At 42.1% G+C, this 288,358-nt stretch overlaps 10 protein-coding genes and 6 non-coding genes across 36 annotated transcripts in view; 6 read left to right on the top strand and 10 right to left on the bottom strand.

Moving 5' to 3' along the window:
* The first annotated feature begins 64,736 nt into the window (after positions 1 to 64,736).
* LOC139551778 (sodium- and chloride-dependent GABA transporter 2-like) lies at positions 64,737 to 79,548 on the top strand. Of its 3 annotated transcripts, none has more exons than XM_071363153.1 (14): positions 64,737 to 64,982; positions 71,547 to 71,681; positions 71,907 to 72,047; positions 72,179 to 72,266; positions 73,471 to 73,603; positions 73,775 to 73,909; positions 74,048 to 74,151; positions 74,301 to 74,425; positions 74,863 to 74,975; positions 75,205 to 75,342; positions 77,733 to 77,835; positions 78,429 to 78,529; positions 78,783 to 78,953; positions 79,373 to 79,548. In XM_071363153.1, the coding sequence occupies exons 1-14, from the start codon at positions 64,847 to 64,849 to the stop codon at positions 79,463 to 79,465; spliced, it is 1,716 nt and encodes a 571-aa protein (XP_071219254.1). In that variant the 5' UTR covers positions 64,737 to 64,846; the 3' UTR covers positions 79,466 to 79,548. The 3 variants fall into 3 exon arrangements, with proteins under 3 accessions (XP_071219254.1, XP_071219314.1, XP_071219366.1); XM_071363213.1 differs by having other exon boundaries at positions 64,756 to 64,982; positions 77,754 to 77,835; XM_071363265.1 differs by having other exon boundaries at positions 64,756 to 64,982; positions 78,850 to 78,953.
* Positions 79,549 to 79,863: 315 nt separating this feature from the next.
* Positions 79,864 to 85,566, bottom strand: hspa8 (heat shock protein 8). The gene is made up of 9 exons (XM_071363032.1): positions 85,438 to 85,566; positions 83,332 to 83,541; positions 82,877 to 83,082; positions 82,602 to 82,754; positions 81,830 to 82,385; positions 81,398 to 81,600; positions 81,026 to 81,224; positions 80,562 to 80,794; positions 79,864 to 80,358 (listed from the first exon to the last, which is right to left on the bottom strand). Exons 2-9 carry the CDS (start codon positions 83,534 to 83,536, stop codon positions 80,158 to 80,160), a joined length of 1,956 nt encoding a protein of 651 aa, XP_071219133.1. The 5' UTR covers positions 83,537 to 83,541; positions 85,438 to 85,566; the 3' UTR covers positions 79,864 to 80,157.
* On the bottom strand, positions 80,427 to 80,520 carry LOC139540168 (small nucleolar RNA SNORD14). The gene has a single exon (XR_011668108.1). It is a non-coding gene; the product is annotated as a small nucleolar RNA SNORD14 (small nucleolar RNA).
* LOC139540162 (small nucleolar RNA SNORD14) lies at positions 80,859 to 80,952 on the bottom strand. The gene has a single exon (XR_011668106.1). It is a non-coding gene; the product is annotated as a small nucleolar RNA SNORD14 (small nucleolar RNA).
* LOC139540159 (small nucleolar RNA SNORD14) lies at positions 81,665 to 81,758 on the bottom strand. Its single transcript, XR_011668104.1, has one exon. It is a non-coding gene; the product is annotated as a small nucleolar RNA SNORD14 (small nucleolar RNA).
* On the bottom strand, positions 82,462 to 82,555 carry LOC139540172 (small nucleolar RNA SNORD14). The gene has a single exon (XR_011668109.1). It is a non-coding gene; the product is annotated as a small nucleolar RNA SNORD14 (small nucleolar RNA).
* On the bottom strand, positions 83,150 to 83,243 carry LOC139540148 (small nucleolar RNA SNORD14). The gene has a single exon (XR_011668100.1). It is a non-coding gene; the product is annotated as a small nucleolar RNA SNORD14 (small nucleolar RNA).
* Positions 85,567 to 89,986: 4,420 nt separating the features above from the next.
* Positions 89,987 to 117,504, bottom strand: LOC139551992 (cytotoxic and regulatory T-cell molecule-like). Of its 8 annotated transcripts, none has more exons than XM_071363685.1 (10): positions 117,430 to 117,504; positions 98,949 to 99,086; positions 98,446 to 98,601; positions 98,146 to 98,265; positions 94,896 to 95,057; positions 94,125 to 94,319; positions 91,329 to 91,403; positions 91,040 to 91,192; positions 90,640 to 90,741; positions 89,987 to 90,461 (listed from the first exon to the last, which is right to left on the bottom strand). In XM_071363685.1, the coding sequence occupies exons 2-10, from the start codon at positions 99,055 to 99,057 to the stop codon at positions 90,298 to 90,300; spliced, it is 1,236 nt and encodes a 411-aa protein (XP_071219786.1). In that variant the 5' UTR covers positions 99,058 to 99,086; positions 117,430 to 117,504; the 3' UTR covers positions 89,987 to 90,297. The 8 variants fall into 8 exon arrangements, with proteins under 8 accessions (XP_071219786.1, XP_071219873.1, XP_071219700.1 ...); XM_071363772.1 differs by lacking the exon at positions 117,430 to 117,504 and adding an exon at positions 103,040 to 103,202 and having other exon boundaries at positions 90,640 to 90,726; XM_071363599.1 differs by lacking the exon at positions 117,430 to 117,504 and adding an exon at positions 103,040 to 103,165.
* An 8,645-nt stretch (positions 117,505 to 126,149) lies between these two features.
* Positions 126,150 to 136,265, top strand: LOC139551626 (heat shock cognate 70 kDa protein-like). The gene is made up of 9 exons (XM_071362931.1): positions 126,150 to 126,262; positions 128,467 to 128,676; positions 128,920 to 129,125; positions 133,375 to 133,527; positions 134,004 to 134,559; positions 134,789 to 134,991; positions 135,204 to 135,402; positions 135,510 to 135,742; positions 135,846 to 136,265. Exons 2-9 carry the CDS (start codon positions 128,472 to 128,474, stop codon positions 136,050 to 136,052), a joined length of 1,962 nt encoding a protein of 653 aa, XP_071219032.1. The 5' UTR covers positions 126,150 to 126,262; positions 128,467 to 128,471; the 3' UTR covers positions 136,053 to 136,265.
* LOC139540154 (small nucleolar RNA SNORD14) lies at positions 134,631 to 134,724 on the top strand. Its single transcript, XR_011668103.1, has one exon. It is a non-coding gene; the product is annotated as a small nucleolar RNA SNORD14 (small nucleolar RNA).
* A 2,443-nt stretch (positions 136,266 to 138,708) lies between the features above and the next one.
* zpr1 (ZPR1 zinc finger) lies at positions 138,709 to 159,904 on the top strand. The gene is made up of 14 exons (XM_071326925.1): positions 138,709 to 139,048; positions 139,174 to 139,335; positions 145,360 to 145,450; positions 148,077 to 148,147; positions 149,437 to 149,523; positions 149,711 to 149,833; positions 150,073 to 150,132; positions 150,218 to 150,284; positions 156,284 to 156,354; positions 156,485 to 156,574; positions 157,282 to 157,392; positions 157,853 to 157,942; positions 158,850 to 158,915; positions 159,362 to 159,904. The coding sequence occupies exons 1-14, from the start codon at positions 138,929 to 138,931 to the stop codon at positions 159,476 to 159,478; spliced, it is 1,326 nt and encodes a 441-aa protein (XP_071183026.1). The 5' UTR covers positions 138,709 to 138,928; the 3' UTR covers positions 159,479 to 159,904.
* An 82-nt stretch (positions 159,905 to 159,986) lies between these two features.
* On the bottom strand, positions 159,987 to 160,888 carry h2ax1 (H2A.X variant histone family member 1). Its single transcript, XM_071326938.1, has one exon. It carries the CDS (start codon positions 160,798 to 160,800, stop codon positions 160,414 to 160,416), a length of 387 nt encoding a protein of 128 aa, XP_071183039.1. The 5' UTR covers positions 160,801 to 160,888; the 3' UTR covers positions 159,987 to 160,413.
* A 5,065-nt stretch (positions 160,889 to 165,953) lies between these two features.
* vps11 (VPS11 core subunit of CORVET and HOPS complexes) lies at positions 165,954 to 225,597 on the top strand. Of its 4 annotated transcripts, XM_071326872.1 has the most exons (19): positions 165,954 to 166,119; positions 169,962 to 170,073; positions 170,267 to 170,293; positions 199,935 to 200,034; positions 200,448 to 200,592; positions 200,708 to 200,843; positions 200,951 to 201,114; positions 201,364 to 201,611; positions 201,919 to 202,120; positions 202,296 to 202,447; positions 203,761 to 203,947; positions 212,389 to 212,532; positions 212,708 to 212,911; positions 213,189 to 213,350; positions 213,589 to 213,722; positions 214,588 to 214,790; positions 216,631 to 216,802; positions 221,265 to 221,487; positions 223,708 to 225,597. In XM_071326872.1, exons 1-19 carry the CDS (start codon positions 165,973 to 165,975, stop codon positions 223,873 to 223,875), a joined length of 3,030 nt encoding a protein of 1,009 aa, XP_071182973.1. In that variant the 5' UTR covers positions 165,954 to 165,972; the 3' UTR covers positions 223,876 to 225,597. The 4 variants fall into 4 exon arrangements, with proteins under 4 accessions (XP_071182973.1, XP_071182992.1, XP_071182983.1 ...); XM_071326891.1 differs by lacking the exons at positions 165,954 to 166,119; positions 169,962 to 170,073; positions 170,267 to 170,293 and adding an exon at positions 199,279 to 199,441 and having other exon boundaries at positions 199,868 to 200,030; positions 200,444 to 200,592; XM_071326882.1 differs by lacking the exons at positions 165,954 to 166,119; positions 169,962 to 170,073; positions 170,267 to 170,293 and adding an exon at positions 199,280 to 199,441 and having other exon boundaries at positions 199,868 to 200,034.
* On the bottom strand, positions 172,672 to 199,206 carry LOC139530436 (hypoxia up-regulated protein 1-like). Of its 2 annotated transcripts, none has more exons than XM_071326860.1 (25): positions 199,040 to 199,206; positions 194,332 to 194,404; positions 193,825 to 193,918; positions 193,418 to 193,496; positions 193,114 to 193,268; positions 192,274 to 192,350; positions 191,986 to 192,167; positions 191,741 to 191,856; positions 190,471 to 190,657; positions 189,943 to 190,077; positions 185,891 to 185,973; positions 182,648 to 182,780; positions 182,282 to 182,466; positions 180,600 to 180,738; positions 180,159 to 180,210; positions 179,439 to 179,515; positions 179,173 to 179,325; positions 178,520 to 178,704; positions 178,181 to 178,268; positions 177,815 to 178,071; positions 177,086 to 177,170; positions 176,605 to 176,878; positions 176,180 to 176,284; positions 174,556 to 174,663; positions 172,672 to 174,275 (listed from the first exon to the last, which is right to left on the bottom strand). In XM_071326860.1, the coding sequence occupies exons 2-25, from the start codon at positions 194,396 to 194,398 to the stop codon at positions 174,226 to 174,228; spliced, it is 3,066 nt and encodes a 1,021-aa protein (XP_071182961.1). In that variant the 5' UTR covers positions 194,399 to 194,404; positions 199,040 to 199,206; the 3' UTR covers positions 172,672 to 174,225. The 2 variants fall into 2 exon arrangements, with proteins under 2 accessions (XP_071182961.1, XP_071182951.1); XM_071326850.1 differs by lacking the exon at positions 199,040 to 199,206 and adding an exon at positions 198,484 to 198,976.
* Positions 225,598 to 225,665: 68 nt separating the features above from the next.
* ift46 (intraflagellar transport 46 homolog (Chlamydomonas)) lies at positions 225,666 to 240,171 on the top strand. The gene is made up of 12 exons (XM_071326912.1): positions 225,666 to 225,812; positions 226,187 to 226,283; positions 226,527 to 226,600; positions 228,697 to 228,833; positions 234,998 to 235,072; positions 235,247 to 235,340; positions 235,575 to 235,703; positions 235,854 to 235,972; positions 236,336 to 236,402; positions 239,228 to 239,288; positions 239,460 to 239,545; positions 239,809 to 240,171. Exons 1-12 carry the CDS (start codon positions 225,789 to 225,791, stop codon positions 239,899 to 239,901), a joined length of 1,056 nt encoding a protein of 351 aa, XP_071183013.1. The 5' UTR covers positions 225,666 to 225,788; the 3' UTR covers positions 239,902 to 240,171.
* Positions 240,172 to 265,115: 24,944 nt separating this feature from the next.
* Positions 265,116 to 288,358, bottom strand: part of LOC139530405 (HMG box transcription factor BBX-like) — a 23,256-nt gene continuing 13 nt past the window's right edge. Inside the window, exons 1-17 of one of the 8 annotated variants that reach the window (XM_071326801.1) lie at positions 288,229 to 288,358; positions 286,124 to 286,205; positions 278,627 to 278,798; positions 274,596 to 274,847; positions 273,977 to 274,178; positions 273,775 to 273,842; positions 272,705 to 272,785; positions 272,250 to 272,330; positions 270,267 to 270,341; positions 270,069 to 270,149; positions 269,084 to 269,897; positions 268,789 to 268,921; positions 267,136 to 267,290; positions 266,861 to 266,950; positions 266,266 to 266,472; positions 265,931 to 266,123; positions 265,116 to 265,602 (exon numbers count right to left, since the gene is read on the bottom strand). The exon at positions 288,229 to 288,358 is cut by the window's right edge and continues 11 nt beyond it. In XM_071326801.1, the coding sequence (XP_071182902.1) occupies positions 265,527 to 265,602; positions 265,931 to 266,123; positions 266,266 to 266,472; positions 266,861 to 266,950; positions 267,136 to 267,290; positions 268,789 to 268,921; positions 269,084 to 269,897; positions 270,069 to 270,149; positions 270,267 to 270,341; positions 272,250 to 272,330; positions 272,705 to 272,785; positions 273,775 to 273,842; positions 273,977 to 274,178; positions 274,596 to 274,847; positions 278,627 to 278,785 (2,667 nt within the window). In that variant the 5' untranslated portion in view covers positions 278,786 to 278,798; positions 286,124 to 286,205; positions 288,229 to 288,358 and the 3' untranslated portion in view covers positions 265,116 to 265,526. Of the gene's footprint in view, positions 265,603 to 265,930; positions 266,124 to 266,265; positions 266,473 to 266,860; positions 266,951 to 267,135; positions 267,291 to 268,788; positions 268,922 to 269,083; positions 269,898 to 270,068; positions 270,150 to 270,266; positions 270,342 to 272,249; positions 272,331 to 272,704; positions 272,786 to 273,774; positions 273,843 to 273,976; positions 274,179 to 274,595; positions 274,848 to 278,626; positions 278,799 to 286,123; positions 286,206 to 287,608; positions 287,902 to 288,228 lie in introns of those variants that run through there. The other 7 variants (XM_071326821.1, XM_071326807.1, XM_071326830.1 and 4 more) reach the window with 7 other exon arrangements.

The following is a 288,358-nucleotide window of genomic DNA, read 5'->3' as shown; positions in this document are numbered from 1 at the left end:
AGCTAAAGTAACGTCATAGTCAGCATAGATAATCGAACTAACGCATTAGTAAATCTGCTACAATCATGCAGTAACGTTAGTGTACAGTCAGTAAGCAGTTACACCGGTGGGCCCAGCTGGCAATAAATTAGTAATACCAAAAGCTTACCTTGACTTGGAAGAGTTCCTGTGTTGTGTTGGATAGTCATAGCCAGCTAGCTAACATAGCATCCCTCTGTTTGAGCAGGGTGATTCTGTAGGCTAAACTAGCCAACTGCATTTGCTAGATAAGTAAGTGAAACTGAAAAAAAATGACAATCTCTTGCTCCCTCTATTTCTCTCTTACTTCTCTTTCATTTTGGAAGAAATGTATTTGTTCAAAACTGTTCAACTATTGTCTTTCTCTTTTTGAGTCAACTACTCACCACATGTCATGCACTGCAGTGCTAGCTAGCTGTTGCTTATGCTTTCAGTACTAGATTAATTCTCTGATCCTTTGATTGGGTGGACAACATGTCAGTTCATGCTGCAAGAGCTCTGATAGGCTGGAGGACGTCCTCCGGAAGTTGTCATAATTACTGTGTAGGTTTATGGAAAGGGATGAGAACTATGAGCCTCCTAGGTTTTGTATTGAAGTCAATGTACCCAGAGGATGGAAGCTAGCTGTCCTCCGGCTACACCATGGTGCTACCCTACAGAGTGCTGTTGAGGCTACTGTAGACCTTCATTGCAAAATAGTTATTTGGTGATGTGATTATATTTAGTATAGTTTGACCTAAAAAGTATTTTTTAAATGTTTTACTATTAAAAAAAATATGAGTAGTGTGGTAGTAGATTAGTGGCTTGAGGGCACACACTTAATGTGTTATGAAGTGTTATGAAATGTAATGTCATGTAATATTTTTTATTGGATGTAACTACCTTGCCAGCAGCTAATGGGATCCTTAATAAATACAAATATGTAATTTCACAGGATTTGTTTTTGGACGGAAGCTGTAGAGATTGATAAGAAATGGCACTTCTGTAGCCAAATATCGTATTCATATTGTATTTTGTTTCTAAGCATTGAAATGACCTGCTATTATGGTGCATCGATCAGTTATACAGTTTAAAGCCGTTATTTTAGAATTTTTGCCCAAAGTCAACCTTTAAATTAACTGTCCAGTGTTTCCAGATTTCTATTAAATATGACTTATAATTAATTACAATATGAGTGAAATATTTTTCCTTCCAAAAGTTTTTAATTAAGTATGTTAAAAAGCAGCTACCTGTGTTGGAATGGGCGTACCCCAACAACAGAATGGTGTGGGTGTATACCGGTCATTAAAAATATTCATGCGAGTAGACCGCTGATTGGCCAGCTCATCCTCCTTAGTGTTTTTTAAGTGTTTTTTATCCAATTTATGCTTTGGCCACAAATGCGAGTATAGGATGAGTCAGCAACATTATTTGGGAATGAGTTAACAGAATATGTACTTTTTAAAAGTGAGATTTTCACTGGATAGTTACTTTAAAAGTGCAACATTTTCTCTCAGCCTCATGGCAAAATGTGTAGAGTAGCAAGAAATTTGCTTTAAAACTGAAATGTTTTCTTTCATCCTTATAGCAAAATGTGAAGAATAGCACGAGATGAGCTATAAAACTGCACATTTTTCTCCACGTCTATTGTTTGTCCACCCAAATATCTATACCACACTTTCGCCATTGCCCTATACAGAGACACAGCACCTTACCACAATAATTTCGACTAGCCCAAATGTTAATTTCAACAATAAAAAATGCCATAGTGTATGAGTGGTATGGGACATGGCTTTCACTAATCCAGTGAGAGTGTGAACTATCCTAACCATTTGAAATGATCATTATCCAATAGCAAATAGCCTAAGTCCGTAATGGCATGTAATAGGTTACAGTGAACAGTGGGGTTTTATAACTAACAATTTCTCTCTCATTTTCAACAGTAAAATGTCTTCATTCTGTAGGTCTATGAGTAGAATATGACTTGTTTTTCACTATACCGGGGAGATTGTGTGACTTATTGAAATTGTCATTTTATTAAAGAAATTTAAATAATTTTCTATTCTTGTGTAAGTGGTGTTTATTTTGTATATAATCATGTCTTGTGCAAAAACAAAAACTCCCTTTGAGGACAACACCATTTTCTGCTGCTACATCTAAGGGAACTGGAAGCTTGTAAAATGAAAGACATGGGAGACTTTCTCCTTCCATTCGCCGTGTGTATATCTTCGCACCTTCTTGAGGGGAAAAATGTACATTTCACATGTAAATGTCTGTTGGTTAATCCCCCTCAGCTCATTTAAATTGGAGTACAGAACAAAACATTACACATCCTGTTGATTTACACTACACACACATCAGGTAGTGAGTGGGTTTAGTAGAGATTAGGTGAAAGGACGTGAATTTATCACTATGTTTGTGCAGCTCCTAGTGACAGATTTTATAACTGCAACCTATTCAAGGAGAGAGAGGCAAAAATAATGGAGCAAGGGAGTGAGTGAACAGCAGGAGAGCCCACATGTGGTCTTGTTTCTCTTCAACCTAGAATAACTGCATACAAAACCACGAATTCAGAAACCTTGTAATGAAAAAACACAGCTTATCTCACCAAATAAATCTAACTGATTTGAGCTATCTGATTTCACCTCCTTCTGGCTGAGTTGATCCCCAGTGTCACTCTGTTGCATTCAATGATGTCACCGATCTCGACAAACCATTTGTGTATGGATCTCACTTTGTGCACGGGGGCATTGTCATGCTGAAACAGGAAGGGCCTTTTGCAAACTGTTGCCACAAAGTTGGAAGCACAGAATCGTCTAGAATGTCATTGTATGCTGTAGCGTTAAGATATCCCTTCACTGGAATTAAGGGGCCTAGCCCGAACCATGAAAAACAGCCACAGACCATTATTCCTCCTCCACCAAACTTTACAGTTGGCACTATGCATTGGGGCAGGCATCCGCCAAACCCAGATTCTTCCGTTGGACTGCCAGATGGTGAAGCGTGATTCATCACTCCAGAGAACGCGTTTCCACTGCCCCAGAGTCCAATGGCGGCAAGCTTTACACTACTCGACGCTTGGCATTGCGCATGGTGATCTTAGACTTGTGTGTGGCTGCTCGGCTATGGAAACCCATTTCATGAAGCTCCCAACGAACAGTTATTCTGCTGACGTTGCTTCCAGTGGCAGTTTGGAACTCGGTAGTGAGTGTTGCAACTAGGGCTGTTGCGATGACCATATTACCACTACACCGGAGGTCACGAGTCATGAAGGCAGTCAAATTCCATGTGACCGTTTAGTCATGGTAATTAGGCTTCTCCAAGCTCTGATGCTGCTGATGGTCATTAGTAGCCTACCAAACTTGCTAACTGTCTGGTACTCAACACTCTATTGTTCCTCTAATCACTCTGACATCAATGCAAATGTAATCGAAAATCTAATCAAACACTTCATGAGAGCCCATGAGCTCTCATGAGCTCTCATTTCTATAGGCTATGCAATTGCGTGAGAAAACAGAGTGATGACCTCAACTAAAAATAGGAGGATCCCATCAGATTTCTATAGACTAGGTTTACTATATTTATTTCTCAACTTTCCTAATATTAAGCACAATGCTTCTCTTTACAACAGGAGTATAGCCTACCTGGCTGGCATGATAATGAACCACAGGAAAAGCGTCCTCCATTTGCTATTTAAGTGCATAAATGACATGTATTTTTTCCCGCTGCCCCTGTTTCGAGACAGGTGCATGATAATGGTCCATTCTAAATCAAAACGAATTTCACACATATTATTTAGTATATGTAAAGACAAGATTAAATCAAGAATAGTCTGTTGGGTGACAAAATTAGCCTATCACTTGTGAATTCTATATTATAATTTGTGAATGATGCCCAGCACAAGGAATTGCCTTTTTTGCGACTTTTTCTAATCATAGTCACACACCTCATGTAGCCTAGCCCATAGGCCTATATGTTTTGACAAGGTTTGTATCACAACTAAAGTGGCCAAATAACTTCTTAAATTTAAGCACATTAATCCACTTAACAAGGGGTTTAGAGCCTAACTGGTATACATAAGCAGTGGTGAGTTTCAAGTGCAGTCACTTTTGATTATGGTGTTTTCCCTCTAATGGAACATTCACGCTTATAGCCTACTGCCATGTGTGCATTGCTGTGCTTATAATGTGAAGAAATAGCCTAATAGTTTATCAACATTTTAATCTAAATGTTCTGATCTGTTGCGTCAGCCACATTGCATAAAACATTTTTTTTTTTTTTTTTTTTATTAATTTGGGATCTATTGCACACCACAACTGTCCCAGACTGTGTTTGGAATATTTATTTCTTGCACAGAATAGAATAGGTTGACTTTTGTACTATGGGGGATAGTAGATTGACATAGGCTAGTGCTTTTGCTGTTTGTTAGGCCTACTCATCTTGTTGGCTGATGAAAAGTAAATGTGGACAGTAACTTCAATATGCACCTCGGAATTGGATAAGGACACGCGCAGTTGCGTACCTGATGTGTCTGTCTTCACTTGTAGCCTGCGAGAAAGACCTGATCACCTGATGGAGAGCCATGTGAGTGAGAGGCGCTTTGGGTTGCGCGGAACTCAGAGAGAAGGGCACAACCCAGCACTCTGAGCCACAAAATACCTGGATTTTTTTATTTGCATTACGGCCACAAAGGGGATGCCACCGGGAAATTCGAGGCATTATCAAGTGCTTGTGAAATTGTAAATGAGAGACTATTGAAGTGTGTACAGCCTGCGCAAAAAAATAAAGCAGACTCATGCCCTTCAAGTGACTTTTTTCAAATCATCATTAGTCTCATCATGCAGCCTTCCAATTTATTTAAAATCAAAACATATAGCCCAACGTTTGTAGAACAATTAAAGTTACATTCATATCTATAAATTAAGCATATAGGAGTAGCTATTTCTTTGTTAACCGCTCAACACAGATAGCCGCATGTGCGCACTCCCTCAAATCATTTGGAGAAAATATTTATATTATATTCAGCTTTGTTCAATTGTATTCTTCATACTATAAAATAATGCCATGGAATTCTAAGCAAATCTTGTCTGGTAAATTAACTAGTGTAGACCACAGCCATTTGGCATAGACACGTCAGGACCTAAAATAAGAACAACTCAGAGTATGCTATTCTTTTCTTCTGAAATAGACTACATTTTCTTCAAATCATGCTTCTTTAGAACTGTCTAAAATAAATAATGGATTTATTGTGAAGGTGTAAGCTATAGCACATGGATTTATTGGACTTTTTAAAATGTAGATATTCCAAAGGTATTGTAACTTGTAGGCTATGTGTGGAAACCAGGAGATGCCAAATGTGTTTATGTTAATTAACGTCAATTACCATGAGACTGACAGTTATTTGCTTGACAACACCGGCTGACAAAATTGAGTGACTGCCACAGCCCTAGTTGCAACCAGGGACAGGCTATTTTTACGTCCTACGCGCTTCAGCACCCACTGGTCCCATTCTGTGAGCTTGCGTGGCCTACCACTTTGCGGCTGAGCCGTTGTTGCTCCAAGACGTTTCTACTTCACAATAACAGCACTTACAGTTGACTGTGGAAGCAGGGCAGAAATTTGACTAACTGACTTGTTGGAAAGGTGGCATCCTGTGACAGTGCCAAGGTGAAAGTCACTGAGCTCTTCAGTAACGCCATTCTACTGCCAATGTTTGTCTATGGAGATTGCATGGCGGTGTGCTCGATTTTATACACCAGTCAGCAACGGGTGTGGCTGAAATAGCCGATTCCACTAATTTGAAGCAGTGTCCACATACTTTGTATAAATAGTGTAACTAGTGGAATTTGAATTTTCTTTAGTTACCAACCTCAATCAGAACACTATAATGTCAAAGCTCAATGTGACTGATTAAAACATAATCAAAGGTACAATAGGCTGGCCTTTGTTAAAATAAAATAGAAATGGAAGATCCTATTATTATCATTGAATTCAAAAGTATTAGGACCAAGTAGGCCACCATCCCCGAAATAAAGATTTGGGGAAAACTAGAACACAACAAGCTTTGAAAGGTCAGAAGTACAAGAGGTGTTACTGTACACCGCAATGATACTGATGGTGTCCTTAAACAATGCGAGTGAGTCCTACTTTGAACAGACAAGCCGCTGTTTCAAATTGAATTTGACATCAGCACATTATCTGCCAGTATTTCTACCTAATCTCCGTATTTTCACCTCCTTATCCACTAATGAGGGAGTGTCTGAAGACTACTACTGGCGAATGGTTCACAAATGGACATTTTCAGCTGATAAAATGGACTGGAATTGCTACCTAATGTGCCCCTTCTAACGGTGATGAAAAGATCTCATTAAAATAATTAGCAGAGTGCCTCTTTGTTGTGCTGCTTTGCAGATGAGGGGAATCATACTCCTCATCTCATGATGCCCCTGCGTGGGGCTTCCTAGGTGTAGGGCACTTCACTCAATGAGGCCAAAAGGGTAAGGGATGGCTCAGTAATGACTCAACTGCAACAAGCTGGAGAATGTTTTATGGATGCAACACAGCTGGGCGACACCTTCTTTACCGTGCACAAAACAACACCCATTGGCTATTATATGGCAGCCGAGATACAGACCAGCCACACAACCACTACCACCATGCACAATAGGTACTCGGTTGCTTTCATTAAACAGTTTAGACTAAAAACTGAACTGTGTGGGAAGTAAAAAGAGATTATGTGTTTCTTCATCAGAATTCTAAAGAAATTGCAAGGTAAACATAGAAACATATTGCACTTAATGAATAGAGGTGCTTGAATGGGGACATTAGGGAGGCTTTTGATTGAATGACAAGTAGGCAATACATGGGTGTAAAATGTCCACTGTTGTCAAAGGGGAAGCCCGGCTTTGAGGACAGAGCCGGTCAATTGTGAGGATATGAGACTATCAGACAATCTGAAATGGACCCTTTTGTGAGGATCTGCCATGGTCATTTTCACTGAAACAATGTGGGCATACATGGTGAAGTGGATCACTTGGCAGGCATCAATCTACCCCGAAACAACAATGAGAGGATAGCCTGTCTCTGTTTAGGGTGAAATTATTATTGTGATGCCAGTGAGGAAACAATTTGAGTAGATGGGAAGAGTGAGAAACAGACGTGGGGTCCTCTCTTCAGATTCCTGCATCAGGGAGGTCTCTGGCGTGTTGACAATTAAGCGCCAGCCAGTTAATGGACAGGAGAGTGACCGCTTATTGTGATAACCTCCAACAAAATCAAATCAAATTTGCCTTACGACGGCAGTTACTCGGAAAGCACCAAAATTTGCCTAGTCGTCTGCTGACAGCACAATTAATTTTCCAATGTGTGAATAAGGCTCAATTACCCGCCTTGTACCATTGTTGAGTGAAGAATGAACCCAGATTTTTTTTTGTCCTTGTTAGTGAGGAAAATGAGTTTTCCTTGTCTAAATTTACATAAGCACTGTATTATCTTCTTCATTTTGATTACTTTGTGTAATTGAAAAACAGTCAGTTTCCAATGCAATAATGAGATTAGGCCTAATTAAAATGTTGTAATGTTTTTTTATGTTTTTAAAAAATTGAAGGGTATTCCTTGGCTCATTTGAAAACAATCACAGTTGGTTGTAACATAATTATCAATAAATTATGTCCTGTACTTCCCCTGTAGCCTTTTTGTATTTTGGACACTTCTGATTATGATTTAGTGCAGTGTTTCCCAACCCTGGTCCTCGAGTACCCCCTACAGAACACATTTTTGTTGTAGCCCTGGACAAACGCACCTCATTGAGGGCTTGATGATTAGTTGACAAGTTGAATCAGGTGTGCTTGTCCAGGGTTACAATAAAAATGTGTACTGTTGGGGATACACAAGGACCTGGTTTGGGAAACACTGATTTAGTGTACAACATAACATGTTCCAGGCAAAATTGTAATAAATACTTTGCATATCTAGCTAAGCTAAACCCAAATCTGATCAGCTTCTTCATACATTACAAAGGGCAAAAAGATACACTCATACACTAATGTTATAGGCTACACTACCCTTTGAGATGCACAACCACAGTGGAGAAGAAATACATTTTGAGGTGCCACTTAGCATGATCTACTACTGCCACCTAGTGACCAAACTAAATATGTCCTGAAGTTTAGTTTGGGAAAAGATAAGATAACAATGTTTAGGCCTAATGCCAGTGATATCATGCATCTAGATAGGTCACATTAACTGTTGGCCTATTTCCAGTGGCTGAGAATCTGTCAGAATACATAATAGAATTTGTATGAACTTGGCGGATTGACTAAATCTCTTAGTCAGACCATTTCTGAGTGGTCTTTGCCTCATTGTATCTGCATCACGAGACTAATAAAATATGTTACAATTAAATTGTGTATGTGCTGCTTTGCAAATACATTTTGAACATTAGACTAATAGTCGAATGTAGCTCAGTAGACCATGACGCTTGCAACGTGTGTTTGTTTGATTCCCACGTGGGACCAGTACGGAAAAATGTATGTATCCGGTCCAGTGTATCCGGTCCAATGTATCCGGTCCAGCTCCATGGCAGGAGCTTTCCTCTGCACTGATGTCCAGTCCAGATCTGGTGTCCAGTCTCACTCCATGGCAGGAGTCTTCCTTGACTGTCACGTCCTGACCATAGAGAGCCCTTATTTTCTATGGTAGAGTAGGTCAGGGCGTGACTGGCGGGTTTTCTAGTTATTATTTTCTATGTGGGGTTCTAGTTTAGTTTCCTATGTTGGTGTTTGGTATGATTCCCAATTAGAGGCAGCTGGCTATCGTTGTATCTAATTGGGGATCATATTTAAGTAGCATTTTTCCCACCTGTGTTTTATGGGATATTGTTTTGAGTTAGTGCACGTAGCACCTCTGTAGGCACGGTTCGTTGTTTGTTTCGTTCTTTCTATGTTGTTTTGTGCGTTTTCAAATAAATATTATGTGGAAACCATATCGCGCTGCAGTTTGGTCCGATAATTATTCCAGCGAACGTGACAAAATGTTTCCCCTTAAACCACTCAAATGTTGCTTTAGCAGTATGCTTAGGGTCATTGTCCTGCTGGAAGGTGAACATCTGTCCCAGTCTCAAATCTCTGGAAGACTGAAACAGGTTTCCATCAAGAATTTCTCCATATTTAGCGACATCCATCATTCCTTCAGTTCTGACCAGTTTCCCAGTTCCTGCCGATGAAAAACATCCCCACAGCATGATGCTGCCACCACCATGCTTCACTGTGGGGATCGTGTTCTCGGGGTGATGAGAGGTGTTGGGTTTGCTCCAGACATAGTGTTTTCCTTGATGGCCAAAAAGCAAAATTTTTGTCTCATCTGAATTCTGAATGAATTTGAGAGTGATTACATTTATCCAGCTCCAGGCCGCTTTGTTATTGTTTCATCTGCTGATTGCCGCTTTAAAAATGGACATATCTGCAATGATCAGAATTAGACCTATAACCTTTAGCGCGTCTCTGTGTTCTGTGCATCATCTGCATTTGTGCCAGTGCGAGAGTAGACCATTGCCCGAAGAGAGAGACATTTCAGCAACAGGTAACCTATAAAATAATGATAGACTATATTGCCAATTCAAAACATAACTAGCCATTCTACAAGCTATCTCGCTAGTTCACTATTTAGTTACAAGCATTAATGTAATTGTCACCTTTGCACCGGCACTGTTGATAAATACATCTGACACTGTTTTTGGAAAGCTGGGATTCCCCTCTATTAAACAGTAGTCTAGCTATGTAATTCCGACAACGTAAACAAATATTGAATAGCCTAATTGACGAATAACGTCCATGCTGTGCATAGATCTCCACTGAAACATGAATATTTTGACCTTGTAAGGTTATAGATAAACATGTCTTAGCTACCATGCTTTGGAGTAGCCTACCTTATCTATTTTATCCCTGATTCATTGAATGAGGGAATAACTGTATAAAGACATTCAAGTATTTGGTTGTAATTTTGCAATATTTTATATCAAGGGTGGCCAACCATACTCCTGGAGAGCTACTGGGTGTGCAGTCTTGTGTTTGAGCCCTGCTCTAACACACTACATTCCCACTTGGCACACACTTGAATTAACATTGTTTCCACGTCATTTCAATGAAATGATGTTGAACAGACGTGGAATAGAAGTTAAACGGACGTATGTGCCCAGTAGAATTGTAGCCTAAACATCAGCTACTCAACAGGACCTTGATAATGCAGACTCGGGTGTGTTTCAGTGCTGGATCAAAAGCATGCACACCCAGTAGCTCTCCAGATAGAGGGTTGTTTTATACAGTAGCCTAACAGTGCAGTTATTCTACTTTGTGGGGGTTAAGTGCCTTGATCAAGGGCACAATGGCAGAAGATAGTAGGCTTACATGGGATAAGAGACCAGCAGCATTCTAGTGTCAATACCACATTTATGCTGACTGTTTAATGTAGGCTCCATACATCAAATCAAATGTTATTGGTCACATACACATATTTAGCAGATGTTATTGCGGTTGTAGCGAAATGTTTGTGTTCCTAGCTCCAACAGTGAAGTAATATCTAACAATTCAAAACAATACACACAAATCTAAAGTAAGAAATATATAAATATAAGGATGAGCAATGTTGGAGTGTCATTGACTAAAATACAGTAGAAGTACATGCATATGGAATGAGTAAACCAGTATGTAAATATTATTAAAGTTATCAGTGATTCCATGTCTATGTATATAGGGCAGCAGCCTCATAAGGTGCAGGGTTGAGTAACTGGGTGGTAGCCAGCTAGTGAGGGCTATTTAACAGTCTGATGGCCTTGAGATAGAAACTGTTTTTCAGTCTCTCGGTCCCAGCTCTCGGTGACATCAGATGCTGCAGGTGTCCTGGAGGGCAGGCAGTGTGCCCCCGGTGATGCGTTGGGTAGACGGCACCACCCTCTGGAGAGCTCTGCGGTTGCAGGCAGTGCAGTTGCTGTACTAGGCGGTGATACATCCGACAGGATGCTCTCAATTGTGCATCTGTAAAAGTTTGTGAAGGGCTTAGGGGCCAAGCTGAATTTCTTCAGCCTCCTGAGGTTGAAGAGACACTGTTGCGCCTCACCACACTGTCTGTGTGGACCATTTCAGATCATCGGTGATGTGTACGCCGAGAAACTTGAAGCTTTTCACGTTTTCCACTGCGGTCCCGTCGATGTGGATAGGGGCTCTCTCTGCTGTTTCCTGAAGTCCACGATCAGCTCCTTTATTTTGTTGACGTTGAGGGAGAGGTTATTTTCCTGGCACCACTCCACCAGGGCCCTCACCTCCTCCCCGTAGGCTGTCTCATCATCGTTGGTAATCAGGCCTACAACTGTTGTGTCGTCTGCAAACTTGATGATTGAGTTGGTCAGTCATGGGTCATCATTGAGTTGGTCAGTCATTGGTCAGTCACCCAGTCATGGGTGAACAGCGAGTACAGGAAGGGGCGGAGCATGCACCCTTGTGGGGCACCTGTGTTGAGGATCAGCGAAGTGGAGGTGTTGTTTCCTACCTTCACCTCCTGGGGGCAGTCCGACAGGAAGTCCAGTACCCAGTTGCACAGGGTGGGGTTCAGACCCAGGGCCCGAGCTTAATGATGAACTTGGAGAGTACTATGGTGTTGAAGGCTGAGCTATAGTCAATGAACAGCATTCTTACGTAGATATTCCTCTTGACAAGATAGGATAGGGTAGTGTGCAATGCGATGGCGATTGCATCGCCTGTGGATCTATTGAGTCGGTAAGCAAATTGAAGTGGGTTTAGGCTGTCAGGTAAGGTAGAGGTGATATGATCCATAACTAGCCTCTCAAAGACCTTCATGATGACAGAAGTGAGTGCTACGGGGCGATAGTCATTTAGTTCAGTTGTGGCGAAATCCTGTATGGCCTTCACCATGAGCTGCCACTTTAAGAGCGCATCAGCAGTAAGGAAGGAGGAGATAAAGACAGCTCTTTCAGCTCTCTGGAAGGAGCTCTTGGTTGGCGCGACAGTTTGATTGTGTGTGCTATGCTGTAGAAGTCCTTGTTTATTTTCAGCGTGTTTAGTTTATAAAGTGTTTAACTCAATCATCGCGTGACCGCTCTAGGTCGTGGTTATTATCGTTTGGGACCGCGCCGGTTATGGATCGCATGGATTAGTAGCAACATTGTTGCGAAGCTTTGACATACAAGCCAACAAACCATCAGACAGTCAGACAGTACAACTGTCAGTGGAGAGAGACAAGCCTGAAGTCAACAGCTAAGATATCTCTCTCTCTCTCTCTCTCTCTCTCTCTCTCTCTCTCTCTCTCTCTCTCTCTCTCTCTCTCTCTCTCTCTCTCTCTCTCTCTCTCTCTCTCTCTCTCTCTCTCTCTCTCTCTCTCTCTCTCTCTCTCTCTCTCTCTCTCTCTCTCTCTCTCTCTCTCTCTCTCTCTCTCTCTCTCTCTCTCTCTCTCTCTCTCTCTCTCTCTCTCTCTCTCTCTCTCTCTCTCTCTCTCTCTCTCTCTCTCTCTCTCTCTCTCTCTCTATCATTCCAGTGCTTTACACTGCAGCAGACTTTCTATTTTTAAAACCAAATGCACTTCCTGTTGATGTTCATTAGCGCTGGACTATTATTGCCCTGCCAGAACTATTTGGGTTGACATTTTACTTAAAAGGGAGGTTGCTTGCAAGTTATGTATTGTTAGTTGAACTGTATTGAGGTGGTGTGTACCAATGACATGTTGCCGAGAAGATTGTGGACATTTCAAGGCCTTTGTTTTGTCTATGAACGCCCTTCACATTCAGAGCCTCTGCACTCCTCCACTGGAAGGTAATACAGATTATTGCAAATCCTCTGTTGATGACTGGGTTCTTTCTTGTAAATTGTTTCTATGAAGTTGCTGTTCAATTGCTCTGCCATTATTATTGTACAAGGTATTATTGGTGGGGTTACCCCTATGCTGTGACGTGGGTTTTATATGGTGTGTATTCTCTTTTCTCTCCACTGGCTATCTGGTAAACAGGCTATACTCTAAGCAGTCTCTTCTGCTGATATGTGTGGGTCTGGTAGTGGTACTCTCTCTATTCTACTCTTTTCCTTTCGGCAGGGTTAATACCTGCCTGGCACCCAAACAAAATCTTTATCTTTACCCCTCTCTAATAAATACCGTTACAGAATTGGCACCTGAACAGGGACTTGAAGAGAAACACCCATGACACCATCCACACAAAGTTGAATCATGTATTTTGTTGGAACCCTATACTGTGTCAATGTGGACACACCTAATGGTAATCATGTTCGGGATTCTTTCATTGTGGAAGGACTCGATGGACTAATGGAGTTGGATAGCACTAACCCTATCCCCAGGCTTCCGGCTCACCTATAACATCTCCACCCTTACCCTCCCCTCAACCTCTTCCTGTTACCCTGTCCAGGGAGACTGGGAGAGGTGTCTCTGTGATCACTGGACAAATTGAACATCAATGGACACACACCAATCATAGTTTGACAATGCAGGAGAATGCCATTCGCAAACTCAGTGAAAGTGTGGAGGCTTATCAGACAGATGTGCAGTGGAGGTTGGCTTACCTTCCCTGTCAAATGGAGGAAAACCAACAACAAGTTGTTCAGAGACAGAAATATTTACAAGATTCTCTGAAGCAGGATATTCAAGGAAAACTGCACAGGTTCAAAACACAAATGGAAACTAATCATCATCAAGTCATAATGTATCTTGAGGAGGAACAAAAACAGAGAGCAGAGGAGTCAGCCTCTGTGATGAAGGTAGTGTGTTCTTTAAAAAAAAAAAATTATCCCCTTTTCTCCCCAATTTTCGTAGTATCCAATCGCTAGTAATTACTATCTTGTCTCATCGCTACAACTCCCGTACAGGCTCGGGAGAGACGAAGGTCGAAAGCCACGCGTCCTCCGAAGCACAACCCAACCAAGCCACACTGCTTCTTAACACAGCGCGCCTCCAACCCGGAAGCCAGCCACACCAATGTGTCGGAGGAAACACCGTGCACCTGGCCCCCTTGGTTAGCGTGCACTGTGCCCAGCCCGCCACAGGAGTCGCTGGAGCGCAATGAGACAAGGATATCCCTACCGGGCAAACCCTCCCTAACCCGGACGACGCTAGGCCAATTGTGCGTCGCCCCACGGACCTCCCGGTCGTGGCCAGCTGCGACAGAGCCTGGGCGCGAACCCAGAGACTCTGGTGGCGCAGCTAGCACTGCGATGCAGTGCTCTAGACCACTGCGCCACCCGGGAGGTGTGTTCTTATTTGAAAGAAGTTATGGAGGACATGAAGAACTCTCTCACAGGGGAACTACGGTTTTTGATTGAACAGACTCAAAAGGACACCGTTAATGAGATGGAAAAAGCACACAAGGCCACAGACCTTCAACAGGAGGAGCTGCACCAGGAGGTAATGGAGTGCTTTTCCCTTCTGGGCAAATCTTCTGCACCTCCCTCAGGATTTACCTCTGCCACAGACTCTGCCATTAATTGAATATGAACAGGTAGCACTACAAAAACCCCTCTGAAGATACTGTTAAACAACAGAACTCACTTTTCCCCATGACCCCTTGCCACTGTCATGCCTCCTCTAGAGCGCTCCCTCCCTATCAAACTACTTTTCCCCACTTTTGGCAGCCCAGAAGATGATGTTGATTCACTGTTTTTCTTATCTACGTGTAATGATTTTCTTTCTATCAGGCCCCTTACTGACTTGGAGGTTCTTGCCACCCTCCGCAGTGTTCTCCATGGTACAGCAAGAGACTGTGGGAGTTTGTCAACCTGGGAGGAGTTTCAAAAAATATTCCTCTCAGCCTTCCTCTCAGAGGACTATGGGGATGAACTGGCGGAACGTGTTTGTAACAGAGTCCAGGGTGAAGCAGACACAAAACGGGACTTTGCCTTCTCCTATTGAGTTCTATGTAGGAGATGGAAGGCTGACATTTCTGAGCAGGAGATGGTCAAACTCATTCTTAAGAACATGGTTCCCGCCTTGCTAGTCAACTTCGAGAACGTGTACAGAATGTGGATGATTTGGTGCGTCTGGGGACTCAGTTTGAGAAGGACTGGAAGCACCACCTCCAATCTAAAAACCCTGTTCCCTCATCCCAGTATACCCATAACTCTCCTGGGGCTAAACCGTCTCCGCTATTTGTGCCCAAGATCCAAGACAAAAGTCCAGTGATGTGCTGGAGGTGTAAAGTCCAACATCCTCCAGGTTCTTTCCCCCTCTATGGCCAGCATCAGGAGTCAGGAAAAGGTCAGAAAGGACAGAAGACCAACAGTCTAGACAGGCGTGGTGGCTTGCATACAATTGGGTCAGCCTTAATGCCCACCATGAAGCCTTTAGACAGCACAACTAGCGGTCTTATTCGTATTCCGCTACAACTATTGGTTCCTCTGACTGTTAGGAACTGGTGAGGGAAGGCCATAATCGACACAGGAGCAACTTACACCCTGATGCAAGAGACCCTGTGGCGAAACATGGCATTACCTCATGAGGAGCTACGAACATGGGAGGAGGGACCATTGTACTTGGCCAATGGAGAACCTACCACCCCCCTGGGCTGGATTGGTATAACAATAAAACTGCATGATGAGACTATTAAACTTCCTGTGGCTATTCTTGCAGATTTGAGCCTTGCATTTGCTGTAGTCCTTGGCCTGGACTTCCTGTTCTTCAGTGGATTGACCATCTCGATGTCCGAACCATCCTATCGGCTGCACTCTGACTATTCCCAGCCTCATCCATTTCAACCTGGAAATGCACTGATTTCAGGCTGGAGCCTGCTACATTATACAGAGTCCGGACTAGGTCAAGTCGGAGACAAAGACAGAGAAAATACAAAGAGACAAAGACAAAAACACATTCCACCAGTGAAGTCAGAGAATCCAACTATCACCCTGATTACCGCCGTACCCCCCCCCCCCCTTCTATCCAAGAAAAAAAGCAAACCTGATGCTGATTTCTACATCAAACAAGCAGTGGAACAGGCATGTCTGTCGGATGATGAGAGGTGGCAGCTATCCCAGATGTTGGAGATGAACAGTGAGGTCTGTACTCTTACACCCGGCCCTACAACCGTCTTCAAACACAAAATCTATACCCGGCATGAAGTCTCCATTAAGCAGCGTCCCTACAGGCTGCCCCCCGCCAAACTGGAAATTCTCAATGAACAGCTCAAAAGCATGTAGGAGAATGGAGTTGTGGAACCTTCTTTTTCCGGATGGGCTTCTCCAGTTGTCCTGATTCCAAATAAAGATGGTGGATATCGATTCTGTGTGGACTACAGGAAGCCGAATGCCATAATAGAAAGTGATGCCTACTCTCTACCAAACATAAATTACATACTGGAATCTCTGACAGGAGCATCCATCTTCAGTAATCTGGATCTGAACAGCGGCTATTGGCAGGTGGCAATGGATCCCGCCAGTCAGGACAAGACTGCCTTTGTCACACCTGTTGGTTTGTACTCCTTCAAAGTCATGCCTTGTGGTTTGAAGAATGCTCCAGCAACCTTCCAAAGGTTGATGGAGACTGTCCTGGGAGATCTGAGGGGTAGAAATTGTCTTGTGTGTCTGGATGATATCATAATCTACTCCTCCTCTGTCGCGGATCATCTGCAAGACATACAGTCTGTCTTTGACAGACTAAAGGCTGCAGGTTTGACGAACTTGAAGAAGTGTAATTTCTGTTTGCCAGAACTCAAGTTCCTTGGTCATGTGGTTAATGCTGAAGGTATCCATGCAGATCCAGCCAAAGTTGCAGCCGTGCAGGATTTCCCAATTCCTACATCCCTCAAGGCTGTTCAGCACTTTCTGGGTATGGCTGGATGGTACCACAGGTTTGTGCCTGACTTTTCAAAGGTCCCCGAACCCCTCAACCACCTTAAGAAGAAGGGTGTGAAATTCAAATGGACCCCTGCATGCCAAAGTGCATTTGAAGCACTCAAAAACAGTCTCATTACTCCTTCAGTGCTTGGACATCCAAACCCTAATGCTAATTTCATTGTGTACACAGATGGAGGTCAAACAGGACTTGGAGCAGTCTTGGCTCAACAAACAGGACTTGGAACAGAAGAAGTTCTTGCTTATGCAAGTCGCACCCTTAATTCAGCCAAGAGGAATTATTCAACGACAAAGGGAGTGCCTCGCTGTGGTCTGGGCTTTGGAGAAATGGAGCTACTACTTGGAGGCGAAAGTCTTCACCATTGTCACAGACCACGCTGCTCTGCAGTGGGTTCTGGCATCAGGCAAGACCAACAGCCGTCTTATTCGCTGGTGTATCAGACTGCAGAAGTTTGACTTCATCATTGAGTATCGCAAAGGAAAACGGAACGTTGTACCAGATGCCCTTTCTCGGATTACAGAGACTGCCAATGTTGGTCCTCCCTTGTGCAGCACTTACACTACCGCTAAGTGTCTTGATAATTCCTTACCTCTGGATGATGAGCCTGTGGAGAGCACAGCAGAAGGATGCTGCCATCTTGGCGATCCACAAGAGTCTGTCTGAAGAAGACTCGAGGAGTCGCTTCAATGATAAGTTCAGCATAATTCAGGATAAAGTGTATCGAAAAACTCCAAGGGGAGATGGAATACACAGCACCCATTACCGTGTTTTCATCCCCTCTACTTTGAGTGACCAGATAATCCAAGCTTATCATACCAACCCCATGAGTGGCCATCTTGGAGTTAAGACTTACCGAAGATTACAAGAGGTGGTTTAAAGGCCAGGCATGTGGGTTGATACCCGGAAGTTTGTACAGCAGTGTGAAGTCTGCCAGAAATACAAACCAGACATTGGCAGACCTGCCGGGAAAATGCAGCAGACCGTGGTGAACCATCCAAATGAAAACTTGGGAATTCTCCTCCCAGCCGGGGACCCGGAATGAATTTTTATTGGTGGTAGTGGACTACTACACACACTAGGTGGAGTTGTTTCCCCTCCACTAAGCCACTGCATCAGCCATTGCTCAAATTCTGCGAAGGGAGGTATTTACCAGATTCGGGATTCCAGACCAAATCCTCTCTGACCGAGGTCTGCAGTTCATATCAGGAATCTACAAAGAGCTCTGTACCTACTGGGGTGTAGTTGCCAAGCTGACCACAGCTTACCATCCTCAGACCAACCTGACCGAGAGGGTAAACCGAACCCTAAAGGGGATGATTGCTTCATTTGTGGGGGATCAGCACACAAGGTGGGATCAGCATCTTCCTGAATTTCGCTTTGCACTGAACTCTGCGGTGCAGGAGACTTCTGGGGTCACTCCCGCCAAACTCCACCTGGGAAGACCACTAAAAGGTCCGATGGACAGAGTCTTGCAAAGTTCCAATGTTTCACCTGACTGCCCAGCGTTTGATGCCGTCCAACACCACCACACCTTGCTAGCCAGAGTGGAGGCCAGCAAAATCAAAGCCAAACAACGACAGCTCAAACTATGACAAACATAGACGAGACGTGTGTTTCCCACCCAAGTCTTGTGTCTGGGTACACATCATCTGTCAAAGGCGTCTAAGAAGTTCACTGCCAAGCTAGCTTTGAGATGGAAAGGTCCATACCGTGTAGTGCAGCAGTTGGGGCCTGTGAACTACTTGGTCTGTTTGGAGGACACTGGGGAAGATGTCAGGACGGTGCATGTGGTTGACCTAAAGCCCTGCTAACCTACGGCAGAAGAGCTGGATCGCAGGCAAAGCAACACCTACAGGACCTCTTCTTGGAGGACTCTGATGAGGACTTCCCTGATTTTGTGTAGCAGGAACATGAACCTGCCAAAGCCTGCATCCTCTGTTTCTACAGGCTTTGTTTTTTCATGGGGGGAGGAGTGTGACGAAATCCTGTACGGAGCCTTCACCGTGAACTGCCACTTTAAGAGTGCATCAGCAGTAAGGAAGGAGTAGATAAAGACAGCTCTTTCAGCTCTCTGGGAAGGAGCTCTTGGTTGACGCAACAGTTTGATTGTGTGTGCTATGCTGTAGAAGTCCTTGTTTATTTTCAGTGTGTTTAGTTTATAAAGTGTTTAACTCAATCATCGTGTGACCGCTCTAGGTCGTGGTTGTTATCGTTTGGGACCGCGCCGGTTATGGATCGCATGGATTAGTAGCAACATTGTTGCGAAGCTTTGACATACAAGCCAACAAACCATCAGATGGTCAGACATTACAACTGCAAGCTTGAAGTAAACAGCTAAGATCTCTTTCTCTCTCTCTTTCTCTTCCCTCTATCATTCCAGTGCTTTACACTGCAGCAGACTTTCTATTTTTCAAATGCACTTCCTGTTGATGTTCATTAGCGCTGGACTATTATTGCCCTGCCAGAACTATTTGGGTTGACATTTTACTTAAAAGGGAGATTGCTTGCAAGTTGTGTATTGTTAGTTGAACTGTATTGAGGTGGTGTGTACTAATGACATGTTGCCGAGAAGATTGTGGACATTTCAAGGCCTTTGTTTTGTCTATGAACACCCCTCACATTCAGAGCCTCTGCACTCCTCCACTGGAAGGTAATACAGATTGCAAATCCTCTGTTGATGACTGGGTTCTTTCTTGTAAATTGTTTCTATGAAGTTGCTGTTCAATTGCTCTGCCATTATTATTGTACGAGGTATTATTGGTGGGGTTACCCCTATGCTGTGACGTGGGTTTTATATGGTGTGTATTCTCTTTTCTCTCCACTGGCTATCTGGTAAACAGGCTATACTCTAGGCAGTCTCTTCTGCTGATGTGTGTGGGTCTGGTAGTGGTACTCTCTCTCTCTATTCTACTCTTTTCCTTTCGGGATGGTTAATACCTGACTGGTGCCCAAACAAAATCTTTATCTTTACCCCTCTCTAATAAATACCGCTACACAGTTACCTTTTGCTTTGTTGGATACAGGAACAATGGTGGAGAACTTGAAGCAAGTGGGGACAGCAGACTGGGATAGGGAGAGATTTAATATGTCCGTAAACACTCCAGCCAGCTGGTCTGCGCATGCTCTGAGGATTATGAGGACGTGGCTATGAATGCCGTCTGGGCCAGCAGCCTTGCGAGGGTTAACACGTTTAAATGTCTTACTTCTGTCGGCCACGGAGAATGAGAGCCCACAGTCCTTGGGAGCGGGCCGCGTCGGTGGTACTGTGTTATCCTCAAAGCGGGCGAAGAAGGTGTTTAGCTTGTCCGTGAGCAAGACGTCAGTATCCACGACGTGGCTGATTTTCTCTTTGTAATCCGTGATTGTCTTGTTTTTTGGGGGGTCAGTCACAGTGGTGAGGTATTCTACCACTGTGTACTTACTAGGGCAGAAAGAGAGAGGGATCATGAGCAGATGGGCTCCTGCATTTTTCAGCATGTTTTGACAAAAAGATAGAGTTAGATAAACTTGGATTTTTCTGCAAGGACATATACAGGATTCTACCCTCCACAAGATAACCTTCACTCCAAATCAAAACTCCAAACCTACAACCTGATTTTGGACAAAATTACCTGGAAGGATTACTACTACCAAAGATACTAATTTCCAAGGTCTATACAGCAAATGCTCTGGCAAACCAATGACCAGAAACATAAGTACAAGAAACCTGAAAACACCGTCCAACCTGGAACTGAGTGAGTAATGTTTAGTCTGAAGCTACTTTTAAAGCCAAGAAAAAAATACATTAAAATTATATATTTTACTTTATAAGGACTTAATGCTAAGTTAAGGCTATCAAGCTTGCTAGGACAGAACAGATTAGATCAATTAGCACTGAGGTGTGACGTGAGAGGTGTCAACGCCCTTGAGCCCATTAATGGCAGGAGTTTCACAGCCTCCCCCACCCAAAGCAGAGGCCTTTGAAGCCCCCTCCAGCTGTGCAGATGTCATTAGACGACAGTAACCCCTGGATTCATCTCTATGTTGAACTGATATGCAGCCAGGACACTTAAATTGTAAATTACCTCAATAAGAAATAATATTGTTGCTTTGATCACATCAGAAGATATCCTCATCGCAATCTCTAAAATACAACAGCCACAGAACAATTTTGTTTGGACATCGTAAAGGACCATTGGCTGAAACTGAAGAGATATAGCTAGATAATGATCACGTGGGAAAAAACAGTGGACAGAGACTTGCTAGCTATGTTAGCTAGCTAGCTGAGATTTTCTACAAGGAATCTGCCTCCTGAAAAAAGCTTCTCCCAAGTGGGTGTGACACCTACTCCCCTTGCCTGCTGCACTGCTGCTTGAATTCCACCTAGTGATCTGTTCGCCGTCTGCCCTGGCCTGTCTCCCCCTGTCTGGTACTGGTACCCCTGCTACACTCCCCCCTCTCTCCCAAGCTTTTTCCAGAGGCACTGTCAAGGGTGAATGACTCTGAACTTACAATGGCTAGCCTTAAGTCATTGTATATTTTTCTTGTGCTTTATGCTATTTGCCTCATGACTCCTGCATGCTTTGTTGACTATGAACTTGCTTGTTAACCCAACCGTGGGACAGACTGTTTGTTCCCACACTTGGGACTCTCTATTGGTTACACAGACTCTTGGCTTCCCATCCTATTCTGACCACCTCTCGCCGGCTTTGTATTCATGTTACCAGATGAAATTGCTGTACAATATGATCTTGTTGCCATCTAATGCACATTCAAATGTCATAAATGAACACTGCAGAGCTATCCTTGTCCTCTGCCGTGCACTGATTGTATTACTGCTGATGATATCTGGAAATGTGCATGTACACCCTGGCCCATCAAACGTTGCTAGCCCCAATTCTGACTTGTGCTCTATCTGCTTCACTGATGTCTGCTCTCGTAAAAGCCTGGGTTTTCTGCACGTTAACACTAGAAGCTTATTACCTAAAATGTATCAATTGAAAATCTGGGTTCACAGCTCCAATCCAGATGTGTTGGTCATTACGTAGACATGATTTAAGAAAGGTTAACATCAGTGTTCTGAACACTCTATCTGATCATAACCTTTTTTCGGGAAATTTAGATCTTCCAAAAGTGGTGGAGTGACAATCTTTAACAAGGAGGATGACACACACACACACACACACACACACACACACACACACACACACACACACACACACACACACACACACACACACACACACACACACACACAGAGAAGCAGCTGGCCTGTGTCGTGTCTTTGGCTATGCCGGATTAAGTGATATGACATGCTATTCTATAAAATAATTTCTCTGTAATTAATATTACCTGATTTAAGCTAGAAAGTAGGGGCACCACGAAAGAATGTTTATAGAGCTGTTATCTTCCGAATAAACTCTTAAAGACCTGGTAATCTTTTACGTCAGTAGCAGTCAATATTTAAGCCTCCCCTTATTTAGTCTCATCTGAAAGTTGTAAATTATTGGTTATCTTCACGAACCCTGGCTAACAAGTTGAATCAGCAATACAAAATTTGGTTTAATTATTTAGTTACTAAATACCTAACTAATCACACAGAATTACATATACACAGAATGAATCATACATTGATGGACCTGGTGAGCGGAGCCGATATAGCGGGTGGTTACACAAAGAAAAGGGGGGGTTTGAGTGAAAGAGCGGGAAGACTGAGGAACAAAGGGAGAAGCTATGCTATCATTAATACAGTATCTTATGCATTCTAAATAACCGGCCATTTGAAAAAGGAGAATTCAATAAATATTTACTCTGAGCTGCGCTTCGGTAGATGGGAGGCCGGGTGGTCCAGCATGGATCTCTGGTCCTCTGAAGACTGTCTATTGGTGAATTGGAGCGTGGTAGAATGGATACTCTGTCCGTCCTCTCCTAGCCCATGTTTAGCGACTGCTGCTAACTCAACGGCTAGGAGGTATCACTTCTGGAGTGAATAAGAGTTCAAAGTTCATACCAAGTTGCCATACTTTAAGCTCATGCTATATTCTGGCTGGTATAGTCGAAATTCATCCTTTCGGGGTGCTGACCGTCATCTTCACGTTGAAATTCGATGCTGATTTCGTTAGGTTATCTGAGCCCTTTTAACGTAGGACCGTCGCCCTACGTCCTCGGAACCGAAAGTTACATTTTCGTCAAGGGCTTATATAGGAGGGGAGAGAAGGGTGTGTTTCATAGTTTATAACCAATGTCTGTTCACATGGGCAGGGCCACTGAGTTGAGCATAGTTCACTCATGAAAAACCAATTCTCTCATTTAGAAGCTAAAATTACATTTAATCTTTTCACAAATAGTTTCATATTTAAACATTGCAACTGCACAACAATTCCATGTGAATCTGATAACTAGAATGTGTAGACTTTCCAAGATAGAGTTTATGTCGTCCTATCATCAGTAATAATGTCTCAGACGCCAACTGATCTGGCATCATATTCATTTAGTACCAACGCATATATTTTCAACTGGTTGGATTACCGAAATATGGTTCCGTTTCCCATCTTTTGATGTCAACAGACTCTCCATGTTAACAAAGGGATTTTCAATAGTCACATCAGTAGAGTAGAGAGAGGAAAAATGGGAAAGGTATTTATGGGGGTCATAAACCTCACCCACATCAGGCCCACGTCATGACACCTGGTTCCACCCTAATCCTCCAAGGTTAATGCTGGTGGAGGTGGCTGCTGTACAGACTAATGAATAATGATGAGTGAGAAAGTTAGACGCACAAATATCATACCCTCAAGTCTTGATTTGTGCGTCTAACTTTCTCACTCATCATTATTCACGATTCATTCATAATTAATCCATAATCATGGTCGCATCCACATTAATGTAGTTTTAAGAAACATATTCTATTTTTATTTACAATAAAAGTGACTCCAAAATGACAATACATTATTTACCATGAATTTATATTGGTCACAGAATAATCTGAAACACAACCAAAACAAACAGTAAATGCTTCCAACAAGTTTGTAGAGTCACAAGATTGATGTAATTATTGCGTCATCACAAATAATTCCTGAAAAGTACTGTCGTGACGTGACTACCATTAATGTGATGACGGCTATTTTATCAAATCAATGAACTATGTTTAATTATTAGGTGATTAAATTCATCATGTAACAAGTAACTCATTAGTAACTTGGAAAAAGTTTGTTTAATGAGTTACCTTCCCAAATTAACTCAAGAATATATCAGAATATATCGTTATCATACCAGTCATCCATTAATCATTATTACCTCATATCAGTCTCATTCTGAACATCGCACAATTCTAAATGATGATTCAGCGATACACAAATTGGCTTAATTTATTTACTAACTAACTAAATAATCACACAAAAATACATAAACACACACACACAATATACTTTGAATTGATTACTAACATAATGCAATGAAAAGTCCCTAGTGGACTAACCCGATATGACGGCTTGTTACCCCTCCCCTTCCATTGTAAAAGATAAAGAGAACGGATGACACAAAAATAGTGGGCTGGTACATACATGTGGAAGCTATGCTCATGAAAAATGCTGCCAACAATTTAATTACGTTTTTCTGCCGACGTTTACTGGCTATATTCAACCGGTGTTGAGCGTTCGTAAATTCATCAGTTATTCTGTGCTCTGGCACACTCAGACGAGAGTGGTCTGAAATCGGAGTAGATGGCCAGACTGAATTTACGAACGCACCCGAAATGGTTACTTGCATAGTGGAGTCTTTTGTTAAGACATGTAGCTAGCTAGCTAAACAATTAACCATAATCCCAACTCATGACGTTACTACCCTGCATGAAACTGCAAGGAGTGTGAAGGTGAACGGAAAGGCACTGAACGAACCGCCCTTGCTGTCTCTGCCTGGCCGGTTCCCCTCTCTCCATTGGGATTCTCTGCCTCTAACCCTATTACAGGGGCTGAGTCACTGGCTTACTGGTGCTCTTCCATGCCGTCCCTAGGAGGGGTGTGTCACTTGAGTGGGTTGAGTCACTGACGTGATCTTCCTGTCCGGGTTGGCGCCCCCCCTTGGCGGAGATCTTTGTGGGCTATACTCGGCCTTGTCTCAGGATGGTCAGTTAGTGATTGAAGATATCCCTCTAGTGGTGTGGGGGCTGTGCTTTGGCAAAGTGGGTGGGGTTATATCCTGCCTGTTTGGCCCTGTCCGGGGTTATCGTCGGACGGGGCCACAGTGTCTCCCGACCCCTCCTGTCTCAGCCTCCAGTATTTATGCTGCAGTAGTTTGTGTCGGGGAGCTAGGCTCAGTCTGTTCTATCTGGAGTATTTCTCCTGTCTTTTCCGGTGTCCTGTGTGAATTTATGTATGCTCTCTCTAATTCTCTTTCTCTCTTTCTCTTCTTTCTTTCTTTCTTTCTTTCTTTCTTTCTTTCTTTCTTTCTTTCTTTCTTTCTTTCTTTCTTTCTTTCTCTCTCTCGGAGGACCTGAGCCCTAGGACCATGCCTTAGGACTACCTGGCCTGATGACTCCTTGCTGTCCCCAGTTCACCTGGCCGTGCTGCTGCTCCAGTTTCAACTGTTCTGCCTGCGGCTATGGAACCCTGACCTGTTCACCGGATGTGTTACCTGTCCCAGACCTGCTGTTTTCAACTCTCTAGAGACAGCAGGAGCGGTAGAGATACTCTGAATGATCGACTATGAAAAGCCAACTGACACTTACTCCTGAGGTGCTGACCTATTGCACCATCGACAACCACTGTGATTATTATTATTTGACCCTTCTGGTCATCTATGAACATATGAACATCTTGGCCATGTTCTGTTATAATTTCCACCCGGCACGGCCAGAAGAGGACTGGCCACCCCTCATAGCCTGGTTCCTCTTTAGGTTTCTTCTTAGGTTCTGGCCTTTCTAGGGAGTTTTTCCTAGCCACCGTGCTTCTACACCTGCATTGCTTGCTGTTTGGGGTTTCAGGCTGGGTTTCTGTACAGCACTTTGTGACATCAGCTGATGTAAGAAGGGCTTTATAAATACATTTGATTGAAGTAGCTGATACAAATAATAAGTTCATACACGTAACGTTAGCTAGCGAGCCAGCTAACATTAGCTAGCTAACAGTACACTTTAACTTGAAATAAAAAGACTTGATGTCAAAATTATAAACGTTAATGTATCTAAAAATGTAGCTAGCTAGACTATCTTACCAGTGGTCTGAAATCGGAGTTAGCTAGCTAGCTAAACAATTAACCATAATCCCAACTCATGATGTTACTACCCTGCATTAATCTGCAGGTAGCTAACCAACCAGGTTCAATGTTAGCTAGCTAACATTAGGCTATAACTAGCAATGCAAATGGCTCTGCGATATGAATAATAAGATCATACATGTAACGCTAGACTATCTTACCTGTATACATCATTCATGGATGGACGCGTCACCCTGTCACGAATGCCATGGTTGCGCTTAGTTTGAAGATGTAATCCGGAGACAAGTGTTTTCTCCATCTCTTTAGCTATCATAATCGAATTCCACTGATTTCAAAACTCAGTCCTCCAGAATGTGGAGAGCAAAACTTTGCAGTTTTACAAAGCAATAAAAAATAATTAAAAGCCACGTTAGACAGGATTACCTACACATACTGACGAGCTCAAATAGACAGAAGCATGCTATATGGCAGACCAATCCAAACTCATTTCCCGGCATGTAAAGCCCACTCATTATCTCAGCCAATCATGGCTAGCTGGAAGGTTGCTGACTTTTTCTGTAGCAAACCAACAATTTAATTCGTATTTACAGATGGCATACAAGTTTGTTATTATGGCACATGAAAATTCACATGTTCGAAAAGGCATTTAGCTTCTATCTCAAGGCCATCAGACTGTTAATCAGCCATCACTAACACAGAGAGGCTGCTGCCTACATACAGACTTGGAATCATTGGCCACTTTAATAAATGGATCACTAGTCACTTTGATAATGCCACTTGAATAATGTTTACATATCTTGGATTACTCATCTCATATGTACAGTGGGGAGAACAAGTATTTGATACACTGCCGATTTTGCAGGTTTTCCTACTTACAAAGCATGTAGAGGTCTGTAATTTTTATCATAGGTACACTTCAACTGTGAGAGACGGAATCTAAAACAAAAATCCAGAAAATCACATTGTATGATTTTTAAGTAATTCATTTGCATTTTATTGCATGACATAAGTATTTGATCACCTACCAACCAGTAAGAATTCCGGCTCTCACAGACCTGTTAGTTTTTCTTTAAGAAGCCCTCCTGTTCTCCACTCATTACCTGTATTAACTGCACCTGTTTGAACTCGTTACCTGTATAAAAGACACCTGTCCACACACTCAATCAAACAGACTCCAACCTCTCCACAATGGCCAATACCAGAGAGCTGTGTAAGGACATCAGGGATAAAATTGTAGACCTGCACAAGGCTGGGATGGGCTACAGGACAATAGGCAAGCAGCTTGGTGAGAAGGCAACAACTGTTGGCGCAATTATTAGAAAATAGAAGAAGTTCAAGATGATGGTCAATCACCCTCGGTCTGGGGCTCCATGCAAGATCTCACCTCGTGGGGCATCAATGATCATGAGGAAGGTGAGGGATCAGCCCAGAACTACACGGCAGGACCTGGTCAATGACCTGAAGAGAGCTGGGACCACAGTCTCAAAGAAAACCATTAGTAACACACTACGCCGTCATGGATTAAAATCCTGCAGCGCACACAAGGTCCCCCTGCTTAAGCCAGTGCATGTCCAGGCCTGTCTGAAGTTTGCCAATGACCATCTGGATGATCCAGAGGAGGAATGGGAGAAGGTCATGTGGTCTGATGATTCAAAAATATAGCTTTTTGGTCTAAACTCCACTCGCCGTGTTTGGAGGAAGAAGAAGGATGAGTACAACCCCAAGAACACCATCCCAACCGTGAAGCATGGAGGTGGAAACATCATTCTTTGGGGATGCTTTTCTGCAAAGGGGACAGGACGACTGCACCGTATTGAGGGGAGGATGGATGGGGCCATGTATTGCGAGATCTTAGCCAACAACCTCCTTCCCTCAGTAAGAGCATTGATGATGGGTCGTGGCTGGGTCTTCCAGCATGACAACGACCCGAAACACACAGCCAGGGCAACTAAGGAGTGGCTCCGTAAGAAGTATCTCAAGGTCCTGGAGTGGCCTAGCCAGTCTCCAGACCTGAACCCAATAGAAAATCTTTGGAGGGAGCTGAAAGTCCGTATTGCCCAGCGACAGCCCCGAAACCTGAAGGATCTGGAGAAGGTCTGTATGGAGGAGTGGGCCAAAATCCCTGCTGCAGTGTGTGCAAACCTGGTCAAGAACTACAGGAAACGTATGATCTCTGTAATTGCAAACAAAGGTTTCTGTACCAAATATTAAGTTCTGCTTTTCTGATGTATCAAATACTTATGTCATGCAATAAAATGCTAATTAATTACTTAAAAATCATACAATGTGATTTTCGGGATTTTTGTTTTAGATTCCGTCTCTCACAGTTGAAGTGTACCTATGATAAAAATTACAGACCTCTACATGCTTTGTAAGTAGGAAAATCTGCAAAATCGGCAGTGTATCAAATACTTGTTCTCCCCACTGTATATACTGCAAAACTGAAAGCACGTACCATCACATTTAATCATGGCAAGGCGATTGGAAACATGACTGAATACAAACAGTGTAGTTATTCCCTCCGTAAGGCAATCAAACAAGCAAAGCGTCATTATAGAGACAAATGGAGTCGCAATTCTACGGCTCAAACACGAGACGTATGTGGCAGGGTTTACAGACAAACACGGATTACAAAAATAAGAACTGCCCCGTCGCGGACATCGACGTCTTGCTCCCAGACAAATTAAACAACTTCTTTGCGTGCTTTGAGGACAATACAGTGCCACTGACACGGCCCGCTACCAAAGACTGTGGGCTTTCCTTCTCCGTGGCCGACGTGAGTTAAACATTTAAACGTGTTAACCCTCGCAAGGCTGCCGGCCCAGACGGCATCCGTAGACGCGTCCTCAGAGCATGCATAGACCAGCTGGCTGGTGTGTTTATGGACATATTCAATCAATCCTTATCCCAGTCTGCTGTCCCTACATGCTTCATGATGGCTACCATTGTTCCTGTTCCCAAGAAAGCTAAGGTAACTGAACTAAATGACTATCGCCCCGTAGCACTCACTTCTGTCATCATGAAGTGCTTTGAGAAACTATTCAAGGATCATATCACCTCCACCCTAGACCCACTCCAATTTGCTTACTGCCCCAATAGGTCCAGACGATGCAATCACCATCACACTGCACACTGCTCTATCCCATCTGGACAAGAGGAATACCTATGTAAGAATTATGTTCCTTTACTACAGCTCAGCATTCAACACCATAGTACCTTCCAAACTCATCATTAAGCTTGAGACCCTGGGTTTCGACCCCGCCCTGTGCAACTGGGTCCTGGACTTCCTGATGGGCCGCCCCCAAGTGGTGAAGGTAGGAAACAATATCTCTTCTGATCCTCAACACTGGGGCCCCACAAGGGTGCATTCTCAGCCCTCTCCTGTACTCCCTGTTCACCCACGACTTCATGGGCATGCACGGCTCCAACTCAATCATCAAGTTTGCAGACGACACTACAGTGGTAGGCTTGATTACCAACAACTACGAGACAGCCTACATGGAGGAGGTGAGGGCCCTCGGAGTGTGGTGTCTGGAAAATATCCTCTCATTCAATGTCAACAAAACAAAGGAGATGATCGTGGACTTTAGGAAACAGCTGAGGGAGCACCCCCCCCTATCCACATCGACGGGACCGCAGTGGAGAAGGTGGAAAGTTTTACGTTTATCGGTGTAAGTACAGTTGAAGTCGGATGTTTACATACACTTAGGTTGGAGTCATTAAAACTTGTTTTTCAACCACTCCACAAATTTCTTGTAAACAAACTATAGTTTTGGCAAGTCGGTTGGAACATCTACTTTGTGCATGACACAAGTAATTTTTCCAACAATTGTTTACAGACAGATTATTTCACTTATAATTCACTGTATCACAATTCCAGCGGGTCAGAAGTTTACATACACTAAGTTGACTGTGCCTTTAACCAGTTTGAAAAATTCCAGAAAATGATTCCATGGCTTTAGAAGCTTCTGATTGGCTAATTGACATAATTTGAGTCAATTGGAGGTGTACCTGTGGATATATTTCAAGGCCTACCTTCAAACTCAGTGCCTCTTTGCAGTCTGGTTCATCCTTGGGAGCAATTTCCAAATGCCTGAAGTTACCACGTTCATCTGTACAAACAATAGTACGCACGTATAAACGCCATGGGACCACGCAGCCATCATACCACTCAGGAAGGAGACGCGTTCTGTCTCCTAGAGATGAACGTACTTTGGTGCGAAAAGTGCAAATCAATCCCAGAAAAACAGCAAAGGACCTTGTGAAGATGCTGGAGGAAACAGGTAAAAAGTATTTATGTCTACAGTAAAACGAGTCCTATATTGACATAACCTGAAAGGCCGCTCAGCAAGGAAGAAGCCACTGCTCCAAAACCGCCATAAAAAAGCCAGACTACGGTTTGCAACTGCACATGGGGACAAAGATCGTACTTTTTGGAGAAATGTCCTCTGGTCTGATGAAAAAAAAAATTGAACTGTTTGGCCATAATGACCATCGTTATGTTTGGAGGAAAAAGGGGGAGGCTTGCAATCCAAAGAACACCATCCCAACCGTGAAGCACGGGGGTGGCAGCATCATGTTGTGGGGGTGCTTTACTGCAGGAGGGACTGGTGCACTTTACAAAATAGATGGCATCATGAGTAGGGAAATTATGTGGATATATTGAAGCAACAGCTCAAGACATCAGTCAGGAAGTTAAAGCTTGGTTGCAAATGGGTCTTCCAAATGGACAATGACCCCAAGCATACTTCTGAAGTTGTGGCAAAATGGCTTAAGGACAACAAAGTCAAGGTATTGGAGTGGCCATGACAAAGCCCTGACCTCAATCCAATAGAAAATGTGTTGGCAGAACTGAAAAAGCGTGTGCGAGCAAGGAGGCCGACAAACCTGAGTCAGTTACACCAGCTCTGTCAGGAGGAATGGGACAAAATTCAACCAACTTATTGTGGGAAGCTTCTGGAAGGCTACCCGAAAAGTTTGACCCAAGTTAAACAATTTAAAGGCAATGCTACCAAATACTAATTGAGTGTATGTAAACTTCTGACCCACTGAGAATGTGATGAAAGAAATAAAAGCTGAAATTAATCATTCTCTCTACTATTATTCTGACATTTCACATTCTTAAAATAAAGTGTTGATCCTAACTGACCTAAGACAGGGATTTTTTACTTGGATTAAATGTCAGGAATTGTGAATAACTGAGTTTAAATGTATTTGGCTAAGGTGTATGTAAACTTCCGACTTCAACTGTATGTGGCGACCCCCATATGTGACGAGCCGGTTCGTGACACATATCACCGACAAACTGAAATGGTCCACACACACAGACTGTCTGGTGAAGAAGGCACCACAGCGCCTCTTCAACCTCAGGAGGCTGAAAGAATGTGGCTGGAAACAGCTTTTTTGTTATGTTTTTTTTTTTTATGGAATATCTACATAGGGGTACAGAGGCCCATTATCAGCAACCATCACTCCTGTGTTACAATTGCACGTTGTGTTAACTAATCCAAGTTCATCATTTTAAAAGGTTAATTGATCATTAGAAAACCCTTTTGCAATTATGTTAGCACAGCTGAAAACTGTTGTGCTGATTTAAAGCAGCAATAAAACTGGCCTTCTTTAGACTAGTTGAATATCTGGAGCATTTGTGGGTTCGATTACAGGCTCAAAATGGCCAGAAACAAAGACTTTCTTCTGAAACTCGCCAAGTCTATTGTTTTGTGAAATTAAGGCTATTCCATGCGAGAAATTGGCAAGAAACTGAAGATCTCGTACAATGCTGTGTACTACTCCCTTCACAGAACAGCGCAAACTGGCTCTAACCAGAATAGAAAGAGGAGTGGGAGGCCAGGGTGCACAACTGAGCAAGAGGACAAGTACATTGAGTGTCTATTTTGAGAAACAGACACCTCACAAGTCCTCAACTGGCAGCTTCATTAAATAGTACCCGCAAAACACCAGTCTCAACGTCAACAGTGAAGAGGCGACTTGCAAAGAAAAAGACATATCTCAGACTGGCCAATAAAAGAAAAGATTAAGATGGGCAAAATAATACACACACTGGACAGAGGAACTCTGCCTAGAAGGCCAGCATCCCGTAGTCGCCTCTTCACTGTTAACGTTGAGAGTGGTGTTTTGCGGGTACTATTTAATGAAGCTGCCAGTTGAGGACTTGCGCAGTTCTGTGAAATTTCTAAGTGACCCCGAACTTTTGAATGGCAGTGTATACATGATTTCATAATAGTTTGATACCAGCAAATTATGCTCATTAATGCACACAGAGGGCATGATCCAGTAAAAAAAAAGACATTCTGCTCGTGCAGGAAAGGGCTCGAACTGATAAAGTTGAATACCATGTGCCAGCCTGAAAACATACTTTTTTAAAGGGGTGGGCTCTAGAGAGTCGAGTCGATCCTATCAGCAAATAAAGTCTTTGTATGTAAATATATTCAAATATGGTAGACTGAGCATTTCAATGGCAAAAGGAGGCTCAGGGAAATCCAGTGGCGGATTTAGGTGTAGGTGACATAGGCAGCTGCCCAGGGCGGCATCTTGCCAGGGGCTGCACGGGGCTCCCGCACAATTTTTTGGGGAATGGTGACATTTGCGCGATTGGTTTTCTATCACTGATTTGCACGTCACGTCAATCATTTCATGTCACCGTGTGGGACTGTGGGTCAATTAATCTTGTCAGAGTGGGCGGCCTGATTCTAGTTTGTGAGCTAGACAGGCTACTGCCTGGAAAGGTCTCTCACTCAGAAGTAAGAGATGGGGCGGAGGCAGGTTGACCTCAGGTCTCCCCACTGAAAGTCTGAGGTAGGGGGAGTGGGGGAATCTATCAAATAGCGCACCTAAAACTTTATACAGTACTAATGCAATTAGTAAAATCAGTCACACTACGAAATGCTACCAAATAAACCACAATTCATTCATAATACTGTGAATATATAGTTTCACAGACATTGTTTTCTGGTTTGTGCAAAATCTTTAAGAATAATATAAAACCAGTCTGCACACCACCAAGGTGAGTTGGTTTAGTCTTGACTCTTGGTTGACAGTGTTGGGGGATGGGTAATGTATTGATGCTCGAGTACCAAATCAACACAAATTTGTTTCTATTTGGCTTTGTTCTTTTTGATATTTTTGAGTCTTATTTTTGTGTATGTTTTTATATTTCTATAGTTTAAATGTTATGGGGGGGGGGGGGGGGTTCGCCCAGCGAGCCATACAAGCTAGAACCGCCACTGGGGAAATCACTGATAAGAAATATATATTTTGGAGTTATTTTCATGAAATAAACACACACAGTGATTAGCCATATAGTGATGATTTAAAAAATGTATTAAAAAGACTGAATCAAAATATGATTACTTTCTTTACTTTACCTGCGTTTGGCAATCCTCTGTCATCCTGATGAATAACTCACCCCTGGCCAGAAAGCAGAGATGGAAACTATCATGACATAGTAACCAGGCTAACAGAGTAATATGAACATGTGTAAGCGGACTTACATGGACTTCAGTATAATAAAGGTTCTGAAAAGTATATTTTTTTGTTCAATGAATGCATTACATTTATAGCGGAATTACAACAGCGTTGAACCCTTTCAGTCATCTTGGGGACAGTGAGGAGACGAGATAAGTCAGAGAAATCTACACTAGTGTTATGGTCTTGATGTGCAGTTTCAAAGGGCATGCCGACCCCGAGTGTCAACCCAAATTAGTAACACTGTCACACTTCAATATTTTGGTTTGAAACTTGAATTGCAAATCACTCACTTATTGGGCAAAGTTCCTTCCACAGTACGAACACATTGCAAATTCACAGGTTGTTCATAAAACTTAGGGACACATAATATATGCTAAAAAAAAAGGTGTTTTAATAGCTTATTGATCTATACAATATATAACTTCCCCTTTTAACAATACCGTTTACTTCTGCTCCATATCTTCCCAGAGTTGCTTCATCTTCTACTTTCTACTGGACTACAAGCCCCTCAGGTTTAAATGGTGGTACCTGTAGCCAGACTGGGCCTTGGCACTGGGCTGGGCCATGGCCCTCTCCTCCAACCTCCTGGTGCCACTGTGGTGGATTGGCAGGATCTATGTTGGCACAGGCCGCCTCAGGCAGGTTAGTAACCAGTCAAATACACACCAAGTCAAATTTATAGAGATGAATATGGTGAGAATTTTACTCTAACAGTGTTCCTTCTGCCAGTGACATTGAAATGTTTTTTGTATATGATGGTGCCAGCGTGAAACAAAGTTGAACATTAAAAAGGGTCCACTTAATTTATCTTAAAATGGCAGTACAGTCAAAAAACAGATGTTCCTGTGTTTTACATAGTATTTCCACTCTATGAGGTTGAAATAGTACTATGAAATTGTGAAAATTATGATAATGCCCATTTAGAGTAAGAGATGTTTTTTTTTAAACACTTGGAATTTAATCTTGTTTTGGGCATGTCAAGTTTTGGCCCGCCACATAACTTCACTCACGATCTGATTATAATAGACCAATGACAGTTCATCTTTTATTTGCATATGTATCCTCTTAGAACAAGATAGAGGCCTCTCAAATAACACGTCCTGCCCTAGCCTACTAACATTACCATAGATATGTAATTAATGACAGATCTTTGGATTACTCATATTTTCATCATGGACAACATGAAAAGTAAAGCTACAGTTTTTAACAATGTGTTGCCCTGAATTCAGCTAGTGCCATCAATGCAACTCAGTCAAGAATGTCAGAAGAAATGCCAAGTTCATGCCAGTGAGAATAATGTGTTTCACTTTCAGTGTTCTGCAATAAATCATTCATCCATGCACAGTTAAGAGACTGTTACAGTTAAATTGGCTAGCTAGCTACGTGTGCATACATTTTGTGTTCAACTGTATCAAGTCATTTGATTTGACTGCTATATTGTTAGCTAGATAGCCAGCTGCTTATTGGTAGCTAGCTAGCTATGTAACTACTAGCTCTTGAGAACCCAAGGGGGCTTACAGCCGGCCCCCCTTTTGGATTCTCGACTGAAGGTATGGACCACAGCTGGCTCCATGTGAACTAAAATCACGACGATCTGTTTTAACATATAGAAAATCCTTGCTTGAGAATACCATTTTGTAAACCTTTGGAACTTAACTTTCATACCAGCGTAAAATGATCTTCCAAATCCAAAAGATACACGTACTGTATGTAGTTTAGCACAGTTGCTTCTGGCTGTAAAACAGCCTCCTGCCAAAGTATGACACATCCTCTCACCTTACTCTTACATATCCATTGGACCTTTCCATTAAACATTTTAGGTCGTAAACAGTTGTTACTCAAAACACAGCCAGGTGCAACTTTGCTAAACTGTGTACAGTAAGTGTATCTTTTGTATTTTAGACAGAGCATTTGGGCAGCTTCAGGGCATTTCCCTCAAAAGGCTAAAGGGGATGTCCAATGGCCCAATGTAATACAATGGAATTGGTGTCAAGAATAAGGGCTAGGTAACGACTAACTAGCTGACCGGCAGCTGCATGTACTAGCAAGCTGGGTTAATGTTGATTGCTCATGCGTTAGCTCGCTAAGATGATCATCTTTGTCATTATTGTCAGTTTGTCATGTTCACAGCTGAAAATATTCACTGTGATTCAAATGCTAATCGATTAGCTTGCTAATCGAGGTCCATGTTGAGTCAGTGATACAAACGGTCTATCTGTGTATTCACAGTTAACTGATGAAATTGCTGTATAATATGATTTTTTTGGCATCTGATGCACAGTCAAATGTCATGAAAAATCAACACTGCAAAAGTCTCCCTGAAGTCTTTAGAAACATATTCCATTCTTATTTACAATAAAAGTGACAAAAAAATTACGCAATACATTATTTAGCATTCATTTATATTGGTCACAAAATTATCTGAAACACAACCACAACAAACAGTAAATGCATCCAAGTTTGTAGAGTCACAAGATTGATGGAATTATTGCGTCATCACAAATAATTCCATTGAATTTTTGAAAAGTACCATCAGTCACTAAAACAACTATAACTCGTTCACAATAAAAGGTATTTCTATTCTGATCCTTACAAAATAAGGAACACTCAATATGCTCTAAGTCAGTCATCTTCAGGACAGTGGGGTGACAAGGTAAATCAGAGAAATCTACACTAGTTGTTTGGTCTTGAATAAGCGAATGATACATCATGATCATGATGTGCAGTTTCAATGGGCATGCCGACCCCGAGTCTCAAGCCAAATTAGTAACACTGTCACACTTCAAAATGTTGGTTTGAAACTTAAATTGCAACTCACTAACTTATTGGGCAAAGTTCCTTCCACAGTACAAACACAGTGCAAATTTACAGGTTGTTCATAAAACTTAGGGACACATAATATATGTTAAAAAATAAGGTGCTTTAATAGTTTATTGATCTATACAATATATAACTTCCCCTTTATCAATACTGTTTACTTATGCTCCAAATCTTCCCAGAGTTGCTTCATCTTCTACTTGGTGGACAACAAGCCCCTCAGGTTTAATCGGTGGTACGTGTAGCCACACTGGGCCTTTACACTGGTCTGGGCCATTGCCCTCTCCTCCATCGCCACGTAGCACTCACTTCTGTCATCATGAAGTGCTTTGAGAGACTAGTCAAGGATCATATCACCTCCACCCTAGACCCACTCCAATTTGCTTACCGCCCCAATAGGTCCACAGACGACGCAATTGCAATCACACTGCACACTGCCCTAACCCATCTGGACAAGAGGAATACCTATGTAAGAATGCTGTTCATCGATTACAGCTCATCATTTAACACCATAGTATCCTTCAAACTCGTCATTAAGCTCGAGACCCTGGGTGTCACGATCGTGTGGAGAGACGGACCAAGGCGCAGCGGGATATGAATACATCTTCTTTTATTTATGAAGATGAATAAACACGAAACGAAACACTTACACAAACTATACAAAAACAACAAACGATCGTGAAGCTAAATAACGTAGTGCACACACACAGGCTACAAACGTTCAACATAGACAATTACCCACAAACATCTAAAGCCTATGGCTCCCTTAAATATGGCTCCCAATCAGAGACAACTATAACCGGCTGTCTCTGATTGAGAACCAAATCAGGCAGCCATAGACTTTTCTAAACACCTACACTCAACCATAGACTTATCTAGACACATCCACTCAACACAAACCCATACACTCTAACAAATCCCCCTAGACACTACAAACCACCCAAGACAATACAAAAACACAAACCTAACCCCATGTCACACCCTGACCTAACTAAAATAATAAAGAAAACAAAGAATACTAAGGCCAGGGCGTGACACTGGGTCTCGACCCCACTCTGTCAAACTGGGTCCTGGACTTTCTGACGGGCCGCTCCCAGGTGGTGAGGGTGGGAAACAACATTTCCACCCCGCTGATCCTCAACACTGGGGCCCCTAAAGGGTGCGTTCTCAGCCCTCTCCTGTACTCCCTGTTCACCCATGGCTGCGTGGCCATGCACGCCTCCAACTCAATCAAGTATGCAGACGACACTACAGTGGTAGGCTTGATTACCAACAACGACGAGACGGCCTACAAGGAGGAGGGCCCTCGGAGTGTGGTGTCAGGAAAATAACCTCACACTCAACATCAACAAAACAAAAGAGATGATCGTGGACTTCAGGAAACAGCAGAGGGAGCACCCCCCGATCCACATCGACGGGACAGTAGTGGAGAAGGTGGAAAGTTTTAAGTTCCTCGGCGTACACATCATGGACAAACTGAAATGGTCCACCCACACAGACAGCGTGGTGAAGAAGGCACAGCAGCGCCTCTTCAACCTCAGGAGGCTGAAGAAATTAGTCTTGTCACCAAAAACACTCAAAAACTTTTACAGAAGCACAATCGAGAGCATCCTGTCGGGCTGTATCACCACCTGGTACGGCAACTGCTCCGCCCATAACCGTAAGAGTCTCCAGAGGGTAGTGAGGTCTGCACAACGCATCACCGGGGGGAAACTACCTGCCCTCAAGGACACCTACACCACCCGATGTCACAGGAAGGCCAAAAAGATCATCAAGGATAACAACCACCCGAGCCACTGCCTGTTCACCCCGCTATCATCCAGAAGGCGAGGTCAGTACAGGTGCATCAAAGCTGGGACCAAGAGACTGAAAAACAGCTTCTATCTCAAGGCCATTGAGTGGCTGCTGCCAACATACTGACTCAAATCTCTAGCCACTTTAATAATAAAAAATTGGATGTAATAAATGTATCACTAGTCACTTTAAACAATGCCACTTTATATAATGTTTACATACCCTACATTACTCATCTCATATGTATATATTGTACTCTATACCATCTACTGCATCTTGCCTATGCCATTCGGCCATCGGTCATCCATATATTTATATGTACATATTCTTATTCATTCCTTTACACTTGTGTGTGTATAAGGTAGTTGTTGTGAAATTGTTAGATCACTTGTTAGATATTACTGCACAGTCGGAACTAGAAGCACAAGCATTTCGCTACACTCACATTAACATCTGCTAACGATGTGTATGTGACCAATAAGATTTGATTTGATCCTCCTGGTGCCACTGTGGCGGATTAGCTAAATCTGTTTTGGCACAGGCCGCCTCAGGCAGGTTAGTAACCAGTCAAATACACACCAAGTCACATTTAAAGAGAATAAGGTGAGAATTTTAGTCTAACAGTGTTCCTTCTGCCAGTGACATTTGAAGGTTTTTTGTATATGACGGTGCAAGCGTGAAACAAAATTGAACATTAAAAAGGGTCCACTTAATTTATTTTAAAATGGCAGTACATAAGAATAAGAGCTAGGTAATCAAATCAATTTTATTAGTCACATGCGCCGAATACAACAGTAAAATGCTTACGAGCCCCTAACCAACAATGCAGTTTCTAAACAATATGGATAAGAATAAGAGACAAAAGTAACAAGTAATTAAAGAGCAGAAGTAAAATAACAATATGACCAGGGTGGCTGGAGTGGCTTGAGTCTTTGACAATATTTAGGGCCTTCCTCTGACACCGCCTGATATAGAGGTCCTGGATGGCAAGAAGCTTGGCCCCAGTGATGTACTGGACCGTTCGCACTACCCTCTGTAGTGCCTTGCGGTCCGAGGCCAAGCAGTTGTCATACCAGGCAGCGATGCAACCAGTCAGGATGCTCTCGATGGTGCAGCTGTAGAACCTTTTGAGGATCTGAGGACCCATGCCAAATCTTTTCAGTCTCCTGAGGGGAAATAGGTTTTATCGTGCCCTCTTCACGACTGTCTTGGTGTGTTTGGACCATTCTAGTTTTTTGCTGATGTGGACACCAAGGAACTTGAAGCTCTCAACCTGCTCCACTGCAGCCCTGTCGATGAGAATGGGGGCGTGCTCGGTCCTCTTTTTCCTGTAGTCCACAATCATCTCCTTTGTCTTGATCACTTTGAGGGAGAGGTTGTTGTCCTGGCACCATACGGCCAAGTCTCTGACTGTCGTTGTCGGTGATCAGGCCTACCACTATTGTGTCATCGGCAAATTTAATGAGTCGTGCCTGGCCGTCATGAGTGAACAGGGAGTACAGGAGGGGACTGAGAACGCACCCCTGAGGGGCCCCTGTGTTGAGGATCAGCGTTGCGGATGTGTTGTTACCTACCCTTACAACCTGGGGGGCGGCCAATCAGGAAGATAACGACTAACTAGCTGACCGGCAGCTCCATGTACTAACTAGCTGGATTAATGTTGATAGCTCATGTGTTAGCTAGCTAAGATGATCACCTTTATTGTCAGTTTGTCATGTTCACTGCCGAAAATATTCACTGTGATTCAAATGCTAATCGGTTAGCATGTTAATCGAAGCCCATGATGAGTCAGTGGTACAAACTGGCTATTAACTAAATTGACTAGCTAGCTTGGATTAACATTACACAATTCCTTTTAGGTCATTGTTTGCATGTTCACCGAGGTAGCTTGCTGGTAATTAGCTGGTGATTTTTAGCACAGCTGAACCAGTCAACAGGCAATGAATGAATACATGTTTTAACTCTTACCTATTTTTCAGCATAAGAAGAACCTGAAGCATAAGGGTAAACAAGCAGCACTTCAGTATGTTGTCTTTGTATTGCCTAAATTATAATAGATCATATATGAAAGCTCAGGCTTTGTGGTCAGATTGGTAGCTAAATCATCCTGGTCTAGCTGGTTTGTGACTTTGCTACTTACAGGAATACATTATCATATTATTTAAGTATATATGTTACATGCTTTCTCAAATGTAAGAGTGAAAGCCTTAGGATTATAAAATGTGGCTTTGCGAACAGATTGATAACTTGTAGCTACATAATTCCTTTCCATTCATGATCCCCTTTATTATGTGCTTAAGGGTCATCGCTGAGGAAGGTCTGCAGGATGAGAAGGGCCATGAGGTCATGGACTTCTTAGAGGAATATGCTTTTGGTGAAGATGAGAGACACACACACACACACACACACACAAGACAGACAGGTGAACATCGACTGGCAGAGAAGCAGCTGATCTGGTTCCCCCCTAACCTTCCTAGGTTGATGCTGGTGGAGGTGGCTGCTGTACATACCAGGCTAGTGGTGTAGGTCTTAGAAATGCTCTAGCCTGGTCCCAAATCTGTTCATGCTGTCTTGCTAACTCCTACTGTATGATAGTTGCTCTTTGTTGACTGTTGCTGGGTGTTATCGTCTACCATCAGCACCGGCCTGTACCGTCCTTGCCCTAAGCTCTCTCCTGGCCACTTACACTAAGTCTGAATTTGTCCTGCTAGGTAACCTAAACTGGGACATGCTTAAACCACTTAACCAAGTCTTAAAACAATGGGACTCCCTAAATCTCTCTGATTATTACCAATTCCACAAGATATTACTCCAAACCTCCAGAAAAGGCTACGCTTGCTGAAAAACTCTAATGTGCAAGCCTTCATGACCTGGCCTCTTTAAATTAATATAGAATCAGCTTGATCCCCTCTGTCGAAGATGCTTGGACGTTCTTTTTTTGTCTTTTCAGTGGTATTGTTAACAAGCACGCCCCATAAAGAAAATTATCATTAAAAACAGGTTCAGCCCCTGGTTGGATCGTGATCTGGCAGAGTTATTCCACCTTAAGAACACCATTTTGTGAAAGCTTGGCACACAAACACTCAGGCTGATTGGCTGTCATCCTAAATGATGTCACCATTGCCCTTGATTCTAAGCAATGTTGTGCTGCTATTTTTATCGACTTGGCCAAAGCTTTTGATACGGTAGACCATTCCATTGTCAGTCGGCTAAGGAGTATTTGTATCTCTGAGGGTTTTTTGGCATGGTTTGCTAACTACCTCTCTCAAAGAGTGCAGTGTGTAAAGTCAGAGCATCTGTTGTCTCAGCCACTGCCTGTCACCAAGGGAGTATCCCAAGGCTCGATCCTAGGCCCCACGCTCTTCTCAATTTACATCAACAACATAGCTCAGGCAGTAGGAAGCTCTCTTAGTCATTTATATGCAGATGATGCATATTTATACTCAGCTGGCCCCTCCCTGGCTTTTGTGTTAAACACTCTACAACAAAGCTTTCTTAGTGTCCACCAAGCTTTCTCTGCCCTTAACCTTGTTTTGAACACCTCCAAAACAAAGGTAATGTGATTCGGTATGAAGAATGCCTGCCATCGATGAGCGCAAGGTCATTCTCAAAGAGAAGGGAATATGCTTAAAGTGCTGTACTTCATCCTCTCACCTGGAAAAGGACCACCATAGCATTGAAAAGTTAAAAGTGTGAACGTAAACGGCACAGCACAGCAATAAATCCAGGCCCTGCCCCTCGGACCAAACAGCCCCCCGGCTCTATGTCAGAGAACGGCGGGGAGGGGGAAAGAAACCCTACCAGTCCACCCACAATCAGCTCCCAATGTACTAAGGTATGTGGTAAGGGTCTTACAGCCTGTTCATGCTCAGAGATTTGCCTATTGTGAGTATATCCCAAGGTGCACCGTAAAAGCGCTGTCAAGCTGTACGCTATACTAGACGTCAGAGCAACCACTCATTGGCAAGATCAGACTTCTTCAATCTGTTCAGTATTCAAGGCAACCCATCTCCCTACTCTCTGAGGACCTGAGCTGGAATCATGGAAATGGCAGGAAGAAATGAGGACAGCTTCCAGATCGAGGCAGTGAATAGAGGGGTAAGCCCTTCCTTCACTCATCGAGTGCAATGAGATCCTCAATAACAGATGAGAAATACCAACCCCAGAGGTAACACTTCACTACGCCTACCTCAAGTCTGTGGCCACCAACATTCCAGAGCTCAATCAAAATGCCCAGATCCTTCTGTTGCTTGGGAGAGACATCGTCAGAGTGCATAAAGTGAGACAACAAACCAAGGAACCACACGATGTCCCTTTGCTCAGAGACTCGACTTAGGCTAGGTCCTAGTAGGAAAAGTATGCCTGGGAAACGCACACAAGCCAATCGTGAACAGCTTCAAAACGAATGTGTTGGAGAACGGACGGCCCTCCTTCCTCTCTCCGTGTCAGAGCTACATTCATCTGAAAGAAAAGGTGATCTACGGCGGGGAGCAACAGGACAAGAGAAACAGCTGTGTAGCTCCTCTCCCCTTCAGAGTACCCAGGCCAACTCTCCCGAACAACCGCACGCAGGCACTCACCCGTCTCAACTCTCTACGCCGTAGCCTGGACAAGAAGCCTGAGATGAAAGAGCAGTTTGTTACCTTCATGGAGAAGATATTCGTAAACAACCATGCAGAGCCAGCACCCCCACTGAAGGACGGGGAAGAGTGTTGGTACCTCCCGGCCTTCTGGGTCTACCATCCACAAAAGCCGGGTGGTTCCACAGATCAGGGTGGTTTTCGACTCCAGTGCGCAGCAGTATGGTCTCTCCCTCAACAACATGCTGCTCACAGGTCCAGACCTAAACAACAGTCTTCTGGGAGTTCTCATCCGCTTCAGGAAAGAACCTGTAGCAATAACAGCAGATATCCAACAAATGTTTCGTTGTGAGAGGAGATCACAGAATCTACCTGAGATTCTTATGGTACAGAGACAATGACATCACAAAAGGCATCATCGAATTTAGGATGATGGTCCACGTCTTCGGCAAGAGCCCATCTCCTGCCGTCGCCATCTACGGGTTCAGGTAGAGCCACTCAAGAAGGTGAGCAAGACCACAGAGCAGACCCTCGACAGTTCATGAAGAGACATTTATATGTGGATGATGGGCTCAAGTCTCTGCCCACAGACACAGAGGCCATCAACCTGCTATGAAGAACACAAGCATCATTCGCAGAGTCAAACCTACGACTGCACAAGATTGCATCAAACATTGCGATTGTAATGAAGGCATTTCCCCCAGAAGACCATACCAAGGGCATAAAATATTTAGGCCTCTAGGGGAGAAACCACACCCATGCAACGCAGTCTTGGTTTATGCTGGGAAATAGCAACAGACACCTTCACCTTCAGAGTATCAGTCAGCAGCAAACCATTCACACGATGTGGAGTCCTGTCAACGGCAAACAGCCTCTTCGACTCTCTCAGCCTGGTAACTCCAGTAACCATACAGTACAGAGGTATACTGCGGGAACTGAAGAAAATCTGAAAGAATGGGAAGCATGGAAGGCCTCACTACAGGATCTGAAGCAGCTGCATATCCCACACACCTACAGTGGTTGCTCAACTAAAAGTTTTGTGAATATGCTGCGGGACTTAGAGGTAATTTTTGGTTTAGTAAGGTACCCTGCGTCACTACTTCATTGCTCCAGACCAGAGCAAGGGGGAGTTCAAATAAAATAAAATCAAAGTTTTGTCACGTGCGCCGAATACAACCTTACAGTGAAATGCTTACTTACAGGCTCTAACCAATGGTGCGAAAAAAATAAGGGAAAAAAAGGTATGTGTGTGTGTGTGTGTGTGTAGGTAAGTAAAGAAATAAAACAACAGTAAAAAGACATTTGAAAAAAGAGTAGCAAGGCTATATACAGACACCTGTTAGTCAGGCTTATTGAGGTAGTATGTACATGTAGGTATCGTTAAAGTGACTATGCATATATGATGAACAGAGAGTAGCAGAAGCGTAAAAAGAGGGGTTGGCGGGTGGTGGGACACAATGCAGATAGCCCGGTTAGCCAATGTGCGGGAGCACTGGTTGGTGGGCCAATTTAGGTAGTATGTACATGAATGTATAGTTAAATTGACTATGCATATAAAATAAACAGAGAGTATGAATGAGTTAGAGCACTGATTATGCTTTTGGGTCTCAAGGCGCTACTGTGTCTCTAAAAATACACTTCTTTTTTTGTTACTACTCATCAGTATTACTTACTAAAACTGTTGTTACACTAAGGTTTTTATTCTAAGAGAGACTTAGACTACAATTACGGTGTGGAAATGTTAGGATTATTTTGCTCTGACTGTAGTACTGTAGCCTGCTCCTGACCAGTCACATTGTACAGCACCTGAGTGGTGTAGTGGTCTAAGACACTGCATCGCAGTGCAAACTGCAGTGCTACAGATGCTGGTTCCTGCCTGTGCCGGCCACGACCGGGAGACCCATGAGGTGATGGTAAGCTTTTGATTTCTTTCCCTCAAAATACAGAAATAAATCATTCTAAATAACAAACTGGCTTCATTTAGAAATGAGTAACAATGTCTCATCCCATGTTCAAGAATGGCCTTTGTCTCGCTCACTTTACGTTATTTGAAAACGAAATCATCTCCAAAATAGAGTTCTTTTTTTAAAACAAAGCTATTATTATAATTATTATTATTAATTCATTTAGAATTATATAAAAGCCCCTTAGATATTCTCACAGATATATTATTAACCCTGTTTTTCACAAGAGTAGCAGGTTGTGAATTCTGTAAACAACGTTTCTAGCAGGACAATATATGTGGGTCATATTGGTCATGGCTCCCGAGTGGCACACAATGGGATTGCCTTGCAGTTCTCCAGCTTTATCCACTGAGATAGCGGTAAGCGCACAAGGTTCAAGGCACGAGGGCAGGAAGCACAGGACAGGCCGCAGAGCAGCGCACAGAAGACTAACCTAGACCATGAGGAAGGGAGAAAGGGGGTGGACCCCCACCCCGCCCCACTGGGTAGCACAGAGCAACACTTTAAGGGGCATTGCATTAATAATGGCGCTGACTAGGGAAACATTCCCGCTGTTCTTAGTGCCTGTCTGCACGTTCAAACTAAAACACTAAAGGCGTCAGTCAAAAGTTATACTTAAATCCAAACTGGATTTAATGAAAAATGACATGAAAAGCGCACATTTGTAAATCCCAAATCCCAAACTCTAAACATAATTGGAGCGGTATATACAAATTATTTGTGACATTGTGGTTACAATAAAGAATGTAAACAGGATGTAAACAAGATGCTGTGGCGATGGACAGCGGGAGGCATTTTGAAAACAGGTTTTCAAACATCTGTTTTTCACAAGTGTACTGAAGTACTGTCCATGACTGATGCAACCCGAAAAAACATTAAAGACAGAGTTAATGAGTACTTGAGGTCACCGAGAAAGTCTGGACATGGCCTGCTCTCCCTTATGTAAGGAATTAGGCACTTGACCATGTTTACTACAGTATGTAGTGTAGGCTATGTTTACTTGTCAGACTGCACAGTAGCCTAATAAACAAATGCAGGCGGCTTCTATCTTCAAAATGCTTGAAATAATTTATTACCAAAATGTTTAAAGTGCGTGTGGGCGGCCTCATGCAACCACAAAATGTCGGATAAAGCATAAACTATACAGTACTGCATTTCTTCATCAGCATCTTTATGCTTTCGTTAATAAAATAATGATAAAAATATTATTTCAAAATGCAGATGTTTATTTAGTTATGGATCCATAATGAATTACTATGGGAATAAATATCACTGAATGACAGAAATATTGGGGGAAAAAGAAGGCTAATGAAGGTAAACAAATTGTTGCTTACTGGAAAATACTCTTTCAAACACACACGGTCACGTTGTACAGCGCCATTATGGCTATTAGCAGGGCTATTAGCAGGGCAATAGACTTGCCTAGAAGGAGGGTAGGGGGAGAATACTATCATCAAATGCATTTCTTAGTTAGGTTGGCTGTATCACAATTGGATTGGAAGTTTTATCCACCAGAACAAATAATATAACAAATATTGTTGGTAAACTCAAATATACTAATTGATTAAAAAAAACATTATCAATTGGAACCTTTAACATGTGGAAGGGGGAAAAAGTATTATTATTATTATTATTAACCATATTTTTTTACATGCGTAGCAGGCTGTGAATTCTGCAAACGTTTCTAGGATAGGCTATTATCAGGACAATATATATTGGTCATATTGGTCCTGGCTCCTGAGTGGCACAGTGGTCTAAGGCACTGCATCTCAGTGCAAGAGGCATCACTACAGTCCCTGGTTTGAATTCAGGCTGTATCACATCTGGCCATGATTGGGAGTCCCATAGGGCGGTGCACAATTGGCCCAGCATCATCCAGGTTTGGCTGGCCGGGATGTCCTTGGTTTCTCTCTCTCTAAAAAACATAAATAAATATTTTGGCCTTGATAAATATTATTTTGACCTTTATTCAGATTACAATCACTCACTTTTTTTTCTCCAAAATATCTGCTTGTCAACTATTTAAGCACCGTTTTGTGCTGCTCTGAGAAAAGCATGGAGAAATGAACATTTTCAATTATATTCCATGATATTCTTAAGATATAAACTCGGCAAAAAAAGAAACGTCCCTTTTTCAGGACCCTGTCTTTCAAAGATAATTTGTAAAAATCCAAATAACTTCACAGATCTTTATTGTAAAGGGTTTAAACACGGTTTCCCATGCTTGTTCAATGAACCATAAACAATTAATGAACATGCACCTGTAGACACTAACAGCTTAGGCAAATTAGGTAGGAAATTAAGGTGACAGTTATGAAAACGTAGGACACTAAAGAGGCCTTTCTAATGACTCTGAAAAACACCAAAAGAAAGATGCCCAGGGTCCCTGCTCATCTGCGTGAACGTACCATAGGCATGCTGCAAGAAGGCATGAGAACTGCAGATGTGGCCAGGGCAATAAATTGCAATGTCCATACTGTGAGACGCCTAAGACAGCGCTACAGGGAGACAGGACGGACAGCTGATCGTCCTCGCAGTGGCAGACCACATGTAACAATACCTGCACAGGATTGATACATCCAAACATCACACCTGCGGGACAGCTACAGGATGGCAACAACAACTGCCCAGGTCACACCAGGAACGCACAATCCCTCCATCAGTGCTCAGACTGTCCGCAATAGGCTGAGAGAGGCTGGACTGGTGGCTTGTAGGCCTGTTGTAAGGCAGGTCCTCACCAGACATCACCGGCAACAACGTCACCTATGGGCACAAACTCACCATCGCTGGACCAGACAGGACTGGCAAAAAGTGCTCTTCACTGACGAGTCGCGGTTTTGTCTCACGAGGGGTGATGGTCGGATTTGCATTTATCGTTGAAGGAATGAGCGTTACACCGAGGCCCGTACTCTGGAGCGGGATCGAATTGGAGGTGTAGGATCCGTCATGGTCTGGGGCTGTGTGTCACATCATCATCGGACTGAGCTTGTTGTCATTGCAGGCAATCTCAACGCTGTACGTTACAGGGAAGACACCCTCCTCCCTCATGTGGTACCCTTCCTGCAGGCCCATCCTGACCAGAACCTCCAGCATGACAATGCCACCAGCCATACTGTTCGTTCTATGCGTGATTTCCTGCAAGACAGGAATGTCAGTGTTCTGCCATGGCCAGCAAAGAGCCCGGATCTCAATCCCGTTGAGCATGTCTGGGACCTGTTGGATTGGAGGGTGAGGGCTAGGGCCATTCCCCGCAGAAATGTTTGGGAATTTGCAGGTGCCTTGGTGAAAGAGCGGTGTAACATCTCACAGCAAAAACGGGTAAATCTGGTGCAGTTCATGAGGAGGAGATGCACTGCAGTACTTAATGCAGCTGGTGGCCACACCAGATACTGACTGTTACTTTTGATTTTGACCCCCCCTTTGTTCAGGGACACATTATTCCATTTATGTTAGTCACATGTCTGTGGAACTTGTCATGTTCATACAAATATTTAGATATGTTAAGTTTCCTGAAAATAAACGCAGTTGACAGTGAGAGGACGTTTCTTTTTTTGCTGAGTTTATGTGTTGACTGAATATAAGCAAGTGATGTCTGCTAAATAATCAAGTTAATGGCATAGTCATATAGCCTCGGCACCTACATAAAGCTGAGGGACTCACTCATTCATGGCTTTAGATCAAAATAAATAAGTATCAACATTCTTTCTGAATGTCTTAAATAAAGTTTTGGTTATCCTGACCTGGACACTATGTACAGTATTATAATAGCCTATTTGGGCTAGCCTACAATATACGCTTACCAACACCTCTCTGTATTTTGATACTTTGTGCAAGGCACAAAGTTTGTGCAAGGCAATTGATCAGCATTAAAAACTTTCTGGATGGGGCCTCCCGAGTGGCACAGTGGTCTAAGACAATGCATTGCAGTGAAAACTGCATTGCTACAGATGTTGGTTTGATACCTGTCTCACCCCATGTTAAAAAAAAATCATTTTTCTCTCTCACTCTAGGCTCACAGCATCGTTTCCAGGCTGCGTCACATCCGGTCATGATTGGGAGTCCCATAGGGCGGCGCACAAATGGCCCAGCGTCATCCGGGCTTGGCCGGGGTAGGCTGTCATTGTAAATAAGAATTTGTTCTTAACTGACTTGCATAGTTAAATAAAAAAAAAAGACACTGCATTGCAGGGCAAACTGCGTTGCTACACATGCTGGTTCGATACCCGTGCCAGCCATGGGGGACCCATGAGGCAGCTTTTAGTTTCTCTCCCTCTAAAAACAGAAAAAAATATTCTAAATAACAAACTGGCTTTATTTAAAAATAGGGAGAATGTCTCACCCCATGTTCAAGAATGGCCTTTTTCTCACTCACTCTAGGTTTAATGAAAATGAAATCATCTCCAAAATATATATTTTTTTTTTAAATCAAAGCGATTATTATTATTAATTAATTAATTTATAATTATATATAAAAAAATATAAAAAATCTCACAGATCAAAAATGCCCCTTAGATATGTATTTAAAATCCTCCAATCCTCTTATGCTCTTAGTACTGTAGCCTAATCCGGACCGTCACGTTGTACAGCGCCATATTTTCCTTTCCATCTTAACGGAGACCCTGAGGGTTTTTCCCCACCATTTTTCTTGGAATAGAAACACCATAATATTAATCAAATTCATTAAGCTACATTTCTTAAAATCAATCCAATATACTATGTTCTTACAAAAAATGTTTTAAATCCTCTACTAATGCCAATATTGAAGACTATCAAGTGCTTCTCAAAGATGCCCTCTGCTGGTCAAACTAGCACTAACAAGCATTAATGGTAAAAATGTCTGACAATTAAATAACGTGCCATAGAATTCTGCTGCAGCCTGCAAGGTGTGCTGCAGTATGACGCAACTTTTAAAGGAGGAACCACTGTACACTAAGAATTCCTTCTCAAAGGCAAAACGCACAGAGCTATGTGTGGTTTCAGATGCTTCCAACAAAGCCATCGATGCAGTGGCGTATCACAGAGCCACTGATAAAGATGGACAAAGTGAAGTGGGCTTTGTTTTGGGAAAAGCCAAGTTAACCCCTCAATCTGAGCCGAGCATATCCCGCCTCAAACTATGTGGAACAGTGTTGGCAGTAGGAATGGCAGAGCTCATCCTAGACTAAATAGACCTCAAACCAGACATTGTTAACTTATATTGCGACAGTAAAGTAGTCTTGGGATTGTGGCGTACAGCAGGTCAGCCACCAGGGGGAGACTCGTCGAGGCCTGGTGACAGACGGAGTATACGTCACGAGGCGATGGCTCCATCTGCTGGACGTGCCAGGTCTCGACGGTCTCTCCGGCCAGGACTAATTGTGGCTGATTGGGATTTGGTAAGTAATCAAGGGCTGATTGCTCACCAGCTGTACAAGTCCCATAAAGCTGCCAGAAGGGCAGCACACAGGGGAGAGACTTGGGGAAGAAAGGACTCCTGTTTAGTTGGGAACGGTTGCAGTGGTAACAGGATTGAGTTCAGTTTTTGATCCCCACAGGATACATCAAGACCCGGAGCCCAGAAGACGGTCTCCCAGAGAGGGTCTCTTGGGGGAGACCTATTCTTTTCTTTTGGACTATTATTTTGATAAACACCTTTGAAACTGAGCTAATCCTACTCTGTCCGTGTCTGATCTGTGTAAATGTTTTGACCAAACCCCCTGGTCTGCCACAGGATACATATACAATGAGACTAAACACTTCTACATGTATGTGCACAACAGAGTCCAACGCATCTTCTCTCACAAAAAAACATTTGTTGGATATCTGCCGTTATTGCTACATGTTCTTTCCTGACGCGGATGAGAACTCCCAGAAGACTGTTGTTTAGGTCTGGGCCTGTGAGCAGCATGTTGTTGATGGAGAAACCATACTGCTGCGCACTACGTGCCCACAGAATACAATCCCTTCGACCACACCTCAAGGTCGGTTCCTCCATCCAAGCTCACCAGTACATCATGGTTCACAGGACCAGCATTCCTGTACAAACCTAACCAAGCTCACCCAGAGATGCAAGTTCCCTTTGAGCTGGTCAGTCCAGACTTGGATGTGGAAATCCGCCCCGAGGTGAAAAGCATCACTCAAGTCAAAGACAAACCAGTTACCTCAGAGCGCTTCACGCGTTTCTCCACCTGGAAATCCATACTGAGAGCTGTTGCATTCCTCATCCATGTTGCTCGCCAGCCGAACAAATGCAGAGGTTGGCATCAGTGCAACAAACTCCGCACCCCAGCAGAGCTGTCTCAAGCCAATAATGTAATCCTCAGGTCAGTTCAAAGAGAAGCCTACGCTGAAGTGTTCACTGCACACAAAGAGAAAATAAACATTTCTAAGAGCAGTACACTTTCAAAGCAGAATCGCATGTCGGATGAAGGTCTCATCAAAATAGGAGGCCGTCTAAAACATGCATGGCTGGACAGTGTCAAGAAGAATCCACTTATCCTACCAAGACACAGCTACATCTCCAAACTGCTAATACGGCACTACCACGAGCAGGTGAAACACCAAGGCTGTCTCTTCACAGAAGGAACCGTCAGAGCAGCAGGCCTGTGGATTGTCGGGGGTAAGACGCTCATCAGCTCTGTCCTACACAAGTGCATCACATGCCAGAAGCTCCATGGGAATCAGAAAGAACAGAAAATGGCAGACTTGCCACCCGAACGCCTCAGCACATCCCCTCTCTTCACGTATGTGGGCTTGGATGTCTTTGGCCCTTGGACAGTCACTGCTCGCCGTACCAGAGGAGGTCAAGCTCAAAGCAAACACTGGGCAGTGCTTATCACCTGCATGAGCACTCGGGCAGTGCACATCGAAGTCATAGTGTCAGCTGCATCACCTCCAGCTGCATCAACGCCCCCAGGAGGTTCTTCGCCATCTCTGGACCAGCAAAACAGCTAAGATCAGATCGTGGAACATAGGAGACTGTATGGAGTTGGAACTCGGAAAGGAGCAGCGTCACAGGCCTAGAGTCCAGAGCTACCTAAGTGAGCAAGGTTGTACATGGGATATCAACTCTTCTCACATAGGAGGTGCCTGGGAGCGCATGATTGCAATGGCACGCAGAATCCTTGACTCCATGCTGCTACAGAATAAGTCTCCTCAACTATCACATGAAGTTCTGTGCACCCTTATGGCTGAGGTCACAGCCATTATCAATGCCAGACCTCTAGCTCCTCTATCCACCAATCCAGACTCACCATTCATCCTGATTCCCGCTATGCTGCTTACCCAAAAGGTTGGCGCACCTCCTCCTCCCAGAGATTTCACTGACAAAGACCTCTTCAAGAGCCAGTGGAGAAGGGTGCAGAGCCTCGCCAGAAAGTTCTGGTCTTGCTGGGGCCGTGAGTACCTCCCCACCTTGCAGGGCCGACAAAAGTGGACTTAAGCTCACTGCAACCTACAAGAGGGAGATCTTGTGCTCTTAATAGACAATCAAGTCACCCGCAACGTGTGGCCCATGGCACTGGTCTCTTCCACCTTCACTAGAAGTGACAGTAAAGTGCGCAAAGTGGAACTCAAGATTACTATACAGGGGACCACTATAAGAAGTTCCTGAGACCCATCTCAGGGGTCATACTCCTTGTAGCCAAAGAAAACTGAGGGTTTGCTAGTCTTTGAGGTATGTGTGTAACATTAATTAATAGTGGCCTCTTTCAGATGAATTGCAAATCACTTATTGGGAAAAGTTCCTTCCACAGTACAAACGCAGTGCAAATTCACACATTGTTCATTGCTGTTGGCATCAACAGCAGATTATTGTGGTCTGATACATAGGCTACACTTGTTGCTGACCATGGTATTTGGCTGTTTATTCTGCCTTCTATTCTTTTGGCCAAGCGCCTTTTGATTTGGCGCCATCCAGTGGCTGTTTTGTGTAGTCGCTAGCGTGTACTACGTTGTGCTACTTTGTCCATGTTTTTCCTGGAGAGAAGTGGCTTCTTTGCTGCCCTTCTTGACACCAGGCCATCCTCCAAAAGTCTTCACCTCACTGTGCATGCAGATGCACTCACACCTGCCTGCTGCCATTCCTGAGCAAGCTCTGTACTGGTAGTGCCCCGATCCCACAGCTAAATCAACTTTAGGAGATGGTCCTGGCACTTGCTGGACTTTCTTGGGCACCCTGAAGCCTTCTTCGCAACAATTGAACCGCTCTCCTTGAAGTTCTTGATGATCCAATAAGTGGTTGATTTAGGTGCAATCTTATTGGCAGCAATATCCTTGCCTGTGAAGCCCTTTTTGTGCAAAGCAATGATGACGGCACATGTTTCCTTGCAGATAACCATGGTAGCCAGCCAAACTCCAATGATTCCAAGCACCACCCTCCTTTTGAAGCTTCCAGTCTGTTATTCGAACTCAATCAGCATGACAGAGTGATCTCCAGCCTTGTCCTCGTCAACACTCATACCTGTGTTAACGAGAGAATCACTGACATGATGTCAGCTGGTCCTTTTGTGGCAGGGCTGAAATGCAGTGGAAAAGTTTCGGGGGGATTCAGTTCATTTGCATGGCAAAGAGGGACTTTGCAATTAATTGCAATTAATCTGATCACTCTTCATAACATTCTGGAGTATATGCAAATTGCCATCATTCAAACTGAGGCAGCAGACTGTGAAAATGTATATTTGTGTCATTCTCAAAACTTTTGGCCACAACTGTACAGTGTTTGTCAAGTATTATATTGTCACTATGCAACTATGAAACATTGGTTAGACTCTGTTGTGCATTTATGTTGCCTTTTAGTCTGAGCCGCTCCAATAATAAACATTTTCTGTATTGTTAGTTTTACACCGTTTCAACTATAAAACTGGAGGTTTATGAAAAGCCTATCCCTGACTCTGGTTCAGTTCTTGATTGGAGTTTGGCTGGCTGTCAAATTATGATTGCATAGACCTTAAGGAGGACAGTACAAATGCATGTAATTTATTGTGTAATTTCAACAGCGTTGAACCCTTTCAGTCATCTTGGGGACACAGGATAAGTCAGAGGAATCTACACTAGGAAACTGAAATGTGTCTTCGGGATTTAACCCAACCCCTCTGAATCAGAGAGGTGCGGAGGGGTGCCATAATAGTAATCGGCGCCTGGGGAACAGTGGGTTAACTGCCTTGCTCAAGGGCAGAACTGATTTTTACCTTGTCAGCTCTGGGATTTGATCCAGCAACCTTGCGGTTACTGGCCCAATGCTCCTACCCGCCATGGTCTTGTTATGGTCTTGAGTAAGCAAAAGATACATGATGTGCAGTTTCAATTGGCATGCCAACCCTCAGTGTCAACCCAAATTTGTAACACTGTCACACTTGAATATTTTGGTTTGAAACATGAACTGCAAATCACTCACTTATTGGGCAAAGTTCCTTCCACAGTACGAACACAGTGCAAATTCACACGTTGTTCATTGCTGTTGACATCAACAGCAGATTATTGTGGTCTGATACATAGGCTACACTTGTTGCTGACCATTGTATTTGGCTGGCTGGTATAAGCTAGTTATCATTATCATTGTTTTGGTTTGCAATGGACCCTGTAGTTCCACTCTCCGTACCTCTGATACCTCCTTGGTCCCACCCCCCACACATGCGGTGACCTCACCCATTGAGACCAGCATGTCCAGAGATACAACCTCTCTTATCATCACCCAGTGCCTGGGCTTGCCTCCGCTGTACCCACGCCCCACCATACCCCTGTCTGCACATTATGCCCAGAATCTATTCTACCACGCCCATAAATCTGCTCCTTTTATTCTTTGTCCCCAACGCTCTAGGCGACCAGTTTTGATAGCCTTTAGCCGCACCCTCATCCTACTACTCCTCTGTTCCTCGGGTGATGTGGAGGTAAACCCAGGCCCTGCATGTCCCCAGTCACCCTCATTTGTTGACTTCTGTGATCGAAAAAGCCTTGGCCTCATGCATGTCAACATCAGAAGCCTCCTCCCTAAGTTTGCCTTACTCACCGCTTTAGCACACTCTGCCAACCCTGATGTCCTTGCCGTGTCCGAATCCTGGCTTAGGAAGGCCACCAAAAATTCTGAGATTTCCATACCCAACTATAACACTTTCCGTCAAGATAGAACTGCCAAAGGGGGAGGAGTTGCAATCTACTGCAGAGATAGCCTGCAAAGTTCTGTCATACTTTCCAGGTCTATGCCCAAACAGTTCGAACTTCTAATTTTAAAAATTAATCTCTCCAGAAATAAGTCTCTCACTGTTGCCGCCTGCTACCGACCCCCCTCAGCTCCCAGCTGTGCCCTGGACACCATCTGTGAATTGATCGCTCCCCATCTAGCTTCAGAGTTTGTTCTGTTAGGTGACCTAAACTGGGATATGCTTAACACCCCGGCAGTCCTACAATCCAAGCTTGATGCCCTCAATCTCACACAAATCATCAAGGAACCCACCAGGTACAACCCTAAATCCGTAAACATGGGCACCCTAATAGACATTATCCTGACCAACCTGCCCTCCAAATACACCTCTGCTGTCTTCAATCAAGATCTCAGCGATCACTGCCTCATTGCCTGTATCCGCCACGGGTCCGCGGTCAAACGACCACCCCTCATCACTGTCAAACGCTCCCTAAAACACTTCTGCGAGCAGGCCTTTCTAATCGACCTGGCCCGGGTACCCTGGAAGGATATTGACCTCATCCCGTCAGTTGAGGATGCCTGGTCATTCTTTAAATGTTACTTCCTCACCATATTAGACAAGCATGCTCCGTTCAAAAAATGCAGAACCAAGAACAGATATAGCCCTTGGTTCACTCCAGACCTGACTGCCCTCGACCAGCACAAAAACATCCTGTGGCGAACTGCAATAGCATCGAAGAGCCCCCGCGATATGCAACTGTTCAGGGAAGTCAGGAACCAATACACGCAGTCAGTCAGGAAAGCAAAGGCCAGCTTTTTCAAGCAGAAATTTGCATCCTGTAGCTCTAACTCCAAAAAGTTCTGGGATACTGTAAAGTCCATGGAGAACAAGAGCACCTCCTCCCAGCTGCCCACTGCACTGAGGCTAGGTAACACGGTCACCACCGATAAATCCGTGATAATCGAAGACTTCAACAAGCATTTCTCAATGGCTGGCCATGCCTTCCTCCTGGCGACTCCAACCTTGGCCAACAGCCCCGCCCCCCCCCGCTGCTACTCGCCCAAGCCTCCCCAGCTTCTCCTTTACCCAAATCCAGATAGCAGATGTTCTGAAAGAGCTGGAAAACCTGGACCCATACAAATCAGCTGGGCTTGACAATCTGGACCCCCTATTTCTGAAACTGTCCGCCGCCATTGTCGCACCCCCTATCACCAGCCTGTTCAACCTCTCCTTCGTATCATCTGAGATCCCCAAGGATTGGAAAGCTGCCGCGGTCATCCCCCTCTTCAAAGGGGGAGACACCCTGGACCCAAACTGTTACAGACCTATATCCATCCTGCCCTGCCTATCTAAGGTCTTCGAAAGCCAAGTCAACAAACAGATCACTGACCATCTCGAATCCCACCGTACCTTCTCCGCTGTGCAATCCGGTTTCCGAGCCGGTCATGGGTGCACCTCAGCCACGCTCAAGGTACTAAACGATATCATAACCGCCATCGATAAAAGACATTACTGTGCAGCCGTCTTCATCGACCTGGCCAAGGCTTTCGACTCTGTCAATCACCATATTCTTATCGGCAGACTCAGTAGCCTCGGTTTTTCTAATGACTGCCTTGCCTGGTTCACCAACTACTTTGCAGACAGAGTTCAGTGTGTCAAATCGGAGGGCATGTTGTCCGGTCCTCTGGCAGTCTCTATGGGGGTACCACAGGGTTCAATTCTCGGGCCGACTCTTTTCTCTGTATACATCAATGATGTTGCTCTTGCTGCGGGCGATTCCCTGATCCACCTCTACGCAGACGACACCATTCTATATACTTCCGGCCCTTACTTGGACACTGTGCTATCTAACCTCCAAACGAGCTTCAATGCCATACAACACTCCTTCCGTGGCCTCCAACTGCTCTTAAACGCTAGTAAAACCAAATGCATGCTTTTCAACCGTTCGCTGCCTGCACCCGCACGCCCGACTAGCATCACCACCCTGGACGGTTCCGACCTAGAATATGTGGACATCTATAAGTACCTAGGTGTCTGGCTAGACTGCAAACTCTCCTTCCAGACTCATATCAAACATCTCCAATCCAAAATCAAAACAAGAATCGGCTTTCTATTCCGCAACAAAGCCTCCTTCACTCACGCCGCCAAACTTACCCTAGTAAAACTGACTATCCTACCGATCCTCGACTTCGGCGATGTCATCTACAAAATAGCTTCCAATACTCTACTCAGCAAACTGGATGCAGTTTATCACAGTGCCATTCGTTTTGTTACTAAAGCACCTTATACGACCCACCACTGCGACCTGTATGCCCTAGTCGGCTGGCCCTCGCTACATGTTCGTCGTCAGACCCACTGGCTCCAGGTCATCTACAAGGCTATGCTAGGTAAAGTGCCGCCTTATCTCAGTTCACTGGTCACGATGGCTACACCCACCCGCAACACGCGCTCCAGCAGGTGTATCTCACTGATCATCCCTAAAGCCAAAACCTCATTTGGACGCCTTTCCTTCCAGTTCTCTGCTGCCTGCGACTGGAACGAATTGCAAAAATCTCTGAAGTTGGAGACTTTTATCTCCCTCAACAACTTTAAAAATCTGCTATCCGAGCAGCTAACCGATCGCTGCAGCTGTACATAGTCCATCTGTAAACTACCCACCCAATTTACCTACCTCACCCCCCATACTGCTTTTATTTATTTACTTTTCTGCTCTTTTGCACACCAGTATCTCTTCTTGCACATGATCATCTGATGATTTATCACTCCAGTGTTAATCTGCTAAATTGTAATTATTCGATTTATTGCCTACCTCATGCCTTTTGCACACATTGTATATAGATTCTCTTTTTTTCTACCATGTTATTGACTTGTTTATTGTTTACTCCATGTGTAACTCTGTGTTGTCTGTTCACACTGCTATGCTTTATCTTGGCCAGGTCGCAGTTGCAAATGAGAACTTGTTCTCAACTAGCCTACCTGGTTAAATAAAGGTGAAATAAAATAAAAAAATAAAGAGATTTTTTGAGTGACGATAGCTAGCTAGCCAATCTAGCCTTTGTAGTACCAAGTGCTGACTTGGTGTGTAAATCAAGTAACTTGAGGTAAAAACTCACAGCTACGCTTATCTTTTACACGGGAATGTAAAAAGGATGGTACTTCAATGGTTGGGCAACCCACTTTAACACTAGAAAAGCCAGGCCTCGAGCCATCCCGTTCTGAACCAATTACATTTTAGAAGTTCAATAAATTAATTTTTATATATGCTGTCGCAAAAATAATACTTTGGTTGTGTTTATGAAATTCTTAGATAACATTAAAAGCACATATTTCAAAGAATACAATAGCATTTTCATGAGTTTATGTTACTCAGTCTATATGTTAAAAACAAAACCCACTAAAAACACCACCCTTCAAATGTTAAATCCATCACAAAGAAATCCATGATTGTTTTGTCTTTGCAGTTCTTAAGAAACATTATGATAGAGATTCACCAATACACATCAGTCCCCGTTCAGATGTTTAAAATATGAGTGCATCAGTCTGTGGGACCTCTAACTGATCCAAGTGTAGTATGCATTGGTCAGGAAATCGATTCTAACGTAACGAATCGCCAATTCACTAAAATGTTTTGCTTAAATTACTTGCGTACTTTCTTACATTATCTAGCTAATCATGTAACCTGTTGACAGTCATCGATCTACATTCCGAACAGCCTGGACAAACTGCACGCTGTGCACAGCTTGGCGCACTGACCAAAGCGAGGTCGGCCTGTTCCTGATCTGGCACATTTGCGCGTCACCTTACGCATTCAAATGTTTGTAAAATGGCTTGCGCAATATTAGGCTTTATTAGTTGAGTGACAACCAACTTAATTTCCTAGGTTCTTTTTAATCAAATGTGCTGTTGAAAATTGTGTTTTGCTGGAATAAAAGTTGCCTAAGCTACCTCCAGGAGAAACAACTCTCATCTGGCTATAGCCGACATGCTGATTGGGATTTACATTCGATTTTGGTTGTTTAGGTTCACCATCAGCAATAGTTTTAGTAGTTTTGATTGAAACAATCAGTTTGTCATTTTTAATTATAAACTGGGTGGTTAGAGCCCTAAATGCTGATTGGCTGAAAGCCATGATAAATCAGACCGTATACCACGGATATGTCAAAATATTTATTTTTACTGCTCTAATTACATTGATAATCAGTTTATAATAGCAATAAGGCACCACGGGGGTTTGTGGTATATGACCAATATACCACGGCTAAGGGCTGTGTCCAGGCACTCTGCGATGCGTCTTGCATAAGAACAGCCCTTAGCCGTGGTATATTGGCCATATACATACAGTGGGGAGAACAAGTATTTGATACACTGCCGATTTTGCAGGTTTTCCTACTTACAAAGCATGTAGAGGTCTGTAATTTTTATCATAGGTACACTTCAACTGTGAGAGACGGAATCTAAAACAAAAATCCAGAAAATCACATTGTATGATTTTTAAATAATTAATTTGCATTTTATTGCATGACATAAGTATTTGATCACCTACCAACCAGTAAGAATTCCGGCTCTCACAGACCTGTTAGTTTTTCTTTAAGAAGCCCTCCTGTTCTCCACTCATTACCTGTATTAACTGCACCTGTTTGAACTCGTTACCTGTATAAAAGACACCTGTCCACACACAATCAAACAGATTCCAACCTCTCCACAATGGCCAAGACCAGAGAGCTGTGTAAGGACATCAGGGATAAAATTGTAGACCTGCACAAGGCTGGGATGGGCTACAGGACAATAGACAAGCAGCTTGGTGAGAAGGAAACAACTGTTGGCGCAATTATTAGAAAATGGAAGAAGTTCAAGATGACGGTCAATCACCCTCGGTCTGGGGCTCCATGCAAGATTTCACCTCGTGGGGCATCAATGATCATGAGGAAGGTGAGGGATCAGCCCAGAACTACACGGCAGGACCTGGTCAATGACCTGAAGAGAGCTGGGACCACAGTCTCAAAGAAAACCATTAGTAACACACTACGCCGTCATGGATTAAAATCCTGCAGCGCACGCAAGGTCCCCCTGCTTAAGCCAGTGCATGTCCAGGCCTGTCTGAAGTTTGCCAATGACCATCTGGATGATCCAGAGGAGGAATGGGAGAAGGTCATGTGGTCTGATGAGACAAAAATAGAGCTTTTTGGTCTAACTCCACTCGCCGTGTTTGGAGGAAGAAGAAGTATGAGTACAACCCCAAGAACACCATCCCAACCGTGAAGCATGGAGGTGGAAACATCATTCTTTGGGGATGCTTTTCTGCAAAGGGGACAGGACGACTGCACCGTATTGAGGGGAGGATGGATGGGGCCATGTATCGCAAGATCTTGGCCAACAACCTCCTTCCCTCAGTAAGAGCATTGAAGATGGGTCGTGGCTGGGTCTTCCAGCATGACAACGACACGAAGCACACAGCCATGGCAACTAAGGAGTGGCTCCGTAAGAAGCATCTCAAGGTCCTGGAGTGGCCTAGCCAGTCTCCAGACCTGAACCCAATAGAAAATCTTTGGAGGGAGCTGAAAGTCCGTATTGCCCAGCGACAGCCCCGAAACCTGAAGGATCTGGAGAAGATCTGTAGGGAGGAGTGGGCCAAAATCCCTGCTGCAGTGTGTGCAAACCTAGTCAAGAACTACAGGAAACGTATGATCTCTGTAATTGCAAACAAAGGTTTCTGTACCAAATATTAAGTTCTGCTTTTCTGATGTATCAAATACTTATGTCATGCAATAAAATGCAAATTAATTACTTAAAAATCATACAATGTGATTTTCTGGATTTTTGTTTTAGATTCCGTCTCTCATAGTTGAAGTGTACCTATGATAAAAATTACAGACCTCTACATGCTTTGTAAGTAGGAAAACCTGCAAAATCGGCAGTGTATCAAATACTTGTTCTCCCCACTGTAGGTGGCCATATATAGATGTTACATTTTACTTTATGGGTTGGTTATGTAGGCTTCTTCTAACCCATCACTTTCTACTACATAATAATACGATTAAATTATATCTTTGCATTAAAAACCAAAGTCAGAATTCCAGTCATTCCAATAGACGTTATACCCCTTGATTTTCAAGAATAGGATTTGGAAATATGGAAGTATAGATTAACCAAATTGTTTCACCGGAGCATAACCCTTCATAACTAAGGACTTATTAGTCAGCCTTACTATGTTGTTTATGTTGTCATGGAGGACTGATTGGGCTCATTGATTCGAGATGAAAAAGAAATGCTGCGCACATGGAATGGCATGCTTTGAGCGCTACTGAAAAGTGCTATTTAGATGTGAAAAATGAATGCCATATGCTGCATTTGCAATAGGCCTATTGTTACGTTTTGTTAGTGACACTTTGATATCTTGATAATATGCAGCTGTTTAAAGGGCCAATCCACAGATGAAACAATATCAAAATCATTGCCCCTGTTTTGGTAAAAACCTGAGGGATGGGCTTGGAGAAATGTAACCATTCTCAGATTAATAGACAGAGATATGGATGCAAGGACTGACCATCCATGATATCAAAATGATTGTTTTAACCATGGTATGAGGCTATACAGTGTTTGTTTACCTTTACAATGTTTTCAAACATTGGAGAAATATATATATATATATATATGTACACTACCGGTCAAAAGTTTTGGAACACCTACTCATATTCCAAAAATGTCATTTTAAGAAGGCACACCTGTTAATTGAAATGCATTCGAGGTGAGTACCTCATGAAGCTGGTTGAGAGAATGCCAAGAGTGTGCAAAGCTGTCATCAAGGCAAAGGGTGTCAATTTGAAGAATCTCAAATATAACATATATTTTGATTTGTTTAACACTTTTTTGGGTACTACATGATTCCATATGTGTTATTTCATAGTTTGACGTCTTCACTATTATTCTACAATGTAGAAAATAGTTCAAATAAAGAAAAACCCTTTGAAAGAGTAGGTGTTCTAAAACCTTTGGCCGGATATATATATACACACACACTACCGGCCAAAAGTTTTAGAACACCTACTCATTCAAGGGTTTTTCTTTATTTGAACTATTTTCTACATTGTAGAAATATATATATACACATACATGTTTGTACTTATAAATTATATTATATAGTTATAATATATAATTTATAAGTCAAAAAATGTATGTAGCAACTACAGATTGCACCTTTAAGTCTATCAAAAGTGTGCGAGTTTGAGCATGTGTCCATTAGGTCTATGGATTTGCATGAATTAGATTGAGCAATAAAAGCCCCACTTTTATTCCATAGGCTGGGATCCGCACAATGCAGCTGTTGCAAGAGCACATTTTTCAATAGCTGTACACTGGTTTCAAAAACAATGATTGATAGGCGGTTTAAACTTATTGAATTTAACGATATTATTGGGTTCAAATACAGATGTAGATTTGTGAACAGCCATCCACAACAACCACAATCCGTAAGGCGCAAATATCTAAATGAGAGAGCAGCAGTGGGATTCACATCAATGCGCAATGTAGATATCAATAATAAGTGATAGCCGTATCGCCGCAGACTACACCACTGCTGTCATCCTTACCTCCAAGCGTTTATTCAAATTGGATAATCTTTGGAATGCCGACAGCAGTCGTACCATTGGAAGACATACCTTGGATTGTAGCCTACAAAAGTTTATTCCTGCTCTTTTCCCGCGATCCATCAAATCCATTTGCTGTGTCATCAAAGTTGTCTCTGACTTGTGGTCAGACTCACTCGGGTGAACCAAACTTAAATTTGCGCCTTTTTTCAATGCTGCTTTGAATGTCACTGAGAAAACAAGTGTCAAAATATTTTCTACCGCAAACATTCTTTCTGAATTTCAAAATAATCCTTGAAGTAATCATCTACATTTTCAAAAGTATCTGTATTCTAATTACAATATTTTTGCTGGTAATTTAACGGATTACAGTTACAGTTGTTTTGTAATACCTTACATGTAACGGATTACATGTTATTCGTTACTCCCCAACCCTGTATACAGGTTAAAGTTCATAATTACATAACGAGGACAGAAATCACTTTTGCTACCTGCACTGCATGGTTGAAGCAGGAGAAGAAGAGAAGCTCACTCCAAGGCTGTCAAAACTTCCAAACGGTTGGTTATGAGATGGGGTGAAATACAAAGTTGTGCTATATTTTCATTGGCTATGTCATGGCACATTTTTCAAGATAACTAATAATACATTACTATCTCTAACACTTTGAATCTGCAAAAACGGCAAATTAATTAGTCGGTAATGGTGACTTCAGATCAAAGTGTAGGCGGTGGGGCTCAGCTCAGATGCCTACACAGGCCTACACCATATACATAATTTACACACGCACACACACACACGCACGCACGCACGCACGCACACACACACACACGTCAGCTCAGACAGATCCAGCTCAGATAGGCCCAGCTCATGAGCTCGACCAGCAGCAGGTTTTAATTTGGAATGGAAAATGAATGTGTTTATTCAATAGATGTCTCTTCATTCACAGTTTAACCATTTTAAATATTGCCACCCATCAGACTATTGTCAATTTAATCTTGTTTTTAGGCTACATCTATTATTATATGTGTGAAATTTGTTTCGATATACACTGAGTGTACCAAACATTAGTAACACCTTCCTGATATTGAGTTGCACCCCCTTTTGTCCTCAGAACAGCCTCAATTCATCGGGGTATAGACTCTACAAGGTGTTAAAAGGGTTTCACGGCTTTCCATAGTTTGGGTGGTGCACCATTCTTGATACACACAGGAAACTGTTGAGCGTGAAAAACCCAGCAGCATTGCAGTTCTTGACACACTCAAACCGGTGCCCCTGGTACTTACTACCATACCCCGTTCAAATCTTTTCTTGCCAATTCACCCTCTGAATGCACACAATCCATGTCTCAAATGTCTCAAGGCTTAACACTCTTTCTTTAACCTATCTCCTCCCGTTCATCTACACTGATTGTAGTGGATTTAACAGGTGACATCAATAAGGGATCATATCTTTCACCTGGTCAGTCAATGTCATGGAAAGAGCAGGTGTTCCTAATGTTTTGTACACTCAGTGTAGTTATGTGTAGTTTCAATTGACCATTATCAGATGGGCAGCCAGCTGCCGGGTGAAGGAAGGGCAGGGGGGATGACATGTCCTGCTAAAACTGTTTATCAAACAAAAATGTTAACATCAGGGTGTTAAATAGACTTTGGGAAGAGTCAGGGACATGACTCTTAAAATGGCAAAGATCAATTTTAAATTAATATATTCTATCTGCACTTCTAGTGTTAAAGAAACAGCACCTCTCGTGTTAGCCAAACAAACCGAATGGGGGGGGTTAGACCAAAGGTTGCTATCTATAACCATGTGTGGTTACGTTAGCTAACTAGGACACTTGCCAGTTCAACTAGCCAACTCTGAAAGGTGGGAACCGACAGAGAGCTAGAGCCCACTAGTAGAAGTTGCTAAAACTAGTGGAAAACTGCTATTAGCGGTATACTAAAGTAGTGGAGCTAGCAAGCTAACAGCACTAATTGCGTGAAGGCTAGGCTACAGAGGTACTGTAGCTAGCTGACAACAAACAATACTGCTAACAAGCTACCTTAGGTAACTTCACTCTGTTTAGGTGAAGTGGTAACCCACACCAAATGGAACAGTTAAGCTGAGAGCTAGGTTTTCTTAAAAAAGCTCTTAAACAGGCTCAGATTCAACAGAGGCGAGAAATGAGGGGAACCAGGGCATTGCATGGTGTTATATAGGCTGGTGGGGCTTAACCCACAAAGCCCTAATTGGCCTGTTAGGTGTGATTGAATAAGGCTTCAGCGAATGACCTGCACGAGGGTATGTCCCATAGTGAGATGTTGAACCGAGTCCACTGGAAGAGAACCCAGGAGTAGCATTTCCTCCTCACTTACTACAGATCCAGTGGTAGGGTGCTGACACAACGAGAGTTCCAGTATATTCTGAATAGCAAACACCAAGTTAGAGATCAGTGGATACTACAGGACAAAAGAAGAGAATGAACGTGGAGACTCAGGAAGGGAAGAGGGAACAGTGGAGCTCTAAAACAGAGTTCCTCCTCACAGTTTGTGGTAACGTGGTCGGCCTGGGAAATGTATGGAGGTTCCCCTATCTCTGCTATAAGAACGGTGGAGGTGAGTTATATTTGGGGAATCCCCCATATGGGTCGTTCTATAAATTAGGGTGGCAGTGAGGATTTATTGTAGTGGACATCTATTTAGGGCTGTTACAAAGTCATTGATAAAAATCTGTAACTTGTTTAATGTTACAACATTAAGATTTAAAGAGGGAACATAGTTGAATCAAAACCTATGTTTACACCCTTTCTCAAGGTTGGAGTTTTCACAGATTTGGCAAAAATCCTGTGACATAAAACACTACCTTTCTTTCCTTACATTTTTGACAGTGTTATTTGTCGTTTTTATACATTAAGTTGCCCCAGCATCTGTGTTAGAGATGTCGACAATGACTATGGCGTGTCTCCTCTCTGACGGCTAGGAAGCTCAGATTCAAACTCCCATTAGACAGCTCTGCAAGCATTATAATGTCAAAATACGTTCCTTACTCACCAAATATGGAGCTTCACTGAGCAATTAGGAATATTTTCAGGATTTTTATTAACACCTTTTTTGGAGGTACATACCAGCCATAACTGGAGTAAATGAAGATAGTGAGTAACAGTAATATTTGGTGAGGAACAAACATATTTTGACATTATAACGCTTGCAGAGCTGTCTAATGGGAGTTTGAATTGGAGCTTTGTGGGCATTAGAAAGGAGACACGTCACACTCATTGTTGACAAATCTCTAACGCACAGATACTAGGGAAATGTTGAGCATTTAACAATTGACTTAGACATTTAACTTCAAACCTGAATGAATCATGGACCTTGCTGTCTGACAGATTTTTAAAATCAAATTCAAATTCAAATGTATTTATAAAGCCCTTCTTACATCAGCTGATGTCACAAAGTGCTGTACAGAAACCCAGCCTAAAACCCCAAACAGCAAGCAATGCAGGTGTAGAAGCACGGTGGCTAGGAAAAACTCCCTAGAAAGGCCAGAACCTAGGAAGAAACCTAGAGAGGAACCAGGCTATGAGGGTGGCCAGTCCTCTTCTGGCTGTGTCGGGTAGAGATTATAACAGAACATGGCCAAGATGTTCAAATGTTCATAGATGACCAGCAGGGTCAAATAATAATAATCACAGTGGTTGTCGAGGGTGCAACAGGTCAGCACCTCAGGAGTAAATGTCAGTTGGCTTTTCATTGAGAGTATCTCTACCGCTCCTGCTGAGAGTTGAAAACAGCAGGTCTGGGACAGGTAGCACATCCGGTGAACAGGTCAGGGTTCCATAGCCGCAGGCAGAACAGTTGAAACTGGAGCAGCAGCACAGCCAGGTGGACTGGGGACAGCAAGGAGTCATTAGGCCAGGTAGTCCTGAAGCATGGTCCTAGGGCTCAGGTCCTCCAAGAGAGAGAAAGAGAGAAAATTAGAGAGAGCATACTTAAATTCACACAGGACACCGGATAAGACAGGAGAAATACTCCAGATATAACAGACTGATCCTAGCCCCCCGACACATAAACTACTGCAGCATAAATACTGGAGGCTGAGACAGGAGGGGACGGGAGACACTGTGGCCCCATCCGACGATACCCCCGGACAGGGCCAAACAGGCAGGATATAACCCCACCCACTTAGCCAAAGCACAGCCCCCACACCACTAGAGGGATATCTTCAATCACTAACTGACCATCCTGAGACAAGGCCGAGTATAGCCCACAAAGATCTCCGCCAAGGGGGGGCGCCAACCCGGACAGCAAGATCACATCAGTGACTCAACCCACTCAAGTGACGCACCCTTCCTAGGGACGGCATGGAAGAGCACCAGTAAGCCAGTGACTCAGCCCCTGTAACATGGTTAGAGGCAGAGAATCCCAGTGGAGAGAGGGGAACCGGCCAGGCAGAAACAGCAAGGGCGGTTCGTTGCTCCAGTGCCTTTCCGTTCACCACACTCCTGGGCCAGACTACACTCAATCATAGGACCTACTGCATAGGACCTACTGCGCAACAGCTTTTTCAAAATTTTTAAAGAGGAATGGAAGATTCGATATAGGCTGATAGTTTTTTATATTTTCTGGGTCAAGGTTTGGCTATTTCAAGAGAGGCTTTATTACTGCCACTTTTAGTGAGTTTGGTACACATAGATAGATGGATAGAGAGTCGTTTATTATGTTCATCATAGGAGGGCCAAGCACAGGATGCAGCTCTTTCAGTAGTTTAGTTGGAATAGGGTCCAGTATGCAGCTAGAAGGTTTAGAGGCCATGATTATTTTCATCAATGTGTCAAGAGATATAGTACTAAATAACTTGAGTGGCTCCCTTGATCCTAGGTCCTGGCAGAGTTGTGCATATTATATGGAGATCTCGGAAATGCACTGTAACTACTTATGTTACACCGCGAAAACGGTTTTCATGGGCACACAAATCCAAATAACCCAGTTAGCTCCGACCGTCACAGGACATCCATGGATGTTCAAAAGTAGATTTTTGATTTAAACTTTCACATATGTTGATTTTAGGTCCGGTCCGGCCCAAAAATAGACGTCTATGATTGGTTCAGATTTGGTCCGGTCCGGCCTTGATTTGGCCCAAACGTAGACGTCTATAATGTACTGTGCACTACTGTGCTGTACTGTACTGAACTATACTCTACTGTACTGTACTCTACTCAAATGTGCTGTACTGTACTGTGCTGTCCAAACGTGTGAAACATTGGTTCAGATTTGGTCCAGTCTAGGACATTTTGTCAGCCAGTTATTGTCATGCAAAAAACTGCTGGTCTCATGGCATTTGACCGTTAACTAACATAAACATGTTTAGCATCTCCAGGCCTCAATGCATACAAGCCCCTGATGTGCACCTTTGGAACATCTACATTTTAAAAAGTCTAATAAATCAATTTAATATACACCGTCACAATACATCCATAATTTATTTTAATCAGGTCTAAAGAAACATTATGACATGACGAAAAATGTATTTCAGAAGAACAGAATATGAGTTGGCCTACTGTAGGCCTATGACCTATGTTATCTGGCTATGCTCCATTACATAGGCCATGGGCGCACTTTCACTGGGGATGGGGGGGACATGTTTTATCATTGGAATGTGATACAAAATGACGCAACGGTAACAGGTAGTCCACCTGTGGTAAATTCAATAGATTGGACATGATTTGGAAAGACACATACCTGTCTATATAAGGTCCCACAGTTGACAGTGCATGTCAGAGCAAAAACCAAGTCATGAGGTTGAAGGAATTGTCCGTAGAGATCTGAGACTGGATTGTGTCGAGACACAGATCTGGGGAAGGACATCAAAACATTTCTGCAGCATTGAAGGTCCCCAAGAACAGAGTGGCCTCCATCATTCTTATATGGAGGAGGTTTGGAACCACCAAGACTCTTCCTAGAGCAGGCAGTCCGGCCAAACTGAGCAATCGGGGGAGAAGGGCCTTGCTTGGTCAGGGAGGTGATCAAGAACTTGATGGTCACTCTGACAGATCTTCAGAGTTCCTCTGTGGAGATGGGAAGTCCTTCCAGAAGGACAACCATCTCTGCATCACTCCACCAATCAGGCCTTCATGGTAGAGTGGCCAGACGGAAGCCACTCCTCAGTATAAGGCACATGACAGCCCACTTGGAGTTTGCCAAAAGGCACCTGAAGACTCTCAGACCATGAGAAAAGATTCTCTGGTCTGATAAAACCAAGATTGAACTCTTTGGCCTGAATGCCAAGCATCACGTCTGGAAGAAACCTGGCACCACCCCTATGGTGAAGCATGGTGGTGGAAACATCATGCTGTGGGGATGATTTTCAGTGGCAGGGGCTGAGAAACTAGTCAGGATCGAGGGAAACATGAACGGAGCAAAGTACAAAGATATCCTTGATCAAAACCTGCTCCAGAGAGTTCAGGACCTCACACTTGGGTGAAATTTCACAATGACCCTAAGCACATAGCCAAGACAACGCAAGAGTGGCTTCGGGACAAGTCTCTGAATGTCCTTGAGTGGACCAGCCAGAGCCCAGACTTGAACCCGATCGAACATCTCTGTAGTACTGAAAATAGCTGTGCAGTGTCGCTCCCCATCCAACCTGACAGAGCTTGAGAGGATCTACAAAGAGGAATGGGAGAAACAACCCCAAATAGAGGTGTGCTAAGCTTTAGTGTCATACCCAAAAAGACTTGCGGCTGTAATCGTTGCCAAAGGTGCTTCAACAAAGTACTGAGTAAAGGGTCTGAATACTTATGTAAATATGATATATCAGTTGTTGTTTTTTTATAGATTTGCAAAAATTTCTAAAAACATGTTTTTGCTTTGTCATTTGGGGTATTGTGTGTAGATTGATGAGGGGGGAAATCTATTTAATCAATTTTAGAATAAGGCTGTAACATAACAAAATGTGGAAAAAGTCGAGGGGTCTGAAAATATTTAAAGTTAGAAATTTGGCCATAGAAACCATGACCAAAAACACACGTCTTCAAAAACCGACTCAACACACCTCCAGACTGTGTAAGGGCTGTTTGACCAAGAAGGAGAGTGATGGAGTGCTGCATCAGATGACCTGGCCTCCACCCTGTGTACAATGCATTCGGAAAGTATTCAGACACTGTCCCTGATTTATTTAGAATTCAAGGCACACTTAACCAGCATGGCTACCACAGCATTCTGCAGTGATACACCATCCCATCTGCTTTGCGCTTAGTGGGACTATCATTTGTCCCAAAGTCAAAATTGTCTATATCGTAAAAATGTATGAAAACCAAAATGAGCTTATTGGTCTTAATTGGAGTTAGCAGTGTGTTTAAGGTTAAGGTAACGGTTAGGTTTAAAATCAGATTTTATGACTCTGGCTGTGCCAGCTAGTTACCAAGATTCCTCAAGATCAAGATTCATGATGAGAAACGCTAACCTGTGTGCAGCATACCCAACATTTTTTGCTTCCATTATTCAGGATATTTCGAATGACAACCCCATGACACAGTAGCCTAGTACGCTTATTCACAAAATTATCTTGTGATCAGGCAATGAAATGACAGGACAAATACATTTGTGTCCATGTTACACCTGGAATGTTAAAGGACACAATGCCTTCAGAAAGTATTCATACAACTTTACTTATTCCACATTTTGTTTGGATTGTACAGTCTTTGCACATTATTCTTGAAAAAATTATTCAAGCTCTGTCATGTTGGTTGTTGATCATTGCTAGACAGTCATGTTCAAGTCTTGCCATAGATTTTCAAGCCGATTTAAGTCAAAACTGTAACTAGGCCACTCAGGAACATTCGATGCTGTCTTGGTAAGCAACTCCAGTGTATATTTCGCCATGTGTTTTAGGTTATTGGCCTGCTGAAAGGTGAATTTGTCTGCCAGTGTCTGTTGGAAAGCAGACTGAACCAGGTTTTCCTCTAGGAATTTGCCTGTACTTAGCACAATTCTGTTTCTTTTTATCCTAAAAAAACTCCATAGTCCTTGCTTATCACAAGCATACCCATTACATGATTCAGCCACCACCATGCTTGAAAATATGAATAGTGGTACTCAGTGATGTGTTTTGCTGGATTTGCCCCAAACATAAGGCTTTGTATTCTGGACATAAATATCATAAAGATTATTTTTTTCAGTTTTACTTTAGTGCCTTATTGCAAACAGGATGCATGTTTTGGAATATTTTTATTCTGTACAGGCTTCCTTCTTTTCACTCTGTCATTTAGGTTAGTATTGTGGAGTAACTACAATGTTGTTGATTCATCCTCAGTTTTCTCCTGTCACAACCATTGAACACTGTAACTGTTTTAAAATCATCATTGGCCTCATGGTGAAACCCCAGATAATTGTTTTACCCAACTACCAATAGGTTTCCTTCCTTGCGAGGCATTGGAAAACCTCCCTGGTCTTTGTGGTTGAATCTGTGTTTGAAATTCACTACTCGACTAAGGGACCTGACAGATATTTGTATGTGTGGCGCACAGAGATGAGGCAGTCATTCACAAAGCATGTTAAACACTATTATCAGGCCATGCAACTGATGTGACTTGTTAAGCAAATGTCTACTCCTGAACTTATTTAGGCTTGCCATAACGAAGAGGTTGAATACTTATTGACTCAAGACATTTTAGCTTTTCCTTTTTAATTATTTTGTAAAAATGTATAGAAACATGATTCCACTTTGACATTATGGCGTAGTGTGTGTAGGCCAGTGACACAAAATCTAAATTTAATACATTTCTAATTCAGGCTGCATCACAACAAAATGTGGAAAAGGTCAAGGGGTGTGAATATTGTTTGACGGCACTGTATAGTCCTAGGCCTATGTTGTTGTTAGAAGTTATTGACCAATTTGCCATATTTTTCATTTTATTCCTGTAAGCACAGACTTGAAACTACATTACAAGTGTTTTTATATTTGATTAAACCATTTTGAAATGTTTATCACATATCACACATTGGCCCCTTTATTAATAGAAAGATCTACACTGCTTTAAAAAGTGGGTTAAGTAAAGATACCAGTTACCAGTATGAATATAAGTTAAAAAGGGAGCTTGGTTAGGGTCTGTAGGGCACAAAATCACTAGTAGCCTGCCTATATTGCAAGTTCACAACATACATGTATATGTCTGTTCTTAGGTGCCTTCCTTGTGCCCTACCTGCTGTACGTTGGGCTATGTGGTCTTCCTCTGTTCCTTCTCGAGACATCAATCGGTCAGTACACCCAACAGGGCATTGTCACATGCTGGAGGAGCTTATGTCCGCTTGCTGAAGGTGAGATGTTGCCATACTCCTTCATTCTACTACAGGCAAAAAGGTTAAAGGGATAATTCACCCAAATTACCAAATTACACATTGTTATCAATACCCTGTAAGCAATCCATACTTTTTCCTGGTCCAAAGACTTATGCAGAGAAAATAGACCAATATTTAATTTTGTAATTTGAGTGAACTATCCCTTTAATGTCCCACCTAATATTACCTGTTAATTCTCCACAGGTGTTGGCAGGGCAGAGCTTCTCATCCTGATCTATGACTCTATCATTTACCTCGTGATCCTGGCCTGGACTCTCTTCTACCTGGTGTTCTCTTTCAGTTCTCAGCTACCCTGGGCCAGCTGTGATAACACCTGGAACACAGGTAGGTAGGCCTACATTCTCTGCATGGGGGTAAAACAGGTTACATTTAACCAGAAAACAATGATACACAAAGTTACTGTATATATGTTTTTGGGAGAGAATTCCATTTGACTTTAGTTACTTTTTTATTAGATCAATGTGTGGATTTCACTTCACTAAACCATACTGCCAACTGGACCTCCAAAATCCCCACTACTTCTGCTGCCACTGAGTTCTGGGAGTAAGTAGCCTGCCCCACACAACACAAAGCAGCATAAGATAAATACTATATATGAAAACTCTGCAAGACCTCCCTTTAATAATTATCTTACACTAAAATGATGTCCAGTATCTGAAATGGCACCTATTCCTCAGAATAAAAAATAGTGCACAACTTTTGTCCAGTATGTCAAATGTATTGCACCATATAGGGAATAGGGTAACATTTCAGATGCAATTTAAATGTAGCTTGAACTGAAAGTCTCCCTCTAGCCCTGTTTATACCTGGTGCTAACATGCGTCCTTTGTCCTCATCTTGTCCATATGCTGATTGTGCCCACATTTTTAGACAGATTTAGATGATTAAAAGGCGCATTGATCTTTCTGACCACCTCCGGAGGTAGTCAGGCATTGTCTGGATTTCTTACAAGTGTAGATGGATATGGACAGTGAAACCATTTAAATCATCATTATCCCGACCTCTAAAATCATTGACAGGTGGCACCATTTATGGAATCAATATAGGCCTATATCCTAAAATAAAATAAATTATTTGAAGTAATATCTGGCAAATAATTTGCATACAGGGAGGGACCAGGGAATCTGTTCACAATTTGGACACAGTGGACAGCACACTACCATGTGTAGACGCATGTCTAAAAATGTGGGCACAATCAAAATGTGGATAAGGTCAAAACAAAGGACGCATGTTCGCCGGTAACCAGAATCCCAATTCCCAAGAAAAAATAATAATATGAGAACTCGGACAAGTAATAACATTTTATATGCTGCAGTAATGCAAAAACACAAAATAAGCAGGTGCGAATAGCTGTATAAAACAAACATTAACTCTCTGGCTTCATTCATACATTAGACCAGGCATCACAATGCTAGCAGTCTACCATATTGACTCAACATAAAGTCCCCAATAGAAAACATCTCTTACTTGCATGGCTTCTATGAATTGCATTGCTGACTATCATGTGTAGGCGACCTCTCGACACAGTTACGAATCTCCAACCTAACTGTGTGGCACTGGCAAAGGCTTCAAAATATAAACCGTGGCTAGGCTACTCACTGTTTCCAAAATGGCTGATAGATTGTGTCCACAAAAGTATCTAGGAAACAAACATTTGCAACATTGTTCCATGTAACACTAACAAAAGTGAGAGCACGGGCTTGACTAGTCACCAGGTATAAACGGGGCTTCTGTTGCCCTTCCCCAGGCGTCGTGTGTTGGCTATCTCTGGAGGCATTGGCGAGGTGGGCAGTGTAAGATGGGAGCTGATGCTCTGTCTCCTCGCCTGTTGGGCTGTCTGCTACTTCTGTATCTGGAAAGGAATCAGGTACTCAGGAAAGGTCTGTATAAGAGTTTATGTATATCTTACTACTATACATGATTACACCAGTAAATGTTAAATTACTTCACACATCCATGGAACTACCATAAATCTGATTGTTTAGGTACAGGTGGTAATTGTGCTATGGTGGTAAGTTTTGTTTTTGTCCATACTGTCCCCATTTCATTAGGTGGTGTATTTCACTGCCACATTTCCCTATCTGATGCTCTTGGTGTTGCTGGTGAGAGGGTTGACTTTACCTGGAGCTTGGGAGGGGGTTAAGTTTTACCTGTATCCAGACCCAGTCCGCCTTGCAGACCCCCAAGTAAACATTTGCACCTTTTCATTTGCACATTCATTGAAGAACAAGTTCCAAGCTAAATATGATCAGGTCTTTGCATTCCACTTCTCAATTTCGTGCTGTTGAATTTCTACATGCACTAATGAATCTCTCACCAACCAGGTCTGGATGGAAGCAGGAACGCAGGTGTTCTTCTCCTACTGTATTGGACGGGGAAGTCAAACTGTTTTGGGAAGCTTCAACAAATACAACAATAACTGCTACATGTAAGATTGTTCAGTTTTGACGATACATTTTTTTTCTTAAAACATCTATACTTCAATGGATATGTAGAATTTAATACAGAACAACTTATTCCAATTTTATTCGTTTGACCGCAGTTATAATTAGCATATTTTATTTTATGTCCATTCAGGGACAGCTTTTGGCTGTGTCTGCTGAATGGTTGTACCAGTTTTGTGGCCGGATTTGCAGTCTTCTCAGTGCTGGGATTCATGGCACAGAAACAGGGTGTTTCTGTCGCGATGGTGGCAGAGTCAGGTATGGTGTGGCCGTCACAGTTGCCTTCTGTTACAGCTCTGTGCTTGTTAAAAATGTGTCAAAATGTTTTACGGATGCAGTCAGTTCAGCATGTCACAGCATTATTTAGGGTTATAATTAGTGTCTTAAATGCAATGCTTAAATGCTCAATATGAATGCGAAAATGATAAATGCATTTACCATTTTCACATTCCAATTGAGCATTTAAAACATTTACATTTATAATTTTCACATTCCAATTGAGGATTCAAGCACTGCATTTCTACTTTTTACATTCGAATTCATCATTGCATTTTAGAATTGGCACTGATAACGATCCATAATGTTGTAGCATACTGTGCCATGACATGCACACAAAAAAACTGCATCTGTATCATATGCTAAGAGCATAGTTATTAAGTTATTTTCCTCCAATTCTTGTTTACTGTTGCTCCTAGGTCCTGGTTTGGCATTCATCGCCTTCCCCCAGGCAGCAGCCATGATGCCCTTGCCACAGCTCTGGACGGTCTGCTTCTTCTTCATGCTTCTTCTGCTGGGCATTGACACACAGGTTATTTACCATACCTAAAGACCATGCCCAGCTAACACAGAATGTGCTTGTAACATTCCTTTAAGGTTCTCTTTTGGTTATTTGACAAATAACTTTCCCACAACGTCCTGGGAACCAAACTTTGTTAGCTGGATGTGGTCTACATGCAAAAGTGTATGAAAAATGGGTTGTGTTGATCCCACAATGTACTGTATCTTGATGTCACTTTTATCTTCCTTTTCTATTTTAGTTTGTCATAATGGAGGGAGTGATAACATCTTTCACAGACTTATTCCCTGTTACACTGCGAAGGCCGAGATATCGAGAGGGCTTTGTGCTCCTCTTCTGTCTCTCCTGCTTCCTTATACAGCTGACTCTGATCACAGAGGTGAGACATTGAATTAGCTCCTAATCAACTGTTTTAGACACTGTCCAGAATGATAATGAGTTTAGTTTAACTGTACATATTAGAGTGTTAGGAAAAGGCCAAAGACAAAATAGAACTTCTGTGCAGGTGAGGTAAAATAAGGTCCTGCCCTCCACACACTGGCGTGTCTAGGCCCAGACTGCAAGGTAAAGAATGTTCCATAACAGCAGGTCGTCATTGTAAATAAGAATTTGTTCTTAACTGACTTGCATAGTTAAATAAAGGTTAAATAAAAAAATTACAAATCTGGAAGTGTTGCAATGACCACAGTGTTGATTTACTGACTTCATTAATTTAGCTATCTTCAGTGATATTGTGTATGACTGCTTCCATGTGCTCGATCTCTGATTCCACACTTCACATCTGAATATCAATAGGATCAGCTATATTGCAGACAGATTGTGGCTTGCATCAATGTAATTGTCTGCAACATTTCCAATCCCTCATATATTTTTGGGGTATATATACACCACCGTTCAAAAGTTTGGGGTCACTGAGAAATGTCCTTGTTTTTGAAAGAAAAGCACATTTTTTGTCCATTAAAATAACATCAAATTGATCAGAAATACAGTGTAGACATTGTTAATGTTGTAAATGACTATTGTAGCTGGAAATGGCAGATTTTTTATGGAATATGGAATTTGTATGGAATATCTACATAGGTGTACAAAGGCCCATTATCAGCAACCATCACTCCTGTGTTCCAATGGCACGTTGTGTTAGCTAATCCAAGTTTATAATTTTAAAAGGCTAATTGATCATTGGAAAACCCTTTTGCAATTACGTTAGCACAGCTGAAAACTGTTGTTCTTATTAAAGAAGCAATAAAACTGGCCTTCTTTAGACTAGTTGAGGATCTGGAGCGTTAGCATTTGTGGGTTCGATTACAGGCTCAAAATGGCCAGAATCAAAGTACTTTCTTTTAAAACTCGTCTATTCTTGTTCTGAAAAATGAAGGCTATTCCATGAGAGAAATTTCCAAGACACTTAGGATACTAAAGAGGCCTTTCTACTGACTCTGAAAAACAACAAAAGATGCCCAGGGTCCCTGCTCATCTGCATGAACTTGCCTTAGGCATGCTGCAAGGAGGCATGAGGACTGCAGATGTGGCCAGGGAAATAAATTGCAATGTCCGTACTGTGAGACTCCAAAGACAGCACTACAGGGAGACAGGACGGACAGCTGATCGTCATCGCAGTGGCAGACCATGTGTAACAACACCTGCACAGGATCGGTACATCCGAACAGCACACCTGCGGGACAGGTACAGAATGGCAACAACAACTGCCCGAGTTACACCAGGAACACACAATCCCTCCATCAGGGCTCAGACTGTCCGCAATAGGCTGAGAGAGGCTGGACTGAGAACTTGTAGGCCTGTTGTAAGGCAGGTCCTCACCAGACATCACCGGCAACAATGTTGCCTATGCTCCAAAACCCACTGTCGCTGGACCAGACAGGACTGGCAAAAAGTGTTCTTCACTGACGAGTCTCGTTTTTTTTTCACCAGGGATGATGGTCGGATTCACATTTATCGTCAAAGTTATACGAGGCCTATACTCTGGAGCGGGATTGATTTGGAGGTGGAGAGTCCGTCATGGTCTGGGGCTGTGTGTCACAGCATCACCAGACTGAGCTTGTTGTCATTGCAGGCAATCTCAACGATGTGCATTACAGGGAAGACATCCTCCTCCCTCATGTGGCACCCTTCCTGCAGGCTCATCCTGACATGACCCTTCAGCCATACTGCTCGTTCTGTGCGTGATTTCCTGCAAGACAGGAATGTCAGTGTTCTGCCATGGCCAGCAAAGAGCCCGGATCTCAATCCCGTTGAGCACGTCTGGGACCTGTTGGATTGGAGGGTGAGGGCTAGGGCCATTCCCCGCAGAAATGTTTGGGAATTTGCAGGTGCCTTGGTGAAAGAGCGGTGTAACATCTCACAGCAAAAACGGGCAAATCTGGTGCAGTTCATGAGGAGGAGATGCACTGCAGTACTTAATGCAGCTGGTGGCCACACCAGATACTGACTGTTACTTTTGATTTTGACCCCACCCTTGTTCAGGGACACATTATTCCATTTATGTTTGTCACATGTCTGTGGAACTTGTTCAGTTTATGTCTCAGTTGTTGAATCTTATGTTCATACAAATATTTACACATGTTAAATTAGGCGTCTACTTCCAGCTTATACATATATATACATTTTACGGACACAGTACATTTTTACAATAGTTATCTTTTGTTTGTTTTTAGTCCCGTCCTTCAGCTTCCCTCAACCCCTCCCGTCTATCTCTGAACACCATCCAGTTTCGATTTCTAAAGGACTTTTTTTGGTTCTTCTAATCTACAGGGTGGGATCTTTGTGTTCCAGCTCATTGATTACTACGGCTGCAGCGGAGCGTGTGTTCTCTTTGTGGCTGTGTTTGAGTCACTGGCAGTGGGATGGATCTTTGGTAAGTGTAAATCCACTGTGGTCGCAGGCTTTTTTTTCACCCCGGTCACGATGGTGGAAAAACATGAGTCTTAGCCTTCATCTCAAGCACTAGAGTTGTAGTGGTGAAAAAGCCCCATTATACTATACACAACCACTCAGTTTTTGTAATCATTTGGTTTGTAAACTGTCTTTCTCTCATTGTCTCCTGGACTTGTGTTTATATTCGTGGGAAATAAAATCAGAATAAAAAATGTGTCCCTGTAGCACTGAGCCTTTACTAGTATAGATATAGATGTCTGTATAGGCTGGTCATCCAGGTTTGTACCTGTGGTAGATGGTCCATCACCATGAAGAAAAACAATGCACAATACAGCAATTGAGTACATTGAAACATCAAGTGGTTTGTGATGATGTAACTCGGGTGGTCGAGCACGGTGCTTGCCATGCTAGGGTTGCGTGTTCGGTTCCCACAGGGGACCAGAATGAAAATGTATGCACTCACTACTGTAAGTTGCTCTGGATACAAGCGGCTACTAAAAAGGACTGCAGCACCCTCACCCCTAAACTACTTCCCGTGGCTATGCGTGAGTAAATCTGTTTTAAAATCCCCAGGGGCAGATCACATGGAGGATGCCATTAAGGACATGACTACACAGAGACCGTGTGTCCTCTTCAGACTGTGCTGGCGTTACTTCACCCCACTTGTGTCTCTGGTGAGTTAGATTGGTGCTTGTGGTAAATATTTAAAGCTGTACATTTTATTAAAGTAGACGTATGGCTAGACTGTCTGTAGCGTGGAAAATTGACATTTAAAGGTAATCTCTGATTGTACCAACATTACTGTATACAGCCTCCACCCACGCTGGAACGTTGCCTTAAAATTTAAATCGCACTGATCATCCGTGCTATGGCTTGAGTCTAGGTCTTAATCATTGGGCGCTTTGCTTTTACTGCATATCATCCCAGAGTTCCTTCATTATACACATGGTGGACTATAAACCCCTCAAGTTTAACCGCTGGTACATATACCCAGACTGGGCCTATGCACTGGGCTGGGCCATGGCACTCTCCTCCATCCTCCTGGTGCCACTGTGGGGGATTGGCAAGATCTGCGTTGGCACAGGCAGCCTCAGACAGGTAAATACTTAGTCACATGCTCTTATCGTGTGATTTACAGGAGCAATTAAGGTTAAGTGCCTTGTCCAAGGGCACAACAGATATACAAGGTTGGCTCTGGGGTTCAAACCAGCAACTTTTCGGCTACCTGCCACTTATAAAATACATAATGGGATGCTGAGAATAATGTTTAAAGGGACACCGATTTTGGCATTTAAGCCCTTGTTCTTACCCAGTCAGATGCCATTCGTCTATGCGTGCTTTTGGGTAACATTGCCCTAATGCTAGCTAGAGTTGGCCCGTGAAAATTCGTCGGGGGCCGAGCCCCAACAGTACAGGTGTGATTGAAACTACACGTTTACAAAATGGTATATGGTGCAAGTGTGAAACAAGGCTGAATTTGTAAAAGTAGTTAACCATTCATTATCTTTCTTTACTAGCGCTTGGCTGTCCTTTGTCACCCCGATGATGAGCTCCCTTTGACCCGGCAGAGGAAACGTCAAAACACAGAAATGGAGACATTTAAGATATAATTGGCAACATAAGAGCTGGGCATTAGCAGTGATGTTCATTGTTTGAAAGCTTGTTTATTAAAACTTCATCTCATGCAGTGTCAGTCCTTGTATTTCCTTAGGCCAGGTCAGATGGGCTTTGGTCAGGCACACGAGGATAATTTAGCATAATCACATTTTAGCCATTGATTATTCTGGACAAAGACTTAGTCATATACCGGTATTTACTGTGGTAGTAGCAGGCTTTCTAAATGAATTGGGGAAAGTACGAATGGGGGTAGGATTTTAAGACAACCCTACACCGGTCTAGCAGCTGGAAGCTTCAAGCGAGGTTGAACTTTATCATGCCAATATTCAACCAAAATATGGTCCTTCCTAACACCTTCCCTTACCCAAAATAATGTAAAGGACTCAAACAGTTAAGTAAAGGTGGAAGGTCACCGTATATTTTATTTTGTCCTAAAGGCATTGTGACAAAGGCAGATGACAACTGAGAAAATATACATGTGAAATTTGACAGCTTAGTTGTGCAAACAGAAAATTACTGTTCCCTGTTGTGTAGCAAAAAAAGTTGCAAAATACATGAACCCTCAACCTTTATTTAAATTTCACTCCTTGACAAGGAGTCACTAGCGACTCTAAGCCACAAGAGGGTAGAAACCATTTCAAACATTGCTCTTTAGGGGGAGGTAGTTGCAGAAACAATGGAATTTTTAGTCGACTTCCTCAATGGTTGGCCCAGATGATCCACCACCTCCAGGAGCAGCACCACCAGCTCCAGGGAATCCGCCAGCCATGCCCTCAGGCATACCGCCGGGCATCCCACCAGCACCCTGGTATAGCTTGGTGATGATGGGATTGCACACCTTCTCCAGCTCTTTCTGGTGGTGCTCGTACTCTTCCTTCTCAGCAGTCTGAGAAATGCAAACAGATAAAATTAGCAAAACATACATGACTTCGAGATCAATATATTTCACTTAAGTCGCTCAGACATCCAAGGAAGGTATTGGGCCATCTTTGGTCTTTCAACCTCTGGTGGAAACTACGAATGGCAGGAGTAAACTTCATCACAGCAAGTGGTCCAAGACAGTACAAGTCTACCCAAATAAACTGTTACCTGGTTCTTATCCAGCCACCCGATGACCTCGTTGCACTTCTCCAGAATCTTGGTCTTGTCCTCGTCACTAATTTTCCCCTGCAGTTTCTCATCCTCCACAGTAGACTTCATGTTGAACGCGTAGGACTCTAGTGAATTCTTTGAAGAGACCTTGTCACGCTGCACATCATCCTCACACTTGTACTTCTCAGCCTCCTGGACCATGCGCTCAATGTCCTCCTTGCTCAGACGACCTAATGGAAAATAATTTAATTAACCAACGTTTGACCAAAAATACAACCAACTGTACTACAATTGTCGCTCAGACATCCAAGGAAGGTATTGGGCCATCTTTGGTCTTTCAACCTCTGGTGGAAACTACGAATGGCAGGAGTAAACTTCATCACAGCAAAACTATTGGGGTTACAGCTAGTAACCATAGCCCATATTCCAGTGTTAAATTTTAATGCCATCAGAAACATTACCCTTGTCATTGGTGATGGTGATCTTGTTCTCCTTGCCAGTGCTCTTGTCAGCAGCAGACACATTCATGATGCCGTTTGCGTCAATGTCGAATGTGACCTCAATCTGAGGAACACCGCGAGGTGCAGGGGGGATTCCAGTCAGCTCAAACTTGCCCAACAGGTTGTTGTCCTTAGTCATGGCCCTCTCACCCTCATACACCTGGAGGATATAGTCAATATTAGCAACAAGACATCCAAGGAAAGTATTGGGCCATCTTTTGTCTTTCAACCTCTGGTGGAAACTACAAATGGCAGGAGTAAACGTCACAGATAGTGGCCAAAGGAATGATGAAACATTGCCCTGAAATGTACATTTCATGTAAGCCCTCTCACCTGAATGAGCACACCAGGCTGGTTGTCTGAGTAGGTGGTGAAGGTCTGGGTCTGCTTGGTTGGGATGGTGGTGTTACGTTTGATCAGGACGGTCATGACACCTCCAGCGGTCTCAATACCCAGGGACAGGGGTGTGACGTCCAGCAAAAGCAGGTCCTGGACATTCTCAGACTTGTCACCTGAGAGTATGGCTGCCTGGACAGCTGAAAATGATAAAGGGAGGTTAGGCACATGGGAAAACATTACTGTAGACTCACCGTGCCATTGTCGCTCAGACATCCAAGGAAGGTATTGGGCCATCTTTGGTCTTTCAACCTCTGGTGGAAACTACGAATGGCAGGATCAAACTTCATCACAGCGAAACTATTGAGTTGAGGCTCATTATAGAAGCACATTGGCCACAGAGCGAACACAAGATGATCAGTGACCCACCTGCGCCATAGGCCACAGCTTCGTCGGGGTTGATGCTCTTGTTGAGCTCTTTGCCGTTGAAGAAATCTTGGAGCAGTTTCTGGATCTTGGGGATACGAGTGGAGCCTCCGACCAGGACGATGTCGTGCACCTGGGCTTTGTCCATCTTGGCGTCGCGGAGGGATTTCTCCACTGGGTCAAGGGTGCCACGGAAAAGGTCTGCATTGAGCTCCTCAAAGCGAGCCCTGGTGATGGAGGTGTAGAAGTCGATTCCCTCGTACAAAGAGTCGATCTCGATGCTGGCCTGGGTGCTGGAGGACAGGGTGCGCTTTGCCCTCTCGCATGCGGTGCGGAGACGGCGAACAGCCCTCTTGTTGTCGCTGATGTCTTTCTTGTACTTGCGCTTGAACTCCGCGATGAAGTGGTTGACCATGCGGTTGTCAAAGTCTTCTCCGCCCAGATGGGTGTCTCCAGCAGTGGACTTGACCTCAAAGATGCCATCCTCGATGGTCAGGATGGACACGTCAAAGGTGCCGCCACCCAGATCAAAGATAAGAACATTCCTTTCAGCACCGACCTGAAACAGGAGAGAACATTCAGTATTTGCAATGAGGGAGTAGACGTAAGCCCTGATCTATGACATGGCTAAATAGTCGCTCAGACATCCAAGGAAGGTATTGGGCCATCTTCGGTCTTTCAACCTCTGGTGGAAACTACGAATGGCAGGAGTAAACTTCATCACAGCAAATAAGCATTGCTTTAGTCCTTTTCAAAAAAATAAAAAGGCGTGTACCTTCTTGTCCAAGCCGTAGGCAATGGCAGCAGCAGTTGGCTCATTGATGATACGCAGCACATTCAGCCCCGAGATGGTACCAGCATCTTTGGTTGCCTGGCGCTGGGAGTCGTTGAAGTAGGCAGGTACGGTAACAACAGCATTGTTGACAGTCTAGGGAGAGACGATGTCAATGATGCATTTGAATAATCCAATAGACCAGTTATGGTAAACTACACCTTCCTGTTAAAGAACAAAATAACCAAACACAATTATAGTCTAATTCAAACACTTACTTTTCCAAGGTAGGCCTCAGCAATCTCCTTCATCTTGACCAGAACCATGGATGAAATTTCTTCTGGGTAGAAGGACTTAGTCTCTCCTTTGTATTCAACTTGAAGCTTAGGCCGAGTAGAATCATTGATAACTTCAAAGGGCCAATGCTTCATGTCCGATTGAACAACTCCATCATCAAACCTGCGGCCAATCAGTCTCTTAGCATCTGCAACAAGACAACCAGTTAGATTTGACATTTTCTACTGCGATACAGAGTTGAGTTAAATGGCTTGTCACTCAGACATCCAAGGAAGGTATTGGGCCATCTTTGGTCTTTCAACCTCTGGTGGAAACTACGAATGGCAGGAATAAACTTCATCACAGTGAACAAGCGTTGGCACAGAAAGCCAAAAATGAAATATCACCAATCATTTCTACTAATTTCAGGAGACATTACCAGAAAGTAAAAACGTACCGAATACTGTGTTGCAGGGGTTCATGGCAACCTGATTCTTGGCAGCATCACCGATGAGCCTCTCAGAGTCAGTGAAGGCAACGTAGCTTGGAGTGGTCCTGTTGCCCTGGTCGTTGGCAATGATTTCCACCTTGCCATGCTGGAACACACCTACGCAGGAGTAGGTGGTCCCAAGATCGATGCCGACTGCTGGTCCCTTAGACATGTTACCTAGACAATGAAGAGCAGGGTGTTAGGTAACAAATAAGACGCTTTGCGAGAATACAACAAACGCAGTAAAAAAAACGGTGTTCACTAGAAGCCAAGGTGGTCATCAAAATCCATCAGTCATTTGTTAACATTAAACATCAGTTACCCCTCTAAGAAAAACCCAGACTGTACATCATGATATTTACACAATATGAGCCCCGCGTACCATCCTAGGAATGTTCAAATGTGGGACAGGTTTTTGAAAACAGCTAAATTAGTGTTCATATTTGCGATTGATGTTCCCCAACCTATCAGAGTAAGATTGATTCAACGTTATATTGTCAAGTAGTATGGTAGAGTCCTGATTGTGTTTCATGGTCATTGGACATATTGACTGATAAAACGAAACATCGTTTCTGCCATTGGCGAGACAAAAAATAATTATTTTACAAAGTTGAGCCTTGTAGCTACATTGACGTGGGTTGTCAGGGATAGAGCCAAATGTACTTATGCCACCTCAGGCACTCCCTAGTGCCATTTGCCTCTTCAGGAGCAGGCATAAAAGTAGATTAGCAATTATAGTCTTTGTAGTTAATTACCACATTATGCTCTCAAATGTTTGAAATTACAAACTACCTACAACATGGCACAGTTCAGGCTGGATCTGATTTAACTTCAGCAAATGAGTGCACCGAGCTCACAGGTGAAAAATTACTGACTCAAATAATTGAACCAAAGTCAGTCATTTGGTCGTTTAAACACTAACAATATGATCACCCCCCATTTAAGATAATCGACAACACGTGTCAAATTTAAAGAGCCACTAAGCATAAACAGCAGCCATTTCATTGTTGCTAAAACTTATAGCTCCCCTAACTAGTTTATGCACCAACTATGGTAGAGAATGATCTTACAATCGAAACATCTGAAATATTTTCCAAAGCCCAAAATACTGTTTAATCAGCTGGTGTACAAAACAGAAAGTAGAAGCAGAAAGGAAACTTCAGACCTGGAAGCATAGAAATGGCGCACCTAGATCAGATCTACCGCTTAAGACTTTCAATGAGAGCTCTATAACTCGCATGTGAATTATGGTCAGGTCGCCCAAAAAGTTAATTTATGTGATTTGATACCATTGATTAGAGAAACAGCGACCTTCCTTAAGTCCTACGCTGAAAATAGTGATCGCTATAAAGAGATCATAAAGTATAACACAAGAACCAAAGTTAAATATTTGTCACCCTAACAGATTACGAGAATAGGTTACATAAACGACTAACAAATAAACATTTTAATTCAAGATAATGTGCTCATGTCTACACCAAGTTACGCAACAGATACCGGTATGTACAGGTATTACACTTCAGGAAGAACAATCGACGTCCATATGTGCGTCACATCACGCGGGGTGCTGAGTTTCTAGAACGTTCTAGAACTAGGCCGACCACGAGGGTGGTCGCCCGCCATATCCCAGTATACCGCATACAAACGTTCAGCTATCTAGCCCAGTGACATGAACAATTTGAAACTGTCGATCGAATGTCAAGCAACTAATTATTAGCTGTTACGCATTAACAACGACATTAAAGGTTAACCGACTAGCTAGCAAGCAAAGGTCAGCTAAAAGCTAAGCAGTTACACAACGTTAACAGCTAAATGATATCAAATCAGATAATGTAAATATATTGCAGTAATTTGAGTTAACTAGATAAGTTTGGTAGTTTTTACAAGGCTTAATTTGTCGACTAGGTGCTATTAGTTAAAGCTGGAACGCCGACTAGTTAATGTACGTTAACCAGCCTTGTCTTCCGGATATAAAATGTATCTGCTTGTGGCCAGCTAAATAAATTACTGCTGTGAACTAAAAAAACGTTATGATTATTACATAACTACTAAATTAAACTATTTTGTACTTACCGAATTAATTATTTGACCGAAGGTGATGCTGATGTTGATCGGAGTTGAACAATGGCGAAGCCTCCCTTTCTTCGCCTTGTGTGTTGTGAGAGAAAGAAGGAAGGATAAGTCTACCATTACTATATAAACGGCAAGGCAACCAATCATAGCTCAGGATTCAACTTGACATTCCGAAATACCAATAAAAACACAGGCTGTTGCTCCCGCCCACTGCCCATGAAGACATCGGGTTGCGTTCGCACCGGATACAATATTTATTTATTTTTCATTTCACCTTTATTTAACCAGGTAGTTAGGCTAGTTGAGAACAAGTTCTCATTTGCAACTGCGACCTGGCCAAGATAAAGCATAGCAGTTCGACACATACAACAACACAGAGTTACACATGGAATAAACAAAACATAGTCAATAATACAGTAGAAAAAAGGAAAACAAAAAGTCTATATACAGTGAGTGCAAATGAGGTAAGATACGGGAGTTAAGGCAATAAATAGGCCATGGTGGCGAAGTAATTACAATATAGCAATTAAACACTGGAATGGTAGATGTGCAGAAGATGAATGTGCAAGTAGAGATACTGGGGTGCAAAGGAGCAAGATAAATACAGTATGGGGATGAGGTAGTGCATTCAGTCGATATACTCGACAACTATAATCAGAAATCATGCGATTTAAATCAGACAGTGGGGCCCACCTGATTCACAAGTGGGTCAGAAGGTTCAAATCAACGTTTCATATCGTGGTTTAGATGTACTGTATTGACAATGACACAATAACGCGAGATCACATTTTCAGCATGGCCGACAACCAGACCTCCCTTGCCCGCCATAGGAATCAAAATTGTAATTATTAAATTATAAGTGAGCATTGCATTTGCAGTTCCTAGATTATTTAAAACATAGTTTTAAACTCTGAAAGAGCTTCGGCAACTCGTGGCCCAGCTGACTAGCTTTACTGACATTGCTAGCCCTTGGTCGCGTTGCTAGCCCTCGGGCGCGTTCCAGGTTGCAGGTCGACAAGGGTGAGTTCATTGCTAAGCTGCGGTTGCGTTGCTAGCCCGCAGCCGCGTCGCAGGTCTACATGGGTGCGTTCCAGGTAGTCTTCATTGCTTCCGAATTTCTGGGTGTATTATAGCCGATATTTGACATAACAGATTAGCATAATTGGTTCAGATTATTTGATGATTTATTGGCCTCTACTTTTTTTTTTTTTTTACAAATCCCAAATCACTATTGCAGGGCTGACCAACTCTGTTCCTGTTCCTGGAGAGCGACCATCCTGTAGGTTTTCGCTCCAAACCCAACAGTAACTAACGTGATTCAACCTATCAACCAGTTAGTTAGGTGCGCTAGATAAGGGTTTGAACAAAAACCTACACTCCTATTCAAACCCAGAATTCTTTACTGGATTTCTATAGACTTCCAAGACAAGATTTGGAAGGATGGCCACACGAGGCTAGTGTTGAACATATCACCTAACCACATACTGGTGGTGTTCCTGCCTGATTATGTTGAAGACGTTGCTTTGCATAAACCAATGGTTGTGCGCCACGTCGTCAAGTGTTGTGAATTACATTCCTATATCATATGATGTTAGTTAGCTGATATGTTAAACACCTATTCAAGCTTTGCGAGATCTGGCAGGCGTCTGCAATGTAGTCAGGTAGGAATGCCACCCATATGATATAGCGGAGCGTATAGCAATCTAATGCCCGACTGCGCAGTCGATGACGTGGCATGCAAATGACGTGCTATTTAACTATTGGTTGATGCAATGCATTATCTGCAATTTGGTAAGGGCCTGGAACATGACCCTCAACTAGCTGAATCAGGTATGTTAGGTTAGGGTTGGACTGAATACCCACAGGATGGTAGATCTCCAGGAAGAGAGTTAGGTAGATCTGTTGTAACCTATGTAAGTACTAGGTCATATTTATTGGTGCGTACCGTAGCAGAATTCCCTTTTTCAATGGGAAACAAAAAAAGTGTTTCTTATAGGACAAATTCAGGTAGGCAGATTCATTTTCATTCTGTTTGGTGCCTATTGAATACGACCCTGTACTGCCGCATCCAATCAAGTCCCAGGCTTTTATGGGCACACTGCCCCACGACGGCTCATTTGCTTTTCTATAGGTTTGTGTAGAGAGGAGTCTCACGCATTGGTTGTTGACCGATGGCCGACACAGATTCTACTTTATGAATTCAGAAAGACTTCTCATGGGAAAGATAAAAAGGAATGATGTGACGGACTGGTCATGGTCTCACATTTAATCTGTGTGTAGTGACATTAGATTGGTCTGTTACACTGGTCGCAGCAAAACTCTTTATTGCCACACAATCAGAGTTGGTGGTAATTGCTTTTGGTACAGCATGATAGGCAAACATTCTCACAAGGTTTTAGTTTGAATGTATTAGTCAACAAGTAGAACATTTTAAGGCACAGTGTGAATTGCATTGACTCTTAAATGGCAAGAGACAAAATAATATAGAACAGCAAAAAATACATGAAAAAACCCAGACATTATACAGCTGTAAAATAACCTCAACCTCAACAAAACAAAAGAGCTGATAGTGGACTTCAGGAGAAAGCAGAGGGAACACGGCTCCCATCCACATCAACGTGAGCGCAGTGGAGAAGGTGAAAAGCTTCAAGTTCTTCGCCATACACATCACTGACAATCTGATGGTTCACCCTCATAGACCGTGTGGTGAGGCGCAACAGCTCCTCTTCAACCTCAGGAGACTGAAGAAATTTGTCTTGGCCCTTAAGACCCTCACAAACTTTTACAGATGCACCTCTGAGAGTATCCTTTCGGGCTGTATCACCGCCTGGCACGGCAACCGCAGGGCTCTCCATAGCTAATTTAGAAAAATGGGATTGTCTATTTCTTCCCCTTTTAACAATACAAGTAACAAGGGAAATTGACAACTCTGACTTTGTTCATATGTTTCTTTCTTGTAAGCATTTTCCCACCCTGGAGTCAGACCTTGTGGGAATCTGTGGTAGCTAGGCCTAGTTAGCTACCTAGCTAGTTCTTGTGTTATCCAGCTAGCATTAATAGTTTAGCTACATTGAAAAGGAACTAGGTTTTTCAGTGTGTTGACACAAGTAGCTAGCTAGCTCACTTTAACATGCTGGGTGCGTCTTACGTAATACCATTGGGTAACAGATACACCGAGAACAAGGTTCAGGGAAGATAAGACCATCGAGCCCAGCTAACGTTAGCTAGCGAGCTAGCATATTTGCCACCATTAGCTAGTCAAGGTTAAAAAAAACTTGCTAGCTAATCTCCCCCAAAAAACAGATTGCATGGAAAGTATATTCTGTAGACAGTAACTAGCTAGCCTAGATGGTAGGCCCAACAATAATGCTAGCTAGCCAGCGCTACAGTTAGCTGTCTAGCCAACACTAGGCTAGCTAGCCCAATATTGGACTAAATCTTACTTTCTCGCCTTTGCGGATGTTTTTGACCTACAACACTTTTTTTCTTTCTTGGCAATCATTTGTGGTAGACCAATTATGACAATCTTATTAATTGTTTAGCCCTGGCTATATGATTGTGTCTATCGGTTGCTATAATGTAATACATATTTGCTATATGACATGTTTTATAAATAATTGTATAATTACATATATAATTACTGAAACTAATGACCCCTTAAAATGAAGTGTTACTAAACTTTCCATAGCAAAATATAGCTAGCTTCCTTTGCTTGTAGCTTGCCTCATCTGACTGGTGTTAGCTAGCTACTAGTGCTGTTGCTCTGGTTTTAGAACTCTTAGGATTCAGCTGAAAATATGTCAACATTGTCAGAAATGCTACAAATAGGTAGCACATCATTGGTTCTCAATGGACAGAATGAGCACGTGAGAGCTATAAATTATAAATGTAATCAAAACTGTTGCCACAACAAACTTATTCAGCCCGAAAGGTGGCAATTCTAATGGTCACTTTATGGACGCTGTAGTCTTGTTTTTATCCAACGCCTAGATATTGAGCTAGGTCGGGGCAAGAAATTGTATATTCTTCCTAATGCTAACGACCCTGTTAAAATCTGGTATTTGGTTCTCAGTAACGGCTGGATAGCTCATGATAAGAGAAAGGGGAGTGTTGTGTACCTCTGATCAAGTTGATTTGCACATTGTCATCGACATTGGTGTCAAATTGACTTAGTTATGATAGTAGGGAGATTTGAATTTAACATTGAGCTTCAACCAATGCATATACTATTGTGGGGTCAATACAATAAATACAACAATCTTTGATTTTGCATGAAATGGATCAGTTGCAAACAGTTGAAACAGCTTGTGTTGACTATTTGTTACACATACCACAGTGTAGCACACCATTTTCCAGTCAATTTATTTGTGAAGTACAAAACGGTTTCCCTCGGTAGCTTACAACAGTATTTCTCTTAAACTCATTTTAGGAGACCCCCAGGAGGGTGCATGTTTTGTTCTAGCCGAGCATTCAACTGGCAGGAGGCAGTTGATGGTATTTGTTATTTAAAGCAATGTGGCCCAATAGAGAAATCACCAAAACAAAGACAGTTTGTGATAAGATTGTATTGTATTTACACACTTCTATACAATATTTACAGAGAGAAATCCTTATGTTGTATATTCTTCATTGTTTTTCAGTATAAAAAGAAACTTTGATAAAACAATGAAATTATACATAATAGCAGCTTATGAGCCTGTGTACACACAGAATAATCCACCATATCAAAGTGCATGTTTTAAAACAATATTCCATCCCTTTAAAACAATATTCCATCCCAAAATATGGTGTAACATCTTTGTGCTTATGATGACTTTTATGATTCAATGTAAATTCTCTATATGATAACACTGGAAAATGTTACAGTTCCCTCTCCTTGATCTGAGGGCTTTGGGTTGCTCCATTTGTCTGTGGGATGACTTGAATTTCAGGATCCTCTTCTGTTTTGGTGTTTGTTGTTGTCATCGTCTCTGTTGCCATGGGTTCCTCAATGACATACTTTGTGAATCTGATGTTAAAGAGTCCTAGAAAAACAGGCATTTTTACCATGTGGAACATATAAAATGTCCTACCATTTGAGCACGTATTAGACATAGGCCTTATAATTGGGCTTTTTTTGTCATTGTGTTGTTTCATTGGCTGCAGTCTTTATTTTATATGGCATGTCCAAGAAATCACACATTGTAGGATGTAAATTATTACCGTTGCCCCTTCTTCCTCGAGATTGTTTCTCTTCATTGCTTGATTTTGATCTGTTGCTTTCCACAGATTGATCCGAGTCTTCATTTTCTGTAATGATTAAAACTATGATAATTTCAGAATAATTACTTGTTAAAAGTTTAAGATTTAGTGGCAGGCATACATATAAGCCATAAATCAGGGCGCACAACTCAAGTCCTTGAGGGCAGCAGGTCTATGTGTTTGGTTAATATCAACTGATCCAAGTGCCAGGGAGAAAGGACAACCAACAGGAGCAAAATTCCAGTTGAGGACTAGAGTTGTGCACACCTGCCATAAACCAAAGATGATAGGTAAAGATGACCAAACATGTCAAGTCATGAGAAGATCCTAAACAGTGAGAGGTGTCCTGGTCTCTGGTTACCTTTCTTCCAGAGTATGTGAGCCCTCCTCAGCTTGATCACGAAGAGCGAAACAACCACAAGCAGACCAAGGATGAGGCATGTCACAAGGAAGATAAGCAACAGCGCACTTCCTCCAGTTCCTTTCTGCGTCTCCGTATCATTGACGAAGCTTCCTGTGAATGAGACAATCAGTGCAACTTTAGCCTCTTGTACTGTAGCCTTACATCCATGTCTGGCTTATACAGCACCTGAACATGACTCACTTAACCGGATCTGTATGCACTTAGAAAAATATTAAGACTGTCTTACCTTTAGCATTGCTGGAGTTGTGTCCTGTGCCATTATGAGGTGTGTTCTCTGTTGTCTGGGACACTGACGACCAATCTACAGGGAATTGCAGGGGAATGAATGACAGCTGATCTAGACAGTACAGTCACATTATTTGGGAGGATATGTAGTGTATTTGTGGATAAAATGATAGTGATTCAATTGAATTGGAACTAATAAAATACTATTGGATGCTGGTATGAGGCTCATCTGTAGTGATGGAGAGTCACCACTAGGTGGAGAAGCAGCCTACTGAGTAACTATTAAGCCTAGCTGGCGAGAATACTTAAATTTCTTCCCATACAATGCTAGCTATGATTAGTCCTGTTCTTAGCAGCAGTGTTGCTGCTGCCACTGCTGTCATTAGCAAGTGTGTACCCTGTAGCTTCGAACACTGGCTGACCTGAATGAAAAAAATCATTTATTGTACATTTTACATGCCGCCCCATTACAGTGTGTCATTTTCACTCACTGATTGTACCACAGATGAAAATGTAATAATTCAAGTCAATATGTATAACAACAATTTACAAATTACCAGTACCTTAAATTAACTACAAATAAAAGCACAAGCCAAAGTTCTGCCTGAAACTTTTACCAACATTTACTATTGAGGACATACAGTGCATTCGGAAAGTATTCAGACCCCTTGACTTATTCCACATTTTGTTACATTAAAGCCTTGTTCTAAAATTGATTAAAATATTTTTTCCCCCTCATCTATCTAAACACAATACCCCATAATGACAAAGTGAAAACAGGTTTTTATACATTTTTTCAAATGTATGAAATTTGTCAAAACAGAATTACCTTATTTACATAAGTATAAGGTAATATACATAAGACCCTTTGTTATGAGACTTGAAATTGAGCTCAGGTGCATCCTTTTTCCATTGATCATCCTTGAGATGTTTCTACAACTTGATTGGAGTCCACCTGTGGTAAATTCAATTGATTGGACATTATTTGGAAAGGCACACACCTGCCTATATAAGGTCCCACAGTTGACAGTGCACGTCAGAGCAAAAACCAAGCCATGAGGTCGAAGGAATTGTCCGTAGAGCTCTGAGACAGGATTTTGTCGAGGCACAGATCTGGGTAGGTGTACCAAACCTTTTTTGCAGAATTCAAAGTCCCCAAGGACACAGTGGCCTCCACCATTCTTAAATGGAAGAAGTTTGTTACCACCAAGACTCTTTCTAGAGCTGGCCGCCCAGCCAAACTGAGCAATCGGGCGAGAAGGGCCTTGGTCAGGGAGGTGACCAAGAACCCGATGGTCACTTTGACAGAGCTCTAGAATTCCTCTGTGGAGATGGGAGAACCTTCATCAGGCCAAAGGACAGATTTCCACCAATGTCCATTGCTTGTGTTTCTTGGCCCAAGCAAGTCTCTTCTTCATATTGGTGTCCTTTAGTAGTGGTTTCTTTGCAGGAATTTGACCATGAAAGCCTGATTCATGAAGTCTCCTCTGAACAGTGTATGTTCAGATGTGTCCGTTACTTGAACTTTGTGAAGCATTTATTTGACCTGCAATCTGATGCTGGTAACTCTAATGAACTTATCCTCTGCAGCAGAGGTAACTCTGGGTTTTCCTTGCCAATGGCAAATGGCGGTCCTCATGAGAGCCAGTTTCATCATAGCGCTTGATGGTTTTTGCAGCTGCACTTGAAGAAATTTTCAAAGTTCTTGACATTTTCCGGATTGACTGACCTTCATGTTTTAAAGTAATGATGGACTGTCGTTTATCTTTGCTTATTTGAGCTGTTCTTGCCATAATATGGACTTGGTATTCTATATTCTGTATACCACCCCTACTGATTGGCTCAAACGCATTAAGATGGAAAGAAATTCCACAAATTAACTTTTAACAAGGCACACCTGTTAAATGAAATGCGTTCCAGGTGACTTTTTTTTTAACCTTTATTTAACTAGGCAAGTCAGTTAAGAACAAATTCTTATTTACAATGACGGCCTAGGAAAAGTGGTTTTACGGCCTTGTTCAGGGGCAGAACGACAGGTTTTTACCTTGTCAGCTCGGGGATTTGATCTAGCAACCTTTCGGTAAATGGCCCAACGCTCTAACCACTAGGCTACCTGCTGCCCCTCATGAAGCTGGTTGATAGAATGCCAAGAGCTGTCATCAAGGCAAAGGGTGGCTACTTTGAAGAATCTAAGATATAAAATATATTTTGATTTGTTAAAAACACTTTTTTTGGTTACTACATGATTCCATATGTGTTATTTTATAGTTTTGATGTCTTCACTATTATTCTACAATGTAGTAAATAGTAAAAAATAAAGAAAAACCCTGGAATAAGAAGGTACGTCCAAACTTTTGACTGGTACTGCATGTAAATATAATATTAGTTGATTTTGTATAAATTAGCAACAATTTCTTAACCTTTTTTTGCTTTGTCATTATGACATTGATGAGGGGGAAAACGCGGTTTAATCAATTTTAGCATAGGGATATAACATAACAAAATATGGAAGAAGTTTGAATACTTTCCGAACCGACTATATATTGTTAATATTGCTATTGACTCCCGTTTCAGGAAATAGACTTGGTGGTATGAGAACCAAGTGCTGTGGTTTTGCATCTAACCAGTGTTCACAAAACATGGTGAAAACCAATTCACAAAAGATGTGTAGATTCAACCTCAAGGCACCATGGCTGTTCTGTTCTTCCGTATATGCATTATCAGTCTTGTCATGTCAAAACGATCAGGAAGTCGTATAGTTTGTTTTTAATAATGAATATTAATATTTTTTACTTACTGTGAGTGCTGAGCTGTAAGTCAGGGGTTGATGCTGGTGATCCCTCTGTATTTGGCCAATCTAAGGCTGTAGCTGTTTGTGTTTCTGATGACACCTGTGTACTATGCCAATGGGAGACTGTTGTTGTTGGTACCTCTGTTAGACCTGTACTGAGCAAATGAGAGGCTCTCGTAGTGGAGTGTGATTCCTCAGTGGCTATAAGATAAAAGGGAATTTCAGTTGCTGTACAATTCAAACCATGTTCACAAATGACAATTGTATCTTGCTAAGACTTTTGGTCACTATTATGAAGTGCTTGTATATATAGTTATAGTGCAGTTCAAAAAACTTGAAGTGAATAATATGATCTATCTGAATATTTTTGTAGAAATGTGAAATTGGGATGTCAGTGTATTCCTCCCTACAGAGAGAGTAAATCACATTATGATGTTTGTGTGATCAAGATACCCTAGTGTGGCGTTCTCATGGCATATTTTAAAGTGAGGAAAGTACCAACAGTGTAACTGTGCACTGAAACCACAAAAGTAAACACTTTCATTTCAATGTTCCTCAAATAGACCATTGCAAACAGAACTACATTTAAAAATAAGGTAGACTTGCTTTTTTTATTCTTTGTTGGATATTTCCAGTTTACTCTCAAGGAGGTAATCTGCGCTTTATGTATTGTCATTGATCATACCCTTATAAATTCAACCTCCCATAGTGTGGATGCCATCTCGACAACTAATCAAATCAAAGGTCAAAAGAGTGAACAATAAACGTAGTACTTACGATTCTGTCCAATTTTCACAAAATTCATCAGGGATGAATTGTGTAAGGCTGGATGGCGAACAATGCATTTCAACGTGACTCTCCTCTTGTAGGACTGAACATACAAGATATCCAGGGAGGAATATGTGTTTTTGTCCAACAGATACTGGGACTGAGGCTGAGCTAAATAACAGCAGAAAGGTTCAATTAACTTTTGACTGAAAGTGTAAAAATTGAATATGTAAAAGAACGTCAACAACCATCATCCGTATAATAGCTGACCTGCACTTTACAGGGAAAATACAGAAATTTCACTTCCCTTTATTTTGGAAGAGATAAAGGGGAATGTGTGTGGGATTTGGTTTCGCAGGGGAAGTCTAAACCATTTTAAGGCATTTCCTTTTTCTTTTTCTTAAAAAAAAAAAATATCACATCACAAAATTCTCAGTCTCCTACTCCAAGTCGTTTCCTATTATATTTTTCACTTGTCTTATATTTATAATTCCCGCAAGCCACGACAATGGCTGTTATTATTTGTCAAATACAGTAGTGAATGACAGGGCAGGGAAGCGAACCCAGGTTAGTGGCATGAAAGGCAAACACCCTACATATCGTGCCAACATGGTTAATCCACTTGGTGGGAAATTGTAATGTGGCTCATATAGCAAAGATTGCGACACTGCCCCCTCCGAACGGAAAGGCACATTTCTGTGCTTCAACCTACCGCTAACCCTTCATACTCCTGGCCGTGCGTTCCGATAGTCTCACAGCCGTCATTGCACTTCTGACACCAATGTAGGGAAACGCGACTCATATAGCTAGGATCGCCACAATACTAATATAGGACTACACAATTCAGTTTGACTCTTCACTTTTCCTAATTGTTATGGAATAGGTTAGGTAGTTTAGTTCTTTGGAGCACAATTAGACACTACACTACCCCTTCCACACTCCATCCCCAGGTAGCTGTAGCAACTGGGTCAGGGGGTGTGCTCTGACATGAAGTCTTGTTAAGTGTTGGTTGTGCAAAGGTGTGGCAATCGATTCTAAACAATTTGATAGCTGCATAGATTTTTTATGAACTGGCGATAGTTCGAGTTTAAAGTTTAAAGAGGGAGTACAGGGCTTAGCAGGTCTCTCGAGTAAGCTAAAAAGAGGTTTCGGATTGGAAAAGTTGAATATTTTCAGAAGAAGTCGGTAATTGGTTAAGGGAGGAGGATTGGAGGGAAAGAGAGGAGGTTGAAAAAGCTGAGGGAGGCAGAGGATGGGTTTCTATCTGTTGAAGCTAGCAATAACAAGGGAGAGGGTATGTCGAGGAAGATTTGTGTCAAGATCCAACAGAGTGAGCCGGATGCCAGTTTCGAGTTCTGGAGGAAAAATGGAAGGGGTTGTAAGGAGCTCGGAGCCCGAGCTTTGCATTGATGGACATGGTGATGATAAAGACAAGGGATAGGCCAATGAGTGATCTATGTCTCAGTAAGGTTGGCTTCTTAGCGTTCATAGCAATGGTTATCAACTGTACCCCGGAGATGGAACGTAAGTCACAGAAAATAGATGTTGTGGTGGCAGATGCAGAGAAGTACTTGGGGGTGCGTGATTTGACTTCAGACTGCGTGGCAGGTTGACCATCTGTTACGCGAGTGCAGCAAGGAGCCAAGGTAAATTGCTAGCTATAATTAATCTTATCTGATAAAAAACAATCAATCTTAACATAATCACTAGTTAACTACACATTGTTGATATTACTTGTTTAACTAGCTTGTCCTGTGTTGCATATAATCAATGTGGTGCCTGTTAATTTATCATCGAATCACAGCCTACTTCGCCAAATGGGTGATGATTTAACAAAAGCGCATTCACGAAAAAAGCACAATTGCTGCACCAATGTACCTAACCATAAACATCAATGTCTTTCTTGAAATCATCACACAACTATATATTTTTAAACCTGCATATTTAGTTAAAATAAATTATTGTTAGCAGGCAATATTAACGAGGGAAATTGTGTCACTTCTCTTGCGTTCAGTGCAAGCAGTGTCAGGGTATATGCAGCAGTTTGGGCCGCCTGGCTCGCTGTGAACTGTGTGAAGACCATTTCTTCCTAACAAAGACCGTAATTAATTAGCCAGAATTGTACATAATTATGACATAAAAAAAACATGTTTACCTTTATTTAACTAGGCAAGTCAGTTGAGAACAAAATATTATTTTCAATGACGACCTAGGAACAGTGGGTTAACTGCCTTGTTCAGGGGCAGAACGACAGATTTTTACCTTGTCAGCTTGGGGATTCAATCTTGCAACCTTTCAGTAACTAGTCCAACACTCTAACCACTAGGCTACCTGTTCGCTTGAAGGTTGTGCAATGTAACAGCAATATTTAGACTTAGGGTTGCCACCCGTTCGATAAAATGCGTAACGACTCCGTATTTCACTGAAAGAATAAACGTTTGGTTTTCAAAATTATAGTTTCCGGATTTTACTATATTAATGACCTAAGGCTCGTATTTCTGTGTGTTTATTATATTAGACTTAATTATATGATTTTATATTTGATAGAGCAGTCTGACTGAGCGGTGGTAGGCAGCAGCAGGCTCGTAAGCATTCATTCAAACAGCACTTTCCTGCGTCTGCCAGCAGCTCTTTGCAATGCTTGAAGCACAGCACTGTTTATGACTTCAAGCCTATCAACTCCCGAGATTAGGTTGGCAATCATCCAGTAGTCAAAGGTATATTATATACAAATGGTATAGAGAGAAATAGTCCTATAATTCCTATAATAACTACAACCTAAAACATCTTACCTGGGAATATTGAAGACTCATGTTAAAAGGAACCACCAGCTTTCATATGTTCTCATGTTCTGAGCAAGGAACTTAGACATTAGCTTTTTTACGTGGCACATATTGCACTTTTACTTTCTAATCCAACATTGTGTTTTTGTTTTCTTTTTTGTGTATACTATTATTTGTTGGTCATGCACCGTTTTTGTTTACATAAATCACTTGGGCTGGCCGACCAAGGAGTCAAGACAGAGCTGGCCCTGAACTTTAAGTTTTAAGTCCTGGAGCACATGCATTCAACACCTTTTCACATTAATGCACACATCAAATCAGGTTACAGACCTACAGACCCTTTAGCTAGGCCTAGGGCCCCAGAATTAGCGAGTGTATCAAAATCAGTATGCTAGCTAGGTGGTCTCGTAACATAATCCTTTGTCATTTTGGCGTCATAAAATCTATGAAATAAATCTAGAATGAAGGACACTTACCATACATTTCTAACCCACTCTCCAACAGCCATGAGATTTTGGGAGGATGACCATTTCCCACTGCAGAACATTTTATGGCAGTCTTTCCATTGTGTTCTGTTATCTCCAATTTTGGCTTACCTTGACAATGACAAAAAGAGTGATGTTATGATTTTTGGTTTCAACATAATTAGTTGGAAGTGGGAACAAGCCAAGCACTCTACCTCCTGTGCCAATATGAATATTCTACTAAATTAAGGGGAAGGCTGTGTGCTTTCTTAATCGCTATAAAACAGTGCTATTACAATATGTTACACTTACCCAAAACTGTCACATTAACCAACTTCACTACAGGCACTTTGTGAATGTAATGTAAACATGTGTAGAGGCCTCCATCTTTGAAGGTGACATCAGACACACTGACTGAAAAAACGGAGTCAGACAAGTTTATTATCTTGTAGCGCTTGTCCTTCAGGGCTGTTAGTGAAGATGGGGGAGAGAGGAGGCATGTCACAATATAACTCAACTACTTTAGATCCGAACAAATATGTTACAATATGAGTAGGAACAAACATTTTTACTTGTATCATGTACAACTATTATCATTCTAGACAGCATTTCATAGTAAAGTCTACACCCGTTGTATTCAACACGTGACAAATACAATTTTATTTTGATTTGAATCAGCTGTCGACATTAAAAAAATAAAATCCTGTATGGCTCATTTACTGGGCATCCAGTCTACTTTCAAATTAAGATACTGCTTTGTTTTAGTATATAAAATACATCATAATAAATATCTATAGGTGGTATAAGATCCTCACCTTTCTGGTTATTAAAAAACATAACATGCCCATCAGGATTCTTCCATTCCACGTGGCTCCCTTCGGCATTTCTAATGTGACACTTCATGGTTAGTGTCTCACCCTCCATCACGGTCAAATGTTGCACTGCAATGGATCCTGCAATGGCAAATACCAATGATTTAGTATAGGACATACTTTGATTGACATGATGGAAGGTTCCAACATGTGTGAGAGCAAAATTACAAGATTATGTTATAAATACTGTTATTGCATCAAATGGTTGTTTTATGCAACTGAATAGGGGGTTCTTAGAACTCTATTGTGTCTGTGTGAACTGAGATTGGGCCTCTGGGGGCTTAACGCTGACAGAAGATATACAATACGTTAGGTGATAAACCTAACAAGGCCGCATTCCATAGCATGAGTTGGTGTTTGTGTGCTGGGAGGTACCAGGGTAGAGATGACTCCAGTATGGATAATTATGAGAGGAACCTTGTTTTGGGAGCCAGGCCCTGGTTTCTACACAATGAGAACAGTCTTAACAGCAGATACTGTCTGCTGTGAATTATTAGTATCTTTCATAGGAATCCCAACCTTGTGACCCATTCCACACATTTTTTGTTTGTCATGTAGACTAAGGGGGTGTATCTTTGCTATAAAAAGGTGTTGTATTCTTTGTGTCGGGGCTCTCAATGAATCATCTAAGAGTGATTCGTCGACCAGCCATCGTTATTGTAGAGCACTCACATCATTCACTTGTGGGTGTAGTGTGACATGCTTTCCTTATAAATATGTGAATAAAGATTTAGTTTAAGTATAACTCTGACTTGTGTGATAAGTTTGTCTCTCCTCATTTGATAATACTAAAATTAACCACCACACATGATTTCAAGTTCACCTTACCTTTCAACAGCCCTTTCCTCTTTCTTACACATGCACAGTGTGCCATGAACATAATATGATCATGGATGGACTGTATTGAAAAGCAATCGTAAAGAGAAGATTTAGGGGTCGTAGACAGATGAATAAGTGGGCAGTGTAAATGAACTGGATAAGACCTGAGTCAGACCCTTCATTTCTCATAGCTCTGACTCACAGCACTGTCCTACTTCTCGGTCTTCCCCTGGTCTCAGACTCTACCACTGGGGGCTACAGGGGAAACTGAAGGAGGTCGAGCTACCATTGTCAGGCTTGAGGTTATGGGAGGTGTGACAAACAACAACATGAGGGGGGTGCATTTCCGCTGCACGTACACCTACAGATTATGCAGCCAACCTTCTCTACTGCGACTGACAGGAAATCAAATATAGTGTGGACAGTCACCGAAAACATGAGGGGTGTAAAAGAGAAAGCAAGGGGTTTGTGGTTTTCTTCACACTGTCTGTGTGAGCGTCATGTGTTCCTTTTTCCTATGCTACTGGTATGATGACTAGTGATAGGCCTACTTTATTTGGAAAAATTAACTGTGGGGGCAAATTTACACCGATGTTGTTGGTGGGCTTGTAATGTTTTAAAGGTTAACTGTTTTCATACATTGTGTGGGCTAGCAGAATATCCCCTTATGATAGGGTCATGCTGTATATAGCACCGACTGAACAAAATAAATTCCATGTGGGTGGTCTATGGGGGTCCATGGAATTAGTGTATTTTATAATTAACCATAATGATTTTTAGACCTGTCTGCAATGATTGAATTCAAGGTGAATTATTTAATTAGGTATTTGAATCCAAATGAGAGCTGATGACCACCTAATGGTTGAAACGTTGTGATAATAAACACTCTTAGAGCATGTATTGCAGTATGCTGAGTCTTCCTTTTTGACAATTCCGAATAAACTGAATGACTAGACAAATGCTATCAATTTGAAAACCATCCTATATGATTAAAAAGTCACAATTTGGTGACTTTTTAATCATATCGGATGGTTTTCAAATTGATAGCATTTGTCTAGTCATTCAAAGACAATCATTTCAATGTCAGCCGCCAAACATATTTAAACAAGACCACAACAAAGCAATAAGTACACATTTTCATTGTGATACAATCCTCAGAGCAATTGATCATGTCTATTATTTTTGTGTTGTCACAACTTTCAGTCTGGTTACAAGATGGTTATTTTAGTCATAAGGCCCGGAGGGGTGTGGTATATAGCCAATATACCACGGCAAAGTGCTGTTCTTATTAACTTTACCAAGTACCAGTACATTTTAGCCAAAAACCTGGTTGCCTTTGCCAGGAAGATGAAACTTGGCCAAAAGTGGATCTTCCAGCAACACAATAACCCCCAAGCACTCATCAAAAAACACAAAGAAATTGTTAATTGGCCACAAAATCAACATTTTACAGTGGCCATCTCAGTCTCCGGACTTGAAACCCATTGAGCATACAATATAGCTCAGTATAGCAAGGGTGTCAATCATTTCGGGCCCCCTTGTAAATGCATCACAGCATCAGTCAAGAAAAAAGCAGTTCCATTCTAATTGATCTGACACACAGATGTAAAGAATTAGTAAGGAAACGTATAAAATATAAAACATATATACGAATACAGCAAACATTGATTTGTGATATCTTACAACAAAAACATTGAATGTCATTTCAAAGTTGTGATCAAAACAGATCAGGCATATAACTCTGTCAAGCTGTATTGTATACATGTACCCTGCCTGGGTACTTTGTACTTCATTGTCTCAGAAACAATTACTTTCAGAGAAGTAGCCTACTCACCCCTTACAAACAAGACTAGGAAACAAAGCTGCAGCTTTAGTGCCATCTTGACTCTGTCAGATTCAGATGTGGACTCTCAGAGCCACTTCCTCTCGTGTCTTTATATGCTACATACACTACACTGGCTACAGTAAGGGGCCTTCCGTGACATCACAGCACAATTCATGGGGTTTCCACGCAACACTGAATACATTTAGTTGAGGGCATCCCGGGTCATATATCTATAGGTTGTTGATATCATGGGAAGAAAAATAATACAATGTTGATTGGATCATGAATTGACACATTTTAGGAATGTCTATTTCCTTTTCAATATGACATCTCACTTGAAAGACATCACCATGCACCAATGTTGTACCCTGTTGAAACGTTGTATTATTTTATTTTGTATTTACTTTTATTTAACCTTTATTTAACTAGGCAAGCAGTTGAGAACAAATTCTTATTTACTAAATTAAATGGCATAAAGTAATGGATAATAGCAATAGTAAGCCTGGCCTCAGAGTAGACATAACATAGTAAAAGTAAATCCTGGACACTCAAATTAGTATGATATGTTATGTTTGGTATGGTTACATAAGACAGACGGTTACTTTAGGCTGGTTTGTCAGGATGGATGGGTGGGTGTATAACACGAATGTCTAGTATTCCAAAGGTTGTGAGTTCAAATCTCATCACACTACTTTAGCATTTTACCCAATTAGCAACTTTTCAACTACTTACAACTTTTTAATTACTTTGCAACTACTTAGCATGTTAGCTAACTCTTTTCCTAACCATTTTAGCTAACCCTTTCCCTTTTAGCTAACCCTTTAACCTAACTCCTAAACTTAACCCCTAGCCTAGCTAACATTAGCCAGCTAGCTAACGTTAGCATTAGCCAGCTAGCTAAGTTTTAGAAATTCGTAACATATTGTACGTTTTGCAAATTTATATAATACAAATTGTAATTCGTAACATATATAAAATGGGTGATGGACATCCACAAATTAATATATACCATATAAAAATTTAACATATACTAAATGTTGAGTCCCGGATTTAAGTACAGAATAATACGAAATGCTCTGATACCAGGTTGTTCATGGAGGGGATTTTACACACATCCCAAAAAATGACCTGAGTTTTCTTAAAGAATGTCCCATATACATAGATAAAATGGGAATGTCCGCTCACTGTTTTGCTGCTCATAAACGTGATATTTCAATAAAACTTCAGTGATAAAGATTTGTTAAAAGATCACGTTTGGAGAGCAGCAGAACAGTGAGCAGATATTTTTCTTAACATAGACATTGTGCCATGATCACTGCTGACAAAATCCATGCCCCATCTCTGCGTTTGCATTACGGGCTGATTTTGGTGGGTCCCCACTAAAGCTTACCGTATGCTTCCCAGTCAAAACAGTTTGCTTATATATTGTGACATTTTGTTCGTTGTAGTGTTCGACATATTTCTTGGGGAGGGCTGTTCGACCACATTGCATTTTTTTGTTGAGCCTTGTCGAAATTCGTGTAGCCGAAGTCTACTCCCCTTCGTCGGTGATTGGTCAACAGCAGGGATTCCTCAATTAAGTGTTTGTTGTCGTCAACAAAACTAGTTTTCATTTAAAAAAAATCGCATGAGAAATACTACACCAAACATCTTAGTTAGATGTAAAAGTGCGCAACTAAGACCTCCTTGGTAAAAAATGTATGACAAAGTTATCTTATACACATTTGTACTTTTTTTGAGGAAGAACTGGCTACGGCGTCTCAAGAGGGACAAACAGTAATATTGCCTCCTTTTTTCTCTTTGGTAAGCAAAGGTATTTTAAGGGAGTATGCGCAACAAGCTCTGTATCATGTCAGAATTGGGTCTTCATCCATGTTTTTTAAACGTAAAATTTCAAAGTTGTTCCAATAAACGTAAAATGTCAAAGTATTTGGTTACTTCTCTATCTTTCTAATATTAAGTTTAGGCATTAACTCCGAATTCTTAAAGTTAGGCATTACGTCTGAATGGTTAAGGTAAGGGTTAAGGTTTGGCATAGGCTTAAAACTAAAATATCAAAAACAACTTTCTATTGCTGGATTCAAACATGCAACCTTTGGCTCTGTGGAACCAGAGGCAGATGATTACGCCCATTCGCCATCCTCAACACCCCAGCAAAACCAAAGTCTACTTGAAGGTAACAGCCCTCACTGTTGCCCTCAGACATGGAACAGATGGCGCCGGAGAGAATGACTGCCGTTTCCTAACCAATTGTGCTATTGTGTGTGTTTTTTCGCATTATTTGTAACTGATTTTTTTCGTAATTTTTCTGCCACCGTCTCTTATGACCGAAAATAACTTCTAGAAATCAGGACAGTGATTACTCACCTCGTATTGAAAGACCATTTTTTCTTTAACGAGTCAGATGAGAGGGATTTACTCCAGACACCCAACAAGGCCCTCATCTCCGTCATTCACAGGAGAAAGAGACGGAGATATCGAGGACGAAGGTCAGGGTGCCTTGTAAGCATCCGGTGGCAAGTGGGGAATTTGCTTTTACCATCAGTCCTATTAGCCAACGTACAATCATTGGATAATAAAATAGACGAACTACAAGCACGTATATCCTACCAACGGGACATTAAAAACTGTAATATTTTATGTTTTATGAGTCATGGCTGAACGACAACATGAATAACATACAGCTGGCGGGTTATACACTGTATCGGCAGGATAGAACAGTAGCCTCTGGTAAGACATGGGGTAGCAGTCTATGTATATTTGTAAGCAACAGCTGGTGCACGATATCTGAGGAAGTCTCGAGGTTTAGCTCGCCTGAGGTAGAGTATCTCATGCTAAGCTGTAGACCACACTATTTACCAAGAGAGTTTTCAACTATATTCTTCGTAGCTGTCTATTTACCACCAAAAACCGATGCTGGCACTAAGACCGCACTAAATGAGCTGTATACGGTCATAAGCAAACAGGAAAACTCTAAACCAGAGGCGTCGCGCATAGTGGCCGGGGACTTTAATGCAGGGAAACTTAAATCCGTTCTTACCTATTTTCTACCAGCATGTTAAATGTGCAACCAGAGGGAAAAAACTATAGACCACCTTTACTCCACACACAGAGACACATACAAAGCTCTCCCTCGCCCTCCATTTGGCAAATCTGACCATAATTATAACTTCCTGATTCCTGCTTACAAGCAAAAACTAAAGCAGAAAGCACAAGTGACTCGGTCAATAAAAAAGTGGTCAGATGAAGCAGATTTTTTATTTTTTATTTTTTTATTTCACCTTTATTTAACCAGGTAGGCTAGTTGAGAACAAGTTCTCATTTGCAACTGCGACCTGGCCAAGATAAAGCATAGCAGTGTGAACAGACAACACAGAGTTACACATGGAGTAAACAATAAACAAGTCAATAACATGGTAGAAAAAGAGAATCTATATACAATGTGTGCAAAAGGCATGAGGTAGGCAATAAATCGAATAATTACAATTTAGCAGATTAACACTGGAGTGATAAATCATCAGATGATCATGTGCAAGAAGAGATACTGGTGTGCAAAAGAGCAGAAAAGTAAATAAATAAAAGCAGTATGGGGGGTGAGGTAGGTAAATTGGGTGGGTAGTTTACAGATGGACTATGTACAGCTGCAGCGATCGGTTAGCTGCTCGGATAGCAGATTTTTAAAGTTGTTGAGGGAGATAAGTCTCCAACTTTTGCAATTCGTTCCAGTCGCAGGCAGCAGAGAACTGGAAGGAAAGGCGTCCAAATGAGGTTTTGGCTTTAGGGATGATCAGTGAGATACACCTGCTGGAGCGCGTGTTGCGGGTGGGTGTAGCCATCGTGACCAGTGAACTGAGATAAGGCGGCACTTTACCTAGCATAGCCTTGTAGATGGCCTGGAGCCAGTGGGTCTGACGACGAACATGTAGCGAGGGCCAGCCGACTAGGGCATACTGTCATGTTTTGTCATTGATTATCATGTCTTGTCCCTGTGCTTCCCTTCTATTCGTTTCCCTCTGCTGGTCTTATTAGGTTCTTTCCCTCTTTCTATCCCTCTCTCTCCCCCTCCCTCTCTCCCTCTCTCGCTCGCTCCCCTTGTAAATGCATCACAGCATCAGTCAAGAAAAAAGCAGTTCCATTCTAATTGATCTGACACACAGATGTAAAGAATTAGTAAGGAAACGTATAAAATATAAAACATATATACAAATACGAATACAGCAAACATTGATTTGTGATATCTTACAACAAAAACATTGAATGTCATTTCAAAGTTGTGATCAAAACAGATCAGGCATATAACTCTGTCAAGCTGTATTGTATACATGTACCCTGCCTGGGTACTTTGTACTTCATTGTCTCAGAAACAATTACTTTCAGAGAAGTAGCCTACTCACCCCTTACAAACAAGACTAGGAAACAAAGCTGCAGCTTTAGTGCCATCTTGACTCTGTCAGATTCAGATGTGGACTCTCAGAGCCACTTCCTCTCGTGTCTTTATATGCTACATACACTACACTGGCTACAGTAAGGGGCCTTCCGTGACATCACAGCACAATTCATGGGGTTTCCACGCAACACTGAATACATTTAGTTGAGGGCATCCCGGGTCATATATCTATAGGTTGTTGATATCATGGGAAGAAAAATAATACAATGTTGATTGGATCATGAATTGACACATTTTAGGAATGTCTATTTCCTTTTCAATATGACATCTCACTTGAAAGACATCACCATGCACCAATGTTGTACCCTGTTGAAACGTTGTATTATTTTATTTTGTATTTACTTTTATTTAACCTTTATTTAACCTTTATTTAACTAGGCAAGCAGTTGAGAACAAATTCTTATTTACTAAATTAAATGGCATAAAGTAATGGATAATAGCAATAGTAAGCCTGGCCTCAGAGTAGACATAACATAGTAAAAGTAAATCCTGGACACTCAAATTAGTATGATATGTTATGTTTGGTATGGTTACATAAGACAGACGGTTACTTTAGGCTGGTTTGTCAGGATGGATGGGTGGGTGTATAACACGAATGTCTAGTATTCCAAAGGTTGTGAGTTCAAATCTCATCACACTACTTTAGCATTTTACCCAATTAGCAACTTTTCAACTACTTACAACTTTTTAATTACTTTGCAACTACTTAGCATGTTAGCTAACTCTTTTCCTAACCATTTTAGCTAACCCTTTCCCTTTTAGCTAACCCTTTAACCTAACTCCTAAACTTAACCCCTAGCCTAGCTAACATTAGCCAGCTAGCTAACGTTAGCATTAGCCAGCTAGCTAAGTTTTAGAAATTCGTAACATATTGTACGTTTTGCAAATTTATATAATACAAATTGTAATTCGTAACATATATAAAATGGGTGATGGACATCCACAAATTAATATATACCATATAAAAATTTAACATATACTAAATGTTGAGTCCCGGATTTAAGTACAGAATAATACGAAATGCTCTGATACCAGGTTGTTCATGGAGGGGATTTTACACACATCCCAAAAAATGACCTGAGTTTTCTTAAAGAATGTCCCATATACATAGATAAAATGGGAATGTCCGCTCACTGTTTTGCTGCTCATAAACGTGATATTTCAATAAAACTTCAGTGATAAAGATTTGTTAAAAGATCACGTTTGGAGAGCAGCAGAACAGTGAGCAGATATTTTTCTTAACATAGACATTGTGCCATGATCACTGCTGACAAAATCCATGCCCCATCTCTGCGTTTGCATTACGGGCTGATTTTGGTGGGTCCCCACTAAAGCTTACCGTATGCTTCCCAGTCAAAACAGTTTGCTTATATATTGTGACATTTTGTTCGTTGTAGTGTTCGACATATTTCTTGGGGAGGGCTGTTCGACCACATTGCATTTTTTTGTTGAGCCTTGTCGAAATTCGTGTAGCCGAAGTCTACTCCCCTTCGTCGGTGATTGGTCAACAGCAGGGATTCCTCAATTAAGTGTTTGTTGTCGTCAACAAAACTAGTTTTCATTAAAAAAAAATCGCATGAGAAATACTACACCAAACATCTTAGTTAGATGTAAAAGTGCGCAACTAAGACCTCCTTGGTAAAAAATGTATGACAAAGTTATCTTATACACATTTGTACTTTTTTTGAGGAAGAACTGGCTACGGCGTCTCAAGAGGGACAAACAGTAATATTGCCTCCTTTTTTCTCTTTGGTAAGCAAAGGTATTTTAAGGGAGTATGCGCAACAAGCTCTGTATCATGTCAGAATTGGGTCTTCATCCATGTTTTTTAAACGTAAAATTTCAAAGTTGTTCCAATAAACGTAAAATGTCAAAGTATTTGGTTACTTCTCTATCTTTCTAATATTAAGTTTAGGCATTAACTCCGAATTCTTAAAGTTAGGCATTACGTCTGAATGGTTAAGGTAAGGGTTAAGGTTTGGCATAGGCTTAAAACTAAAATATCAAAAACAACTTTCTATTGCTGGATTCAAACATGCAACCTTTGGCTCTGTGGAACCAGAGGCAGATGATTACGCCCATTCGCCATCCTCAACACCCCAGCAAAACCAAAGTCTACTTGAAGGTAACAGCCCTCACTGTTGCCCTCAGACATGGAACAGATGGCGCCGGAGAGAATGACTGCCGTTTCCTAACCAATTGTGCTATTGTGTGTGTTTTTTCGCATTATTTGTAACTGATTTTTTTCGTAATTTTTCTGCCACTGTCTCTTATGACCGAAAATAACTTCTAGAAATCAGGACAGTGATTACTCACCTCGTATTGAAAGACCATTTTTTCTTTAACGAGTCAGATGAGAGGGATTTACTCCAGACACCCAACAAGGCCCTCATCTCCGTCATTCACAGGAGAAAGAGACGGAGATATCGAGGACGAAGGTCAGGGTGCCTTGTAAGCATCCGGTGGCAAGTGGGGAATTTGCTTTTACCATCAGTCCTATTAGCCAACGTACAATCATTGGATAATAAAATAGACGAACTACAAGCACGTATATCCTACCAACGGGACATTAAAAACTGTAATATTTTATGTTTTATGAGTCATGGCTGAACGACAACATGAATAACATACAGCTGGCGGGTTATACACTGTATCGGCAGGATAGAACAGTAGCCTCTGGTAAGACATGGGGTAGCAGTCTATGTATATTTGTAAGCAACAGCTGGTGCACGATATCTGAGGAAGTCTCGAGGTTTAGCTCGCCTGAGGTAGAGTATCTCATGCTAAGCTGTAGACCACACTATTTACCAAGAGAGTTTTCAACTATATTCTTCGTAGCTGTCTATTTACCACCAAAAACCGATGCTGGCACTAAGACCGCACTAAATGAGCTGTATACGGTCATAAGCAAACAGGAAAACTCTAAACCAGAGGCGTCGCGCATAGTGGCCGGGGACTTTAATGCAGGGAAACTTAAATCCGTTCTTACCTATTTTCTACCAGCATGTTAAATGTGCAACCAGAGGGAAAAAACTATAGACCACCTTTACTCCACACACAGAGACACATACAAAGCTCTCCCTCGCCCTCCATTTGGCAAATCTGACCATAATTATAACTTCCTGATTCCTGCTTACAAGCAAAAACTAAAGCAGAAAGCACAAGTGACTCGGTCAATAAAAAAGTGGTCAGATGAAGCAGATTTTTTATTTTTTATTTTTTTATTTCACCTTTATTTAACCAGGTAGGCTAGTTGAGAACAAGTTCTCATTTGCAACTGCGACCTGGCCAAGATAAAGCATAGCAGTGTGAACAGACAACACAGAGTTACACATGGAGTAAACAATAAACAAGTCAATAACATGGTAGAAAAAGAGAATCTATATACAATGTGTGCAAAAGGCATGAGGTAGGCAATAAATCGAATAATTACAATTTAGCAGATTAACACTGGAGTGATAAATCATCAGATGATCATGTGCAAGAAGAGATACTGGTGTGCAAAAGAGCAGAAAAGTAAATAAATAAAAGCAGTATGGGGGGTGAGGTAGGTAAATTGGGTGGGTAGTTTACAGATGGACTATGTACAGCTGCAGCGATCGGTTAGCTGCTCGGATAGCAGATTTTTAAAGTTGTTGAGGGAGATAAAAGTCTCCAACTTTTGCAATTCGTTCCAGTCGCAGGCAGCAGAGAACTGGAAGGAAAGGCGTCCAAATGAGGTTTTGGCTTTAGGGATGATCAGTGAGATACACCTGCTGGAGCGCGTGTTGCGGGTGGGTGTAGCCATCGTGACCAGTGAACTGAGATAAGGCGGCACTTTACCTAGCATAGCCTTGTAGATGACCTGGAGCCAGTGGGTCTGACGACGAACATGTAGCGAGGGCCAGCCGACTAGGGCATACAGGTCGCAGTGGTGGGTCGTATAAGGTGCTTTAGTAACAAAACGAATGGCACTGTGATAAACTGCATCCAGTTTGCTGAGTAGAGTATTGGAAGCTATTTTGTAGATGACATCGCCGAAGTCGAGGATCGGTAGGATAGTCAGTTTTACTAGGGTAAGTTTGGCGGCGTGAGTGAAGGAGGCTTTGTTGCGGAATAGAAAGCCGATTCTTGCTTTGATTTTGGATTGGAGATGTTTGATATGAGTCTGGAAGGAGAGTTTGCAGTCTAGCCAGACACCTAGGTACTTATAGATGTCCACATATTCTAGGTCGGAACCGTCCAGGGTGGTGATGCTAGTCGGGCGTGCGGGTGCAGGCAGCGAACGGTTGAAAAGCATGCATTTGGTTTTACTAGCGTTTAAGAGCAGTTGGAGGCCACGGAAGGAGTGTTGTATGGCATTGAAGCTCGTTTGGAGGTTAGATAGCACAGTGTCCAAGGAAGGGCCGGAAGTATATAGAATGGTGTCGTCTGCGTAGAGGTGGATCAGGGAATCGCCCGCAGCAAGAGCAACATCATTGATGTATACAGAGAAAAGAGTCGGCCCGAGAATTGAACCCTGTGGTACCCCCATAGAGACTGCCAGAGGACCGGACAACATGCCCTCCGATTTGACACACTGAACTCTGTCTGCAAAGTAGTTGGTGAACCAGGCAAGGCAGTCATTAGAAAAACCGAGGCTACTGAGTCTGCCGATAAGAATATGGTGATTGACAGAGTCGAAAGCCTTGGCCAGGTCGATGAAGACGGCTGCACAGTAATGTCTTTTATCGATGGCGGTTATGATATCGTTTAGTACCTTGAGCGTGGCTGAGGTGCACCCATGACCGGCTCGGAAACCGGATTGCACAGCGGAGAAGGTACGGTGGGATTCGAGATGGTCAGTGATCTGTTTGTTGACTTGGCTTTCGAAGACCTTAGATAGGCAGGGCAGGATGGATATAGGTCTGTAACAGTTTGGGTCCAGGGTGTCTCCCCCTTTGAAGAGGGGGATGACCGCGGCAGCTTTCCAATCCTTGGGGATCTCAGATGATACGAAGGAGAGGTTGAACAGGCTGGTGATAGGGGGTGCGACAATGGCGGCGGACAGTTTCAGAAATAGGGGGTCCAGATTGTCAAGCCCAGCTGATTTGTATGGGTCCAGGTTTTCCAGCTCTTTCAGAACATCTGCTATCTGGATTTGGGTAAAGGAGAAGCTGGGGAGGCTTGGGCGAGTAGCAGCGGGGGGGGCGGGGCTGTTGGCCAAGGTTGGAGTCGCCAGGAGGAAGGCATGGCCAGCCATTGAGAAATGCTTGTTGAAGTCTTCGATTATCACGGATTTATCGGTGGTGACCGTGTTACCTAGCCTCAGTGCAGTGGGCAGCTGGGAGGAGGTGCTCTTGTTCTCCATGGACTTTACAGTATCCCAGAACTTTTTGGAGTTAGAGCTACAGGATGCAAATTTCTGCTTGAAAAAGCTGGCCTTTGCTTTCCTGACTGACTGCGTGTATTGGTTCCTGACTTCCCTGAACAGTTGCATATCGCGGGGGCTCTTCGATGCTATTGCAGTTCGCCACAGGATGTTTTTGTGCTGGTCGAGGGCAGTCAGGTCTGGAGTGAACCAAGGGCTATATCTGTTCTTGGTTCTGCATTTTTTGAACGGAGCATGCTTGTCTAATATGGTGAGGAAGTAACATTTAAAGAATGACCAGGCATCCTCAACTGACGGGATGAGGTCAATATCCTTCCAGGGTACCCGGGCCAGGTCGATTAGAAAGGCCTGCTCGCAGAAGTGTTTTAGGGAGCGTTTGACAGTGATGAGGGGTGGTCGTTTGACCGCGGACCCGTGGCGGATACAGGTAATGAGGCAGTGATCGCTGAGATCTTGATTGAAGACAGCAGAGGTGTGTTTGGAGGGCAGGTTGGTCAGGATAATGTCTATTAGGGTGCCCATGTTTACGGATTTAGGGTTGTACCTGGTGGGTTCCTTGATGATTTGTGTGAGATTGAGGGCATCAAGCTTGGATTGTAGGACTGCCGGGGTGTTAAGCATATCCCAGTTTAGGTCACTTAACAGAACAAACTCTGAAGCTAGATGGGGAGCGATCAATTCACAGATGGTGTCCAGGGCACAGCTGGGAGCTGAGGGGGGTCGGTAGCAGGCGGCAACAGTGAGAGACTTATTTCTGGAGAGATTAATTTTTAAAATTAGAAGTTCGAACTGTTTGGGCATAGACCTGGAAAGTATGACAGAACTTTGCAGGCTATCTCTGCAGTAGATTGCAACTCCTCCCCCTTTGGCAGTTCTATCTTGACGGAAAGTGTTATAGTTGGGTATGGAAATCTCAGAATTTTTGGTGGCCTTCCTAAGCCAGGATTCGGACACGGCAAGGACATCAGGGTTGGCAGAGTGTGCTAAAGCGGTGAGTAAGGCAAACTTAGGGAGGAGGCTTCTGATGTTGACATGCATGAGGCCAAGGCTTTTTCGATCACAGAAGTCAACAAATGAGGGTGACTGGGGACATGCAGGGCCTGGGTTTACCTCCACATCACCCGAGGAACAGAGGAGTAGTAGGATGAGGGTGCGGCTAAAGGCTATCAAAACTGGTCGCCTAGAGCGTTGGGGACAAAGAATAAAAGGAGCAGATTTATGGGCGTGGTAGAATAGATTCTGGGCATAATGTGCAGACAGGGGTATGGTGGGGCGTGGGTACAGCGGAGGCAAGCCCAGGCACTGGGTGATGATAAGAGAGGTTGTATCTCTGGACATGCTGGTCTCAATGGGTGAGGTCACCGCATGTGTGGGGGGTGGGACCAAGGAGGTATCAGAGGTACGGAGAGTGGAACTACAGGGTCCATTGCAAACCAAAACAATGATAATGATAACTAGCCTGAACAACAGTATGCAAGGCATATTGATATTTGAGAGAGACATACAATAAGGCATAAAGTGATTGCAGGTCTTGATTGGGAGAGCTAGCTAAAACAACAGGTAAGATAACAGCAGCAATAACAGGGTGCTAGTCTAACACAGCAACAACAGGTAAAAATGGCGACGACTAGGCAGAGAGGGTCGGATTAACTACACACAGATCCTGAGTTAAAGCACAGAGCCGACAGATAAAACACAGATGCTAAGCTACAGGACTGTTTTGCTAGCACATACTGGAATATGTTCCAGGATTCTTCCGATGGCATTGAGGAGTACACCACATCAGTCACTGGCTTTATCAATAAGTGCATCGAGGACGTCGGTGCGAACCCATTACACCTCTTTGTTTGTCTAATTAATAACTTCACCATGCTCAAAGGGATATTCATTGTCTGCTTTTTTTATTCATACCCATATAGCAATATTTGACCTTCTTTGCGAGGCATTGGAAAGTATGCCTGGTCTTTGTGCTTGAATCTGTGTTTGGAATTTACTGCTGGACTGAGGGACCTTACAGATAATTGTATATGTGGGGTACAGAGATGAGGTAGTCATTCAAAAATCATGTTAAATACTATTATTGCACACAAAGTGAATCCATGCAACGTATTATGTGACTTGTAAAGCAAATGTTTACTCCTGAACTTATTTAGCCGTGCCATAACAAAAGGCAAAGGAGTTGAAAACATATTGACTCAAGATATTTCAGCTTTTCATTTTTAATTAATTTACAAAAATGTCAAAAAATATCATTCCGCTTTGACATTATGGCTCTGCATGTCAACCTTTGACCAACCTATTTCATCAATTCAAATTGGGGGGGGGGGTAGTGTTACTTTTGTACAATGGGTTACCAATGTATTCAAATAATGATTGACATATTTTAATTAAAATGTTATTTCATCCTTCCACAAGATAATGTCCCAACACAAATCTAGGGTTGCTACCCAAGCCAGCTGGTCATTCATTCTGTTGGTAAGGTTGCCAGAGATGCGACCCAGTCGTGAAGTCTTTTTGTTATATACCTAAGGACACGACCTAGAAGTTTGTTCTAAATATTCCGTTGCCATGCTGGCTGGCAATGTTCTTATCCCTTGCTTGCTAGCTAGCCAACTATGCCTAACACAGTCACATCAAACAGTGCAGCCAGAATAACAGCAAAGTAGCTGCATTTTGAGAATGGCGCTGCAATGATTAGAAACTGTTTTACAGGCTCCTGACCAATTCTACTATATATACACTACCGTTCAAAAGATTGGGGTCCACTTAGAAATATCCTTGTTTTTGAAAGAAAAGCTACTTTTTTGTCCATTAAAATAACATCAAATTGATCAGAAATACAGTATAGACATTGTTAATGTTGTAAATGACTATTGTAGCTGGAAACTGAAGATTTTTTATGGAAGATCTGCATAGGCGTACAAAGGCCCATTATCAGCAACCATCACTCCTGTGTTCCAATGGCACATTGTGTTAGCTAATTGTCACGACTTCCGCAGAAGTTGGTTCCTCTCCTTGTTCGGGCGGCGTTCGGCGGTCTTCTAGCCATCATCGATCCACTTTTCACTTTCCATTTGTTTTGTCTTCCACACACCTGGTTTCAATACCATCATTACATGTTGTGTATTTAACCTTCTGTTCCCCCCATGTCCTTGTCCGGAATTGTTTATTGTAAGTGCTTGTGCACGTTATTCTGGTATGCGACGGGTTTTGTACCCATTGTATTGATTGTTCTGTTTACGGTGATATTTATTATTAAACTGCGCCGTTGTAACACAGTTTTTGCTCTCCTGCGCCTGACTTCTCTGTCGCCAGTACGCACCCCTTACACGAATCCACGTTTATCATTTTAAAAGGCTAATTGATCATTGGAAAACCCTTTTGCAATTATGTTAGCACAGCTGAAAACTGTTGTGCTTATTAAAGAAGCAATAAAACTGGCCTTCTTTAGACTAGTTGAGTATCTAGAGCGTTAGCAATTGTGGGTTCGATTACAGGCTCAAAATGAAACTCGTCAGTCTATTCTTGTTCTGAGAAATGAAGGCTTTTCCATGCGAGAAATTGTCAAGAAACTGAAGATCTCGTACAACGCTGTGTACTACTCCCTTCACAGAACAGCGCAAACTGGCTCTAACCAGAATAGAAAGAGGAGTGGGAGGCCCCGGTGCACAACTGAGCAAGAGGACAAGTACATTTGACAAGTCTAGTTTGAGAAACAGACGCCTCATACATCCTAATAATAAACGCAAAACACCAGTCTCAATGTCAACAGTGAAGAGGCGACTCCGGGATGCTGGTTTTCTAGGCAGAGTTCCTCTGTCTAGTGTCTGTGTTCTTTTGCCCATCTTAATCTTTTATTTTTATTGGCCAGTATGAGATATGGCTTTTTCTTTGCAACTCTGCCTAGAAGGCCAGCATCATGGAGTCGCCTCTTCACTGTTGACGTTGAGACTGGTGTTTTGCTTACAAGCAAAAACTCAAACAGGAAGTGCCATTGACGCGCTCAACACAAAAGTGATATGTTGAAGCAGTTGCTAAGCTACAGGACTGTTTCGCTAGCACAGACTGAAATATGTTCCATTATTCATCCGATGCTATCAAAGAGTTTACCACATCAGTCACCGACTTCATTAATAAGTGCATCGACGATGTCTTCCCCACAGTGACCTTACGTACATATCCCATGGATCCCATGGATTACAGGCAACATCTGTACTGAGCTAAAGGCTAGAGCTGCCGCTTTCGAGGAGTGTAACGCTAATCCGGACTGCAAAATCGGCTACCTGGGCGATTGGCTGGATATGCCTTACCCACTAGTAAGATCTGCCCGCTATAGTGTTGTCCTGTCAGAACTTGATGTTGAAGCCCAATACTATACACGTTGTCATCACCACACACACACACATGGACACATCTGATTCCATATGTAGATGTTATGTTCAATGGACGCACAACATTTCAAGATAGAAAACCAGCATGTGAGAGCCATGGAGCTGGTCAAATTTGGCCTGTCCCCAAGGGCACTCACAGCGTTCGACAAGGAGCAGGGTATCGAGAGCATACTGTCGGGCTGCATCACAGCTTGGTACGGCAACTCCACCGCTGCCGCCCACAAGGCTCTTCAGAGGGTGATACGTGCAGCCGAACGCACCATTGGGTGCACACTGCCTGCCCTACAGGACAACTACAACACCAGGTGTCGGAGGAAGGCCAAGAAAATCATCAGGGACCCCAGTCATGCCTTGTTCTCCTTGCTTCAATCACTCAGACGCGGACAGTACAGGAGCATCATGGCAAAAACTGAAAGACTGGCCAATAGTTTCTACTCTCAGATCATCAGGCTGCTGATATAGCCACCACTAGTCAGCTACCTGCTTCCCCCTCCCCATGCTCGTCCCTCTATGGACTTTCCACTCCCCATCCCCCAACATACTTTTACTCTGCCCCCACCCCAATGACATTCATCACAGTTGCAGTTGTTAATATGTATATTATTACTTTTTTTTTAAATAAAGATGTGTATTGTTTTTATTTCTGTCAATGGTCCTGCTGCTGCTCCCATTATGGTCATTCCACCCCACCACCTCAACACTCTTTACTCTGCACTCCACCCCAATGGACATTTATTTATTCATCACTGCCATTGTGAATTATTATGTATATAATGCTATTTCTATTGTTGTTTTTTATTACCATTATTTTATTTAACTTATTCCTGCATGTTGGAACTTGAAGCCTACTATTTTCACTCTACCCTGCAATCACACCTGCAACCCTGTACATGTGACTATTAAACACTCTGAATCTCTGATATTTGCCCTGTATTCTTTTTAATAATCTTCAAGCTCTGTCAAGTTGGTTGTTGACATTGTATGGTTGGGGTACAGAGATGAGGTAGTCATTCAAAAATCATGTTAAACACTATTATGCAACTTATTATGTGACTTGTTTAGCACATTTGCACTCATTAACTTATTTAGGCTTGCCATAGCAAAGGCGTTGAATACTTACTGACTCAAGACATTTCAGCTTTTCATTTTTAATTCATTTGTAAGAATTTCAAAAAACAGAATTCCACTTTGGCATTATGGGGTATTGTGTAAAGGCCAGTGACAAAACATTTACATATAATACATTTTAAATTCAGTCTGAAATAACTAAATGTGGGAAAAGTCAAGGGATGTGAATATGTTCTGAAGGCACTGTACATGCTTGAATTAGATTGTACAGGAGTGAAGACGAGAAAACAGATGGGCCTCGAGCGTCAAGGGAGTCTACGGCGTCATGGTGCTTCAATTTGGAAAGCAAGTTATTTTCTTTGCGTCTACGCGGAACAATACTGGTAAAATAAGGAGATACTGTCAATTCCATGGGTCGTTTGTAGAAAAGGAATTAGAGGAATTGTTATGATCTTCCCTATGCTAAGTAGACTTGTATTTGGTTGTAAGTTAAGGCTACATATTTTAAAACAATTGTAGCTTACCTGTGTTGATTTAGATCATAGACATATAGCCTAGGCAGGCTACTGCTGGGGAGCTCAAGGATTTCAAGAGAGAATACTGTTATGTAGTGTAAACGCTGCGTGTAACACATCCGGTGTCAGGATAAATAAAATGCAAGGTCTGCTAACTTTCTTTAATTATGTTTAATTACCGCAAACAATGAATGGCAAATGCAATTTTCGTATATACGGGTTCGCTGTTTCACCGCGCAGGATGAACAGAGAACTGTGGAATGTACTCAAATAGTAGTTTTTATACTATGACAATTTTATTCTCAACGTGTCCAGTTGGCCTATCACAGTAGAGGCTGGGCGTGGTTTAGACTTTGCCCCCCTTTGCTGGCCCTTTGTCCAAGCCCCTTGGCGCGTTCCTTTGTCCACATCTGGTTGCTGGGTAGATTAGCTCCGTCTTGGGTCTGTCGATTCTACACTAAAACAGTTCCTAATATGGTATTGTCCAGTATTCTAAACTCTTGGTTGGTCTAGAGAGCTGCACCCCTCCCCTCTCCAGACTGTCCACAGCTTTTATGGCCTGTGTTGGTCATTCCTTACACCTACACACACTATACAGAGGGGGTTGTGCGTGCATGTGTGTAAGAAAACAATATTCCTCTTCAACCAATATGCTAACAGGCTATTATGCATAAACATAAATCCTAACAGTAGACGAGACAAGCTAAATTCTTTATAAACTACTCGGGTGTACTAGCTCTAGCTACAACTCAACTCACTTTCGTAAGCTAACATAACTGTTTAGCAGGAAGGTACGGTGGCCCCCATAGGACATATACAGTAAGGTGAGTCAAAAGGAACACAGAACAATAATTCACTAGTGCTACATAGCGAACATAACAAATACAACAGTTTATTATTGATTAGCATGCCAATTAAATTGTCATACGCTACGCAGTGTATATGAATTGACGCCCTTTACTCTCAAGCGAAAATTGACGCTGTTGACAGCGTCTCCGTGTGATTTCAGCTTATGACTAAGGACTGCAAGCCAGGTATGGTGGGACCCAAGGCCTAGAACTATGGCAGGAGGTTTGGCATGTAGCACTGAGGGGAGCTGACTGCTTGCCGAATGAGGCTGCGGACTAACTGAGGGCCGACTAGAGCTGAAGACAGCAAAACTAGAACAGCTGAGGCCTGGGAACCTAGTGCTGATAACTTTGGGCCTGACATGGAAAGTGACTCTGAACCTGTCAGGGAAACTGACTCTGAACCTGCGACGGAACTGACAGTGGAACTGAGAGCTAGTAGAGCGCTGAGCCTACTGGAGAAACTGGTAACTCTCAGCCTAGCTGGGCAGGAGCCTGATGACCCACCTGGGCTAGGGACTGAGAGCCAACTAGTGCTGGAAACAGCAGACCTAATACGACTGGAGAATGAGGACATAGTGCTAGAGACTGAGGGCTGAAGACTGAGAACCTAGCAGACCTGCACATGGGGAAGCTAACTTGGGGCCTAGCATGGCAGTAGGCTCTAAACTTGGAGAGTTAAGAAACATACCTACAAATTAAGACAGGGGGCTGCGATCCGAGCAGGGCAGGAGACTGCAGACCTCCAAACAGGCCAGATAACTTAGGGCTTAGCAGGGCAAGGGGCTCTTAACCTGTCAGGCTAGGCAATTGCATACCAACGAAAGCAGGGGGCTGCAATCCAAGCAGGGCAGGGGACTGCATACCTGCAAACAAAGCGATTGTGGGCCCTGGGTAGTATAACTAGTGCCTGGCAGAATAGAAAACTTAAACCTAGAATGGCGCAGGTCTGGCAGCCTAGCCCTGTGTTGGGAGTTCGGGAACCTAAGTTGGAACAATGTGAACTTGTAACTAGGGTCTAAGCCTGAGGGCCGGGTACGGCCAGAAACTGAGAGTCTACCAGAGGGCAGGATAGACTGGACCTTCCAGGAAGGGAGAGAACTCTAGACATACTGTGGGTGCAGGATATGCTGGACATACCAGAAGGCAGGGAACTCTAGACCTACCACGGGGGCAGGATACACTAGAACTACTTGAGGGTCAGGACATACTTGGCATACTAGGAAGGCAGGGAACTCTGAACCCGCTGGGAAGGAAGGGAATTCTGACCCTGTCGGGAAGGAAGGGAACTCTGACCCTACCACAAAGGAAGGGAACTCTGACCCTACAGGGGAGGAAGGGAACTGGGCATCTAGGTCAAGGGAGATATCGGGGGTGACCTATGTGGTGATGTCCAGCGGGTCCCGAATGGAGAGGACTGGAGGGTCCCCTTAGGAGAGGTATCGGGGTCCCCGAGGCTGGGAAGATTACGGACTCTGAGCTGCATCATAGTCTTGGTAATATTTCTGATACATCCAGATCCACCACCTTCTGGTACTAATTATACGACACTGTTGTCATTGATAAGAAGTAAAAGATAAACTATATAAATACACTGACCATCAAGGATGAGTGACTTACAGAATAGGAGTCAAGATGTAGGGTTTAACGCAAACATTAAACAATTTCCTGGGGAAGCAGACAACTGTACAGGGATTGAGTTGGCCAGATTGAAGTACTCGGCCAACCCACCTCGGTTCACTTTAACTCCTGATGAGTACCAGTGTTATAGATACAAGAAGGGCACCGATAACTTAGGTGATTTTAATGGCTGTAAGGCAATAGTTAATGTGACTGACTTAGGTTTGGAAGTACAGGAGAAAATTCTTAACCTCACAGCACCTATAACTGATGTATGGTGGGCTTGTACCAGCAAAGGACGCATACGATAGACACTACCAAAAGGGTGGTTAGGAACTTGCGCCCCGGTGTTATTGGTCCAACCAGTTCGAGTTAGTCATCAGAAGCCAGTTATAGGAGGCTAAAGTAGGCACATGAGGAGTTTTGACCAGGATGGGAGTAGCTTTGTCCAGATGGATGCTATTGGCATCCCCAGGGAAGGTCCAGATGAATACAAAGATATGAATCAAATTAGGTGAAGGCTTCACCACTACGTTCTTTTGGTGGTTGACAATAAATAAAAATGTGGATTGGATTAATTACATCTATTATAATCAACAGAGATTCATGAATGAAACCGGGAATGCAGTAAAGGGGTCTCTGACCAATTATCCGCCACCTCCCTCATGACCTGGCAAAATAGGCTGGCTCTCGATATATTATTGGCAGAAAAGGGTGGGGTATGTAGAATGATTGGGGTTCATTGTTGTACGTTTATTTCTAATAACACAGCTCCAGATGCATCAGTGACCAAGGCCCTGGCTGGTTTAACCACATTGGCTAACGAGTTAGCGGAGAACTTTGGGGTGGATACCTCCCTGACAGGGTGGCTCGATAGTATGTTTGGGAAATGGAAAAATGTTGTAAGTACTGTGTTGTGGGCTGCATTCACCTGTATGAGTGTGTTGGTGTTGTGTGGATGCTGTTTGATCCCATGTGTGAGAGGTTTAATCACCAGAACTCTAGAGAGATCGATGACGCAACAGATTTGAGATATGGACCGATTCCGAGCTTCGACCAGTGGGATGACGAATACAGGCCTCCAGGCCTAGTAGATGGCTCCGTTACTTTCAACCACAAGGTGCCAATGTTGGATGAGACTATCTTCAATGTTTAGACAGACTGTTCCTTTAATGAAGATTCTAATAAAAATCCTAATAAGAAGAGTTATAATTGGATATAGGCCTAGAACAGTCATTGATGAGCATCTGATGTAAATACATGTATTGCTTTTGTATAACATTTATGATTCCATATGGCAATTGATGTATCAGTGTGTATTATTTAGTCATGGGGTGGATTGATAAGGGAATTTATATGTTTAAAGGTAATGACTAAACAATTCCACCCTGAAATGTAATTATGACATTATGTAACATATATAATGAATAAATAATTAGACAAACGTAACTATTAGTAATTATTCGATTCTGTAACATGTATAAGGAATTAGAATGATAAACTTCAGTCTAATAAGGTTTGGTTCGAGACAAGTAGAAATGTGTGTGTGACTAAGAAAATACAGAGAACTATTAAACTGTGTATGACCTGACCTGGCTAGAACTCTGAGAAACTTATGGTAGGAAAGGTAGTCCCTTCAAGGTCCCTCTAATCTTGGGGGAATGGAACTGCCAGCTTGGTAGTGATAAACAGTGGTGAGAACTATGGGGAAGGATACATCCCACCTACTGTTCGTGTGTATGTGTGTGCGTAGGCTATCTACTGTTTGTGCGTAGGTATGTGCGTAAGTAGGGAGTTATAAAATGACATGTTCTTTGTATTTGAACTTTATAACGTTCTCGTGAATAAACTTTACGGACCTTTTGCATAAGCTGAGTCTTTGCCTAATTATTATTAAACCCAGGGTCTTACAAACCTCGGGGATTGGTCAAAGCTTATTGATTGTTAGTTATTATCACTGAGAGTAAAAATTCTCGTGACAGGTTTATACAAATTTCCGCTGTTGAAAGCCAAATGCTAGTCTAAAAGAAAGGGGAGATATTTGTTTTACAGTGGAGAGCAAGTTTATAACTTGCCTGGTTGGGCTGATGAGACAATGGATTGTGCAGTGAGATGGAACAGTAAATAGGCATTTCAACTTTATAGCCTTAACTTGTAGAATAGACACCGGCAGGAACATGGATAAAACTAATCAGCATCCAGGATTAGACCCACCCTTTGTATAATTAAGCAAGAATGCATGAGAACCCGGGGATTGTCATCCAGACTCTTGGCTGTTCTTAGGCCTGAGGCGAAACCAAGGGTTGGGAAACAGCCCTTAGGAGGGAGTTGTCACACAATAATTCCCGTGTTCGAGGGCCTTATTTCTTTTCTAAAACGATTGTGAACATATTAAAAAGATTAACGACATGTTTTTAGTAAAAACGTTATATCGAATAAATTTGTTTTAGTTCAGAGATTCTGAAGTTCCAAGCCAAATGGTCTGGTCGTTCTAGCTTTTCTATTTGCAATGGTTGTTATGCTAAACAAATCATTGGCATGTAGCTAGCTATGCAGGCTAGCTACTTTGCCTTTGCTAGCTAGCCAACTACAGCTAACACAATCATATCAGTCAGCTGAAATGATAAACTATATGTGCACTTCCGTTTGTTTTTCCTTTGTTTCTATTGCCATTTCTTTGGATATATCCATTATAATCATCCAAAATTAATTTGCCTGGCTCAGCTGTTAGTCTCGTCACATTCATATGTATGGCATGATGGAGATTGCAAAAACAAATACACCTGTATTTGGGTAGTTTCTCCCATTCTTCTCTGTAGATCCTCTCAAGCTGTGTCAGGTTGGATGGGAAGCGTCGCTGCACAGCTACTTTCAGGTCTCTCCAGAGATGTTCGATCGGGTTTAAGTCCGGGCTCTGGCTGGGCCACTCAAGGACATTCAGAGACTTGTCCCGAATCCACTCCTGCATTGTCTATGCTGTGTGCTTAGGGTTGTTGTCTTGTTGGAAGGTGAACCTTCACCCCAGTTTGAGGTCCTAGTCTCCCAGTCCCTGCCTCTGAAAAACACCCTCACAGCATGATGCTGCCACCACAATGTTTCACCGTAGGGATGGTGCTAGATTTCCTCCAGATGTGACGCTTGGCATTCAGATGTGACTCTTGGCCAATCTACCATAAAGGCCTGATTGGTGGAGTGCTGCAGAGATGGTTGTCCTTCTGGAAGGTTCTCCCATCTTCACAGAGGAACTCTGGAGCTCTGTCAGAATGACCCTCGGGTTCTTGGTCACCTCCTTGACCAAGGCCCCTCTCCCCCGATTGCTCAGTTTGGCCGGGCGGCCTGCTCTAGGAAGAGTCTTGGTGGTTCCAAACTTCTTCCATTTAAGAATGATGGAGGCCACTGTGTTCTTGGGGACCTTCAATACTGTAGACATTTCCCCAGATCTGTGCCTCAACACAATCCTGTCTCGGAGCTCTACAGACAATTCCTTTGACCTATTGGCTTGGTTTTTTCTCTGACATGCACTGTCAACTGTGGGACAGGTGTGTGCCTTTCCAAATAATGTCCAATCAATTGAATTTATCACAGGTGACTCCAATCAAGTTGTATAGCAAAGGGTCTGAATACTTATGTAAATAAAGTATTTCTGTTTTTATTTAATTTTAATTTTAATCCATTTTAGAATAAGGCTGTAACGTAATAAAATGCGGAAAAAGTCAAGGGGTCTGAATATTTTCCGAATGCACTTTTGTTCAGTGTAGTTGCCTACCCCTGTTTCAGACAAACCCCAACTGTTGCAAACCAAATGCTATTCTATAGATGGGTTGGCTGTAAATGTCACGAAAAGTATGTGCAAGCATCAACGTGGCCGGAAGGTGTGCATTGTTATGACTCTGGTCAGATAGCCAGCGACAATGACAAGAAGCTGCCTTGTGGAGAATCGTAGGTGGCTCGTTTCAACAGTTGTAGCTTCTTATTAATACCATGTCTTGTTTTGAGGTGTTTTGACTGATGTCATGTCTATGCTATTATGGCTCAAATTTGCTAGCCCGCTCACTAACAACTGTAACGATGTATTTGAGAGACAACATGTGCTCTTTTTGCAAATGTATTTATGTTTTCAATAAACATTTGGAGACTAATTATAGTTGACATGTTGTCCACAGTCTAAGCCAACCCCATCTACCCCATAGTTGTGTACACTTCAGTTTTGTTGCTAAACAACCGACCAGTCTATTAGCATGGGGAAATATTGTCTAGACATTTTTTTCCAGGGGGGATTAAGTTCATAAATTGACAGGCTGGGCTGTGGGACAGTGGATGCGCATTGATACGTCTCTGTTAACAGGCATTACCCGGAGAATGTGGGGATTGTGGCACAATAATTCCCTGCTATCAACCAATCAGCATCCAGGATCCAAACAACAGCGAGATGTAATGACTTAACACCTAAAAAAAAGTGTTAAATAAAATTTTTGTGTTTATTCACCTGGGCTTCCCCAGTTGCACAGCTGTCTAAGGCACTGCATTTCAGTGCTAGAGGTGTCACTAAAGACCTTGGTTTGATCCCGGCTGTATCACAACCGTCCGTGATCGGGAGTCCCATAGGACGGCGCACAATTGGCCCAGCGTCGTCCTGGTTAGGGGAGGGTTTGGTCTGGGTAGACCATCATTGTAAAATTATATATTTTTCTTAACTGACTTGCCTAGTTAAATAAAGTTTAAATAAAATGTTGAAAGTGTTTCCGTTACCCATTTAGGCAAAAAAGCCGGTATGCCTTTCCACCTATCTTTCATGTATCGGGTAGCCCACGAAAGCCAGCATTGGTAGAATGCAAGAATTGACTAATATTTGCCATATTCTAATAATTCACGTGCCAACGTATCACCACAGTACATGCCATGATGAAATTTGCACTCCTAAAATAATTGGATTGTGAAACTTACATTCAGCCAACCAGAAAAGCAAGGCAAAGCAATTCAGGCATTCTTGAAAGTAGGGACAATCCTTGTTCTGCAAAGAATTACATTTAAAAAATATATATGTTATATTGTAAGCAGTAGGCATTTAGAATTAAAATTTCTGCACTCCTTCCTACAGGCGGTAAATCATTGGATCTGATTATTTTGATTCAATGGAATTCATTCTTTGAGGACTGCAACCATAGAAACATAATTTATTTATCCCTAAGCCTTTGTCAACTTCCCGCCTAGTTATTTTGCTCACAGCTCACTGTCAATTGCTCACTATCGCCCTATGTTTACATATTAGGTTATGGATTTCGTACAGAAACTGGGGCCATGACATCCCATTAAGCATTTACCGATGGCGACGTCTTTTGGACATCTTTTTTTGGCGCTGTACGGACCAGCTGTCTTTTTTTGGTACAGTCTGGACCGGCCTTGGTTTCAACGTCCAAGGACGTAGATTTTTGGTTCGGTCCGGACTAACTCTAAAATGCACTTATATTTCAACGTCCGAAAAATACATATTTTTGACATGTGGAAAAGGCATCTTTTCACCTATGATTCAGCACCTACCATATGATGTCAATGTCTGGAAAATATGCCTAAAATGAGTCATTTTGCTTACTGGGAAACGTGCCCTGCATACCGGCAATCATCATTTATTATAAAAACTTTTCCAAAATTTGACAAACGAAAAATCCACCCCTGTAAAACAAAGATACGTTGTTGATCTTTCAAAAATGTATCCGATATCTGCCATTTCCATTATACTTGTTCTTTTTTAATACATTGCTTTTGTGGAATAAACCTGGGTCAGTGGAAACCTGCATATTGTTATATTTCCTTCCTCGAACATTTTAGTATTGATGTTATTTTGTTCAATAAAAGCACAGTTCAAACTCAATTTCAGGGACTCAAATTTGCTATTTAAATATAGGCCTACAGTTCAGTGGGTCAGACTATTTTGACACAGTGCCAGTAAAATGATTAGGACAGCTCCAGAATATTCACTTTCTACTTCCGGGATTTTATCATCCTCAACCGACCTTCGTCTTTTTTCAAGTGATTTATGCAACGCACGAGCTAGATTTCAACCAATCAATGCGTTGAGGGGTATAAAGAAAATTACAACTGATCCTAGTGCTGGTTGATTCCTTACATGTGGCCATATAACGCATTCAGCATTGAACAATAGTGGTTAAATTCTGATTGTAGATCATTTTGACTGCTAGAACGTACTAGAAGTGCAGAATTTCTCAGGCAGGTGAGAGAGGAGTTCTTGGAAGCTGATTGGTTCACAAGTTATCCGGAAGATACATGAACGCTTTCGCCGGCATCTTCTTTTCTCATTCATAGGGTAGCGGAGACTGTGAACAGCTCGTATACAGAATTGCCTACATCACATCCAGGTAATAAAAGGAAACGTATTTTAATCTGTTATAGCCTATGTCATTGCCAGTTATAGGCATACGAAAAATATACGTGATGTATTTTTCCTACAATTGTTTATTCGGTATCAGTGTGTCCTTATTAGATGTAATATAATTATTTGTCGATTAAGATAATTTATGTTAATATTGTTATATCCACTGTAGGTCTATTCAACAATTCTACGAGACAGCCTTTAAGAGATACCAGATTAGTCTCTAGACAATGTTATAGCCTACCAGTGAAATGGCCGCAATTTTAATGCGCTTGGCTGCGGAGCCAGCTGTACTGCAGTACTCAGCGTTGTCCTTCAGAAGCCGGGTTGGGGAGGGTGTAAAGCACGTGCCTCCCCCTTCCCAGATGGTCAGGGATCATCCTAGATTAATCGCGTTGACGAACCATGTCAACCTGGGTGAAAGGGGAATGATGCCAAGGCAAGACATTCAAATTAACAGATAATAATATTAGGCTGAATGGTGTTATGGTCACTGGTATTGTGAAGTTTTACCCTACGGGCTTGTATGCCTTTGGATATTACTCTTCGAACTGCCATCACAATTATATGAACCTCATGCTACATGGCGAATTCCTCCATGGAACTGCAGTAGCCGAGCTCTCGCAAACCTTTCTCGCCATAGGGTTTTCAGCGCCAGCTGCTGGCCACTTGTGAAGTACAATGCCGATGCTGTGTTTTAAACGTTTAGAAAATGCAATCATCGCTTGCGAAAGTTTTTGAAACGTATGGTCCTTATCTTTCATATCAACAAGAAATAATATAGCCTCCAGCCGACGAACTACACTCCCACTACACTTCCTCCCAGTTACCCATACACACATGTGTTTGAGCATGCTAGATGGTTAAATAGCTGTGGTCGTCTGTCTTTCGTAAACAATCGCTGTAACATGGAGATATGGCTGTGTGGGAACACACCCTATGAAGTTGTAGTAATTACAAAAAACAATATTGAAGTCATTTGTTTTATGAATTATTTATTGCTGATATGAAATATATATTTTCCGCAATTGACGCATGTTCATGTTTAGAGCAATCGTCAGGACTCTTAACAAAAGTCCTCCAGGAAGAAGATGCCTTCATCAATAGGCCCTAGTTAGTATCTATGAATAGGCTAACAGTTGCCTAGCCTTTACAATAGTCCGTTGTGGAATCCCAAACCACCCCTTAGCTCGGAAGGTGTGGCTGATGAAACTGAGGGTGACTTCCAACGAGTGGCGACTGGATCAAGAAACCCATCACATTTGGGACACACTCCTGACTTGAATGATACAGTTAATGTTCCACTTTTCAATAATAAAACAAGCATGAAATTTAAATGAACAAATCCCCCTGTCGTTTTACAAGCTATAAACCTCAGTAACATTTAATTTGGGAGGTATTTCATTTTTTATTTTACCTTTTATTTAACTAGGTAAGTCAGTTAAGAACAAATCCTTATTTACAATGACGACCTACCCGGCCAAACCTGAACGACACTGGGCCATTTGTGCACCGCCCTATGGGACTCCCAATCACGGCCGGATATGATGCAGCCTGGTTTCAAACCAGGTACTGCAGTGATACTGAGATGCGGTGTCTTAGGCCACTCGGGAGCATCATTCATCAGTTACATGTGTCAGGTCTCAAATCAGACAAACAAATGCATGTGACATATAATTAGGCACGTTGCTACGTTCTTTTTTATGAAACTCCAAATATATTGCAGTGCCTGTCGGGATAGCACTTCGCACTGAGGCTTGCTGCCTCTGATCGAATTGCCCATCTGAGTGTCTAATTAGCCCCTACACCCTCGATAATTTTCACTCCCTCAACTTTGGGATGCTTGTGCAAATGGCGGCCGTGAACGTGCAGATGGGGAGGCGAGGGGGAAGGGGGGGAATTGGGATTCAGCCTGGCAGGGCACCATGCATATGCTTTTTGCCCTGCCTAAGATGTCTGTCTGGCCCAGGTATGACACTGAATGCCTATTACCTTTCCTCAAACAAGATTAGTCACCATTCTTAGAAATTGAATGAGTCAGCGTATTTCCCCATAAAGGAAGTTGCTCTATGATCTTTGGTTTGACTCATAATCCACAGTCCAAGTCTCATACTTTACCTTGAGTGATCATGACTGCCACCTGTTGATAAGACTTCACAGCATTACATATTTATTTATCTCTTGTCACAGTAACCATGTCTAAGGGAACAGCGGTCGGCATCGATCTCGGGACCACCTACTCCTGCGTGGGTGTGTTCCAGCATGGCAAGGTTGAAATCATTGCCAACGACCAGGGCAACAGGACCACTCCAAGCTACGTTGCCTTCACTGACTCTGAGAGGCTCATTGGTGATGCTGCTAAGAATCAGGTTGCCATGAACCCCTGCAACACAGTTTTTGGTAAGTTTGTTCTGCTAGATGTCAGTGAAGGGGTGTTTTTAATTATGGTCAAATTTGACTTTATAACTTGGTTCACTTAGATTCAGTTGATTCCTGACATTCGTTGTTTCCACTAGAGGTTTTATAACCAAAGATGGTTCTAGTATCTTCCTTGGATGTCTGCGTGAGAAACCAAAGGTCAGTTGGTATGATTGGAGTATGTCTATAATGCAATCATTAAGACTTTTTATTTGTGTATTCCAGATGCTAAGCGTTTGATTGGCAGAAGGTTTGAGGACGCCGTGGTTCAATCGGACATGAAGCACTGGCCTTTCAACGTCATCAGCGACAGCGGACGCCCCAAAGTGGAGGTTGAATACAAAGGCGAGACCAAGAGCTTCTACCCTGAGGAAATCTCCTCCATGGTGTTGGTCAAGATGAAGGAGATTGCAGAGGCCTACCTCGGGAAGGTGAGTTTGAAATGCATTGCCCACTGGGCACAAACTGGTTGAATCAACATTGTTTCGATGTAATTTGTCAATGTATTATGTGGCATCTATGTGGAAAATACATTGGATTTGAATTAAGTCATCAACTGTGTTTTGATGGTGAAATTTCAACCACAGGATTATGGTAATCAATTTTCAAATAGACAAACCTTGTATAAAATATGTTGCATTTGTACCTTTGAGAAAATGGCGCTGTTAGAGAGGGATGCCATGCTTCTAGCCACTAGGCAACTTTGCAGTATAATTTTTGTTTGTTATTTCTTACATTATTAGACCAGAATTGTTTTATTACATACAGCCAGGATTTTTTTTTAAACGCAAGCATTTTGCAACAATAACATCTGCTAAACATGTGTATGTGATCAATAAAATTTGATTTGAAACGATGTCAGATCTTCAACATTTTATTCACTATCAGAAAAAAGCAGTAGGCTGGGCAGCACCTCCTACTGGCGAGTTAATCTATCTACGGCTATCCATTTGGTCTCCCATCTAGGGTTTTAACCAAGCAACGCTTTCATAATTATCACAGACTATTACTACCAATGTGCTATCGTGAGATTTGGAGAGCTCTTAACTAAATAGATGTACTGTTGCTGTCCAAGTCATTCCAAACGGTAGATTTAACAAAGCAAATGAAATGTAACCATACTTTACATATCATTAATGATACTATTTAGGCCTATATAGCATTTGCAAAGTCATCAACAGCTACTGATTTAAATTCAACCCAGGGTTCAACAAAAAAATAGACAATACATATTAGGGCTGGGAATTGCCAGGGACCTCACGTTACAATATTATCACAATACTTAAGTGCGGATACAATATGTATTGACTCACGGTTCTAAATGCATTGCGATTCGATACTGATTTTATTGCGATTCGACGTTCTGAACATATTGCTCACCATATGTCTTCTGCAGAGGGACAAGAGCGAGTCATGAGAGTTTTGATTAGTCATGGAAATAAGTGCTGAAAACATGCTCCCAATTTAAAAACTTGATTGAGAACAAGCTATGAAGGGAAAACTACTGGAGTTTTGGTCTAGCTGAACATAGCGCAGTATTGTGCAAATGATATCTCTTAAAAAAAGAATATACCGATATGTAACTGTGTGTATATATAGATATATCTCAGCAAAAAAAGAAATGTCCCTTTTTTCAGGACTCTGTCTTTCAAAGATGATTAGTAAAAATCCATATTACAATGAAGTTAAGGGTTTAAACACTGTTTCCCATGCTTGGTCAATGAACCATAAACAATTAATGAACATGCACCTGAGGAACGGTCATTAAGACACTAACAGCTTATAGACGGTAGGCAATTATGGTTACAGTTATGAGAACTTAGGCCTTTCTACTGACTCTGAAAAACACAAAAAAAAAGATGCCCAGGGTCCCTGCTCATCTGCGTGAACGTTCTTTAGGCATACTGCAAGGAGGCATGAGGACTGCAGATGTGGCCAGGGCAATAAATTGCAATGTCCTTACTGTGAGACGCCTAAGACAGCGCTACAGGGAGACAGGACGGACAGCTGATCATCCTCGCAGTGGCAGACCACGTGTAACACCTGCACAGGATTGGTACATCTGAACATCACACCTGCGGGATAGGTACAGGATGGCAACAACTGCCCGAGTTACACCAGGAACGCACAATCCCTCATCAGTGCTCAGACTGTCCCCAATAGGCTGAGAGGCTGGACTGAGGGCTTGTAGGCCTGTTGTAAGGCAAGTCCTCACCAGACATCACAGGCAACAACGTCGCCTATGGGCACAAATCCACCGTTGCTGGACCAGACAGGACTGGCATAAAGTGCTCTTCACTGACGAGTTGTGGTTTTGTCTCAGCAGGGGTGATGGTCAGATTCACGTTTATCATTGAAAGAATGAGCGTTACACTGAGGCCTGTACTCTGGAGCGGGATTGATTTGGAGGTGGAGGGTCCGTCATGGTCTGGGGCGGTGTGTCACAGCATCACCCGGACTGAGCTTGTTGTCATTGCAGGCAATCCCAATGCTGTGCGTTACAGGGAAGACACCCTCCTTCCTCATGTGGTACCCTTCCTGCAGGCTCATCCTGACATGACAATGCCACCAGCCATACTGCTCGCTCTGCTTGATTTCCTGCAAGGAAATCTGTACAAACAATAGTACGCAAGTATAAACACCATGGAACCACGCAGCCGTCATACCACTTCTAAAGATGAACGTACTTTAGTGCGAAGAAATCCGAGAACAGCAGCAAAGGACCTTGTGAAGATGCTGGAGGAAACCGGTACAAGTATCTATATCCACAATAAAATAAGTACTATATCGACATAACCTGAAAGGCTGCTCAGCAAGGAAGAAGCCACCGCTCCAAAAACAGCCCTAAAAAAGGCAGACTACGGTTTGCAACTGCACATGGGGACAAAGATCGTACCTTTTGGAGAAATGTCCTCTGGTCTGAAACAAAAATAGAACTGTTTGGCCATAATAACCCTCGTTATGTTTGGAGGAAAAAGGGGGACGCTTGCAAGCCGACGAACACCATCCCAACTGTGAAGCACGGGAGTGGGGGTGCTTTGCTGCAGTGGAGACTGGTGCACTTAACAAAATGGATGGCATCGTGAGGTAGGAAAATTATGTGCATATATTGATGCAACATCTCAAGACATCAGTAGGAAGTTAAAGCTTGGTCGCAAATGTGTCTTCCAAATAGACAATGACCTCAAGAATACTTCTGAAGTTGTGGCAAAATGGCTTAAGGACAACAAAGTCAAGGTATTGACGTGGCCATCCCAAAGCCCTGACCTCAATCCTATAGAAAATGTGGGCAGAACTGAAAAAACGTGTGCGAGCAAGGACGCCTACAAACCTGACTCAGTTACACCAGCTCGGTCAGGAGGAATGTGCCAAAATACACCCAACTTATTGTGGGAGCTTCTGGAAGGCTACCCGACACGTTTGACCCAAGTTAAACAATTTAAAGGCAATGCTACCAAATACTAATTGAGTGTATGTAAACTTCTGACCCACTGGGAATGTGAAGAAAGCAATAAAAGCTGAAGTAAATCATTCTCTATTTTTCTGACTGATTTCACATTAAAATAAAGTGGTGATCCTAACTGACCTAAGACAGGGAATTTTTACCAGGATTAAATGCCAGGCATTGTGATCCAAGGACAATGTATATTTTCACTAATGCATATAGTCCTAGGGTTTCAAGCGTTGGTTCATTTCTAATTTAGTCATGGTAATTTGTTGGATTCTCGTTTCCATCTCAACCAAAAAGATAAAGAATAGGACTAAATCAAACTTTAAATAGTTTGATTTAGTCCTATTCCTTATTTTTTATTGAGACATGAATCCAACATATCAATTATACATTTGTAGACAAACTGGGATTAAGCCAGACTGTCAGTGGCACAAAATATACTTCTCCTTCAAAAGTTTATTTTTTTGCGTTGACAACCAAACACAATTCAATATCACTTTTGAATCCAGTAAATAGCCTATTAACAGAAGGTAAGGCTATTTTACAAACTAATATAACAGTATTTTTCAACCTTAAATGAGTAACCCATCCATGGCCACATTTTGAGGCTACTAACTAAAAATGTCTTATGTAATCATAGAAAGTGTGTGAATGTTGCAGGGCTGTGAATCTTCACAATCGCTATAATAATGTGCGCATAATCTAGATCAGCATTGATGACTCGTAATCTCAACTGCAATCCAGGTAATTTGGTTGTGCTATTATATGAAGCACATTTTATTCCCATTTGAACTTTTAAATGGTTGAATGCGCAGTGATGACACATTTAGATGACAACTTAACCAGAAATTAGACACTGTTTTTCTGTTGTAATTACGCTTTAAGACTTCACACAGGCAGCCCAATTGTTTTTTGTTTGTTTTTCACTAACTTGACTTATTCCCAACATATCTGATGTGATTGGTCAAAATACCAATTATTGGAAAGAAAATCCAAATTGGGCTGCCTGTGTAAATGCAGCCTTAGATGGTTGAAAGCATAGTGATAACACATTGGGAATTCAAACTGTCCTTTTTGAGTGGGTGAATAAAGGTTGAAATCAAATTGATCTCATCCAAAATGTTCCACTTTGAAATTGTGGTGTGCCCAGTGGGTTCAGTCTATTTCAGGGTATTATTGACAGTACGTCTATTCATTCCCACCCTTTTTTCTCCATATTTTTTTTGCAGACTGTATCAAATGCTGTTGTAACAGTGCCAGCTTACTTCAATGACTCTCAGCGCCAAGCAACCAAAGATGCTGGAACAATCTCTGGTCTGAACGTTTTGCGAATCATCAATGAGCCAACTGCTGCCGCTATTGCTTATGGCTTGGACAAGAAGGTGAGACCCATATCTTTTAGAGGTCAGGTCAAGGTCTAGTTATGTTTTATTGAAATAATGATCCTTTTAAAGAATTTGTTCATTTCAATTATTTGATAGCACATTAAATCTAGTTTGTCCCTAATGATTAAGTTTATGCCTGCCATTCATAGTTTCCACCAGAGGTTGTAAAACCAAAGATGGCCCAACACCTTCCTGAATGTCGGAGTGAATACATCAGCTAGGGTTATTTTGATTTGATAGTGGTTAATTCAAGTGATTTAAAAATAAAAAATAAAAAAAAATAAAAAAGTTAAATCTCAATTGAATAACTTTTGAAATAAATAGATTATACTCCGTTTTTTTGAGAAATCAATGAAAATAGATGCCTTTGGTTAAATTTCAGTTTTAATTGACACCAGCCCTGGAATGCATAGCCATTTGGTTTCTAGTTTGTTATTATAAGTGCAAATACTGAATGTTCTCTTCTGTTTCAGGTCGGTGCTGAAAGGAATGTCCTTATCTTTGATCTGGGCGGCGGCACCTTTGACGTGTCCATCCTGACCATCGAGGATGGCATCTTTGAGGTCAAGTCCACTGCTGGAGACACTCATCTGGGCGGAGAAGACTTTGACAACCGCATGGTCAACCACTTCATCGCGGAGTTCAAGCGCAAGTACAAGAAAGACATCAGCGACAACAAGAGGGCTGTTCGCCGTCTCCGCACCGCATGCGAGAGGGCAAAGCGCACCCTGTCCTCCAGCACCCAGGCCAGCATCGAGATCGACTCTTTGTACGAGGGAATCGACTTCTACACCTCCATCACCAGGGCTCGCTTTGAGGAGCTCAATGCAGACCTTTTCCGTGGCACCCTTGACCCAGTGGAGAAATCCCTCCGCGACGCCAAGATGGACAAAGCCCAGGTGCACGACATCGTCCTGGTCGGAGGTTCCACTCGTATCCCCAAGATCCAGAAACTGCTCCAAGATTTCTTCAACGGCAAAGAGCTCAACAAGAGCATCAACCCTGACGAAGCTGTGGCCTATGGCGCAGGTGGGTCACTGATCATCTTGTGTTCGCTCTGTGGCCAATGTGCTTCTATAATGAGCCTCAACTCAATAGTTTCGCTGTGATGAAGTTTGATCCTGCCATTCGTAGTTTCCACCAGAGGTTGAAAGACCAAAGATGGCCCAATACCTTCCTTGGATGTCTGAGCGACAACGGCACGGTGAGTCTACAGTAATGTTTTCCCATGTGGCTAACCTCCCTTTCTCATTTTCAGCTGTCCAGGCAGCCATACTCTCAGGTGACAAGTCTGAGAATGTCCAGGACCTGCTTTTGCTGGACGTCACACCCCTGTCCCTGGGTATTGAGACCGCTGGAGGTGTCATGACCGTCCTGATCAAACGTAACACCACCATCCCAACCAAGCAGACCCAGACCTTCACCACCTACTCAGACAACCAGCCTGGTGTGCTCATTCAGGTGAGGGCTTGCATGAAATGTCAATTTCAGGGCAATGTTTCCTCATTCCTTTGGCCACTATCTGTGACGTTTACTCCTGCCATTTGTAGTTACCACCAGAGGTTGAAAGACAAAAGATGGCCCAATACTTTCCTTGGATGTCTTGAGCAACTATTTTAGTGAAATGCATTTGAAGACATGTATGTTTTGCTAATATTGACGGTATCCTCCAGGTGTATGAGGGTGAGAGGGCCATGACTAAGGACAACAACCTGTTGGGCAAGTTTGAGCTGACTGGAATCCCCCCTGCACCTCGTGGTGTTCCTCAGATTGAGGTCACCTTCGACATTGACGCTAACGGCATCCTCAATGTCTCTGCCGTTGATAAGAGCACTGGCAAGGAGAATAAGATCACCATCACCAACGACAAAGGTAAACAACAGCATATGTGACCAAAGTGAAATTTGATTACAATATGCCCACTTGGATAGTGCATCTATCCTTAACTTAACCCTTACATTTTTTTTTTATCTGACCAGGTCGTCTGAGCAAGGAGGACATTGAGCGCATGGTCCAGGAGGCTGAGAAGTACAAGTGTGAGGATGATGTGCAGCGTGACAAGGTCTCGTCTAAGAACTCACTAGAGTCCTACTCCTTCAACATGAAATCCACCGTGGAGGATGAGAAACTTCAGGGCAAGATCAGCGACGAGGACAAGACCAAGATTCTGGACAAGTGCAATGAGATCATTGCCTGGCTGGATAAGAACCAGGTACAGTATATTGATTTTCCCATCATTAATTTAAAACCAAGTTATTACCCACAACGTGTCAAGAAGGGAAATCAATTATTCTTGACCTGTATATTTGTTTCAGACTGCGGAGAAGGAAGAGTATGAGCATCAGCAACAGGAGCTGGAGAAGGTGTGCAACCCCATCATCACCAAGCTGTACCAGAGTACTGGTGGTATGACAGGCGGTATGCCTGGAGGAATGCCTGGAGGGTTCCCAGGTGCTGGCGGTGCCGGTGCTGCTCCTGGAGGAGGTGGATCCTCAGGCCCCACCATTGAGGAAGTCGATTAAACCCAATGTCCAATCTCACTACCCTGTAAACACAAAGCACATAACCCCAGTGGCCCAATCTGTAAAGCCAAGACTGGTCAGTAATTTGAACTGATAATAGCTGCTATGTATGTTTTAGATACTTGAAGATGTACACTGTCTGAGACAGTGAGATTTTAAGGAAGAAAAATCTGTCTACATTTTGAGTCCTGGAGAATAAAATATTTGTCATTGGCCTTGACTTTTCTTTTACATTTGTTTTTCACTCCCAATTCCCCAATTCAATGAAGGGAAATTAAGTAGGCTTAACTTTCACAGATTTGAGAAGGACAGTTATTTCATATTTGAGGGGAATTATCTAAATAATTTGTGCAAAGCACATTCCTACTAGTGGCTGATAATGGAATCCGGTGACTCATCGAAGTCTCATATCGTAGCTAACACTCTGACTCACTGACAACATTTTGAGGCCCAAATCTCACAACTGCTTTGTTTAGTTTACCATATGAACAGTATCATTACATAAAGATGCAGTGAGTAGACCATTGGTTATATTCTTGTCTGAGGTCTGCCAGAAATAAGGAGTTTTGGTACAGACCAAACCTCCTTCATGCGATTCTACTCATTTTGCCATGGGGTGGGGAGGAAAATGAGCTGTTTTACAGCAAATTACCTGCATTCTACACATTTTGCCATAGGTTGGAGAGACATGTTTTAAATATAATATCTGCGTGAGACTGCCTAACAAAATCAATGGGGCCTCCAGGCCAGTAATTCAATCTTGATAACAAGTTTAGATAGTGGCCAGCTAATTTAGCAATCTAAAAAATATTTGCTGACATGGGCTAACTGACTATCAGCGACTGACATGAGGAATAATGCTGATGCACAACCACATTTTTAAATGGAACCTTGTTTATTCTAACTCGCAACAGTAAGTTGAGACAAGCCTAAGTTGGGGAATTGATCCGAGGGCCTTCAAAAGGCTTCAAATGTGCGTACTCTGCCCACCTGGGGTATCAGGCTATGCAAAACAAACTTGCCCTAGTTCTTGATATACCATAGAGCTAGATAGAGGACTAGTGCTAAAACGTTTGTTTTCGCATGGGCAGCACAATTGAGGACTTTCACAATTTTTAAGTAGTCAACTGGGTGGGACTCCCTATGGGTTAAGGAAGGATCACATAATTTCATCCAGGGTATCTGTCCAAAATTGAGATGGCCTCAATGGCGCTGTCCATGTTCTCACAGACACCATAATGGCACAGATACAATGTTGCGTCCTCTAACTATTTCTATGGGATATTCTCTGTGAAAGAGACATCAGACGGAAGCGATTATTCTTACTGGTTCATATAGAATCAATTAACTAAGCAGACCAGACCCAGCTGCTATCACATTGGTGCCTATGGGAGAGCCACCCCGTTAAGTGTAACCGATGTGAAATGGCTAGCTAGTTAGCGGTGGTGCGTGCTAATAGCCTTTCAAACGGTGACGTCACTCGCTTTGAGACCTTGAAGTAGTGGTTCCCCTTGCTCTGCAAGGGCCGCGGCTTTTGTGGAGCGATGGGTAAGTGATGGGCGCGAACTGGTGGGTGACTGTTGTTGATATGTGCAGAGGGTCCCTGGTTCGCGCCCGGGTCGAGGGAACAGACTAAAGATATACTGTTACATTGATGCTGTTGACCCGGATCACTGGTTGCTGCGGAAAAGGAGGTGATCGAAAGGGGGGTGAGTGTAACCGATGTGAAATGGCTAGCTAGTTAGCGGTGGTGCGCGCTAATAGCGTTTCAATTGGTGACGTCACTCGCTTTGAGACCTTGAAGTAGTGGTTCCCCTTGCTCTGCAAGGGCCGCGGATTTTGTGGAGCGATGGGTAACGATGCTTCGTTTGTGACTGTTGTTGATTTGTGCAGAGGGTTCCTGGTTCGCGCCCGGTCGGGGCAAGGGTACGGACTAAAGTTAAACTGTTACATAAGCAGACTGACGTAAATAAAAAATGGTTAACAGCTTGAGTGGGGCATCTTAATTGATCCCCCATCTTTCGTGATGACATCTTCCACTTTACTTCTGGGTCATGTCCCCTAATCTTTTGAATGGGCTTGACGACTATATCATTACATTCGTGAAAAAGTGGTCATTCAAGATATATATAAAATTATATTTGTGATTGTGAATTAATTTACTTCTGTCTGATGCTTTTTATGACGTTTTTGGCTTGATGACCATTGCGCTACGTTTTTGCCCATTATTGATATAATTGTTTTAAATTATTGACACAAACAATTCAATGAATAAAACGACTTTCTGAACAATCCATGACCATTACAGTATGAGCTCCCGAGTGGTGCAGCGGGCTAAGGCACTGAATCTCAGTGCAGTCTTTGGTTCCAATCCAGGCTTTATCACATCGCTCCCCATCCAACCTGACAGAGCTTGAGAGGATCTGCAGAGAAGAATGGGAGAAACTCCCCAAACTCGTGATTGGGAGTCTCATAGGGCAGCGCACATTTGACCGGGGTAGGGTGTCATTGTAAATAAGAATTTGATCTCAACTGACTTGCCTAGTCAAATAAAGGTTAAATAATTAAATAAGTAAATAACATAAAAAATGGGACGTTCTAAGGATCCCGTTTAGAAACTTTAAATAACTAACAAGGCCACTTCCTGCAAAATGACGACACGTTCATTGGGTTTACGCATGCGCACAAAACATGTGCCATTTTCCACCAAAGAAGTAGATGTATGTCACGTTTATTTCAGGGATAAGGAGACACGCAGAGTTGAAACGTGCGTTTTGAACCGCACCTTCGGTTGTAATAGAAAGTTCCAGAAACAGCGGACGGCATATGCAAAATAACAGTTCATTTTTTATCGACAACAATCGTGAAGTGAAATAATGTCCGTCATCGCAGAGGAAAATGTCCGTGGCGGTAGTGTTTTCAAGGAGATCGATGCTGATGACGAAGACAGTCAACCCACCGAAATCGAGAGTCTGTGCATGAATTGTTACCAAAATGTAAGTAGCTAGCTAGGTAACGTTAACGAGCTAGCTAACACACAGACCAGTTAATTAAACGTATGGAATTGTCTATCGCAGTATGATTGACTGTCATCCAACATGTGTTCTCTCACTCTTTGTAGGGAATGACACGTATTCTTCTTACGAAGATTCCTTTCTTCAAAGAAGTTATCATCAGTTCTTTCACCTGCCCCAACTGCAGTTGGTCAAACACTGAAATCCAATCAGCTGGTCGCATACAGGATCAAGGCATCACCTACACACTCAATGTCAAGTCAAAACAGGTAGGCTATCTAGCTAGGGAGGGGAAATTAACGAACTGGTGCACGGTCACTCACTATATATGGGAACTAACTAACAGATTGTAATGGGCTATTGTGATGCTCCATTAGCCGTTACATGGCCGTTACACGCCAAACGTTACAGTACGTTTGGCGTAGAAAATAATTTGACTATCTTGTAACAGCTAATGGAACATTACGTTAGCCCGTTACAATCAACTAGTTATGTATGGAAACTCTTTCTAGATCCAGTAAAATGTTGCATAAAAACATTTTCAAACTCTAAATGGTTAAACTAGTGAAATATACAATGCCTTCAAAGTATTCATACCCCTTGGCTTATTCCACATTTTGTTGTTACAACCTGAATTCAAAATGGATTCAATAGATTTTTTTTCTCAGCCATCTACACACAATACCCCATAATGACACATTTTAGCAAATAAATTAGAAATTAAATATATAATTTCCATAAGTATTCACAGCCCTGTCAATATCACCTTTGGCAGCGAATACAGCTGTCTTTCTGGGTCTCTAAGAGCTTTCCACACCTGAGTTGTGCAACATTTGCCCATTTCTTCATTTCAAAATTGAAGCTCTATCAAATTGTTTGTTGATCATTGTTAGACAACCATTTTCAAGTCTTGCCATAGATTTTCAAGCAGATACAAGTCAAAACTGTAACTGGGCCACTCAGGCACAATCAATGTCGTCTTGGTAAACAACTCCAGTGTAGATTTGGCCTTGTTTTAGGTTATTGTCCTTCTGAAAGGTGAATTCATCTAGAGTCTGGTGGAAAGCAAACTGAACCAGGTTTTCCTCTAGGAATATGACTATGCTTAGCTCCATTAGGTTTCTTTTTATCCTGGAAAAACTCCCCAGTCCTTAACTATTACAAGCATACCCATAACATGATGCAGCCACCACTATGCTTGAAAATATGGAGAGTGGTACTCAGTAATGTGTTGTATTGGATTTTGCCCAAATATAACACTTTTTATTCAGGCAAATAGTGAATTGCTTTGCCACATTTTTGCAATATGACTTTAGTTCTGTGTCGCAAACAGGATGCATGTTTTGGAATATTTGTATTCTGTACGGCATTCCTTATTTTCAATTGTCAAGAGGAAACAGCGACAGCATCGTTTTAGGAATAAAAATTGAACGTTCAACAGTAGGTCCCAATAGTTTTCTAATTAATCAGTGAAAGCTGCTTAATGAGTCTAAAAAATGTGCTGGGATTTATTTTGATAATATACCAAAAATTGTTTAAACAGCTTTGTCCTGTAATCTAGCTAGGATGGAGTTCCTTTCCCAGGCATATGCTGAACCACTGACATGTGGTAGGCTTTAAGATGTAGGTAGCTGGCTTGCCTAATAAATCAACCTGTGATACCAGTTCTGGGTATACAGTCTGAAACAAAGCATTGCAAAAACTTGGTAAGTTTCCTTACAAGCCAGAATGTTTAGAATTAAACTTTAACTTACTCTACTGGTTGTCTGTGAGGTTGGTCCTTCAGTAAGTAGAAATAATTTGAGACAATATCTATAGGAAAGTATTATTACCTAACTTTTTAGAGCACTGGTACTGCTGTTGAAATTTCAATCACTTGTGCAAAACCATAAACACCTGCAAGACTTCTGTTCACACAAGAACTCAAGTCGTTCTGTTCACCTGATCTAGAACTCCTCACAATCAAATGTCGACCGCATTATCTACCAAGGGAATTCTCGTCAATCATAATCACAGCCGTATACATTCCCCCCCAAGCAGACACATCGATGGCCCTGAACGAACTTTATCTGACTCTTTGTAAACTGGAAACCACACACCCTGAGGCTGCATTCATCGTAGCTGGGGATTTTAACAAGGCTAATCTAAAAACAAAACTCCCTAAATTCTATCAGCATATCGATTGTGCTACCAGGGCTGGAAAAACACTAGACCATTGTTACACTAATTTCCGCGACGCTTATAAGGCCCTCCCCCGCCCCCCTTTCGGAAAAGCTGACCACGACTCCATTTTGTTGATTCCAGCCTACAAACAAAAACTCAAACAACAAGCTCCCGCGCTCAGGTCTGTTCAACGCTGGTCCGACCAATCTGAATCCACGCTTCAAGACTGCTTCGATCACGCAGATTGGAATATGTTCCGCATCGCGTCCAACAACAATATTGACGAATATGCTGATTCGGTGAGCGAGTTCATTAGGAAGTGCATTGACGATGTCGTACCCACAGCAACGATAAAAACATTCCCAAACCAGAAACCGTGGATTGACGGCAGCATTCGCGTGAAACTGAAAGCGCGAACCACTGCTTTTAACCTGGGCAAGGTGACCGGAAGCATGACCGAATACAAACAGTGTAGCTATTCTCTCCGCAAGGCAATCAAACAGGCCAAGTCTCAGTACAGAGACAAAATCGAGTCGAAATTCAACAGCTCAGACACAAGAGGTATGTGGCAGGGTCTACAGTCTATCACGGATTACAAAAAGAAAACCAGCCCCGTCGAGGACCAGGATGTCTTGCTCCCAGACAGGCTAAACAACTTTTTTGCCCGCTTTGAGGACAATACAGTGCCACTGACACGGCCCCCTACCAAAACCTGCGGGCTCTCCTTCACTGCAGCCGAGGTGAGTAAAACATTTAAACGTGTTAACCCTCGCAAGGCTGCAGGCCCAGACGGCATTCCCAGCCGCGTCCTCAGAGCATGCGCAGACCAGCTGGCTGGTGTGTTTACGGACATATTCAATCAATCCTTATCCCAGTCTGCTGTTCCCACATGCTTCAAGAGGGCCACCATTGTTCCTGTTCCCAAGAAAGCTAAGGTAACTGAGCTAAACGACTACCGCCCCGTAGCACTCACTTCCGTCATCATGAAGTGCTTTGAGAGACTAGTCAAGGACCATATCACCTCCACCCTACCGGACACCCTAGACCCACTCCAATTTGCTTACCGACCCAATAGGTCCACAGACGACGCAATCGCAACCACACTGCACACTGCCCTAACCCATCTGGACAAGAGGAATACCCATGTGAGAATGCTGTTCATCGATTACAGCTCAGCATTTAACACCATAGTACCCTCCAAACTCGTCATCAAGCTCGAGACCCTGGGTCTCGACCCCGCCCTGTGCAACTGGGTCCTGGACTTCCTGACGGGCCGCCCCCAGGTGGTGAGGGTAGGTAACAACATCTCCACCCCGCTGATCCTCAACACTGGGGCCCCACAAGGGTGCGTTCTGAGCCCTCTCCTGTACTCCCTGTTCACCCACGACTGCGTGGCCATGCACGCCTCCAACTCAATCATCAAGTTTGCGGATGACACTACAGTGGTAGGCTTGATCACCAACAACGACGAGACGGCCTACAGGGAGGAGGTGAGGGCCCTCGGAGTGTGGTGTCAGGAAAATAACCTCATACTCAACGTCAACAAAACAAAGGAGATGATTGTGGACTTCAGGAAACAGCAGAGGGAGCACCCCCCTATCCACATCGACGGGTCAGTAGTGGAGAAGGTGGAAAGTTTTAAGTTCCTCGGTGTACACATCACGGACAAACTGAACTGGTCCACCCACACAGACAGCGTTGTGAAGAAGGCGCAGCAGCGCCTCTTCAACCTCAGGAGGCTGAAGAAATTCGGCTTGTCACCAAAAGCACTCACAAACTTCTACAGATGCACAATCGAGAGCATCCTGTCGGGCTGTATCACCGCCTGGTACGGCAACTGCTCCGCCCACAACCGTAAGGCTCTCCAGAGGGTAGTGAGGTCTGCAGAACGCATCACCAGGGGCAAACTACCTGCCCTCCAGGACACCTACACCACCCGATGTCACAGGAAGGCCATAAAGATCATCAAGGACAACAACCACCCAAGCCACTGCCTGTTCACCCCGCTATCATCCAGAAGGCGAGGTCAGTACAGGTGCATCAAAGCAGGGACCGAGAGACTGAAAAACAGCTTCTATCTCAAGGCCATCAGACTGTTAAACAGCCACCACTAACATTTAGCGGCCGCTGCCAACATACTGACTCAACTCCAGCCACTTTAAAAATGGGAATTGATGGAAATTATGTAAAAATGTACCACTAGCCACTTTAAGCAATGCCACTTAATACAATGTTTACATACCCTACATTACCCATCTCATATGTATATATACTGTACTCTATATCATCTACTGCATCTTGCCATCTTTATGCAATACATGTACCACTAGCCACTTTAAACTATGCCACTTTATGTTTACATACCCTACAGTACTCATCTCATATGTATATACCGTACTCTATACCATCTACTGCATCTGCCATGCCGTTCTGTACCACCACTCATCCATATATCTTTATGTACATATTCTTTATCCCTTACACTTGTGTGTGTGTAAGGTAGTAGTGTGGAATTGTTAGGTTAGATTACTGTTGGTTATTACTGCATTGTCGGAACTAGAAGCACAAGCATTTCGCTACACTCGCATTAACATCTGCTAACCATGTGTATGTGACTAATAAAATTTGATTTGATTTGATTTGTTAGTATGTGTGCATGTACTTGCGTCTTGTGCATATGCTTTTGGTCACGAGCAAAGAAATCTTATTTGCCACACAGACCCTTGTTTTGAAGTCTGTTTAATAATACTTTCTGTTGATATTTTGTTAAGAATTTCGACCCTCTAGGACCAACCCCACATACAATCCGCAGAGTAAATTCAAATATAATTTTATTCAACATTTGTGACCAACAAGGACGTTTTTTTTTCTCTATGTAAATGTGCGTGGCTAGCAACAATTGGGAATACTAGCTAGCCTGAGTGCCTGTCTGTGTTAGCTGTCAAGTCATTGTCATGCCAAACGTCAATGGAGTTGGCATTGGCAAGAGGAGAAACAGATCTGCGACTAGGCTAGCTCAAGATGAGCTGTTAAGGAGTGTGGGCTAGCCTATTCCTTTACTGTCCAAGATCAAATGTTATTTGTCAAATGCACCAAATACAACAGGTGTAGGTAGCCCATACAGTGAAATACTTACTTACAAGCTCTTTCCCAATGTTGTAGAGTTAAATAAGAAGGAAAAAAACACATGAGAAATAAACCATTATGTTCAGAGGTAAACTGGCTCTGGAAGCCGGAACAGCCTGATACTCAATCTAAACTCTAATAGATTTGCAATTTTGAAGCAGCTCTAGAAATACGTCTATGAATAGTTTTAATATCACATCAAAATAATTTTACAAATACAAAATATACACTGTTAAACACAGTTGCAGCTGATTTAGTATTTTTTTCTGGCGTCCTTCTTTCTTTACACACAGGTGTTCAGAGATGCTAGAAAAGTTGTAGAGAATTTTCAGAGGATTTAGTCCTACTCAAGTGTTTTAACAAAAAGGCCTCAGACTTTTGTGTTTTCACCTCTGTGTCTCACCGGGCCATGTCCTCTGGACCTGTTCTGACTTGGGGCCAAGGTGAGGCCGCTGGTACTTTTCAGCTGGTATTTACATAACAATGGCTAACTCTTAACCTTGGTTAACCCCTTCCACTGTTAACACCGCGCAAAGCAACTATGGTGATAATGCAGAGGTGGTTGATTCTGTTCATCTGTTCAAGTGTTGTCACACTCTGTGACGGAAACACAGTTCCCCCAAAAAATAACACTAGAGCCAACATTAACATAATCACTGGTGCTGTAATGGAAAAACCGTGCAACAGTATGGCTGTGTGGGTTTCGATAAAAATAAAAATAAATGTTATATTAATTTGACCTTTTGTTTTTTGAAAATAATTTCTCGATGATAGGAAGCCTTTGGAATGTTACTTTCATATCTAAAACTGTCAAGTGAGAATTGTTAACGTTTAGACAGATTGTTGGGACTGTTGTACACATTGGCCGTGCCGTCGTCAATGCTTCCCAAGAGGGTCCACCTAGGACCAGGCTAGATGCAGCACACTGTTGATTTTATATAGATAGCTAACTTTATTTGATGATCTTTTATTCTATATTTTGTCTGTTTTGTTGTGTTTTGTAGGATATGAATCGAGAAGTTGTCAAAGCAGACAGTGCAACCACCAGAATCCCTGAACTGGATTTTGAAATACCCCCATACACACAAAAGGGCTGTAAGTACTCCCTCAACTTTGTTGATTTGGAAAACATTTTTCACTTTTCAGGCACTGTCAGGTTGCCACTGATTCCAGAAATTAGGGTCACCCATTGTCGGCCTGAGAATTGCTAGCTTGGTCTCAGATCTAGAGAATTTCCTCGTCTGTTCATCTAATAATACTGTATTTTACTGCTGAGATTCCTCTTAGCTATATTACTGGAATCATTTTTATCCTTTTTTTGTTTATACAGTAGGAATGTAACGATTCACCAATACGCATCGGCCCCCTGTTAAAATGTTTAAAATATGAGTACGTCAGTCTGGGAATCCAAACCGATCCAAATGTAGCATGCATCGGTCAGAAAGTCGGTTCAAAATCTGATTCACTAAAACAATTGGCTCCAATTACTTTCTACCTTCCCGAAAATACCTCATTTTATGACAACTGCATCCTCTCCTTCAGTGTGGAACAAAGCATGTAATCATGTTGACAGTCATTGATCTCCAAGTCATTTTGCACGCATAACAACCCCAGGCAATATCAGTAGCCTAGTCAAACTGCGCAGCTTTGTGTGCTGACAAAACGAAGGGTATTCCTGATCTGGCACATATGTGCATCACCTTCACCATTCAAATATATGTTAAATGGCTTGTGCTTAATTAGTTGAGTGACAACCAATGTCATTTGCTATGTCATTTTTTAAATCAAATGTACTGTTAAATTGTGTTTTACCGGAATAAAAGTAGCCTGTGCTACCCCTGGAGACACAACTCATCTGGCTATACTGTAGCCTACATGCTGATCGGGGCTTACATTGTATTTTATTTTGATTGTTCAGGTTCACCATCAGCAATAGTTTTGGTAGTTTTGCTTGAAACAATCAGTATATATGGTCATTTTTAGGTAAGCAATTTCATTACGAGGACAGCAATCACTTTTGCTACCGGCACTCAATGTTGCCTCCATTTTCTTCGGCACTGAGCAAATTTCAGGTCTGTTGAGCGCACACTTCAATGTTGTGAAAATTCTACTGTGAGCACTGAGGCTGTACCCGTTTTTAAGTTAGTTATAACATTGACCAAGAAGGCTACTGTGGCTATTTGATCAGAGTGGCCTACCATTAAAAAAAAACTATGGGCAAAATGCATCCCATCAAATTTGAACATTGAAATAGCGGTTCTATCATTCAGCCTGCAGTAGAAGCCAATGTGGGGTGTTCAATGTAGGCCTACATTCATAAGACTTCCAAAAAACATGTAGGGATTGACATTAACCTGTTGACCACTGGTCATTCAGACAAGGTGACTGAAAATGTTGTGGTGGTTGATGCAATAAACCACTTTACATTATTATTCCCATACCATTTATTATAAAGAATCAGACAAATTATGCTACCATCTGCCTATTGGCTACTTGACTTATTCAAGCCGGTCTCAAATTGTAACACTGCCCCTTTAAGACAGAAAAAAAGCTCTTTACCAGACTTGCTGTTTCAAAGGATAGAAATGCACACGTTTTGTGCTCTTGTAGGAAGCAACCACTCCACCATTGCTGACACGCAATTAGCTATAACTGGGCTAATAGCTCACTTACTCGTGAAGAATATGAACAAATGTGCACACGTGACTACATGCAGCTCTCGCTTTGATCTTAAAACAAGCGCATCTACTCGTGACCACTTATGCTGTAAAGCCAGTCCAGATCAAAGTGAATGGTACATATCCATGTATGGCAGTGGTCTATTTGCATATAGGGATACTGCAGCTCTGATTGGTTAAAGCACACTGGTCTGTGTAGCGTATGGGCCTTAGTCGTGCCTGTCAATGCAATAGAATCCTACTCCAATGTGCTCTGCGTACAAGAACATCTCTTGCATAGTTTTATTTTCTCTGTATGTTGCATTGAAAGTGGCTGATATTGCATTGACTCGATCACAGTTCCCACAGTAAAGGGAAACGTTGATAGTGTTAACTAGAAAGTTCTCTTGTTATTTCTTCTGTGCGGCAGTCCCGGGGGGAGAGGGAACATTGCACACTGCATGTTCTAACCTGAGAAGAAAAGGTCACTCGAAGTCTGTCAACTTCCAAACGGTCTAAACGGGGGTGAAATCCAAAGTTGTGCTATATATTCATTGGCTATGTCATAGCTAGTTTTCTAAGATAAATATTGATACATTACTAGCGCTAACAATTTTTTAATCTGGTAGTTGCCCAGGTTCCCTAATGGCTCCTTTCAGGTGCCTACATAAACCGAAGACCTAGAGAGTACATCATTCACACACACACACACAGAGATCCAGTTCAGAGAGGCCCAGCTCCTGAGCTCCATCGGCATCAGATTTTATTTTAAAATTGGAAAATGAATGTGTTTATGTAACAAAAGTTGCATCGATTCGTTCCTCTAATCAAACCAAATTCCACTGAATCGTTTCAAACTAAAATCCATCTTTCCTGTATCGGAGAATTGTCTGGAAAGAGAAAGATGCACATCCCTATTATACAGGTATTTTCCGAAGGTAGCACAGTGTCGTAGGCTAAACTTGACTTAATTAATCCAACTGTTGTAGTAAATTAATCTTCATGCACTTAGGAGATGAAGAACAGTTGTACAGTAGCCATTAACTTTGCCTCTTGCTCCCTAGCACTCTCTACCATCGAAGGCCTCTTAGACCGTGCAGTTGCAGGGTTGGAGCAAGACCAGCCACTAAGAAATGTATAAGCTTTGTTTACTTTGATTTTACTAAATGCCATACTTACACTACCGTTCATAAGTTTGGGGTCACTTAGAAATATCCTTGTTTTAGAAAGAAAAGCACATTTCTGTCCATTAAAATAACATCAAATTGATCACAAATACAGTGTAGACATTGTTAATGTTGAAAATGACTATTGTAGCTGGAAACAGCAGATTTGTTTATGGAATATCTACATAGGCGTACAGAGGCCCATTATCAGCAACCATCACTCCTGTGTTCCAATGGCACGTTGTGTTAGCTGGTGCACAACTGAGCAAGAGGACAAGTACGTTAGTGTCTAGTTTGAGAAAGACGCCTCACAAGTCCTCAACTGGCTGCTTTATTAAATAGTACCTGCAAAACACCAGTCTCGATGTCAACAGTGAAGAGGCGACTCTGGGATGCTGGCCTTCTGGGCAGAGTTCCTCTGTCGAGTGTCTGTTCTATTTCCCATCTTTTTTCTTTTTATTGGCCAGTCTAAGATATGGCTTTCTTTGACACTATGCCTAGAAGGCAAGGATCCCGGAGTGCCTTCTTCACTGTTGACGTTGAGACTGGTGTTTTGCGGTTACTATTTAAGGAAGCTGCCAGTTGAGGACTTGAGCCGTCTGTTTCTCAAACTAGGCACTCTAATGTACTTGTCCTCTTGCACCGGGGCCTCACACTTTCTATTCTGGTTAGAGCCAGTTTGCGCTGTTCTGTGAAGGGAGTAGTACACAGCGTTGTACGAGATCTTCCGTTTCTTGGCAATTTCTCACATGGAAAAGCCTTCATTTCTCAGAACAAGAATAGACTGACGAGTTTCAGAAGAAAGTTCTTTGTTTCTGGCCATTTTGAGCCTGTAATTGAACCCACAAATGCTGATGGTCCAGATACTCAACTAGTCTAAAGAAGGCCCGTTTTATTGCTTCTTTAATCAGAACAGTTTTCAGCTGTGCTAACATAATTGCAAAAGGTTTTTCCAATGATCAATTAGCCTTTTAAAATTATCAACTTGAATTAGCTAACACAACATGCCATTGGAACATAGGAGTGATGGTTGCTGATAATGGGCCTCTGTACACCTATGTAGATATTCCATTCAAAAAATCAGCTGTTTCCAGCTACAATAGACATTTACAACATTAACAATGTCTAATAATTTGATGTTATTTTAATGGACAAAAATTGCTTTTCAAAGACGAGGACATTTCTAAGTGACCCCAAACTTATGAACGGTAGTGTACTTTACTGCTTGTTGTTGACTAAATCATGTTTATGCTTGAAGGAAACTGCACCAGAAGTTGCTGTAAAAATCAGTGAGTTCATTGATAAATTGAAGGAGCTGAAAGAAGGTGAAAGTGGATTCACACTGGTATGTCCAATTGTATCGCTTCAGCCTCTCATCTGTGTACAAGATTGAAGTTACATGCAATTAAACATTTCTAGCTATACAATGAAGGCACAGGTTTAATTAAAGTACAATGTTCTTTCTTTACTCTGGATTTCTTAAACAGAGGATCATTCTGTAAGATACATGAGTATGTGTGTTGTTGTTGTAGGTCATTGATGATCCATCTGGGAACAGTTTTGTGGAGAACCCCTTTGCTCCGCAGAAGGATGAGGCTCTCTCGGTCTGCAACTACACAAGAACTCCCCAACAGGACGCCCAGTTAGGAATAAAGGCGAGTAGTTTGACTTGACACATCACTACTCCTGTAAGGGGACACATCTGTTTTAGAAAGGCAGTGCCTTGGTTGCTGTTCTCATGTCTTGTGCCAATGTGTGTGGAATCCTCACAGGGTAGAAGAAAACAATAGACTGCAGAAGTCATTTTGTAATTTGACCCATGTTCACCAATAAACTTTTATCGAGCATAAGAATAATGCGACTGACTTTTTTTTCTTCTTGTTTTTTTGCTCAGGCTGAAGATGAGGAGGAAGAGGAAAAGCCCATTAATGACATTGACAGTATGAGAAATGAGGTGGGATTTCCAGACTTTATGCATCAATTTAGATTGAGTTTTTCCTCAATTTACCCTTGAGTAATATATACAATTTCTCCCTCAGGTGTTAACATTTAATACGAACTGTCCAGAGTGCAATGCCCCAGCCTCGACAAACATGAAGCTTGTCCGTATCCTTTCCAGTCTCTTTGGTTTTCCCCAGCAGTGGTGTAGTGGAGGGTTAACGCTAGTGTTGCACGCTACACTGAAACTTCTGTACCTATTCGACTACTAGAACATAAACTGTTTGGTATGAGAATTGTTTCTTTCGGTACTTCTGTCAAATGTGCCTCACGTCTTATACGGATTGAGAGGATCGAGTTTGTCTAGTAATTTGTGTGAATCTTCTCAAGGGGGCAGTAAGTCAAATCAAACAAAGCTTTATTTGTCATGTGCGCCGAATACAACCGGTGTAGACCTTACAGTGAAATGCTGACTTACAAGCCCTAACCAACAGCGTAATTTAGAAGGAAGGAATAGGTATTAGGTAAATGATAAGTAAAGAGGAGGAGAAAAAAAATAAGTAAAATAACAGTAGTGAGGCTATATACAGGTGGTACCGGCACAGAGTCAATGTGCGGGGCACCGGTTAGTCAGGCTAATTGAGGTAATATGTACAAGTAGGTATAGTTAAGGTGACTATGCATAGATGATAAACGGAGAGTAGCAGCAGCTTAAAAGAGGGGGTGGTGGGACACAATGCAAATAGTCCAGGTAGCTGTTTTGATGACCTGTTCAGGAGTCTTATGGCTTGAGGGTAAAAGCTGTTGAAAAGCCTTTTGGTCCTAGACTTGGCGCTCCGGTACCGCTTGCCATGCGGTAGCGCAGAGAACAGTTTGACTGGGGTGGCTGGGGTCTTTGACAATTTTCAGGGCCTTCCTCTGACACTGCCTGGTATAGAGGTCCTGGATGACAGGTAGCTTAGCCCCAGTGATGTACTGGGCCGTACGCACTACCCTCTGTAGTGCCTTGAGGTCGGAGGCCGAGCAGTTGCCATACCAGGCAGTGATGCAACCAGTCAGGATGCTCTCGATGGTGCAGCTGTAGAACCTTTTGAGGATCTCAGGACCCATGCCAAATCTTTTTAGTTTCCTGAGGGGGAATAGGCTTGGTCATGCCTTTACAATTGTCTTGGTGTGTTTGGACCATGATAGTTTGTTGGTAATGTGGACACCAAGGAACTTGCACCTCTCAACCTGCTCCACTACAGCCCCGTTGATGAGAATGGGGGCTTGCTCGGTCCTCCGTTTCCTGTAGTCCACAATCATCTCCTTGTCTTGATTCTGTTGAGGGATAAGTTGTTTTTCTGGCACCACCCAGCCAGGTCTCTGACCATCCTCCCTATAGGCTGTCTTGTCGGTGATCAGGCCTACCACTGTTGCAAACTTAATGATGATGTTGGAGTCGTGCCTGGCCATGCAGTCGTGGGTGAACAGGGAGTACAGAAGCGGACTGGGCACGCACCCCTGAGGGGCTCCGGTGTTGAGGATCAGCATGGCAGATGTTGCTGTCTACCCTCACCACCTGGGGGTGGCCCGTCAGGAAGTCCAGGATCCAATTGCAGAGGGAGGCGTTTAGTCCCAGGATCCTTAGCTTAGTGATGAGCTTTGAGGGCACTATGGTGTTGAACGCTGAGCTTTTTATTTCACCTTTATTTAACCAGGTAGGCTAGTTGGGAACAAGTTCTCATTTGCAACTGCGACCTGGCCAAGATAAAGCATAGCAATTTGACACATACAACAACACAGAGTTACACACGGAATAAACAAAACATACAGTCAATAATACAGTTGGGAAAAAATAAAACAAGAGTCTATATACAGTGAATGCAAATGAGTTAAGATAAGGGAGTTAAGGCAGTAAATAGGCCATGGTGGCGAAGTAATTACAATATAGCCATTAAACACTGGAATGGTAGATGTGCAGAAGATGAATGTGCAAGTAGAGATACTGGGGTGCAAAGGAGCAAGATAAATAAATACAGCATGGGGATGAGGTAGATGGATGGGCTGTTTACAGATGGGCTATGTGCAGTGATCTGTGAGCTGCTCTGCCAGCTGGTGCTTAAAGCTAGTGGGGGAGATATGAGTCTCCAGCTTCAGTGATTTTTGCAGTTCGTTCCAGTCATTGGCAGCAGAGAACTGGAAGGAAAGGCGACCAAAGAGGAATTGGCTTTGGGGGTGACCAGTGAGATATACCTGCTGGAGCGCGTGCTACGAGTGGGTGCTGCTGTGGTGACTAGTGAGCTGAAATAAGGCGGGGTTTTACCTAGCAGAGACTTGTAGATGACCTGTAGCCAGTGGGTTTGGCGACGAGTATGAAGCAAGGGTCAACCAACGAGAGTGTACAGGTCGCAGTGGTGGGTAGTGTATGGGGCTTTGGTGACAAAACGGATGGCACTGTGATAGACTGCATCCAATTTGTTGAGTAGAGTGTTGGAGGCTATTTTATAGATCACATCGCCGAAGTCGAGGATCGGTAGAATGGTCAGTTTTACGAGGGTATGTTTGGCAGCATGAGTGAAGGATGCTTTGTTGAGATATAGGAAGTCGATTTATAGATTTAATTTTGTATTCGAGATGCTTAATGTTAGACTGTAAACTCTCCTTCCAGACTATCCAGACACCTAGGTATTTGTAGTTGTCCACGTATTCTAAGTCAGAGCCGTCCAGAGTAGTGATGCTGTACGAGCGGGCAGGTGCGGGCAGTGATCAATTGAATAGCATGCATTTAGTTTTACTTGCATTTGAGAGCAGTTGGAGGCCACTGAAGGAGAGTTGTGTGGCATTGAAGCTCGTCTGGGGGTTAGTTAAGTGTCCAAGAGGGGCCAGAAGTATACAGAATGGTGTCGTCTGCGTAGAGATGGATCCGAGAATCACCAGCAGCAAGAGCGACATCATTGATGTATACAGAGAAGAGTTGACCCGAGACTTGAACTCTGTGGCACCCCCATAGAATGAATAGTGTTCTCACGTAGGGGTTCCTTTTGTCCAGGTGGGAAAGGGCAGCGTGGAGTGCAATAGAGTGAATCATCTGTGGATCTGTTTGAGCGGTATGCAAATTGGAGTGGGTCTAGGGTTTCTGTGATAATGGTGTTAATGTGAGCCATTACCAGCCTTTTTCAAAGCACTTCATGGCTACGGATGTGAGTGCTACGGATCTGTAGTCATTTAGGCAGGTTGCCTTCGTGTTCTTGGGCACAGGGACTATGGTGGTCTGCTTGAAACATGTTGGTATTACAGACTCAATCAGGGACATGTTGAAAATGTCAGTGAAGACAGTTGCCAGTTGGTCAGCACATGCCCGGAGCACACGTCCTGGTAATCCGTCTGGCCCAGCTGTTTAAAGGTCTTACTCACGTCGACTACGGACAGCTTGATCACACAGTCGTTCAGAACAGCTGATGCTCTCATGCATGCCTCAGTGTTGCTTGCCTCGAAGCGAGCATAGAAGTGATTTAGCTCGTCTGGTAGGCTTGTCACTGGGCAGCTCGCGGCTGTGCTTCCCTTTGTAGTCTGTAATAGTTTGCAAGCCCTGCCACATCCGACGAGCATCGGAGCCGGTGTAATACGATTCAATCTTAGTCCTGTATTGGCGCTTTGCCTATTTGATGGTTCGTTGGAGGTGATAGCAGGATTTATTAGAGTCCTGCACCTTGAAAGCGGCAGCTCTACCCTTTAGCTCAGTGCGAATGTTTCCTGTAATCCATGGCTTCTGTTTGGTGTATGTACGAACAGTCACTGTGGGGAGGACGTCCTCGATGCACTTATTGATAAAACCAGTGACTGATGTGGTGTACTCCTCAATGCCATTGGAAGAATCCTGGAACATGTTCCAGTCTGTGACAGCAAAACAGTCCTGTAGTTTAGCATCTGCTTCATCTGACCACTTTTTTTATAGACCCGAGTCACTGGTGCTTCCTGCTTTCATTTTTGCTTGTAAGCAGGAATCAGGAGGATAGAATTATGGGCAGATTTGCCAAATGGAGGGAGAGCTTTGTACACGTCTGTGTGGAGTAAATGTGATCTAGAATTTTCCCCCCCTTTGGTTGCGCATTTAACATGCTGATAGAAGTTGATAGAAGTTTTTCTGCATTTATGTCCCCGGCCACTAGGAGCACCACCTCAGGGTGAGTTGTTTCCTGTTTGCTTATTTCCTTATACAGCTGACTGAGTGCGGTCTTAGTGCCAGCATCTGTCTGTGGTGGTAAATAAACAGCCATGAAAAAAATTGATAACTTTCTCGGCAAATAGTGTGGTTCACAGCTTATCATGAGATACTCTACTTCAGGCGAGCAAAATCTAGAGACTTCCTTTGATTGTGTGCACCAGCTGTTTGCAAGTATACATAGACCACCCCCCCTCGTCTTACCGGAGTGTGCTGTTCTATCTAGCCGGTGCAGCGTATATCCCGCCAGCTGAATGTTTTCCATGTCATCATTCAGCCCCGATTAGGTGAAACATAAGATATTACAGTTTTTGATGTCCCGTTGGTAGGATATTCGTGATCGTACCATGTCTAATTTATTGTCCAATGATTGTACGTTGACAAGTAATATTGATGGCCAGTGGTAAATCTGCCCTTACCGTCAGCGGATCCTTACGAGGCACCCCGCCCTGTATCCTCTACCTGTGTCTCTTTCTCTTGCCAATGACAGGGATTTTGGCCTTGTTGGGTGTCTGAAGTAAATCCTGTGCGTCCTGCTTGTTGACGTGTCTAATCCGAGGTTGAGTGATCGCTGTCCTGATTTCCAGAAGCTCTTTTTTGCCATAAGATACGGTGGCAGAAACATTATGTACAAAATAAGTTACAAATAACGCAAAAAAACCCGCATACTAGCACAATTGGTTAGGCACCCGTAAAACGGCGGCCATTTCTTCCGGCACCATCTTTCTAAGCTAGCCAGGCTACTTGTGCTTGCAGATGCAGCTGCCACAGCGCAAGCCACTTTTGAGAAGCAAACGAGAGGAGAGTGACAATGCCGACAGCATGGCTTCTAACTAAAAAAATCATACCTCTGTGTTCACAGCTCGCTTACAAAATTGGCTCCAGAAGCGAACTAGGGGAATTCTTTGCTTATAAAGCAGATGAGGGCCAGCACACTGAAACAACTAAGCAAAAGGTGTTACAAAGCAGTGCAGTGAAAGGGAGGTTTAGTTCCCAAACGACATATCAAAACTATTTTACACATTGTAACATTATTCTACTAGCAATTCAAATGATTTAAGTGACAATGACATCAACATATATTCAGCATGACTTTGTGAGCTTTATAATATTATTACAACCCAAAGGTAATGTGAAATGCACCTATGACAGCAATACATTTAGACTAAACCCACTTCGTTTGTCTGAGCTTGCTAGCAGTAGCAGGCCTGGGCGGAGTATTCTACCTTCAGAGTTGAAATGCATTCTGGGAATCGTGGTATGCTGTGTAAAGTCCATTGTAGAGACTTGCACTATAGAAGCTTAATGTTTTATGTCGATTTGGAACTAAAATATTCTTTAATACATAAAATGATTTAGTTGTAATTAATCATAGGTCTAATAAATGTAATTTACCCAATATTATGGCCATAGATGAGCAAATTAACCCTATGTATCAAATACATTTTACAATAGTTTAGATGTATTGTACAATTATTTTGTATGCTCAGAATCTCATATGGTTTTGCATAAGGAAATTGCAAGATATTCTTTTGTTATTTTAAGGAAATTAAATATAGAATATATTTTCGCTTTCTACTGTTTATCAACATATTGGTTCAATGTTTATTCTTTGACTAGCTAATACGCTTTCTTTTTTTGATGTGGTATCATTTCGGTATTGAGTATCATGATGCTTAACCTGGTAGCGGTATCGAAGTCAAAATGTGGGTATCGTGACAACTCTAGTACACTCACTTAATATTTACTCACTTTTTTCATTTTGCGCAAGCATTCCTCTCCTTTTGTAGAAAAATACATTGAAAGTATAGGGACCGTTACTTTAATCACTGCGAATGGCGATCAGTGTTACCATCTATATTTTTACCACTACATCACTGGTCCCCAGTAGTGTCCTATGATTAAGGTGGTGTATAAAGTTTCAATTTGCAAGGTGTAGGTATCCTCCTTTACAATTCCTCAGAAATCCCCCATTTCAAAGAAGTCATTATTATGGCAACAAACTGTGATGACTGTGGACATCGAACCAACGAAGTAAGTTTACTCTTTAATTGTTTTTATTTTTATCATTAATTCATTGTCAGGCACATTTTTATTTTCAAGGCATATTCATAGATTGCAAATTTGCTAATATGACTGCATGACTATCTATTCTGTGGTTAAGGTGAAATCTGGTGGAGCCACAGAAGAGCTGGGCACGAAGATAACCCTTCACCTCACTGATGTGTCTGACATGTCCAGAGATCTTCTGAAGGTAGCCCCTTCCATTGTACTGCCTGTTTATCTGGCATTCACTAGTTTCCTTTTACTGTATCATTTCATTTCCCTGGTCCCAGGTCTGTTTGTGCTTTGTCCAACATAATTTGAAATAATTTGTTGGCAAAAAATTGACCGTAAGAAACCCAAACAGATATATTTGACAAAAAACATAATTTCAAACCTTGCTTAAATTTGTAAACGATCACATATACAGTATCACTCTATTATGCATGGGAATACTTTGGAATAGATTTCCAAAATTGAAGTCACTTGGAGCTGATTTGTTGGTGTTTTTCCAGTCTTATTTCCAACAATAAAAAAACTTGGGTGATTTTTATTTGGACCCCCTCGGCCCAAATTCGGCGCGTGGGCCGGGCCGCCAGTTGGGGAACCCTGACATACACCAAAAACTGTGGAGGATATAAACATAATCAATCAAGTTTATTTTATATAGCCCTTCGTACATCAGCTAATATCTCGAAGTGCTGTACAGAAACCCAGCCTAAAACCCCAAACCGCAAGCAATGCAGGTGTAGAAGCACAAACATAATAAAGTCAAATGACTTGTTTCTATTGTGGTCCTCGAATAAAGCATACAAAGAGGAACATGGAACTTTTTCACAGGAGAGCAATCCTATTCCTGAATCATGTTGGAGTTGACTCAACCATGCCAGTTTTGTCATGTTGTGGTTGTTTGTGCAGTCGGAGACGTGTAGCATCCTCATACCTGAGCTGGAATTTGAGTTGGGGATGGCGGCTGTCGGTGGCAAATTCACCACCTTGGAGGGACTCCTCAAAGACATCAAAGATCTGGTAAACCCTTTTAATGCTTTATTCAGTCGATTGAGAAGTAGAGGGGGAAATGCATTATGAAGGGTTATCACAGGGATTGAACGCCAGTCTCCACTGGAGAGTTGTATATGTTTTAATGCCGCTTGTGTTATCTCTAGTCCACTGGCTCTGCACCTGGGCGCACTTTTGGCTTGGTGGATACTTTTGCCAAGGCTGATGTGCTGTAATTCCAAGGCAGTGGTACACAACTCCAGTCTGTGAGGGTTGCTGTGTCTGCTGATTTCATTTTCACCTTTTTAATTAGTGACGAATTTAGACCTGTGGCCAATCTCTTACATTAATTGATTAGTTAACTTCTATGTAGAAACCAAAACCAGCAGACCTGCTTCAAGAATTTGATTTGTGCACCCCTGGTCTGCGTTCTCTTTCACTGTGGACTTGTTTTTAATTCATGTTTCTCCTCCACCACTTTTTCCTCCAGATTGTTTCTAAAAATCCCTTCACTTGTGGAGACAGCTCCACTTCAGATCGAACAGAGAAACTTAAGCTTTTTGGCCAGAAGATTGACAAGGTTAGAGGCATAAAATTATTGAATAAGTCCATCACTACTGTTTTGTTTGGATCTAGTTTTGGTTCCACTTTACATCTATAACTTGAGTGTAATTACACATCCCAAAGTACTGACAACTGTTAGTGATGTGTGGAATTAAATGTTTTTACATTTATTTGCAATTGATTTTCGTAACTTACTCAGGCGAACTCATTAGCCTATTGTCTCACGCTGTAATTGTTGTTTAAGCTCCATTCATTTGTTTCCATTGCGTTTATTGCAATTCTTTGAAACTGAATGTTACCAACTGGGATAACAGTTGTAAATACTAACAATGTGTATCTACATTGTAAATGCATTGTAACTACCATGTAAATAGAGCTTTTAGGACTTAATGTATTGGGAAACTAGTTTTTATAGCTTAACTAGGAGGCATTTATTCACTTGTATACAGTAAGTGTATTCTGGCCCTCAATCATCAAATAACTGTTAGTATGACATTGTTGTACATTTGAGTAATTTAGCAGACACACTTATGCATTGTGACTTACAGGATTAATTAGGGTTAAGTGCCTTGCTCAAGGGCATATCAACAGATTTTGTCAGCTCGGGGATTCGAACCAGTGACCTTTCATTTACTGGACCAACGCTCTTAATCGCAAGGCTACCTGCCCTGCAGATATTTTATTTAGACTTTAGAAAATCTCATGCAAGAATTTCACATTTGATTGATCAAACTTGAGTGAACTGCTTATTAGGGTACATATGCTGTACCTGAGTATGTTTGGCTAGACAATAAAGTAGTTAAATGCAGAACAATCTGGCACCCATGCTGAAACTGTATCAAAAAAAGTGGAGGGGGAAAAAAGTGAAATGGAGGCTGGAGTGGGACTTTTTAAAACGCCTCTTCTTTTGAAAAATACTGTAGATCATGGCGGGAGACATGGATGTTCATGTTGTTCTTGATGACCCTGCAGGGAACAGCTATCTCCAGGTACGAGGACGCTTCTCTTTCTCAGGTCTTTTAAAAGGATCATTTGTAATTTTGGCAATGCATCCAGGATGAAGGAAGTAAGAGGTTTTGCAATCCAATGCTAGCTAGTGTTTGTGTAATTACTGGATGTCTACAGGAACAGCTAGCATGCTGTGCCCATAGACTTCCAGTCGTTGCGCTAACGCAAGTTAGCAATTGCGCTAATGCTAGTTAGAAACGGTCTTCATACTGGACACATATGGTATCCACATCTGACTCGGGAAGTAGATGAAGGGCCTCATTGCCCAAATCCAGGACTATCCCTTTAAGGTTCAAACACGAAGTCTCCTCCCACTGGATAAATTTGTCATTTTTCATGAATCACATTTTCATTTCCCGCCCTTGTTCATTAATGTACTGTCTGAATGTAACGAATTGGAATGTATTTGTCTCATGTTTGTCTACAGAACGTCTATGCGCCTGACCCAGACCCAGAGATGACAACTGAGAAGTACACCAGGACCTTTGAGCAGAACGAAGACCTTGGTCTGAATGACATGAAGACAGAGGGCTATCAGCAGTAAGGACTTCTGCAGCAGAAGGGTTGATCTTACAAAAACAAAATGCATTCTTTGGAAATTAATTTAAGACATTTGCCCTCACTGAAGTTCACAAGGACAGAGGTCTTGCAGTTTTGATATTTGAGCACAATATGGTTGAAAAGTGAGATCTTATTTAAAACAAAGCAATCAATATGTTTATAATTTGATTAGTAAAGTATGCATTAACATAGTGTTTTTGCATCTGGTTGTTAATGTGATTCTGATTCAGTTGAATTGGCCTTAATTTATCTTGATGGGTCATGTTCAATGGGAATAAATTAAGAATATACACTGGCTGCTGTATACAAATTATTTTGGCTGCTTTTGTTCCGTGTACAGTTATGCCTTGTATAAATACCTTATCTATAATAAAACACTGCACTGCATAATTGCCCATAGATCTTAAAATAACCAATTCTGTGTGTCCTTTGTTCATGAGCTCCCTCATGGAAAGTTCCCGGATTGTGAAAACAACAGACTGGTGATGACGTTTGTGCGCGTTCCCTGTATCAGTACAGAACATTTATTGAAATAAACAATTTCACTCAAGTAGACATGACTGACCTCATGACATCACTTTGTGTAACACAAAGTGTTGATACAGCACTACTAAATATAAACACAATGAAATCTCTGCGTTATTCACCCCACCCGCAAATGAACCACCATTTATAGCTCATATCCAAGAGACCGTGTCAAATTTGGTATATGTTATACGAAAATGTCCATACATTTATATGAATAGTCCAATGACTGTGCCTGCGCATCGTGGAAACCAATAACATGAAGCATTGTCCGTCTGCAAGCATCCAGTATCGGGTTGCGCTGGCATTAATTTGAAAAGGAGGCTCTTTATACAGAAGTGGGTGGCTCTTAACGGAGCTCAGGTTTTTGTTTTGTTATCTGTAGCTAGCTGGTTACTTGCTCTTTGCTGGTTTTTCAGTCTTCTTGGGTAGGAGGACCGCCTGAATGTTAGGCAATACTCCTCCTTGCGCAATGGTGACACCACCTAAAAGCTTGTTGAGTTCCTCGTCGTTACGGACAGCCAGCTGAAGGTGTCGAGGGATGATCCTGGTCTTCTTATTATCCCTTGCAGCGTTGCCAGCCAACTCGAGGATCTCAGCCGTTAGGTATTCCAGCACAGCAGCCAAATAGACAGGAGCTCCGGCACCGACACGTTCCGCATAGTTGCCTTTGCGCAGTAACCTGTGGACACGTCCTACGGGGAACTGAAGGCCGGCGCGGGATGAACGGGACTTTGCCTTCGCTCTGGCCTTTCCTCCAGTTTTGCCTCTACCAGACATGTTAATTATTATATTGTCACTTATCAATCCAAATACCAACAGTGCTATACAGCGACTTTTCTGTCCGCCTTTACGTAATGCAGTTGAGGATTATTGTACTAATATACCTCGAGTGTCCCTATGATTGGACGGATAGAATGGAAACGCTTTAACCAATGGTGATGAACTTTACCATTTAAGTGTCCAATAGCAAGAGCGCCGCTCTCCACATGGCTCTGCATTGCGATATTATATATAGAAGACAGACGTAAACTGTGTTGTGTTCTATTCACAGTAAGTGAGCAGAGCGAGGAGCAGAGCGTGCCCAATTGGCCTGGAGCTTGCAGGGAGCGAGATTCACCCAAGGCTGGAGCAGTGACGGTTCTAGCTTGTATGGCTCCCTGGGCGAACCCCCCTTTTCAGCCACGCCAACAAAACAAAAAAGCACCGTTCTGCACTAACAAATTTTTATTCAGACATTTGGAACAACACAAATAAATAATCATAACATTTAAAACTATATAAATATATAAAGTCGTGGCCAAAGGTTTTGAGAATGACAAATATTAATTTTCACAAAGTCTGCTGAAGTTGATGCAGACTTTCAGATCAATATTTGCAGTGTTGACCCTTCTTTTCCAAGACCTCTGCAATCCGCCCTGGCATGCTGTCAATTAACTTCTGGGCCACATCCTGACTGATGGCAGCCCATTCTTGCATAACCAATGCTTGGAGTTTGTCAGAATTTGTGGGGTTTTGTTTGTCCACCCGCCTCTTGAGGATTGACCACAAGTTCTCAATGGGATTAAGGTCTGGGGAGTTTCCTGGCCATGGACCCAAAATATTGATGTTTTTTCCCCCGAGCCACTTAGTTTTTTAAAGGTATCTGTGACCAACAGATGCATACACCAAGATAGCGCCGACAGAGATGGTCGCCTCGCTTCAGGTCCTTGGAAACTATGCAGTAATTTTTGTGCATTATTTCTTGCATTGTTAGCCCTTAACATCTCAAGTGTTATTACATACAGCTGGGAAGAACTACTGGATATAAAAGCGACATCATCTAGCCCGGCATTTCCACCATAATTTGCAAATAAATTCATAAAAAATCCTACAATGTGATTTTCTGGAATTTCTTTTCTCATTTTGTCTGTCATAGTTGAAGTGTACCTATGATGAAAATTACAGGCCTCTCTCATCTTTTTAAGTGGGAGAACTTGCACAATTGGTGGCTGACTAAATACTTTTTTGCCCCACTGTATATATGGCTACTTTACAGGATACTCAATGACCCCAATTTGTGCTTATTTGACAAAGATACAGTTGCTCAAGTGATGGCCGCCCGCGTCATCGGCGTGCCATGAAGGCGTTGCTCTCTGACCAAATATGGTGTACTATAGGATATACTACACCCCTAATGAAATAGTGAAGTAATAGTCTTGTTACCTTCTAGGATCTCTGAGGAATCGATATGAACGTGATTTGACTCGTTCAAACAACGTTTAGGGTGAGATTTTCACAGATTCCGTTCTTTGCAAATTGAATGAGTGGAAATACAAAATCGATCGTGCATGCTATATGGACCTTTTTAGGATATGAAAAATGATTTTATCTAACAAAACGACACTTCATGTCATGTTATCTCTGGGACCCTTTGGATGATAAATCAAAGCAATATTTCAGAATGTAAGTACACATTTCACCTTCAAAGGTGAATTTATCAAACCTATCGCGTTGAAAAAAGTGTTTTGTTGTAAGGAGCTCTCCCCAAACAATAGCATGGCTTTTTTCCCGCAGTAATAGCTACTGTAAATTGGACAGTGCAGTTATATTAACAATAATTTAAGCTTTCAGCCAATATAAGACACTTCTATGTACCGACATTTGTTGTTACTCTAAAATCTGCGATCTTGATATAATGCCCTGGATGATTTACAACTGTCCCGTTGACGGAACGCCGATCCTTAACCTCCTTAGGGATCCCTTACGGCTAGAATCCCGTTACCGGGATCAATTTGACAACATCCGGGTAAATTGCAGAGCGCGAAATTCAAAAATACTAAATTCGTAATATTAAGCATTCATGAAGATACAAGTGTCTTACATCATTTAAAAGCTTAACTTCTTGTTAACTTCTCTAGGGTAGGGGGCAGCATTCGGCATTTTGGATGAAAAGCATGCCCAAATTAAACTGCCTGCTTCTCGGGCCCAGAAGATATGACATGCATATAACTGGTAGATTTGGATAGAAAACACTCTAACGTTTCCAAAACTGTTAAAATAGTGTCCGTGAGTATAACAGAACTGATTTGGCAGGCGAAAACCTGAGAAAAATCAATTCGGGAGGTATTATTTTTTTGGGTTTTGTAGTTTTTTATTCAATGCCTTTACAGTATCCATTGACTTAGGACTCAAATTGCAGTTCCTATGCCTTCCACTAGATGTCAACAGTCTTTAGAAATTGTTTCAGGCTTGTATTCTGAAAAATGAAGAAGTAAGAGCAGTCTGAATGAGTGGACCCTAAAGTGTCACAGAGGTTTTTCATGCGCGAGACCGAGAGAGTGCCTTTCTTGTTTACATTTTATATTGACGACGTTATTGTCCAGTTCAAATATTATAGATTATTTAGGCTAAAAACAACATTTACATTACATTTAAGTCATTTAGCAGACGCTCTTATCCAGAGCGACTTACAAATTGGAAAGTTCATACATATTCATCCTGGTCCCCCCGTGGGGAATGAACCCACAACCCTGGCGTTGCAAGCACCATGCTCTACCAACTGAGCCACACGGGACCACAACCTGAGGATTGAATATAAACATCGTTTGACATGTTTCTATGAACTTTACGGATACAATTTAGATTTTTTGTCTGCTTGTTTTGACTGCGTTTGAGCCTGTGGATTACTGAAGAAAACGCACAAACAAAATGGAGGTTTTTGGATATAAAGAGACTTTATCAAACAAAAGGAACATTTATTGAGTAAATGAATGTCTGCTGAGTGCAACCATATGAAGATCATCCATATGAAAATCCCATCAAAGGTAAGGGATCCATGACTCCATTTTGTTGCTCCCATTCTATAGACAGAAACTAAAACAGGAAACGTCTGTGCTAGCCAATGCTGGTTTGACCAATCGGATTCCACACTTCAAGATTACTTCGATCACCTGGACTGGGATATGTTCCGGGTAGCCTCAGACAACAACATTGACCTATATGCTGACTCGGTGAGCGAGTTAATTAGCAAGTGCATGCATCAGTGATGTTGTACCCACTGTGACTATTAAAACCTTCCCTAACCAGAAACTGTGGATTGATGGCAGCATTCGCGCAAAAGCCCAGTCTGCTGTGCCCACATGCTTCAAGATGGCCGCCATTGTTCCTGTTCCCAAGAAAGCTAAGTTAACTGAACTAAATGACTATCGCCCTGTAGCACTCACTTCTGTCATCATGAAGTGCTTTGAGAGACCAGTCAAGGATCATATCACCCCCACCCTACCTGTTACCCTAGACCCACTCCAATTTGCTTACCGCTCCAAAAGGTCCACAGACGACGGAATCGCCATCACACTGCACTATCCCATCTGTACAAGAGGAATACCTATGTAAGAATGCTGTTCATTGACTACAGCTCAGCATTTAACACCATAGTACCCTCCAAATTCATCATTAAGCTCGAGACCGTGGGTCCTGGACTTTCTAACGGGCCGCCCCCAGGTGGTGAGGGTAGGAAACAACATCTCCACCCCGCTGATCCTCAACACTGGGGCCCCATAAAGGTGTGTTCTCAGCCCTCTCCTGTACTCCCTGTTCACCAATGGCTGCGTGGCCATGCACGCCTCCTACTCAATCATCAAGTTTGCAGACAACACTACATTGGTAGGCTTGATTACCAACAACGACGAGACAGCCTACAGGGAGGAGGTGAGTGCCCTCGGAGTGTGGTGTCAGGAAAATGACCTCTCACTCAACGTCAACAAAACAAAGGAGATGATCGTGGACTTCAGGAAACAGCAGAGAGAGCATCCCCCATCCACATCGACGGGACAGTAGTGGAGAAGGTGGAAAGTTTTAAGTTCCTCTGCGTACACATCACGGACAAACTGAAATGGTCCACCCACACAGACAGTGTGGTGAAGAAGGCGCAACAGCGCCTCTTCAATCTCAGGAGGCTGAAGAAATGTGGCCTGTCACCTAAAACACTCACAAACTTTTACAGATGCACAATCGAGAGCATCCGGTCTGGCTGTATAACAGCCTGGTACAGCAATTGTTCCGCCCACAACCTCAAGGCTCTCCAGAGGGTGGTGCGGTCTGCACAATGCATCACCGGGGGCAAACTACCTGCCCTCCAGGGCACCTACAGCACCTGATGTCACAGGAAGGCCAAAAAGATCATCAAGGAAAACTAACACCCGAGCCACAGCCTGTTCACCCCGCTATCATCCAGAAGGCGAGGTCAGTACAGATGCATCAAAGCTGGGACCGAGAGACTGAACAGATTCTATCTCAAGGCCATCAGACTGTTAAACAGTCTTCACTAACATAGAGTGGCTGCTGCCAACATACAGACTCAAATCTCTGGCCACTTTAATATATTTAATAAATGGATTTAATAAAGGTATCACTAGTCACTTTAAATAACACCACATTAATAATGTCTACATATCCTACATTACTCATCCCATATGTATATACTGTATTTTATACCATCTACTGCATCTTGGTTTATGCCGCACGGCAATCTCTCAACAATATTTTTATATGTACATATTCTTATTCATCCCTTTACATTTGTGCGTGTATAAGGTAGTCGTTGTGAATTTGTTAGATTACTTGTTAGATATTACTGCACTGTCGGGAACTAGAAGCACAAGCATTTCAATACACCTGCATTAACATCTGCTAACCATGTGCATGTTATCAATAAATTTGATTTGATCTGTATTCCCAGTCATTTCACATCCATAGATTCGGTACTAATTAATTTATTTCAATTGACTGATTTCCTTATATGAACTGTAACTTTGAAATTGTTGCCTGTTGGGTTGAGGAATAGACTAGAAACTCAGCTGTAGCTACATTCTAGTTATTGATTCATTATCAAGTTATTGATCACATAGTTTCTTACTTGACATAACTTATCGCATTGCTTCTCTCAGGTGTAACCGGAACGGCCAGACAGTGATGGGTGTGAACGGGCAACAGCAGGAAGCTCGTTTCTCGTTCGAGGCCTTCCACTTTGTCAAGAACAAGAACAGGACGCTGTCCACCTACCACCTGCACTGCTCTACCAGAATCTGCGAGAGGACTGTCTGCACCTCCCTGCTCCAGGTCAGTTGCTGCTTCCTTGACCTTTTCCACAGCCTTATTTTGGAATGGATTAAAAAAATTCTCCTCATCTATCTACCCACAATACGTCATAATGACAAAGCAAAACGTTTTTTTTATTTTGCATATATATATTTTTAAAACTGAAAGATTTACATAAGTATTCAGACCCTTTACTCAGTACTTTGTTAATACTACAGGGGGTGCTGTTTCAACTTCGACATTTTGCGTCTCCAAATTAAACTGCCTCGTACTCAATTCTTGCTCGTACAATATGCATATTATTATTACTATTGGATAGAAAACAATCTCTAGTTTCTGAAACCGTTTGAATTATGTCTGTGGGTGAACCAGAACTCTTTCTACAGCGAAAATCATGACAGGACATGCGAAGGTCTGAAAACTAGGCTCTGATCTCGGATCAGTTTAAAGCTCTGTGTGTGCCCTATGGATCGAAATGAACTGCACCCGCCTTCCCCTGGATGTCAGTAACCAATGAGAAGTGGAATGGTGTTTCTACGTATTTCTCAGAGCTTATATAAAGGGCAAGGAACGAGGTGCGCTCCCTTTTCGACTTCCGCCATTACGCAACGCAAGACCCCAGGATAGCATTTTGAAACGCTCAGTTATCGGCCTTAGATATGTCCGTCTGTAATTTAATTCGGTATAGGTGTTAGAAACATCATAACGAAGTTATTTGAAACCGATTTATATCAGTTTATGCGAGTATATTGCTATTTTCGGAATTTTCGTAGTATTGCGTTTGAGGATTTGGACATGTGTGTGCCACGTAGCTACTGTTAGCTGCTAGTTCCGAAGTTGAAGTGGACGTTTTACAACAAAGCAACGATTCTTTTGGACAAAAGGACACCTTGCCCAAGATTCTGATGGAAGCTCGTCCAAAAGTAAGAACTATTTATGATTTTATTCCGTATTTATGTGGAAAAATGTAAACGCATTTTTCGGCCAATATTGCGGCACTAGTCTGGCTGTAACGCACACTGTATGTCTAGTAACGTTAATTTAAAAAATCTAACTCAGCGGTTGCATTAATAACCAATGCATCTTTCATTAGCTGTCCAACCTGTATTTTTTTAGTCAATCTAATCGATAAATAATCGTAAACTTAGGTGCCCTTCCAAGATGGCGCCGGCCAGAATGCATGCCATGTTTTGACTGATTACATAGCATAACCACGATTTGTGATGCTAAATATGCACATTTTCGAACAAACTCTATATGCATTGTGTAATATGATGTTACAGGACTGTCATCTGAAGAATTCTGAGAAGGTTAGTGAAAAAATTAATATATTTTGGTGGTGATAACGTTATCGCGCTTTTTGCCTCGAATCAATGCTGGGGTGATGTTAGCTCATGTGGTATGCTAATATAACGATATATTGTGTTTTCGCTGTAAAACACTTAGAAAATCTGAAATATTGTCTGGATTCACAAGATCTGTGTCTTTCAATTGCTGTACGCTGTGTATTTTTCAGAAATGTTTTAAGATGAGTAATTAGGTAATACACGTTGCTCTCTGTAGTTATTCTAGTCGCTTTGGGTGAGTTTTGTGATAGTGGCTGCAATGGTAAACTGTGATTTATACCTGAAAAATGCAAATTTTTCTAAAAAAACATATGCTATACCATAAATATGTTATCAGACTGTCATCTTATGAAGTTGTTTCTTGGTTAGTGGCTATATATATCTTTATTTAGTCGAATTAGTGATAGCTACTGATGGAGTAAAAAACTGGTGGAGTAAAAAAAGTGGTGTCTTTTGCTAACGTGGTTAGCTAATAGATTTACATATTGTGTCTTCCCTGTAAAACATTTTAAAAATCAGAAATGATGGCTGGATTCACAAGATGTTGGGCTTTCATTTGCTGTATGCTGTGTATTTTTCAGAAATGTTTTAGGATGAGTATTTTGGTAATTGACGTCGGTCTCTGTAATTATTCCGGCTGCTTCCAACGCTATTTCAGATTGCAGCTGCAATGTAGAACTGTGATTTATACCTGAAATATGCACATTTTTCTAAAAAAACATATGCTATACCATAAATATGTTATCAGACTGTCATCTTATGAAGTTGTTTCTTGGTTAGTGGCTATATATCTTTATTTAGTCGAAATTGTGATAGCTGCCCATGCAGGAAAAAAATGGTGGAGAAAAAAAAGTTGTGTCTTTTGCTATCGTGGTTAGCTAATAGATTTACATATTGTGTCTTCCCTGTAAAACATTAAAAAAATCGGAAATGATGGCTGGATTCACAAGATCTGTATCTTTCATTTGGTGTCTTGGACTTGTGATTTCATGAACATTTGATTATATGATATCCCTGTGGCTTTAGGCTAGGCTATGCTAGTCAGCTTTTTTGATGGGGGGGATCCCGGATCCGGGGTTGTGACTCGTTAGAGGTTAAAGCACCTTTGGCAGCGATTACAGCCTAGAGTCTTCTTGGGTATGATGCTACAAGCTTGGCACACCTGTATTTGGGGAGTTTCTCCCATTCTTCTCTGCAGATCCTCTCAAGGTCTGTCAGGTTGGATGGGGATTATTGCTGCACAGCTATTTTCAAGTCTCTCCAGAGATGTTCGATCGGGTTCAAGTCCGGGCTCTGGCTGGTCCCACTCAAGGACATTCAGAGACTTGTCCGAAAGCCACTCCTGTATTGTCTTGGCTGTGTGCTTAGGGTCGTCTTGTTGGAAGGTGAACCTTCCCAGTCTGAGGTCCTGAGTGTTCTGGAGCAGGTTTTCATAAAGGAACTCTCAGTACTTTGCTCCGTTCATCTTTCCCTCGATCCTGACTAGTCTCCCAGTCCCTGCCGCTGAAAAACATTCCCACAGCATGATGCTGCCACCACCATGCTTCACCGTAGGGATGGTGCAAGGTTTCCTCCAGACGTGACGCTTGACATTCAGGCCAAAGAGTTCAATCTTGGTTTCATCAGATGAATGGTCTGAGAGTATTTCTCATGGTCTGAGAGTATTTAGGTGCCTTTTGGCAAACTCCAAGTGGGCTGTCATGTGCTTTTTACTGAGGAGTGGCTTCCATCTGGCCACTCTCCATAAAGGCCTGATTGGTGGAGTGCTGCAGATATGGTTGTCCTTCTGGAAGGTTCTCCCATCGCCACAGAGGAACTCTGGAGCTCTGTCAGAGTGACCATTGGGTTCTTGGTCACCTCTCTGACCAAGCCCCTTCTCTCCCTGATAGCTCAGTTTGGCCGGGCGGCCAGCTCTAGGAAGAGTCTTGGTGGTTCCAAACTTCTTCCATTTAAGAATGATGGAGGCCACTATGTTCTTGTGGACCTTCAATTTTGCAGAAATGTTTTGGTACCCTTCCCCAGATCTGTTCCTCGACAAATTCCTGTCTTGGAGCTCTATTGACAATTCCTTCGACCTCATGGCTTGGTTTTTGCTCTGACATCAACTGTGGGACCTTATATAGACAGGTGTCTGCCTTTGCAAATCATGTCCAATCAATTTAATTTACCACAGGTGGATACCAAGTTGAAGAAACATCTCAAGGATGATCAATGGACAGGATGCACCTGAGCTCAATTTCAAGTCTTATAGCAAAGGGTCTGAATACTTATGTAAATGTTAATTTTTTAAATACATTTGCAAACATTTCTAAAAACCTGTTTTTGCTTTGTCATTATCGGGTATTGTGTGTAGATTGATGAGGAACATTTAAAAAAAAAAATACATTTTGGAAAGGGCTGTAACTTGTGGAAAATGTCAAAGGGTCTGAATACTTTCCAAAGGCACTGTAGATGATGCTAGTTATAGCCTATGACCTTGTGTAAGGAAGCTGTTCCAACCACCCCTATTCTTCCCAGAACTGCACGGACAACATCACCTGCTCAAGAAGGAGGCGGGAGGTCCAGTACACGTCTGTGACCAACACAGCCACAGTCAGCTCCGGACCCATCCGCACCCAAGTGGACAATGGTGAGCAAAAACCACTGATCATTCATGATCATCATTCGCGTCAGCATTCAATGGCCCATCAGCAAAATATTGACGACACAGTAACAATTTATGCATCACTTTAATTTACTGCACGTACATATACCAGTAATGCCTTTTTGGTTAAGGGGGTTTTGATGTTATGAACGCAGAATTTCCTTATTTTTTTACGCAGGTGATCCTGTCAGAATCGTATATGAAGGTATGCATATTTTTTAAAATCATAATCATTGATATGATATCTACATGAAATGCACATACATTATTATACATTAAACTGAGTGCCTTCAGAAAGTTTTCACACTCCTTGACACTCCTCTACATTTTGTTGTGTTACAGCCAGAATTCAAAATGAATTAAATAGATCTTTCCATCCTCACCCATGTACACACAATACCTCATAATGACAAAGTGAAAACATGTTTGAAAGCTTTTTCAAATGTATTGAAAATTAAATACAGACATTTCTCATTTATACATTTACATTTACATTTAAGTCATTTAGCAGACGCTCTTATCCAGAGCGACTTACAAATTGGAAAGTTCAAACATATTCATCCTGGTCCCCCCGTGGGGAATGAACCCACAACCCTGGCGTTGCAAGCGCCATGCTCTACCAACTGAGCCACACTAGTCAATACTTTGTATAAGCACCTTTGGTGGCGATTACAGCTTTGAGTCATCTTGGTTATGTCTGTATCAGCTTTGCACATCTGGATTTGGGGATTTTCTCCCATTCTTCCTTGCAGATTTTCTCAAGCTCTGTTAATTTAGATAGGGAGCAGTGGTGGACAGCAATCTTTAAGTCTTTCCACAGATTTTCAATGGGATTCAAGTCAAGGACTTTCATATTTTTGTTCTGAAGCCATTCCAGCGTTGCTTTGGCTGTATGCTTAGGGTCATTGTCCGGTTGGAACGCAAACCTTTGCCCCAGTCTAAGGTCGCTTGCACTCTGAATCAGGTTCTCATCAAGGATCTCCCTGTGTTTGCATCCATTCATTGTTCCCTTTAACCTTACCAGTCTCCCAGTCCCTGCTGCTGAAAAGCATCCCCAAAGCATGATGCTGCCACAACCATGCTTCATGGTAGTGATGGTGTTAGACAGGTGATGAGCTGTGCCTGTTTTTCCCCCCAGACATAGCACTTTGCATTCTGGCCAAGGAGTTAAATTTGTCTAATCAGACAACAGAATCTTATGCCTTATGCTCAGTCTTTCACCTGCTGTCATGTGCCATTTTCTCAGGAGTGGCTTCCGTCTGGCCACTCTCCCATAAAGCCTAGATTGGTGAAATGCTATAGAGACTGTTGTCCTTCTGACTGGTTCTCCCATCTCAGCCAAGGAACTCTTTAGTTCTGCCAGTGGTCATTTGGTTCTTGGTCACCTCCCTGACCAAGGTCCTTCTTGCATGGTTGCTCAGTTTGTCAGACGTCCAGGTGGACTCCAATCAAGTTGTGATAACTGAAGGATGATCAAAGGAATTGGATGCACCTGAGCACAATTTGCAGTGTCATAGCAAACGGGTGTGAATATTTATGTAAACGAGATAGTTCCGCATTTCATTTTCAAAAATGTTTTCACTTTGTCGTTATGGGGTAGAGTCTAGATGGTTGAGAAAAGTAAAGAAAAGTTTTTATATCAGGCTGTAACACAAAATGTGGATTAAGTCAAGGGGTATGAATACTTTCTGAAGGCAATGTGTGCTGTATATAGACACTGCAACCTTTTCCCAATATTGAGTACTTAATATTTTAATTTCAACGGATATATTACTTAAGTTCTTAGAAGTCTTTTCTCTGAACCTGTCGTCGCGGAAAACATGAATCTGTGCAGGGGTTTGCCATAGCAATATCTAGTATAATGCACTCTCTGTATCTCTATGGTAGCCTTTGTCATACTGGATCGTTCAGCGAAGGACCATTAGGGCCACGTCGAAGACAACACTCTACACAAGTGACAGTTGGAGGATACTATTAAGGTGGTTTCCTTACCTAAGTCCTAGTTTTTATGCTCACTGACCTAAAGGATTAGGTGGGTCAGTACAATCTGGCAATATATTAGCATACCAGTTGACTATATTGCTTTCATCCACACAGCTTATTCAAGGAAATAGCACATGGGCAAGGATTACACTTTCAGTTTTGGGACATGGGCATGGCTGGCTGGTCTAAACGAATCTAGGCTACTAGCCATTGAGGTAGGAAGGTTTTTAAGTCCAAAAGATGACTGGCAAATTTCAGGCTGAAATAAAAACACTTTTCCATGTGAATATATCTGTGTAACCTGCACATATAGCACTGCATGTTTAAATAGTTTATTTCCATTTTAAGCTATGAAAGTCTAGTATTGTTATTGGAATTAAGGGTTCTCTTTGTTTAGGGACAAGTGTCAATCAATGCTATACAATATCTAGTATAATCACAATATAACCAAATGTCACAATTCAAAATGACTACATATGTGTATTAGGGTTTCAAGGGCTCCTTTTTGATTCAGTCCATCAAATCATATTTAAATGTTATACAGTTGTCTTTTCCTTAAGTGTCCCAGTCTTTACAGATACCGGTGAATGACCATACTCAAACACTTGACATCTTTTATACAAGTAAAATAGAAAAGGTCAAATTTCTCTTCATCTGTCCTGCTGCTCTTCAAATTGGTCAATTACACATTCACACAGACCAATCTGGAATTAAAACGCAATGAAACCATTACTTAGATTATTTGATTTACAGAATCAACCCTAGCCCAGAGTTACAATGGGTCTTCAAATACACATTTGAAAGTGGGTCTTCAAATACACTTCTTATTTTTAAAGACATGTATTTTTTTATTTTTTTTTCAATCCACTGTTCATCACCATAATTTATAAAAATTACTATTAACAGTTTAGAAACAAAAGCGTTGGTATTCCCCAATCCCGTTTGTTTATTCCCCCTCTCAAACCATCTGAGGTGATGCAAAAAACAGGAACCACACTCCTCGGGTAGAGATTCAAGCAGTTTGAGACATAGATAATATCTGCTTATTCTTCAGTCAGTGCAACAGTTGAGCAGCCCTCAAATTCATACTTGCAGCCATACAAAGAACAGGGTTGTGTTCAGTAGGGCACAGCGGAACAAAACGTTACGGAACAATAATCAATGCCATTTAATTTTTTCACCTACTGAACACAACCCATGGCAGGCCCAAAATTACACCTTGGTAATTTAAGTTGACCTAACTTTATGTATTGGAGTACAATTTATAGAGAAATAAGAACAAGATAGATGTACTTCAGTAAAAATGTTTCCCTCAAGCCAATTCACTGATGAATTGTCAGAAGACCATGGCGAGAAGGTTCTGAAAAGCATAATTACAGATTTTACACCTATGAACACATTTAACGACTGGTCATCAGTAATATTTGGATGAAAAATCAATTCCCTTTTTGTAACATATTGTATACACACACACAACACGGATTGTTTATGCATTATGAGCCACAATACAAGGTATTAAAGGAATTCAATATTCAAATACAACTAAAACCCATTCCATTTCCCAAAAGGAGCATACAAACTCCAGCCCCTTTGATATATTTCTCAACAACCACACAATGAACCCACAAAAAAATTAATGAAAGCAAGATTTGCTACGAGAAAACATAAGCCTGCTTGAGAGGTCAAATCACAAACGATGCAATTCAACAGAGTTCCAGTGGAGGAAACATTGAGTCCTGTTATTAGTCCTACCAAAAAAATCCACTAATTTCTGTTCTATTCAGGGCAAATATACAGTTGTCCAAGTAGTCGTTTGCATGTGGCCTAAAGTATGCCTAAACCTGTAGGGCAGGATAGTAGAATACAAACTTCAAGTCTTGTCAGTTCATTCGCTGGTTACTCCAGGCTTCGTCAGCGCTCCTTGCTCATCATGTCAGTAAGAGGGGAAAGATGTTCAGCCGCCGAGGGGGATGAAGGTGAACAGAGAGGTAGGTAGGTAGTGGGAATAAGAGTTCAAGAAGTCTGAGCTGATCCAATGACTTTCTGGTTTTCAAAATTAAAGGCTGGAAAAACAAAACCCCCAAAATATGTAGGAAACTTGGAAACAATTAAACATCGTCAATAAATACAATGAAATCTCTTTAGTTCCAGCTGTTATAACTCATCCCCTATGTGGTTTTCTGACTGGTTTTTCTCTGTTGGTTCTGAAAATTGGGAGGAATACAATATTATACTCAAATGTAGTAGCACAGTATTACAAATATGACCAGGTATAAAACCAAAATAAAGACTAAAGGACAACTAAAATGCCCTTCCTTTTCATAGTTAAAGACAGTTGCTCTAGCTTGAATGGTATGCCCAATTATTTTCCTTTCCATCAGATGCCCACTTATGTAGCGATAAATTGTAAAGGCAACTGGGTGCCAATTCACACACGCAAAAAGGTTGTTTCTATGGCAGACACTGTTCCTATGACAGACGTACCTGTACTTGCAGTTTTATCTGTAGGCTGTGATTGGCTGGACGAGTCTGTGTTCTGTCCAGTGGGCTCTTTGATGGGTGGTTCCTCTTGCTGCACCTCCTCAGCGCCCTCTGTTGAATGAAAACAAATGTTGCCAATGAAAAGAGAACTGATCGGTGATTAGAATTGTTCATTGACAAGTTCACATGTCATGTGAACAAGTCTGCAAAAACACTTCCTTTGCAAATGACATTCATTACAAATAATCATTGCTGAGGAATCCCATTCATTACGTACCAAACAGAAAAAAAATGGTTTAACGGAGGGACTACCTGGATTTATCCAATAAATGCACCATAACCTTTTGCTACGGTGTGCCTTACTGAACATGACCATATTACATACAGTGCATTTGGAAAGTATTCAGACCCCTTCCCCCACATTATCAGGCTACAGCCTTATCCTAAAATTGATAAAAATATGTTTTCCCCTTATCAATATACGCACACCACCCCATAATGCCAAAGCAAAAACAGGTTTAAACATTTTTGCTAATTTATGACAAATAAACAGAAATACCTTATTTACATAAGTATTCAGACCTTTGCTATGAGACTCAAGATTTAGCTCAGGTGCATCCTAGTTCCATTGATCATCCTTGAGATGTTTCTAGAACTTGGTGTCCACCTGTGGTAAATTCAATTGATTGGACATGATTTGGAAAGGCACACACACTTGTCCCACTGTGGACAGTGCATGTCAGAGCAAAAACCAAACCATGAGGTCAAAGGAATGGTCCGTAGAGCTCCAAGACAGGATTGTGTCAACGCACAGATGGGTACCAAAATATTTCTGCAGCACTGAAGGTGCAAAAACAGTGGCCACCATCATTCTTAAATGGAAGAAGTTTGGAACCACCAAGACTTTTCCTAAAGCTGTCCACCCAGTGAAACTGGGCAATCGGGGGAGAGGGGCCTTGGTCAGGAAGGTGACCAAGAACCTGATGGTCACTGACAGAGCTCAAGTTCCTTTGGGCAGATGGGAAAACCTTCCAGAAGGACAACCATCTCTGCAGCACTCTACCAATCAGGCCTTTATCGTAGTGGCCAGATGGAAGCCACTCCTCAGTAAAAGGCGCACGACAGTCTGCTTGGAGGCACCTAAAAGGCACCTAAAAGGACTCAGACCATGAGAAACAAGATTATCTGGTCTGTTGAAACCAAGATTGAACTCTTTGGCCTGAATGCCAAGCGTCACATCTGGAGGAAACCTGGAACCATCCCATCGGTGAAGCAAGGTGGTGGCAGCATCATGCTGTGGGAATGTTTTTCAGCAGCAGGGACTGGGAAACTAGTCAGTATTGAGGGAAATATGAACAGAGCAAAATACAGAGAGAGAGAGAGAGAGAGATAGACTTGTTCACATGACGTGTGAACAAGTCTGCAAAAACACTTCCTTCGCAAATGACATTCATTACAGATGAAACTCATTGCTGAGGAACCCCCTTCATTACTTACCAAACAGAAGAAAATGGTCAAACAGGGAGGGACTACCTGGATTTGTTAAAATAAATGCTCCATAACCTTTTGCGACGGTGTGCCTTACTGAACACGACCATATGGCAGACACTTGCTATGACAGACGTACCTGTAGTTGCAGTTTTATCTGTAGGCTGTGATTGGCTGAGTGAGTCTGTGTTCTGTCCAGTGGGCTCTTTGATGGGAGGTTCCTCTTGCTGCACCTCAGCGCCCTCTGTTGAATGAAAACAAATGCCGGCAATGAAAAGTGGACTGATTACATTTGTTTAAGGGATAAGATATCACACGTCATTTGAACAAGTCTGCAAAAGCACTTCCTTTGCAAATGACAAATGACATTAATTACAGCTGAGGAACCCCCTTCATTACATACCAAACGGAAGAAAATGTACAAACAGGGAGGGACTACCTACAGTCCATACACTCAAATTAGTTTCAAGATGTTTTGCTACAGTGTGCCCTACTGAACATGACCTCTATATATAAAGCACATGTTCCATAACAGAAATGTGTTGGTTTTCCCTGCTTTCCCACCTTCGTCTTTGGTCTCCTCCTTGGGAAGTATGACTTTCTCTTCCATTTTGCTGCTGTTGGCCTTGCTGCTGCTGCTCTCTGAGGTGGTGCTGTTATTGGGCTTGGCGGCCTTGGGCTTGGCTGCCTTGGGCTTGGTCTTGGTGGCCTTGTTCAGCAAGTAGTTGACCTCGCGGTCCAGCAAAGCCCACTTGGACTCTATGTCTTTGGACAGCAGCACAGGCCGCTCCGTGGGAGATCTCTTCTCCTGCTCAGCTACTGTGTTGGTCTTCCACGTCTGTTGAAGAGTGGGAGGTATTGGCGGTTAAAATAAAATGAAAAATAATTAAAGTTTACAACAAACGATGGCACTCAGTGAAACTTCCATATAGATTGTTTTGAACCACGTCATCTCATATTTGAGTAATAATGGTCAATCAAAATAATATAATTGACAAATGCGCTGAGTAAAACAAATAGGACTTTATGAAACATCATTACATACAGTGGTCTCGTTGATGACTTTTTCCAACCTCTTCAGCTCCACGTCAGTGAAGATTCGGTCATCCTCTGGTACAAGTTTGGAGCTCCTTAAGGAAAAACCACAGAAGACCCATGTCAAATGGATGCATTGTACATCTCATGATTCACCTCGAAAATGTTAAACTCTGAAGCTAAGCAGGGTCGGGTCCTGGCCGGTCGTTGGATGGGAAATCAGATGCTGCCGAAAGTGGTGTTACAGGGCCAGTAGGGGTCCCCCTTTCCTCTGGTCTAAGGATAGAGATCCCAAATTCCCCAATTTGGCCCTTATACCATTATGGCCATCTAATCATCCCCAGCTTCCAATTGGTTAATTCATCTCCTCTGTAAATCTTCCCTAGATTGTTGCTGTTAAAGAGATTGTTTTCAGGCAAGGCACTGCAGCTCAGTGCTAGAGGCGTCACTATAGACCCTGGTTTGATCCGGGGCTGTATCACAACCGGCCGTGATTGGGAGCCCCATAGAGCAGCGCACAATTCGCCCAGCATCGTCCGGGTTAGGGGAGGGTTTGGCCAGGGTAGGCCATCATTGTAAAATAAGAATGTTCTTACCGGACTTTTCTAGTTAAATTTTAAAAATGTATCTGGTAAAATAAGGGTAACTAAACAGATCTTGGGCCAGTTTTTCCATTCCAGGTTATGAATGGTGAAGGGGAAGCCGATCCTAGAGCTCTAACAGAGCTGCTTTGACCCACCTGAGGAAGAAGCTGGAGCTGTTGAGCATGCTCTCCAGGGTGGCCAGGTGGCCAGGCCACTTCCTGCGCTCTTTCACACGGAAGAACATGTCCTTGCACAGCTTCCTGAGATCCTGCAGCTTCTCCCGCAACTCCTTGGTGGACGCAGAGTAGCCATCCTCGTCCATCCAGGTCGACACTTTACTCAGCCTGGCCAGGATGGTTTCCTTCTCTTCCTCCAACACCACTGCCTGGTACTCCTCCTGGTACATTTTGTCCTAATGGAGAGGAGATAAGGCTTTATATACACACACACACGTGTGTGAGAGAGCCAGAGCGCCAGACAGAGAATATACTGATGTTCTACTGTAAAGGTACTGTTCTAACCTGGGTATCAAAAAGGAATTCCTCGAGGCTGTTCAGTGTCTTCTCCCTCTCCTGTTTCTCCAGGTCTCTATCAGTCAGGTCTTGGAGCCTGAAAGGAAGAAAACAAACATTATTGCAGCGAATTTTGAGGTAGCCGGGACTCAAACCTGGGTCTACGCGTCTGTCAAACAACTTAGCCATTACACCAACAGATTCAAAACCTCTGAAGTCACTAGGTGTTTGACAAGTCACGACACTACATCAATATCGGCATTATTATAGCTTGAAAAATGTATTTTCAACTACCCCGCCCTGCACATTTGAGCCCATCTAAAATGTCAGAAGGAAAGAGCGACACACTTCTTGTTTGAGGAGGTGATGGCTTCGAAATTAGGTTTAAGGATGTCTTTCATTTGGAGCTCCACTGTGACATCCTCAGAGAACTCTGTTTTCTTCTGAGGCTTGGCTTTCTTCTTGGCCTCAGTCTTTGCCGCTTCCTCTGTCGTTTTCTCCTCTTCTCCAGATGTGGCTCCCTCCTTTTCATCCTGCTCAGAAAAATAAAATATTTAATAGTTCATGGAAACTTGGTTTATTCAAGAGAGCCTCATTTACATTACGGTAATGAGTTATTTAATGTCCAATTCAAACAGAGAATGAGATAAAACGCATTAATGTGAGGTTAGTATACACCCCCCCACTCTTGACAACATTCTCTTACCAAACATTCCATTCAACTTGTTAACATTTTGGAAAGTTCATTAAACACAAAAGGACTGAATACACCCCAGGGCTGAGCTTAACAAACCAGGGCCACGTTTAGAAGGCAAACGTTATGGAATGTTGCAGATAGAAATGTCATGAATAGAGCTGTTCGGATACCTTAAACATGCCAGAGGCATTTTTGTTCTACATATTTCCATCTGAACATTCCACAATGTGGAACTAGGCGAACTGAGCTAGGCCCAGTTACATCCCAGGCATTTATGTGGAATCCAACTGAGCCAAGCTCTTACCTGAAGGTCAGCCTTACTGTCTACTCCCTCAGTCTTCTCGTGGGTTGGGGCCACCTCCTCCTGCTGCTGTTTCTCCCCAGGCTCCTGCTTCTCTTCCTGGGGGGCAGCCTCCTCTTGCTCCTTCACAGACTCCGGATGAACCTTCTCCTCATCCTGGATTCAGAGACAATAGGGGAGAGGCAGAGAGAGTTAGACAGCCATGAACGAGTGTTAAGGAGGAACTCTGGTGCTTGTTACATTAGGATGGTAACTGAGTAGAGGGTTACCTGAACTGGTTCCGTCACATTTGCGTTGGGTTCTGAGGATCCCCCTCCAAACAGGCTGGAAATTGTATTTCCCAGTTCTGACAAGTCAAGAGACAGAATTAAGACATGGAAGAGACTGATTTAGAGCTGGGACAATAACCTGAAAATTATCGACATGACCATACAGATCCCTTATCGCAGGCATTTTGCTGATATAGTTCATTAGTTCCTGGCCTATAGAGAAATGTGAAGCTTGAAATTAAATAAGTATGCTAATATGGGTGATTGTTAATTTGACAATTGATGGCTACAACCAAACTAGTACTCTACTCAAAAGGCACTCGCACACCTGAGCAAACTTTTTGCAGGTGCAAGGCAACAGTTGAAGATGAATGAAAAATGAAAACGCACACTGCTCTTGATAGTATCACTGATCTTTAATAAGCTTACGTATCGGTCTCACGGCCTTCGTCAGAGCTTTTTGACGAAGGCCGTGAGGCCGATACGTAAGCTTTTAAAAATCTGTGATACTATCAAGAGCAGAGTGCGGTTTCCTTTTTCATACAACCAAACTAGTAACAATATTTTAAAAGATAATTTAAAAAGTGATGCACATTAATGTTATAAACTTATCGTTCTTGCATTAATTCAGGCAATTTTGTCTGTCGCCCACCTCTACTATGATTATGACTAAAGGGGTGATCAGATGTCAAATGATTACGATGTTAGCATAAAACCCACTTGTCAGAGTAGACTCCTCCTCCTCCACAATGGTCTCAAAGACAGACGCCACCTGAAGAAAACAACTTAGTTCAAGCGATAGGTCAATGTTAATGTCGATTACTCCAAAACAACAGAGTTCAATAGTGTCTAAATCAACTCAAAATAACTTCAAGCCAATTTCAATTGGGTTTATGTGGGTAGAGATGCAAACACGAGATGCAAACAGAGATGAGAATGTAGGTTTTACATTTTTTAAAAGTAAATTGCGTCTAACCTTTAACGTAAATATAAAATATTTTGATGTATTTTGCAACCATCTTGAAAATGTAAAAAGCCTGATGCGTTTTATATTTGAGGTTTAGTTGTACTTCCAGAGAGGAGCTACATAAGCATTAGAGAATTGCACTGACCATGGTGTTCATATAGTTCACATTCGATAAGTAATTATATGGTACTGACCCGGTCCAGGAGGAGCACGCCACTCTTGTCCATGTTGAAGCTGGCATTGATGCCCTTGTACTCAGCATCTGTGTGCTTCTGGAAGCTGCTGCCCACCCCAGACAGCTGCACTGTGGTCAGGTTGAGAGAGCCAAAGACACTGGTGGAAGAAAGAAATGACAAATGTTTTATTTACAATTAAAATCAGACCCCTCCAAGTTAATGCATCTGATGATAATTTAATGTTAATGCAACAGGTAAGTTAGCTGTAAGTCACTTCCATTCCAATTAAATTCAAAACAGCTTTATTTGTCCCCTTAGTGTCTATAGCTTTAATATAAATGGCCGAACAAACGCTGCTATAGCATATCCTTAATTTTCCAGGCGGTCTACATAAAACATTTTCAGACCTTGCCGTTTAGCCGTGTTGCCTCACAGAGTGGGGTAAATCTATGGGCCGATTTCCTGGACAGACTAAAACCAAATCCTAGGCACAAAAAAAAAAAAAAAAGGTATTCTCCATTGGGCCACTTCTTTACACACACACACACACATATAACCTTCCTTTTGTCTCATCGGAAACTCAAGCTACTATATTTGCAGATCATCCTACAATTTATACAGAAAGACAACTGGTTCAAAAGGTACAGCAAGCGCTACAAGTAGATCCGGGATATAATGGAGTGGGTTTTCCGGAACAAACTTGTTTTGAGCACCAAGAAAACCAAGGTTATGCTAGTCTGTTCCACCAGCAAAAGGCCAACAAATATGGGATATAATTAAGTATATGAGGGAACCACAAATTGAGGAAGTGTCAGAAACCAAACTACTACGGGTGCAGCAAGACAACTGCTTATCATGGTTGTCTCAAACTCATGTAAAAAAATGTATTCAAACTGCATGCATGATCAGAAGGATAACCAAATATTTACCGGGAAAGATTATTTTGCAAACAGCCCAAGCATTAATTGGGAGTCAGGTGAACTACTGTTCTGTGGTCTGGGGACATGCATCAGCAAGTAACATTAGGAGGCTGCAGATCGCACAGAACAAAGCAACAAGGATTGTTTTAAGGTGGGGATATGGTTCTTCTGTTGTAGTCATGCTCAATGCGCTTGGCTGGTCATCAATCAAGATAATTAAAAAACATGCTAATTTTATTTCACAGTATACACCATTTAAAACAGCCAAACTATTCACAACAGTATCAGTTGGTAAGAGACAGACATTCAGTAAATACTAGGAATAGATTGTCCACCATCTATGTTTTATCCAGACAGAATAGAAATAGGCAAAAGAACATGATTTAGAGCAATAAAGAAATGGAATAACTTCTGCGCAAACCAGAAACCTTCCAATATAAATTCAAACAATACTTTAGAACCATTTAAATTGGAAAGTTGTGCAGGACTATGGTAGATGAAGGAATCAAACTATCATTTCAGACTGTTTTTATCTGGTCAATATGTCAGTGTTTTATGTCTGTTTGTTACAGTGTGTAGTATGTGAAAATGTGATCTTATTATAAGTTGTATTTTAATGTTTAAGGACTCGTGGAAGATTAGTCCAAATGCCGACTAAGATCGTAATAAAATAAAATCCATTCAGCATGCTTTAGTCCATGCCTAGGCTTAATCTGTGTCCAGGAAACCGTACCTAAATTCCGACCAGTTAAACCCTACTTTATTTTGGGTGGTGTTCACCTGAGGTCTTCCTGGCCCAGGAAACTGAGATCTCCGTAGTTGACGTAGAAGGCAAAGTCGTCAGTGTGGTTGAAGGTGATGACCTTGCTCTGGGGGTAGGGGGCCATCCTCTGGAACAGAATATGCTTGTTGTGCTTCAGGATCCTGGAGCCATCCTCCTCCTCCATCTCCCTTGTGAACTCCACCTGGAGAGTGAGAGAAACAAATACAGCTGTATGCTACAATCCAAAATAAATGTTAAAGATGAGCACATATGACATGCAGTTGTGTGGTGCTTAGCTTTTACATTCATTTTGGATTGAGGCAATTCAATAATTATTTAAAATTAAAGGGTGGGTTTCAATGTTAAAGAATTGGCTGTGTTACCTGGATGGGGAAAACGGTTGCCTCTCTAACCAGGAAGGGTTGGACTTTGAAGGCCTTGCTGAGGGCAGCGGCCTGGTACACAGCCCCCATGGCTGCAGCCTCATCTGCGTTGAGGTTCTTCCCCAGCTCCTCTCTACACAGTCAGGTCAAAGTGAAATATCACTCCAAAAACAAGGTTGGCCAGATACTTTTGCAGACCTCAAAAGCAGTCAAATGGTTTGTATATGAAACTACATGCCTCAATCAATGTTCACTCGAAGCTGAGGCGTAACCCGAGACTACCGCAGAACGGAGAGGTGCACAAGACAACTTCACTCAACTTTCTAGAGTTTAACCAGTTAGTTAACACCATCGTTTCCCTTGACTGTGGCAATTGTGATCAAAGCAATAGTCACTTTCAAATGTAACAAAAACTATGCAAGAGATTTTGCTGTAGGCAGACCGCGTTGGAGTAGGATCCTATTGCGCCCATACTCTACACAGACCGGTGCAGAATAACCAATCAGAGCTGCAGTAGGCGTATATGCAAATAGACCATTGCCATATACAGATCTGTGACATTTTTTTAAGTGGACTGTTTACATGAGTAGATGTGCTTGTTTTGAGATCAAAGCAAGAGCTGCATGTAGCCACGGGGGCACATTTTATTAATATCCTTTGCTAGTTAGTGAATTATTAGCCCAGTTAAAGCTCATTTCTAGTCAGCAATAGGGGTGTCATTGCTTCATACAAGAGCACAAAACATGTACATTACCAGACATCGTTGAAAAGCAAGTCAGGTACAGAGCTATTTTCAGTCTTAAAAAAGGGTCTGTGTTGTATTTTGAGGTAGGCTTGAATAAGCTAAGTAGCCAATAGGCAGATGGTAGCATCATTTGTCTGATTCTTTATAATAAATGGTACGGGAATAATAATGTAAAGTGGTTTCTTGCACCAACCACCACATTTTCAGTAACCTTGTTTGAAGGACAAGTAGATAACAGGTCAATGTCAATCCCTGCATGTTTCTTTCAAAAGTCTCATGGAATGTAGGCCTACATTGAACACCACACATTGGCTGCTACTGTAGGCTGAATGATAGAACTGCTATTTCCATGTTAAAATGTTATGGGATGCATTTTCTCCATTGTTTTATGGCAGGCCACTCTGGTACAGTGGCTTGCAAAAATATTCACCCCCTTGGCATTTTTCTTATTTTGTTGCCTTACAACCTGGAATTAATAGATTTTGGGGAGTTTGTATCATTTGATTTACACAACATGCCTACCACTTTGAAGATGCTAAATATTTTCTCTTGTGAAACGAACAAGAAATAGAAGAAAAAAAATTACTTGAGCGTGCATAACTATTCCACCCCCCCAAAGTCAATACTTTGTAGAGCCACCTTTTGCAACAATTACAGCTGCAAGTCTCTTGGGGTATGTCTATAAGCTTGGCACATTTAGCCACGGGGATGTTTGCCCATTCTTCAAAGCAAAACTGCTACAGCTCCTTCAAGTTGGATAGGTTCCGCTGGTGTACAGAAATCATTAAGTCATACCACATATTCTCAATTGGATTGAGGTCTGGGCTTTGACTAGGCCATTCCAAGACATTTAAATGTGTTTCCCCTTAAACCACGTGAGTGTTGCTTTAGCAGTATGCTTAGGGTCATTGTCCTGCTGGTAGGTGAACCTCCGTCACAGTCTCAATTCTCTGGGAGACGGAAACAGGTTTCCCTCAAGAAATTCCCTGTATTTAGCGACATCCATCATTCCATCAATTCTGAACAGTTTCCCAGTCCCTGACAATGAAAAACATCCCCACAACATGATGCTGCCAACACACTTCGCTGTGGGAATGGTGTTCTCAGGGTGATGAGGTGTTGAGCTTTTTTTGTCCAAGAAATCTTAATTTTAGTCTCATCTGACCAGAGTACCTTCTTCCATATGTTTGGGGAGTCTCCATGCCTTTTGGCAAATACCAAATGTGTTTGCTAATTTTTTTCTTTAAGCAATGGCTTTTTCTGGCCACTCTCCCATCAAGCCCAGCTCTGTGGAGTGTACGGCTTAAAGTGGTCCTATGGACAGATACTCCAATCTCCGCTGTGGCGCTTTGCAGCTCCTTCAGGGTCATCTTTGGTCTATTTGTTGCCTCTGATTAATGCCCTCCTTGCCTGGTCTGAGTTTGGTGGTAGGCCCTCTCTTTGCAGGTTTGTTGTGGTGCCATTTTATTTTCATTTAATGGGACATTCAAAGTTTGATATTTTTTTATAACCCAACCCTGATCTGTACTTCTCCACAACTTAGTCCCTGACCTGTTTGGAGAGCTCATTGGTCTTCATGGTGCCGCTTGCTTGGTGGTGCCACAGACTCTGGGGCTTTTCAGAACAGGTGCATGCATGCATGCATATATACATACTCAGATCATGTGACACTTAAATAAAGTCCACCTGTGTGTAATCTAACTAATGTGACTTCTGAAGGTAATTGGTTTCACCAGATCTTATTTAGGGGATTCATAGCAAAGGGGGTGAATACATATGCACACAACACTTTTCATTTTGTAGAATTTTTTGAAACAAGCCATTTCATTTTTTCCACTTCACCATTTGACTATTTTGTGTATGTCCATTACATGAAATCGAAATAAAAATCTTTCAATTACAGGTTGTAATGCAACAAAAATAGGAAATACGCAAAGGGGGAATACTGAATACTTTTGCAAGGCACTGTAGGCCTAATACATTATGATCAAATAGCCATAGTAGCCTACTTGGCAACTTAAAGCAGGCACAGCCGGAAGTTGCACCGAATTTTCACAACGTTCAAGTTCATGCTCAGACCTGCAATTTGCTCAGTGCCCAAATTTAACGGAACATTGGCCTATTTTCATATTAATTTGCAATTAAGGCATATCTAGCTGATCTTCACAACAAATGGTGTACACCTTAGTATAATTCCTATTTTTCAGGTCCAAAAACACCTGGCGTAGTTCGATTTTGGGTCTAACTATCCCTTTAAGCCTTTTCATCCCAGATGGAGCATTTCCAACATGTGAGTTACATACCATCACTCCAGTAGATACTACCTATGACACTTTCAGGTGAAGCACTTACTCTATTCTATTCCGTTCCATTGTCTAGGGAGTTTTTTTTTTTAATATGACATCTTACAGCCAAAACCCTGGACAATAGGGAGCATTCTATGTCATGTAGTGTAGAGCCCCAAGTATTGGCAGTGTCAAGTTAAACTGATGACATACTTCCCAACGGCTTTGAGCAGCACTTCTTGCACCTTAGGCACTCGGGTGGAGCCACCCACAAGGATCACCTGCTCGATCTCATCCTGTTGGAAAACAATGTTGGAAGATATACTTACAGTATTTGCAAATAAACAAACGTGTTAGTTCAATCTCTGTAGAAATCTCTGAAGGCTTGACATGCTGAAACATGTCATGTTTAACCCCGTACGGTCAATGTCCACGCCCTCGTGGATATCTAATTAGCAGAATACAACAATCCCAAAAAAATCTGGTCAGTTTAAGCTAGATATGTTTTTTTTTGTTGCATTGGATGCGTCTCAATCCACCACATCCGCCTGTCGAACATCCACATCTGCAGTGTGTCAGACCATGAGACATCCTGCAAATCAGTCTGACAAAATAGTCTGTAGCGTCCAAACGGGTTGGCCTACAAGCTACTGAAAAATATATAAAGCATTGGTGGCATATTTCATGAGCTGAAATAAAAAAAGATCCCAAAAATGTGCCACACAAAGCTTATTTCTCTCAAATGTGGAGCAAAAATGTGTTTATATCCCAGTTTGTCACAAAACACAATGCCACAGAAGTCTCAAATTTTGATGGCACATGCAAATTGCATGCCGACTGCAGGAATGTCCACCGGAGCAGTCGCCAGAGAATTGAATGTTAATTTCTCTACCATAAGCCGCCTCCGTCGTTTTAGAGAAATTGGCAGTCCGTCCAACCGGCCTCAAAACTGCCGACCACGTATACCCACGCCAGCTTAGGACCTCCACATCCGGCTACACCTGCGGGATCGTTTGAGACCAGCCAGACGGACAGCTGATGAAACTGAGTATTTCTGTCTGTAATTAGTGAATTTGTCAGTATGTTCAACTGGCCTCACAACCGCAGACCATGTGTACAGCATTGTGTGGGCGAGCGGTTTGCCCCATGGTGGCGGTGGGGATTTGGTATGGGCAGGCATAAGCTACGGACAATAAAAACAATTGCATTTTAAAATCGACAGCAATTTGAATGCACAGAGATAACCTGACGAGATCCTGAGGCCCATTGTCATGCCCTTCATCCACCGCCGTCGCCTCATTTTCAGCATAATAATACACAACGCTCTGTACACAATTCCGGGAAGCTGAAAATGTCCCAGTTCAGTGGACTGCATACGGTCCTTCCATGGTCTGCATGTTTGGGACGCTCTGGATCGACGTGTACAAGAGCATGCTCCAGTTCCCGTCAATATCCAGCAACTTCACACAGCCATTGAATTGGAGTGGGACAACATTCTACAGGCCACAATCAAGAGCCTGATCAACTCTACGCAAAGGAGATGGGTCGCACTGCATGAGGCAAATGGTGGTCACACCAGATACTGACTTCTTTCTGATCCATGCACCTACTCTTTTTTTGGGGGGGGTCCGACCAACAGATGCATATCTGTATTCCTAGTCATGAGAAATCCACAGAATAGGGCCCCAATACATTTATTTCAATTGACTGATATCCTTACATGAACTAACTCTAATCTTTAAAATAGTTGCGTTTATATTTTTGTTCGGTATATTATGACTCCTCTATGGAAAGTTGACTTTCTCGTCGACCTCCACAAGCGTCTTGGGACTCGTCTGATGTTGGTACAGCCAATCTGCCAAGTTCTGTCTGTAGCGTCAAAACAGTTTGGGCTACACACTAATATGACCCCTCTTTGCAAAGGTGAGACTCTCACAAACACGTTGGCTGTTCTGCTCAAACGCCCACAGGCCTCACCTGAAGGTCCCCCGGTACCAGTTGGGGGGGGGGGGGGGGGGATGAATGGAAGTATATGGAGACTTCAGTGCCAAAATTAAGAGGTCAAATTTTTTTTTTTAAAGAACACTTTATTTTTTATATACACTGCTCATAAAAATAAAGGGAACACTTAAACACAATGTAACTCCAAGTCAATCACACTTCTGTGAAATCAAACTGTCCACTTAGGAAGCAACACTGATTGACAATAAATTTCACATGCTGTTATGCAAATGGAATAGACAACAGGTGGAAATTATAGGCAATTAGCAAGACACCCCCAATAAAAGAGTGTTTCTGCAGGTGGTGACCACAGACCACTTCTCAGTTCCTATGCTTCCTGGCTGATGTTTTGGTCACTTTTGAATGCTGGCGGTGCTTTCACTCTAGTGGTAGCATGAGACGGAGTCTACAACCCACACAAGTGGCTCAGGTAGTGCAGCTCATCCAGGATGGCACATCAATGCGAGCTGTGGCAAGAAGGTTTGCTGTGTCTGTCAGCGTAGTGTCCAGAGCATGGAGGCGCTACCAGGAGACAGGCCAGTACATCAGGAGACGTGGAGGAGGCCGTAGGAGGGCAACAACCCAGCAGCAGGACTGCTACCTCCGCCTTTGTGCAAGGAGGAGCACTGCCAGAGCCCTGCAAAATGACCCCCAGCAGGCCACAAATGTGCATGTGTCAGCATATGGTCTCACAAGGGGTCTGAGGATCTCATCTCGGTGCCTAATGGCAGTCAGGCTACCTCTGGCGAGCACATGGAGGGCTGTGCGGCCCCACAAAGAAATGCCACCCCACACCATGACTGACCCACCGCCAAACCGGTCATGCTGGAGGATGTTGCAGGCAGCAGAACGTTCTCCACGGCGTCTCTAGACTCTGTCACGTCTGTCACATGTGCTCAGTGTGAACCTGCTTTCATCTGTGAAAAGCACAGGGCGCCAGTGGCGAATTTGCCAATCTTGGTGTTCTCTGGCAAATGCCAAACGTCCTGCACGGTGTTGGGCTGTAAGCACAACCCCCACCTGTGGACGTCGGGCCCTCATACCACCCTCATGGAGTCTGTTTCTGACCGTTTGAGCAGACACATGCACATTTGTGGCCTGCTGGAGGTCATTTTGCAGGGCTCTGGCAGTGCTCCTCCTTGCACAAAGGCGGAGGTAGCAGTCCTGCTGCTGGGTTGTTGCCCTCCTACGGCCTCCTCCACGTCTCCTGATGTACTGGCCTGTCTCCTGGTAGCGCCTCCATGCTCTGGACACTACGCTGACAGACACAGCAAACCTTCTTGCCACAGCTCGCATTGATGTGCCATCCTGGATGAGCTGCACTACCTGAGCCACTTGTGTGGGTTGTAGACTCCGTCTCATGCTACCACTAGAGTGAAAGCACCACCAGCATTCAAAAGTGACCAAAACATCAGCCAGGAAGCATAGGAACTGAGAAGTGGTCTGTGGTCACCACCTGCAGAAACACTCTTTTATTGGGGGTGTCTTGCTAATTGCCTATAATTTCCACCTGTTGTCTATTCCATTTGCACAACAGCATGTGAAATTTATTGTCAATCAGTGTTGCTTCCTAAGTGGACAGTTTGATTTCACAGAAGTGTGATTGACTTGGAGTTACATTGTGTTGTTTAAGTGTTCCCTTTATCTTATTTCCCAATTTTTTTTTTATACTTTAATGAGTATTAAAATTCAAGTGATCCTTGGTATAACCTTAAAACAATTTTATATAGTTAGTAGAACACCCCCCCCCCCCTCCCCCAGCTTAGAGTTTTATGGGTTAAGATACTGTTCCACTGAACATTGCACCACAATAAAGGATATTTAATATCAAACCTACATCAAAGTGCAACATTTTGTTCCCATAGACCTCAGGCATCAACTATTGTACTTTAGTTTGATTCTACTACGCAATTGTGACAGGATGTTCAGAGAATACTTTTTCCTATGGAGCATAGCCATTCCACAGATCCAGGGGCTTGGGAAGCTACAGCATGCTCTTTTTGAGCATGAATTTTGATGCTTTTGTCTGTCATTTGTGCATAAAAAGTCCCAAGTCTCCTCAAAATGTAAAATAAAGTTAGCCACTGCTTGACTAAAAGATCAATTGACAAACAGGCGTCATGTTCATTAAGGCACTCAATGGGAAATGTTTCACGGTTTTCAACAGAAATCCAAAAATCTAGTTATTAGACAAATCCAGGGAGTTCCTTCCTGGTTAAGTCCATTTGGTACCTAATGAATGCACACAAGCTGCGGTGACTCACCAGGGACATCTCTGCAGAGCCGAGGGCCTCCTGTACAGGGCCAGGCACTCTCTCAAAAAGATCAGAGCACAGGGTCTCAAACTCCACACGGGTCACCTTGGCCTTGAAATCCATGTCATCCAGCAGCCCTTCCACCTGAACAACAAAGAGAGTGCGATTATATTTGGTTTACATGTACTGTAAACAGTAGGACACTATGGGTAACTGTAAAAGTGCAGCTAAAAACATTTCCCCAAATGAATGGGTGCTTACTTTCAGATTTAACACACCTGACAGATCAATACATAAGAAACCTTACCAAAAAAAGACCATATTTCTCTAAATGTGCAGAACAGTGTAAGACTGGAAATGACAGGGAATGGAGGGATCAAGAAGCAATGCGATGGCTTCACCTGTGTAATTATTTTACAAGGTTACACATCTACAGTAGAACACTATGGGTGACATGGGAGTAACCGGTAACTACTCTCAACTGCAGCAAAGGTAAGGAGAATGGTGTAAGACTGGGGTCAGCGAAGGTCCCGTCACCTCTGCCATGAATTCGGCGTTAGCGCTCAGCACAGTCTTGAGTCTCTGGGCCTCCTTGAGAAGCTTGGCCATGGCGCGGTGGTTCTCTCTCACGTCCTTCTTGGTCTTCTTCTGCTCGTTGAACAGCTTGGCCAGGTGGTTCTGCAGCCGCAGCTCCATCTCAAATCCCCCCAGAGAGCGGTCAAACCTGGTCAGAGACAGAGAACATTGTTAGGTTAGGAACATTTGAGAAATGTGCTTGTCATTTATCCACAATAAGCCATTGAAAATACAAATACATAGTGAGCTCCGAAAGTATTGGGACAATAACAAGTTGTTTTGGCTCTGTACTCCAGTACTTTGGACTTGAAAAGATCCAATGACAATGCGGTTAAAGTGCAGACTAAGCTTTAATATGAGGGTATATTCAGCAATATCAGATGAACCGTTTAGAGATAACCTTTTTGTACATAGGGGGGGGACTATTATTAGGGGAGCTAAGGTATTGGGACAAATTCACTTATATGGTATATTATAAAGTTAGGGTTAGAAGCACAAATATCAAACACCCAAGACATGCTAACCTCACCATTACAATAACAGGGGAGGTTAGCATTTTGGGGGGGATAAAATATTTTTGTAATAATATTCACGACGCATTCAGGATTATCCGTAATCATGGTAGCATGCACATGAATGTCGAAGTGTTTCGAAACATTCTTAGTTACAATAGAATGACAATACATTATTTACAATTCATTTCTATTGGTCACAAAATAATCTGAAACAACCTAAACAAACAGTAAATACATCCAACAAATTTGCCGAGTCAAACTTGATGTGGTCATTGCGTACCATGAATATGACACCAAATACCTAACTACACAACGGAATTAGTCCCAATTCCTTTGGTCCCCTAAAAAGGGGGGACTACGTACAAAAAGTGTTGTAATTTTGAATCAGTTCAAAATGGATGAAAAGCCTCATCAAATTAAAGTCTGCACCTTAACCTCATACTCATTCTATCGTTCCAAAGTGCTTGAGTAGCGAGCCAAAACTTTTATTTTTATTAATTACTGTCCCAATACATTTGGAGCTCACTGTATATGGAATGAAAACAAAACTAGTACTTATTTCATAATGATTAGAGCAGAGTGCAAGGCGTGTGCTTTCTCCAACATCCTGTGTTGCAGTGTGTGTGTGTGTGTGTGTGTGTGTGTGTGTGTGTGTGTGTGTGTGTGTGTGTGTGTGTGTGTGTGTGAAAATGGGTATACAGGTCCTTTTGTCTCACCCCACTCCTCGTATTTGGAGCTGTGGCTGGGAACCTGACTCTTCGGTTTTGACCGTCTGGTATGTGACGATGGTTGCCGTTGTGCTGCCTGAACCCATGTCATAGAACATTATGTTCTGTAGCAAGAGACAACGGGTTACACAAAGCAACTGTTCTGACCCACGAAACAACTTATGAAGCTCAAATCAAAAAGACTTTACCTAGTTAAATAAAAAACGCATGTAAAAGCAGCCTAGTTAGCGCACCTGAGCTGTGCTGTTGATGTCTTTTCTCCTGAAGACGCCGTAGTTGAGCGCCACCGCCGTGTTGTCGTTGATGAGCTGAAGGACTTTAACACCTGCCATCTCTGCAGCCTGCAGGACTGCTCTGCGCTCTGCCTGATTGAAAAAGGCCGGGACAGTGATCGCTGCATCTTTGATGGGCTGCTCTGTAAGCAAGAGTAAAATGCATTCAGTAAGGGGGGCTTCAATATAATTGCGCAACAATGTTGAATGAAAGAACCTTTCCGCCGTACTACTAGTGAACAGACAAACCTGCAAAGTCCTGAGCAAGTCCACGTGAATAGTTCAAAACCATGCCCAGGAGCTCCTCTGGAGAGTACTGCATTTCTCTGCAGGAAACAGTAGACATTACAGCCAAGCACTATTCATATATATATATTTTTTTTTTACCCCTTTCTCCACCCCAATTTCGTGATATCCAATTGGTAGTTTGTCTTGTCCCATCACCACAACTCCCGTACACTTGGGAGAGGCGAAGGTTGAGAGCCATGCATCCTCCCAAATACGACCCAACCAAGTTGCACTGCTTCTTGACACTGCTCGCTTAACCCGGAAGCCAGCCGCACCAATGTGTCGGAGGAAGCGCCGTACAGCTGGTTACTGAAGTCAGCGTGTATGCACCCAGCCGCCACAAGGAGTCGCTAGAGCGTGATGGGACAAGGACATCCCAGGCAGCCAAACCCACCCCTAACCTGGACGCTGGGCCAATTGTGCACCGCCTCATGGGTCTCCCGGTTGCGGCCGGCTGCGACACAGCTTGGGATCGAACCTGGATCTGTAGTGACGCCTCTAGCACTGCGCCACAGTGCCTTAGAGAAACGAGCCCCCAAAACCAATCACTCTTATCCACAACTACAGCATAGGACATACTGGATCAATGACATTGTCACAGGCTGTTTAAAATGTGCTATTTGGGCAGTACGCAAAGGAACGTCGTACACTGACAAACAATAAGTTAATGGGTCAGCATTTTGCCCCATATCGCTAATGGCCCATAGAAGTCAGTATTATTAGTACTCGTCAACAAATCACTTGGCTCAATCACCTCCTGCTAAACAAAGGAAAAGGGAACCGATGAAATCAAAAACTTACTCTGAGTTGCTAAAGAGAACTGTGCCCCGACTCTCATCTGTCACCAGATGGTGCTCGGGGAAGCGTTTCTGATAGACCGCCACCTGTGGGTTGTCATGCATCTTGCCAAGGAGGCTCTGAAGATGCCTATAGACAAATTTGGGGGTTTTCACAGACTGCGGGAGAAAGAAAACCAAATCAATGTCAGTGTAGATATTAATTAATGAACTTCATTGATTCCCATGGGGGAGTACAGAGCACTAACTGCATGATAGACATTTTAAAACATTTGACCTGGTAGGTTATCGATGACAAAGTCCCTTACCACTCCCAATGCACTGTCTCCAAAAAGTCTCTCATTTTCTTTTAAACACACAGCTATTGGTGTTTTCCTCCTGGACTCCCTGTGCAACACAAAGAAGGATAAGACAGACTATTGAACCATGTTAAAGCTTTGAGAATGCTTTAAAAAAATTTTATCATGCACTGACCCTTAGTTCTGCCAATTTTCATTCACTATTCAGCACGTCCCATTTAGGCAATGCCGTGTTAACATGCATTGTAAACACTAAAGAACAGCTAGCGTACTCACACATTAGCGATGAGTACGATATTAATAACTATTAATACTTATCAAACATGAAACGGAATAGGGATTTCTGTCTAAAAGCACAAAGTCCTAAACCCATTGCGATGACATGGCTATGAGACAATGAAAATAGCAATACTCACTTGTTTAGAGCAATCTCCATTGGCACGCCAGGTTTTACTATCGCTACTTTCATCCACTCACTGCCCAGGTCAACTGACATGACTGCAACAGAGGCTGTATGGACAAAATAATGGATATGATTATTCCATTACCTGTACTTTTGTAATAACAAAGTGATGATTACAGACTTTAAGTGAGACAATACTAAAGGTGATTAGCTTCAATGATTTCTCACTGGCTACAGTGGTATGGTGGCAATGTGAGTGATTAATCAGTCTTTTGCATCAGTTGACATTGAACTTAATCAATGTTCATCCGTGCATCAGTAAATTCATGTGTAAATAGGTACAAATACAGACAATGCATCATATTGTAATGTGATAAATTAACTATAACCTCTGTTCTTCTCGCACTCAAAATGGAGGCATTCAGATTTACGTTGAAATTTAATTTGGTGTTAAGCGAATCTGCCGGTGCTTGATGCGGGCAGGTGTCTTGGATGGAATAACCATGTGTAGTGTTAGTACCTGTTTGTGAAGGCAGCAGAGCCAAGAAAAGGAAGAGGCGAGCCCATAAAGTCAGCTTCCTCCTCATGGTGACCTGTACACACAAAGCAGAACAAAAACAGATAATCAAATGCTAACAGCAGCCTTCCTGGTGACATGGTAAGTGTGCTGAAGAAATAATTGGTTCATTATTTTGAGACCTCAAAGATGCATTCTCTTCGACTCGGTTTTTTCATCCTGTACAAATCCATTAGCTACAAATGTTGTCATTTGTTTTAGACGTCTTTTTTGGGGTATCAAATATCAATTTGGCAGGTGATTAATAAACCAAATGCGCAAGAACATCGATTTCTCTATACAATGCATATCAGCAAATAGTAAAAAAGTTTTGTTACAGAAAGGAAATAGTGAGCACATCCCCCGGTAGTACATTTTGTTTTTGCCCTAGCACTACACAGCTGATTAAAATAATTAACTCATCAAGCTTTATTTGAATCAGTGCACCCAGGGGGGCCCCAAGACTGATTTTGGGGAAACCCTGCTCTAGAGTGTTTTCACTCAGGCCCCCCCCTCCAGAATTGGGGATCATCACACCCCCCCCCCCCCACCGCACACCACGTCTTTATATCTTTATGGTCACAAGTCCTGTACATGACACATTGTTCACACCCCTCTTGTTGGCAGAGAGAACATTTTGCAAGTTTAAAGCTTATTCCCTGCAATTCTACACATTGTCATGCCTAATGTTTATTTATGTGATATTTGAGTGACTCAAACATTTCAACAAAATCTATAGGCAAAAAAACATTGCTAAAAAACATTAACTGACATGGGCTAGTTGAGCTGGACATTTCTAACAAGTTATAAATAGCTCTAAGGTATGCAATGACTGGCATGAGAAGAGGAACACTGATGCACTACCCAATTTTGAAATAGCACCTTGTGAATTCTACTATTACAACCTGAAAGCCGGGTTGAGCTCCAAAAAAACCTGGCGCCGCACAGTTTGGGAACCACTGCTCTAGAGCAGCAAGTAAGGTAAAAAAAACATCTCAAAGATGACTCCTGTTCTTGTGTGTACATTCCATCACCTGCACTGTTGAACAGGAGGAGAGGTGAAAGCCAAACACCTGGTGGTCATACACCATATTGATTTCACCTATACAAAACTTTTCATACCAGTGCAGATGTAGGAAGTCCACTAGAATATTTAGATAATGCTCTGCCATTCCTCTTCAGCACGAACCCAAACCGGCTGCACACGTGTGCCATCGTGCATAAATGTATTTTGTCCCCCCCATACCAAACGCAATCACGACACGCATGTTAAAATATCAAAACAAACTCTGAACCAATTACGTTAATTTGGGGACTGGTCGAAAAGCATCAACTTGTTAGGGATAGGGTCTAGATTCCTGAATTTCCGCCTGACTGACGTGCCCAAAGTAAACTGCCTGTTACTCAGGCCCAGTTTCTAAAACTGTTAAAATAATGTCTGAGACTATAACAGAATTGATATGGCAGGCAAAAACAGAAGAAAATCCAAGCAGATTTTTTTTTTAGGTGCCAGGCTTTATTGTTCCTATGTAAATCCGTCTCCCAGATTGCAATTCCTATGGCTTCCACTAGATGTCAACAGTCGTTATCAAGGTTTCAGGCTTGTTTTCTGAATAACAAGAATTTGGAGTTTTGGTTAGGAGAGCACCGGTACAATATCAGTCTTTCGGCACGCGAGGAAGAGGCCGCGCGCTTACTAATTGTGCTTTCCTATTGAACATACAACTTTCCGTATGAAAGATCATTTACATTTTAGAGTACCTGAGGATTAAACAGAAACGTCGTTTGACTTGTTTGGATGAAGTTTAGCAGTAGCTTTTTGGACTCCTTTGTATGTTGAACGAGTGGATTACTGAAATCATTGGTGCCAACTAAACTGACCTTTAGGGATATAAAAAAGGATTTTATCTAACAAAATGACCATTCATGTTGTAGCTGGGACCCCTGGGATTGCAAACAGAGGAAGATCTTCAAAAGTAAGTGATTTATTTTATTGCCATTTGTGATTTTATGAAGCATGTGCTGGTTGAAATATGTTGATGTTCGGCGCCATCCTCAGACAATCGCATGGTATGCTTTCGCTGTAAAGCCTATTGTAAATCAGACAACACAGATTAACAAGAATTTAAGCTTTTAAATTATAAAAGATACTTGTATGTTCATGAATGTTTAATATTACGATTCTTTTTTTGAATTGCGCGCCCTCTAATTTCACCGGATGTTGTCGGCTTTTGTCCCGCTAGCGGACGGTATGGCAATTTAGCTAGCTAGCTTGCACTTGCTAGCTAATTTGTCTTATTTAGCTAGCTTGCTGTTGCTAGCTAATTTGTCCTGGGATATGAACATGGAGTTATTTTACCTGAAATGCACAAGGTCCTCTATTCCGACAATTAATCCACACATTAAACGGTCAACCGCATCATTTCTAGTCAGCTCTCCTGCTTCCAAGCTTTCTCTTCTCTGGACTTTATATTGCGATTGGCAACTTTCATAAATTAGGTGCATTACCGCCACCGACCTCGTTCGTCTTTCAGTCACCCATGTGGGTATAACCAATGAGGAGCTGGGACGTGGGTACCTGCATCTATAAACCAATGAGGAGATGGGAGAGGCAGGACTTGCAGCACGATCCGCGTCACAAATAGCACTGACTTCTATTTTAGCCTTTGGCAATGCAGATGCTCGTTGGCGAACTCGAGCAGTGTGGGTGCAAAAATTGAATAATATACATTTCAAAATGTATATTGCAACGCACGCGAGCTGTGTAGTCAGCCTGTAACGGTTCTTCAGACTTCACAATTCCAAACTCTAGTTGGGGACAATATGCCACCTTCACTGTCCAGGTGCATTCAGGCAGTGGTGTAAAGTAGTTAAGTAGTACTTTAAGTATTTTTACTGAAGTAGTTTTTTTGAATATCTGTACTTCACTATTAATATTTTTGACAACTTTTACTTCACTACATTCCTGAAGAAAAGTATTTTTTCCTCCATACATACATCCCTGACACCCAAAAGTACTAGTTACACTTTGAATGCTTAGCAGGACAGAAATAGTGTAATTCACACTTGTCAAGACAATGTCCCTGGTCATCCCTACTGCCTCTGATCTGGCAGACACAAAAAACACATGCTTCGTTAGTAAATTATGTCTGAGTGGGAGCCTGCCTCTGGCTATCCGTAAATAAGTATTAAGTGGCCATCTGCTTTGCTTAATATAAGGAATTTGAAATGATTTTTACTACTTTAACTTGATACTTAAGTACATTGCAGCAGTTACATTAAGTTTCCAAAGTAAAGTATATTTTAAACAAAATACTTTGACTTTCACTTAAGTAGTATATTACTGGGTGACTTTCACTGGAGTATAAGTAAAGATAACTTAATAGAAAATAACTCATGATTTTTGGGTACTTTTTCTACCACTGTTCAGGGACGTGGATGTTTCATGACTTCATGACTTTGATCTTGAAATCCATCAATTTAGTTCTGTGACTCAGTTTAGTTCTGTGACTCAGTTTAGTTCTGTGACTCAGTTTAGTTCTGTGACTCAGTTTAGTTCTGTGACTGTTAATTCAAGTGCTGATGAAGTCAGGAAGCATGATGAAAACTTGAGGCAATTATTTTTCTATCTACGGACTAGGGCAAGTTTCGCGAAATAAAGGATATAGGCTAGCTAATGTCTATATAAAGTAGAAAACAATAGGCAATCAGCAAGATAATGGTTATATAGCACGTAGTTATTCATATTCAAATACATTAGCGTGGAAACTTCTAGCCCCATCATGGGGCACTGGCTATGGACGCCCAGCGCAGGTGATGCCTTGACCATTCATTCAAAAACAAAGAGAAGTCTTGGGTTCTGTAAACGGGTTCCGTCTGCTAGTTAGGTAGCTTACTACAATACAAATAATGCTTTTTAGAAACACAGCTAGCTAGAATACACCTTTAAAATCCCTCAACCATTTCATTTGAAATGAGAGACTATGTTAGCAAATAACCGGTAACTAGGACTGCTTCAATGGACCCCATGAGCAACAGTAGTTGCTGGTAATTAGAATATAATGGAAAAAAATTACTTAACTAGCTAGGCACATTGCTGACATAGCAGAACCTTACCTTCTCCACTCCAGCAGTTCAGTATGAAAGCGCACGCCTTTACTTGCAGCAAGCTAAACCGTATTATTTTAGATGATGCTTCTTACTGCTGGCTTGATCTATTAACTGAAAACCTCTTCGTAGCCACTCTAATAAAGATTTCTTGATTTTTCCCTTGTTATCACCTGCTTGTTCTCGCCATAGGGCCCAGAATGCGGCGTGATATCATTGGATCCACTCGAGTCGGTCGTCAGTAGTTACCACAGACACAAAGTCATAAACCCCGCCTATTTCTACAATGTATCTTCTTTAAACCTGATCTTAACCCCAACCTTAACCAAACGGCTAGCCTTATGCATAACCTTAAATTAAGACCAAAAAGATCATTTTTGCTTTCATTCATTTTTACGTTATATTCGATTTTGACGTTGTGGTTGTGCTATCTAGTGGAAACCACTAGAGTCGTTGTTCCGCGAGGACAACGCTGACTATGTTGGTGCTTTCAAGACTATTGGGGACTCGGCAAAAAACAAGGTGGAATCATGACGTCAGTGATCTTCAGGTCGAAAAGACATACCCGAGTTCCCGATTTGGGATTCCGAGTTTGATGACGGTTCTAAACGATTTTCACTAGTCGGAGCTCGTTTTTTCACGAGGTCGCAGTTGTTTTGAACGCACTGATGTCGGAAGTCAGAGATTTCCGATTTCCCAGTTGTTATGAATGCGGCAAGAGCCCGTCGTCCACATTCCAAGTACTACAGAGTAATAGGTCCTTTCGGTGATGGCTGTCGAGAACAACATTTTTGTCAATATGTGATTGGTCCACGTTCAATTAATGGGCGTAAATTATATGACATTGTATTAAGGTGACCTATTGTGTCGTTGAGTACTAGTTGTTGTAGTCAAAACAATGTGTGGAAGGCAATGTAATTTTTTTATTTTTTTATTACTGATTGATTGATCGATCTGTTACATACTGGTGCGTGTTTTTCTTGATTTGAACGAGTTCTTAGCTTTACTTTATGTAAGTAATGTTTGTGACGCTAAATGTTTTTTTAATATGTAACCCAGGGACTACAGATGAAAATTAGCCAACGGGCTAAATCTGGCACATTTCTAGAAATGTTAGTTGATGTGCATTGTCCCTGTCAAATACATAAAATAAATAAGTGCGGGGGAAAACACTAATGAATGGGTGATATTTCAAAATGAACATGATCAACAGTTAACCACTTTATTTTGTGACACTCACCCTTATTGCCTGCCACCTACATTGATAAACATATTTATTTCGTGTGTTGATTGACATTTTATTAAAAAAATATATATAATTTACAATACTCGTCTTCCTCCTCCCTCTCTCTCACATGACTTGTGATGTGTATCACATGATTTCTTCCCTCAGGATACAGACAGTGCAAAGAAAATGGCTGCGTTCTTACAGTGGAGACGATTTGTGTTTTTTGATAAAGAGACCGTGAAGGACGCTGGAGATAATGGGAAGAACTTCGTCCTCCCCGTTGGCATATCTGCATGTGACTCGGGCCGGGGCCACATCGTTCTTGGAGATATCCTTTCGGTGGTTTCCATGACGTTAACATAGCATAGTTCATTTAGTTGGTCAATTCTAGCTAACGAACTTGCTACCCAGACATCCCTCTCAAGCAGTCTAGTTATTTTAAGCAAGTTAACTAATAACGGTAATGAAATTGAGTTTATATGCCCAAATTATGCTCATTGGCTAGCTGCAAGTAAGGAAATTATTATTGCTATACATGCTAGTCATACGACTAAGAAGAGTACATATTTACATTGCTTGTATTCATTACACTTCTTATTCCTATGGCTAATTTATATACATTTTAAGAGTATTCGAACATGGCCCTGCCTTTTGGAATTGTCTCCTCTATCCCTAACCATGCAAATGGCCATTTGTCTCTCTTTATCTAAAATGATGCTTCCTTGAACCAGAATAAATTACATATGGACGGTCAGATCTGGTTTTTGACACGCTCCCTACAGTTGTCCTCCTTTCAGGCTTACAAACTGAGAGTGACCCACCTGTACCAGCTCAAGCAGCACAGCATTTTGGTCACGGTTGGGCAGGACGAGCAAGGAATTAACCCCCTGGTAAGACATTTAGTAGGATATATTTAATAGTGACTATCAAAAAACAGTACTTTAGTTTCCTTGGTAGTTATTTGTGAACTGTTACTAGAAACCCAGCTGTGTTACTGTTTGCCAGGTGAAGGTATGGAATCTGGACAAGCGTGATAGCGGGAATCCTCTGTGTACCAGAATATTCCCAGCAATTCCTGGGAACAAACCAACAGAGGTGTCCTGCCTCGGTGTACACGAGAACCTAAACTTTATGGCCATTGGTAAGTGGCATTTCTTCAGTACTACCTATGTCGCCTATAGTTTAGAATTGGTTTTGACATTTATGTTTGCGCCCTGTTATAAATTGATAATCCCCATGTCATTGCAGGCTTCACAGATGGCAGTGTGGTGTTGACAAAGGGTGACATAACCCGGGACAGGCACAGTAAAACCCTGACACTGCATGAGGGCACCTGTCCAATCACGGGCCTCGCTTTCCGTCAGCAGTGCAAAGTCACTCACTTATTTGTTGCCACTCTGGAAAAAGTCCATGTAAGTCATTTGAGCTCTTCAAATGTCACTCTGATAAATGAAGTCCATAGAAACAAGTATAAGATCAATTCAGGTTATTCATGTAAATTACAATTCAATATTTGAAAGTGTCATATTTTCAAGGAGGATTTGAATTGATAGATTTGAAATGGCATTGACCCCATGCCTGTCGCCATACTACTTTTCCCTTGGAGCATGAGCACTAACTTGCTTCTGTTTCATTTGGTGTTGTTTCCACCCCATGACTAGTGCTACACTTTGTCGGTGAAGGAGTACCCTAAACTGGAACTGGACACCCACGGCTGTGCGCTGCGTTGCTCTGCGCTCACAGACCCCTCCCAGGACTCCCAGTTTATTGTCGCGGGGGACGAGTGTGTGTACCTTTACCAGCCTGATGAACGTGGGCCCTGTTTCGCTTTCGACGGGCACAAGCTACTGGCCCACTGGCACCGGGGCTACCTCCTGCTGCTCACCAGGGACACCAAGTCTCCCAACAAGTAAGAACAACTCTCTGATGGTGGCACAGCAGCCATTTCTATTGAACGGGTCCCCTAAGGTTCAAGGCCAGGGTCAGTATGAGTCCTTATAAAGTTCAAAGTTTAGCCAAGTGTCATTTCCTTTTTTTATTGAAATGAAACAAGTCATTTTATACTATATCAATATATGTTGACTGTAAGTAGAAAGAATAAAACAGTAAGTTGTTTTTTGAGAAGAACAACCCTTAAATATTCAACCAAACATGCATATGTTTAGGTGATATATTAACTCCTATGACAATGCATTGAATACAAGTTCTGTACTCAGGTCTGAATTTGGGAGTAGAGAGACATCTCCTTCGGAGAAACAAATCTTGACAATCTACGACCTGGACAACAAGTTCATTGCCTACAGCGCTTCCTTTGATGACATCATCGACGTTCTGGCCGAATGGGGCTCCTTCTACATCCTGACTCGGGATGGAAAGATGTTTGTGCTGCAGGAGAAAGACACTCAGACCAAGCTAGAGGTTAGCCCAAAATACGCTGACTGACATCATGCCTTCTTTTCCCCTCCAATGTATTATGTTCAACTCGGCACCAGATTGAACTGGAAACTAGAAGACTACAGGTTTCAGATCCCAAGTATTGTTTACTACCATTGTGCCTTTAAGCAAGGCACTTAACGCTTCAATCTGTCTTTAGATGCTCTTCAAGAAGAATCTGTTTGTGATGGCCATCAACCTGGCTAAGAGCCAGCACTTGGACAGTGACGGGCTGTCTGAGATCTTCAGGCAGTACGGTGACCACCTCTACGTGAAGGGGGACCACGATGGAGCCATCCAACAGTACATCCGGTATGATCTCACCCAGGGGTTGATGTATCTAACTTCAACTTCATATTACATAGATAATAATACTACATACAGTACCAGTCAAAAGTTTGGACACCTACTCATTCAAGGGTTTTTCTTTATTTTTACTATTTTCTACATTGGATGTCTTCACTATTATTCTACGAACTATGAAATAACACATGTAATTATGTAGTAACCAAAAAAGTGTTAAACAAATCAAAATATATTTGAGATTCTTCAAAGTAGGCACCCTTTGCCTTGATGACAGCTTTCCACACTCTTGGCATTCTTTCAACCAGCTTCATGAGGAATGCTTTTCCAACAGTCTTGAAGGAGTTCCCACATATGCTGAGCACTTGTTGGCTGCTTTTCCTTCACTCTGCGGTCCAACTCATCCCAAACCATCTCAATTGGGTTGAGGTCGGGTGATTGTGGAGGCCAGGTCATTTGATGCAGCACTCATCACTCTCCCTCATTGTCAAATAGCCCTTACACAGCCTGGAGATCTGTTTTGGGTCATTGTCCTGTTGAAAAACATGTGATAGTCCCACTAAGCGCAAACCAGATGGGATGGCGTATTGCTGCAGAATGCTGTGGTAGCCATGCTGGTTAAGTTTGCCTTGAATTCTAAGTAAATCACTGACAGTGTCACCAGCAAAGCACCCCCACACCATCTCCTCCATGCTTCACGATGGGAACCACACATGCAGAGATCATCCGTTCACCTACTCTGCGTCTCACAAAGACAAGGTGGTTGGAACCAAAAATCTCAAATTTGGACTCATCAGGCCAAAGGACAGATTTCCACTGGTCTAATGTCCATTGCTTGTGTTTCTTGGCCCAAGCAAGTCTCTTCTTATTGGTATCCCTTAGTAGTGGTTTCTTTGCAGCTATGTTTACGAACTTGGATGTACTGAAAGCTACCCACCCTCGTCTTAAACAAATAAATTCCTGTTAACATGATCAACAAGTTGCTTTTTTGCTAGTCCTTAAGCATTTAGATAGTCAGTTGGATTCTTGGTGGGGATGTGTAAGGGGTCAGTGTTCCCACTACCGTTGTATAGGCAAGGTGGGCTTTCCCAACTCAATTGCTTTAAATCGAACATGTTGGTATCAGAGGAAAAACAATGAAATGGAAAACCTACCGGTGTTTAATTAAAAGAGAAAATGGGTTTTGTGCTCCAACAATGGGAGTAGACTGGCTGCCGGAAGTAAGTACTGAATGCAGACAGAAGGCAGTACCAAAAGCCTCTGCCGTTGTGTTCCATAAAATGTCAATTGAAAACGCAACCTTTTTCCCCTCCCTCCCTCAGCACAATCAGGAAGCTGGAGCCCTCTTACGTAATCCGGAAGTTTCTGGATGCTCAGAGGATCCACAACCTGACGGCCTACCTCCAGGCCCTGCACCGGCAGTCGCTGGCCAATGCCGACCACACCACCCTGCTGCTCAACTGCTACACCAAGCTCAAGGACAGCTCTAAGCTTGAAGAGTTCATCAAGGTTAGTATTTAAACTGTAAGCCAAGGGTTAGTTAACGGTGTGTGCAGGGGAGTTAACTGTGTGTGCAGGCTTTCATTCCGGGGATTCAGATAATCATGGTCCAGACTAGAGGTCGACCGATTATGATTTTTCACTACCGATACCAAAAAAAGCAGATACTGATTAATTGTTCGATTTTTATATATATATATATATATAAATATACAGTTGAAGTTGGAAGTTTACATACACTTATGTTGGAGTCATTAAAACTCGTTTTTCAACCACTCCACAAATTTCTTGATAACAAACAATAGTTTTGGCAAGTCGGTTAGGACATCTAGTTTGTGCATGACAAGTAATTGTTCCAACAATTGTTTACGGACAGATCATTTCACTTATAATTCCAGTGGGTCAGAAGTTTACATACACTAAGTTGACTGTGCCTTTTAAACAGCTCAGAAAATTCCAGAAAATGATATCATGGCTTTAGAAGCTTCTGATAGGCTAATTGACATAATTTGAGTCAATTGGAGGTGTACCTGTGGATGTATTTCAAGGCCTACCTTCAAACTCAGTGCCTCTTTGCTTGACATCATGGGAAAATCAAAAGAAATCAGCCAAGACCTCAGAAAAAAAATTGTAGACCTCCACAAGTCTGGTTCATCCTTGGGAGCAATTTCAAAATGCCTGAAGGTTACACTGCGACCACGCAGCCGTCATACCGCTCAGGAAGGAGGGGGGTCTGCTGTATAAGGAAATAAGTAAACAGGAAACCGTTCACCCAGAGGTGGCGCTCCTAGTGACCGGAGACTTTAATGCAGGGAAACTTAAATCAGTTCTATCTAATTTCTATCGACATGTTAAATGTGCAACCAGAGGGAAAGAAATTCTAGATCACCTGTACTCCACACACAGAGACATGTACAAAGCTCTCCCTCGCCCTCCATTTGGTAAATCCGACCACAATTCTATTCTCCTGATTCCTGTTTACAAACAAAAATGAAAGCAAGAAGCACCAGTGACTCGGTCTATAAAAAAGTGGTCGATGAAGCAGATGCTAAACTACAGGACTGTTTTGCTATCACAGACTGGAACATGTTCCGGGATTCTTACAATGGCATTGAGGAGTACACCACATCAGTCAATGGCTTTATCAATAAGTGCATCCAGGACGTCGTCCCCAGAGTGACTGTACGTACATACCCCAACCAGAAGCCATGGATTACAGGCAACATTCGCACTGAGCTAAAGGGTAGAGCTGCCGCTTTCAAGGTGCGGGACTCCAACCCGGAAGCTTATAAGAAATTCTGCTATGCCCTCCGACGAACCATCAAACACGCAAAGCGTCAATACAGGGCTAAGATTGAATCGTACTACACCGGCTCTGAAGCTCGTCTTATGTGGCAGGGCTTGCAAACTATTACAGACTACAAACGGAAGCACAGCCGAAAGCTGCCCAGTGACGCGAGCCTACAAGACGAGCTAAATCACTTCTATGCTCGCTTCGAGGCAAGCAACACTGAGGCATGCATGAGAGCATCAGTTTTTCCGGACGACTGTGCGATCACGCTATCCGTAGCCGACGTGAGTAAGACCTTTAAACAGGTCTACGTTCACAAGGCTGCGGGGCCAGATGGATTACCAGGACGTGTGCTCCGGGCATGTGCTGACCAACTGGCAGGTTTCTCCACTGACATTTTCAACATGTCCCTGATTGAGTCTGTAATACCAACATGTTTCAAGCAGATCACCATAGTCCCTGTGCCCAAGAACATGAAGGCAACCTGCCTAAATGACTAGAGACCCGTAGCACTCACGTCCGTAGCCATGAAATGCTTTGAAAGGCTGGTAATGGCTCACATCAACACCATTATCCCAGAAACCCTAGACCCACTACAATTTGCATTCCACCCAAACAGATCCACAGATGATGCAATCTCTTTTGCACTCCACACTGCCCTTTCCCACCTGGACCAAAGGAGAATGAGAATGCTATTCATTGACTGACTACAGCTCAGGGTTCAACACCATAGTACCCTCAAAGCTCATCACTAAGCTAAGGATCCTGGGACTAAACACGTCCCTCTGCAACTGGATCCTGGACTTCCTGAAGGGCCGCCCCCAGGTGGTGAGGGTAGGTAGCAACACATCTGCCACGCTGATCCTCAACACTGGAGCCCCTCAGGGGTGCGTGCTCAGTCCCCTCCTGTGCTCCCTGTTCACCCATGACTGCATGACCAGGCATGACTCCAACACCATCATTAAATTTGCAGACGACACAACAGTGGTAGCCCTGATCACCAACAACGACGAGACAGCCTATAGGAAGGAGGTCAGAGACCTGGCCGGGTGGTGCCAGAATAACAACCTATCCCACAACGTAACCAAGACTAAGGAGATGATTGTGGACTTCAGGAAAAGGAGGACCGAGCATGCCCCCATTCTCATCGACATGGCTGTAGTGGAGCAGGTTGAGAGCTTTAAGTACCTTGGTGTCCACATCACCAACAAACTAGAATGGTCCAAACACACCAAGACAGTCGTGAAGAGGGCATGACAAAGCCTATTCCCCCTCAGGAAACTAAAAAGATTTGGTATGGGTCCTGAGATCCTCAAAAGGTTCTACAGCTGCACCATCGAGAGCATCCTGACTGGTTGCATCACTGCCTGGTACGGCAATTGCTCGGCCTCCGACCGCAAGGCACTACAGAGGGTAGAGCGTACAGCCCAGTACACCACTGGGGCAAAGCTGCCAGGACCTCTACACCAGGCGGTGTCAGAGCAAGGCCCTAAAAATTGTCAAAGACCCCAGCCCACCCCAGTCATAGACTGTTCTCTCTAAGTGCCAAATCTAGGACAAAAAGGCTTCTCAACAGTTTTTATCCCCAAGCCATAAGACTCCTGAACAGGTAATCAAATGGCTATCCGGGCTATTTGCATTGTGTCCGTCCCCCCCCCCATTCCTCTTTTACGTTGCTGTGCTGCTACTCTCTGTTTATCATATATGCACAGTCACTTTATCTTCTTTCGGCTGAGATCCCGTTAACGGGATCGACTTGACAACAGCCAGTGAAAGTGCAGGGCGCCAAATTCAAACAACAAATCTCATAATTAACATTCCTCAATTCCTTACACCATTTTAAAGATACATTTGTTGTTAATCCCACCACAGTGTCCGATTTCAAAAAGGCTTTACAACGAAAGCACACAATCTGATTATGTTAGGTCAGTACCTAGTCACAGAAAAACACAGCCATTTCCCCAGCCAAAGAGAGGAGTCACAAAAAGCAGAAATAGAGAGAAAATGAATCACAAACCTTTGATCTTCATCAGATGACACTCATAGGACTTCATGTTACACAATACATGTATGTTTTGTTCGATAAAGTTCATATTTATTTCCAAATATCTTAGTTTACATTGGCACGTTATGTTCAGTAACGTTTTGCCTCCCAAACATCCAGTGATTTTGCAGAGAGCCACATCAATTTACAGAAATACTCATAAATGTTGATGAAAATACAAGTGTTATGCATGGAACTTTAGATCAACTTCTCCTTAATGCAACCGCTGTGTCAGATTTCAAACAAACTTTGCGGAAAAAGCACACCATGCAATAATCTGAGTACGGCGCTCAGACACAAAAACAAGCCATACAGGTACCCGCCATGTTGTGGAGTCAACAGAAGTCAGAAATAGCATTATAAATATTCACTTACCTTTGATCTTCATCAGAATGCACTCCCAGGAATCCCAGTTCCACAATAAATGTTTGTTTTGTTCGATAAAGTCCATAATTATGTCCAAATACCTCCTTTTTGTTTGCTCGTTTAGTTCAAAAGTCCAAATTCACGACGCGCAGGCACACTTAGTCCAGACAAAGTCAAACAATTCCATTACAGTTCGTAGAAACATATCAAACGATGTATAGAATCAATCTTTAGGATGTTTTTATCATAAATGTTCAATAATGTCCCAACCGGAGAATTCCTTTGTCTGTAGAAAAGCCATGGAACGAGAGCTACTAGAGTTTGTGGCACTCTGCCAGACCACTGACTCAAAGAGCCCTTATGAGCCCCTCCTTTACAGTAGAAGCCTCAAACAAGTTTCTAAAGACGGTTGACATCTAGTGGACGTTTTAGGGAGTGCAAAATGACCCCATAGACACTGTATTCGATAGGCCAAGCTTTGAAAAACTACAAACCTCAGATTTCCCACTTCCTGGTTGGATTTTTTCTCAGGTTTTTGCCTGCCATATGAGTTCTGTTATACTCACAGACATCATTCAAACAGTTTTAGAAACTTCAGAGTTTCCTATCCAAATCTACTAAAAATATGCACATCTTAGGTTCTGGGCCTGAGTAGCAGGCAGTTTACTCTGGGCACCTTATTCATCCAAGCTACTCAATACTGCCCCCAGCCATAAGAAGTTAACTATACATTCATGTACATACTACCTCAATTGGCCCGAGCAACCAGTGCCCCCGCACATTGGTTAACCAGGTTATCTGCATTGTCACACCACCCTCCAACCCCTCTTTTACACTACTGCTACTCTCTGTTTATCATATTTGCATAGTCACTTTAACCATATCTACATGTACATACTACCTCAATCAGCCCGAATTACCGGTGCCTGTATATAGCCTCGCTACTGTATATAGCCTTGCTACTGTTATTTTTCAGTCTTTTTACTGTTGTTTTTATTTCTTTACTTATTGGTCACCTAATACCTTTTTTTCACTGTTGGTTAGAGCCTGTAAGTAAGAATTTCACTGTAAGGGCTACCTACACCTGTTGTATTCAGCGCACGTGACAAACTTTGATTTGATTTGACCTCAATCCTATAGAAGATTTGTGGGCAGAACTGAAAAAGTGTGTTTGAGCAAGGAGGCCTACAAACATGACTCAGTTACACCAGGAGTTAAATCAGGAGGAATGGGCCAAAATTCACCCAACTTAATGTGGGAAGCTTGTGAAAGGCTACCCGAAACATTTGACCCAAGTTAAACAATTTAAAAGGCAAAGCTGCCAAATACTAAATGAGTGTATGTAAACTTCTAACCCACTGGGAATGTGATGAAATAAATAAAAGCTGAAATAAATCACTCTCTACTATTATTCTGACATTTCACATTCTTAAAATAAAGTGGTGATCCTAACTGACCTAAAACAGGGAATTTTTACTAGGATTAAATGTCAGGAATTGTGGAAAACTGAGTTTTAAATGTATTTGGCTAAGGTGTATGTAAACTTCCGACTTCAACTGTTTACGCTTGTAATAATGACAATTACAACAATGCTGAATGAACAATGATCACTTTTATTTTAACTTAATATAATCCATCAATGAAATCAAATTAGTCTCAAATAAATAATGAAACATGGTTAATTTGGTTTAAATAATGCAAAAACACAGTGTTGGAGAAGAAAGTGAAAGAGCAATATGTGCCATGTAAAAAAGCTAATGTTTAAGTTCCTTGCTCAGAACATGAGAACATATGAAAGCTGGTGGTTCCTTTTAACATGAGTCTTCAATATTCCCAGTTAAGAAGTTTTAGGTTGTAGTTATTATTGGAATTATTGTACTATTTCTCTCTCTACCATTTGTATTTCATATACCTTTTGACTATTGAATGTTCTTATAGGCACTTTAGTATTGCCAGCCTAATCTCGGGAGTCGATAGGCTTGAAGTCATGTAGAGCATTGCATCAAGCATTGCTAAGAGCTGCTGGCAAACACAGAAAAGTGCTGTTTGAATGAATGCTTACGAGCCTGCTGCCTACCACCGCTCAGTCAGACAGCTCTATCAAATATGAAATCATAGACTTAATTATAATATAATAAACACACAGAAATGCGAGCCTTTGGTCATTAATATGGTCAAATCCGGAAACTATAATTTCGAAAACAAAACGTTTATTCTTTCAATGAAATACAGAAACGTTACGTATTTTATCGAATGGGTGGCAACCCCAAGTCTAAATATTGCTGTTACATTGCACAACCTTCTGTCATAATTATGTAAAATTCTGGCAAATTAACTACGGTCTTTGTTAGGAAAAAATCTTCACAGTTTTTAGCGGCCCAAACTGTTGCATATACCCTGACTCTGCATGCACTGAACGCAAGAGAAGTAACACAATTGCCCTAGTTAATATTGCCTGCTAACATGAATTTCTTTTAACTAAGTATGCAGGGTTAAAAAATATATATACTTCTGTGTATTGATTTTAAGAAAGGCATTGATGTTTATGGTTAGGTACATTTGTGCAAGGATTGTGCTTTTTTCCCCTAATGCGCTTTTGTTAAATCATCACCCATTTGGCGAAATTGAAGTAGGCTGTGATTCGATGAGAAATTAACAGGCACCACATTGATTATATGCAATGCAGGACAAGCTAGTTAACCTAGTAATATCATCAACCATGTGTTGTTAACTAGTGATTATGTGAAGATATATATTTTTTTTAATAAGTTCATTTTAATGCTAGCTAGCAACGTACCTTGCCTCCTTGCAGCCACAAGGTCCTTTTGATTCTGCATTCGCATAACAGGTGGTCAGCCTGCCACGCAGTCTCCTCGTGGATTGCAATGATCGGTGTCCCAAAAGGCTGATTCCCGATTGCTAGGAAAACTTGAAATCGGTCCTAATTAATCGGCCATGCCGATTTTAATATGTCGATTTCTAGTCCAAACTTAAGTCTGCGAGTAGTCGAAGCAGATGTGAGTGATGGCCTGGAACAAAAGCATACACACTGAGTAGCTCTCCAGGATCATAATCATTGCCCTGAGAAGGTTTCCAGGGTTTCAGAATACTATTTTGGATTCGAAAATGATGATAGAAAACCTATTGCTGTATATGGACTAGAGGTCGACCAATTATGATTTTTCAATGCCGATACCGATTATTGGAGGACAAAAAAAGCCGATACCGATTAATCGGCCGATTTATTAAAAACAATTTTTTTTTTCATATATATATCATACACACACACACATTTTTGTAATAATGACAATTGCAACAATACTGAATGAATAATGAACACTTATTTTAACTTAATATAATACATAAATACACACACACACGCACACAGCTCTGAGAGTTTAAGTTACCTGTGATGAATGTTGAAAACAAAAACTTTAATTTCTATATGCAGGAAATCCTATTTTAATAATGGGCATGGTAAGAATTGACAACCAAAGTTGGAGTCATAATTCCCATGACACCTAGCAAAATCTGAAAAGCGGTTCCTTCATTTATTCCATAGGATATTTTTTAGATTCACTTAAAATAAGGTCTGTGTTTCGTGTAGGCTTACATCACCGTGCCAATTTTATAACTGTGTAGATATCCATAGGACAAGGTAACTCTGATCAATATTGGCTAAATATAAGCGAAGATAAATGTTTTTGTAGAGTGGATTTATGAAAATATGTTGACAAACGTTACCTTATCCTAGTGAGATTTACACGGGTATCAAAACGTCGAGGCGGTTTAAGCCTGCACGAAACACAGACCTTATTTGAAGTAGATCAAGACATTCTCTATGGAAGACATGAACGGTAAAATAACGAAGGAACCCCTTTCAAATTCAGCCGCAAGTTATTACAGGAATTATAACACGTCGACTATTTCTCTCTAAACCATATACCTTTGACTAATCCGGAAACTATCACCTCGAAAACAAAACGTTTATTCCGTTCCGTATTTTATCTAACGGGTGGCATCCATGAGTCTAAATATTCCTGTTACATTGCACAACCTTCAATGTTGTCATAATTACGTAAAATTCTGGCAAATTAGTTCGCAAAGAGCCAGGCGGCCCAAACTGTTGCATATACCCTGACACTGCGTGCAATGAACGCAAGAGAAATTACACAATTTCACCTGGTTAATATTGCCTGCTAACCTGGATTTCTTTTAGCTAAATATGCAGGTTTAAAAATATATACTTGTGTATTGATTTTAAGAAAGGCATTGATGTTTATGGTTAAGTACACATTGGAGCAATGACAGTCATTGATTGATTGTTTTTTATAAGATAAGTTTAATGCTAGCTAGCAACTTACCTTAGCTTACTGCATTCGCTAACAGGCAGGCTCCTCGTGGAGTGCAATATAATCAATGCAAGATTGGATCCCCCGAGCTGACAAGGTTAAAAATCTGTCGTTCTGCCCCGTCCTAGGCCGTCATTGAATATTAAGAATGTGTTCCTAACTGACTTGCCTAGTTATATAAAGATTAAATAAAATAAAAAAATCGGCAAATCGGTGCCCAAAAATACCGATTTTCGATTGTTATGAAAACTTGAAATCGGCCCCGATTTAATCGGCCATTCCGATTAATCGGTCGACCTCTAATATGGACAATGAATCGACAGATACTGTATGTATGACATCATGCACAGAAGGTCTCAACGCTCTGACATCTCCTTTCCCGTTCGACCCCCTTCAGAGCAACGAGAGCGAGGTCCACTTCGACGTGGAGATTGCCATCAAGGTGCTGCGCCAGGCAGGCTACCACAGTCACGCAGTCTTCCTGGCCGAGAGGCACCAGCACCACAAGTGGTACCTGAAGATCCAGCTTGAGGACCTGAAGGTGAAAGAGACTAGAAAGTAATAGTGGATGTAGTAGTGTTAAGATGAGCTGTCTGAGCTAGATAAATGGACACCGGGTCCCCCCTGCTTACATGGCCTAACTGCCAGATCTCTTAATTTTGTCCCTGATAAAATCATTTTGCAAACCCCTTTGTCTCCATCTATGTTCCATACAGAACTACCAGGAGGCTTTGCGCTACATTGGACGACTTCCTTTCGACCAGGCAGAGAGCAACATGAAACGCTACGGCAAGACCCTGATGCACCATGTCCCCGACGGCACCACACTGCTTCTCAAGGGCCTGTGTACCGACTACCAGCCCAGCCGGGATGCCATGGAAAGAGACAGTCTGGACAGAGGCCCGGCGGTGGCCAAGAAGGTTAGCCGTTAGCGGTTAACCTTACCGGGCGGCCTCACCTCCCGGGCAGCTGAGCACATTAGTCCTAGCGTTACTAGTCTAGCAGCATTAGCACTTTGGACTTGAGATCCTTTCTCTAATTAAAGTGGCTTTATCAATTACGTGTAAGTAATACAGCTTATATTGTTAAGGATGGTACTACTTCTAATGGTAATGATGATACAATGATGATAAAATGCATGTATCATGGATAATAATGGTGGTACTAGCACTCACTGTACTTACCTTTATCTCCCAGGCAAATTCAGAGGAGTTCATCTCTGTGTTTGCTAATAACCCGCGGGAGCTAAGGGCCTTCCTGGAGCACATGATTGAGGTGGAGCCCTTCTCCTCTCAGGGAGTGTATGACACACTGCTAGAACTACGGCTGCAGGACTGGGCACATGAACAAGACTCTGAGGTGATGGGAACACACACAATAATTTGTACGGAAAACTGCCACGTGTTCACTCAAACGACCTAAACTCACATAGATATACATTTAACAAATGTTTCATATTAGGTGACATACCTGCAGCCTAAATTATTTGTTATTACATTTTCAGAACAAACACCTTTCCTTACCTTTTTGTCTGGAGTATCAAATGTTTGGTTTTGTCTGATCTGTCTGACTGTCCTCTTTCTATTTTGTCTGGCAGAGGAAGAAGGTCCTGCAGGGGGCAGCACTGTCCTTGCTGAGGAGCGACAACACCGTATTTGACAAGGCTCTCGTTCTGTGCCAGATGCACAACTTCAAAGAAGGGGTCCTGTACCTCTATGAGAAGGGCAAACTGTTAGTATTCCTGTCTCTAAACCTCTCCAGTCCGAAACACATGATCCCAATTCCAATATTTCTGCTTCTGCCTGAAGTTTACACTCGTTCACTCCCCCCAGTGGATTTAAAACCATGCGATTGGTGTAACCTGAGTGTCTACCATTTAACTTCCAGAGCCAATGCTTTAAAGTCCATGAGGGAGAGTGAACAGGTGCAGACTTTGGAAGTGGTGAAAAAAGTACCCAATTGTCATACTTGAGTAAAAGTATAGATACCTTTTTAATAGAAAATGACTGAAGTGAAAGTCACCAAGTGAAATACTACTAGAGTAAAGGTATTTGCTTTTAAATATACTTAAGTATCAAAAGTAAATGTAATTGCTAAAATATTCTTAAGGATCAAAAGTGCAAGTATAAATAATTTCAAATTATATTAAGCTGTCAGACGGCACCATTTTCTTGTTTTTTTTAATATGCATGTACGTATAGCCATCAGTACATTCCAACATAATTTACAAACCAAGCATGTGTGTTTAATGAGTCCGCCAGATCAAAGGCAGTAGGGATGACCAGGGATGTTCTCTTGATAAGTGTGTGAACTGGACAATTTTCTTGTCCTGCTAAGCATTCAAAAAGTTATTTTGGGTGTCAGGGAAAATGTATGGAGTAATAAGTACGTTATTTTCTATTGGAATGTTGTAAAGTAAAAGTTGTCAAATATAAATAGTAAAGTACAGATACCCCAAAAAATGACTTGAGTGCTACTTTAAAGTATTTTTACACAAGTACTTTAAACCACTGGACTTTTTGGACTTTATTGGTGTACTGATATTGTCAATGATGTAATTTGATTGATATAGTTGATGATGTCCCTCTTTCTCTAGGTACCAGCAGATCATGCACTACCACATGCAGAATGAGGAGTATGGCAAAGTGGTAGAGGCCTGCAAGCGCTACGGCGACCAGGAAGTATGCTTGTGGGAGCAGGCGCTGGGATACTTTGCCCGCAAAGAGGAGGACTGCAAGGCCTACATCAGCCAAGTCCTGGAGCACATTGACCAGAACAACCTGATGCCTCCCCTATTGGGTGAGCGTGAGCCAGTGGCTATATTTGCAGTTTTCCTCTGTATTTCTCCTTCTCTATAGATGAAGACTCTGGGGCTTTCTGTAGAGATTTGCCTACTAATCACTGCCTGAATTATATCAGACCTCACCAACTTAAAAGAAACTCAAACTTTCTTTGGGGTCTTTTGCCTCCACTTCCTGTCATTGAATGTCTCACTGGCTAGAGTGTTCAGTTGTTCTATTTTGACGTCACATGTGCACATCCATGATAAACTTGCCAGGTTAAGTGAACCTTAACCCGGAAGTGCCTTCAGAAAGTATTCACACCCCTTGACTTTTTCCACATTTTGTTACAACCTGAATTTAAAATGGGTTGAATTTAGATTGTCACTGGCCTACATGCAATTCCTGAATTAATGTCAGTGGAATTGTTCATTTTTTTTGGAACAAATTTATTAAAAATGAAAAGCTGAAGTGTCTTGAGTTGATAAGTATTCAACCCCTTTGTTAAGTCACATAAGTTGCATGGATTAACTCTGTGTGCAATAGATTTTTGAACGACTACCTCAACTCTATACTCTGCACGTACAATTATCCGTGAAGTCCCTCAGTCGAGCACTGAATTTCAAACACAGGTTTAACCAGAGAGGTTTTCCAAAGCCTCAAAAAGAACGGCACCTATTGGTAGATGGATAAAAAAAAAGAGGCTGATATCCAATATCCCTTAACTAATTAATTACACATTGGATAGTGTATCAATACAGGTGGCCTTCCTAACTCCGATGCCGGAGAGGATGGAAACAGCTCAGGGATTTTACCATGAGTCCATTGGTGACTTTAAAAGTTTAATGGCTGTGATAGGAGAACAATGTTGTTGAGCCAGCCTCCGTTAAGTTACTCCACAATACTAACCTAATTGACAGTGAAAGAAGGAAGCCTGTACAGAATAAAAATATTCCAAAACATGCATCCTGTTTGCAACAAGGCACTAAAGTAATACTGCAAAAAACTTTTTGTCCTGAATACAAAGTGTTCTGTTTTGGGAAAATCCAATACAACACATTACTGGGTACCACACTCCATATTTTCAAGCACAGTGGTGGCAGCATCATGTTATGGGTATGCTTGTAATTGTTAAGGATTGGGGAGTTTTTCAGGATAAGAAAATAAACAGAATTGAGCTAAGCACAGGCAAAATCCTACAGGAAAACCTGGTTGTCTGCTTTCTACCAGACACTGTGAGATGAAATCACCTTTCAGCAGTACAATAACCTAAAACACAAGGCCAAATCTACACAGGAGTTTCTTACCAGAAGACGGTGAATGTTCCTGAGTGGCAGAGTTAGTTTTGACTTAAATCTGCTTGAAAATCTATGGCAAGACTTAATGGGTTGTCTAGCAATGATCAACAAGCAATTTGACAGAGCTTGAAGAATTTTGAAAAGAACAATGGGCAAATGTTGCACAATCCAGGTGTGCAAAGCTCTTAGACTTACCCAGAAAGACTCACAGCTGTAATCGTTGCCAAAGGTGATTCTAACATGTACTGACTTGGGTGTGAATACTGATGTAAATGAGTTATTTCTGTATTTAATTAAAAAATGTCTAAAATGTATTTACACTTTGTCATTGTGTGTAGATGGGTGAGGAACAAAAATATATTTAATCCATTTTGAATTCAGGCTGTAACACAACAAAATGTGGAACAAGTCATTGGGGGTGTGAATACTTTCTGAAGGTACTGTATATGCTCATAGGAAAATTACTTGGAGCATTATTATAGCAGAGTGGGATCATTTTATTGGGCACTGTTGCTAAGTTTGTTTGTGTGCACGCATGTCTATGCACGTGTTGGTCCACAGTGGTGCAGACGCTGGCACACAACTCCACAGCCACGCTGTCGGTCATCAAAGACTACCTGATCAACAAGCTGCAGAGGGAGAGCCAGCAGATTGAGGACGATGAGCGCAAGATCCGCCAGTACCGTGAGGAGACGGCCCACCTCCGCGCCGAGATCCAGGAACTCAGAAGCAGGTGAGGGACAGGACCATCCTAACCCAAGTCCAGTTCTAAAACAACACCTATCCCCTAGAGCTGGGTCTTGTTCACAAGTGGAGTTTCCTCCATGTTCCATCCATCCAGTTCATCTGACATGTATAAGGGGTGAGAAGTGTCTAAGAAACACAATCTCAATTTGTTTGGTGGCTGCACTTCGATGCAAATTGTTACTGTACAAGGCTCCACATTAACGCTTGCCCGGCGCATGTAAAACATTTTTTGGACAAGCAGATTATAGATTTAAGTTGTCTGAATGGCCAAAAAAAACACTCAAATCACAATGACAAACAATTAGGTTCTTCCAATCACAATTGGATCAAAGTGTCCTCCGAATGCGATGTGTAGCGCACTGTCCTCCCAATCTCTGCAGAGCGCATTGGAGTAGAATTATTGTAGGCCTGCATTGACCTGCACGAGCGGTCTTTCAATCCTGCAGTCGCAGGATATTTTTTTAGACCAACGTGAGTTGATCATTGCAAGTTAGTGAGTTATAGCAGATTTTATGTCAGCACAGAAAATCCTGGAAAAGTCATGGTGTTTGCATCACCTGTGTGTGTGCGAGTGGGCTGTTGCCAGAGAAAGAGAGATTGCAGCAGCAGGTAAAATATTGGTATACAACAGACTAACTAGATAACCAGCCAAACTACACAATATGCTTTGAATTGGCTGTTTCGCTAGGTAACTATTTAGCTATTTGCATATATTAATGTAATTGTCATGTCCGGTGTCCTAAAACCTTCCACCGGTACTCGTGTATAACTGTAAATGGCCGACACGCAGTTGATAGGGGTGCACAGTTGATGAAACCAATGCTGCATACTCCGATTTGTAAAACTCTCAAGCTCTCAAAATTGGGTGTTGAAAATGTGTTCTGACATTGTTGGAAAGCTGGCATTCTCCTCTATTCAATACGGGCCATTTACTTCTGGCAATGTAAAAAAAAAAAAAAAATCTTAGAATAGCCTAATTGGCTTTCCGAGTGGCACAGCGGTCTAACGCTAAGAACCAGAATTACATTCATTTCCAATGAAACACTGCGTTTGCCAAAACTCAAATTTCTTGCAGTATTGCGATGCATAGACAGCTTGACAGAAATGGTAGAAGTTGAAAATAAAGGAGAGCCGCACACTCTAGGAGCTCAGATGCAACATTTTTATGTCCAACGTTTCGACAGGCAAGGTGTCTTCATCAGGGTATAATCAAACACTGCAGGGTGACTCGTTTATATAGTGTCAAAAGACACACACAGGTGTCTGTAATCATGGCCAAGTATGGCCTAATATCATTGGTTAATTCTCAAATATTAAAATGACATGCAAAGAACATACCAAAAACAAATGAATAGCATACGATCATAGATTAAATTTAGACTACATAAGCCTACAAACAATTACAATGGCAAAGTCACAATCACAAGAATGGCTTCAGATCAAAGTCTACGTTGAGACCGAAGGGAGCAAGGGTCTTTAAATTAAAGATCCAGGCAGCCTCTCGTTTTAACAATAAGTTATCGACGTCACCCCCTCTCCTAGGGAGGGTGACATGTTCGATGCTAATATAACGCAGAGACGAAATCGAGTGGTTTGCTTCAAAAAAGTGGGCCGCAACTGGGTAAGTCAAGTCTTTGCACCTAATAGTGCTACGATGCTCTGAGATACGTGCTTTGTTTTACCCACATAATTTTTACCACAAGGGCAAGTTATAAGATAAACTGCCTTGTGGAGAACGTAATAACACCTTTGATTGGGATCTGTTTCCCTGTTTGGGGGTGTTTGAAGATCTACATTTGTAAGTGCCATTGCATTGAGCACAGCCATTACACTTGTAGTTTCCATCCAGTAGGGGCGCAAATACACGTTGTGCAGGGATATCTTGGGGTGGTAAATCAGAGTGTACCAATTGGTCTCGGAGATTCTGCCCCGTGAGAATACGACCAAGGGAAGGTCTGAAAACATATTACCGAGACTATCATCGGATGTAAGAATGTGCCAATGTTTGTGAACGATTCCCTTAATTTGTTCAGAGCACTTTGAATAGCGGGTAGTTAGAACGCAATAATGTTTTTTTTTACGAGACTGACCTTGAAAAAGGTCATGTCTCGTTTTTGTTTTGAATTTTCTCAATGGCAGTATTAATCTGATCATTTTTGTACCCCCGCTCCTTGAATTTTCTTTGTCTCAGCTATATTTCTGTCGAAATCTGATTGATTTTTTTGCTAATTCTTTTGATTCGACAGAATTGGTTGTAGGGCAAACTATCTTTCAAGGGAAGTGGGTGACAACTGTCACCCCTCGACAAACGGTTACGATCAGTAGGTTTCCTGTGACGATTAGTGTATGGAACATTATTTTCACACAAGATCAAAAGATCAAGAAAACTGATTTGACGTATCAGATTGCATAGTAAATCTCAAATTGAATGTTGAACTTTTGTTGCATACATATGATGATGCGTACTATTTTGCGCAATGACACGGTCTGTGTGTTCAAAGCGTAAGGCACTGCATCGCAGTGCTTGAGGCGTCACTACAGCCCCAGGTTCAATCCCAGGCTGTGTCACAGCCGGCCGTGACCGGGAGACCAATAAGGTGGTGCACAATTGGCCCAGCGTCGTCTGGGTTAAGGGAGGGTTTGGCCGGCCGGGATTTCCTTGTCCCGTCGCGCTGCAGCGACTCCTTGTTGCAGGCCAGGCGCCTGCAAGCTGACTTCGGTCGCCAGTTAGATGGTGTTTCCTCCGACACATTGGTGTGACTGGCTTCCGGGTTAAGCTAGCAGTGCGGCTTGGCAGGGTCTTGTTTCGGAGGAAGCATTGCTCTCGACCTTCGCCTCTCCTGATTTCCGTATGGGAGTTGCAGTGATAGGACAAGACTCTAACTACCAATTGGATATCCCGAAAAAGGGGTAAAAAGTACCTAAAAGAAAAACCTAATTGACAAGTAACTCCTATGCTGTCAAGGTCTCCCATGAAAACGTAATATTCTAGCCTTGTAAATATACTGAACAAAAATATAAATACAACAATTTCAATGATTTTACTGAGTTACAGTTTATATATAAGAAAATAAGTAAATTGAAATATATTAATTAGGCCCTAATCTATGGATTTCACATGACTGGGCAGGGGTGAAGCCATTGGTGGACCTGGGGGGGCATGTGCCTGGCTCCCCAGTGGGTGGGGAGCCAGGCACATGCCCTCCCAGGTCCAGCCAATCAGAATTAGTTTTCCAGACAAAAGGGATTTATTCCAGCCAGAAATACTTCTCAGTTTCATCAGCTCTCCGGGTGGCTGGTCTCAGCTAATCACGCAGGTGAAGCAGCTGGATGTGGAGGTCCTGGGCTGAAGTTGTTACCCGTGGACTGTGGTTGTGAGTCCGGTTGGACGTACTGACATATTTGATAAAGCGATGGAGGCAGCTTATGGTAAAGAAATGAACATTCAATTCTCTGGCAACAGCTCTGGTGGACTTTTCTGCAGTCAGCATGCCAATTGCACGCTCCCTCAACTTGAGACATCTGTGGCATTGTGTTGTGTGACAATTACTCATTTTAGAGGGGTATTTTATTGTCCCCAGCACAAGCCGCACCTGTGTATTGATCATGCTGTTTAATTAGCTTCTTGATATTACCACACCTGTCAGGTGGATGGATTATCTTGGCAAAGGAGAAATGCTCACTAACAGGGATGTAAACAAATTTGTGCACAATTTGAGAGAAATAAGCTTGTTGTGCGTATGGAAAATGTCTGGGATCTTTTACTTCAGTTCATGTAACATAGGACTAACACTACATGTTGCATTCATATTTTTGTTCAGTATAGATTAACTTGTTTTAGTTAGATACTTTGCTTTGAAGTCGCCCACCTTAGCCATTTGATCCCTGAAGACAAATAGTATTTGGTTGTAATTGTAATGTTGCAGGGTGGCCAACAATCCTCCAGGAAAGTCCAGGAGAGCTACTGGGTGTGCAGGATTTTGCTCCAGCCCTGCTCTAACACACCAGATTGTAAAAATATCAGCTGCTCAACAGGACCTTGATAAGCTGACTCGGGTATGTTTGCGCAGGGTTGGATCAAAGTCCTGCACACCCAGTAGTGCTCCAGATGGAGTTGAGTGGCAGGTGATATAATACATGGGATCAGAGACCAGCAGCTTTCTATTGTCAATACCAGTGATTAATAATAATTTTTATTTTGTGAAGTGGTTCCTTGCATCATACTACACAATCTTGTCACTTTTTTGGCCCATGGGCTTACAGACCTTTTTTGGGGGGGAACAAGTGACTTGAGCTTTTGGACAAGTAAACAATGTGTCCTACTTGTCCAAAGAACAAATGGCTAAAAAAAAGTTCATGTCAAGCCCTACTGTATTTTGAATGCTTAATTTGACCTCACGAAGACCATTACATGAAACTGTACTGATTTTCTCTTTTCTCTCTCACAGCGCAAAGATTTTCCAGAAGACCAAGTGCAGCATGTGTAACAGCCCCCTCGAGCTGCCCTCTGTTCACTTTCTGTGCAGTCACTCCTTCCACCAGCACTGCTTTGAGAGCTACGCCGAGAGTGAGGCCGAGTGTCCCACCTGCACACCGGAAAACCGGAAGGTCATGGACATGCTGCGGGCCCAGGACCAGAAACGAGACCTGCATGACCACTTCACCAGACAGGTGAAACACACACTGACAGCCCTAGTCACTCCACTTTCTTCTTTGTGTGTTTGTTGAGCTGTCCAGTGACACGAGCCTACCAGATGAGCTAAACTACTTCTATGCTCACTTCGAGGCAAATAACACTGAAACATGCATAAGAGCACCAGCTGTTCCGGAAGACTGTGTGATCACACTCTCCGCAGCCGTTGTGAGTAAGGCCTTTAAACAGGTCAACATTCACAAGGCTGCAGGACCAGATGGATTACCAGGACGTATACTGCGAGCATGCACTGACCAACTGGCAAGTGTCTTCACTGATATGTTCAAACTCTCCTTGTCCGAGTCTGTAGTACCAACATGTTTTAAGCAGACCACCATAGTGCCTGTGCCCAAGAACACTAAGGTAACCTGCCTAAACGACTACCGACCCGTAGCACTCACCTATGTAGCCATGAATTGCTTTGATAGGCTGGTCGTGGCTCATATCAACACCATTATCCCAGAAACCCTAGACCCACTCCAATTTGCATACCGCCCCAACAGATCCACAGTTGGTGCAATCTCTATTGCACTCCACACTGCCCTTTCCCACCTAGACATAAGGAACACCTATGTGAGAATGCTATTAATTGACTACAGCGCAGCATTCAACACCATAGTGCCCTCGACGCTCATCAATAAGTTAAGGACCCTGGGACTAAACACCTCCCTCTGCAACTGGATCCTAGACTTCCTGACGGGCCGTCACCCGGTTGTAAGGGTAGGTAACAACACATCCGCCATGCTGATCCTCAAAACAGGGGCCCCTCAGGGGTGCGTGCTCAGTCCCCTCCTGTACTCCCTATTCACTCATGACTGCACGGCCAGGCACAACTCCAACACCATCATTAAGTTTGCTGATGACACAAGTGGTAGGCCTGATCACCGACAACGACGAGACAGCCTATTGGTAGGAGGTCAGAGACCTGGTCGGGTGGTGCCAGGACAGCAACCTCACCCTCAACGTGATCAAGACAAAGGAGATGATTGTGAACAACAGGAAAAGGCGGACCGAGCACGCCCATTCTCATCGACGGGGTTGCAGTGGCGCAGGTTGAGAGCTTCAGGTTCCTTGGTGTCCACATCACCAACAAACTAACATTGTCCAAGCACACCAGTCGTGAAGAGGGCACGACAAAACCTATTCCCTCTCAGGAGACTGAAAAGATTTGGCATGGGTCCTCAGATCCTCAAAAGGTTCTACAGCTGCACCATCGAGAGCATCCTGACTGGTTGTATCACTGCCTGATATGGCAACTGCTCGGCCTCTGACCGCAAAGCACTACAGAGGTACTGGGCTGTTCGCACTACCATCACTGGGGCCAAGCTTCCTGCCATCCAGGACCTCTATACCAGACGGTATCAGAGAAAGGCCCTAAAAATTGTCAGACTCCAGCCACCCTAGTCATAGACTGTTCTCCCTTCTACCGCACGGCAAACGGTACAGGAGCGCCAAGTCTAGGTCCAAGAGGCTTCTAAACAGCTTCTAGTCCCAAGCCATAAGACTCCTGAACACCTAATCAAATGGCTACCCAGACTATATGCATCTCCCCCCCCTCTTTTATACCGCTGCTACTCTCTGTTGTTATCATCTATGCATAGTCACTGTAATAACTCTACCTACATGTACATACTACCTCAACTAACCGGTGCCCCCGCACATTGACTCTGTACCGGTACCCCGCTGTATATAGTCTCGCTATTGTTATTTTACTGCTGCTCTTTAATTACTTTTATTTATTTTTATTATCTGTTATTGTTTAAACTGCATTGTTGGTTAGGGACTCGTAAGTATGCATTTCACTGTAAGGTCTACTACACCTGTTGTATTCGGCGCATGTGACTAATAACATTTGATTTGATATTTTGTGGTAACTGCTGAGGGGGGTGACTAAAGTGAAAATACCCTCTTTGCTTGCCTTTTCTTGTTCTCTCTCGCTCCCTCTTTTGTGTTCAAGTATGTTTTATTGGCACATGACTTGAAACTACAACAAAGTTTTATATACTGTAGTAGTCAATAGTCATTCAATAAGATGTAGTAATAGTGCAAAACTTAATCTATCAAGTCCAAAGATCAATATAAAGTTCACTACTTTAAGAGGAAAGCTAATTTAACACAAAAGATCATCCTTTATTTTCAGAACTGATGTGTACGCTATCATTTCTTTATCCTGGCTCACTTATTTCTATGCATTTCAGCTGCGGTGCTCCAATGATGGTTTCTCCGTGGTGGCGGACTACTTTGGCCGTGGGGTGTTCAACAAGCTAACCCTGGTCACCGACCCGCCGGGCAGCAAGGTGGGGGCGGGAAGCCTGGAGGCAGACCTGCAGAGGGACCTACTCATCCACACCAAGAGGAACACTTGAGGGCCACAGGGCACAATGGATACAACAGCTTGCAACTGTACACTATTACCCTTTTCACACTATCATGCTGACCCAAACCAAGCTGGGCTGGCTCTGATATTTTATTTTCAGATTGTCCTTTTTAGCACAGTTGATTTGTGTGGCTCGGCTTGGTTCAACTCCGTTGTGTGAAAAGCCCTTAGGTTCTGTGTTTTGCTGTCTGCTGCTCAAGCTAAGAATAAACTACTATACCCAGCTGCAATGGGGTCCCTGACCCATCGTGCTTTGTTCTGTAGTTCAGGATGCCACAATATTTAGTCAAGATGAATCAGTCATGCTCCTGTCGCAACACCAGTAAGAGATGTGTTGCTAGTTTCTGTTTCTATGCCAGGAGTTTCATGAATGTGTGATCGTGTTCTGATGCATGTAACTTAACACGTCTGTGCATCTGGGTTGTGTTTATTAGGTGAAATAACGGAAAACGTTTTTGCAACGTGCAATGAATATGAGCATTACTTATTGTACAGGTAGTTGCTGTTTTCTTCAATTTGGCACCTAATAAACACAACCCTGGTCCAAGAGGTTCAGAATGAAGGGTTGTTGGGTGGATTTTGTTTGTATGCACTTGATTTATGTGTATTGTGTAATGTCTTTGAGCACTCTGTAATTTGCAAACTTAACTTAGTTAGAATTTGTATTTTTTAAAAGAAGACTAACTCTTGAAATAAATGTGGCTTATTGATACTGGGAGTGTACAGATAGATGCATTTTATTCCTTGTTGTGCCTTCTTGAAATGCTGTGTGCATGTATTTATTCCAAATGGGATGTGTCATGCCATCTCATATTTGGATTTTATACCATGGCCTTGTTGAATACTCTTTTCTGATTGGCTTGAAGGGCATTCTCAAGCGTGCATTATTTCCCTATGTATATCAGCACGTATAATTAAATCGCTATAGTTCATGCTTACATGTTTTGTTTGAGCTGGTTTTGAAACCAAAAGTCGAATTGGAAACCATTGGCATTGTTGAATTTGATGTTCATAATAGCAAGCTAGGACTGATGGTTTGGTTAGCTAAACTAACATGTGTCTGTTTGGTTACCATAGCAACTACTGTGGCTATCTAGTAAACTTACTAGGTACTTCAGTGGATGTTGAACACATTTCTACCAACACATTTCTAGTGGAAACTGTGTTAAATTATAGCCATGGTTTAAAATAGATAATCAACTCCGGGTTCTATGCATCCTCTGTAAAATATTGCAACTCCATGGACGGTCAGTTCCACTCAGCTAGGGCATAGTGGAACACACCTTACACATCGTTCATTATCTTCTATAGAACGCATAGCCATTTGTTGATTATCCCTTACTTATAAAAATGTAGTCCATCTCACACTATACTTTTTGAAGTCTGAATTTGGCTACCCCCAAACATCATTATTAATGTCTTTAATACACTTCTCTTCAAGGTGACTGCCAGAAAGGTGCATGTTGTGGCTGGTGAGACATTTTGCCTAGATAGTGTGGTATCAACCAGTGATTCTGTAATGTCTTTGTATCAATCCACTTATGTTGTATATAGATTTGACCTGCACATTACCTGAATAATGAATGAACTAGCTACATGTCATATGCTTAGAATTCTAGTTCTATGCATTAGCATACTTGAAATGTGTCACATAAATGATCATGTTTAAAAATGTGTGTGCTTATCTAAATAAATGTGCACAGATATTCAAGTCAATGGTCTGTATAATCATTGTGTGACCGTTTGTTTTATTAATGGTATGGTACATCTCAGTTGAGGTTGCTGAGGGGAGGACGACTCATAATAGCTGGAAATTTCCCATTTCTAACCCCTCTCCAAGAGAGCCAACAAAGGGTGGCATCGCGAGACTTGGTATCCCTTGGTGACGGTACACTGGCTTTCATGGATAGTGCAGAGAAACAAAAGGTAACCAAAAACTCAGATTATCTTTCACAAATTCACGAAATAATTGTTCACACTTCATTCTGTATAGAATTGGTATTTCATGCATTCCTCCTTTTTTGCTAGTTTTGCTCATGTATCCAACTTTTATGGCAATGCTAGCTAGCTAACGTTAGCTAGCTAACAGGGTTTATTTAAATGTAATTCCTGTGGCCTTGTCAACATGTACTGCCAACAACTCAAGCCACAACTTACATTAGCTAACTGGCTAGCTAGCTATCCGGCTACCCAACGTGCCCAGCTAGTTTGCATGTAGCCTACCACAGTCCTTAACAGTAATGTTGCATTCGGATAGTTTGCATGTTGTCAAGTCATTAAGTGATTTGTCGCATCTTCAGACTAAGCTCATAACTAACCAGCCCTATGACGAGAGCCTGGAGGTGAACGACTACGAGGAAATCGCTAGTGTGTACACCCCGACTCCACGAAGACCAGGTACTAAAAGTGTAATTCATGCAATTCAGAAGCAAATTGCGTGATGCTATTTATTAGACCCTATAGCAACCCTAACCCCGATATGAGTTCATTATGGCCTCAACCAATATATCTGGACCTTTTATTATGGTACTGTCAGGTGGTAGTGCACTTTCACCATAACCACAGGGTTGCTGCTGGTTCAACCCCTGCTGTGAATGTACCCCCTCATCGCTAACATCTCAACTGTCTCCCCTTTACAAGTCTCAAGGAAAAAGAACAGACCGCTGCATGAAATGGCGAACAACAGCAGTGATGAATTTGACGACGATGTAAAGGTGATTATGTATGGGACAATCAACAATGGGCTATACTTCTATGGAAAATAATGAATGACGTGAAAGGTGTGTTCCATGACGCTCAAGCAGAGTGGAACTGACCTCCCACGTAGTGACATTATTTCTCAACCTGCTCCACTACAAAACCGTCGATGAGAATGGGGCGTGCTCGGTCCGCCTTTTCCTGTTGTCCACAATCATCTCCTTTGTCTTGAACACATTGAGGGAGAGGTTGTTGTCCTTGCACCACATGGTCAGGTCTCTAACCTCCTCCCTATAGGCTGTCTCATCGTTGTCGGTGATCAGGCTTACCACTTGTGTTATCAGCAAAAATAATGATGGTGTTGGAGTTTTGCCTGGCCGTGCAGTTATGAGTGAACTGGGAGTACAGGAGGGGACTGAGCACGCACCCCTGAGGGGACCCCGTGTTGAGGATCAGCGTGGCTGATGTGTTGTTACCTCCCCTTACCACCTGGGGGGCGGCCCGTCAGGAAGTCTAGGATCCAGTTGCAGAGGGAGGTGTTTAGTCCCAGGGTCCTTAGCTTAGTGATGCGCTTTGAGGGCACTATGGTGTTGGAACGCTGCGCTGTAGTCAATGAATAGCATTCTCACATAGCTGTTCCTTTTGTCCAGGTGGGAAAGGGCAGTGTGGAGTGCAATAGAGTTTGCATTATCTGTGGATCTGTTGGTGCGGTATGCAAATTGGAGTGGGTCTAGGGTTTCTGGGATAATGATGTTGATGTGAGCCATGACCAGCCTTTCAAAGCATTTCATGGCTACAGACGTGAGTGCTACGGGTCTCTAGTCATGTAGGCAGGTTACCTTAGTGTTCTTGGGCACAGGGACTATGGTGGTCTACAGACTCGGACACGGAGAGGTTGAACATGTCAGTGAAGACACTTGCCAGTTGGTCAGCGCATGCTCAGAGTACACATCCTGGTAATCCGTCTGGCCTTGTGAATATTGACCTGTTTAAAGGTCTTACTCACGTCGGCTGCGGAGAGCGTGATCACACAGTCATCCGGACCAGCTGACGCTCTCATGCATGTTTCAGTGTTACTTGCCTCAAAGCGAGCATAGAAGTTATTTAGCTCGTCTGGTAGGCTCGTGTCACTGGGCAGCTCTCGGTTGTGCTTTCCTTTGTAGTCTGTAATATTTTGCAAGCCCTGCCACATCCGACGAGCGTCTGAGCCGGTGTAGTATGATTCACAACACAACTGATTGGCTCAAATGCATTAAGAAGCAAGAAATTCCACAAATTACCTTTTAACAAGGCATACCTGTTACTTGAAATGCATTCCAGGTGACTACCTCATGAAGCTGATTGAGACAATGCCAAGAGTGTGCAAGCTGTCATCAAGGCAAAGGGTGGCTACTTTGAAGAATCTCAAATATAAAATGTATTTTGATTTGTTTAACACTCTTTTGTATACTACATAATAATTCCATGTGTTATGTCATAGTTTTGATGTCTTCACTATTATTCTACAATGTAGAAAATAGTAAAAATAAAGAAAAACCCTGGAAAGAGTTGGTGTGTCAACTTTTGACTGGTACTGTAGAACATGTAAGACTGAACTAGTCATTGAATTCTACCATGCTGATTATATACTGTGAGTGAGAGACAATGATGCATACGCTAGAATGCCCTTCAAGCCAATCAGAAACGAGTATTCAACAATGCCATGGTATAAGAATTGTTATAAACTGGGTGGTTCGAGCCCTGAAAGCTGATTGGCTGAAAGCTATCAGACCGTATACCACAGGTATGACAAAACATTTATTTTTACTCTTCTAATTATGTTGGTAACCAGTTTATTATAGCAATAAGGCACCTCTGGGGTTGATGGTATATGGCCAATATACCAAGGCTAAGGACTGTATCCAGGTACTCTGCGTTGCACATAAGAACAGCCCTTAGCTGTGATATATTGGCCATATACCACACCCCCTCGGTCCTTACTGCTTAAATATATAATGAATTGGACTGGTGGTGACAGACCAAGTATATTAGCTACCTAGCTAGCTAGAGGTATCTATTCCAACACATTCAGATAGATATTTTATGACGATCTTTTGTGTTCTACCAACGACAGCTAAAAAAGAAGGAGCAAAGGAACGGCCAGCCTGGCTTGAGTGAGAATGAGGAAGAAGAGGAGGAAGATGATGATGATGATTCGGATGAGACGGAGTCTGATGAAGAGGAGGGTGAGCCGGGATCCGCCCCGGAAGGGTGAGTGCAGTCAAATCTCAGTGCGCACACTGAGTAGGTTATAGACACATATACTGATCCCATCATGAAAAGTTCTGCGCGCAGTTCCGAATCAGAATCTGGTTTGTTTACATGGAAGTGAGTATGATCACATTCGACTTTAGATGCAGCTCATGCAAGTCAGCAAACAAGTAATCAGATGGTTATCGTCTACTACAACATTGCAGATGTCATCGGAGGGTTGATTACCTAATAAGCTAGCGAGGCAAGGTAAATGATCACAAATAGAACGGAAGAATAATATATACTGAGCAAAAATATAAACGTAACATGTATAAAGTGTTGGTTTCATGAGCTGAAATAAAAGATCCCCGAAATGTTCCATATGCACAAAAAGCGTACAGATTTGTTTACATCCCTGTTAGTGATAATTTCTCCTTTGCCAAGATAATCCACCCACCTGACATGACAGGTGTGGCATATCAAGAAGCTGATCAATGAAATTGTATTGGTCACATACACGTGATTAGCAGATGTTATTGCGGGTGTAGAGAAATGCTGTGCAGTAATATCTAACAAATTACACAACATATACCCAATACACACAAATCTAAGTAGGAATGAATGAAGACTATATATACATACATATACACACACACACACAGTTGAAGTCGGAAGTTTACATACACCTTAGCTAAATACATTTAAACTCAGTTTTTCACAATTCCTGACATTTAATCCTAGTAAAAGTTCCCTGTCTTAGGTCAGTAAGGATTGCCACTATATTTTAAGAATGTGAAATGTCAGAATAATATTAGAGAGAAGGATTTTTTTCAGCTTTTATTTCTTTCATCACATTCCCAGTGTGTCAGAAGTTTACATACACTCAATTAGTATTTGGTAGCATTGCCTTTTAAATTGTTTAACTTGGGTCAAATGTGTTTTCATGGTCACTCACTGCTAAGGTTATCATGGTCCCAACATCAGTGTATACTGTAGCTAGCTATCTGCTACAAAGCTTTTTGTTGCGAGAATGCATGCGCATCACTCAAATGTGACATTTGCTCCTAGACAACAAATGGCTCTATGTACAGAACTCTGTACACACACACACACCAGGGTTTCCATTAGGAAAATTTGGCGCAGGACATTTGACTGGCAGCATTTACATTTTCCGGGCATTTAAGAAATTTACCAGATCCATATGCATTGGTTGCGCAACCTGATTAGGGCGTCCAGCCAAGGTACTCAGAAGGCCAGAAATCACATTTAGTTTATGGTAATTCATCTTAACAAAACATGCAACACCAATGCAATGTCATTCTTACCGATGAGCATTTTGAAGATGTTAGAATACAAAGGCTGTGCGTGCATTAGGTTAGGGGAAGCTAGTCTTTCCCTAAAGTAAATCGATTTAAATACCCAAATGTATATAGCTTACTCCTGTCTATACAGAAATAAGTAAAATCATTCAAAAGGGGCTACTACACCAAAAAGCTGTGGATTGTTTTAAATCGCATAGCCTACAGTAGGAAGGACCTGCAATTTGTGCAGAGCGAGTGGCAAATATAAAATAAATGATTGTTGAGTTTCAACTATCAGTGAAAAGCAGAGACCCAGCCAGGCATATCGCAATATTTCTATTTTTTTAAACTATCGCAGAAAAGCAGTTTGGAAAGCGAAATGGCTATTGCTGTAGGCCTAAATGGAAGACAATGAAAAGATTTCAATCTGTCTTTTAATTATGACAATTCTCAACTTAATTGAGCGAAAGGCTATCTTATTGGCACCAGCGGAGAACACCGGCCATATCCACGGTGAGTGTGGATATTCACTGTCTTTATCATTCAGTGCCACTTTCGTGTTTTTTTGGACAATAATTTTTCTTCCTCCAGGTTAGATGGATGTCATTGTATTTGTTTCTCCCCTTTACGTAGGCCCAGAGTAGGCTACGCTGTAATTTTTGCAGTGGTGTAAAATACTTAAAGTACTGCTTAAGTAGTTTTTTGGGGTAACTTTTACTTTTACTCCACTACATTCCTAAGGAAAATAATGTACTTTTTACTCAATACATTTTCCCTGACACCCAAAAGTAGTCATTACATTTTGAATGCTTAACAGGACATCCCTGGCCATCGCTACTACCTCTGATTTGGCGAACTCACTAAATACATGCTTCATTTGTCAATTATGTCTTAATGTTGGAGTGTGCCCTTGACTATCAGTAAATCAACATTTAAACAAATGTTTTGGATTGCCGAATAGAAGTAATTTGAAATTATTTTTACTTTTGATACTTAAGTATCAAAAGTAAATGTAATTGCAAAAATATACTTAAGTATATTTAAAACGAAATACTTTTAGACTTTTACTCTAGTAGTATTTTACTGGGTGACTTTCACTTCAGTCATTTTCTGTTTATGTATCTTTACTTTTACTGAAGTATGACAATTGGGTACTTTTTCCACCACTGAATTTTTGTCGTATTAAAAAAGATTCTGCTAATGTCTCCAGTCATAGAAAATGTAGTAGAATTGCATGAAATGTGTTTATGAAAGGCCAACATTTTCCTGTGAAATAGCCTAGGCCAACTCTACACCACTATGTGCCGCATTGAACAGTCTTTTTTGCGAACAGAGATTGAGTTATAATAGAAAGTCTGCAAATGCGATGATGCATGGAATGGTTTATTATAAAGGTGCATTTATATGGTACGAATAGCTTCCCCAAACTCGAAACTCAAGTGCCGCTTATGTTAGAATAACTGTCCACATTTACTTTTCCTCAGCCATCAAGGTGAGTAACGAACAGTAAAATCACTAGCCTATGTCAATCTACTATCCCCCCATAGTAGAAAAGTTTGTTGTTCTGTGCGAGAATGAAATAGCCTATTCCAAACAGACTCTGGGACAGTTGTGGGATGGTATATCCCAAATTCATACAACCAGTAGGCCTTTAGGCTACATGCAGAAAACGTTAAAAAGCAATGAGGCTCATGCGACAGATCAGAATGTTTACCTTAAAATGTTGATCAACTATATATATTTTTTTTCACACACACCATCATACCATCATATCACCTCTTAGTAAGTTGGACACAAATAGTGTTTTAAACCCTCAGCTCATTGGATCCAAATTAGACGGACCCACAAAATGTTTTGATGCCAGGGTTTAGGGCTTCAAACTTGGCATGAACATCTTTGAGTTGTCAAATGAAGGTCCTATATGCTCATCATAACTGTGTTCATTTTGTGAGCAGGCAGCCAGAGTCAGAGATAGTTGAGTATCTTAAAACACATTGGAGGAGAAGGTCCGATTGGAGGGACTTTGGATCTTCTCCTCCTATGCGGGTTAAGAAGGAGGTGAGGAGAGAGGTCTTTGAGTTGTTACATGAAGGTCCTATATGCTCATAATAATAACTATGTACATTTTGTGAGCAGACAGCCAGGGCCAGAGATGGTTAAGTATCTCGATAGGGAGAAGATAACAGAAGATGATCCGAGCTATACGTGCAGGTCAGTTTTAGAATTGAATAAGAGGCAGTTCTATTGAGGCCAGGTGCAGGGAAAAGTCATATTTTCTAATAGGAACAAATCTGAATGGAGGTTAACTTTACAAAATGCTTTATGCAGCTACAGTGTCTTCAGAAAGTATTCATACCCCTTGACTTATTCCACATTTTGTTGTGTTACAGCCTGAATTAAAAATGGATTAAATAGATTTGTTTTTCTCACCCATTTACACACAATGCCGCACAATGACAAAGTGAGAACATGTTTTTAGAAATTGTTGCAATGTATTGAAAATTAAATAGAGAAATATCTCATTTACATAAGTATTTACACCCCTGAGTCAATACTTTATAGAAGCAACTTTGGCAGCGATTACAGCTGTGAGTCTTTCTGGGTAGGTCTCTTAAGAGCTTTCCACACCTGGTTTGTGCAATATTTGCCCATTTTTTATTATTTTCAAAGTTCTTCAAGCGCTGTCATATTGGTTGTTGATCATTGTTAGACAACCATTTTCAGGTCTTCCCGTAGATTTAAGTCAAAACTGTAACTCGGCCACTCAGGAACATTCACTGTCTTCTTGGTGAGCAACTCCATTGTAGATTTGGCCTTGTGTTTTAGGTTATTGTCCTGCTGAAAGGTGAATCTCAGTGTCTGGTGAATCTCAGTGTCTGGTGGAAATCAGACTGAACCAGGTTTTCCTCTAGGATTATGCCATTGCTTTGTTCCATTCCGTGATTATTATTTTTTATCCTGAAAAACTCCCTCAGTCCTGTGTTCAACATTTATCACAGAAAGGTTGTTTCATCCATACACACTTACTGTGCTGTGAAAAAGTATCTGCCCCCTTAAGGATTTGTTTCTATTTTTGTATATTATTGACACTGAATGTTATCAGTTCTTCAACCTAAACCTAAAATTAGATCAAGGGAAACAGAGTGAATAAATATAACATAATTTGTCATACTTATTTCATTTATTTAATAAACAAAGTTATGCAACACCTAATGCCCCTGTGTGAAAAAATAATTGCTCCCTAACACTCAATAACTGGTTGTGCCACCTTTTATCTGCAATGACAGTAACCAAACGCTTCCTGTAGTTGTTTTTCAGTGTCACATCGCTTTGAAGGAATTCTATCCCACTTTTCTATGCATAACTGCTTTAACTTAGTCACATTTGTGGGATTTGGAGCATGAACTGCTTGTTTCCGGTCCCGCCACAACATCTAAATCGGGTTTAGGTCTGGATTTTGACTAGGCCATTCCAAAACTTTACATTTGTTGCAGCCATTCTTTGTTTCAAACATTCTGATGTGGGCAAAAAGGTGTGATGGGTCTGCACTAGACTTGTTTGTGTTTTGGATCATTGTCTTGCTGCATGAACCATCTGCGCTTCAACTTCAGCTCACGAACGGATGGCCTGACGGCTACATGCACACAATAATGCGATTATTGTGAATAGTCCGATTTAATATAATAGTTTGTTTTAAAACGTTTACATGCTTTGCAAGAAGAATGATTTCCCTAATAAGCCTGTTTACATGGACATATCTGAAATCAGTCTACCTTGCCGAAAATCGGCAATCAAAATAAACGTTCTACCACAGCGACCATGTTATTGTTGGGATGCCTATTTGATTCTGAGTTTGGACATATAAAGTTTGTATGGGAAAACAATTTTTAAGATGCATACTTTTAGTTTTTCCAAAACGAATTTGACTACCGCAAAAAAGGAAGCTTGAGCTGCTAGTGCTAGCACGTGCACAGATCTAATACACCACTGTAATTCTAATTTAAGGCATTAACATGTCCTGATAATTTGAAAGATTGCTCAGAAAACCTGTTGTTTTAATCGGCGTGTGCTTACTTCGATTATGACCGTACACTGATTTTAGATAAGCAGAATAAGGTGTTTACATGACTAATGCCGTATTCGGCTTAATGCTATAATCCATTTAATATAGAATTATTCATGTGCATGTAAACGTACTAATAGAGGGCAGTATCCATAGTTCCTTCAATGATGGCAAGTGCTCCAGGTCCTAAGGCACCAAACACTGCATTCCACAGTAAGAACCTCATACCAACTGTTCAGCGATGGTGGTAGTGTGACGGTTTGGGTATGTTTTGCTGCCTCAGGACCATCATTGAAGGAACCATAATTCTGCTCTGTATCAGAGAATTCTACAGGAGAATGAAAGGCCATCTGTCTGTGAGCTGAAGCACAACTGGGTCATGCAGAAAGATAATAATCTAAAACACACAAGCAAGTCTACATCAGAATGGCTGAAAAGCACAAAAAAAATTGTTTACGAATGGCTTAGTCAAAGTCCAGACCTAAACCTGATTGAAATGTTGTGGTAGGACCTGAAACATGCAGTTAATTGTCGAAAACCAACTAATGTCGATGAGTTAAAGCATTTCTGCATGGAAAAGGGGGAAAAAATTCCTTCAGTGATGTGAGAGACCAAACAACAACTACAGGAAGCGTTTGGTTGCGGTCATTGCAGTTAAAGGTGACAGTTAGGTTTTGGTTGAAGATCTGATAACATTCAGTTTAAAAATATGCAAAACTAGAGAAAATCAGAAAGGGGACAAGTACTTTTTCACAGCACTGTAGTTAATTTTAAATGTAAACAGTCGAACATCCCAAATCTGATGCTTTTCTTTGCAGGGCATATGACCCGGCAGACTACGACCACCTTCCTGTCACTGCAGAGATCAAAGAGCTGTTTCAGTACATTACCCGGTGAGTGGCGCCTGCAGCTCAGCTACAAAGCTGTGTGTGTTTATTTACAGCTGACTAAGCTGAATATGCCACTTATTGACATTTCTACACAGGGTGAAAAACAGCCCTTGCTCCAAGCCACAATTCCTCTGAATTATTATATATTTTTTAGTAACATTGTTTGTGAATCTGCAGGTATACTCCTCAGACCATTGAACTAGACCACAAGCTTAAACCCTTTATACCCGACTTCATCCCAGCAGTGGGAGACATTGATGCCTTCCTTAAAGTGAGCATTACCAAGCAAACACATTTTCTCTTAGCTTCACATTTATTTTATGGTGCCAATTCTTTCCTTCCCTGCTTGATGGAATCACATTGGTGAAATGTCCAATTTTGTGTAAAATTTGTTTTCTAATCCAATCATGTAATGATCAGTGGTTACATCAAAAGATACAGGGAGGAAGGTGGAATGTAATAATAAGTTCTCTCTGTCAATGACTTTGTTCCATTGTAACCTCAGGTCCCACGTCCCGATGGCAAAGCAGATAACCTGGGGCTGTTGGTCCTGGATGAGCCCTGCACCAAGCAGTCAGACCCCACTGTCCTGTCACTGTGGCTCTCTGAGAACAGCAAGCAGCACAACATTGCTGTAAGTACAACAAGTATAACACAGTGCGGTTTTTAAATCCCCCGCAGTCGTGCACAATTTACATCAGACTGTGCACATAACTATGGGTACTGCTTTCAGACAGACACACACAGCAAATTCATTGATCCCTTCTCTCCGTGCGCTGCACAGGAGGTGAAAGTGAAAAGTGTGGAGAACCCGGAGAAGAACCCCAAAGCCATTGAGAATTGGATCGAGAGCATCAGTGAGCTCCATCGCTCCAAACCCCCAGCCACCGTCCACTACACCAGGCAAATGTTTACTTTACCTCACAGTACTGGTGCTGCCCTAGCCTGGTCCCAGATCTGTTTGTGCTGTATAGCCAACTCCAAAACAAATGTTTGGTATGACAATGACCATAAGAATTGGCTATACAGCACAAACAGATCTGGGACCGGCTAGAACTGGTATTGATATTGTCAGACTCTGACCATTATCTGATTCTAAGTCAGTTCTGTGATTTATGTGAACGTGAATAGACACTGGCTCTGTGCCAAACTCTGTGCATACTACTAAGAAGGAAGGAAGGAATGTATGCATGTGGTGTGCTAGTATGGACTTTGGAATGTATCCACTCATATGCATGAAAAGATGGGTGTATTCTATTTTTCCAGGTCCATGCCAGACATTGATACTCTAATGCAGGAGTGGCCACCTGAATTTGAAGAGCTGCTGGGAAAGGTTAGTCACCAAACCTGAACTGAACCTGCTCATCTATCTATGGAACAATGGATATTTTAAACAGCAAGCATTTTGACCTGCTAGCTAGCTACTTCCTGTCTGTCATTTCCTGTTCAGCGTTGACTTGTCTAATTGCAGCCTTAATTGGACACATTGTGGCCACGGTTCATTTTCATAACCCACATTGAATACTCAGATTTGATTTTATTGGTCGCGTACACATATTTTGCAGATGTTATCGCAGGTGCAGTGGAATGCTTATGTTTCTAGCGCCAACAGTGCAGTATTACCGAACAATACAAAACAATACACACAAATCCAAAAAATAAAAATAAGGAAATTACGAAATCAGAACAAGCAATATCAGAGTCCGGAATATAGGGGTGGCAGGTAGTCTAGTGGTTAGAGTGTTGGACCAGAGTGTTACCTTGCCAGCTCGAATCCCCGAGCTGGCAAGGTAAAAAGCTATCGTTCTGCCCCTGAACAAGGCAGTTAACCCACTGTTCCCTGGTAGGCCGTCATTGAAAATAAGAATTTGTTCTTAACTGACTTGCTTAATTAAATAAAAAATTATATATATATGTGTGTGTGTGTATGGTATGTATGGTATGTATGTATGTATGTATGTATGTATGTATGTATGTATGTATGTATGTATGTATGTATGTATGTGTGTATATATATATGTATGTATGTGTGTGTATATATATATATACACTGCTCAAAAAAATAAAGGGAACACTTCAACAACACAATGTAACTCCAAGTCAATCAGCTCGCATTGATGTGCCATCCTGGATGAGCTGCACTACCTGAGCCACTTGTGTGGGTTGTAGACTCCGTCTCATGCTACCACTAGAGTGAAAGCACCGCCAGCATTCAAAAGTGACCAAAACATCAGCCAGGAAGCATAGGAACTGAGAAGTGGTCTGTGGTCACCACCTGCAGAACCACTCCTTTATTGGGGGTGTCTTGCTAATTGCCTATAATTTCCACCTTTTGTCTATACCATTTGCACAACAGCATGTGAAATTTATTGTCAATCAGTGTTGCTTCCTAAGTGGATAGTTTGATTTCACAGAAGTGTGATTGACTTGGAGTTACATTGTGTTGTTTAAGTGTTCCCTTTATTTTTTTGAGCAGTGTGTATATATATATGTATGTATATATATGTATGTGTGTGTGTGTGTGTGTATATATATATATATATATACATACATACATATCGATATATATACATACATACATACATACATACATACATACATATCGATATATATATATATATATATGTGTGTATGTATACTGAACAAAAATATAAACGCAACATGCAACAATTTCAGCCATGGGTGGCATAGTCCCACCCACTTGGGTGCCAGGCTCACCCAATCAGAATGAGTTTTTCCCTACAAAAGGGCTTTATTACAGACAGAAATACTCCTCAGCTTCATCAGCTGTTCGGGTGGCTGGTGTTAGACGATCCCACAGGTAAAGAAGCCAGATGTGCAGGTCCTGGACTGGCGTGGTCTGCGGTTGTGAGGCCGGTTGGACGTACTGCCAAATTCTCTAAAACGACATTGTTGGCGAATTATGGTAGAGAAATGAACATTTAATCCTTTGGCAACCGCTCTGGTGGACATTCCTGCAGTCAGCATGCTAATTGCACGCTCCCTCAAAACATCTGTGGCATTGTGTTGTATGACAAAAATGCACATTTTAGAGTGGCCATTTATTGTCCCCAGCACAAGGTGCACCTGTGTAATGAGCATGCTGTTGAATCAGCTTCTTGATATGCCACACCTGCCAGGTGGATAGGTTATCTTGGCAAAGGAGAAATGCTCACTAACAGATGTTAAGAAATTGGTGCACAAAATTTGAGAGAAATAAGCTTTTTGTACGTATGGAACATTTCTGGGATCTTTTATTTCGGCTCATGAAACCAACACTACATGTTGCGTTTATTTTTGTTCAGTATATATGTACACTGAGTGTACAAAACATTAGGAACACCTTCCTAATATTGAGTTGCACCCCCCTTTGACCTCAGAACAGCCATGGACTCGGCAAGGTGTCTAAAGCTTTCCACATGGATGCTGGTCCATGTTGACTCCAATGCTTCCCACAGTTGTGTCAAGTTGTCTGGATGTCCTTTGGGAGGTGGACCATTCTTGATGAACATGGGAAACTGTTGAGCATGAAAAACCCAGCAGCGTTGCAGTTCTTGACACACTCAAACCGGTGTTCCTGGCACCTACTACCATACCACGTTCAAAGTCACTTAAATATTTTGTCTTACCCATTCAACCTCTGAACACACATACACAATCCATGCCTCAAGTGTCTCTCGACTTAAAATTCCTTCTTTAACCTGTCTCCTCCTCTTCATCTACACTGATTTGAAGTGGATTTAACAAGTGACATCAATAAGGGATCATAGCTTCCACCCGGATTCACCTGGTCAGTCTGTCATGGAAAGTGCAGGTGTTCCTAATGTTTTGTACACACAGTGTATATGATGGTGTGTATAGACAGTATATGAAAATAAAGGTGTGTACAGCAGTAGTTATATAGGATGAGCGTTGACTAGAATACAGTATATACATATGAAGTGGGTAAATCAGTGTTAACATTTTATTATTGTGACCAGCGTTCAATGGCTATGTATATAGTGCAGCAGTCTAACAACAAAGCTTTCTTATCAACTTCTGCTGTCCTTCATGAGTTGCTGTGTTCCCTTCCCTTTGCACAGAATGCAAAAGGCCAAACATTGTCAAAACTGTTTTCTGTTTTCTCCTCTACCTCAACCCTTTCTCGCCTTTTCCTAGGTTAGCCTACCAACGGCCGATATCAATTGTGATCTGACCGAGTACATTGAGGTCATATGTGGTGAGTTTTTCAAATTCTCTGCACACAATGCATTCAACAACGTCTGTCTGCTTGTGTAACACATTTGGATAACACGGGGTGGGACAATCTGGACTCCTCTATGAAATGCCAATTTCATTTTTTGTTGTTGTGCCTTACTGAATACAACCCTTGTTTTTTCCACTCTCAAAGGCATCCTCGACATCCCCATCTACAAGAGCCGGATTCACTCACTCCATGTGCTGTTCACTCTTTACTCTGAGTTCAAAAACTCACAGGTACCACAGTATTTACTCGCCTAACTTTCAGTTGGGTAGGGACCATCGGGATGACATTGTCACCATCCTTGCTGTGATTGTCATGTTCTTTCAATAGTTTTATTCTGACAAAATGGTTATAAAGGCAATTTTGCAGAACAGCACCATACACAAACTATAAATAGCACAATTTGGTGTAATGTCCATAGTAATGTAACTTATTTAGCTATTTTTCAATGATAATGTTTAGTCCTCCCTTACTAAAAAACATCTCCTTGTTTCAGCATTTCAAAGCCTTAGCGGAGGGTCAGAAGTCAGACACTCTGTCAGCTCCTCGCTCCACCACTGGAGAGCCAGAGACACTGGCCTTCGACTGAGGACAGACAACTAACTCCTGTTGAGTCAAGGACATGTTGCCTTCATTGTTCACCATCTGTGATTACTGTACTTTGTGGAAAGGAGGACAGAAGGATGCATAGATGTATATAAATGTTTGTAAATATTTATACACTTAACTTTATACAAAGTGCTTTTCTAGGATAGACTTACTGTTATGTGGAATAAATTGCATTGTTTTATATTTCAAGTAGTCTTTGGTGTGTTAAGTTTCATTAAGTACTTCCTATTATTAAATTACTTAATGTTTACATGGTAGAACCTGTGTTTATTATGTTTTCATTATCTGTGAATAATATATGTTTATAGTAGTTTATCACTCACTACTCTACATTCCACTTAGAAAGAAACATTCCAGTAAGGAGTCCTGAAGTTAAAATTATGTCCATTGGTGGAAAATCTCACAATTTCCAAATAATAAAGTGTAAAGGACTATTCAACACTCTAAAATGTAGAGGTGAAGGTCAACTGAAATGTGTGTCCTTATAAGCATGGCTTAACTCATTTTCCATACTCAGTATTTCATATGAGTATACTTGTTTATAATTAGCTACTTTAGGATTGTAGAACCAGTTTAAAATATAAGCAATAAGTCCAATGTTCCAGCTCATAACAGTTTAACCCATGTATTATAATCACACATATATGCTTTAAAAGGAAGTCTGATGACTCTTCTTCTCTTCTTTAAAGCCAACCAACGGCAAACTCTCACATCTCTCTGTGGTAGGAAAAAGCACATCATGCTTATGTTGAGCTAGCCACTGCAACTTACACCTGTGTGTATTACAGTCAAACTTTTGATCGGTCCAGCAAGCTATGGCATGATGTTAAACTGGCTGATTCTGATGAGCAATTCCACAGAAAAACAGTTATCCTATTGCCCCTGTGCACCACAGCAAATTCAGGTAAATGTCTTTGCTTGAATGTTGGGATGTGTCTTTTAGGTCTTTATCAATAAAACGTCACAGTAAGGTGCAGAGCGTTTGGTTTACCTGCCGGGGGACAAGGAGAGCCCAGCTCTGCTAAAACTATTGACAACAACTGTGTGATATAAAAGTGAACTACAGTGCCTTCAGAAAGTATTCACACCAGTCTGAATTGAAAATGGATTATGGATTTTTTTGTCGCTGCCTACACCAATACCCGATAATGTCAAAGTTGAATTCTTTTTTTCACAAATTAATAACAAATGCAAAGCCAAAATGACTTAAGTATTCAACCCCTTTGTTATGACAAGCTTAAATAAGTTCAGGAGTAAAAATGGACTTAACAAGTCCCATAAATTGCATATACTCACTCTGTGTACAATAATAGTGTTTAACACTATTTTTAAATGACTACCTATCTCTGTACCACACACATAGAATTATCTGTAAGGTCCCTCAGTCAAGCAGTATATTTAAAACAGTTTCAACAACAAAGTCCAGGGAGGTTTTCCAATACCTTGAAAAGAAGGGCACCTATTGGGTAAAAATAAAAAATGTCATAAAAAAAAAGCTGACTTTGAATATCCCTTTAAGCATGGTGAAGTTATTAATTACACTTTTGATGGTGTATATACTGTAAATACACCCAGCCACTACAAAGACACAGGTGGCCTTCCTAACTCAGTTTCCGGAGAGGAAGGAAACCACACAGAATTTTCACCATGAGGCCAGTTGTGACTTTATTACGTTTGCAATCGCAAACAAATAATCTGCTTAGACCCAACCAAGAATCATAAAAAGTCGTGCTATAAATTCTCGGACAACCCAAAGACTCCTAAATAATCTTCCAGCCTCCCTCTACCTACCCAAGGACGTCAGAGTACAAACATTGGTTAACCACCTAACTGAGGAACTAAATGTAACCTTGTGTAATACCCAAGATGCAGTCGCACCCCTAAAAAAAAGAAAACATTTGTCATAAGAAACTAGCTCCCTGGTATACAGATAATACCCGAGCCCTGAAGCAAGCTTCCAGATAATTGGAATGGAAATGGCGCCACACCAAACTGTAAGTCTTCCGACTAGCTTGAAAAGACAGTTCTGTGCAATACCGAAGAGCCCTCACTACTGCTCGATTATCATCCTACTACTGCTCGATTATCATCCTATATCTCTTGACACATTCATGAAAATAATCATGGCCTCTAAACCTTCAAGCTGCATACTGGACCATATTCCAACTAAACTACTGAAAGAGCTGCTTCCTGTGCTTGGCCCTCCTATGTTGAACATAATAAACGGCTCCCTATCCACCGGATGTGTACCAAACTCACTAAAAATGGCAGTAATAAAGCCTCTCTTGAAAAATACAAAAATATTGGCCGATATCGAATCTCCAATTCCTCTCAAAAAATGTAGAAAAGGCTGTTGCGTAGCAACTCACCGCCTTCCTAAATAGGAACAATGTATACGAAACGCTTCAGTTTGGTTTTAGACCCCATCATAGCACTGAGACTGCACTCGTGGAGGTGGTAAATGACCTTTTAATGGTGTCAGACCAAGGCTCTGCATCTGTCCTCGTGCTCCTAGACCTTAGTGCTGCTTTTGACACCATCGATCACCACATTCTTTTGGAGAGATTGAAACCCTAATTGGTCTACATGGACAAGTTCTGGCCTGATTTAGATCTTATCTGTCGGGAAAGATATCAGTTTGTCTCTGTGGATGGTTTGTCCTCTGACAAATCAATTGTACGTTTCTGTGTTCCTCAATGTTCTGTTTTAGGACCACTATTGTTTTCACTATATATTTTACCTCTTGGTGATGTCATTCGGAAGCATAATGTTAACTTTCACTGCTATGCGGACAATACACAGCTGTACATTTCGATGGAACATGGTGAAGCCCCAAAATTGCCTACCCTGTGTTTCAGACAAGGAAGTGGATGTAGGCAAATGTTTTACTTTTAAACTCAGACAAAACAGAGATGCTAGTTCTAGGTCCCAAGAAGCAAAGAGATCTTCTGTTAGATGACAATTAATCTTGATGGTTGTACAGTCATCTCAAATAAAACTGTGAAGGACCTCGGCATTACTCTGGACCTTGATCTCTCTTTTGACGAACAAATCAAGGCTATTTCAAGGAGTTTCTCCCATTTTTCTCTGCAGACAGGTTGGATGGGGAGTATTGCTGCACAGCTATTTTCAGGTCTCTCCAGAGATGTGTTTAATCGCGTTCAAGTCTGGGCTCTGGCTGGGCCACTCAAGGACATTCAGAGCCACTCCTGCATTGTCTTGGCTGTGTGCTTAGGACTGTTGTCTTGTTGGAAGGTGAACCTTCGCCCCAGTCTGAGGTCCTGAGCTCTCTGGAGCAGGTTTTCATCAAAGATCTCTCTGTACTTTGCGTCGTTAATCTTTCCCTCAATTCTGACTAGTCTCCCAGTCCCTGCCACTGAAAAACATCCCCACAACGTGATGCTGTCACCCATGCTTCACCATAGGGATGGTGCCAGGTTTCCTCCTGGCGTGACGCTTGGCATTCAGGCCAAAGAGTTCAACCGTGGTTTCATTAGACCAGAGAATCTTGTTTCTCATGGTCTGAGAGTCCTTTAGGTGCCTTTTGGCAAACTCCAAGCCGGCTGTCATGTGCCTTTTACTGAGAAGGGGCTTCTGTCTGGCCACTCTACCATAAAGGCCTGATTCGTGGAGTGCTGCAGCGATGCTTGTCCTTCTGGAAGGTTCTCCCATCTCCGCAGAGCAACTCTGGAGCTCTGTCAGAGTGACCATCGAGATCTTGGACACCTCCCTAACAAAGATCCTTATCCCCCTATTGCTCAGTTTGGCCAGCTCTAGGAAGAGTCTTGGTGGTTCCAAACTTCTTCATTTTAAGAATGATGGAGGCCACGGTGTTCTTGGGGACCTTCAATGCTGCAGAAATGTTTTGGTACCCTTTCCCAGATCTGTGCCTCGACACAATCCTGTGTCGGGGCTCTACGGACAATTCCTTCGACCTCGTGGCTTGGTTTTTGCTCTGACGTGCACTGTCAACTGTGGGACCTTATATAGACAGGTGTGTTTCTTTCCAAATTATGTCCAATCAATTGAATTTACCACAGGTGGACTCCATTCAATTTGTAGAAAAATCTAAAGTATGATCAATAGAAACAGGATGCCCCTGAGATCTATTTCGAGTCTCAAAGCAAAGGGTCTGAATACTTATGTAAATTAGCAAACATGTCTAAAAATCTGTTTTTGCTTTGACATTATGTGTAGATTGATGAGGGGAAAAAATTATTGCATCAATTTTAGAATAAGGCTGTAACGTAACAAAATGTGGAAAAAGGGAAGGGGTCTGAATACTTTCCGAATGCACTGTATCTGTGCAGTAGCTTTCCCTGGTGGAGACGTCCTTGCATTCACAAAAGTACACATCCCTCTCTCTCCGAGACTTCTCGCTCTTTCAACGGGACATCCTGCTAAACATCTATTCGATGGCTCCCCTAGCAGTCAAAGCTGAGCGATACATATCACTCTCTCCCGGAGACGCATCAGTCTTTCAATGGGACATCTAGGTGCTCTGTACGGGATGTCTTCCTTATAGAGTTATAGCTGCCTCTCTCAAATTGGCTAGCTAGCTAGCTAATAATACGTCAATATGGCCAATTAACAAACTAACTTCCAGGGAATAAACTAGATGGCTATATCCAAATATTGTTTGATTTGCTTGCCATCTATAGTGGTGATGACAGTAGTCCGAGTGACAACTTTACTAGAATGAGAACTTGTGAATGTCAAGCTCTTTCCAAAAGCCTAATCTCTGATGAAGCAGCTAAATGACATGTTGTCTGCTTAGCTAGCTAGCTGGCTACATGCCAAATAGTTGGCTACCCTCACATATCTGAAAGGACATGATCAATTGATGTTTACTGATCATGAAATGCATGCATATACTTGTTGTATAATTCTGATTCATCTCTCATCTCTGTGGTAGGCTAAGTGGATAACGTGATATGCCTCTGCCTGTAATATTCTACTTTATTTTTCTAAAGGAAAGTGAAAGGGGGACAACTAGTCAGTTGTACAACTGAATGCATTCAACTGAAATGTGTCTTCCGCATTTAACCCAACCCCTCTGAATCAGGCTGCCTTAATCGACATCCACGTCATTGGGGTCAAGGAAGTTTACCGTTGAAGCTGCTCAAATGTCTAAAAACATGTTTTCACTCTCATTGTGAGGTATTGTGTATAGATGGTTGAGAAAAAACATATTTAATCAATTTTGAATTCAAACTGTAACACAAACAAAAGGTGGAATACTTATTCATCCAGGGGTATGAATACTTTCTGAAGGCACACTCTTAGAAAAAAAAGTTATTTGGCTGTCCCCATAGGAGAGCCCTTCAAATAACCCATTTTGGTTCTAGGTAGAACCACCTTTCCACAGAGGGTTCTACATGGAACCAAAAAGGGTTCTATATGGAACCAAAAAGGGTTCTCTTATGGGGACAGCCACAGAACCCTTTTGTAACCCTTTTTTCTAAGAATGCACTGATATATATAATTACATAGATACAGACACATTTTAGAGATACAGACGAAAAAGGTTGTACTGTTCACACATTAACCAGCTTTTGACATTATTTTAAGAAGTGGTTATGGTTGGTATGGCTTTAAGTTTCTGTGGTAGTTTGTTCCACTCAACAGCGGGGTATATAAAAAAAAAATCTTACCAGATAGACTCTTATATTTAAGTCTCTGGCGCTGGTATTACGCTGATGGACATTTCTAACGAATGAAAAATAGTTGGATACTGTAGGTACCTGGGAGCTGAGTCCATGATAATTCTGTGGACCAGAACAAGTTGAATATCTTTTTTTTCACAAATAGCCAGCCTAGCTGCTTAAAATGCTCGACCTCGAGTATGGGGGGGGGCATGTCTATAGCCAGGTTTCCATCCTATTGGCGACAGATTTTCATGTGAATATTCTCAAATCTGCATAAAAACAATATGGGCATTTTCTCATCAGAGTTGTTTTTCCATCAAATGTACTTGTTGAGGATAACAGTCTGTGTGTAAATACGTAGTGCACATCAAAATAAATTTTGCGGTTAAGTCTGTAGCCTAATAAACTGCATGCTTTTATGCGACATGTACTTTAGTTTCATAAAAAGGTTGGATGGAAACCTGGTAAATGTCAAGCCATTTTGAGGATGCTGGAATTGTATTTTGGATGAATGTGCACATGCCTACAGGAGACTTTTGAATTAGCCTAATCAGATTAACATGTGACTGGATGTGTTTCTGCCACATATAAAAGGTAATTTTAAAAGTTAAATTACAACAACAAAAAAATCACATCAGATAGGTGTAGTGAAATGTGTTGTTTTACAGGGTTAGCCTGCAAGGGCCAGTCGTGTATGCAGCATGTAGCATGATTTTGGTGACCTTATTTGACCGTTTCTGCAATTTTTTGAGACATGGTTCGATCCCACCTAGGGACACGTAAGTATTTACAATACTTGTTACACTGTACTTAAAACATGAATCATATGATAAAATGTTACTCTGTTTATTAAAATAAACATAAGAGAGTTTATTCCCTCAGAAGTTGGTACACTGTACTTAAAACAATAATTACATTACATGTTTTGATCAAGTTTAATCAGTTTATGGAATATCTTTGTCTTCAATTCTTTATTATAATAACGTTTATTCCCTCGGATCAAATAGTTTTACAGGAGAGGAGGGGACCCACTGGGATTAACTAGTTTTAGAAGGAGAGCAGGGGACCCACTGTAATTAACTGAGAGCCCCTTCAGAGCAAGGAAACTATATCCTGTGAGATGTAAAGTAAAACAAATCTTAAAATAAACGCATAAATTGGAATGTTCCACTTTCAATATTCTACCTCGGCAGTGACATGTTTCATGATCAACACCTATTTACAGTATTAATTTCTTCATGCAACAAACCTAGATAGTTGTTTTATATGTGAATGTAAATACATTGCTTTTTATTTTCTTAAAATGGCACTTGTCTCCATTTCACCTGATGTAACACCTGATTGACTTAACAAGAGGCACATCTCCATAGGTGGTCCAGGTAAATCATGACATGGCACAAGTAGGGGCTTTCCCCTTTTGTTCTCCGTTGTTCTTCTGTTGTTCCTCAAGTAAGATGACATCACAAATTCCCATCAGACCAACACCTTCAATGCCTAAAATTTGTGTCTAAAAAACACTATTTTGTCAAATGTTTATTTTTTACTCTTTCTAGTTGTGATATTGCTTTTCAAAAGTAAAAGTTCAGACATCGCTGGAGGACATCTTGCATTTGGAGAATGTTGCATTTGCCATTGTGATGCATATAAAGACAATATTTTTTTTTTTAAACAAGAGAAGATTGCTTTATGTTGAGGTTTACTTTAATGAAATCAAAGCCGTATTTATGATAGTGTTGGAGCACAATCCTTTGTACAACAAACTTATTCACACACTAACTATAGAAATTGGTTTATAATACAGGACATGTTCACCACGATTAGAATAAAATGTTGGTCTTTGTGCAAAATTTACACAAAATAGCCATGAACAATAATATATATATATATATATATATACTGTATATACACACACACACACACACACACATTCATATATATATATAAATATATATATGTGTTTACAGCAATGTAAAGAATGCAGTACCTGTGAAATAAATACAAAACAAACAAGAGTCCAAGCCACTTCCATCATGTAAATAGATTTTCAGACCCTATTTATTTCTGTGTATGTGTGTTTGTGTGTCTGTAGAGTCACTCCCATTCTCCACCATCCATCTTTACTTTCCAGTCTCATAAAAGGCAGACTATTGAGGCTCCTGCCAATGCCCTGTGCCAGGTACAGGGAAAACACTTTGGCTAGGCAGTAGATCTTTTCCTGCCGCTCAAGGTAAGCCGGTATGTGTGTGAGGGCTGTTGGGGCCTTGTTTCAGCGGTTGGTGGCAGAACCTGTACAGACGGCCAGAAGAATGCTGCTCTGAGGATTTTCTCTTTCCTCAGTTCGCTCAATCCTCACTGCCTCCCTCTGCTTTGAGGCCTCCAGCTCCCATTGAAAGAAGGCAGCGGCAGCAAAATCCTCAGATGGCATCGTTGAATTGGTGAGGCTTTCTGCTGTGTAAGTGCAGGTGATAGAGGACGTGACTGGGACACTGACCGTTTCACTCTCTGCAGTAACATAATGCCACAGAAGTGTGTCTTTAGGAGCTTCTCTGGGCTGGTGTTAAGAGCTACAGATCCACCCACTTCAGGATCTTTGTTGACGAGATGCTCATGTCTCCGCCCTGACAATGGGAGTCATTGTCCCAAAGGCAGGAAGGCAGGCGACAACAATAGTGGGCACGCAATTCAGGGCGTTTCTGCATTTGGTCATTCCTATTCAAGCATCCCATTGGTTCCGTCATAAAGACCCCCGATCGTGACATCTTCATGCTTGTGTGACACTTTTGAATGTGGGTCAAAAGGGAAATAAAATATTATCTGAATGTTCTTCGCTCTTGCCTGCCCTCACCGTCATTTACAGAACTGCAGGAAAACAGTGCCCGACAGGTGGGAGCGAAGGACACTGGTCTACCGGTCGCTCCCGCCTCACGCTAGCACAGCAGGCATGTGCTAGCTAACTCGCCCCCGCCTGTGTACTGGAGAAAACCGTGCCAGTAAGGCGGGTGCGAAGGACACTGTCTACCGGATGTCCCCACCAGCATAGCAGGCAGGAGGCTTGGGCGACACCATGTACTAACTAGTTTGATAGCTAGCGACACTGTTTGCTGTGTACAGGAGTCCTCCTTAGGACTAGCTGGCTAAGCTAGCACACAGAGTCCTTCGCTCCCACCTGCCGAACACCTGCCCTCGCCGGCGTTAACAGAACTTTGGGAAAACAGTGCCTTTAACAAGGCGACACTCCGCGTTTACTGGATTGGTTCAACAGTGCAGAAGAGAACCTTCACAGACAGTTTTTATCTCGTCAGGACCAGAAAGAAAAACGTCTGCTACGTTCAGTCAAAGATGGTGGATAAATGAAGACAGTTAACTCAGGCCGTTTACCTTTGAAAAAAATTAAGTTCAGTTCTGGTCTACTTAACTGGTTGTGTCTCCCATTGCCACCAATTTTTAGGTTACAGCCTCATTGGTTACAAAGGAAATCAATCCTTTGTCTGGATAGGCCAGAAAATGTGACGTTTTGCTCCCTATGCAAATAAGGTGTCAGATATTACATACTGCATCTCCGATGAGAGCAGAGAGTTGAATGCAAAGCGGGACAACCACATCTGTCACGGAGTGCACAGCAATTGATATAGCGCCGTTCACAGAGTGCTCTGTAAACAAAAATGGTGATCGGAACCAGACCAGAACTGATCAAAGTCACCTACATAGGGGACTTAACATTTAAAAGGATAAATCTAACCCTAACCCTAACCCTGGAATGTGTGATGTAATCTACACCTCGATTAGACTGATAGAAATCCTCATTATTTTGTTTAATGATTTTCAATTTGAGGGTCATTATTTCTATATAGCCTACACTTTCTCGTTCAGAACTTCTGGCGCGAGTGGGGCATTTAAGTTAAGTAGACCTTTGTGACAATGACTGGACAGTACTTGGACTTCCTATTCAAGGGTTTTTCTTTATTTGTACTATTTTCTACATTGTAGAATAATAGAAGTCAAAACTATGAAATAACACATATGGAATAATGTAGTAACCACATTTTTTTTTTTTTATCTAAATATATTTTACATTTTCAATTCTTCAAAGTAGCTACCCTTTGCCTTGATGACAGCTTTACACAATCTTGGCATTCTCTCAACCAGCTTCATGAGGTAGTCACCTGGAATGTATTTCAATGAACAGGTGTGCCTTGTTAAAAGGTCATTTTAATCCGTTTGAGCCAATCAGTTGGGTTGTGACAAGGTTGGCGTGGTATACAGAAGATAGCCCTATTTGGTAAAAGACCAAGTCCATATTATGGCAAGAACAGCTCAAATAAGCAAAGAGAAACAACAGTCAATCATTACTTTAAGACATGAAGGTCTGTCAATCTGGAAAATTTCAAGAACTTTGAAAGGTCCTGTGTGGCTCAGTTGGTAGAGCATGGCGCTTGCAACGCCAGGGTTGTGGGTTCAATTCCCACGGGGGGACCAGGATGAATATGTATGAACTTTCCAATTTGTAAGTCGCTCTGGATAAGAGCGTCTGCTAAATGACTTAAATGTAAATGAAAGTTTCTTCAAGTGCAGTTGCAAAAACCATCAAGCGATATGATGAAGCTGGCTCTCATGAGGACCGCCACAGGAAAGGAAGACCCAAAGTTACCTCTGCTGCAGAGGATAAGTTCATTAGAGTTACCAGCCTCAGAAATTGCAGCCTAAATAACAGACACATTTCAACATCAACTGTTCAGAGGAGACTGTGTGAATCAGGCCTTCATGGTCAAATTGCTGCAAATAAACCACTACTAAAGGACACCAATAAGAAGAAGAGACTTGCTTCGGCCAAGAAACACGAGCAATGGACATTAGACCAGTGCAAATCTGTCCTTTGGTCTGATGAGTCCAAATGTGAGATTTTTGTTTCCAACCACCTTGTCTTTGTGAGATGCAGAGTAGGTGAATGGATGATCTCTGTATGGGTGGTTCCCACCATGAAGAATGGAGGAGAAGGTGTGATGGTGTGGGGGTGCTTTGCCAGTGACTTCTTTAGAATTCAAGGCACACTTAACCAGCATGGCTACCACAACATTCTGCAACAATACGCCATCCCATCTGGTTTGCACTTAGTGGGACTATCATTTATTTGTCAACAGGACAATGACCCAACACACTGTGTTAGCCCTGTGTAAGGGCTTTTTGACCAAGAAGGAGAGTAATTGAGTGCTGCATGAGATGACCTGGCCGCCACAATTACCTGACATCAACCCAATTGAGATGGTTTGGGATGAGATGGACCACAGAGTTAAGGAAAAGCAGCCAACAAGTGCTCAGCATATGTGGGAACTCCTTTAAGACGGTTGGAAAAGCATTCCAGGTGAAGCTGCTTGAGAGAACGCCAACAGTGTGCAAAGCTGTCATCAAGGCAAAGGGTGGTTATTTTGAAGAATCTCAAATATAAAATGTTGTTACTTTTTCGGTCACTACATGATTCCATATGTGTAATTTCATAGTTTTGATGTCTTCACTATTATTCTACAATGTAGAAAATAGTAAAAATAAAGAAAAACCCTTGAATGAGTAGGTGTCCATAGTTTTGACTGGTTCTGTATATATCACTGTATTGCTTCATACATTATGGCAAAGTGCACACGCTGGCCAGTTTATTAGGTACACCACCCCATTCAGGAAAGTTGTTCGCTCCTACAGACAGTGAGTCATGTGGCCATGGCTTGCTATAGAAAGCAGCCAGACAGGCACCAAGGCATTTATTTACTGTTCGATTGAATGTTAGAATGGGCAAAACGAGTGACCTAAGGGACTTTGAGAGTGGTATGATAGTCGGTGCCAGGCGTCCTGGTTCCAGTATCTCAGAAACAGCCGGCCTCCGGGGCTTTTCACACTCGACAGTGTCTAGGGTTAACCGAGAATGGTGCGACAAACAAAAAACATCTAGTCAGCGGCAGTCCTCTGGGTGAAAACAGCTCATTGATGAGAGGTCGAAGGAGAATGGCAAGAATTGTGCAACGAAAATCGGCCACAAAAAGACAAATAAGGGCGTAGTACAAAAGTGGTGTGCAGAACGGCATCTCGGAATATACAACTCGTTGGTCTTTGTCACGGATAGGCTATTGCAGCAGATAACCACACAAGGTTCCACTCCTGTCAGCTAAAAACTAAAATAAGTGTCTCCAGTAGGCACGTGATCACCAACACTGGAAAATTAAGTGATAGAAAAATATCACCTGGTCCGACGAATCCCTGTTCCGGAGTCAGGATTTGGCATAAACAGCATGAGGCTGTTGCCCCACCCTGCCTAGTGTCAACGGTACAGGCCGGTGGCGGTGGTGTAATTGTTTGGGGAATGTCTTCCTGGCACATGTTAGGTCCCTTGACACCAATTGAGTAACGTGTACATGCCCCAGAGAATTCAGGCTGTTCTGGAGGCAAAGGCGGGTCCGACCCGGTACTAGATGGGTGTACATTGGCCATTAATTTAAGATTTCATGGATGGTGTACTACAAATAACCCCCACAGAGTACTGGACAATGACAATGGAGTAGGCATGAGCGCAAACAGATCTGGGACCATGCTCGATGGAAGCAACTACACCACCCCTTTAGTTGATAACAAAAAAAGTTCAAATAACCCCAAGGAACGTGCCTACAAATAGCACAATCAAAATATCTGTTTGAAAATCCTTATATTGCAAACATGTTTTTTTACCTCATACTGAACAAAAATATAAATGCAACATGTAATAATTTCAACGAGTTACAGTTCATATAAAGAAATCAGTCAATTGAAATAAATTCAATAGCCCTAATCTATGGATTTCACGACTGGGCAGTGGCGCAGCCATGGGTGGACCTTGGAGGGCATACTGTAGGCCCACCCACTTGGGAGCCGGGCCCACCCACTGGGGAGCCAGGCTCAGCCTATCAGAATTAGTTTTTCCCCACAAAAGGGCTTTATTAGACAGAAATACTCCTCAGTTCCATCAGATGCCCAGGTGGCTGGTCTCAGACAATCCCGCAGGTGAAGAATCCAGATTTGGAGGTCCTGGGCTGGGGATTGTTAAATGAGGTCTGCAGCTGTGAGGCCGGCTGGATTCTCTCCCAAATTCTCTAAAACGACGTTGTAGGCGGCTTATGGTAGGGAAATGAACCTTCAATTCTCTGGCAACAGCTCTGGTGGACATTCCTGCAGTCAGCAAGCCAATTGCACCCTCTCTCAAAACTTGAGACATCTGTGGCATTTTGCTGTGCAGTGGCGACCTGTCGTTCAGGGCAGGTGGGGCGGGGGGGGGGGGGGGTATCTTTTTGCATGTTATTTTGACATTAAGACGTGTCACATATCAGTTTGCAAACAATGTAAAAACTATAAAATAATTGAGTTAATAAAGCCACATACAAACTTGGTCTCTTTTTTGCTTTCTTGAGTAAGGCAGCTCCAAAATGCAGGTGTTTCAGCCTAGCTCAGTGCTTTCTGTGGTGGTGGGGCAGCCAGCGGAAAATATGGAGCATAGGGGTTGGTAATGTTCTCCAGTTGCGCCATGATTGGATAATGTTCTCTAGTTGTGTCGTGATTGGGTAATGTTCTCTAGTTGCGCCGCAATTGGCTCAGTGTTCTTTCACTCATGGGGACAGAGCTAAAAAATTCAAGCCCCTTAGGTGCTGCCATAGAGTTACATTAGAGGAGCCCATCCAAGATGGCTTAAGGTCATTGGCCACAGATAAAATAACATCAAATCACGTTATATCTACAGTAGCTTTGATAGGACATGTCAACATCATACTTTCAAAATGACTAGTTTAGCAAGCTAGCAGTGATCATTATGAATCAAGTCGAAAATCTACTGGCAAATGCTTTTTAATCCTTGTCATATTAAGAGAAATAATGAAGAGAAATTATAGATATATAAAATTTATCTGTGCTCATAGGCGATTGGACATGAACATTACACAACCAGTTGAAAATTGCAAATTAAACAAGTGGTTTGGAAGGAATTAGTGGCTAACTGAAAGCATTGCAAAGCAATCACTAGCCTGCTATACAGGGCTCCGGGCAGCCGAGCGGAAATGGAGGAAAACTCGCCTCCCTGCGGACCTGGCATCCTTTCACTCCCTCCTCTCTACATTTTCCTCTTCTGTCTCTGCTGCTAAAGCCACTTTCTACCACTCTAAATTCCAAGCATCTGCCTCTAACCCTAGGAAGCTCTTTGCCACCTTCTCCTCCCTCCTGAATCCTCCTCCCCCTCCTCCCCCCTCCTCCCCCTCTGCAGATGACTTCGTCAACCATTTTGAAAAGAAGGTCGACGACATCCGATCCTCGTTTGCTAAGTCAAACGACACCGCTGGTTCTGCTCACACTGCCCTACCCTGTGCTCTGACCTCTTTCTCCCCTCTCTCTCCAGATGAAATCTCGCGTCTTGTGACGGCCGGCCGCCCAACAACCTGCCCGCTTGACCCTATCCCCTCCTCTCTTCTCCAGACCATCTCCGGAGACCTTCTCCCTTACCTCACCTCGCTCATCAACTCATCCTTGACCGCTGGCTACGTCCCTTCCGTCTTCAAGAGAGCGAGAGTTGCACCCCTGCTGAAAAAACCTACACTCGATCCCTCCGATGTCAACAACTACAGACCAGTATCCCTTCTTTCTTTTCTCTCCAAAACTCTCGAACGTGCCGTCCTTGGCCAGCTCTCCCGCTATCTCTCTCAGAATGACCTTCTTGATCCAAATCAGTCAGGTTTCAAGACTAGTCATTCAACTGAGACTGCTCTTCTCTGTATCACGGAGGCGCTCCGCACTGCTAAAGCTAACTCTCTCTCCTCTGCTCTCATCCTCCTAGACCTATCGGCTGCCTTCGATACTGTGAACCATCAGATCCTCCTCTCCACCCTCTCCGAGTTGGGCATCTCCGGCGCGGCCCACGCTTGGATTGCGTCCTACCTGACAGGTCGCTCCTACCAGGTGGCGTGGCGAGAATCTGTCTCCTCACCACGTGCTCTCACCACTGGTGTCCCCCAGGGCTCTGTTCTAGGCCCTCTCCTATTCTCGCTATACACCAAGTCACTTGGCTCTGTCATAACCTCACATGGTCTCTCCTATCATTGCTATGCAGACGACACACAATTAATCTTCTCCTTTCCCCCTTCTGATGACCAGGTGGCGAATCGCATCTCTGCATGTCTGGCAGACATATCAGTGTGGATGACGGACCACCACCTCAAGCTGAACCTCGGCAAGACGGAGCTGCTCTTCCTCCCGGGGAAGGACTGCCCGTTCCATGATCTCGCCATCACGGTTGACAACTCCATTGTGTCCTCCTCCCAGAGCGCTAAGAACCTTGGCGTGATCCTGGACAACACCCTGTCGTTCTCAACTAACATCAAGGCGGTGGCCCGTTCCTGTAGGTTCATGCTCTACAACATCCGCAGAGTACGACCCTGCCTCACACAGGAAGCGGCGCAGGTCCTAATCCAGGCACTTGTCATCTCCCGTCTGGATTACTGCAACTCGCTGTTGGCTGGGCTCCCTGCCTGTGCCATTAAACCCCTACAACTCATCCAGAACGCCGCAGCCCGTCTGGTGTTCAACCTTCCCAAGTTCTCTCACGTCACCCCGCTCCTCCGCTCTCTCCACTGGCTTCCAGTTGAAGCTCGCATCCGCTACAAGACCATGGTGCTTGCCTACGGAGCTGTGAGGGGAACGGCACCTCAGTACCTTCAGGCTCTGATCAGGCCCTACACCCAAACAAGGGCACTGCGTTCATCCACCTCTGGCCTGCTCGCCTCCCTACCACTGAGGAAGTACAGTTCCCGCTCAGCCCAGTCAAAACTGTTCGCTGCTCTGGCACCCCAATGGTGGAACAAACTCCCTCACGACGCCAGGACAGCGGAGTCAATCACCACCTTCCGGAGACACCTGAAACCCCACCTCTTCAAGGAATACCTAGGATAGGATAAAGTAATCCTTCTGAGCCCCCCCCCCCCCCTTAAAAGATTTAGATGCACTATTGTAAAGTGGTTGTTCCACTGGATGTCATAAGGTGAATGCACCAATTTGTAAGTCGCTCTGGATAAGAGCGTCTGCTAAATGACTTAAATGTAAATGTAAAATGTGTGTTTGTGGTTCCAAGTCTGGGTTTAACGGTCTCTTTTCTAAGCGTAAAAGGATAAACATTCTACATTGGCCATGCTGTCAATCCAGCATAACTTCTGCCATGCTCAAAATAACTGGAAACTCAGAACTGGGAAGTCTCAGACTTCAGTGAGTTCAAGACAACTGGGAACTCTTTAAAAAAAAACTAGCTCTGACTGGGAAAATACGTTATGAACGGTCATCCAACTCAGAATTGGAAGTCGGGAATTCGGGCTTCTTTCTAGAGCTCCAACCTGAAAATATCTGATGTCATAATGATTCGACCTTGTTTTCCGCGTTCCCAGTTGTCTTGAAAGCACCATAAATCCAGAGAATGCCAGACTCTGATGACAAAGTTTTATGACAAAATTTTCCCACGAAGGACTGCCCTGCGCCACCTTCCCGTTCAAGTGAGCACAGCACACCAAGGTGAGTCCAAAAATATATTTTATGCTGCTGCATAAATTATGTAATATACCAGGGAGATATGTATACTGTAGCCAAGAAAGTAATGCTAAGTGTATGTTGTGTAGTAAGCTGTAGCCCATGTGCCTAATCCTAATAATTTGGTCCCTTTTCCACCTCTTAATTTTGCCTACTGTTCGGACTTGGTGGTGCACATGTAGCCTATAGACTGTTTTAGAGAAATGCAATCATTGGATATTGTAAAAGCTATCATTATCTGCATAATACGCCCCCTTTATTTATCCTACGGTTCTGACTTCGTGTACAGGGAGAATACTGTAAGAACAGCCCATGTTCTCAATTCTGTCGCTGTACATTTATTTCAAAAAGTGCTAAACAAATAGTTATATTGACTACGTCCGTCCTAGCTCGCTCATTAACATCTTAATCGAAATTACAGATTGCCTCTTTTCCGCTCGTCATCCCCTTATGCCATAGTTTGAATATCTCAATTGTCAGTAGAAACCACATTTGTTTAAGCATGTCAGCCATATCAGCTATGTTTTTTAAAGGCAGTAAATGAGGCTGAATGAACTGTTTCGCTGCCAGACAAGGCTCTGTTGATAGCCAGGTGTAGCAGTGGTAAGGTGTTGGGACTGCTGTTGGGACTCTGCTGTTGGGACAGCTTTATGTAGGCTCTAATAGTTTGTGGGCACTGTTTGTCACCGTTATAATTTAATTACTGTATTGTTTGTGTTCTGTAGTAGCTTTGCTGGCATGCATCTAAAACATTTTTTGGGGGGTATGCCCCACCAAGATTTACAGCTGAAATCGGAAGTTTACATACACTTAGGTTGGAGTCATTAAAACTCGTTTTTCAACCACTCCACAAATTTCTTGTTAATTAACAAACTATCGTTTTGGCAAGTCGGTTAGGACATCTACTTGGACACAAGACATTTTTCCAACAATTGTTTACAGACAGATTATTTCACTGTATCACAATTGCAGTGGGTCAGAAGTTTACAAACACTAAATTGACTGTGCTTTTAAACAGCTTGGAAAATTCCAGAAAATTATGTCATGGCTTTAGAAGCTTCTGTTAGGCTAATTGACATTATTTGAGTCAATTGGAAGTGTAACTGTGGATGTATTTCAAGGCCTACCTTCAAACTCAGTGCCTCTTTGCTTGACATCATGGGAAAACTAAAAGAAATCAGCCAAGACCTCAGAAAAAAAATTGTAGACTTCCACAAGTCTGGTTCATCCTTGGGAGCAATTTCCAAACGCCTGAAGGTACCACTTTCATCTGTACAAACAATAGTACGCAAGTATAAATGTAACAGTATAGCTTCCATCCCTCGCCTCGTCCCAACCTGGGCTCGAACCAGGGACCCTCTGCACACAACAACAGTCACCCACGAAGCATCATTACCCATCGCGCCACAAAAGCAAGGGGGACAACTACTTCAAGGTCTCAGAGCAAGTGACATCACCGATTGAAACGCTAACCAGCTAGCCATTTCACATCGGTTACATAAACACCATGGGACCGCGCAGCCATCATTCCGCTCAGGAAGGAGACGCGTCTTGTCTCCTAGAGATTAACGTAATTTGGTGCGAAAAGTGCAAATCAATCCCAGAACAACAGCAAAGGACCTTGTGAAGATGCTGGAGGAAACAGATACAAAAGTATCTATATCCACAGTAAAACGAGGTCTATATCGACATAACCTGAAAGGTCGCTCCAAAACTGTTATAAAAAAGCCAGACTACGGTTTGCAACTGCACATGGAGACAAAGATCATACTTTTTGGAGAAATATCCTCTGGTCTGATTAAACAAAAATACAACTGTTTGGCCATAATGACCATCGTTATGTTTGGAGGAAAAAGAGGGAGGCTTGCAAGCCAAAGAACACCATCCCAACCGTGAAGCACAGGGGTGGCAGCATCATGTTGTGGGGGTGCTTTGCTGCAGGAGGGACTGGTGCACTTCACAAAATAGATGGCATCATGAGGGAGGAAAATTATGTGGATATATTGAAGCAACATCTCAAGACATCAGTCAGGAAGTCGCAAATGGGTCTTTCAAATGAACAATGACCCCAGGCATACTTCCAACGTTGTGGCAAAATGGCTTAAGGACAACAAGGTGTAGGTATTGGAGTGGCCATCACAAAGCTCTGACCTCAATCCTATATAACATTTGTGGGCAGAACTGAAAACGCATGTGCGAGCAAGGAGGCCTGCAAACCTAACTCAGGTTTTGGCCTTTCTAGGGAGTTTTTCCTAGCCACCGTGCTTCTACACCTGCATTGCTTGCTGTTTGGGGTTTTAGGCTGGGTTTCTGTACAGCACTTTGAGATATCAGCTGATGTAAGAAGGGCTATATAAATACATTTGATTTGATTTTGAGTTACACCACCTCTATCAGGAGGAATGGGCCAAAATTCACCCAACTTATTGTGGAAGGCTACCTGAAAAGTTTGACCCAAGTTAAACAATTTAAAGGCAATGCTACCAAATACTAATTGAGTGTATTTAAACTTCTGACCCACTGGGAATGTGATGAAAGAAATAAAAGCCTAAATAAATCACTATTATTCTGACATTTCACATTCTTAAAATAAAGTGGTGATCCTAACTGACATAAAACAGGGAATTTTTACCAGGATTAAATGTCAGGAATTGTGAAACTGAGTTTAAATGTATTTGGCTAAGGTGTATGTAAACTTCTGACTTCAACTGTACATGCTAAACTTGCCACTCTGTCCCCGTCTTTCTACCCAGCATTGCCTGCTGTGCTTCAGATTCAGTGTTGTTTGTTGTGCAACAAAACTGCACATTTTAGAGTGGCCTTTTATTTTCCCCAGCACAAGGCTCACCTGTGTAATGATCATGCTGTTTAATCAGCTTCTTAATATGCCACACCTGTCAGGTGGATGTATTATCTTGGCAAAGGAGATTCACTAACAAGGATGCAAAAAAATATGTGCACAAAATGAGAAAAGTTTGCTTTGTGTGTATTTGGAACATTTCCGGGATCTTTTATTTCAGCTCATGAAACATGGGACCAACACTTAACATGTTGCGATTTATACAAATAACACTATGGTCCCATTTAATATATCACTGTCAGTCATTTGTAAGTACATCATATAACCCTTCCATTTTTGTCTGTCCCCGTCTTTCTACCCAGCATTGCCTGCTGTGCTTCAGATTCAGTTGTTACTCATTCCGTAGATATCTTGACATCACTAACCGATAAATCCAGATGCTTTATGTGTTGTGTAATATGAGCCACTATCTCTTACAAATAGGCTTATAATGTGATGTCTCTATGCATCCACTGTCTCCAAATGGCTGTTTATTAGTCGCGATCATACATGCTTATGACAAGACATGCATTACACCTGTAAAGTGTTATCCCTTGTTTTTGTACTTCTATGGACAGAAGTCCATCCTTTCTATTATTTTATTTTCCTGTCAATTTTAACAGGACTTTGCAACAAGGAGCAGCACCCTGTCAGAAACAGGAAAGGTACTAACAGAGCATAATTTAAAGAAAGCTAAAGAGTCTGAAATGTAAAATGCAGGACCTAACGTTCGATTAAAACAGATTGTTTTTAGGAAGGAGAAGAGAGACACCACCATGACAGAGAATCATGTGTATGCTGAGATTGGAAATTAACCGGTAAAAAAAATGCAAGGACAGTAACAAAGGGTCATTACTTTGTCACTCAATGAAGCAGTGTGGGACATTGTTAATGCCTTAGCTCAGTGCATTGTGTGTGTCACCTCTAGGAGCAGCTTGAACAAGAGGAGGTGAACCCATTGCCATACGTCTACACAGACTTCCTTCCAAACAGAAAACAAACTGAACCCCTGGAGGACTTTGGGTACTCCACCATCGGGCCAGCCTAAGAGCCAATTTAGGCTTGATCCGAAAATGTGGTCGGAGGCACCGTTTGGATGGTGTGACACAATAGCGAAGCCTCCGGAGGCACGCATAGGCCAAATTGAGCTCCGTTCTGCATCACTATAGCTCTGCATTGACATGATTGGTTGACGGTAGGTGAGGGCGGGAGGTCTCACAAACTCACTTCCTTGACAACTTCCTTCACAACAGCTCTGCCACAGATAGAACAATGAGACACATATTTCTCCGGATGTACTACCAAATAGCGAGAGGAAGCCAAGTGTTCAGCAGTTGGAGAAGATGGAACATTTACATTTAAGTCATTTAGCAGACGCTCTTATCCAGAGCGACTTACAAATTGGTGCATTCACCTTATGATATCCAGTGGAACAACCACTTTACAATAGTGCATCTAACTCTTTTAAGGGGGGGGGGGTTAGAAGGATTACTTTATCCTATCCTAGGTATTCCTTAAAGAGGTGGGGTTTCAGGTGTCTCCGGAAGGTGGTGATTGACTCCGCTGACCTGGCGTCGTGAGGGAGTTTGTTCCACCATTGGGGTGCCAGAGCAGCGAACAGTTTTGACTGGGCTGAGCGGGAACTGTACTTCCTCAGAGGTAGGGAGGCGAGCAGGCCAGAGGTGGATGAACGCAGTGCCCTTGTTTAGGTGTAGGGCCTGATCAGAGCCTGAAGGTACGGAGGTGCCGTTCCCCTCACAGCTCCGTAGGCAAGCACCATGGTCTTGTAGCGGATGCGAGCTTCAACTGGAAGCCAGTGGAGAGAGCGGAGTGGAACGAGATGGATTTTGGCCAACATACTGATCATTTTCTCATCGATGTAACATTTGATCTCAATACAGTTCTGTTCCCAAAACTAGAATCTGTTACGAACAGAGTGGACTAAGTTTTGTAGACTTTACCCTTTGCCAAAGTTTTTTTTTTTTTTAAGTGTTGTTTAGGATTGCAAAGGCGAACTGACTTATTGTACACGCGCACTTCACATAGTAGGCGTTCCCTAAAAGAGATATGCAAATGAAGCTAGAACGTGCCTATAGGATCTCGCTAGCTCATGCTTGGCTCTGCCCACCTCCTTGCTTATTCTACCCACTAGGACTCATTTGCAGCCATTTGAAACGACAGGCTGTGGTCTATCTTGGTTTAGTTATACAAATCCTTGGCTCTGTGCTGCTCGTCGAAGCATGAATGCCCTGACTTCTGCAGAGCCCATATCATCGTAAATGCTGCACGGCCAATGCAGACGTCAGAATGACCATGCAGCACCTTTAAGTGGCTTCACAGTGATCAGAGGGATCCAAAAATGTATCGGGGGTTTGGGATAAGGGTTAATCAAGTGGTTGGGACATAGACAGTCAATTTCCACTATTCACATCCCAGAATGAGTAGAAGACGAAGAGAATTGTCACATACATTTCTTCGAAACTGCATTAAAGTGCCCATTATGCTAGAGTTCCCCAATTTAGCCAGATCAAACAGTTGGAGCGTCGTGCTGCAACAGAATGCTTGTTAACATGTTAACATTTGCGTTACACTGGTAATTGTTTAACAGATTCCAGAAATCACATTTTGATGTCGAAGAGACTGTGGTGAGATGAAAAGGTTTAATATAGGTTACTTTAATAGGTGTTCAAGGAATAATAGTTGCGTCAGCAGACAGTGTTATGACATGACTCAGTGAAAGGGGCTGCGGGCGATGGCTAAGGGATCCCTCACTAAGCAGGGGTTCCAGTAAGGCAAGGCTGCATTGAACAACTGGGCTGTAACAATCAAGTCCATACATGTCATGATACAGTACTATTGACATAAATAAGATTGAGCACACATTATACAAGCTATCAGAGGAAACATACTTAAGATCTTGCGTCATCTCTTCAGAAGAACAAAAGGGAAGCCGTGATCTACATTCCTGTAAAGGGAGAAAGTTTTTTTTTTTTTTTTTATCTGGGTGCATATTCAGTTTTTCTATTTTTGTAACTAAATGAACAGCTATAAAAAATAAATTGTAATAAATAAGCTTGAATACAGAGGGTTTGGCAATTGTTCTTTGTAATTGCATGAGTGTCCCTGGTTTCACCCTTTCCTGAAGTGAGAGCCTCATTGAACTGCAGAGAAGAAACAAATAAAACCGTCCGGGGTGACACTGTCCCTTACGAACAAAAAAAATCTCTCTCATATATAACTTTAACAGACGTTGGCAGGTAAGTCACAATGACTTACAACTCCACACACCTCCACTGAGTTCCCAGCACAGCAGCTGAATCGTCATGAGGACCATAGGTTGTAACAAACTATTCACCTGTGGAAACAGTCCACCATCGCATACATACACAGTAGAGTCAAGACCTAAATTGAATTAGAAAAATACATGTACAAAATCGATTACATTCAAGAGACAGTACTAGCACAAAAGGATATAGTCTATAGTCATTTCAATAACTAATAATATAGGAATTTTATAGAGGCATTTTCTAAATAGAAAAGGTTGAGGGTGATATATTATGGCTGTTTTTGAAGATGTGTGGGGTTGGTTACCGACTTGATTCTAAAATGCTCAAATTAGATCAAAATACTTAAATGCATAATGTCATAAGATGGACATAAATACCTGTGTAATCTTTTAATTTCACTTAATGATATTACATTTTTAAAGATCATCATGATATCATTTTGGTTTGGATCATAAGGTGCAAATATTGTCTATTAAAAGAGGCATTGAAAAGGTGCCAGTACAATGTACACCATTCCCACTTGGGGTTTAAGTCTTAGGAAACCCATCAGATATATAGGATTAGTTGTGCTGATATAATACATTTGTTACCTGAAGATCTACACACCAAGAAAATGCAGTGCAACCACTATGCTAACCTTCGTTTTCAACAGAATTTTCATTTAAAAAGACAACTTTCCCTTTTCTTTGGCAAATGTCTCAAAACCACTAGTTACAAGCATGTACATCGTCACTCTTTTTGGGGAAGACAATTGCTTCATTTGTGTGAAAGAACAACACTGCTGTCTATCAGTGGAAGAACTATGTGTAGTTTACTGCTTGGATGACTTTAGTCACCCTTCAATTTATTTTCTCTCAAACCTAGAAAATATATACAGTATATCTAAGTCTTAAATGTTTGTTTTAAAGATTTCCTTCAAGCTTGGAGTTCGAAAGTCATGATTCAGGTCTGCTTGTTTACAGTCCATTTGCCCGCTTTTAGGGATAAATAAACTAATACAGCATTGCTCGTATCCCTACAAGTCAGTCCAATCCTGACTTGTAAAGATATATTTAATATGGTTTCAATATATTCTACTTTGTGGCATTATAATCCCTTGGCTAAAACTAAGTACCACCATTGGACAATAAGAGGGTTGAACGAATAGCCTTTTTTAAAAGTTCATGTTGTGCCCTGACAGCACACATCATTCAGACATAGCCCAGAAATGGCAATGCAGTCGCTTTAAGAATACAAACTCCGGAAACTACAGGTGGAAACTACCCTTCTAGAAGCAGTGCATCTCAGTGCTCATTTGCTTAACAGGTACAGTAAGCATTGATGCATTATTTTGTGTATGAGCTTTTTGACAACAGTCTTAATCCAGTAAACTAGGCCTCAGGAAAAGAAAACCGAGGTTGGGAACACAAGATAAAAGCAAAAATAAAAAAATCTAGTTCAACAGCATCATAATACACTTAAGTGAAGGAGAAGAATCTAATATAAAAAGAGCAATAAACTCAAAAGAAAAAGCAACAGCGAGAGAAGCATGACTGACTGTAAGACCTAAAAAAAAGAGCATTGGTCAACTTAGAAACAAAAGTCATAATATAGCATAATGATAATTTCATGGAGGACATATCGTTGGGGACTCTTCAACCTTGGAACTAGCTTGCACTACTTGTATAAGCCCGAGACAGCTTTTTCCATCTGATTAGCTTACACCCAGTGCAGACGTCAAGAGTCCCCCAACCCTACTACAGCTCACACACTGTAAACAGAAGAATGGACACAAGGATCAGCTATTTGGATATGGAATGGATGCTAGCCTGTTCTACCTCGGTTAGAACATGCAAAAAAAAGTTTTTAAACAAAATAAAAATATAAAAAACAAACAAAGCATTAAAACCAATTGTCTTGTTACTGAAAAACAAACACGTTCAAAAGCAAAACCTTAATTATTCTCATTGCCTAAGAGTGGACCGTTACTTGGCATAAGAAAATCTCAAAGGCTAGTAGGAGAAACAAAAAGAGACCAGGGAAAACACATTGCCCTACTAAGAAAAAGTTACACCTTAAAAGCGCATCCTACGTTAGTGCAGTGTTCTTTGTTAAAAAACTATCTTAGGAAACTAGTAGCACACATTTGGATTAGCCTTGTAGATGCTACGCAGACTGCGATAAGATCAAGTATTGACACAAAATGCATTTTCATCATTCAAGTATATTCAAACGGATGTAAGATTCATGTGAATGGTTGCGCAGTGGATGGGATGGCAGTGGTTGAGGTACGGCTAACGTCGTAATGAGAGAGTTAAGGCCATGGAGAACCGTCCATACTGTCAGTAACTTTGCTTCTCATCAAATTGAGCCCCACTGTAGGCGACCAACCGCCAGGTAAAACAGGCAGGTTAAGACTTACAATATGCTAACCAAAGGCCTCCCATCTAAGCTTAAACGTAAGCTTAAGTTCAAATGCAAGAGCCTCAATGTGTTGAGTTCAAACTGACAATGAAGGTTAAACAGATCACCGTAGTAGCAGTTGCTAAGCTGGTGGGAAGGCAAGGGATGGAGTAATATGGAATACTTGACCATGGTGTGGAAGGTTAAGAGGTCTGCTTTATCTCTAGACCACACTAAATAGGCAAATCAAAATGAGGGTACCACATGAAATAAATCACAAAGGACTATCTACCAAGCTGTGTCAATTTGTTCAAGCAGGAAGGTGTGCAGGAAGCCACAAGATTCGACTCATCCCTACATTGAGGTATGCTAGGTGGAGGGGACTTTGCAACAGTGTGTGAAAGGGGGAAGGTGTTTTCTTAGAAGTGGTCAAGCTGACCGTGTGTAGGTTTCCTTTCTTTTTCTGAAATGCAATTTTTGTTTGCAAAACTTGACCTTAAAATGGCGTAATATCGGACAAAGATTACACATTAACGTGAACACAACCTGCCTTCCTCAGGGTACTCTAAGTAGGTAGGACCGTACAGGAAGAGAAGGGAGGTAACATCCTACTGCCAAGGGAAGGGTTCAGGAGAATACTTAGAAGGTGAGTGGATGGGAGGAGGTTGGGGGGGGGGGGGGGGGGGTGTCTCTTACCCCACTTTCCCCCTCAGACCAGAGCTCTAGCTAATTCACCACAGAGGAGGGATCCATCCACAAGTCACGTTCCATCTCCTTCCTTCCAGAACAGGATGAGGAGTCGGAGGTTAAAAGTTAAAACGCACACAACACGCAAGCGTCCATTTCGTTTTGCTGGAGGCAGGAGGGCGGCTGATCCACTTCATTGGTCAGCGCAGGAGATGAGGACAGGGGTCTGGGCCATTTCCTTCTGGCTGTCGCCAATCACACGCTGGCCTCTGGTACAGGAGGAAGAGAAGTTGGTAAAGGTCAACCAATCAAGGTATGCACTTTTTGTTCTTGGCATTTGTGTTCGGATGTTTTTTTGTCTGGTTAGTGAAGTAGTGTTTTGGCTCCTCCCTTGTACTTGATTGATAATTTAAGATCATAGATTAGATGTGAAACTCCCTGGTTATCTAAGGACACAAATTGATAGAAAATAAAACATAGCGCATTCACGTTCAAAGTGTACAGAGAAAAATGTACCAGTGTTTAAACAAAAGTTGAAAAGGAACAGCTTCCTTGAAGCAAAGGTGAGTCCATCTTCCTATATTTCTGGCTGCCTACCTGTGAATATTCTCCATGGCTGCCACCTCGGCAAGGGCAGACAGGCTAAAGAAGGCGGGCAGGACTTCGGGTGCACTGCTTCTATCTGCTTCCTCCTGCTTGGGTGCACTGTAGCACTCTGTTTCGTTGCATAAAGTCTCTCGGGGTAATGGCTTGTCGTCCTGCTCCGGGGTCAGGTCCCTGACTTTGTCTTCTGTGATAAAACGGACCAAAGCAGATGCCATGTCATTCAAAATGGCCTCTCAAAATGGCATGCACAGCTAATCCCTCATTTGGTGTTTTCCAGCTCACATACAGTATACAGAATCAACTATTGCCTGTGAGGAAAGACTTACCCTCTGCTGGGGACACCCTGCCGTCGGCCGAGCGCACCAGGTGGGTTATTTTGCTCTTCCTAGCCTTCCTCTTCTGGCTGCCCACCGGCATGCTAGCGCTAGTTCCCATGGCCTCTGGAGAAGGCGTGGCGGTGGCACATGGGGCGGGGGTCTGCTTGGCCTTGGCAGCCGAGTCTGACATGGGGGAGTCACTATGCATCGCTATGTCTGAGAGGGGATAACATTTGAAAAGACCCACTCATTTTCAATAAGGATTTTAGAAATATTGAACCAAAATTCTAACTTGAGATCTGGGCACCTAACTCCAAGATAATTAATGCGTAAATCATGAATTGACTGCAAAAATGGATTTTCTGCTAGATGGTACACTTTTTATTTACTCCTCACTTTGCAAGTTAAAACTTGTTCAACAACTAAAGAGAGAATATTTTACATGTGTCTAAATTCAATGTGAAATAAAAACGCATGGTACTTCCGTTGTCACTTTTTTACATTGCGTAATGTGTGCATTATCCCCAACTATATGTAAATACCATGCCAAGAACATCCACAACTGGATTACAATCCACACACATCACATGATGCTCTAATTCACCTTTGTCCACAGTATTGGGTTTCTCCTTTTTCTGCTTGTACTTGCTAACAATCTTGTGGAATAAAGTCTTTTTCTGAGATGAAGATGGACCTGATATAACAAAACAGATAAACAAAAAAAGAAACAAAAGCATTGCATGCCATGTTAAATGGTAACAATGTGGTAAAGTTCCTGAAAGCGAGGAGCAACAGGAGCAGTATGGGATGCGGAGGGATGGCTTCTGTCAAAACAAATTGAAATGTTTGGTGAACATTCCAGTAACATTCTCTGCTTACCCTTGGCAGGTTTTGGGGGTTGTTCCTCCGGTGCGGTGCTAACGTCTGTTTTTTTCTTCTTGGTGACGGTGGTGCTTTTCTTGTCGAACGTCAGAGGGCTGTACTGCGGCAGGCTGTTGAACTTCTTCTCAAACTCCTCCTCCAGTTTCCCCAAACTGCAAAGGTATGTTGTTGATTAGATACGGGTGGGAACATGCTCAACTCCACTTTCTTCATGAAGGCTTTCATTTTGCGGAAACGCGTTGTAATTTGTTTGTCACTGTTGTTTTTAATATTTCGATAGAAATGCCAACACAATAATAGCTTTTCAAGTTCCCTCTTGCGTGTTTTAAGTGTGCCTTGATCGGATAACTAAGGCCCACTGTTGCTATGTTCCTCGATTACTGAGTCGCTATAAACCGTTTTACGAAGTGGCTTATTATCCATGTCATTCAAGCAGGGTTTGAATTAAACATTGACCCTTGGGAACCCCTAAAAATATGAATGGGATGAACCAACCTTATTGTTAACGCTTATTGTTAACACTTATGCTGCATTAGTTTATGTGTCGGGGGGCTAGGGTCAGTTGGTTATATCTGGAGTAGTTCTCCTGTCTTATCCGGTGTCCTGTGTGAATTTAAGTATGCTCTCTAATTCTCTCTTTCTTTCTCTCGGAGGACCTGAGCCCTAGGACCATGCCTCAGGACTACCTGGCATGATGACTCCTTGCTCTCCCCAGTCCACCTGGCCGTGCTGCTGCTCCAGTTTCAACTGTTCTGCCTGCGGCTATGGAATCCTGACCTGTTCACTGGACGTGCTACCTGTCCCAGACCTGCTGTTTTCAACTCTCTAGAGACCGCAGGAGCGGTAGAGATACTCATAATGATCGGCTATGAAAAGTCAACTGACATTTACTCCTGAGGTGCTGACTTGCTGCACCCTCGACAACTACTGTGATTAATATTATTTGACCATGCTGGTCATTTATGAACATTTGAACATCTTGGCCATGTTCTGTTATAATCTCCACCCGGCACAGCCAGAAGAGGACTGGCCACCCCTCCTCTCGGTTTCTTCCTAGGTTTTGGCCTTACTAGGGAGTTTTTCCTAGCCACCGTGCTTCTACACCTGCATTGCTTGCTGTTTGGGGTTTTAGGCTGGGTGTCTGTACAGCACTTTAAGATATCAGCTGATGTAAGAAGGGCTATATAAATACATTTGATTTGATGGAGGTGCCCACATTAATATTTCAAACACATAGGTGTGCCCATAACCTAACCTGGCCTATTTGCTCTCTTCAGGGATTCCTCAAAGTCAGATGTTAACTTGCACACAGAGGACCCCATTACACCGCAAAGAAAGCAGAGCTAGTTAAATAGACTCTGAAGGAATAATGTATTTTCCACATCCAACAATTCACCAATAGTCTATAAATAAAACAGACTTGCGGCGTAAATGCAAAGAGCATCGAGCCACGAACGCACTTAGCCAATCTCCACTGCCATCCACTTCCATTAGTACAAACGTGAATCCTTGCATGATGGACGTGCCCCTTGTCAAACGGGCTTATTGTTCGTTCACTATATTCTGCTCCCACTAGTCATATTTCATTCAGTTTTCAGTGATAAAACCTAGCACTTTTTGGGGTAAAATGTTCTTGGACAGGGAACTCACCCTGGCGCCGTCTCGTCTTTGGATTTTGACTTCTTTAGCTTCTTGGGATTAGTGGGTCCCATCTGTGAGAAAGCCCAGGTCTCGTCAGTCCAGCCCCCTTCATCAGATCCACTTCGAAAAGAGCCTCTTTTGCCTGATGAACACACACACACACACCACACATACAAAAACAGAGTTTAGAGGAGACAACTGTAAAATTTAAATAAAAGCACAGGAACTTGCTCGGAATGGGTGTAAAACAACAGCATATTGATAGTCATTGTGGAGATAGGGCAGGGGGGTTACTAATACATACCTCTGTCCACGTTGGCCCTCAGTGAGGTCAGCATCCCTTCCGACACCAGGGTCTTGTACAGCGCCCCCTTGCAGCTTCTCTCAGACTTCCTGGAGCCACACCCTTCAGCGTTGGCCTCCGCTTCCCTCTGCTTCTCCTCGACTTTGTGCTTGATGTGCGGGGGGCTGGGAGGGGCGTTGGGCTTCTCCGTGCTGCCCAGGGGGTCCGGGGTGCTGCCGATGCTGGCCTCCTCAGCCTCTGTCTTGGGGCTTGCTAGATTCGCTGCCGTCTCCACTATCGATGGCAGCTCTGTGCGCCTTCTATCCTCCTCCATCTCATCCTCTTCCTTAGCCTTCAGGGGCCTCTTGGCTTTGGACTTCTTTTTGGGTGAGCTGGGCTCTCTCGGAATGGTAACGACGGCGGTGCTAGCCTTCTTCTTGGGTATATCCTCCTCGGCGTCGCCCCAGGCCCCTTTAGCCACGGCCTCGATAGTGTAGAGGAGGCTCTCCAACTCAGACTCAGACGATGGTCGCTTTTTGAGGGTCTTTTTGGGCGAGCCCGGACGAGGGATCTTGTCTTTGTCCACCGCTTTGGGTGGCTCTCTGGCAGTAGCTTCTTTCTTCTTCTTCTTCTTTTTGACGCTGGCTGCTTGGCCGCTGAGCAGCGGGGGACTGGCGTTGGTGGGCGTGGAGGAGGAAGAAGACGGGGGAGAGGAACGAGGAAAATCGGTGATGTTGCCCCCAGTGTCCTCCTTGACCACCGTCTCAGTTTTGATGTGCGGGGCACAGGTATCGTCCTGTGTCTCCATCTTCCCTGCCTCGGAGGCCAAACACATCTATACCAAACACAACAGTGCACATAAATGAACATTTCAGTAGTCACATCAATGTGAAAGTGCTGGAGATAACTATTAGTCATTTCCACTATAGGGGTTTTGAAGATTTCAGTAATATCAAATGGGCTTAAATGGACCCTTAAAGGTTTTGTGATGGAGGGCCTGCAGTACCTCAGCGAGCTGGAAGAGAGCCGACTGGCTACACTGCTTTCCCTCCGGTGCAGTCGACTGGCTTGAATCAGAGGAGATCTGCTTTAATAGACAACAGAGGATAATTAGACAAAACATCACTTTGCATCATAAAGACAATACTATAAAGCGCATGTAATTGTGCAGAGTGGCAGACTTGAGACAGTGTAATGACTGTACCTCTGCCAGTTGAAAAAGAGGGGACTTGTCCTTAGGTACGTCAGACTTTCCCTGCTGTGAGGTGCCAGACCACGTCTGATGAAAAATGGGAAGAAAGGGAGAATGGATAAAGATCATGGGATTATGTACCGGTATGTTCATATTCGTGACTTGTCTATACTAAATATTATGGTAGGTATTAGAGGTCGACCGATTAATCGGAATGGCTGATTAATTGGGGCCCAAGTTTTCATAACAAATCGGAAATCAGTAATTTTGGATGCAGATTTTGCCGATTTTTTTATTTATTTAACTAGGCAAGTCAGTTAAGAACACATTCTTATTTTCAATGACGGCCTAGAAACGGTGGGTTAACTGCCTTGTACAGGGGCGGAACGACAGATTTCTACCTTGTCCGCTCAGGGATTCAATCTTGCAACCTTACGGTTAACTAGTCCAATGCTCTAACCACCTGCCTCACGAGGAGCCCACCTGTTACGCGAATGCAATAAAAGCCAAGGTAAGTTGCTAGCTAGCATTAAACTTATCTTATAAAAAACAATCAATCAATCATAATCACTAGTTATAACTACACATGGTTGATGATATTACTAGTTTATGTAGCGTGTCCTGCGTTGCATATAATCGATGCAGTGCGCATTCGCGAAAAAAGACTGTCGTTGCTCCAACGTGTACCTAACCATAATTATGAAATAACATTGAAGGTTGTGCAATGTAACAGGAATATTTAGACTGATGGATGCCACCCGTATTTCACTGAAAGAATAAATGTTTTGTTTTCGAGATGATAGTTTCCGGATTCGACAATATTAATGACCTACGGCTCGTATTTCTGTGTGTTATGTTATAATTAAGTCTATGATTTGATAGAGCAGTCTGACTGAGCGATGGTGGGCACCAGCAGGCTCGTAAGCATTCATTCAAACAGCACTTTCGTGCGTTTTGCCAGCAGCTCTGCTGTTTATGAATTCAAGCCTATCAACTCCCGAGATTAGGCTGGTGTAACCGATGTGAAATGGCTAGCTAGTTAGCGGGGTGCGCGCTAATAGCGTTTCAAACGTCACTCGCTCTGGGACTTGCAGTAGTTGTTCCCCTTGCTCTGCATGGGTAACGCTGCATCGAGGGTGGCTGTTGTCGATGTGTTCCTGGTTCGAGCCCAGGTAGCGGCGAGGAGAGGGACGGAAGCTATACTGTTACACTGGCAATACTAAAGTGCCTATAAGAACATCCAATAGTCAAAGGTATATGAAATACAAATGGTAGATAGAGAAATAGTCCTATAATTCCTATAATAACTACAACCTAAAACTTCTTACCTGGGAATATTGAAGACTCATGTTAAAAGGAACCACCAGCTTTCATATGTTCTCATGTTCTGAGCAAGGAACTTAAACGTTAGCTTTTTTACATGGCACATATTGCACTTTTACTTTCTTCTCCAACACTTTGTTTTTGCATTATTTAAACCAAATTGAACATGTTTCATTATTTATTTGAGGCTAAATTGATTTTATTGATGTATTATATTAAGTTAAAATAAGTGTTCATTTAGTATTGTTGTAATTGTCATTATTACAAATACATTTTAAAAATCGGCCGATTAATCGGTATCGGCTTTTTTGGTCCTCCAATAATCGTTGTTGAAAAATCATAAATCGGTCGACCTCTAGTAGGTATATACTGAATGCTTTCATTTGTGCCCTCCCTTAAGGCGTGCCCACACATTAGGAAGAGCCAATAGTGGAAGTATTGGCAGATTTGAATTTTGTTGATGTGGATTTCAGTAAGCAGGAAGGTACCCCACTCGGTTTAAAAACCAACTACGTAATAGCACATTAAAATAGCATGTAGAATGATAAAAGTACATACTCATGCAGTATGTAAGCATGCTGAGCAGTTGGCACCTCGCCTATGAATGTTACAGGTCAATAACATTGAGCTAAATCATGTGGTCACAAATAGCCTTTTCCTGAGAATACCCACTTCTGCCTGGTCCCCCCGACTCAAGGGCTTCCCCTCGTCAGCTGTGTCCGTTAAACTGGGCTGAAGCGTGCTAGAGGAGATCTGGAAAGGGACACACAATTGAGGGTTGGCTGACCCATTTCAACAGGAATGAGCCTCACTTCCTTTTCCCTATTGCAGCTTGACGTAAAGTCAGAGCAGGATAGGTCACAGAAAAGGCATAGTAGTGCCATCATTTTAGGGAATGTTATGATTGTGGCATATGTGGTGTGTTGGGTATGGTAGGGTTACTTTAAGAGCAAACTGAACCATTTCTATGCAAATAGATAATAAATGTAACGTAGGCAATCTTTTATACATCTATGCATATTGGCATAAAATCAACAAACTTGTGTCAGATTGCGGTTGCCGTGACAGGCCTACTAAATAGTGTTACAAGACGTTCAAGAGAACCATCCCATTCTAGGTGGTCTTACCTCAGCAAGTTGGAATAGGGAGGAGTTCTCAGGGTGCTTTGTGACATCTGTGGCTCCAGACTTTGAAGAACTGGAGGAAATCTATGGAGGTTCAATTCACACTTAAATGCACACACATTTGAATAACGTGATCTTTGAATTTGCATCTCACAGTGCTTTTCCAACAAATGAGAGAATGACTTAAGTCCTTCAGAAATATTTCCATTAAAACAATGATTTCTAGATTAAAGTTGTTGCACAACATGGAAAAGCTCAGTTTGACGAGTTGTAAAACCACTAGACCGGGCCTATACGTTATTTCATAAACCCATATAACTCTGAGGTCCCCTGGTGGTGAATTGCTGCACTACAGCCCAGGACTTATACTGAACAAAAATATGAACGCAACATGCAACAATTTCATTGATTTTACAGAGTTACTGTTCATTTGAGGAAATCAGTCAATGAAATAAATAAATTAGGACTTAATCTATGGATTTCACGACTGGGAATACAGATGTGCATCTGTTGGTCACAGATACTTTAAAAAGAAATGGGCCTCAGGATCTCGTCACTGTATTTTTGTGCAGTCAAATAACCATCGATAAAATGCAATTGTATTTGTTGTCCATAGCTTATGCCTGCCCACCATGGGGCGGTGGGGTTATGGTATGGTAGATAAATTAACATTCAATTTGCTGGCAACAGCTCTGGTGGACATTCCTGCAGTCAACATGCCAATTGCACGCTCCCTCAAAACTTGAGACAAGACATCTGTGGCATTGTGTTGTGTGACAAAAATGCACATTTTAGAGTGGCCTTTTATAGTCCCCATTACAACTGTGTAATGATCATGCTGTTTAATCAATTTCTTGATATGCCACACCTGTCAGGTGGATGAATTATCTTGGCAAAGGAGAAAGACTCACTAACATGGATGTAAACAAATTTATGCACAACATTTGAGAGAAATAAGCTTTTTGTTCATGTGGAAAATTTCTGGGATCTTTTATATCAGCTCATGAAATGTGAGACCAACACTTTACATGTTACATTTATATTTTCGTTCAGTGTAGTATGATGTGACATACCTCTCTGGCAGTAAGGGCATGCTCCCCAGCCAACAGTAGCATGCTTAGACCACCCATCTTTGTGGGATCTGGGAAGGCACAAAATGAAGGCAAGTTGGGATGAATCTTTACTAATTTGACATTAATTCAGTGGCAGCTATGCTGAGACATGACATTCATATTTTATAAGCTGTTTAACCCAGAAATGTGTCACTTGACGCACCTGCCATGGCGAAATTAAGCTGTGGTGTGCTGTCAGTCTTGGGCACTTTCTTGGCAGTGGCACAACCCTTAGGAGAGTTGGAAGGGAAGGACCACACTTTTTTGCGTGTGTTGCTGACAGTGTGGCAGGGGCTCTTGACTGGCTTGTTGGTGGTGGGGCACCACTTGTAGCCTGGGTTAGCCTTCATGAAGGCATCCTTGTACTGGAAGACGACACAAAGCCAGAATGGTTATCAGCAAAAGAAAGACACAGCAATTAATACCTACTTTAGCAAAATGCAGAACATACTGAAGAGGTGTTGTCTCAGTAAAGTCTTTCAAATTAGTTTGCTTGTGATCCTGTGTTGGAGTGCTTGATCTGCTCATTTGCTTGTCACACCGCACAAATCAGGGTTCATTCTCTCTGAACTCTGCCAGTCCATGAGGAAAAATTATCTGAATTTAAAGTGCTCTCCTCAAATGACTAAATCAAATGGAATGGTCCGTTTAGAGAAACAGAAAGGGGCAAATCCTAAGTCAAATATTGATGTAAAAATGATACTTAAATGAAGTCAGGATTCACCCCAGAAGAGAATAAGAAACGTTTGACAGTTCCAGAACAGGGTTTTGGTGGTGCTCACCTCCTTGGCCATGTCCGTGTACTTCTGTTTCTCTTTGGGCTCCAACACAGCCCACCAGTCAGCCAGGATCTTGGTGGCACCGCGGTTGTCCAGCCGAGGGTGCTCCTGCCTCACCAGTGAACGGTGGCGCTTGCAAAAAAGCAGGAAGGCGTTCATGGGCCGGCGGGCCCGCTGCTCTGAAGAGTCCTCCTCCACCTCCATGGGCCCCCCGCATGCCACCTCCGGCCCCCGGCTCTCCCTGACCAGCAATGGCTGTGGACAGATGCATCAGTGATAGATATTTCAATCTTTATCATCACTACCCCCACCACTATCATCATCATCAACAACATCATCATCATCATAACAATGGTAAGGCTCGATTGTTTCAGTTGATATTTCTTTGGGAATAATTCAAAATGTCCTTTTTGGGTATATCCATTGGAATTCAATCACTTTTTGACAGCATCCCTTTTGATTTTAACCTAACTTTCCATACCTATTTGCCCATGGAAGAAGTGGTCAGAAAGTGACTTTTTGGACCTGAATGGCAAAATATTCAGGAGATAACAATTCTCAAAGTTGACCCATTTTGCATACCCCACCATACCATGAGACATCCATGTCTTCATCATTTGAAAAGTTAAATGGTTGACTTTGATATTTTAAAGCTTTCAAACAGGGTTCTCAAACTATTTAATTTCTAGAAGTTATATAAAAATGTATTTTAACTTTAAATGTAAATGATAAAAAAAACATGTCAACTCAGATTTGTTTCATATTCGCATATGTTGTAGCTTAGACCCTACTTTACATCATCTGCTCTTGAATACAGGATGGGTGTCATTTCAAATCATAGAAATAGGGTGGACCGGCTGTTCCATAGAATGGACCTATCCCTTCAGACCACTGTAATTATGACTTCTAATTACTACCACAAAGATGACAGCCGGTCCACCCACTGTCAAATGTCAACTTAAAATGGTCATGTCTATTGGATAATCTATATTTCTAGGATTGAGAGTATAATTTAAAACATATATTCCCTTGCAAGTCAACATTCTCTGGTGTGGACCTCCATCGATCTTTGTTGTACCATTTGAGAGTTGAAATGTCAATTTTATTCCCATTTTAGTAAATGTATTAGCCAAAACATAACACCCACCCTGTATTCAGGAGCATTTCAAACTAAGGCGGGCACAATACAACCTCAGATCTAAAATAAGGGCCTAAGCTACAACATATGCATCATTATTTTATTGTATTAAGGTTTAAAAAAAAACTGTTTTTCAAGAAATTATAAAATAGTATGACAATACTGTTTGTAAGCTTTTAAATTATATAAATCTCAACTGTTTATCTTTTCCAGGGGTGAAGACATGGATGTCTCATATCATGGTTGAGTATGCAAAATAGGTCAACTTTGAACACCTTTATCTCTTGAATGCTTTGCCATTCAGGTGCAAAAAGTAACTTTCTGAGCACTTCTACAATGGGCAAAGATTTGGGCAATGGTTTCATTTAAATCAAATGGGGTGCTGTCAAAAAGTGATTGAATTCAAATGGATTTAACTTTTTTTAATTTTAATATGACAGAAAATGAAAGTGAATACTTCTAGACTACATATAAACCTAGTTATCAAAAACAGTGTTTCAGAAATTTTAAGTAACTGTTGAGTGAATATCTCACTTAAAAAGTTAATATTCTGTTAAAACACACACAAACACATCCTATACTCCTTTGTGGCCAAAGCATAAGTTGGAGAGGGAAAAAAAACACTTTAAAAAACCCTACCTCAATCTTGTATTTTAAACAGACCTTTTAAAGATATCACAACCGGCCGTGATTGGGAGTCCCATAGGGCGGCACACGATTGGCCCAGCGTCGTCCGGGTTTGGCCGGTGTAGGCCGTCATTGTAAATAAGAATTTGTTCTTAACTGACTTCCCTAGTTAAATAAAGGTTAAATAATTTTTACAAATAAATAAAGCTTCAATGCAGCCATTTTTATCTCAATATAATTTCTGGATCACAATTAAGTACCTTACTGATTGTTTTAATTTTTTAACATTAAAACAAAAATAGCTTCTTAGCAAAGACCAATTTCTCAAGCAAGAATTTTGCTAGGACTGTCTGAGTAGGGAGGGGAAAACAGAAAACTTGCTGTTATTGGCAGAGTTTTGGAATTATTTATTTCAAAACAGAAAAATCACATTTTAGACTGCACTGGGGCTTTAAAAATGCTTGCCATTTCCTCATAGAACATGATGATGTGTTGGCTCATTGGCTGAGCTGGCCAATCAGCGCTCTACTCGCATCAATATTTAGGTAATATTTCATAGAAATCTGGAAACACTGGACAGTTACGTTAATGTTTCAATCATATTTTACACAAGGTATTTGGGTCGTTCCGCAAAATGAGTGCCTTATGTCCCCGTTTGATATTTTAAGTAGAAATTGTGCACAAATACTTTAAAAAAAACAGCAACTGCTCTCATTTTAAGGTCAACCCTGTTATGTGAACTTAACTCTCATTTTAATATGGTTGAAACTATTGCTTTTTAAATATATTTTTCAAAAGAAACCTTGAACATCTTATAGTCAAATCATAGTGTAAAAGCAGTTGAGCTAGTTCTACTCTTTTTGGTGATTTTTCTGGTGTTGTGTGGTGGAAAACTGAGCGGGTCGACCACATCAACCCTGTTATCCATAGATAGACATGCTAGAAGAAATGTACTAACAATTACATTCTTGCCCCTCCCTGTTGCAAACAACAAGCTTCCATTCCCCCAGTGACAAGGGGTTTTATGGATGATTTAAGATGAAGTCGTCAACCCTGTTACAGTCAGCCCTGTTACAGTCAGCCCTGTTACAGTCAGCCCTGTTACAGTCATTTGTCACTTAATATACTAATCCTTTTATTTAACCTCTTGAGATGGGAAAACATGTTTTTTATTAAGTTCAACATGTGCTCTTTATGACAGAATGTAGAAATCAGGTGAAATAAAACATTTTTCACCAAGTTACACTACTCAAAAGGCACCTAAATTGGTGGAACGACCTATTTACTATACACAGTGTACAAAACATTAGGAACACCTTCCTAATATTGCGTTGCACCCTATTTTGCCCTTAGAGCAGGCTAAATTCGTCGGGGCATGAACTTTACAAAGTGTCAAGCGTTCCACAGGGATGCTGGCCCACGATGACTCCAATGCTTCCCACAGTTGTGTCAAGTTGGCTGGATGTCCTTTGGGTGGTGGACCATTCTTAATACACACGAGAAACTGTTGAGCGTGAAAAACCCAGCAGCATTGCAGTTTTTGACACACTCAAACCGATGCGCCTGGCACCTACTACCATACCCCGTTCAAAGGCACTTAAATATTTTGTCTAGCCCATTCTCCCTCTGAATGGCACACATTCACAATCCATGTCTCAAGTCTTAAAACTAATTTAACCTGTCCTCGCCCCTTCATCTACACTGATTGAAGTAGATTTAACAAGTGACATCAATAATGGATCATAACTTTTACCTGGATTCACCTGGTCAGTCTATGTCATGGACCTTAATGTCCTAATGTTTTGTATACTCAGTGTATATCAAATTGAATGGGAATTAATCAGCAATTCCCAATTCAGAATTGACCCCTAACCCAGATACAAATTGTTTTAACATGATCAGAAACAATGAGGGACTTCAAATCCAATGGCTGCAGCAGCCTCGCACATCCTTTCAGACCAGCACTGTCTGTCTGCCCCCACATCCAGCCAGTGAGAGATATTTAATAGAGGGGGTTAAGTACTGAGGCTGGTGGTTCTATACTGGAGTCAAAGGTCACTGCATCATATACAGTGAACTAACAAATAGACTGTGTACATGTATCATGGAGCAATAGTCAAGTGGGACTGCGGCAAGAGATTAAAGACTGGAAGTCCAGGGTCATGTTCAGTAGGTCTGAAACTATCTCTACTTGACCAATAACAAATGGTTTTTAATTTCAAAACATGCCTACTGAATGCATCCCCGATCTGCAAAAGAAGACGCTCACCTTCTCCAGTTCTTCTTCGTCCTCCTCCTCTTCCTCCTCCGAGAAGTCCAGGGCCTTCTTGGAGAGTAGCGGGTGCCATTGTAGACACTTGCGCTTGGGCCGCTTGCCGCTCACCTCCACCTCCACAGGAGGCTCCTTACCCCTTCCTCCACCTTTCATGGCGCTGCCAAGCCTGGAGGGGGGAGAAAGATAGTCAGAGTTCACTCACAACTTATTGTGGCATAGGATCAAGTTCCATTTAGACACTGATCTTGGGTCAGTTTTCCCCATTAATGCTTAAAAGCTGAGATCTGCGAAATAGCGCCACTGGCCACCCCACCACAGTTATTGGTTTTGTTGCCGAGCTGAGCATCACGCAATTTTTTTTTTTTAAAGGTGCAATACATACTGTGCGCTATTGCCCGTGCAACAGTATTTGTTGTTTGCAGTAACTTCTTTGTTGATGTAATATCACAAATGGACACGCAGTTTCACCAATATGGATTGTCGCTTTAAGGTGAGGATTGGGGGAGGGGAAGCAGATGCCAGATCTTTACCTAGGGGAAATTCATGTCGGAGCATTTGGGGTTGGGTTTTGTTGAGCGCACTGATCAATGACTTTGTAAGTAGCACTACACAAATACATTGGATTGATTATTGACTGAATTCTTTAGTCTCTTGAGCAACTGCTGGTGTAGGCCATAGTAGTAACAGAGACTAAAGGTTAAAGGTCATGAAAAAGTGATCCCTTTAATTAGGCACCCTGACGAGGGCTCAAACGGTGGTCCCTGTGACTGTCATTCCAAAACCAATATATTATACCAAAAGGCCAAAATCGCTTGGTAATGTCACTCGGTTTTGTACTAAGATACAGAATTAGCAGTAAATTGAGGCTGCCATTTCAAAAGTACTTTGAGACTGAACACCAGACTGCCCATGTCTCTAATTGGCTGATGGCATCATCACTTCTGGCCACAGCCAGGGTGTGGTCAATAGAGTGCACAATTCTAAGTGTAGATACGCTTGCAGGATAGTATGGATTTCTTGCGTGTGTGGTGCAATTTCATCTAGCAGATGCTTTTATCCAAAGCAACTTAGTCATGTGTGCATACATTTTACATATGGGTTGTTGTGAAATTGTTAGATATTACCGCATGGTCGGAACTAGAAGCACAAGCATTTCGCTACACTCGCATTAACATCTACTAACCATGTGTATGTGACCAATAAAATTTGATTTGACAACCATTCGATTCTACACTTCTATACTTGGGTATAGCAAGAAAACCTCAAATCTGACAAAAGACAAGTCTTTGTTTTAGGGCAGGTTGTGATACCACAGCATTTGATCAGATTAACACACATCTGTGTGTATTTACTCTATGGTAAAGGGTATGCAGTATCTATCCTTCAATTTCTGTAATACTTAGGAAACAAATTGTAATTGATAGCTGGGTCCAATGCATTTATAATATTTTTTTTCACTGCCCTCAAATATTTTATTAATAAAAAAATGTATTTTTTGTTAAAAGGGCAATTCCGCCACTTTTCAACCTCAAATTCATTATCTACAGTGCCATACCAGTGTCTACATACAGTGAGGTCCAAAACTATTTGGACAGTTGTTTGGCTCTGTATTCCAGCACTTTGGATTTGAAACGCTACAATGACTGAGGTTTAAGGTGCAGACTCTGTTGTGGAAAAAGTACCCAATTGTCATACTTGAGTAAAAGTAAAAGATACCTTAATAGAAAATGACTCAAGTAAAAGTCACCCTGTAAAATTCTATTTGAGTAAAAGTCTAAAAGTATTTGGTTTGAAATATACTTAAGTATCAAAAGTAAAAGTATATATAATTTCAAATTCTTTATATTAAGCAAACCAGATGGCATAATTTTCTTATTTTAATTTATGGATAACCAGGGGCATGCTCCAACACTCATTTACAAACAAAGCATGTGTTTAGTGAGTCATCAGTGCAGAGGCATTATGGATGACCTCTTGATAAGTGTGTGAATTTGATCAATTTTCTGTCCTGCTAAGCTTTCAAAATGTAACAAGTACTTTTGGGTGTCAGGGAAAATGTATGGAGTAAAAAGTATATACATATTCTTTAGGAATGTAGTGAAGTAAATGTTGTCAAATTAAAATAGTAAAGTACAGATGTCTCCAAAAATGACTCAAGTAGTACTTTAAAGTCTTTTTTTAAGCACTTTACACCACTGCAGACTGTCAGCTTTAAATTTGAAGGTATTTTCATCCACATCGGGTGAACTGTTTAGAAATTACAGCACTTTTGTACATACTGTAGTTCTCGCCCCCACCCCCATTTGAGTGAAACAAAAGTATTTGTTTCAAATCCAAAGTGCTGGAATACAGAGCCAAAAACAAAACACGTGTCACTGTCCAAATACTTACGGTGACCGTATTACCACCACAACAACGGTCACGAGTCAGTATGGCAGTCTAATTCGATGTGACCGTTTAGTCATGGTATTTAGGCTTCTCCAAGCTCTGATGTGGCTGACGTCATTATTTATTATTATTATTATTATTATTATTTATCATTATTGAGGCGGCAGGGTAGCCTAGTGGTTAGAGCGTTGGACTAGTAACCGAAAGGTTGCAAGTTCAAATCCACGAGCTGACATGGTACAAATCTGTCGTTCTGCCCCTGAACAGGCAGTTAACCCACTGTTCCTAGGCTGTCATTGAAAATAAGAATTTATTCTTAACTGACTTGCCTAGTTAAATAAAGGTTAAAAAAATAAAATAATTAGTAGCCTACCAAACTAACTACCTGGTACTCAGCACTGGTACTCAGCACTCTATTGCCTCTCTAAATCACTCTGACATCAATGCAAACATAATCGAAAATCTAATTAAACACTTCATGAGAGCTCATGTTGGGCAACATTTCTATAGGCCAGCGATTCTCAATCCTGGTCCTGGCTACCCAAAGGGGTACACATTTTTGCTTTTGCCCTAGCACTTCACAGCTGATTTAAAATGCTGATTCAAATGATCAAATCATCAAACTTTGACTTAAATCAGGTAGTGCTAGGGCAAAAACCAAGATGTGCACCCCTTTTGGGGTTGAGAACCACTGCTATAGACTATGCAATTGCGTGAGAAAACAGCCTCTATCAAAAAGCGGATCCCATCAGCTTTCTATAGGCTAGGCCTACTATATTTATTTCTCAACCTTCCTAATATTAAGCACATGGCTTCGCTTTAAAAGAGGAGTATAGTCTAACTGGCTGGCATGAAAATAAATCACGGGGGAAAGCATCCTCCATTCGCTATTTAAGTTATTCTACAATGTAGAAAATAGTCAAAATTAAGAAAAACCCTGGTTTGAGTAGGTGTGTCAACTTTTGACTGGTTTTTATATATATATAATATTATTCCCTGTTAGTCAGCACCTCGACACTAAATCATTTTCTCTGGGTGTGCGCCAACTCATGCTTTTGATGATGTCATCGGGTAGAACTTTTAAGCTTAATATTTTTTAGAAATGCACCATTTTCACATATGTAGACACTGGTATTGTGCTGGGGATAATGAAAATGAGGTTGAAAAGTGGTGGAATTGCCCTTATTCAAATACCTATCACACTATACATTTAGCAACTACAGGATGTATTTCAAACTTCATGTGCAGTAAAAACTTTCGTATGACTTAAATAATTTTATCGATAGCAGTGGGAAAAAAGGGTGCTTTTTGATAAGGACACCAAAGACGTCAAGAATGATACGCATAAATAAAAGGACAGCACTTCTAATAGCTTATTTGCAGGATAACTTTTCTTTCATATTGATTTAGAGATTTAAAATGTGGCACTGACTTGATCTTGGATTGTCGTTTCAGAATTGTCTCAATTAAGAGTTTGGTGTTGGACTCGATGGGCTATGCACGTGCGGTTACAAACCTGGCTTGCGTTAGCGGCAGGTACAATATCAATATCCACCTTCCTAAAATGGATGAAGCCCGAGTTGGAATGTGAATCTGAAGCTGGCTAGCTTTTAAAAAATCCTGAATAGATCTAGCTAGCATCTTAGTATACACCTCAGGACTTAGATCGATACTTGCCTATAAGTTCCTTAATAGGAGCAATCCACAGTTGAAACAATAAGAGAGCAGGATTCCAACCAGTCTTTCCCACCAGTCTTTCAGTAAAAAGCTGAGGGACTGGGTGGGAGAAATGTAACCACTCAAATGCATGGATAGAGATACAGATGCATTGGGCAACCATCCATATCAACATGGATGGTCAGTCCATTTTGAGGCTTTACAGCATTTGTTTACATTTACTTTGTTTACAAACATTGGCGTACAACATGCTTATATTTTGGGTTCTGATGGGGGACGACAGTTTAACTAATCTCATGAAGCATTTATGTTACATTCTTCACGAATCAATGGGTACATATCATTAATTAAAAGTCCAAAAATGAATGTAGCAACTGCAGATTGCCCCATTAATCCACCATATAACATCTTCATAAATTTCATGTGGAGTAACAAGGTGATAAAATAAACCAAAATACATTTGCCTTTTAACAACAATGATTAGAGTGCTAGTAAATCAGACAGTTAAAATTGTCTTCATGTGCAATGTTATCCCTCATTACTACTATAATTGACATCTCGTGCTATTTGCATGTGGAACTGTTACATGTACAGTCCCTTCAAAAAGTATTCACACCCCTTAACTTTTTCCACATTAAATGTTTTCATTATGTTACAGCCTTTTTGTTGTGTTTTGTGTTACAAAGTATAATTATGTTTTTAGTATTTTTTTGGACTAATTAATTAAATGAAAAGCAGAAAAGTCTTGAGCCAATAATTATTCAACCCCTTTGTTTTGGCAAGCCCAAATATACTGAACAAAAACATTAAATGCAACAATTTCAAAGATTTTACTTACAGTTCATATAAGAATCAGTTAATTGAAATAAATTCATTAGACCCTAATCTATGGATTTCACATGACTGGGAATACAGATTTGCATCTGTTGGTCAACAGATACCTTAAAAAAGTAGGGGCGTGGATCAGAAAACCAGTCAGTATCTGGTGTGACCACGATTTGCCTCATGCAGCGCGACATCTCCTTTGCATAGAGTTGATCAGGCCGTTGATTGTGGCCTGTGGAATGTTGTACCACTCCTCTTCAATGGCTGTGCGAAGTTGCTGGATATTGGCGTGAACTGGAACACACTGTCGTACATGTCGATCCAGAGCATACCAAACATGCTCAACGGGTGACATGTCTGGTGAGTATGCAGGCCATGGAAGAACTGGGGCACTTTCAGCTTCTAGGAATTATGTAGTAGGAATTATGTACAGATCCTTGTGAAATGGGGCCGTGCATTATCATGCTGAAACATGAGGTGATGGTGGCGGATGAATGGCACGGCAATGGGCCTCAGGATCTCGTCACAGTAATTCTGTGCATTAAAATTGCCATCAATTAAATGCCATTGTATTCGTTGTTTATGCCTGCCAGTACCATAACCCCACCATGGGGCACTCTGTTCACAACGGTGACTGTTGTTTAATGCTCATGCGGTTTAATCAGCTTCTTAATATGCTATGCCTGTCAGGTGGATGGATTATCTTGGCAAAGGAGAAATTCTCACTAACAGGGATGTAAACAAATTTGTGCACAAAATTCTAAAGAAATAAGCTTTTGGGGAATATGGGACGTTTTGGGGATCTTTTTTTTCAGCTCATGAAACATGGGACCAACACTTTACGTGTTGTGATTATATTTTTGTTCAGTGTAAGTTCAGAAGTAAAAGTGTGCAATAATAGTGTTTACCATGATTTTTCAAATGGCTACCCATACATACTATAATTTGTAAGGTCCCTCAGTCAAGCAGTGAATTTCACACACAGATTCAACCAAAGACCAGGGAGGTTTTCCAATGGCTCACAAAGAAGGGCACCTACTGGTAGATGGGTAAAAAAAATAAAAAAATAATCTGACATTGAATAACCCTGGTGTAGTTATTAATTACACTTTGGATGGTGTATAAATTCACCCAGTCACTACAAAGATACAGGCGTCCTTCCTATTTGCAATAAGGCACTAAAGTAATACTGCAAACAATGTGGCAAAGAAATCAACTTTTTGCCCTGAGTGGCACAGCAGTCGAAGGCACTGCATCTCAATGCTAGAGGCGTCACTACAGACCCTGGTTCAATTCCAGGCCGTATCACATCCAGCCGTGATTGTGAGTCCCATAGGGCGGCGCACAATTGGCCCAGCATTGTCCGGGTTAGGGTTTGGCCGGGGTAGGCCGTCATTGTAAATAAGGATTTGTTCTTAACTGACTTACCTAGTTAAATAAAGGTAATACATAAAAAATAGTTTGGGGCAAATCCAACAACACATCACTGAGTACCACTTCATATTTTGAAGCATGGTGGTGGCTGCATCATGTTATGGGTACGATTGTCATCAGCAAGGACTAGGTTGTTGTTTTTTTTAGGATAAAAATAAAACAGAGCTAAGCACAGGCAAAATCCTAGAGGAAAACCTTGTTCAGTCTGCTTTCCAACAGACACAGGGAGACAAATTTACCTTTGAGCAGGACAATAACCTAAAACACAAGGCCAAATACACAATGTAGTTGCTTACAAAGACAACATTAAATGTTCCTGAGTGGCCTAGTTACAGCTTTGACTTAAAATCGACTGTCTAGCAATAATCAACATATCATTTTTTTGTTTTATATAATAATGGGCAAATATTGTACAATTGAGGTGTGCAAAGCATTTGATTATTTTGTGTAGATCGTTGACCCACAAAAAAGGTCCCACTTTGTAACAACAAAATGTGGGAAAAGTAAAGGGGTGTGAATACTTTTTGAAGGCATTGCATAACCTTTAACTTTGTTCAAACTGGTTTGCAGTCTCTTTTACGCAGTGAACTTCTGAATCTTTGCATACTATTAAAGCGTCAACTACAAATCACGTACTAGAATCGGGCACTGAGTTTTTCCTTACCATGTGACCTAACAAGGGCCCTGAGTTTTTCCTGGTCAGGTTGGTCAAGACAAGCTCAGAGCCCTATGAGGGTTGTGCTATGGGATAGCCATGCATAGTGTGCACACACACCTGAGACCGAGTCACACTGTTTCACCATTGTTGAATCAGCTCGTTAGTGTGCAGGTTATGCAACCACAGGATTGTAGGAATTACTCTTAAATAAAGTAATTATGTAATTTGGAAACAATCATCTTAATCGAAGGCTATATCTCAATGACACTGCGCAATTATTGACATAACCATATAAATGATTATTGTGCTTACTCTCAAATCAGGTATGACAATAAATTATGTAATATTAATATGAGGAGACACAGGCTATATTGTTAATATGAGGATATAATAACATGAAGCATTATGGCATATCAATGAGTGGATACCATGGGCAATTGACAAATAGGTAAACAAAAGAGAAGAAACATTGACCTGGAGGATATGGGATGGATTGCAGGCATACTTACTTAGGCACAGACTATGGAAAAGCTGTATCTGAAAGATGAAGATGAATCTGTCAGTCAGGCTTTGTCATGCGATGATGATGACCTATAAAATACAAGACACTGCTCTCAGTCAAGCGATACATTTGCAATGCTTGGTTAACGCACCAAAGAACCACAGAGGCTAGGATTCTAGTTTTATTCTTCAGTAGCCATAGTAAACATGTTTATTAATCATCACTGTGACAAGAACTTAAAACGGGTGTGTAGTCTAGTCTTCAATATGTGATAAGGCTTCGAACTATTGTGGGACATTATTTGTTGTTGTTGAAACACGGTGTCGATTCCAAATCTGTGCAGTCCATCGTACATAGGCGCTTTTCAGAAACCCAGGAACGTAGACAATAGAGCAGTTAACTCTCAGTTCATAATAAAAGACGCAATATCAGGTAAATACAGTTCAGTCGATAAGATTGGCTATACTACACTATTGTAGCGGTTATTTTCTGGTAAAACCGGTGCTGACTGTAAACCTGATTAGGCTGTCACGGAATCAATAAAGTGAACCCACCGTAAACATTACATGAGCAACATTGTTCATAAATTAGTATAAACTAATATTTTGTTTACCTAACCCAAAGTCCTTAGTATAAAGCTCACATTAGCATCTATGCAAAATGTCGATCTAGGGTCTGAAAGGATAGACAAGCGAATGAGAGTCCATCTTGCTTTGGGGAAAATGAAGTATAAATCTCACTCCTGTCAAACTCGTATGCATTCATTGACAAAGGTATTCCACATGGACAAATCGGCACCTTTCATTACTTAAACTAGGGATTTTCCGTCCAGATATTTGCGGCAATACGTTTAATGGGCATCATAGTCACCATTTCCTACCAGTTACTAGGAATAAAAGTAGCTTGTTAGCTTGCTAGCTCTCAGACTCAAATTGCTCCAGCCCGCCTGCTGAACGTGTCGTATGCAAAACATGCAATGGTTCCAAAAGGCCACGAGCGACTATAAGTGACAAACATCCATGGAATTGTAACCAAACTTCATTAATTTGATTGTTTTCACGCAATCGAACGCTGCCACCATTCGTTTAGTAACAATGTAGCCGTGCATTTCATAGGGGTAGTGCTCCCGTTTCTCAGAGGAATGCAAATACTCTCGCTTTACCATGTCGTACATGTTGTCTCAGTCTTTTGCAATGGTCGTTTTTTACCGAACAGTGACTTAAAATGTACACCAAACGGCTTTGAGGGATGAAATTTACGATTATAACAACACGTTTATAAATGAAAGCCCATTGAAGACATTAAATAATTCACGAAAAACAAAAAAGCACCACGCTGACCACTTCGAGAGCGGCGATACACTGATACAAACCTCACACTGGATGACTGAGTGGTTTAGGTGAAAACGACACTGTGATTTTGATAAGGGCTAAAATACCAACAAGTTCTCTGTCATGACGGCATATAGCCTAGGATACATATTCAAACATACCTCTGATACCCAGCTCGAATGCCAGGGCCCTCTCATCCCCAGCTGCGTCCACCTTAAAACTTATTGACACATAACAGTTCGGCACTGGCTGTACAATAACACAAATATGAACTCTCTTCACCGGATGAACGCTACAGAGCAACACAACGATCTGAAATCACCAAACTAAATATGAAAATGCACGAATTATATTGAAATCAGATAAATGATCAGTTACATTAGGTCGCAGTGGCGTACTTTCGTTTTCCTCGAACAAATTTTGCATCTTCTCTAATCTACCCTCCCCCGTTCGAACTGTTCTAGGGCTATGGTCTTGTAAAGCCTTGTGCAGTATGATGTCCATAGCCAAGCACTGACTGGCCTAGCCGTGTCATCACCCATTCAGATTCTGGCCTTACAACACACAAATTTTAAACAAACTTTCTCTTTGCAACGTGCTTGAAAACGTCACTGAAAAGATGTGAGTAGCGAGAAAAAAATGACTATTTTAATCAGAAAGTCACTGCCTGTGTCTCAGTCGTGTGTGACTACTTAATATAGCTTCCTGGGTGTTGCGTTACAGTGAGGGATCGAAGTGTTTGGAAAATAAAGTGTAACAGTCAAAGTATTCCAGCACTCACCTGCAACAGGCCACCCAGAATGTAAAGGTAACTAAAGCGTGGTGCTCCAACTGAGCCGTTGTCAACCTCATTCACCCTCGCTTAGTGTTCTTCTCTGACCAGAACCGTTTTTACAACATACAGAGAGTAC

The sequence above is a fragment of the Salvelinus alpinus genome, chromosome 1 (genome assembly GCF_045679555.1).
Source record: "Salvelinus alpinus chromosome 1, SLU_Salpinus.1, whole genome shotgun sequence".
NCBI lineage: Eukaryota > Metazoa > Chordata > Actinopteri > Salmoniformes > Salmonidae > Salvelinus > Salvelinus alpinus.
Note: the sequence above shows the minus strand (reverse complement) of the source record. Positions and strands in the feature narration are given on the sequence as shown.

Bases quoted from the DNA above. Each gene is read 5' to 3' on its own strand.
- LOC139551778 (XM_071363153.1), top strand. From the start codon at position 64,847: ATGAACGTGGAGACTCAGGAAGGGAAGAGGGAACAGTGGAGCTCTAAA. The intron at 72,048-72,178 runs GTAGGTAGGCCT...CTTTTTTATTAG, and splicing joins TGATAACACCTGGAACACAG to ATCAATGTGTGGATTTCACT. The intron at 73,910-74,047 runs GTAAACATTTGC...CTCACCAACCAG, and splicing joins TCCGCCTTGCAGACCCCCAA to GTCTGGATGGAAGCAGGAAC.
- hspa8 (XM_071363032.1), bottom strand. From the start codon at position 83,536: ATGTCTAAGGGACCAGCAGTCGGCATCGATCTTGGGACCACCTACTCC. The intron at 81,601-81,829 runs GTGGGTCACTGA...TATCATTTTCAG, and splicing joins AGCTGTGGCCTATGGCGCAG to CTGTCCAGGCAGCCATACTC. The intron at 80,359-80,561 runs GTAACAGTTTAT...TGCATTTCTCAG, and splicing joins GGTGGCTGGATAAGAACCAG to ACTGCTGAGAAGGAAGAGTA.
- LOC139551992 (XM_071363353.1), bottom strand. From the start codon at position 101,704: ATGGCACTAAAGCTGCAGCTTTGTTTCCTAGTCTTGTTTGTAAGGG. The intron at 99,087-101,658 runs GTGAGTAGGCTA...TTGCCATTGCAG, and splicing joins CCTAGTCTTGTTTGTAAGGG to GATCCATTGCAGTGCAACAT. The intron at 98,602-98,948 runs GTGAGGATCTTA...CTTCACTAACAG, and splicing joins GTTTTTTAATAACCAGAAAG to CCCTGAAGGACAAGCGCTAC.
- LOC139551626 (XM_071362931.1), top strand. From the start codon at position 128,472: ATGTCTAAGGGAACAGCGGTCGGCATCGATCTCGGGACCACCTACTCC. The intron at 129,126-133,374 runs GTGAGTTTGAAA...TTTTTTTTGCAG, and splicing joins CAGAGGCCTACCTCGGGAAG to ACTGTATCAAATGCTGTTGT. The intron at 134,992-135,203 runs GTGAGGGCTTGC...GGTATCCTCCAG, and splicing joins AGCCTGGTGTGCTCATTCAG to GTGTATGAGGGTGAGAGGGC.
- zpr1 (XM_071326925.1), top strand. From the start codon at position 138,929: ATGTCCGTCATCGCAGAGGAAAATGTCCGTGGCGGTAGTGTTTTCAAG. The intron at 145,451-148,076 runs GTAAGTACTCCC...CTTGCTCCCTAG, and splicing joins CCCATACACACAAAAGGGCT to CACTCTCTACCATCGAAGGC. The intron at 158,916-159,361 runs GTACGAGGACGC...GTTTGTCTACAG, and splicing joins CAGGGAACAGCTATCTCCAG to AACGTCTATGCGCCTGACCC.
- h2ax1 (XM_071326938.1), bottom strand. From the start codon at position 160,800: ATGTCTGGTAGAGGCAAAACTGGAGGAAAGGCCAGAGCGAAGGCAAAG.
- vps11 (XM_071326872.1), top strand. From the start codon at position 165,973: ATGGGTGTGAACGGGCAACAGCAGGAAGCTCGTTTCTCGTTCGAGGCC. The intron at 166,120-169,961 runs GTCAGTTGCTGC...TATTCTTCCCAG, and splicing joins TCTGCACCTCCCTGCTCCAG to AACTGCACGGACAACATCAC. The intron at 213,723-214,587 runs GTTAGTATTCCT...CTCTTTCTCTAG, and splicing joins CTCTATGAGAAGGGCAAACT to GTACCAGCAGATCATGCACT.
- LOC139530436 (XM_071326860.1), bottom strand. From the start codon at position 194,398: ATGAGGAGGAAGCTGACTTTATGGGCTCGCCTCTTCCTTTTCTTGGCT. The intron at 190,078-190,470 runs GTGACGGGACCT...TTTGTTGTTCAG, and splicing joins ACGCCGAATTCATGGCAGAG to GTGGAAGGGCTGCTGGATGA. The intron at 182,467-182,647 runs GTAACACAGCCA...CTCACTCTCCAG, and splicing joins CAACCGTTTTCCCCATCCAG to GTGGAGTTCACAAGGGAGAT.
- ift46 (XM_071326912.1), top strand. From the start codon at position 225,789: ATGGATAGTGCAGAGAAACAAAAG. The intron at 226,601-228,696 runs GTGATTATGTAT...TACCAACGACAG, and splicing joins AATTTGACGACGATGTAAAG to CTAAAAAAGAAGGAGCAAAG. The intron at 236,403-239,227 runs GTTAGTCACCAA...GCCTTTTCCTAG, and splicing joins TTGAAGAGCTGCTGGGAAAG to GTTAGCCTACCAACGGCCGA.